The sequence below is a fragment of the Vipera berus genome (assembly GCF_964194415.1).
Source record: "Vipera berus genome assembly, chromosome: 12".
NCBI lineage: Eukaryota > Metazoa > Chordata > Lepidosauria > Squamata > Viperidae > Vipera > Vipera berus.
In genome coordinates this window covers 21,038,708-21,270,932 of record NC_138215.1, presented here as the reverse complement: position 1 = coordinate 21,270,932, position 232,225 = coordinate 21,038,708, and the positions used below count along the sequence as shown (strand labels likewise).

At 51.8% G+C, this 232,225-nt stretch overlaps 12 protein-coding genes across 33 annotated transcripts; 8 read left to right on the top strand and 4 right to left on the bottom strand.

Moving 5' to 3' along the window:
* The first annotated feature begins 2,911 nt into the window (after nt 1-2,911).
* Nucleotides 2,912-20,612, top strand: MYZAP (myocardial zonula adherens protein). Of its 3 annotated transcripts, none has more exons than XM_081337512.1 (13): nt 2,912-3,042; nt 4,094-4,183; nt 7,428-7,586; nt 8,546-8,638; nt 9,590-9,703; nt 10,481-10,633; nt 11,211-11,336; nt 12,084-12,212; nt 13,338-13,423; nt 13,887-13,992; nt 18,532-18,615; nt 19,245-19,345; nt 19,878-20,612. In XM_081337512.1, exons 1-13 carry the CDS (start codon nt 2,974-2,976, stop codon nt 20,002-20,004), a joined length of 1,437 nt encoding a protein of 478 aa, XP_081193638.1. In that variant the 5' UTR covers nt 2,912-2,973; the 3' UTR covers nt 20,005-20,612. The 3 variants fall into 3 exon arrangements, with proteins under 3 accessions (XP_081193638.1, XP_081193640.1, XP_081193639.1); XM_081337513.1 differs by lacking the exon at nt 2,912-3,042 and adding an exon at nt 6,977-7,301 and having other exon boundaries at nt 4,139-4,183; XM_081337514.1 differs by lacking the exons at nt 18,532-18,615; nt 19,245-19,345; nt 19,878-20,612 and adding an exon at nt 15,064-17,443.
* Nucleotides 20,613-21,346: 734 nt separating this feature from the next.
* Nucleotides 21,347-23,447, top strand: POLR2M (RNA polymerase II subunit M). Of its 3 annotated transcripts, XM_081337517.1 has the most exons (5): nt 21,347-21,750; nt 21,830-22,021; nt 22,095-22,242; nt 22,510-22,564; nt 22,878-23,009. In XM_081337517.1, exons 1-4 carry the CDS (start codon nt 21,620-21,622, stop codon nt 22,546-22,548), a joined length of 510 nt encoding a protein of 169 aa, XP_081193643.1. In that variant the 5' UTR covers nt 21,347-21,619; the 3' UTR covers nt 22,549-22,564; nt 22,878-23,009. The 3 variants fall into 3 exon arrangements, with proteins under 3 accessions (XP_081193643.1, XP_081193642.1, XP_081193641.1); XM_081337516.1 differs by lacking the exon at nt 22,095-22,242 and having other exon boundaries at nt 21,479-21,750; nt 22,878-23,447; XM_081337515.1 differs by lacking the exon at nt 22,510-22,564 and having other exon boundaries at nt 21,479-21,750; nt 22,878-23,447.
* Nucleotides 23,448-36,092: 12,645 nt separating this feature from the next.
* On the bottom strand, nt 36,093-65,468 carry ALDH1A2 (aldehyde dehydrogenase 1 family member A2). The gene is made up of 13 exons (XM_081337001.1): nt 65,343-65,468; nt 51,654-51,758; nt 51,250-51,390; nt 49,585-49,714; nt 46,267-46,328; nt 45,095-45,223; nt 44,887-45,000; nt 40,396-40,498; nt 39,616-39,800; nt 39,282-39,446; nt 38,559-38,716; nt 38,397-38,471; nt 36,093-38,029 (listed from the first exon to the last, which is right to left on the bottom strand). Exons 1-13 carry the CDS (start codon nt 65,457-65,459, stop codon nt 37,957-37,959), a joined length of 1,557 nt encoding a protein of 518 aa, XP_081193127.1. The 5' UTR covers nt 65,460-65,468; the 3' UTR covers nt 36,093-37,956.
* A 5,740-nt stretch (nt 65,469-71,208) lies between these two features.
* On the top strand, nt 71,209-80,172 carry AQP9 (aquaporin 9; the record flags this gene model as incomplete). Its single annotated transcript, XM_081336994.1, has 6 exons — nt 71,209-71,310; nt 76,290-76,416; nt 77,839-77,976; nt 78,547-78,665; nt 78,891-79,108; nt 79,995-80,172. The coding sequence occupies 6 exons, from the start codon at nt 71,209-71,211 to the stop codon at nt 80,170-80,172; spliced, it is 882 nt and encodes a 293-aa protein (XP_081193120.1).
* Nucleotides 80,173-83,118: 2,946 nt separating this feature from the next.
* Nucleotides 83,119-93,446, top strand: LIPC (lipase C, hepatic type; the record flags this gene model as incomplete). Its single annotated transcript, XM_081337786.1, has 9 exons — nt 83,119-83,206; nt 88,138-88,313; nt 88,799-88,978; nt 89,239-89,356; nt 89,787-90,020; nt 90,678-90,920; nt 92,286-92,406; nt 92,916-93,134; nt 93,347-93,446. 9 exons carry the CDS (start codon nt 83,119-83,121, stop codon nt 93,444-93,446), a joined length of 1,479 nt encoding a protein of 492 aa, XP_081193912.1.
* Nucleotides 93,447-94,940: 1,494 nt separating this feature from the next.
* On the bottom strand, nt 94,941-118,948 carry ADAM10 (ADAM metallopeptidase domain 10). 3 transcript variants are annotated; one of them, XM_081337097.1, is made up of 16 exons: nt 118,664-118,948; nt 113,984-114,134; nt 112,764-112,882; nt 111,511-111,669; nt 107,550-107,659; nt 106,574-106,720; nt 105,506-105,598; nt 104,842-105,025; nt 102,977-103,140; nt 102,033-102,216; nt 101,388-101,538; nt 100,564-100,747; nt 99,933-100,041; nt 99,130-99,350; nt 97,654-97,780; nt 94,941-97,114 (listed from the first exon to the last, which is right to left on the bottom strand). In XM_081337097.1, the coding sequence occupies exons 1-16, from the start codon at nt 118,716-118,718 to the stop codon at nt 97,020-97,022; spliced, it is 2,253 nt and encodes a 750-aa protein (XP_081193223.1). In that variant the 5' UTR covers nt 118,719-118,948; the 3' UTR covers nt 94,941-97,019. The 3 variants fall into 3 exon arrangements, with proteins under 3 accessions (XP_081193223.1, XP_081193222.1, XP_081193224.1); XM_081337096.1 differs by having other exon boundaries at nt 106,574-106,723; nt 118,664-118,947; XM_081337098.1 differs by lacking the exon at nt 118,664-118,948 and adding an exon at nt 115,400-115,554 and having other exon boundaries at nt 106,574-106,723.
* A 1,721-nt stretch (nt 118,949-120,669) lies between these two features.
* MINDY2 (MINDY lysine 48 deubiquitinase 2) lies at nt 120,670-132,345 on the top strand. The gene is made up of 8 exons (XM_081337511.1): nt 120,670-120,987; nt 121,489-121,553; nt 125,219-125,377; nt 126,090-126,192; nt 126,921-127,063; nt 128,144-128,317; nt 128,704-128,886; nt 129,498-132,345. Exons 1-8 carry the CDS (start codon nt 120,726-120,728, stop codon nt 129,615-129,617), a joined length of 1,209 nt encoding a protein of 402 aa, XP_081193637.1. The 5' UTR covers nt 120,670-120,725; the 3' UTR covers nt 129,618-132,345.
* A 672-nt stretch (nt 132,346-133,017) lies between these two features.
* SLTM (SAFB like transcription modulator) lies at nt 133,018-150,238 on the bottom strand. Its single transcript, XM_081337496.1, is given in 23 exon segments — nt 133,018-133,641; nt 134,067-134,227; nt 134,981-135,119; nt 135,375-135,686; nt 136,109-136,279; nt 136,468-136,592; nt 137,126-137,306; nt 137,820-137,983; nt 138,494-138,585; nt 139,412-139,569; nt 139,835-139,944; nt 140,484-140,564; nt 140,566-140,601; nt 140,603-140,635; nt 141,665-141,771; nt 143,335-143,384; nt 143,966-144,434; nt 145,726-145,747; nt 146,660-146,707; nt 148,388-148,555; nt 148,875-148,939; nt 149,296-149,383; nt 150,039-150,238. Coding segments are annotated over 23 exon segments (3,048 nt in total). The 5' UTR covers nt 150,198-150,238; the 3' UTR covers nt 133,018-133,532.
* A 143-nt stretch (nt 150,239-150,381) lies between these two features.
* On the top strand, nt 150,382-170,473 carry RNF111 (ring finger protein 111). Of its 10 annotated transcripts, none has more exons than XM_081337499.1 (14): nt 150,382-150,664; nt 154,374-155,282; nt 156,119-156,245; nt 157,326-157,489; nt 157,690-157,890; nt 158,549-158,865; nt 159,267-159,516; nt 159,611-159,953; nt 160,829-160,954; nt 161,321-161,447; nt 163,361-163,453; nt 164,295-164,390; nt 168,827-168,954; nt 169,607-170,473. In XM_081337499.1, the coding sequence occupies exons 2-14, from the start codon at nt 154,397-154,399 to the stop codon at nt 169,722-169,724; spliced, it is 2,976 nt and encodes a 991-aa protein (XP_081193625.1). In that variant the 5' UTR covers nt 150,382-150,664; nt 154,374-154,396; the 3' UTR covers nt 169,725-170,473. The 10 variants fall into 10 exon arrangements, 8 of the variants coding, with proteins under 8 accessions (XP_081193625.1, XP_081193624.1, XP_081193628.1 ...); XM_081337498.1 differs by lacking the exon at nt 150,382-150,664 and adding an exon at nt 151,015-151,274; XR_014027704.1 differs by lacking the exons at nt 150,382-150,664; nt 169,607-170,473 and adding exons at nt 151,062-151,274; nt 165,373-165,448.
* A 900-nt stretch (nt 170,474-171,373) lies between these two features.
* Nucleotides 171,374-214,961, top strand: FAM81A (family with sequence similarity 81 member A). Its single transcript, XM_081336988.1, has 12 exons — nt 171,374-172,337; nt 175,182-175,315; nt 195,035-195,100; nt 195,208-195,265; nt 202,620-202,873; nt 207,914-208,194; nt 210,555-210,624; nt 210,959-211,232; nt 211,762-211,880; nt 212,699-212,828; nt 214,206-214,312; nt 214,499-214,961. The coding sequence occupies exons 7-12, from the start codon at nt 210,578-210,580 to the stop codon at nt 214,818-214,820; spliced, it is 999 nt and encodes a 332-aa protein (XP_081193114.1). The 5' UTR covers nt 171,374-172,337; nt 175,182-175,315; nt 195,035-195,100; nt 195,208-195,265; nt 202,620-202,873; nt 207,914-208,194; nt 210,555-210,577; the 3' UTR covers nt 214,821-214,961.
* Nucleotides 172,773-207,134, bottom strand: MYO1E (myosin IE). 3 transcript variants are annotated; one of them, XM_081336978.1, is made up of 28 exons: nt 207,015-207,134; nt 198,546-198,689; nt 196,345-196,434; nt 196,014-196,108; nt 192,633-192,720; nt 191,810-191,899; nt 191,424-191,555; nt 190,790-190,924; nt 189,492-189,624; nt 188,938-189,134; nt 188,281-188,361; nt 187,253-187,339; nt 185,806-185,892; nt 185,444-185,611; nt 185,100-185,185; nt 184,272-184,353; nt 183,524-183,630; nt 182,918-183,016; nt 181,953-182,097; nt 180,065-180,179; nt 179,215-179,384; nt 178,598-178,743; nt 177,951-178,133; nt 177,332-177,489; nt 177,156-177,248; nt 176,338-176,539; nt 174,820-174,995; nt 172,773-174,065 (listed from the first exon to the last, which is right to left on the bottom strand). In XM_081336978.1, the coding sequence occupies exons 1-28, from the start codon at nt 207,015-207,017 to the stop codon at nt 173,989-173,991; spliced, it is 3,369 nt and encodes a 1,122-aa protein (XP_081193104.1). In that variant the 5' UTR covers nt 207,018-207,134; the 3' UTR covers nt 172,773-173,988. The 3 variants fall into 3 exon arrangements, with proteins under 3 accessions (XP_081193104.1, XP_081193105.1, XP_081193106.1); XM_081336979.1 differs by having other exon boundaries at nt 172,774-174,065; nt 177,951-178,097; XM_081336980.1 differs by lacking the exons at nt 196,014-196,108; nt 196,345-196,434; nt 198,546-198,689; nt 207,015-207,134 and adding an exon at nt 195,297-195,477 and having other exon boundaries at nt 172,775-174,065.
* Nucleotides 214,962-215,574: 613 nt separating the features above from the next.
* TBC1D2B (TBC1 domain family member 2B) lies at nt 215,575-231,049 on the top strand. 5 transcript variants are annotated; one of them, XR_014027635.1, is made up of 14 exons: nt 215,575-216,539; nt 217,297-218,751; nt 220,036-220,189; nt 221,859-222,024; nt 223,269-223,429; nt 223,870-224,087; nt 224,673-225,059; nt 225,540-225,650; nt 225,960-226,153; nt 226,537-227,034; nt 227,312-227,351; nt 227,901-228,018; nt 228,255-228,440; nt 228,540-228,659. XR_014027635.1 is itself a non-coding variant. In XM_081336982.1 (14 exons), exons 2-14 carry the CDS (start codon nt 218,401-218,403, stop codon nt 229,230-229,232), a joined length of 2,805 nt encoding a protein of 934 aa, XP_081193108.1. In that variant the 5' UTR covers nt 215,575-216,539; nt 217,297-218,400; the 3' UTR covers nt 229,233-231,049. The 5 variants fall into 5 exon arrangements, 3 of the variants coding, with proteins under 3 accessions (XP_081193108.1, XP_081193107.1, XP_081193109.1); XM_081336982.1 differs by lacking the exon at nt 227,312-227,351 and adding an exon at nt 229,094-231,049 and having other exon boundaries at nt 228,540-228,661; XM_081336981.1 differs by lacking the exon at nt 227,312-227,351 and adding an exon at nt 229,037-231,049 and having other exon boundaries at nt 228,540-228,661.
* Nucleotides 231,050-232,225: the final 1,176 nt, after the last annotated feature.

The following is a 232,225-nucleotide window of genomic DNA, read 5'->3' as shown; positions in this document are numbered from 1 at the left end:
AGGCAAATGGAAGCCCCTTTAGTAACTTTGCCCACCCGCCCAAAGCCTCCCTGCCAACTTGGCAGAACTTAATCGGAGGCTTCTTTAGGAGTTTCCAGCTTCTCAGACGCTTCTATGAGATGGGCGGATGATAAAAACTAAAACCTATTAGAAACATGGCTCAGATCAACATTCTGCACATTTCCAAAGCATTGATGTATATTTCCATGTATGGGTCTCATTAAAAGATGGGTTATGCATCATGCTATAGAACTTAATTACAAAATTATTCCTCCTACTAAAATAATTTGATTCCTGTTAGTGAGTTACTGAGTCACAGAACCTCAGTCTAAACATATTCTCCATGTTGGCCTACTTCCATACTTTTGAAGTACATCATTCACAAAGTTCTAAAGTGATGGTATCAATCTCGGATGCAGATGCACAAGGCTAAAGTTTGGTGCCAGTTAATCAGCTGTTGCTGGGTTCCAAGCAAAGATGAACAGGACATCAGTCCTGACAGCACAGACCGTCATGCCTACCAGCAGAGGGCCTTTAAAGGTAATGGGCTGGTGGGAAACCCGCTAGCAGGAGTAGAAGAATAGGACGCTAATCCAAATAGTGGCCCTTGAACAGAAATCTCAGCCATATGGTTAAGGAACAGCTATCTGTTTTCTCATGTACTTCAATATTTAATCCCATCTGTGTAGTCCTTGGTGGTCTCTGAGCTTGGTGCTTTGCTTGCAGATGTTTCGTTACTCAACTAGGTAATTTCATCAGTGCAAGGGAAGGTGGGATTTGCTCCCAAGAGGTTCCCTAGTTGGGTAACAAAAGGTGTGCAAGCAAACCATCACTCCAGCAGAGCTCCAAGGGCACCACAGTTCAATCCGGCACTACGGAGATTCTCTTCTATTAACTCCTTTGTTTACACAACCTCCCTATCTCTATGGATGAAGCCAAGAATTAAAAGGTCAGTCTCTCCAGCCTTTGAATAATCCTTGAAAGATCAGGATATGAGTCTACAAACAAAACAAATACTTGCAATATCAGATTCGTGGGGAGGCTGTTATGCAGCCCTAATTAGTGTCAGGGCTACATATATGATTGAAGGCAGAGCCTCAATTAAAGTGAGATTGGCTAAATTATAGGCTTTGACAGAGCCTGAGTACTTATTAAGTAGGTTAAATATTGTAAGTGGGAGTACACCAAGAGGCTGCGAAATCTCCTAACTCATCCCAAGTCTAATGGCCAATTGGATGATCCAACGTGAAGAACTGACCATTCTCAAGATAGGGCCCTCAGGCTCCCGGTCCACACTGTCCCTTTGGGGTGAGAAGGGAGCTTCTTCTCTGCTACCCACAGCCCAAAGCAAAGGCTGCTTTTGGGCTGCTCCCCTTCTTGACCAAGTGGCCAAAGCAGTTCCCAGAGAGCCCAGTCTCATGTAGGTATTCGGGTCCGTATGTGAAGAGATGATGCCTGCTGTGCAAAGGATGCAATTTACAATTATGTTAATTTTTATAGATCTTTTTTGTTTGCCAAAGCCACTTGTGTTTGACTATTGGGATTGTCTGCACATTCCTAAGGGCTCAAGATGTGCAGAGGAAACCAAATGAGACCATCAAGGTCCCAATTGAAGGTACGAAAACAAAAATAGAGATTGAGGAGCTGATTCCAACTTATGAAGCTTTGATTTTGGAGGAGATGCGCTGATTCAGCAGCCGATGCGTCCTTGCTGCTGGTCAAGACTCAGAGGGCCTGGATGCAGGGCCCACCTGGCAAGCTCTGCTTGTCAGATTTTGCCATGTCTTCTTGTTCCTCAACAAGAAGGTCACTGGGTGGATAGGCATGAGAGAATGAAGTCATTCAACAGCTGGAGCCTGTGAGTGGCAGCCACTTAAGGTTGCTATACACTAGTAACCGTGTTCATTCTGGCTTAATTGCTCAACTGACATTGTGAGGGCAAATTCTAACCCTGACACAGCAACTGTTATTCCTGCGTTGCCTTTTGTTAAAGGACACCAGTAGGTTTTTTGTTTGAGGAAATGTTGACTTTGACTAAGAAAATGGTACAGAAAACTGTTGTAATTTATTTGATCCTAGGAGAATAAAATCTGTATTTAGGTTGAAGGTCTCTGAGCTTGTTTTCTTGCAGACCTTCCATTACCCAACCTGGGGGACACCTCGCTGCTAGTCAGGGGTGCTCTCAGCTTAGATTCTAGCAGAACAAACAGTCCAGGGCATTTTGGAAACAGAAACTCAACATTTGTCTTGATATTACGGCACCACTTTTCCCTCGGAGCCAAAGTTTGGCTTTAGAGCCGCCCGACGGCCAGTCCAGAGTGCCCCCCTCCCCCGAGGACCCACCGCATCCCGTGGAGGAGCTTTCCCCACCCGGTCTCTTTCTCCGCAGGCGGGGCCGGGCTGGGGCAAACGGCCAGCAGGCTTTCCCACCCGACCCCCGAGGGCGAACAGGCAAGGCTGGACCGGCCTGCATGGCCAAGACGGGCTCAGCCTGGGGCCGCCCTCGCCAGCTCTCGGTGGAGGGCGGCCTCGCCGGCAGCGTCTCTGCTGGGCCGGAGAAGCGGCGGAGGCTGCCCGGGCACAGCGGCCCTGAGCCGGGCCCAGACGGATTGCTGGCTGAGGGGAGGCGCCCTCCAAAGCCTCCCGGAGCGAGGCTGGGGCAGCCCGGGGCCCGCGGAGAGGTCCGCGGCCGCCTTCCCAGAGCCGTCTGCGAGCGACCACCGTACGCTCCGCCGACGCCTTCCCCGAGGCCGAGAAGGCAGCGAGCCCGTCGGAGCGCCGGGCAGACTCCGGCGGCCACAGCGCAAAGGGCCGAACAGGGCGCGGCGGCTTCGGCCAGCCTGGTCCGGGCGGGGCGGGGCGGGGCGGGGCGGGGCGAGGGCCATTCCTCTGGCGCGCGGGACGGCGGAGCGGCTCACTTCCAGCCAAGAGACGCCGCGCCCGGCTGTGGCGGCGGCGGCGGCGGCGGGCGAGATGCTGCGCTACAGCTCGGGGCTGACGGTGACCCGCACTACGCCGAGGCAGCCGCAGGGCAGGCGGAAGGTGAGCCGGCGGCGGGGAGGCCTCCTTGCCCGGAGAAGCGGCCGGGGCCCCTCGTGGAGGAGGGAGGGGAGGCTCTTGCAGACCGGCCGCCCCAGCCGGGCCTCGCGGCTCCCTCCGCTGCGCCTCCGGCCCGCCCGCCGCCCGCCTTTCCCCGAGTGGCCCTGGAAGCCAGGAGCCCCCGGGTCGCTTGCCCGCCCGCCTTCGTCTGCAGGCTGGCAAGCGCGCTGGCTTTTTCCCGGCCAGGAGGCCCCGGACGGGCAGAAAAGCCCCGCTGCGTTCCGGCGTCTTGGGCGGCGCGGGCTCCGGAGGCGGACCCGGAGGGCCCGTCGGGCTGTGTGGACCGACGCCAAAGGACGGGCGCCTGGACTCCGCGACGACATGCGGCGGCTTTGGGAGGGTCTGGCAATTCCGGTCTCGGCGGCGGGCTTGCTGCCCTTGCCCGGCCGCGTGAACCTGGTACTCTTGACACGAGAAGAGGGCTGCGTGGGGCCAGGATGCGCACTCTTTGCACGCTCCGGGGAAGCCTTGTCTCCGCCTTCGGAGGGCTGCGATGCGATGGTGACACTTATCGTCATCTTTCCCCTAACCGAGTGTCACTCAGACATTCAGTTTTAGTAAGGCAGAACGATGATAGAGGTTTCGTGCACCAAAACCAGCGAGTCAAGTAAAAAAATATTAGGTTGTTTTAGTGCATTACTTACATCATCTGTAAATATTGTAAACCTGACTGGTGCCCCCAAATGTATGTTTATTTTCCCTTGGAAGACGCTGTATAATGGCTGCAGAAGCAGTGAGCTTCTGCCATCAGCTTCATTCCCTTTTTCTTTGTAAAACTTCCCATGCTGCTTACTCCATAAGATCATTGCATAATAAGTTGAAGCTGAACGAGGTGAGTTCTGAGGAAAGTCCCCTGCCCTTCGACAGCATGTAGTCGTTTCTGAGTTGAGCTGCCCTTCACCTTGGCTGCTGACCTGCCCCAAATTAAAGGGAGCAACCTTTCCTCTTTGGAAAGAGAGAGAGGGTTGTAAGTGGCATCCTTGCTGTCCTCCAGGCAAACATCTGTAGGCTGCGCTTAACTCTGCCTCCGGAAGAAAGCTGGCCGCCTTGGGAAGGAAGAGATACGTCTGAAAAGACCCCAAAGGTGAGCTGGTGAGATGCAGCTGCCTGTTGCCCCTTTGCAGTAATTCAAGGGACACCCTCTGATTTGGCCTGGGCAACGGATGAGCCATTTGGAAACAAGCCAAACAAGCGTTTGGCAAGAGGGCAGATCGCGCCACAGAAACACTCTTGGTTTCTTTGGGTATATATTTCATGGGAAATTTCCTTCATCCTTTGGGGAAAAATGCAGCCAAAGCTGTACATTACCTTAATTTTGCTTTAAAAAAAGAGAAGGGGAAAAAAAGGCAGATGGTTTGGTTTTGAAGGAAAAGCTGTTGCTGGATCTTAATTTTGAAAATGTTCATAATCGAGATTCTAACCTGATTAGGAGATGATTTCGGGGGCAAATATCCTTTTCCCAACTTGAGGGACCCTCTGAGGTGATCACTACAGGGAGATGGGCTGGTTGAGATGGGGCGGGGATGTTTGGGCCTTGTACGGAATTGTGCTTTTGAGTGGACATTATTTAGTTCTTCCCCTTGCATGGTTTTCCTGACTTAATTGCTGTTTGTACTGTGGGGAGAAAATACCCATAATAATATCTGAAACTTAAATTGGTGAAAGACTGTGAGGGAAAGGGTTTGTAGACTCCTGCAGAAGCGGGGGGGGGGGGTGTGTGTCAGGGGCGGCACAGGTGCCTCATTAGTGCAAAGAGGAGCTTTCATTGCTCACATCGCATGTGCCAGGCCAAAGTGACAGAGTTCCCTTCTTCCCCACCTGGAACGTCCAGCAGAGTCATCTGAATTTTCTAACAGCTTTCTTATCGCCACACCCATGGCTTTATGAAGTCACGTGAACATCCCTGCGATCTGTTGGTGCCAGTCAGCCTTTTGCAACACAGCTGCAATCTGCCCTCTGAGTGACAATGCAGGCTGGCCGGGCTGGTGCTCCAGTGAGAACACTAAATTGCCCAGCAAAGAGCTTCTCTACTTCCTGGGTCCTGAGCAGACTTTACTGATGATCTCTTGTTGCCTTGGTCAGAGGGGGTGGGGCAGAGAGATGGGGGTGGAGGAGCCGCTCTGCAGATCCACCTGGAGGAGCCACCTCGGCCATAAATGTCAGAGCTTGCTGGGCCAACAAAGAATCCCCACCCCCCTCTTCCTGCTCAAAGTGACTGGGGCATTGCACAGCCAAAGGGGCCAAAGGTTACTGAAAATCTGGTTAGATCACCCTGGAGGCTGCTCTCCGGATCCTGATGTGCTAATCTGCCTTCACGCAGGAAAAATGGGGATGGCTGCACTGTAGTGGGAAGGGAAAGCCAAGCAGGAGGCTTGGAGCAAGGGTGGAACAAGTGCTGGGGCAGGAGTGGCGAGGCCCAGTTCCCCTCTGGGCTCCATCTCCGAGGCCTTCAGCTGCTCGCCTGGCAGGGAGTTCGAATCCACCAGTGGCTGCAGGAAAGTTTTGCTTCTCCAGCCAAGTACCTTCCTGTTGACCTGAAGAGCAACTCTCCCCTGTTGCACTGCAGCAAACAGGATGATCCTGCCGGGGAACGTTGGAAATAATAAGCATATTTCTCATACTCTTACGATGTGGCATTTGTGGGGAGGGAGTCAGGCTTAACTGAAGCAGCGAACTTAGGTTTTATTAAAAACCTGTAGCACAATTTATACTGTTAACCTGACATTTTGCAGTCCTGCAGTGAGAGGGATTCAGAGATGGATGGCAGTATTAACTCAAATCCTACATCAAAAATGTGTACCAGATTTGTTGTACTGTTTTATTCGTCCAGGCCTCGGTTATGTAACTTCACAAATATACTGATTTGCCCCCAGAAGGCAGCCACAGAGCACCCCATCGGCTTATCAGCCTCAATACCTTTTAAAAAACAGGAAGTCTAGAGTATTAATATATCACCGATGACCCAGATGATGTTCCCCAAGGGATCCCTTGGAAACCAGTTTAAGTGGTTTTTGCTCTGTTCGGTTTAAGGAATCGGTTACACAACCCAACCTCCTTGCATGGACAAGGAGGATTAGAGAGGAATCCTATGAATGCTGCTCAGAAATACACACCATCATGTTCAAGAGGGGTCCCTCCTAGGTAATTGTGTGTTGGATTAGAGTCTCCGGATTTAATTAAATTTGTTTCTACATAAAGTTAAGTTTTGTGTAAGGATAGCTCATTGCTGAACTATGACAGGCTATCTTGAGTGGGAAGAATGTGATACTTTGAGCAGTGCCAGAACTTCCCATTCCATACATATTCTTCAGAAGGGCACATACTTCTGAACTGGCTATGCCCAGTTCCAGTCACTTCACTCCTTAGTGCTGGAGAGGAGCTGTTAGCTATGAACGATCTTATAGTCAAGTGTTGGATATGAAAACAAAACTATTTTATCCAGGAAATGAAAAACTATTTTTGCATCTGGCACTCCACCCAGTTCCTATGTGGAAACGCCTTCCTCCCCACCTCTTGTCTAAACAAAACAACTTGTTTTACATGATAAGTCTGAATGCCATTAGGCAATGAGGTGACTATATCCACGTATTGCAACAGAGCGGCTTATATTGATGTTTTAAACAATGAATTAAAATTGGATGTCAAATGCTCTCTGGGCATTAAAGGCAACTCCTGCAAGAGTTTCTGGAAGGGCAAAGGAGCAGAACCGGCCTTGGCTTCTGTCAGCATTTTAAGTTGCATGACACCCTCTCCCTTCTCTGGATGAATGCTTGCAATAACAACGTTCCTGAGGAAGACAAATTAGTTTTAAAAGGTAGTTGAATTAGTAGTCTAGAACTGTGTGTGTTTCTTTTCTGCCTTATCTATCTGTTCATAGCTTGGTTCAACTAGCTTTGGCTGATGATGCGGTTCCCTCTGTGGAAACACAGAAGGTGCTGAGAGAGGAACATAGGAAGACCCGGGCCCGTCTAGGCGGGCTACTTCTTTTCCCCAGAGGGTCACCAGACGCTGCCCAGGGAGGCAGGCAGCGAGTAGCCCTTCCTCCTGCTGCCCTCCAGCCATGCCTGGGAGACTTCTGCCCTGCTCTGAAGACAGGGCCAGAGTGGCCCACGATCTCTCCCTCCGTTCTCGGGTGATGAACCGAAGTCAGGGTTGCGCCACCCATTGGCCTTTGGAGCAGTTTTAAGGCAGAGCACATTCTGGTAATATTACTTGATGTTTAAAAAGTTTTATCTTGAAGATCCTTATGAAATTGTTAGAAAAGTCATACAATAATGTGTTACTTTTCCTTTTCTTTACATTTATAACTTTTGAATATACTCCTACAGCAACTCTACCAAACACCTGAAGGATTGTCTGCCGGGGACTTAAAGCATGGTGTTGTGTATGGTGTAGTGCACCGGTCTGATGACAACCATAACAAAGAAATGGTGGTTTATGGATGGTCAGCTCACCAACTGAAGGAAGAAATGAGATACATACGAGATGTGAGTCACATTTTTATAATATTGTTCTTGCAGGAAGGAAAGGACTTTGATCGGCTGCTGCTCCCTTGCCCATCCTTTCCTTCTGTCCCCAAAGCAAACGTTTCTCTCCTTCTCGGTCCAACACTCTGCCGGCTTTGCTTCCAGTTGCAGGATGGGGGCCGTTCACTTCCATTTACTCTCTGCATTCAGTTCTGGTTTCTGTCTGAACAAAATTGCAAAATGAAGTCAACTTGTTGTCTGGAATATAATTTGCATATTTTTACATTTTGCAAAGTATCCCGTGCATTTGAATGCCCGGTGCATGTATCACTGACCAGATGCCCCCGTAGACATGGCCACCTCACTCATGAATCTGCAGGGTGTTGGTCACTAAGTAGAGAGGAATGCAGGAAGGGGCCTTATCTCACGTTAGGTTTTGCCTGGGTCTGTCTATCCCAACTGCAGGCAAATCTCGGAGGGCAGCAGGGCTACCTTGTGCCCCACCTACCCCCGAAGCTCTTCAGGGGCTGGATGCAGAGCAGGCCCCTCCCTAAGCAAACCTCCTCCGTCAACAAGTGGAGGGGCCCTGGGCATCCTTCCGGTCTCCCCTCTCAGACTCGGGAGCAGAATGGAGGCCAAAAAACCCACGTGGGACAGGGCAGGTGGGGAGCCTCCCTTACTCAGCCATAGGCTGCCCTCCTCTTTAAGGCGGTGGGACACGAGTGGAGATGTCATCTGGCTCTGCAAATGGGGGGGGAGCCCTTGGCTCCCGGGCTTAGCTGAGGAACTGCATTTTGAGCTGTGAGAGGTCTGACATTATACCTGCCCCAGATCCCAGATATGAGAAAGGAACAGGCAGGATTTTCTTAAATTGTTTGGTTTCCTGTTACTTTTATAAACATTTGATTATTTAGACTCTGAAAATTACCATTTACCCAGCATGGAGAACAATTTTATGTATTGTAACCTTTCTGTTCCAGGTGAGATTAACTTTAGAAAGAGTAAGAAACAAAATGTATGGAGAATACGATGAAATGAAACGCAAAATCCAGCAGCTCTCAAGTGAGCTGGCGGTGAGTGCCGCTGGGCTTGAACTTCTTCCTTTCCCCTTTCGGAGCTGCCTTGTGGGCCTCTGGCCCATCCACGTGGGGGTCTGACGCTCAGGCTCCAGCTTCATTGCCTACCAAACTGAGGCTTTCTCAGCGTGGCGGGGAGCCCTCTCCCCTGCCCAGCTGCAGCCGCCTCCTCCCAGCGGAGGGGGTCTTTCTCACATCCCTTTCACAAGAGACTCCTCCTGTGCTGGTCTAGATCCGCACCTGTCTTGGGTGATCAAGCGTTTTACAGAGCAATTTAGTAATACGTGTTTATGAAAAACATGGATCGCCTTTGCTGCAGCATCCTTTACACTCCAATGGCTTTTGCATTGGCGGGCCATCCTGACAGGTACGGCTCAGTGTGCTGATACCCTGGTTGGCGGCCTGGTGTTGCCTGGCCTGGCTTGCAGATTTCTGCTTCTCTTACCTTCAAGCCACGTTTGTTTTCTTTGTAATACCAAGGAGCCGCCTCTGTTTTAGATCTCTATATTGGAGTGCAAGAACTGGTGTAACCTTACATTTTTTTTGTAAATCTTTTCCCTGAAGTCCACCTGGGTTGGGATTTGTACTCGAATCTTTTCTTCAGTGTCTCTTTAAAGGGAATATTTTATTTGGCTATGTGGAGCTGCTGCTCATCCCTGCCAGCTGTTGGTGGACTGCCATGGAAGGTCAGCAGCAGCTCCTTGGGAGTTAGTGAGCACGTGTGGATTCAGCAGCTTGCCAGGGGGGAGGTGGCACAATTTTTTTGCCAAGACAGGTTCCAGCCTTACTTCCCTGCAAGCAGTTTGTGCTCTGGCAAATGTACCAAGCTTGCCTTTTCTTTTATGGGCTTCCAATAAAAGTCATTGGATGTTAAATCCAAACAGGCCCAACTGCTGCCTCTGTGCAATTCCTGCTCCCTCCGACTCAAACCTGGCATTGCTTCTGCAGGTATCACATGCTGAACAGGCATCCCTGGAAAACCACATCCAGGTCCACGCAGCAGCCCTGGAGAGTTTCCGGGAAATGAGCAGCTCGCTGACCTCAGCCTCCATTGAGCTGCAGGTAAGTTGCTGATAAAGCCCACACCTCCGGAGCTCCTCCCCCACCCTGTTGGGTCAGCCTTTGGAGGGGAGGGGCTCTTCTGCAACTCCAGTGGGAGAGGGAACGGTTCGAATCTGAAATTCAGCACGCTGTAAGTTGGCTTCCTTGCTCTATATAAATGGCTTTGCTTATAAAAGAATTTTGTGCTGAAAATTCCTAGACTATTTGCAGTACTAATCCAAAGACATGGTGTTGATTTATTAATTTAATTAACTCATAGATTTTATTTTCTAACACTTGGAAATTTGCAAGGTCAGTGTGCTGTATTTAAACATGTGACAGAAGTGATCATAACTCTGGAAGTATATTTTTTAGTATGGTAATATACAAACATAATAAACAAAAAATAGGCAAGGTGGATGTTTACTCGGTTTGCATACCACCCAGCTTCCAACAAATTTTGGTGTACTCTGTTACTCTACTTCCCTCCGGTCATCCAGTCATTTTTCAAATCTTAACGATGTTTCTTGGGTCATTCACCACCCAGAGTCCCCTGGAGCTAGACAGTCAATAGATTTAAATAAATCAATAAATCTTGGATGAATTTAAGCCAGAAGATTATTTGTTACTCTCTTCTAACAGAACATGTATTTTGCAAATTTTCCTTCTTAAGAAACCCAGAAGAGTTAGTTAATTCTTTGCAGTTCTTGCTGAAAAGTACATTAAAAAAAAGAATTCATCCTAATTTTCTTCAAGCTGTTGTGAATTAATTTTGTATTTTATTGCACACTTTTTCAGAAAACCTTAGTTGATGTTACTTTGGAGAATACAGTTATACATGACCAGATACAGAACCTGAAGCAAACTCATGAACAGTCCATGGAAAAACTGAAGGAAAAGCAGAAGGAACTGGAAACGGCCAAGGTGGAAAATCAATTGCTCCGCCTCAAGGTGAGCAGCGGGAATGCCTGCCACGGATTTCAGCTCCCAGAATAGCATCCCAGACCATCAACTGGCTGGAAACTTTTGGCTCTGAAGCAAAGAGGGGTGATCAGGCAAGACTTAATCTCTAAATTTGCCCACATTTCTGCTTTCAGTGCCACTTAGGGATTACAGGCATCTGCATTCAGCTTGCCCCAGTTGTCCCAGCAACTGTTTTCCTATAGGAGATGCTGAGCTGCCCTGTTCTCAAAGCAGGTTTTGCTTGAAGGCCTCGGCCCATTTCCTTCTCCCCCCCCCCCCGGCGCCCCCCTCTCCATGCAGGCAAGAGGAACAGAAGCCACATAACAAAAGGCCACGTGCTACTGTTACTAGTTGAAGTTCACCCAGCGAGGGGCAGAAGTCTTGCAGACATCACCTGGGTGTCTTGCGCAAGGGCAGGACTCTTCTTATGAGCCCTCCTTTTTACTCAGATCCATTTGGCTGCCATAGACAAAGTTGATTTTCCATGGGCAGCATCTATTTCTCTCTTGCATTTCTTTCATTAAATAGAGTCCCCCCCACCTTTTTTTCTATTTTTTTAAAATAGGTGGAAAGCTCCCAAGAAGCAAATGCAGAAGTCATGAGAGAGATGACCAGGAAACTATATAGTCAGTATGAAGAAAAGCTTCAAGAAGAAGAACAGAAACATAAACTCGAGAAAGAAACCCTCCTTGTACGTGGGCCGCCCTGGCATTCCCTTCGGAAGGGCTGCTGCTGTTAGTGGAGATCAGGGTTGAAGAGTCAGTTTATGGGGTGGCTTTTGCAATCTGTGGACAGGAGTTTTCAAAAATTAACAGTAGAAATTCAGTTTGCTAAATTACCAGATTGAATGGGGCTCTTCTGGTGTGGCTTGTTGGAGTGAGTAAAGGACATCTGTGCTTTTATCCAATTTCCAGTTGTACAGAAGAGTGATATACATATAGAAAATGTTTTACTTAATGCAGAATGTCCTCTCTTAAAATATGACTTTGGTGAGGAATAAGGATCCCTAAGCAAGCTGAGAAATATGCTGATGGCAGTGGCTTTGTGCCTATTACCTGGAAGTCAGTCTCAAGTTAAGCTGACTTTAGCCAAAAAGGAAGTTCAGGTTTCCCAGCTTTGAGAAAACTCAGTTTCCAAATAAGCATTTGGGCAACTGGGGGGAGGGGGTAAGAGATGGTGTCTTTTCTATAGTTCTGTATGAATTCACTTCTTTTCCCTGGGGATTTTAATAGATGTAAAATCATTGAGAGTAGATTATGGTTTTGCCAGGAGGGACGTGGACACTTGTTTGTGGAAGACCAGGAATGGGTGGCTTCTTGTTGCTGCAAGCCATTCTTAGGATCTGGGGAAAGTGGGGAGCAACCCCTTGTTAGAAGCCAGGCGGCCCGTGGAATTGCCAGCCCAGGGAATGTGATCTCCTGTGTTTCTTTCTCGGAAGGTGGAAACGAATCGTTTACTTACGGCCATTGAGGATGCCAATAAGGAGATGAGAGTTACAGAGACAAGTTTGCAGGAAAAAGACCAGCGAATTGGAGAGCTGGATCGACTCATCTGGCGCATGGAAGATGTAAAAGCATCACTCAAGGCTCTTTCTCAATATAAGGGGATGGATGTCTGTCTGTGTGGGGGGAGGAGTATTTATTCCATGCTCTTCGCACATTGCAAAATTAAAATCCCTCAATTTTTTGCAGTCCACAATATTTCACCTACATAGCATGATGGCCAGGGACTTCCCTTTTTATCATTTTCCTGCAATCCATATATTCAAATATTTATTCTAGAGAGCTTATCGTGTCTGCTCCTTGGTCTGCAGACAAAAGATCCCTTTTGCAGCTGGAAGGCAGAGAGACCAGGCTGGTCTTCCTTCCTTCCCACGGGCTGCTCCTGGAAGGGAAGGGGTTCAGCCTCCAAGTATCTGCCAAGTCCACCAGCCGTGCCAGGAATGGACAATGTAGGTTTGCAATGCCAAAGAGCGTGATGAGTTTTCAGAAGCCAGAATGACGTGTCAGCAGACTGCTTTCTCTTAGGAACTCACAATTTGCCTAGGAAAACAAGCCCTGCTGCCCATATAATTCAGGCCACCGGAAAGGCAGGTCTGCTGAACTGGTTGTAGTAGATTCTCTCTCCAGAATGTAAAAGTGCACTTTTTCCCAGGCATCTTCCTCTTCCTTGGCCTGGAGGCCTTCAGACCCTTCTCAGTGCTGCTCCTTTCACTTACTTGACAGGTTGAGTCCATAGGGAGAGGTTGGCTGGAGCAGGATTGACCTGTTGAGATTAGGTTCCAAAGGGTTATTTTTTTTACTTGAGGACCAGCATGGAGCTCCAGAGAGCTGGAGATGGGGAGTTCATCAAGCCTTGGTTTGAGTGACTATTAGAGGGTGGCGCTCTTGATTTCCCTGGACAGATTCTTGCACTAGAAGATTCACAGGCGATTTGTTTGGAATCTATAAATTGACAACAGGTTTATTAAAGTTGCGACCTCACAGGCTGCAATAAAATCTCTTGACAGAGAGAGAAGTGAAATGCGAGACAGGTCTTGGGAGAGGTATCCCGGCACTGTCCTTAGTCCCAGCACTGAGTCTTGCTTTGGAAAGTCAATGCCTTCACTTACTTGACTGGCATGATGGCTACTGAGGGAGATCCAGTCATTGATTAAAGCAAAGTGTATTCATTTCTCTATTTATCTCCTCAGGAACGCCATCAGTTGCAAGAGCAATTAATACAGTATGAAATGCAACTACAAGGAGCAGGTGTTTACGACCAGTCCAGCCAACCAAGGTAAGATCACCTGTTGGGAACTTGGTCTTCAGGTTCTCTTGGGGAGGCTACTCGGTTGGAACAGGGATGTGTCTAGATGTCCTGCTCCCATCCTGGAAGGTCTGTTCGAGCAGGCCTGGGGAGGTGATAGTGACCACGGCAAGCTGGACTCTGTTCTGGAAAGCAGGAAGCAGAAAGTGCAGGATCAATGGAGAAACCTTAGCAGAGGAAAAAAAATCTCAGGCCAGAATTCTTGAAAGCCCTTAAAGAACCAGCTGGGACCCATTTTTACTTAAAGGGGGGCAGGAAGGGCTGAAGCTCTTTGGCTTCAGCTCCCTTACAGCCTTCCCCACCTGTCTGATCCACTTCTCAACACAGCTAAGGAAACTTTCTCCTGTGAGGCAAAAATACATAGAGCTTCTGGGAAAGCAACATACCAAAGAGTATAATGGGTTTTTTTTAATGGGCCTATTTCCTTGGTCAGGTCTCTCAAGTTGGAGGAAATAACTGACAGTCTCCGAGAACGAATCCAGCACCTGGATGACATGGTTCTGTGTCAGCAGAAGAAAGTCAAGCACATGGTTGAGGAGGTGAGTTGCGCACCGTGCGGAAAACCTGTAATGCATCCATACAAAGAGTCAAATGATCTGGCTGATGATTAGAGCTCCTAAGGAAAAATCCCAAGAGCAGAGTAACATCCAAGAAAAACAGGTTCTCCTGCTTTGTGGTGAAGTTCTCACACTTCATGTAAGTTTCCAGAAGAAATTTTAAAACAGCTGTCTTGAATGTGCACATCCAGATCAGGGTTTAGTACCGTGGTAGTGAACCTATAGCACGCGTGCCGCAGGTGGCACGCAGAGCCCTCTCTGTGGGCACGTACGCAGTCATCCCAGTCCTAGGCCTTCAGCTGGGTTTAATAAAACCTTTTTGCTTTAGGCTTCCGACGCTGTGTGCACACAAAAAAAGGTTCATTCAATCAATTTCAACTTCTTGTGGGGAAAAAAACATCACACAAAGTTGGAATTGATTGAACTTTTTAGTCCCGCCCAGTCTGCTGTTACCAGTGCAGCCATGCCCGCCCAACGGGTCACGCCTAGCCAATGGACCATACCCACCCAATAGGCCATGCCCACCCGGTACCCGACAATACATAAGTGGGTTTGGGGTTGTAGTTTGGACACTTGGTCTCTAAAAGGTTCGCCATCACTGCCCTAAGTGGAATTTTCCTCCAGTGGGATTTTCCCATGTATTTTACCAGGAAACATAGATAGGGCAGCCTAGAAAACTCAGTGCCCTCCTAACCATACCCAAGCACTCCAAGTTTGTTGGCGATGTCCATTTTGCTCTCCGAGTTCCTGGTGACCTAACCCTAACCCTAAGAATGAAGTAAATATCCACATAGAAGTTGATGTATTTTGTGAACCTTTGTGATATGAAATTAGCCCTTAGTAAGACTGAAAGAACTACCACTAAGTAGGTGTTGACCAATTATAGCTCCTTGTTCAGGTATTGGACCTTTCCCCCTCAGGCTGGCTAGGAGAAGGGAGGACAGGATGGGTCTGGAAGGAAGGTGTGAAAAGAAGTGGCCTTATCTGAGAAACTGTTTGCAGTCCGCTTTTACAGCGCCCTTCCCCTAACCCACTGCATCACGCTGTCTCTAGGTTATGGCCCATGAGCTCTTCTCCACATTTAGCCTGAGATTCATTGGATGATGATAGATGGGAGTCACCCAGCACAAAAAGAGGCAGGATCCTTGACATACCATGGAGAAAAATTACTCTGGTGCCAGCCAAGGAATATTCTCCAAACTGGATTGTGATATTGTAGCTCACCTGGAATGATGGCAGTCCAGCTAGAAACGGTCCAAAAGAAGAAACCCTGAAATCTCTTAGCCATAAACACTGTGAGCCCAGCATGAGGGCTTGCCTTTGCAATGATTCCTGAACGCTGAATGGGAAGAAGGCAACCCAGAAGAATCCTGTCTCGGCATTCCCCTTTTGGATGGAGCTAAAAAGGGGATCTCTTCATCTTATTGTGGATTCCAAAACGTAAAGCATGATTGGGAATGAACACACACAACTATATTGCACCAGACTTCAAGAACTTGTGATATTTTCATGTCATTCCCATTGCAAAATGTGAGCCAAGGCTTGTCGAGACTGAGCACAGAAGGAAAAGCGGTAAAGAGGGCTTGAAGTATTTCATCATCTAAAGGCAACTCTTTGCAACGACAATCACAGACATTGTCAGAAAATGGGAGAGAGTTAAGCTGTGTCCTGTCCACCCGCCACTGGGAGCATAGGTGCACTGAGAGCCTCCTGAGAGTCTTCAGTGGAATTCCACTCGGCTTGGATTGGGCAGAGATTCTGCGCAGACCGAAATGCACAGCTGGCTCCAGAAGCAAAACAATTCCTTTTGTTCTGGTGACATTTGTATTAATAGGTGACTTGTGTTAATAAACGTGTAGAGGTCTAAGCTGTTCCCCGGTTCTCCTTATCAGATAAGTCCTTCTCCACTCCACATTCCTCTTACATAGCATTCTGCTTTTGGTTGTTCTCTGGATGGATGAACCTGGAGGACACCTTCAGTAAACTAAACTGGTAGTAATGAAAGCTGAAAGGGCCTTTTTTTGGCCTGTGATTCTGGAGAGTTGCTAATGATAGTTTAGCAATATCGAGTCAGAAGGCCCAGCAGTCTTACAGGACAATGACATCCTTTGCAATGAAAGCCAAAATGGCTTCTTCTGACTCCTGCATGCTTTCTACAGTTGATGGGGAGTCCAGGTGGAGGGGCAAAGTCCAGGGAGAACATCCTGGGAAACGGGACTTTCTGGCTACTGTGAAAGACAAGGATATCCAAGGAAAACTTTTTGAGTCGATGGAATGAATCTCAATGAATTGAAAACTGCCATGAAAACAGATGGGAGAAGCAGATGTCACCAAAAGTGTCCACCAGGACAGAGAAAACTGCTGGTTGTGCTTCCGTGGCAGATGTGCTGGGAGCAACTGTCAGTTTGTCCTATCTCTATACCCACTCCCCCCACCCAGCTCACTTGTTGCACTGGTGGTGGAAGATTCCCAGGGACCAAAACTGGGGCACAGAACAATCACTTGAAGGTCAGAGACTTGGTCAGTGCACTTTTTATCTTATGCTGCCTTGTGCAATATTATTATGTGGTACAATTTTGTTTATAAGAAGGTGTGCTTTAATAAATACTTTGTAATTATTTTTAAAGAAAAGCCTATTGATTCTGGACTTTGCTGTTTCACTCTCAATTGGTGGTGGCTGGGCACCGAAGCCTCCCCCAACTAGAAGGCTGATGCCTTTTTCTCTGGAATAGCGCCTTGCAGACATCAGGCTGGAAGGGCCAGAGGAGAGGACTGTCCAGGTGGGGCCCTTCAGCCCAGCTTCCAGGGATTTAGTCTTCAAAGAAGAGGTTTGGGGGCCCAGCTTCCACGCTTCTCTTGTGCCACTCTTTTGGCAACTCTGTATTTCACTGAACTCCTTTTTTTACAAAATGTCCTGTTGCTTAAAAGTTGTTATTGAAGTTTTAATAAATTGTTTCCACTTGCAATTATGTCATTTTGAAAACATTCTGTGTGTGTGTGTGTGTGTGTGTGTAATACGTTTACTAAAAACAACAAAGAGTGACTTTGCTGACTAAAGAACAAACAAGGAAAGAGTAGTTATTATTCCATGCTGCTATTACTCTAATTGAGATAAAATAATTGCCAGCTGGTCATTATTTTTAAGGGGTTGGTGTATTTGCTGTCTTGTTTGGTGTTTGTCTGAATCTTTGCTGCAGAAGCATTTCCTTTCAGGCTGATGGAGCCAGAACTGCTCTTGCACACTCATGAACACATCCAGCTCTTCCTTCCTTTTCCACCAGAACTCTCTGCTCTGACCTCCCCCGTGGTCTGGCTCCTGTCCCACCTGCTTCCCAGTGCCGATAGTGGGGAATATGTGTCATTTGTGGCTGGGGAGGCCTCTGCCAAGGTATTCTGTGGCAACAGCTCCAGTGAAATGCAGGAAACAGAGCAGTTGAAGAGGAGAAGAGCCTGCCCCGTGTGGCTCATTTAGTCTGCATTTCCTCAGAAGGCCACTGCGTCAGCCCAATTACTCGTAAGGACACTGTTTGAATTCCCAGCTTCTCCAAATGACCGCACATTTGTATGCCCAATAAATTTGTGCTCTTGTGCATTGGTCATGAGATACAAGCCACAATGTATTGCCACTGACATTTGCACTTTCTTCTAAAGAACTTGGGAGTGCATAGGATGGGCAGCAGTTTCGTGTGCAAAAGCCAGGAGTGAAAGCTGAAGCATGAATGTGTCCAAAACTCCAAGCAAACTCTATTCAGGGCAAGGAGATGTGCCCTAGCCTCGCTGGTGGAGTCTGACAGTTGGGGAGGCCTTATTTCTGAAATGGATTTCCTGCCTTTTTTCTCCATGAAAGATGTATGTTGGGGGGGACATTGGTGACCTGTTCCACAGGCCCCCTTAGTTCAGCAGGGTGTGGGGGGGGGACATGAAGACTGAACTCCTGTCCTGTGGAGATCAAACCCTCCACTTTTGAAACCTGCCAGATTGCCATGATGGGCTCAAGGGAAGCACCCTCCAAGGGATCAAGGCAGCGGGCAAGAGTCTGCTTGGCCCCCTCCCCAGGAAGGAGGGGCTCTTGAGCATCAGCAGCCCCTCCCACCCAGTGCTATGGTCCGAGGGAGAGTCCTTCCCCTGGCCTCCAGCAGCTGCCTTCCGGTCATGGCGGTGTTTCTGGCTGTAGGATTTATTTCCTGATTTTAATTTTATGTTTTGATCCTATTGGCCACTTTTGTTGCAAAGATGGGGAAAAAAACCCCTCTAAATTAAAAAAAGGAAATATTTGGATTCATTCTCGGAATCCTAAAGCAAATTCTGTTTCCTGGTGCTAAATACTTACTCGTGCCTCAATTGCAATTCGAACATTACTCAACTGTATTCTGCAAAAAAGTTTTTTAAGACTCTTCATGTCACCTAACGATAACAGAATGAATCGTGGAGAAGCTTTGATCGCGAGGTCTCCACAGTGGGTCAACTGAATGATGCTGTGGCATTTTCTGGAGTTACTGTTTTTTTGTTCTTTTTCCATAGATAGCGCTACAAAAGAGAAAGCTGAAAGAAAAGGAAATCTTTATATTACAACTTTTAGAGAAAATCTCTTTTCTAGAGGGAGAGGTAAGTTTTTGATTAACTGTCAGAACATTATCCTTACTGGTTACAACTGATCCTCACCTTTTCCTGTGTAAAATCTCGGGCTGCGTCTGTTTCAGCTGCTTTGAATTCTTTCAGTTGTGGTTTTAATTCTGGTGACTGGCTTTGATTTTCCTGAGTCATATTAGATTGCTAGCCTCCTTGGACAGGGGCTGCCTTCCTTCGTGCCTGTAAAATTCCGAAGGTTTTGAAGGTCCTCAGCAGATACCTGCATTCATCCATAACTCTGTCCGTCCTTAGATCACAATTAAAAACCACCTGTCCGAGGCCTCTTTAAGACTGGCCAGGAGACGGTGTAGTCCCTGAGTGCCAGGCTGAGTTCAAGTTCTTGTTCATCACGAAACTTCCTTGGGTCCCTCACTGCCCCCCTTTCCAATCTAGCTTAACTCACAGGATTGTTGTGAGGATGAAATGGGGGAGCTCTTTCATGGCATATCCTCCCTGCATCTTGGAAGAACATCTGGGAAATGATGCTTTAGAAAAAAGAAAAATGTGAAGTTCTGTGTTGCCCCTTCAGGGAGGCCACATTTCCCCCCTTCTGGGCAGGGCAGGGAAGGTGGAGAGACCGGTGGGCTGCATTGTGTGTCTTTCAGAACAAGGAACTGCAGGACCGTTTGGATTACCTGAGGGAGACCCAGTCCAGGCCTGAGGTGGACACCAGAGACATTGGGGTTGGATGTGACCTTCCTGCCAGGTAGCAGCCTCAAGTCATCCAGGGTCTCCTTTGCCTCCTGGGGGGAGCTGGGGAGTGTCCTACAGGGGACACATTGGGTGCTGGAGGGGTTTCCCCTGTGCCTTCGTGGGTGAGGCTGGGGTCCCTGGCAAGCATTTTGTCACGAGGCCTCCTACCAGCAGTGGGACGAAGCCCTGGCCACAGGCTCAGCCCTGCCTTTCCAGCCTGCCAACTGTGCCAACTGGCAGCTTCCACCCAGAGGGGGCTGCAGGTGAGACATTTCTGCGCACGAGAAGGCTGGCTTCATGGGCAGTTTCCGGACTGTCCTGTCTTTAATTTTCCTAGTGAGCCAAAGTTAATTTACAAAGGCTTTAAGCCAGAGAGATGTGTCAAAAAGTACCCCAACCTGCATTGGCAGTTGCCTGCAAACCTTCCCGTGACCCTGCTTCCTTGTGAGTTCAGGGATCTGTTCCTCCAGCATCCGCAACCTAATATTTGTACAGTGAATTGTGTGAAGTCTCACCTCACAGTGGGGTTGCTTCTGTCCCAACAGCCCTGAAAATGGAAGCCGACTGCCTCCTGAGGCGCTGAAGCCAGCCAGAACCTACCGCCCATTCCTGCGTGTCCTGGCATATTCTTCCAAGCACCGTGTTTTGGGCCCAGCAGCCCCCTGCGAGTGAGGCCGTACCCAGCCAGCTAGCTCGATGGGCGGAGGGGAGCAAGCAGCGCAGGCCGCCACTGAGGTCTTCGAGCACTGAGGCCATCCTGGGGACCGGGAGGCCAGCAGAGCTGCTGCTTCGGGGGAGGAAGGCAGCTCTGTGCTTCAGGCGGCTGCGCAAGAGGCTTCCATCCGGGAATTCTGGGAAATGGATCCGTGGTCCAAACTTCATCCAAGATGGCAGATATTCGTGCTTCTCTTGGAATAATATTCATTATGGTGATTTTGCTTCTGGCGGCAGCTACAGCCCAAGAGATTGCCACGTACTGTGGATGTACACCTGTGGCTCTGCCACGCTGACGATGCTCCTCAACCCTAATGCAGGAAGAGGGCACAACGGCCCAGCAAAGCACCCTGCCTTCCTCTGGGTGTGGGTGCGGGTGCATAAAGGCTTGGCCTCTCCAGATTTCTGAGCTAAGGGCACATTCATCAAGTTTATTTCCAGGTGAGAAATCTCAGCGCTCCTGAGCTGCTTTGCTCAGGGGAACCTTCCACACCTGCCTTTCCACTGCATCCAGGAAAGTCTGCTCGGGTCTTACGTGCCAGTACATGCCAGTTCTTACATTTCTACTTGTAAAGTTCCAATTCAGATGTTTAAATGGCTGCATTGTTTTATAAACCCAAGTTTTCTAAGCATTTCTCCCTTAAGGTCTTTTAAAGGAATGTCCTGTGCATAGACACCTGAATAAAGTTGTCATTCTTTGTGGAACTGCCCTATTTAACTGGTCAATGCGGCTTTATGGAGGGAGGGCTTGCTGATTCCAAAGATAATCGCTCCCCGGCAAGAGGCAAATGGTACCATCTCCACCTGCCTGAGTGCAAGCAGTCCCTGGATTAAGAGCATTCAATTTACAGACAATTTGGACTTGACTGTTACTAAAAATGGTGAATAGCATTCTTCCTTGAGCCAATGAACCCCTGAAGCTGTGCAGTGTTTTCCGAGGGTCACAAAGTGGTGTGTGCTTTTTTAATGCGCTGTTTTCATGGCTAATGAAGAAATTCTGTGACACTACAGTTTGTCAGCTCCAGGAAGAATCTACTAGTTTTAAACAGATCACGTTATTAAGCGTTTCATATGCATAGAAAAGTGAAATAAATACTATATACTAACAGTTGTCTAACTGCCAATAACCTGTCCCGAGTTGCATACAAATCTGAATTGCCAGGTTCCCCGAAACGAGGAATTACTTCTGAACGGTCCCCTTCATCGTTCCCCTTCTCTGGCCGGGAATCGGCTCCCTGGCCGTCCAAGAGGGGCGCCCGGGCAAGAACCGCCTCCACCCCGGGCAGGGCTCCTCTCCCGCCGGGACTCTAGGTCGGCTCCCGGGGCGCCCACGGCCTCGCTCCGGTTGCTGCGGGCTGGCGATCCGCATCCGGCCGACTCCGGACCCGGCGCTCGGCCGCCGCCCAGGGACGCGCGTGGGCAGCTCGACCCGCGGAGCACGGCCGCCGCTCGAGCACCAGGGGGCGGCGGCGCTGGGCGCACGGCAGAGCCGCTCCCCGGGACCCCCGAGGGCCCGCGCCGCCGCTCCCGGGTCTTTTGGCCCGCCCGGCCGCCGTAGGCACCTTCCGGGAAGATGGCGGCGCCCGGCAGGCGGCGGGGGAGCGCTGCCCCGCACGGCGAAGCCGAGACGAGCCCGCTGAGCAGGCTGGGTCTGCCGGAGCTGCGGGAGAGGCTTCTGCGGCAGGAAAGTCTGCTGGGCGACCGGTGAGGGCCGGAGGGGCGGGGGGGCGGGCGGGGGGCGGCCCGCTGCGCGCGGACTCAGCTTCTCCCTCGTGCCTCGCAGGGCGGTGGTCTCCCGGTTGCCCGACGGCGGCGAGCGCGTGCGCGGATGCGCGGCCAGGCTGCGGGCGGCGGTGGCGGAGCGCGAGCGGCGGCGGAGCGGCGGCGGCGGCGGCGGCCCCACGGCGGGGCTGGCGGGGGCGCTGGCCGGCCTCTCCTTGGCGGCGGCGGAGCGGGGCCGGCGCGGGCCCGGCGCGTGAGTACGGCGGGGTGGAGGCGAGTCCCGCGGGGTCCTTCTCGGCGCCCCGCTAAGCGCCTCTCTCCCGCAGGCGGCCCGGCGGAGCCCCCCGGAATGAGAAGCGGCGCCCGGAGGACGAGTCGGCCGCGCGGCTGCCCCCCCTGCGCCACGCGCCCGCGCAGCTGCTGCCCCTGGCCGAGTCGGTGGCGCTCCAGGCCCGGCAGGAGGAGGCCCGGCAGGTGCGGACGGGGAGCGCGGCCCGGCCAGGGATGGTGGGCCTGCCGAGCGCGGCTGGGAAGCGAGGCTCCGTCCGCACCCGCCCTCCGCTGCTGCTGCTTCTCTCCCTTGGGCGCTCTCGAGTGACCGGGGAAGCTGGGGGAAAGGCGGGGGGGGGGAGGTATTTGTGACCAGAAGGTGGAAAATAATTGCGCCATTTGGTTGGTTAAACATCGTAGAGACGAGGAATATCAAATCTGCTCCAAGCATCGCTGTTTGTTTTACCCCAGAAATGCTTCAGATTGGAATATTTCAACTTCTTTCTCTGAACACCTTCCATTTGAAGTATGACTCTATAAAGCCTTTGATGAAATGTCTGGCTTTATTTAGTCTGTGACGTATCTGTCCTAGCTGTGTCTCTTTTTGATGTTCCTCTGATATCCAGATGCTTTTTGATAGTCGCTATCTGGCAAAACTCTCATCGTCTATTGTGAATCCTCCTTTCTTTTTCTTCTCCTTGCATTTTGTAATGTTTTCTTGAAAGGAGTCTAGTGACCTGCATACCTTAAGTGTACTTGCTTTGTAATAACCTAATTTAGCTTTTTGCCTGACACTTACTCAAATGTCTGAAGCCAGGTTTTCTTTCTTCTTGTTGTAGGAAATGCAAGCTAAGGTTGCTGCCCAAAAGTTGGCTGAAAGGCTTGGGAGTAAGATGGTTCACTTTGAGCCGGAAGGGCAGATGATGACCGGCTACAGAGAAGTCAGGGATGAAGAGAGAGACAGCTCAGCTGAGGACTGATTCCATAGAGCTGGCAGATGAGAGACAGGCCTCACTGAAGGAAGTTCCCCGTGCTCAGAGCCTGTCTGCAGTGTGCTTTGCCTGTGAGCAGCATCAGTGTTGTCTAAAGCTGCACATTATTGAGGAACCTGGCTGTGGTTTGTGCTCAGCACAGCTCTGGAGCCTGATGGTCGCTCGTCACAAGCGTTGGGAAAGGACAGCAACACCTGGCCAAACAGCTTCCCAGGCTCTGCTGGGATCGAAGAGCAGCAGTGCAGGCGCAGCAGAAATCTGGCTGCCTTGCAGTCTTCTCTGGTGAGGGTTGCTCCAAAGCAAACACAGTTCGAGGCTGCAGTATTTTTTTAAATTAGTGTTGTTTTCTATATTCTTTTAAATTTACATTAAAATTAATTCTTGTTATCTCCTGGAGGAGGAAAAAAGATCATCCTGCATTAGGGTGGCTGTCTCTACTGCTCGGTGTGTCCCCCTGCCCTCCCCAAATGGACCTTGAAGCACTAAGGCCTCCGTTACGGGTGCTGAAATCCCACAGGCCTGATGGGGAGGCTGGTTTGCGTTCTGTGGGAGAGCTTGGCCTGAAAAGGCCACAGCTGTCTGGGTGTTCATTCCAGAGGATTTTCTGTTCCTCTCATAACATGACGGGAAGCCGCACTTGGCTGAGGGGGAGGCCACGGCTAGCTGGGCATTTCGCTGGCTCTGCTTTCCCAAAGGAGGAGCTGAGTTTCAGATCCAACTTTTGCCCTACTAGCATTTCAATGAGTGACTGAGGCACTTAAAGAGGTCTTGTTTGGTCACGAGGGGAGCTCGGGTGACCCTAATAAAATCTTAAGTGCAACATAGTTCAGCCCACACGAATGTCTTCCAGACAAGAGTGCAGCCTCAGTTGGGGGTTTCAAATGGGGGGCTCCTCTGTCCCCACCCTTTGTTTGGGAGCTGCAGGGCCACTGGTTGGCATTTAAAATAACTGGTTTTTTTATCAGCCTGAAGGGTAGAAGAGTTACAGTCCTTTTCCAGAGTTTTGCTTCTTATAACAATTTTGCCTCTCTAATTTACGCCCCTTTTCCAGTTACTTTTTCTTCCTTCCCACTGACTGGCTTGATTGTACTGGTGATCGAAGTAGGGCAGGGGACTGGGGCTTTTCCACTCAGTCTTCTTGAGTGTTTTCCAAACACATCCACCCTTCTCTTCGCAAATGAACAGGTACAACGTACGACAACAATGGCTGTTCTCTCTTACACACATACAAACATAACATGTACCTTGTTCTAGTTGTGCTGCTCCCTGTTGCTCCTGTACAATGTTTTTCAAACTTGACTTTAAGAGGTGTGGACTTCAACTCCCAGAATTCCCCAGTCCACACATTTTAACATTGCCAGGTTTACAAAACACTGCTCCAGAGGCCTTCCTGAGCTCCGATGAGTTTCTTGGGGGAAATTGGTCTGTCCATCTCTACAGTCCTGAGCTATCACCTATCTTTATTTTATAGCAGATTGTTGATAAATATATCTTTGGATTATTTTGTTTTGCCTTTTTATATAAAGGAAGAGTAATTTCATCTGAACTCAATGCTGGAGTTTATTAATTCCTCATTAAATTGTGAAAAAAAAATGTTTTTGAGCCCTTATTGGTCTTTTTTTCCCTTATTCTAATTCCTCCAGTTTGTCACCACACCAATTTTTGCAAGTGTTAATGATGGGATGAAAAATCTTGGCTTTCTTCAGACTGAAGGCCCGATGATGTCTCGTGTCTTCAGACATTTTCTTTTGCAGACCAAGCAGATTTTTTTCCCCTTCTGGCAAAGGGGTAAGAATTTTAATGAAAACATCGAAGTTGCAGAAGAAATGAGAATATTAGTCAAAGAAGATTTGCAGGGCTGTTCCCTGATAACCTACTAACAGGCTTCAGAGCTATGTGGGAGCAACTTAAATAAACATCTGGACACCAAGTTTAGTCATCCCTAGTGACAAAACCCAGACAGATCTTTTGGGCTTGCAATAATAAATATCTTGGGGAAGCCTCCATGAATCAACTTTAAATCCCTGTTTTCAATTATTCTCATTTTAGAAAGATATCACAGTTAATTATCCATGGATAAAATGGATCATGGACACCTCCCCTGAAGTTTATTGAATTCGGCTTTCTTCATAATGCCCAATTCCCATTTTTATTCAGATCATACTTAATTTTGTTTGCTTCCAAAATGTTAAGCTGCTTGCCCTATGAAGTGCTCAAATTTTTACCAGGAATTTGGTGATGCCATGCTCTGTCCCATTCTCTCTCCCCCAAAACACGTGTGTGTGTGTGTGCGTGCGCACGCACGCACGCATGCACACACAGTTTACTGGGATGAGGGAGGGGCAGCTCTGCAACTCTTAATGGCATCATACAACTCAAAAGTGGGGAAAGCCATACCTAGTCAAGCCTCCAGGTTCCCAGGATTCTCAGTGAAAGATGTGGCAGCCAGGGAATTCTGGGAGTTGCCCAAAAAAACAGGCTTTCCAAGGTGGTTTGCAGGGGCACAACTTTGACAGGAAAGAGACCCAAGGATGGAAGAAGAAGGTGTGGCTGCTGCAAGCTCTTCCCTGCAAAGTGGGCAATTTGGCAGTGCTGAGTGGAAGGAGGGCTTTGGGGGGGGGGTGTCCTGCAGGGCAGCCAGCTCCTTTCCCAAGAAGGGAGCTTCTGCTCTTCAAGGCCAGAGGAGGGGAAGAGCTGTGAGCCAGTTTCTCAGCCTGTCCCCCTGCCACATTACCAACATTAAAGGGCTCTCAAAAAGAGAATTGGTTGGACTTACTAAACACCGGGCCTTTCCAGAGCAGCACCTGCCATCACTCATGATAAGGAGGGAAGAAGGAAGAGCCTGAGATTAACCAGGTTAAAGAGGCCAGTTTCAACAATTGGTTAAGTAACGGAATTAATTCCTAGGAAAGCACATGTATCTACTTTTGCCACATTGGCTGGGAGTGAAGCTTTGCAGAACTGAGGAGGGTCCGCTGGGGCCAGGGGCTCCTAGGAACCTCCAGGTGGCAGAGCAAGAACGCTGGGAGAAGAGAGGGAGGTCTACTCCCCTCACGTCTCCTCACAAGGCCAGAAGCCAGTTTGCTGGCTGCTGTCAGGCTGGCCTGCTCAATAATGGCATAGCCAGCTACTCACAATGCTTGCTGGATGAGCAGCAATTGGGCAAGCCAGCTGTTCAGAAGCAGAGGCCGATCCAGGTGTTGGGCTACTTCTTTCCCTGCCTGACCAGCAGATGGCAGCAAAGCAGCAGGTGTCCCCTCTGCAGCTGTCTGGAGGCCAGGGGGAGTCTGCCGAAGTTGGGCTGGGGAAGGCTTCCTTAGACCTCTGGTGCCGATCCTACAGTCCTTTAAGCAGGATGGTGTTTGTATGTGTGGGGGGGAACAACAGCTGCCCATCAGCTCCTGCCTGATATTTCCCCATAAATTTTCCTCCACTCAGACTTTCAGGCAAGTATGAAGTCATACAAATAAGAAGGCAAACGTTCTGCTTGTTGGATTTAATCCTGGTCTATTATTATCCTCCACTCACTTGAGAAGGCCCTCGAAGGCTTAGGAGAGCCAAGCTTGCCCTCTCTTTGCAGGGTGGCCCAACCCTTCTCCAGCCCTCCTGGCCAGCCCTTCTGGAGCTGCAGTTTCCACTGACCCCAGGGATCTGGTTACAGCAGCCTGAGCTTGGCCCGTCTGGACGCAGGGACCAGAGAGGCCCTCGGGCGCTTTGGCTTGGCCTGTGAAATAAGCCTAACAGCCGTGGATTACCGACATGGCTAAGCATTCCCTGATAAGTCCAGGCAGAAGGAAGGCCCAGGAGTGGCAGCTAAAGGGAGAGCCGATGGGTAGCAGCAGCCAGCCACGAACGCCCATTTCCTCCCAATTGAAGCCCAGAGGCTGGGCGCTGGAATAGCCCCAGATACGCTGTGCCCACGGAGGGACCTCTGCCTTTGGCTGTCCCTCAGGGACCAAGAGCAGGTGGGAGACCTGGGTAGGAGTTTGAGATCCTTTGAGCTCCCCAGTCCCCCCCCCCCACCGCAGGTTCCCTGGCCCCTAGAGTCAGAAGGAAGTGCAATAAAGCATCCGTGGGATGTTCCAGGCTCTCTGGGCCTGGATCAGGTTCTCTGCAGCTGTGGTCCAGTCCAGTCCTTCCATCACCAGGTGGCACTTCAGCCAGCTTCCTCTTCTTCCGTCCCTCGTTTTGGGTGGTTTCAAAGCAGAAAACAGTTCTTGCCTGTCTAAGTTCACAAGCCAGCATCTGAAGAAGCTCTCTGGGGAAAAGGAAGAGGGTGAAGGCAAATAAAAGGACAAGAAGCCATACTTTTTGATTTAGGCATCCAGGTGGGGATGGGGGAGCGATTCCAAAGATACCCCGGACATAGGAGGGATGCCAAAAAGGTGACAGCTTATGAGAGTTTGGAAGCAATTTCCAGGCAGAAAGCATTAAATTCTAAAATTTGCATGGAGGACATCTTTGACAAGCAATCAATTTATAATTAATTCAATTGGAATTAAAGATTATTGTAGAAAAATGAAAAAGGCAGGGGGAAGATGTGGGCCTGTTGTCCATTTGATAATAATGGAGTTGGACAGTTTGTAAAATCCTATATACTGTTTGGAAGTATTTGTGTATCCATCAACAATTCTCCCTCCTGGATGCAGATTAGCAGCAGAGCAGATATTGGCTGCCAGAGGTGGAGGTGGGGGTAGGGGTGGGGGGCTTTATTTAAATAAAGGATAGCTTTATTTCTTTTGCTGTCCCTGGATGCAAACTATGCAATTCCAGAGACGCCTAAAGCTGCATGGCTGTTTCGCCTTTTGGGTATCAGTAAATATACGTGGCCCATGTTAAGGCTGGAGAAAAGCAAGTGATTCTGAAGGGGAAAAACTGACCAAATAGCTAGAGGTGTTTCCCCTGTCTCTGAAACAAACTAACAGGAATGCCAGGGAGATCTCAGCCCAGGAGGGAAGCAGGTGAACTGCTCAAAATCTGCTGCTCTTTGTTGTTTAAAAGAAAAGGGGTCTTTCAGTTTCCAGGACCATCAGTCCTTGGAGAGGAGCTGACTGTGGGGAGGAGGGCATCCAGATGCCCTTGTGTGCCAGGCCAGGGCGCCTTCCTTTCAGCCACAGAGAAAGCCAGGGAAGAAGGGAACCTGCCTCCGATCCCAGAGGAGAGAGCAGAAGTCCCACAGCGTTTGCCAGCTGGCTGACCCACAGAACCGGTTGGCTCCTGACCGAGTCCTTCCCTGCCCCCTGCCCCACATGGCAGTGGAGCAACTGGCTGCCCGATCCTCGATGGGGTGGGGCTTAATCTCTCAACGCCTTGAGGGTGATGGCCAAAGCCCTTCTCCTCTTGTCTGCTTTGATGGATGGGGTGCCCCAGAGGTGGGGGCCACCCATCACGGGGCCTTGTGGGGTTACAAAGGGACCCAGCTCTCCTCTTGGGTGCGCGTGGAGGTTCACACCTCTGGCTTCCCCCCCCCCCCGTCCCTCTCTTGCCTTTCGGTTGGCTGATGGCAAAGAAAGAGCAACACTGCTCCAAGTGTTTTCTGTCTAAATCAAAGCAGAGGCCGGGGCTGCCTGCTGCCCCTCCGTGGTGGTTACAGATGTATTATTTCAGCAGATGCAGTTTTTTTAGGAAGCTCCCAAGCAAGGACCAGGAGGAAGCCGAAAGGGGAACAGGAGAGAAGGAGAGCGATGGCAGCAGGAGGGCCGAGGGGAGGACTTCTCAGGTCTTCTGCCCCAGGACAGGAATCCAGCTTGGCGAGTGGCACCAGCAGCAGTGACCAGCAGGGAAAATGGCCACGATAGCCCTTCAGGACACGCTGGGCACTTGGGAGAGGCCTGCCCGCTCTCGCTTCTGCCCACAGAAAAGAGCCGCAAACCCATTAAAAAAGGCCAGGGGAGACGGGGTTTCGTGGGGGCGTCTGGGCTGCTTCCTTTGATTCGCCCTGCAGTCCACCTGGGGGGGACGCTGCCTTTCCTTTGGGAGTCACCGCTTTGGGTCAGCCTTCTCTAATGTGGTTTGAGGCTCTTCGGACCTGCTTCCCTCCTGCTGGGGTTCAACTGGCGTTGGCTTGGATGTGTTGGGCCAGACAATGGCCCTCCCAGCACGCACCTGGCTTTGAAGAGCGGGAGGCAGCCGAGCCCAGGGCATCGCAGGCCCCAGCCCCGCATTCTCTGTGCCGCTTCCAAACCACATGCATGCCTCTAATGTGATCAGCGGTCTCCTCCAGGCGTGTTCCCGCATCGCTATGTTTTGGCACCAAGTGCTGTTTTCAAACACCCTGCAAAGACAATTCAGGCTGTCAGTTGTCTTCACCAGTACAAAACTGCACAATAGTTGTGTGTGCATTTTGCAGGAAGATGGAGTGGCATGAAAGTGCTGGAAAGATTATTATTTATGTCAAAATAAAAATCATCTCACTTGGTGCAGAACAAAGCACCACAAGCAGGACAAAGAGACTGAAATGGTTTGAAGCTTAAAAATGTATGCTTTGCTAAGAAAATCAAGTGGCAGAACGGCAATGATAGATATTTTCTTCTTTAAAAGTGCCTATTTGTGCATCTGTTCCTTTGTTTAGAACTATGCCAACCCTGCAGCAGTTCCCAATCCGCTGAGTAGCAGCTAAGTTGGGGTCCTTCACAGGGAAAGAGCAACAGCAAAGAAATGATGCTCAAACACATGGGGGGGAGCATGGGGAGCCCCAAGCCAGACAGCTCAGAAGGGTGGAGTCTATCGGCCTGTGTAGGGTCTGTCACCCAGACTCAGAAAGAAAAGCTTAAAGGCTTTCAGGCACAATTCTGAGAAAACGAACACGCCAACTTGCCTCTAACGTCCTCAGCCGTGAGTGCAAACACTGTGGGCAACCAAGAAGATGGAGGAGTAAAGGCTGTTGGGTTTAATTTGCCATTGAGAAAAAGGAAGGCCTCTGGGCAGAGAGAGCCAGCGTTGTAGGCAGCTCCTCCTGCACTGACCTCTAAGCAACCATCAGGATCTCCTCCCTTCCTGAGCATCCGTGCTCAAGCAGGCAAAAGAGCTCCACTCTTGTCCCGAGTGCCTGCAGTGGATGAAGGGGGGCACAAAAGCAGGGCAAAAGTGGATAAATTCAGCCATGCTGGGGGGGCGGGGGGGGCCCTGGAAAAACATAGACCTGCCTGAGGATCCAGCCAGGGGCTAACAGGGGTCCCGGAGAGCCCTTTTTTGGATCCCTCGGTAAGAGTCTTGTCTCTGCAGACCCCCTTGGCAAAAGGAAACAGGCTGCTTGAAGAGTGATAAAGGCTGTTGCTGTCAGGGCAGGTCTGTTAAGGAGGAAAAAGGGCAGGACAGCTCCTGCTGCCCAGTTCTACTCATCTCTGGGGTTGCTTAACTCTGTTTCCATCCAAAAAGTATTTGCCCTTCCACCATCCATGATCTCTAAACAAACCCAGCAAATGGGGAGTCCAACTGAATCCATGAGTATTTTTTAATCCTGACACCTGCAAACTATTTCACCAGGGTCTGCAATTGAACAAGAGGGGGGAGAGGTCCAGAGGGCTCTATTCCCGGTATTTGGATTGTAAATGATGGAAAAAAAACCCACCCTCTTGAAGTTTGTTGCCCTTTAACCCTGGAAGCTGACACATCATTTATCAATTCTCTGCAAAAATGGTGGTGGATGCAGGAGGCTCTCAGGGCAGGAGAGACGCTGCTGTGGGCCCAGACCCAGAGTTGCCTGGCCCTCCTCTGTGAACACCTGCTGGTAAAACAGAGCTCAGGTGGGGGAGCCAGAGGGACCCCCATGCCCAGAAAGCCTTTTCCTCCTGGCCAGCTTTGCATCGGGCCTGACGAGGGCCAGAAGGGAAGCCAGGACTCCTTAAGATGGGGCTGTGCTTCAGCTGCAGGGTTGGCAACATCACCTCGACTTCTCTTGCCCACCCCCAGGGCTGCCACCCCTGCAGGAGGGTGGAATCTCAGCAGAAGAAGAAGCGGCTGGGAGATTCGAGGCACGTCTGTCACTGGCCAAGCCCACCAGTCTTTCCTTGATGTGCGGAGAAAGCCTCAGCTTCCTGGTGACAAAAGGGAGCAAGTGGCAGAGCTGCCACCTCTTGAGAATCGCTGCCCACCTTATCGAAAAAGAAAGAGAAGTTTCTGTTTGTCTGCAGACTCATCCTGGCTTGGTCAACTTCTATCAACTGAATAATTAACGGGTAAAATAATTTAGTATTCTTTCCTCAAGTGGCTGACTTGCTTTAAAGTCAAGAGGAGAAACAGAGGAGCTTGTTGGCTTTTCTTATCAAGGATTCCTCAAAGGAACTTGAAGTGTTTAACTTTGGTTCCATTGTTAGTACCTGAGATCTTCAGCTTTTCTCCTGCTTTCTCTCCTCACAAAAGAAGATTGTTCACAGTCACCTCCCCGCCCCTGCCATTCCCCCTCTGATTTGGGGGTGCTGCTTGGAAGTCTTTGGAGGCGAGTCTCTTTGCTCCCCAGGAGCCCATCTTCTAGCCAGCAGCCAAGGGTCAGAAATGGGGAGAAGGGCCAGAATAAGCGGACCCTCCGAATGGACCATCACTGCTATCCAGCTCCTGCAGAACCTCTTTGGACAGGAACAAGCTACCGGCAGGGGGGAGGATTCTTCTGGATGCTCCCTCCCTCCCTGGGGCTGGATTTGCCCTTCTGGCCTTGGCGCCTGGTCAAGGCAACAAATGGCCTTGATGGACAGGGCCGAGGAGAGGCGTGTGAAATGAGAAGCATGCAAAGGGACCCTCCTTTTCACACTGGGCCAAGGAGGTGCCAAATTGGTGGGGCTCGCAGGATGGATGCCCTGCCAAATTGGGAAACACCAACTGCTCCTAGCTGGCATTGCGGTCAGGGGGCAGGGAGGGTGACTGGAGGAGAACCCGGCCCAGCCTGCCTCTCACCCTTGACTGCCCCCCAGTTAGCGCCCACCCCCTGGGCTTGGGGGACTTCCCTACTCGCTGTTTGGAGAGATCCCTCTGGCCCGTAGCCCAGGGGCACAGAGGCAGACACTGCAGTCTGGCATATTCCCTTGACAGAACCATCTGCCCGTGCCTTGCTTGAAGAGTGGAGTCCCCTCACCCTGCTGAGAGCGATGGCACAGCCCACGAGTGTGGCCTTGCCTGGGTGCTGAGCTGCCCATCCCCAAATCAGCAGCTCCTGATTCTTTCTGCAAAGGGCCGCTCTCTTTGGCCCTCTTGAGGCTCCCATACAGACTGAGCTGAGGATGGAAACCTCTTGAGTGTAAGGAGGGGAACTGAGAAAAGGTGTTGGGGCAATAGTTGCCTTTCCAAGTAGAGCGAATGGCCCCAAGTTGGCAGCCATCCCCTGGCTTTGCAGGGGGCTTCTGCCTCCAGACTTTTGCCCTCTGAGCTTGTGGACAGCTCTTGTCTTCTTCCTGCTTGCCTAAAACTGCTGCAGGGGCCAGATGACTAATTCTTTGTAGTTCCCAGCAGAGCTTAAAGGAGCCTGCGTCCCCCCCCCTTACTGCAGCCCTCGGAGGCCTTCTGAAAGCTGCCTGAGTGGGGCTGGGGGTGAACTGAAAGAGCTTCCCAAGCAGGAGAAAACCATCGCTCTCCCCACCCCCCCATGTCTGGCAATGGCAATCATTTTGGGAGCACCCCAGCAAATGAGCAGCCCATCCCTCCAGGTCTTTTCATGGCAGAAATGGCAGGTCAGCAAGAAGGCCCCTGAGCCACACGCCCCAGAGACTGGAAACGCTCCTCCCGTCTCCAGGCTGCAATTCCCAGATTCCAGGGCGTTGGCCTCATTTTCCACCAGGGAGCTGATGGCCAGGTAATGGCTGGCTGTCCTCCCCTTGCATCCTGCAACTGGCCAGCCCACAGGAGAGGAGAGGCTATCCCTCCACCCGTCCTGGGGCCCTGTGGTTCTCCTGGTCCTGTGGGCATCTCCCCGAGACCTTCTTCACCCCAAGAAGGTGGTCCTGTAAGCCTGCATGGTCTCCACTTTGAAGCAACTGGAAGCCAGCGGTGGCTGCCTTGCTGGGTGTCCACGGCAAGATTCCCGCCTCCTCCCTCCCTTGACCCACGGCCTTCCGTTCCCCTCCTCTTGGCCAGTCCTGGTGAAGTGTCATGGATGTGTTCCTTTTGGGGGCATTCCTCTGAACGGGGCTTGAGATTCCAGGCTGGCCAGTTGCCCATCGCCATGTGGGGGCTTCAGCGCTTCTGAAGGGATGAGGTCCGGAGGGCCGTGGGGCCCAGAGTTTAAAGAAAGGAGAGTTGGAGAGTGCTGGCAGGGATAGTCAGAATTAACCATCTTTCTCCTGATTTCACCATTGCTTGATCCAGGGACAGGAGGAGTGAAAAGCACAACACCACAGACCACACCTTCCATTGAAGAAGCCCTGTGGCCCAACCCTACCCTGAGCTCATAAAATGAGTTCACTGGTCCCCAGGTTGGGTGGGACGTTTTCCTGCACAGGTTGTCTTCAAGAGGTTTGCCAGAGGAACTTTCCCAAAGTCTACGTGGTCCTTGTTTGCTGAGCTTTCCAGCCTCTTGGAGCCTGACTGGGGCCAATGCTGACCTTCCAAGGCTGCCTTATTTAGCCATGGCGTTCCCAAGACCTCAGTTCAGTGGACTTGATCCTGGCAGCCTGTGATTGTTGTTCCTGCCGGACTCCCCGCCATCTGCTTTGAACTTCTTGCTCTCCCATGCCAAGCCAGTCAAGAAGATTTATGGCGCTGTCTTCCAAGGGGCCATATTTTATGCTTAAAAAAGACATTCATTTGCAAGGAGCACGTTCATCTTCTTGTTACCATTACTGAATCCTGAAGGGAGTTATTGGGAAAAATGTAGACTTTCTGAGTTGAATACTTGGGAATCCAACAAGCCTGCAATCTGGCTGTCCTCAGGCTTAGGAATCTAGGGATCCAGCAGGAGCCTTGAAGGCAGTCGAAAGCCTGCAATCCTTCCAGTCACCCAGATGCCCCATGCAGGTGGGGGGGGGGTCAATCCCTAGAGCCCTTGAGGCCCTCTCTTTCTCTGACCGAGAACTCCCATGAGATGAGCAGCCAAGTAAGGAAGGGGATCCTGCCTCTGCCTGGTCATTCTGCTTCCTGATGCTCCACAGTCAGTGGAAGGCGCTGATGCCTCAGCTACGTGAAGACCCCGTTTTGGGCAGAGGAGGCTGCTGCTTAATATGAGACCTAATTGACTCAAACCTCTACTGTTTAATTGGGTGGGATCTGAATTGCTTGGTCTGGAGTAGCAGGATTGGCCCTTCTCTGCTGCCTTCCTGTCCCTTCTTCCCCCCACATCTTCCCTTGTGAACTCTGACCTTTGGTCCAGAGGACAGAGGAGAGGCTGGATTGGGCCCTTCTGTTTTAAAAACCATTTTTGTTCCAATGGGTTGCTGTAAAGGGAAAGTGCTTGCTTGATGGGTTCCTGCCTGCTCTGGTTTTCCTTCGAGGAAGATCCTGAAGGATCCTCGGATGTCCTCCAATGGCTAAGCAGAGGCTTCAAATTAGGGGCAGGTGGGGGAACAGAAGCCCCACTGCAGCTGCTGCTGGATTGGAGGTCAGTTGTAGCAGTGGCTTCCTTCAGCCTGCTGGTCAGCAGCAAAGAATCCTGAGCCCTTCAAGAAACTGGACCACTTGGGGTCATCTTAGGTCATCAGGTAAGCCACCTTCCTGCATCTCAGAAAGGGACCCGTGTTTGAATGTCTTCCAGGTGCAAAGATCACCCCAAAACAAGGAAAGCATCTTAGCTTGTGTGAACCCTGGACTGAAAGACTGCACAGAAGCCAAGCCAAGTGAAGAGAGTTTGCAAGGCCAGATGTGCACAGATTTCGCCCCCCCTCCGCCTTTAAAGATCCTCTGCTGCTTTTCAGGTCAGGCACACCTTTCTGTGGAGAGCAGCCAGGGCTTCCCCAAGGAAAGCCGGGAGGTCCCTGTGACGGCAACTTTTCTGGAGGAGGCCAGCTGGCTGGGAGGCGAACATCCCGGGAGGGCGGGGAGGGGCGGCACAACGTTTGAGGTGCTGGCAGGCATACAAACCATTAACACATCAAATGCAGCAGGACTGGTAGGAGAGCCTGGGACCCAGCCGGCCTTCCTTTACAGTTTTTGTGTGGCAAATGGACAGATTGCAATGGTGCCTTTGAAGTGGATGATGTTTGGATAGTGTTTCCTTCCCCCGTTTATCTATGTTGAGGAGCAGATTCAAGGGATCCTCAAAAGGCACCAGGTGTCTATCCGAGGCCAGGCCCAGATTGATCCAGCTGGGCAGGCAAAGGAAGGTCCCAAAAGCTTTTAGCCCTGTCCCAGGCCCCGGCTGGGCTCCCTGGCTGCTGCTTGACCGCTGGCAGCCCCGCTTCCCCAGCTGTGCATGTAGACCTTCCCTGGGATGGGGCCTTGAAAGGGAGGGGCAGGGTGCCCCAAACGTGCCCGCACTCTTCGCGAGCCCAGCTGCTGGATCCTCAGCCTCGCCTGCCTCGCTAAGCTGACCCAGCCTGGGACTTTCCTCTCTGGTCCTTACGGGCCCTCCAACATGGGGCGGGGGGGCGGCTCACAATGTTCATACCCGTGACTCATCCGCAGAGGAAATAAAATCATCCCTTCTTAAAACTGTATCCAAGAGTCCTGCAGAGAAGCCAGCGTTTACTGCAGAGGCCAGTGATTCACTTTCGCTGATGGCTTCGCTTTATGGCTGCAGGGGGTGAGAAAGAGTCTCCTCTGACCTGGATCGGCGATCTAGAGCTTTTTTTTTCTTTAAAAAAAGAAAGTGATGCAGCTGCAATAATATTCCCTCCAAAATCTGTTCTCCCCCCAGTTCAGTTTTGAAGGAAATACTGCTACTGAGAAGCAGGCCTCGTCTTCCTCATACAGACCCTCTCGGGGTCCCTCCAAGAAGAAGAAAGGGGCAGCCCCTCTAGTGGGATGCTTTAAGGAAAATGAGGATTTTCCTCTTGGGGTCATTGCTTACTCCTAAGACCAGATTCTAAGTGATCCCAAGAGACTTCCAAGACTTATGCAACCCTTGAAACTGAATCCAGCCATTGGTTAATGTTTAAGGGAAAATGGAAAATGACGAGTTTGTTACCTACAATAATTGTTTATTTGGAATTGCACACACTGACACCACACATATAATGTAGAGTATATAGTATAAATGCTTATTGCTAGCACAGGTCTTCTTGAAGGTACACAAGACAAAAAGAAAAAGGCCTTTCACTGTGAATACTGGGTATAACAAGAAAACTAATTTCTTAGAGCATTTAAAAAAAACACACCACAATCTTCTGCTGTAACACTGCAGGACATGAATTCATGTTACACAGCTCAGGAACAATAGTTGCATCTTGCTTGCTTCACCACTGGCAGAGAAGAGCTGCGATGATGCCCAAAAAAATGCTGGGGGGGAGGGAGTGTCCAGAGGGAGTGCTGCCCCCCACAAGGACCGAGGCAGCCCTGGCAGTCAGAGGGCACTTCCCCTGTGTCTGGCAGGTGGGAATGGAAGGCACCTGCATGCATGCCCATTGTGTGCAATGAGCCTTGCGTAGAAAAGGCCTGCTACTCTGGGCCACAGGGCGTGGGCGGGGGGGGGAGCCATCTGTTTTATGCCACGCAGATCCTTGTGCTGCCTGAAGCCAGTCTTGGGCGCCGCCTGACACTGAAGAAGCGGAGTGTTTCTGACAATCATTTGGAGATCCATTCACCGAATGCAGCTGAGTACACACAGCTGTCCTCCCAACAGGCCACATGCAGCCCAAGAGCCACGGCTCAGCACAGCCACTTCAGGCTTTGGGCCCCCGATGCCAGGGTGTCTTCCAGGGCTTCGGCTCAGCTCCTGGGGAAGCCTAGCCAGATCTGGCCGAGCATGGCGCTGCAGCGGTGCTGTTTTCGGGGGCTCCCGGCTCCCCAGTCAGAACTGGGGGGGGTGTTCCAGGGGGCCATTGAGTGAGTTGAAGGCTCCCTCTTCGGAACAAAAGTTACTGCCTGAAATCATTTCAAGCAGAAAGCAGCCGAGGAGGATGGTTCCTGCTGGTGGCAGGAATGGGACCCACTGATGGGAGTAACTCAGCTCCGTCTGCCAACCTATGGCTTCCAGTCTTAATTCCAGCCTCCTGAGGCTGTAGGTCAGCAGAGTTTTTTTGGGGGGAGGGTTCTCTTCAAAACCTTTGCCAGTGGTGGGAGGGACATCTATTTGGTCACCACTTCAAAGCCACTTCAAAGAGGGCCAGGTTGGCACGGGGGGGGGGGGGAAATCATCAGAGGAGCTGGAGGTCCGATGCCTGGAGGAGGGAAGAACTGCCTGGATGATGGGGCCTTTGGGAATTCAGAGGCTGCTGCCTGGGGAAGGGAAGCATCTCCCCACCCCACCCCCAAAGGGCCTTCTGCAGTCAGAGGAGGGGAATAAATGGAGGCAGCCCATTTCATGAAGCAGCAGTGAGGGCTGCTGAGGGGGCTGCCTCTTAGTCACCCCCGGGGGAAGGAGAGAGAATGGGAGGAGCTAAGGCCCTCCAGGAACCCCACCTGGCCAAGCCACCTGTTCCTTCCCCACAAGGAGAACTAGGCACAGGCACGGGATGGGCGCCCACAAGATGCTCCAGGCCTGCCTGCCTGGGTTGCCCAGAGAGCAGAGTGGCTGTCCCAGCCAGGGGCTGCCTGCTCCTCCCCTGGAAAAGTCCTCCCAGTGCAGCCCCTCTTGTCTGGCCAAGAAGACAGTGTGCCCGTGCCTCTCAGCACGGAAATCGGCCATCCAGCTCAAACATGCTTCAAAAGATTTCTCCTTTGAGAGAAATCTTGCACAAGATCAAAAGAGTGTGGTGTCAGCAGTGGAGAAGAACCCCTCAAGTTGAATAATGAACCTGGTTGTGATGTTACTTTTTAAAAAAACAAACATCAGTGTCACTTTTTAAAAATTCCTGAGACCCTCTAGAGAAAGATAGAGGCGCGTCTGGTGCTGTGGAGCCCCCTCCTCTTAGGAGTTCTTCTGAGGAATCTTTATGGTCACTGTCTTTACTTCGGAGTATTCTCGCAAGCCACATTCTCCCCTGGCCACAAAAGGAAGACAAGGAGTCAAGGCCGGGCCCAGGTGCCCCCAGCCAGCACTCGGAGCCTGGGCCACGGATGGGGCCGGTCCCCATGTAGGCAGGAAGAGGACCGGCTCAAGAAGGCACGCATGGGAGGTGGCCAGCTCAGACTCCCCAAGGGAAGGCGAGAGGAGGCAGGCCACCCTTGTCCAGCTGTGCGGTTCCAGGACAAAAGGGAATCCTGGTGGGTTCACCCCAAAGCCTTATCCAGCAGAGGGACCTGTTCTCCTACCCCCAAAATTCCTCTGAATTGGGAGCCCCTGGGACCCTCTGGACCTCCCCCCCAGAACCTTCAAGGCAAGTCCCCATCCAGAACAACCTTGCTTACATTTCTCTTCCGTTGCCGGACATCTTGAAACCTCCAAAAGGACTCTGGGCATTTAAGGCATTGTAGCAGTTGACCCTGGAAAAAAGAGGGAGAGTGGCATGAGGGCAGCACCCACTTCACCCACCACCTGAAACCATTGCCCAGCTGTGTTCTGAGCCTCACCAGACGGTTCCCGCCTGCATGGCAGAGGAGACAGTCAGCGCCTTGTTGATGTCGCTGGTGAAGACGGCGGCCACCAACCCGAAGTCGGAATTGTTGGCTCTCTCGATCACTTCCTCCATGGTTTTGAACCGCAGGATTTCTTGCACAGGCCCAAATATCTGTGGGGAGGGGGGGGTAGAAAGAGAGCAAAGTCATTGATGGGAACAAGTCCACAAGGATTTGTATGCTGCCCCTGGATCAGGATCCAGCAGCACATGGAAACGATTGGCTTTGTAGACACACAATTAATTGCACAGAAGAAGTTCACCAAGCTTTAGGCCTGGGGCAATGAAAAACAGATAAACAATGGGAATGGCAGAAAAGGGTGTGCCCCAGAAATTTTTCCCCATGGGGAGCACCAGGATCTCAGGGTAGACATGCAACCCCCCCCAGGAGACCCCAGCTGCACGGCTGAGAAGCCCCCAGTGAAACCTTCTCAGACCAGACCAGAGAAAGGCCTCTGGCCAGTTGAAGAGGGACTCAGGTGTCCCTGAGGATGGACTTATTGGTGGCTCTTCCAGGAAGCTGTGGAGATGTTGGATCGAGCTCAACAGCCAAGTAGGGCCCTATAGCCCATCAGCTCAGGTGGACTTGGGGGTCTGCCTGAGCCCGACCGAAGGGACTGAAGTCATAGCAGAGGAGGGGGAGAGTGGAGCCTGTTTGAGGGGGGGCTTAGCTGGGTACCTCTTCCCTGGCGATACGCATATCATCAGTCACGTTGGAGAAAACGGTGGGTTCGATGAAGAAGCCCTTGTGCCCCAATCCTTTGCCCCCGCACTCCAGCCTGGCCCCTTCAGCCACACCACTCTGGATCAGCTCCAGGACCTTGTTGTACTGCTTCTTGTCAATCTCAAGAGAATTGGGGGGGGGGAAGGCTCCTTGGCACCACTGGTCCTGGACTCAGTGATGCTTTCTCTTCTTCCCCACGGCCACATCCACCCTGCCACGGTGGGTCTGTCCCTGCCCTTTGCTCAGGCTTAGGCTCCAGACACAAGTGGCCCACCCTCCACCCACAAACCTGTGGTCCTTGCTCGGTGGTGGGGTCAAGGGGGCTGCCCACAACTCTCCTCTTGGCCCGTTCCACGCTCCTCCGGACGAACTCCTCATAGATGGTCTCCTCCACGTAGATGCGTGAGCCAGCCGTGCAGCACTGGCCTTGGTTGAAAAAGACCCCCTGGTGGGCCTGCTCCACCGCGTGCTCCACTGCAAGAGCAGAGCAGCTCCATCAGCCAGCACAGCCGGCCTGGCCCTCCGAGGGAGGGGCTGCTGGGCTGGGGGGGATAGAAGACCAGGCATCCCAATGCACCCATCCTGTGGCTGGAGGGGGGTCCCTTTAAATAGGGCAGAGTTCAAGATGGTTTCCAGAGTCTGAGCAGAGCTAGGAGACACCAGCTGTGCCCACAATGGGCTCATTTATGGTTTTGCTTGCTTGATAAAATCTGAAGCAAGGCGGAATAGGTCCTGGGTTCAAATGCAAACACAGTAGCTGCAGCCTTTTGCCTCTTTTGTCTGTTGGGGTCCATCTTGGACCCCTGAATGGACCCCTCCTTTCTTTTGAGAGAGGGTTTTGATGATTAGAAAAAATAGATTATGTGACCACAGAGTAAGAGGCTAATTTACACTTATAAGTGCTATAAAAGAAAATCAAAAACCATATTTTATTTCTCTTTTTTCTGCACTTTGGTCTTTGTCTTATCTCTTTTCTCTTTATTCAAAATATTACTTCTCCTTAGTCTTCTCTCTTTTAGAAAGGGGGGGGTTGTTTGGAGAACAGTGCCCTGATAAGGGACCAACTTACAATCTGCGTCCGCAAAGATAATGTTGGGGCTCTTCCCCCCGAGTTCCAGCGTCACCCGCTTCAAGTTGCTCCTGCCGGCTGCTTCTTGAACCAGCTTTCCAACCTGAATGGAAGAAGAAGGAGGAGCCTAGCAAAACTCAGCCCCTGCCAGGGCTCCGGGCCCCTCCAGTAAGCCTGCCTGCCTTCAGACACGCTTGGGAGGCAGGCCAGTCTTGGGAAGAAGAGCTGGTTCTTCCTCAGAGAGCGGCCATAGCGCTCGGCTCTCTCGGCTCCCTTCCTCTCGCTTTAGAGAAGGCTTTTTGCATTTGTTTGATTCACGCAGAGCGAGGTTTCTCTGACTTCAGAACTACCAAATAACAGCCCAATAAATTTATGCAATTTCAGTGGGAGGAAAAGGGTGTCAAAATCCTATTTGTTCTCTACCGTCATTCATTCATGTTGTTCTTTGATCCAGTTTGTTTTGAACTGCTTTCTTTGTGATTTGTTAAGAACTCTGTTTTAAATTTGCGGCCAGCTGCTTTGGAGATGTGGTTTATGGCTGAATGGAAAATGCTTATGTTAAAAGGGAGGAATGTAACCCAGGCAAAGGAGCCCCTTGCAGGTACTGGAGACCTCCCTGGAGCCTTGTGGAGCACCCCTTGGTTACACAAGCCTCTGGGAGGGGGCCATTTGCTGTGCAAACACACACACACTCCTCGGGCCGACATGGAAGTCTGCTCCCTGAACCGGTCAGCTGTTGGTGCACAGCTCTGGGGCCAGCGGAGCTCATCCTGCCAGACTGGCTTCCACAAAGCCCAGGAAGAGGTCTCTGCCCACCCTACACACGGAACTGGGTTGTAGCCAAGGAGGGCAGAAGGCTTGACCAAGACATTTTAGTGCCAAGGTGGAAAACTCAAATGAACTGATCCCCAGGGGAGGTTCTGTGCTTATCTGGTGAAACTTGAGAAGGAGACCCTCTGGGCAAAATGGGTTCCTTTGGCTCCGACAAACCTGCTTCCCTGACATCATCCACCAACTCCCAACTAGCTTTCGGGCGCCCGTGGCTGGGGGCAACTTCCTAGCCTCCCAAGGAGGCCTCGTTCAGGGTTGCCACTGAGATGGAGATCACTGCCACATTTGGGTGGGAGGTCTGAAAAAAAGTCCAGAAGCCCTGCAGAGAGATTCCTCCCTGGCTCTGGGTGTCTGAGTGCAGAGGACAAGGTGCCCTGGGAAAGGTGCAGGCCCAGGCCTGCTGGCCGGGCTCTGGCAAGGGGACAGGAGATGCCGGCTGAGAAGGGCAGTGATTATCAGCGGTCAGGCAGCTGTTCGCTCCAAACATTTGCTTGGCGTGAACCAATATTGGCCTCTCCCGTAGTTTGCTTTGATGGTCCTGCCCCGTATCTTGTTGACTAATGATGAACTCAAGCTTTGTTCAGCTCTTCACGGCATAAAGAAAACACCCGCAAAAGGCAGGCAGGCACACTCTTTCCCAGGCCTTTGATCGAAGTTGTCGAGGGACCTGGCTAAATATCTTGGACTTTGCACCAAAGCCATTAAAAAGAAACACAACTTTGCAAAATAGAATGAGTCCAGCTCACTGGGGTGTGTCTCTGCTGCACCACCCAAACCCCACCATTCATCTCTGCACACAAGCTGCATCTGATTGCCCAGGGAAAGTAAACTTGGATCCAACTTCAATTGTTCTGAGATGAGTCTAGAGTTTCTGTCCACAGGAGACAGAATGGGGGTGAGGAAACATAAATCCTCATTTCAGAGGGAAACAACAATGCAATGGCTTTGGGACAGAAACTCCAGCTAAGCACTGGAGATTTACAAAGCTCTCCGAAGAGAAGCCAACACAATGTGGCAATCTATGATGAATTATTGCTTTCCAGCTCCCAACAGTGACACCCAAACCTGCCTTCCTGAGTAAATCTCAGTATGCTGCTGGCCTTTTTCCCCATAAGACTTGCCGAAGGGATCAGGTCAGGTCAGGCTAATCCAGTAATCCGGCCTTCAGTTTCCAAGAGCTGCTAAGCGAGGGGCCCTGGGAAATTCCCAGGCAAAGAATTTAAAAAAGGCCCAACTGGGAATATGGCTACCAAATGTCAGGCATAAGAGACACTCTGCAAGTCGTCCTAATTTTGGAGAGTTAATTGCATTTCAGTTTGTAACTTGGTTGAGAAAGTGCGGAGTAGAAGCATTTCTCCCCCATCTCTGCTCATCCATGTCTTCTTCCTGTTGTTCCACAGATCTAATGGAAGACCTTCACTCCTGATGCTTCACCTCTTTGCTCAGCAACCCTACATTTCTCCAACTTAACACGAAAGGGTGGTCTTTTGCCTCCTTGGCAGTGAACACCCCCCACCCCACATTTTGGTTCAGCAGAGGAAAGAAAGCAGAAGGTACTCCAGCCCGGGGGGGGACATGGAAATGACCCACACGTGCAACATTACCTGCTTGCCTCCCCAGCCAATATAGGGCATGCAGAGCAAGGCTGACTTGGGACAGACTCGCTTGGTCCACAGCCCCAGCCTGGCCCCCAATCTTGCAGCCTGAAGGGCTCCGCTCTGACACCACAATGGTCCATGTGGTAACCCCCAAATGGTCAGCCAGATTCTATTGATGGCCCGGGGAAAGGTAGGCACAACTCTGAAATGGCAACGGTGCCAAGAAACTGAAGGACAAAGAGCTGCCCTCAGAGGGGCTGGTGGGGGAGGGGGGCTGCACTGGCTGCAAAGGGAAGAGAGAAGCAGGACCCTCCTGCCTCCCCCATGCCCAGCTTCTCCAAATGCTGCTTTGCAGAAGAAGCCAGGCACAGAAGGTAAAGGAGGAGCTGGCAGTAACCATCCCTCTGGCAGAGAAGGATGGGCCTCAAGGAGGGCTGTTTTGCTCATTTCCCCACTTCTGCTGCCTGGGGATCAAGCACAACTTTGGGAAAAACCAGGGCGGTGCTGGGCCTGCTTTGCAGCGCCATCTCTAATGAGCCATAGATGAAAAGCCGGTGAGGGGACTGCATGGGGAAGTGACCCATGACCAGAGAGTTTGGGGAAGACGATCCCTGGCGGTGAGAGGCTCCTGGGCCGCCAGTCCTCCACCTGTAGGAAGTGAGCCCTGCACAGGGGTGGGGGCTCCAAGGGGGCACATCAAAGGGTCCCAGGGAGAGCATCCATTCCGGTGCTCAGGCGGGAGGGAGAGGAACAGTGCCTGGGAACCAAGAAATGCCGAGCCAAACCTATGTCCGTCCCTGGCTGAGCGTCGTTCAGTATCCACTGAGTTACCATCTTTGGCAGAGATCCTATTTTTTCACCAGAAACCCTCCTGAACTTGGTGGCATCTTTTTCTGAACAGCACGTAGAGGGTCCAGAGCACCACTAAGCGTTGAAGAATAAATGCAGCCTTCCTTTCCAGTCCTGCCATGAGAGAAACTGTGCTGACTGTGCAGCTTCTGGGGAAAGAGCTTCAGTGGCAAAGGGGTTCACAGTTAAGCACTGCATTAAGAACTCCTTCTGTTATAGATGAGTAAAAGAAAGAGGGGAAGGGGCCGCAGTGGGGCTGGAAAACTTGCTTCAGAACACTTCCTCTTCCCCACCGCAGGACTGTAAACCTTGCAGCATCTTTTGAAATGTTCGCCAGCCTGAGCCAAAAGATCTTGGTCTCCTAGTTGATCAGCTGCTGCCCTGGCCGAAACTGGCAGCTGCTAGGCACCTAGGAGCAGACCAAGAGCAAGGAATTGTGGTGAAGCAAGGGGGCTTCTCGGGCCCAGCAAGCCAAGGAACCTCTCAAGACATCTCTAGCTGCTACAAGAATTCCACAGGACGGGAAATCAAAACCAACATGAAGCAGTTAACATTCAAGTTGGATTAAGATATCCCAGCTGCTCCTGCTTTATGTTCTTAGAGAATGGTTTTTTTCATCCTGCAATGCTTTTCACTTCCTGTTACCAGCTTTTCAAGGCAAATACTGAACTAGGGCAAAATCCAGGGCATTTTAATTTTAAACACCTATTAAAAATGAAAGCCCTCTGAAATGACAGGGAACATTTATTTTGGCTGCAATCGGCAGTTCTGAAACCGAAGCCTTCTGTGTTTCCTTCCCACAGCAAGTCAGCAGCAGCCGGTGCGAGAGTCTCCTTACCAAACGCAGGCCAAAACCGCTCAACAAATTCACCAGGACCCCTGACTTGGGCACAGTCGGCTGCCCCAAACTCTAAGGGAGCATGAAGGGAAGGGGTAGTCCCCTCCCTCACAGCCTGGATGAGTCGTTGAAGGTGCCCTGAGGGTGGGGTGAGGCTGGGACACAGAGCCATGGAGCAGGGGGGGAGGGATTACGCGCGAGTTTTGAGAAACGATGGGAAGAGGAGTTGCCATTACTGGCCCCGACCTCAACCATCCGGCATCCGGTCTCATCTTGGTATGGGGGATTCCTAAATTCTTTGGTTTCTGAATGCCAATGCAAAGGATGGGGTGATGCTCACTTCTCCCCCCACCCCCTCACAGCACCCAATCTTACCTCTGTGGAACCTGTGAAGGCGATTTTATCAATCCCTGTGTGCGAAGCAATTGCTGCCCCCACAGTGGGTCCAAATCCGGGCAAAATGTTGACCACACCTGGAGGAAACCCCGCCTGTCAAGGGAAGGGGGGGGGAGAGAGAGCATGGCTAAGGGAAAGCTGGGGGGAGCAGGGGCCCCAGGCCACGCATGTGTCAGGGGCTCCTTACCTCCTTGATGAGGGCGCCCAGGTGGAGGGCGGTGAGCGGGGTTTGTTCGGCTGGCTTGAGGACCACGGTGTTGCCACAGCAGAGGGCCGGTGCGATCTTCCATGCAAACATCAGGAGGGGAAAGTTCCACTGTGCAAGCAAAATGCTTTTGTTGTGAGTTAGTCAGCACATCATTTTAGCCAGGAAAAAACGGTGTCTGAATTGGTTGACTGGACAGATTAGCTCCATCCTTATTCTTGCAGCAAAATTCTCTCTCCTTTTACATGGTCATGGTTGACAGGGGGCATGCACATCGTCTGTGATCCTGCCCCACTGATTGCCCCATAGTCCTCAACTGACTCTGTGCTGTGGCTCAGCCTGAGCATGACTTGAGCAGAGGGATGTGGACACATGGAATGGCTTTTCCCAGAAGAAGCCCTTTGTTGCCAGCTCCTGCATGAAATGGGGAGGGGGGCTGGCACAGAGGGCCCCTTAATGCCCCTTTGGAGCCCCTGCTCCTTTGTTGGACTTTTTGACACTCTTCCTGTCAAAAACACAAAGCTCTGGTGCTGTGGTTCTGGTTGGCCCCCAAAGGGGAGGAAGAGGCCGGCTCTCCTCTGCTGGCCAAGGGGAAGGGAGGCCCTTCAGCTCCACTGCTCAACAGTCCCTCCTGGCCCCCTGGGAAGACTGGCCTAGTTGCCTTGGGGTGTCTCATGGCCTCCCTGCTGGGTGCCCAATATTTTGGACCTATTGAAGACAAAAGGTAAAATGCCTCCATAAGGCATCCTATTTCCTTCCTTCCTTCCTTCCTTCCTTCCTTCCTTCCTTCCTTCCTTCCTTCCTTCCTTCCTTCCTTCCTTCCTTCCTTCCTTCCTTCCTTCCTTCCACCTCCCTGCGTAAGTCGCTCTTGGCCAACAGCCACAAAAGGCTGCTGGATTGTTTGGCTTTGCTGGCTCTGGTCCTGGGAATTCTGAGGCTGGAGGCTCCCCTAATAATGCTGCTCTAAAACTCTATTAAGATGTGCAAATAAGCAATGGAAGGGCGACTGACGGCTACAGATCCGCCCGCAGTGTGTTTTCCCTGCCTCTCCCCTGGCCTGGTCACCCCTAATGAGAAACACACCCGGGCTGAAGCTCCCTTCAAGGGAGCCGATTCCAATGAAAATAAATACGAGGTGTATTGGAGAGACTCACCGGGATGATCTGTCCACACACGCCGATGGGCTCATGCCTCGTAAAGGTGAAATAATCTCCGTCTGGAAGAGAGGGTCCTGCTTAATCTCACGAGCACCCCGAGAGGAGCAGCCAGAGGGAGAAGAGCAGCTCTCTCTCGCTCTCTCTCTCTGTGTGTGTGTGTGTGTGTGTGTGTGTGTGTGTGTGTGCGGGCGCGGGCACACACGTACAAGTGTGCAGACAAAAAAGAAAGATGGTTCCAGGTTCTCTGGGGAGCATCACAGGGCCAGCCACGAAGCCCAGCTGCTCCTATCCTCTGGCCCAAACAAGGCCTGCCCTGCTCCCCTGACCATTTCTTCCTTTCAGGAGCTCCCTCTGTTCCTCTGCCCAGAGTCCGCCACCTGGCCCGGGGCCCGTCCGCCAGGGACTGTGCCTTCAGGAGGGGCCAGCCAAAGCCCCCGACCTGCTGACTGATCCTGTGGACTTCCTGGCTGTTCTGTTTGGAATGGGCCTGATCCTATCCCTGTCTGGGAAGGCTGTTTGGAAGGGCTGATTTGACCAAGCCCCCACCAGGCCTGTCTTTGCTCAAAGGCCGGCCAAGCAGGACCTGGTGAGAGAGGCCTGGTGGTGCTGGACATTGTTTGCCTCGCAGAAGGCTGCAGCCAATCCAGGGGGTCACCGCTGTTCAAAAGGTGCCCTGTTTCAACTGGAAATGAACCTTGTTTCACTGAACGCCATCAATCAGTACTGCTTTGCGGAGTAGAGCTGATGGTGCCTGTTCAGCCCTGTATCTTCTCTCCCCGCCCGGCCCCGATCTTGAGCTGTGGGGTTTTGAGAGGAGAACGCTATCGTTTCAAGAATCCTGTTAGCCTCCCCATAACTTAATTCCCACTTTCTAAAAAGAGATGTGCGTGATTTAGCCCACTGCCCCTGGCTGGGGGTCCTAGCCCACAACTGCAACTGGAGGGCAGTGCATTATGGGGCTGCTCCCCTGCTCCACGGAGGGGCAGCTTTTCTGCTTCTTAATTCCTTCCAAAGGAAGAACCGGGGTCCCTCCTTGCATGAAATAGAAGGGAGGAGGGAGGGAGGCCACATGGCTCACCCCAAAGAACGGAAGGGGAGAGAAAGGCGAGGCCAGGACAGGAACTCGTGAATGGCCAGCCCGCCAGGACTTCAGGCAAGATGGGATGTGGGACGTTTCTCCAGAGTGGAGCTGAAGAGGACCCTGCCAGCCCTCCTTGGTCATGGAAAACTTGGGGCTTCCAACGGCATCTGAGGTCCAGCCTCGTTTCCAACCTGACTCAGATCAGCCACAGGCTCTTTCCCCACTTCTTTGCGCTGAACAATTTGGGGAGGGGGGTGGAGAGAAGAGGGTCCGCCCAGCCAGCTGGGATCCACTTTGGTGAGCAGTGATGTTTTCAAGGCATTCCAAGGAGCCACATAAGGACCGGCCAGTTATCAGCAAAAAGGGAGTGGAGAAAGGAAGCCAGAGCAGATAAGGGAAGCTTCCACCCCATGGAGCCAGGGGGGAGGACTGGGGAGGCTAATTAGGAAAAGGCCCAGAGGAGATAAAAGTAGATGGAAGCCCCCCTCCCCATCCTCCTGTTGGGTAGGCCGGTCAGCAGCCAGAACCATCTGGAGGGCATCAGCTCTGGGTAGACCATACCAGGCAGCACAGCTGCAGCCAGCTGTTTCTTAGGGAGGGGCTGCCTCACCCTCAAGGGATGTTTGGAAGTTGAGTATTTTCAGATCAGCCCCATTTGGGAAGCCAAAGGCCCTTTCTGGACCTGGAGCCAAGAGAAGCAGCTCCCGAGGAACCATTTTCCCCTCTGTGCCGTGGCTGGCCGGGTGACTCTGAAGCGATTCAGAGACGTGGAGCGATTGGGTTTGGACTGAGGCAAGAGGCAGATGGCAAATTCCAGTCTCAGCTTTCCAGAGACATTATTTTAAAATGTAATCCCAAGAGAGTGAATATTCCTCATGCCCTGAATGGGCCGAAGCCTCTGGCGGTGCTCCTTCCAGCGAGAAACACCCCACGGAAGCTGTGTGCCCAGGAGAGCTGAGCCAGCTCCCTGCCAAGCTGGGGGCTTTATCTCTCAGCTAAAGAGGGAGAAGCCCCATGATCCCACCCAGAAACCTGTCCCGGGAGTGGGCATTCGGGCACTCAAGCCTTCCCTTAAGAGGCCCCGGACTTTATTTTATTTTATTTATTTTTATTTTTATTCCATTTATATCCCGCCCTTCTCCGAAGACTCAGGGTGGCTTACAAGCTTAGCAGTAGCCTTCATTCTATGTATATGCCTGCTTATTAGGGCTTTCACACACACCCCAAGCGGAATTATTACAAAGTCAGCTTAATTACCCCCAACAATCTGGGTCCTTTAGGACTTGATCAGCCAGTTTGCTGCCCAGTTTCACCAGGCTGGGCTGAGCCACCCAGCACCCCATTTTTACAGCTTTTCCTGACCTGAGATGAGAGTGCAGATGGTGAACTAAATTGCAGCTTGGGTCCAGGCAAGGCTGGATCCTCTGACCTGGCCCGACCTGCCAGGACTTCCGAGGCTCGAGGTGGCCTTTGGAGGCACCTTTTTCTCACCCTGAAGATTTGCAGTTTGACGGACCACTTTAATAGAGTTCCCTTGTGCAGAAAGGTTTATGGGGAGCAGAGAGATTAAAGTCAGCCGTCTTCTCCGTACCTTGCCTGCCCACCTGATGTGCACTATAAAATGGGTGTCAGTGAGGCCGAGTAACAATGTTTGACAAAGACAGACCACTTTGCCCAAACGTTGATCTTTCTGCGGCTGGGATTTGCCCTTCTGGGCGGAAACTGAGCAGGCAGTGCCGAAAGTTTTACTGTTTCTATAAAACCAGTGAAACTCCCTGGCAATTCAAGCTTTAAACTGGGGCAGGAAAACATCAGGCCTTTTGTGGTTCTCATCTGGCTGTATATCCAGCATCCTTCTCGGGCTCAAGGGAAGGCGGTCTTGGCTGGGGGGGGGGATCAGCCAAACTGAGCCCAACACGCACACTCTGCCCCAGAGAATGATGGGTCTGTGGGAAGACCAGGGGCGTGGAAGGCCAAGCTTGGCCCCTCTCGCAGAGGACTGCCCTGTGCCCACTCACAGGTGACAGATCTCCAGTTGGAGACAGTGCTGGATCTTGAGATGGCAAAGGCGCTAATGACCCAGGCCTGAGTTTAAGGAAAAATGGATCTCCGGGTTCTGTGGAGGAAAAGAATTGGGGGGGGGGCTCAGAACACAGCAACTCCATGCAGGTGCCCCAGCCTGGCGCTGGAGATACATACGCCACAGAACTAATGCAGGGCAGATTCTAACTTACCCACTGGGATGGTCAATCCGTGAATCTTGTCTGCCCAACCGGCGAAATACCGCAAGGTCTTGATCACGCCGTGAAGGTCAACGTAGAAGGCCTGGAGGAAGGGCTTCCCACTGTTCAGTGACTCCATGGTCTGGGAGGCAAAGAGGAGCAAGAATCAAGGCTTAGTTTTTGACTTGGTAATAGAACCAGCTGTGAGGAATGTCCGGTGGGTACGGCTGCTCTTGGAGCTTGGTGCAACAGAGTGGTTCTGGACATGTTGAGCTGCCAATGCTGTGGCCAAGCCAGTATGCACTCATGTGTCTTGTCCACATTTAGAGAGGTGGCACAGAGCTTCTCCAGACCGCTGAGCCACCTGAGAGCCGAAAGCCGCCGCCTGAGGGCTAACAAGGTGCAATTCAGGTCAAGGCCAGCTGACCTTTGGTGGGATCCCAGTGTGATTCATCTGGAGTGCCTCCCTTGCAAGGTCAAAATCCTGAGACATTGCTAAGGGGCTGCTCAGGACAAGTAGCCTCTGCTATGCATTGCACCCCACCCAGCTCTGTGCTGGATGAGGGCACTGTCCTTTTTCACAGGGTACATCAAAGCCATTCTGGCAGCAGTTTTCTGTCACGTACCCCTGAAAGGCAGGGAGGGGGCTCACAAAAGCATCCTGGCCAAGGTCTCCCGAGGTCAGGAGATGCCACCTGGCCCTCATCGGGGGCTGCCTTGCCCAGGTCATTCAGACCAGCCTTTCGGCCCCAGCACAAGGCAAAATGTCCTCCAGCCCTCTCAATGCTGGGACCAAACAGCTGCCAAGTGGGAACTCCTAAAGAGGAGCTGGACAGCCCCTCCAGGGAGAGCTGAGGGGGTGCTCAAGAATGCCTGTCTCAGCTGCTGCCTGAGGCTCCTCTGGCAGTCGAGATAGCTCCCATGCCCTTCCCCACCCAGTCTCCAAACCAATTAAAAGAAGCCGCAGGCCCTTGTTGAGGGGATATTCCCATATTCCTCTTAAGGAGCCCCATAAAATGTTTGCTGCGATGGCTTAAATCACTTTTAAGAGGCCCCATTATCTGCCCAAGAAGGTTGCGGCAGAGGAAATGCATCCGTGGAAGCCGCTGGGCGAGAGCCATAAATCCAGCTGAAGCACAGGAGGGCTGCTGCGCTTCCATCTCTTCTGCCGGTGGGGCCGGCAGCCACGTCTATGGTGGACAAATTCAACAAAGGTTTGGCTCAGGAACCACAAATCCAGCCACCGGCAGACGGCTAGCTGATTTGCTGAGCCCCTCCTTCTCCCTGTGGTGATTTTACAGCGTATGCTGGTGGTAAGATGATTTAAGTGTTGACAAAGCTGGAATTAAGATGTTTGCCGGCTTAGTTCAAAGCGCTTGACATGTGGAAAATAACATTAGCCATGCCACCGTGTCGGGGCTCACCACGTGCTCCTCCGCAGTGGGCCTGCAGCTCAGTGCCTCTTGGGCACCCTGGGTGGGGGAAGCCCAGATCTGCCCAGAGTTGACCAGGATGGCTTTTGCACCATTGTTGGTCGAATTTGCCCTGGAACTCAATGGCTACTCTCAGCGCTCTCCCAAGAACATACAGTGACTCGAGTAGAAGAAACATTTAGAAAGGCAGCTACCTTGGGCAGCGCTTGGCCTCCTCCCACAGCGTCCCACCCGCCTGACTTACGGCAAGGAGGGCCCGGTCTCTCTCCACCAGGTCGGCCAGCTTTTCCAGGAGACGTCCTCGCTCAGAGGCGTCCATCCTCCGCCACACGGAGCCCAGGGAAAAGGCCAGCCGAGCAGCCTGCACCGCCTTGTCCGTGTCAGCCTGCCAAATGGGAGAAGCATGAGGGCCAGTGGTGCTCAGGGCGCCCCAAGAGCCACCCCCTCGCTTGGCAACTGGAACCCCCCCTCCCCCACAGAAAGCAGCACCCTGAGAGGTGGGCTGGGGGGACCTGGACGCCAGACCTTCCCTGACCATGGAGCCGACCGGGCCATTTGCATCCGGCCTTTTTTCTCTCAAGCTGACCGTCCTTACAGGACCATTGCAGGGAGATGCAAGGGCAGGCTAGAAATGCCACTTGTCTTTACCTTGTCAGCTTCTTGCACGTCACAGATCTGTTCTCCTGTTGCAGGATTAAATACAGGGAATATGTTCCCACTCTCAGAGTTTTGCCACTCATTGTTGATAAAGATCTGAAATGGCAAGAAAAAAATGGGCCTTTTTGGTTTTGGGTAAAATGCAGAGGTTCCCCTTCATCTTCCCTCTTCTGACACTGTTGGGGTGCTAGAAAACCTCCTCCTTTCCCAGCGAGCCTCTTCTTCTTGCACCTGAGTCCTTTCAGGACTACCATTCCCAGCATCCCTGGTCACTATTATTTTCCCCCAGGGTCATGGGAGCCATAGTTCCACTTGCACGGGGGTCAACAGCTTGGGAACTTTTCCCTAGGCTGCTTTCCCCGCTTCCCTTCTGGGAGCCTGGACAGAGGCTGCCTGAAGGACGGCGTCCTGCCCACCTCCTTGTTGGTTGTGTGCAAGTGACAAAGGCGCTCCCTGGCCATGCCTGGCCTTAGAGGAGGGGGAATGCCTGGGGTTTGGGCAAAATCAGGGCCCTTCCTTCAGCCCCCCCATCTGCTCTCCAAACCCCCAAAGTGGACCCCCTTTCTCTTGGGGTGATGCCCCCCAAAGCAACTGGCAACAGGCAGGCTGAAAGCCCGCAGGGACCTTCCCCACCCGAGGCGGATGAGCATTGGAGGGGTTTCCTCGCATGGAAACGCTCCAGCGGGGCCTTGAATCTCCCAGTGCAGGAAGAAGCAGTGGAGGAGTTGCTACTGTTAATGGTTAACATTCACTTCTTCCTGTCCCACGTTGTTCTATAAACAAAATTCAGGCTTTGCCAGATCATTTCTGTAAACGGACTGCCTTCAATTTGGCTGTAAAGGAGGAATATTTACTCTCTCCTCCATATAAAGTACTTTGGCCAACTTCCTGGAAAGGTTTCAAGTCCTGAAATTCAGCAGCTGGCGGCTTTACAAGCCCGATCTCATGCTGAAATAACTCACTTTTGGGGAGTTTAGGCATTTGGTGTCAGGTAGTGCCATGCCACAAGCCCCCTCCCGCCCAGAGGCAGAGTCTTCAACGATAAATGAGGCTTTGCCAGGACTTTTAAGAACTTCCAGTGGACGTTGATTAAATGCTGAGAGCTGCACATTTGATCTGACTTTCATTAGGGCCAGTTCGTAAAAATGCCACCGGCTTGGACAAGAATGACACATTGTGCGAACAGGGATCCCTGCGAAGCCTCAAATGGGGTTTTCATCCCACTCACTTGTTTTGTTCTTATTTATTGCGACCATTGTAGTGGGCAACGTTAAATCAAGGCGGCTATTTGACAGCAAATGTTGCTATCAGTGAATTATATACAGCTCTTCCCCAAGCCAGGAGGAAGAAAGGATAGCCCCAGGGAGAAAGGGCCCCTTTGTAAATCATGCCCAGATTGGCACCGCCCAGAGGGGGCATTGTTCCTTCTCAAGTGGGAAAGCTCTCCAGCCGGCACAATTGCCCTGGAATCAGGGTTAATTAAGGCTAGCTGCAGCCATAAATCAGCTGGGGGATTTTTACAGCTTAATTCAGCCTTAAGCCACAGTGCGTGTGGGTGAATATATGGATGGTAACTGATTAACCAGGTTTCCCAAGAGTTGCTAAGATGTGTGTTTTGGTTTGAGCCCAGAGTTATGGCTCTTGGGGTGAGAAATCAAGGGGAAGGGGAGTAGTTAGCCATCTAAGTTGTCATCCAATGCGGTCGGTGTCTTGACTGTGGGGGCAGGCTGGCTCAGTCAGGCTGGGGGGGGGTTACCCTGGAAAGTGTGGGTGCAAAAAACGTTTGGTGCCCCTACTCTGTCCCCTTGGCTCTGCCTGGCCCCCTGCCCCTCAGCTGCACCAACCTACTGGGCAAATGCCACTTGTGCCCATTGTCCTTCTCTTAGCTGCAGTTCAATGGAATTGTGGCTAGTTTTAAGGGTAGATAAATTTTCAAGAAGCAAGTGGAATAATTTCAAATGCAAAAACATCTTCCAGACAGGGTATCTTTTTTCACAGCTGCCTTTTGACAAACCAGTAAAGAGCATCACCTTGCAATGGCTTCGCTTTGTGGCCTGGAACTCAGAGAGACCATCTGATTCCTCTGGCGCTCACATGACAGACCAGCCTTTTCTCTCAAAGGGAGAACTTTGCAAAGGGAGACAGAGGTTGCCCCTCATTTTGCTCTCCGAATTCGCAGTCGCTGTCCAGCCTGGCAAATTGGGAGGCTCCCATTTCCTTTGCTGGGAGATTCTGCTGAGCTGCTGCACGTGATGTGCAAGCAATCCTCTCCGTGCCGCTGGGATTGGTGTCACCAACCGCCCATGTCCAGCCAGAGCCTGAATGTGCTTCCCCAGGCCTGGCTTTTCCCAGTTTTAGTAAGTCACGCTCTTGTGCTTTTTGACATTCCGGGAGGATTTTTCTCCTTCCATACAGGAAAGGGATTTCAGTATCCACTTAAAAATAGGGTCCCCCATAGGGGAGAAGCAGGTTTGTGGATGAATCAGAAGGTCCTACTTGCACTGATTTAGTAGCTGGTTACAGTTTCAGTTCCATCAAAGTGGTTCCTTTTTTCATATGGTGATTGATCCTCTGAGAGGTTTTGAGGCCAAACTTGTAAAACTGGAGCAAGGGGGGGGGGGGTGTCAAACGCCAGAGACGCTTCTGGAGGACTCACAGCTGTTTGGCCCCAAGCGTCTGTCCTGTGGCTGAAGAGCTGAGTACATAACGGTACTTTTTTCGGACAATTTTGAAAACACGCAAAAAATGTGGCAGCTTGCATTTCCCTTGGTAGGTATTTCATAATCCCGCTGACGCTGGGCCAGCACCTGTGTCTCTGGACGTGCTCGAGCCTTCCTGTTCTTATTCTGGACAAATGAACCCTGGTGCTGTTCCAAAGGTTGAGCCTCGATGCGTATGAATTTCTGAGAATTCATCTGTTTTTGGCCTGGTGGCTGCCCTGATCCACACGGGACCACAACCATGCAGAGGAGTCTTGGAGGTCCTGGGCTCAGCTAAACATGGGGATATGTGGCACCCCCACTCCAAGTACTCCTCCACCTCCTCCTGTGAAGAAGGTCCGTCCTTTCCTGGTTTTTGCCCTTCCATGGGTGGTGGGGCCCAGGGACCCTTGCCTGAAATTGCTTGACCCTTTAGGAGAGTGGCCTGCCTAGACAAGTCCTCTTCCATAGGAAGAGCATCATGGGGACAGGACAGAAAAATGATGCCCTGTGGGTCTCTCTGTCCTGACTGGCTGTGTCTCCAGATGGGGCAACCAGCCTCCACCCTTCTCTGCCAAGAGGGCCCTGAGAGCCAGAGAGGCTGAGCCTAAGAGTTTTGCTCTGTTTGCATGTTCCTCCCTCACCAGTGGTTGATCTCAGCTATCCAATCAGGGGAGGGGGGCTCACAGGAGACACTGAATAGCAAATCACATAAGCTAGTGGGGTGCCAGGCAGTCTATGGTAGCCGAGTCTGTGGTCCTTTCTGCCTGCAAGATGGCAAACGCAGACGCCCCAGGAGAGGAGCCACCACTGCAAAGACGTGGCTCCGGCCTGAAAACTGGGGATCACGCTGAGCAGAACCTCGGGACCAGAGTGGGGACAGAGGAGGGATTGAGGGAGTAGCGGCGTGAGCAGAGACCGATGGAGAGTCACGGAGAACTAGACGGAGCGCTGAGAGGAGGAGGAAGGAAGATCTTTCTGCACATCACTCCCAATTCATGAACCCCACTTTGGGGAGGCAGAGAAAGAATCCGTCCTGAAAAAAGTAGGGAGAATGGGGCCTGATCCACCGGCCGTTGCCGACCAAACGGATCTCAGTTCAACTCCTAGGACTCAATGGCTGCTTGTAGGGAGCAGCTTGACACCAACCAGGTCCTGCTGGGAGCGTTTCCTGGTGGATTGGGCCCCTTTTCAGTAACAGGGTTGAATTATGCCTCTCTGTGTTGTTTTAGGTGAAGAGAGTAATTCTAGCCTTCCTGTTAATAATCAGCTTCTGAAAATGCTGTTCTTTACTAGAGAACACCTCATCGTTTTAGGGCAGACACGATCTCTCTCAATATTTATCTCTTAAAAAGCAAAACAAAGAAAGGCCATGGGAAAAAGACAGGGGGGGGAAAGCCCCCAATTCCGCTTGGCTTGGGAGCTGCTTTCTCTGCACAGATGAGAAACGGCTGGAATGCCGTTGGCTCCATCCTTCCCAGCCTCTTTGCATGATAAATCACCGGCCAAGCATCCACCTTGGCCTGTTTGATCTCAGCTCAGCAAGATTCAGTTTTGAAGTGAAGAACTCCAGGTCTGATAGGTCAGAGATGAAGCGCAGAGCCCCGTGGCCACAGAACGACCAGGCGGCTTTCGAGGGCCCAACGCAGCCCCTTCCCTGCCAGCCCGCCTCTCTCATGCTTTTCCAAGCTGAGCCTATCTGGGGGGCTTAAGGAAGAATTCACTGGCCCAAGTGACCTTCGCAGCCAAGCGCTCCCCCTCTGCAGCGCACCGACCAAGGGGTTGCACAAGTGAAGCTTGCACCCATGGCGTCGATTAGCCCCCACCCCAAGAGTTTGTCTTACGGGCAAAAGTATCTTCCGGGCATTTGCTAATTCATGGGCAGTTCCTGCAGAGACCTTGGCCCGGCTGGCAGCGTGCTAAACTTGTTCAAAGGGCTCCCTCCATTGCAGTTGCCCTCGGTGCCACTGGCAGCCAACAGCCAGGACTGAATTGCCCGGAGCTTTGGATCAGCCCAGGTGGGCATTCCTGGGCTTGCGCTTCCTTGGGGCCTCGGCTCTGGTCCCACGCGATCCCTTTGGACTGAGCAATTCTGGGGCCATGTGAAGGGAGGCTCTCGTCCCCCCTCCCAGCATGTCCCCAAATCCCTCCTTGCCTGCTGCAATGTCTCTGGGATTGCCTCGTGCCTGGATTTAGGCCATTTTGTATCTGCAGAGGAGCCAGTGTCCCAGGGTGACTCTTTAGCAGTGTGCCAAAGCCCTGGAAAGCAGGTCCTCCCCTCTTATCCTCGGGGTACACATCTGCCCTGGCAGGCATTAGGAGCCCCAAGGATGCCCAAGTCCACAAGAGCGGGCAGAGGTCCAGTGTGTTGGCTTTATCCATGGACCTCAGTGGCTGGAACCACACATCCTGTCCCCTTGAGGAAGGTGAGCTGAGCCAGACGGGCTTTGCAGCTGTTGCCCTACTTTCCTCACAAACAGCACCTCGTGCTGGTGCAGAACCTCCCGCCCGCTCACTGGGCCCAGCACTGTGCAGGCAGCCTCCACAAAGCGGGAGGGGGAGGAGGAGAAGGAGGGAGGCCTGCAGCTGCACAGCAGGAGCAAGGCAAAGGGACAGCCTTTTGGTTTCCCTCCTGACCAGCCGCTGCTGGAGCTCCATCCTGGTGTGGAGGCTCAGCCAAGGGTGGCAGGTCAAAGAAGGGGCTACAGGGGAGACTCCCCGATCCGGCCAAGCACCTGATTCCAAAAGGTGATCCACCCCCTGCTGCAGAAACCAAAGTGTCATCCCCTCCTCCAGATTTTCTCCCCCCCACCAGGCTTCCAGGAAGTCACAAGCACTCCGCACCAGTGCCCCCCAGCCTCTCGTGATCCTGGCCACCAGTGCCTGGGGGCATTTGGTGCTGGACTCAGAGCACCCCCAAGTCATCACTTGGCCTGTTTGACTTTGGCTTAATGCAACATGGGAACCTGGCTGTTGTGTATTTCCAAAACAGCTACCTAGGGCAATTTGGCTTATTCCAGAGATCATCGTTACATGAGGCATGGCATAGTGTCATGTGAGATCACAGTTGGCTGTGATTAATACTGGTGGTGGCCCTTTCTTCCATGCGGGTATTGAATGGGCACCTAACCTCCTCTTTCCCAAATGTCAGAGTCGGGACAACCTAAGAAACATGAATTGCCAGCAGGTTGCCCCGTGTGGCTCTTTCAGCCATGAACCCGGGGCCTGTGGTGCCCTCCGCTCTCTCCTGCCCACTACAGGCATTTTCTTGATTCTAGCAGGGACCCAGGGAGCTAGCAATGTTTCACAGACAGAGGCGGACCATAACAAGCTAACATTAATCCAACATTCATCTAGCGGTTCAAAGCCTTTTCTGCTTTCCTGCAGCTGGAAAAGTTGCCCAGGCTGGTGCCGTCAGAGACGCCAGATCGGGCAATGGAGGGAAGCACACTGGGTGCTGTGTCAACCTGAGCCAGGCTCTATTCTCTTGCAGGGAGAACCAGGATGCGTGTCTCAGGCATATTGGGGCGATAAATCCCACCATGTTCTCCAACCATTTGCGCGGCGTCCCTTAATGGGGGTCTCTTTCATTTTGACACTTTCTTCCAAATTTGCTGCTTAGTTATTTATTAAATGTACATCTTGCCACAATTTCATGGCTCTCAGCAGTGTGCAAGGAATATAAAAGAAAAATGAAAACTTACCTCGTAAGATTGAATGATAAGAAAATAAAAACTAAACTACAAAAATGAATTAACAGCCGTTCTCAGCAGAACACTAAAAAGAAAGATGACAGGGAAGCTGCCTGCGAAATAGTTCCTTTTTAAGAACCTCCAGGGGGCCATCCAGGGCAGAGGGGCTCCATCTCTGGGGGAGCCAATTCCACCAATCTTTCCCCCCCCCCCCGCCCTTGCAAGCTACGCCTCCTGAAAAGGTGGGAGGTCTGAGTTTCTGGGCTCCCTGAAGCCCAGCAGATATCATGCAAAGGACCTCCGGAGGGGTCCTCAGTGTAACAACCCAGCAGAAACTAGATATTAGAAATAAAACTTTTTATGGAAAGACAACAGCAGAATTCAACAAATTGGCAACATTCCTGGAAGCCCCACAAGGCTGACTGCAAAAATGGCCATCAAAGAGTGTTCAAGAGGGAAGATGGGAGGGAGGGAGGGTGGTCTCTGAGGCCAAGCAAGAGGATAGCCCAGGCCAAGGGCACCCGCGATGCCCATTTTCAAAATTTGCCTTCCCCCCACCCCGAATTTAGCTTCAGGCTGCAGGCAATGTTTCCAAGCCTTGTCCCACCTTTGCCATTCTGCAAAGATATGAAGGATCCCTTACTGTAGCCTCCTCCCTCCTCAGACCCTTTTCACGGCTGTCCCTTGGTGATCCTCTCGCCCTTTGCTTCAGGGGGACAAGAAAGAATAACAAAGACCTATTAAACCAACAAGAGATGCTGAACAGTCGATGGAGAGATCTGGATTATTTCAGACCAGGAAAAAAGGGGGAGGCGTCTCCCCCATCCCAGCGGATGGATGGAGAAGATGCGTCCTGCCACTCCCGAATATAAACGAGGGGGTGGGGAGAGAATTCCACTCCTTCCATCAGCACAACTGTCTAAGCGCGTAGGAGTCTCCGGAGCAGAAGAGGGGCCCTCTTGGCAGCCGGGCCAGTCAGGAGGGGGTCTCTGCTGTAAAGGGTCTGCCTCCTCCAGGCATCGGCTTGTCTCTCGATGTGCCCAGGCCAGAGCGGGCTGACCTGGCCTGCTTGTCTTTGGCTTCTGCCCCTTCCCCCTCAGCTCTCACCTGCGCAATTAGGCTGGGTTATTTACCGCAATTTCCACCTGGCTGCCTTCTCCCTTTCTTTGCCTGCTGAAGGGGCTAAGCAGGTACCAGGCAGAAGGACCACCCTACTTGGAGGCTCCTAAGGAAATTGGAAAGGGAGGGCCGAGAGCAGAATCTGCTTTTTAATTATCGCTGCCTTTTATTCTTTGTAGAATAAACAGGCATCCCGGACCAGGAAAGATGTTGGTCAAAGACAGACAATTCCAGCAATTACAGTTTTTGTTTCACAGAATGGCAATGTCTTAAAATTTTGGCTTTCTTTTTGCAGGCTGCAGGGGAGGGGGGGACAGCCACAATGCAGGAGCGTGGATTTAATTTAAAAAGGAAGCAGAATTTGAAACTTCTTGCGTGAAGTTCGGAAATTGGAGTCCATAGAACCAGCATGAAAGCAGAAGTCTCCCTGAGCCTCCCCCAAGAAGATAAGAAGCAAGCTGGAGGCCGAGGGGGGTGGAGTGAGGTCCCCAGGATGCCCCTGCCATCCTTAGAACAAAGGCAAAAACCACGGACTGGCTTTGGTGCTCAGCCAGCACAAACAGAGCCTGACGTGGCTGTCCCACTCGGCCTCCCTGGCCGACGTGGCTGGGAAGCATGGGGAGGATGGTCCAGCCAGCACTAGAGACGTAGTCCTTTCTTGCAGGGGAAGAGGAAATGGCTGCTGAATCAGATGACCGCCAGATTGGTGGGGACAGATTTCCCTTCCTGACCTCTGCTGGGCAGGGAGCCCAGCCGTGGTGAAGTCCAGTTGGTCCTGCTCTCACCTGGCAGGAGGAACCAGGCTGCCTGTCAGGAGGGTTGTGGCTGCAATGAGTGGGGCTGGTCTGGATGCCCTCCCAGAGCCCTGCCAATTCTAGCAGCTTGCCGTGCCAGGTGGCCATTAGGGGAAAAGTCATGGATCACAATTAATTGTCTGGGTGAGTTGCTCAGAGAAAGAAGGACAAGGAAACCATTGTGCTTTTTAATAATGGAATTTGAATGATACAGTTTAGGTCCAAGGACCATTAATCACATCATTTAATTAATTAATTAATTAATTAATTAATTGCATTTATTATAGCTGCCCAACCCGACTTCAATAGACTCTGGATGTTTTACAACAAAGAAATCCATAGAAACAGATAAAACCACAAACTAAAATCATTGAAAAATGACATTAATTCAACAAACCAAAACCAATAAGAGATAGACTCCTAGCCTGGGACTAAGGATGATGGGCCTGTCATTCCAGCCCTTCATGGCATGCCAGCAAACAGGAGACTACGATAAACCATCATCCTCGGCCCATGCAGGCCAAGTAGAACCATCAGGAGGGTCTGAAGGTTAAAAGAAGTCAAAATGTTGCAGCAGCACAACTGAAGCAAAACAGCTGGGTTTTCAGACCTACGGTGTCGCTGTCATCTTGACTTTTTTGACCTGTGTACCATCCTGACTTTGCCACTCTGCCTCTTCTGAAGTGCGAGAGCAAACACGTCAAACGCCACCTCCACCCCCCACTTATGCCTGCTGCAAACCACCCACTCTGACCACCAGCTTGTGCTTACTCTTCCCAGCAGATCTCCAGAAAGTGATTAACTGGGTTTACAGAGCTGAGTTGGGGGGACTGGCTGTCCTGCAGCCCCTGGCCCACTCATCTTGGCACTTCTTCATCCTGAGCACAGAGCGAGGGGAAGATCAACAGGGCTGTCTCACCGTTCATAACACACTTTGTCTTCCAATGCGGGGCTGTTTATCCAAGCCTGTCCCAGCAGCCACATTGGGGGTGGGGGTGGGGGAAACAGGAGGGCTGGGTGGCTCCCCAGATTCAACATGGGAAAGGGGTGCAACCATGTGTCCTGCCTCCACATCAAAGCTGGACAAAATGGTTACGGTATATTTTCAGGATTTCTCCAGGCCAGATTTGCTAACTGCCCCCACCATTTCAATTTAGAAAGGGGTTTGCAAACAGAGCTAAGAGAGAAGGATTTTCTCCTTTTTAGCACTTCCTGCCTGTGCTCGTCCCTCTGGCTTTTCTCCCCACCCCCAAAGTCCACAAGAGGCAGCCTCTTGCCCCAGCCACATCGCGCCTGGGAGCCCTGGGCCCTTCCCGAGGGAGGCTCATCTCTGGAGCAGCATTGATGTGAAAAATGCCCCCAGGCTGGGAAATGAGAACAGCCCAGCTGGCAATCCAGGTGGGAATCAAAGGAAGCCAAAACACCTTTTGGAGAGACAGCCCAGTACACCCCCTCCCCTCCTGAGGACCACTTGGGTCAAGGGCTAGGTGGGCCCTCGTGCCTTTGAGGACCCCACCCGAAAGGAGCCACTGGCAGAGCCAGGAAGCTAGAGCTGCAGGGCAGAGAAGAGCAGCATCTCAGCCAAACTGGCTGGGGCTGCAGGCATACCCCCCCACCCCGAGAAAGAGCCACGGCTCAGGCAGGAATGGCTTTTGATGCCACGGAGAGGCCTTGGTGCCACTCTTGAGGCTCACTTGCAATCTGCTGGGTGGCTCCGGGACTTCTGGGCCTCTGCCTGCCGTTTGCAGAAGTCCTGGCTGTGAAGAGGGGCTCTGCTCCGAATAGTTTACGCCTCCCCACTTAGGCTTCCTGCAAACAAGAGCATGCATGTCCTGAAGCACACTTCCCGGGAAGCATTGCCAAGCAAAATCCTTGGAATTCATTTGCAAATAGTCCAGATGCAGCCTTCTCCCCTGAGCAATACCCAAGAGCACCGAAGGAAACAGGGTCCAGGGCCACAAAGTGCATCTGAAAAGGAAGGCATGCAATCCATGCCCCTCCCCCCATCCTGAGCCACTCCAGCCTCAACTGGCTGCCTTTCTCTATCGGACTGACCCCCAATTAACCTGCCTGCCCCAGGTTTGGGCTGGCAAGAGCCCAGAAGGAGCCGCACAGCTGCAACCAAGAGGCGTCCTCATCTTTGGGCAGCCTCTCCCGGCTAAGCGGCTGCCCCGAGGCTGATGTGCTCAAGACTGGTGGGCCAGTTTCTTTTGACGTGCATTATGGCAGTCTGGATTTATTTCGCACAGACTTCTAGGCAATGTAAACCATTTCTAGAGCTAGCAAAATATTTCCTGAATCTTCTCCCCACCTCCCGCCCCATAGATGAGTGTGTGATGAACAAATGGAGAAACAAATGCCGCTGCCCCACAGGCAGGCAGGGGGATCAGCCGGAGGGCGGGAGGGGAGCATCGGAGGGGCCTGGCCCTGGACAAAAGATTCAGGTGCCCCGGGAGCCCCAAATGAGACTCTTGTTCTCCCTGGACAAGGTGGGAGTCCCTCCGATGCGTCTCCCGACTGATGCACAAACTCTGCTGTGGGAATGTTGCCCCTCCTGGCCAGCCCTCCCGGAGCGAGGAGAGTACAGAGCCTCACGCGATTCCCTTCCTTCTTCTACAGTGGTGAATAAGCAGCAAGAGGAACCACACGCACACAGAGAGACGCACACATACAGAGGGAACATTTTTGAGATACCCAGGATAGAAGCAGCTCTTCCCATCCCAACTCTGCTTCTGAACAGGATTATTTAGAACTGTTGTCCTTTCAGACTGAGAAGTGAGCCCACTGCAGGAAGGAAAGCCAGTCGGCGCTTTTCTCCCTCACTGTTTTTCTTTCCCAAAAGTGAGAAAGGTGATCTGGGCCTGGATGACAGTCTGGCCAGAGAGCCAGGACACCCGATTAAAGGCTCCAATTAGCTATAAATCACTTCTCAGGCCAGCCCAGGGAGGAGAAGGGAGATGTGTGGGACCCCAAGAAAAACACCCAGGGAGGGGGAGGGGAATCAAGGAATAAATCACTTTTTTCATCCTTTCCCACTTTTGTTTTGTAAATGCCTTCTCAGATTCTCCCTGGGGATGTTTGGAAGAGGACTGTTCCGCTTATCATCACCAAAAATGGAGCTCTGCGAAGCAAAATCGGAGAATCTGTGAGAGCGAAGCCTCTGCAGCACCCAGGAAGAAAAGAGATGGATTCCCGTTTGCTTCAGCTTGGATGGTCCTGGGACAGCCTGGCCGTCCTCTGCCCCTTGCTTGATCTTCCTCCTGGGCCACCTCCCTCCTCTGGAGGTTCAGCACCAACTCAAGCCTCGTTTCCGAGTCCCCAGAATCGAGGCCCCCTTAAAACAGACCTGGGTGGCAATTTTGCCTCTTCCGCTTCTGCCACGCCGGAGGCTTGCCCATCTGGTTTCACACAGCCTCACTGGCAGGAGCCCCCCCAGATGTGCTAATGCCAGGCCTCTCATCTGTCACAACCAACAACCCACGGAGGAGGAGGCTAGGCTGTGTAGTGCAGCTGCCAGCCCCAAGAGGAACTAGCAGAAAACCTTTATCTCCCTTCTACATAAAACAGGCAGCTGGAAGCCTCAGTTCTGAAGTGGAGGACCCAAGGCCAGAGCTCCCCCCCCCCCCGAGAAAGACTGCCTGGCACTCTGCAAGGCTGGACCGGCAGCCCTACCTTCCTTTTGCTGCCCAGATGCCAGGGCAGCCACCTTGCCCCTCTGTAGACATTTATAGGAGGAAAGATGCCAGAAGAAGGAGGGACCTCAAGAGATGCTTCAAGAGGACTCGGAGAGATTCTGAGCTACGGCTGAGGAGTCAGTGATGAAAAAAGAAGGGGAGCACTGTTGGTCCCCCCAGTTAAAATTAACAGTTAAATAGAAAGAATAACAAGTAGGAAGGGACCTTGGAGGTCTTCTAGTCCAACCCCCTGCTCAAGCAGGAAACCTATACCATTTCAGACAAAGGGATTAAGCAAATGTGGTAGACATCCAAGGGAAAGTGTACCAACACCCCCTCGCCGCAGTGATCTCCAGAGGACTTACAAGCTGCTTTGGCAACAATGATCTACCTGAAACCCATCTCTCACTGAGGTCGATGCATCCCTTCTCTGGAATTTGGTCGTTGATTTACAACGGGTGTTAAAAAAAATACTGCAAACTAACTGAAGGATCTATTTTTAACATGAATGTGGATAATTGATCAAAATGATCTCACTGAGGTCGATGCATCCCTTCTCTGGAATTTGGTCGTTGATTTACAACGGGTGTTAAAAAAAATACTGCAAACTAACTGAAGGATCTATTTTTAACATGAATGTGGATAATTGATCAAAATGATCTGCAGCGCTACAAAAAGGTTTTTAAATCTGCTTAGCCTAGCTATTTCTTAATTTTGAAAAGAAGTTGGAAATGAATAAATGCAGAAATTCAATTCGAAAGTAAAATGATATTTTCAGCAAATAGGAATAAAAACACCCCATATATAACCATCTTATTTTTAACTCTGTACCTCTCTTCAAGTGTGATTATTTTTTCCAAGTCTGAAACACTGAATCGCCTTTTAAAGCATTTCAGGATTAGAGAACGAGAAAAGTTTGATCTTAGGCTATGATCTAGTAGGATCATCTCTTGCAAAATTTCACTGTTGAAATCAGCTTGAAACTTGTGCAAAGAATCTTTCCGGAAGATCACTCCCAACATCATCAAGTAATATAAACAGGAATTCATAGCCAGAAAGTTGCAAACTTCAACCCGCCAATTGAACTTCAATTCGGGGTAATTATCTGAACTTTGAAAAATCCCAAGTCTGCCTCATGTATAAATACATAAAACAAAGACTTGGGACCTCAGGATGAACGTTGATAGTGCTGAAAAACAAAAAAAATGAGCATTTCCCTGATCAGTCTCTGCATTATATTTTCTTAAGAAGGAGCTCAGCAAAGGAGGACTTCTTCCAAATTTGCCAGACTTGACTGTATTGCATCTCCTACAGGAATGCTAAAGGAAAAGCCCAAGGGGTCCATTGACCGGTTTAAACAGAAAAGGAGAGAAAACATTTGCAGCTTTATTTGGAAAGAACTAGATTTGGACAAAGGAACAAATAAGTTCCTCTAAGACTCATCTGGAACAACTGACATTTAGAAAGAAAGAAAAAAAACTTGGAAAAAAGGAAAATCTGAGGCAGTAAGTTAAAAGGAAGGCTGGGTGACTTTAAACTTTGGTGTGGATCTCCCTCTCTGATTCAATATCGCATCAACTACTCGCACCGGGACTCCAAAGAAGCTCTGGTGGGAACTGCAGCGGAGAAGATCCCTCTGAAGGCTGCTTGCATTTGCCAGCAGCCAAAGGCTTCCCGGAAAGAAGTAAAAAAGGCCACTTACTTTGGTGTACTTAATTTCCAGGTTGAGGGTGGGAGAAGGCAGCAAGTGCAGAGAAGCCATCAGAGCCGCCGGATCCGCCTTCATTCCAGCAGGCATCTCAATTTTGCTGGAAGTCATCGCGTCTCCTGCCTCTGTCTCTTCTAGCTCTTTCCAATTCTGTCCCCGTTATTTGGCTGAAGATGATGGTGACGGGGTGGGGGGGAAAGAGAGAGAGAGAGAGAGAGAGAGAGAGAGAGAGAGAGAGAGAGAGAGATGATCTACGTTATTCCCCGTCCCCCAAGACGAGTGCTGAAGACGCGGCCGCTCTCCTCTGCCTCTCCTCTAGGCAGGTGTTAAGGCAGCCGCTTGTTATATAGGCCCTGAGGGCAGGGCCAAAGAGGCCGGACCGTCCTACCTAGAATGGAGGCTCTCCGTTTACACGGTCCCTCTGCCCCCCACCCATCCCGCCCGCGGAGGGGCTCAAAAGGCAACAGGTCTTCCTCCCGGCTGGCAGTCAAGTCCAGGCAGCGTCCCTCTCATCTCCTGGGCTTCCTCGGATGCCCGCATGGGAGGAAGGGGAGAGGGAGGAGGGTGCAACAGGGGCTCCTGGTGGGCAGGAAGGAGAGCAGGGAAAGGAGAACGCTTCCTCGGGATAATGAAAGGAGAATTAGCACCTCGGTCCTCCATGCAGCGCAGCCGAAAGCCAGCCGGAGACGGGCAGAGGCTGCAGAAGGGGAAGGGGCTCGCTACAAGCCGTCCAGGAGGAATTTAGGGATCTAATTAAGCACTCGTTGCGGGTCGTGGAGGAAAGTCATCAAGATGTCAGACCCAGAAAATTTCTCTGCAGGTGCAAGTGCGCTCTCAGTGCAGGTTGTGGCTGTGCAAAATTCCGGTGCAGCTCTTGTACGGATCCCCCGTGGCCGTCTCCACCAAGCGAGTGCTGGAATTCGGCCTCAGTTTCCTCTCTGAAAATGGGAAGATCCCATGGGAACAAATGTGGAGTTGAGAATAAACAGTATAGCTACAGGACAGATGAGGAAAAGATCCCTCTGAGCCTCAAGGAACAAAGTGGAGAAAGCAGTTTTTCTTTCCCTTTGCACCCCAGGAAGGGGAAGAAAAGGCACCCTAGCCCGAGTTTGCAGGAACGCCCCCCAGCCCTGGGCCTGCAGAGCAAATAGGCCTGCTTGAAGGCGCCTCTGGCAGCGGGGGCAACGGAGAAGGGCTGAGACGGCCGATACCCAGAGGAGGGCGGCCTCTTGGCAGTGGGGGCAAAGGCCCAGGCAGCGCCAGGATCGGGGTGAAGGCGCCCTGCTGTTTGCACCCCGTTTTGTCCCCTCAGGCTTGGGAAGCCCCTTGCCCTCGTTCCCCAACCGAGGGGGGGGGGGCTTCTGGTTCTCGCTGGCCTCTGCTCCTGGCTTCCCTACGAGGGCCGTTTTGTCTTGAGAATCGCCAAGCGGCCTCCAGAGTTTGACCTCTCCCTGCATGAAAAGACAGAGAAACTCTCCTCCCTGGTCCCCATCCCGTAGAAGGCTCTTGCCCGCCCTGGGTGCCCGCTTGCCAGCGAGCCAAAGGTCTTGGGGGCCACCGGATCGGGCCCCTGGAAGACTTGCCTGGCCCAGGTGGACGAGGCCGCCCCGCCCCGCCCCGCCTTCCCGAACCTGGACGCAGCGCCACCCGCGGCATCTCCTGCGCATTTGCTGCCCTCTGCTGGACGTGGACGGAAGTGGCCTTTCTCTCCCGGCTGGCTGCGGAATGAAGCGCATCGCTCGGTGCCCCGGTCTCAGCGGGGTGCCTTCCTCTGCGGGGCTCTCCAGCTTTCCCGCCATCTGAGGGGGGGGGGGGGGCTGAGGAACAAGGCAGCAAGATTTGCAGAGGGGATGAAGATTATTACATTAGCTTGGAAGATGAAGTGATGGACACCGCGAAGGAAGTCAAAAAGGAAGAAACTCATTCAGGGGACATTTGAGGGAGAATCTGACAAATAGTAAAATGAAGCCCCCCGCTTCAAACGCAGTCTAACTTTGAATGGCAGATGAAGCTTCCATCTCCATCTTAAACGGGGCAAAATCGTTCCTACATCCCGGTGCTTCTTACATTCTCTTATGCTTCGGTGTTTCGGCTTTGGGTATTATCCCTCATCAATTCCTTTGCTTTCCAAGGTGACTTGTGATTTAATTGTAGGACCAGGATAAAGGACCCCCCTGGCCTCCCTTCCACGCGTTAATTGAATCAATTCTTTAAGTGCCTCTGAACCCGGGGAGATATCGGGCAAGTCACCATCTGACTGCAAATGACAGCAGCGTGGAAGAGCTAGAGGCGCGGCCGTTTCGGGGGCTTCCCCGGCCCAAATGTCGCTCCTCCGGACCTTTCCTGAAGGAGAAGCAGGATCTCCGGGGAATGTGCCCCTGCTTGAGCAGGTCGGCCCTGCCCTGCCAGCCTGGGAGCCCCGGCCCCCCCTCCCAGGCTCCGGGCCTGCTCGGGCAGCAGCAGTTCCCGGGTTCCGCAGCTCCCGTTGCTTGTCGGAGCGTAAGGCTGGGCTGCTGCCGGCATCCCTAGGCAGAGGCGCTCCCGGGCCAGGCCGGCGCAAGCCGGCCGACAGAAACCACGCGCGTCGGGGGGACTTCTTAGGAGACCGAATCGGGGGGACCGCCGCGGTTTCAGGCTGGGGTGGGCGAGGCTGGGAGTTCTGCCTGCGAAGAGGGCTGGAGGAGCCTTCCGGGGCCCGTGACCTCTTTCCCCGCAGTCGAGAGTCTGGACGACGGGGAGGATTTCCCCAAAGCGCCCCCCCTCCGCCCCCAGCCGGGGCTGCTGGGAGCGGACCCCTGATCTGTCAGGCCCAGCAAAGCTCCTCCGGGGAGCCGATTGGGGCGTCGGGGCAGAAGCCCCCTTGAGCGAAGGGCTCCGCAGCCAGCACCATGGAGAGCTCCACCGGTCTGGCCGCCCAGGCTCCCTCGGGGGAGGAGGGAGGCAACGGGAGGCGGCTCCTCCGGTCCGTCCCCCCGCCCCGCGCCTTCAGATGGCCTGGCGAGCAGAGGGCGTCCATGGGCACACCAGGGAGGAGGAGGAGATGACACCTGGGGACTCCTGCCTCTGCCAGAGAGAGGGGGGCAGAGGTTCCCCCACTGCCCTCCTCTGGGGAGCAGCCCCGGCCTCCCACAAGGCCTCTCCAGGAGGCCCTGAAAGGTCAGCACAGGAGGCCATTTTAGCCCTCTCCCTCTCCTCCCCCAGCACCCTCTGGAAATCATGTCCCCACATCTTCTGATGCTAGGTTCCCCTCAACAGTTGCACGTCAGGATCTCAAGAAGGAGACCTGAGAAGGGCAAGCTGGCTTTGCAACTCCTGCTTCTTGGTTTCTTCTCTCCTCACCCCCCCCCCCCAAAAAGGACGTGTACAAGTACATCCGCCAAGGGACAGCAGGCAAAGAACGTAGGGAGATCCCTGTTTATGGAACCCAGGATGGTCACTTGAGGTAAGCTTTGCTTTTTCTTTGCCCTTCAAACATGGAAGATTTGAGGCAGGGAGTTCCAGAGGCCAGAGTCAGAGCAGGTGCTTTTGCCCTCAGGGTGGTCTGGGGCCTGAAGAGGACCTTCCCAGCCCCAGAGGGAGCCCTCACATGCCACAGCCACTACAGCCAGGGCCACCCTGCTGCTTGGCAATGCCTTGCTGCTTCTCCCATTTTCAGCTCCTCTTTGCTACCCCCTCATTTGTCCCCCCCCCCCAAATTTACTCCGAGAAATGCATCAAACCTGGAAATCAGGTGACCTTTTGGCTAATGGACACTGTCTAATTGAGCAGATGCCATTAACCAAGTTACTCCCTGAAAATCCCACTCTTCCCCCCCCCCCATTCATCATCACTAATGCTCCCCTTTCTTCTCCCACTTAAATTTTTTATTTTTACCCTTTCAGCCAAAGGAATAAGTCTTCCATCTAATTAGACAAAGTTACATATTCAATTAATACAGTCATTATGCCTTAATGAATACTGGTGAAGGCAACCAAGGCTTCTGCTGGCAAGGCCCCATTTCTTTGCTCTGATTCCCTCTTCCAGCCACAGGGAGGAGGCAGGGCACGGCCAAACCCCCCCCCTCGTGCCACTGAGGGCCAGGCACCAGCCAGGCCTGGCCTCCCCCATGAGGCCGGTTGGGGCAAAAGAGGCCCCCCTCTGGCCAGGCCAGTGGGAGGGGCCGAGCCACCCAAGGCTGGGGGCAGGAAAGGAGACTCAGTTTCCTCTCTGGTAGCAGCAGCAGCAGTGTTTGGCATGTAGGCCCAAGGGCGGTGGCGGGGTGGGGGAGTAACTCTTTGGCCCTTTTCCCCTGGAGTTGTTGTTCCAGGAAGGAAAAGGGGACCCAGGCAGGTGATGGGAAACGTGGCGGGGTCACAAAGGCAGGAAGTTTCCTTTTGTTTTGTTTATCCCTCATGGCCGGCTTTCTTTTACACCAGCCCAGCAACCGGTGGCAAACTGCAAACTGGAGCAAACAGAACAAGCACAGCAGTATCTGCACTTCCACCATGAAAAACAGGCAATTAAAGTTTTGCACACGCCCTGCACTCCCACCCCGTGCGCAAAAGGAAAGTGAGGCTCCCAGGAAGGACAGAAAATTGCTCCCCTTTCTGGCACGTTGTGTGGGGAAATTCCTGCAGCAACGAGGTGGGGGTGCAGGAAGGCAGAAGCGCCTCTGGAGGTGCTTGGGACTTGTACAGCTGTCGATCACTGAGGGCTCAAATGCAGCTGCTGCAGCCTCTGGACCCCGCGGCCCCCAGCTGCCAAGGTTTCCTTGGGCCTGCTTGGAATTGCCCCTCTCCCAGCCAGATGCAAGGACCCTTGGCCTTTAGCCAACTGGACCACCACAGCCTCCGTGCTGGAGCTGGACCACTCTGTGCCTCTGGCAAACTGTGAGGAAAGGCTGAGTAAATCCTCACATAAATGGACAGCAGACTCGCCACTGAACTTTATTTTTGGAGACAGTGAAAACTGGGCCTGCAGTGAGTCACGAGAAGCTGCTTTGCTTGCCTTCCAAGTGGGGAAAAGTCCCATTTCTGGAGCTGTTTGTTTAGCCAACAAAAATCAATGTTGATCAGTTACGAAACCATCTTTGTCACAAGGACATAGAAAGAACATGGCTTCTCCCCTTCTCCGGATCTAGAATACAGGGTTAGTTGATGAAACCGCTGAGAGAAGTTTCAGGAACAAAAGGAGGTGAGCCAGTGCAGAATTCACCTATAGAACTCCCTGCCACAAGATGTGGCAATGGCTAAGGGAAGTATGCAGATTGCTGGCAGAGAATCAGTCTCTTGTGGCTTCATGCTGGGAGGTTCATGCTTTGGGGCCAGAGAAATGGGTCTAAATGTTCTCACCAGGACAAGGAGACAGCCTGTGCCCCCAAGCCAGGAGTGGAACCTGCAGCTCAGGTGTGTCTGAACACGCCTCTTGGCAGCCTCCAAGGGCGCTCTGGCACCAGCCAATCGCTGGCTGGCCTGGGGCAGGTATATAACGACAGGCTTCCTTTCTCCACTCTCCTTTTTCTCCTGCACCTTCCCAGGTTTCAGCCACCACAATCGGTGTGTGTGTGTGTGCTTGTGTGTGTGTGTGTTATTTGTGCAATTGTGCTGCAAGTGAGGGGCTGCCTGTCTTATCTCCGGCCTGTTATAAATAGCCTGACGCATGCCAGGAGGGCAGCACCGGATGGGGTTTCTTGAGGAGTGACGGGGAGGGAAAGGGGGGCCCAGAGACCCCCAGGCTGGCCAGGGCATTGTGAGAACTGCAACTGTGGGGCTCTGTGCCTTCCTCGGATGAGGACTGGGCTGAAGTTCAAAGGGAGCAAGAGGGACACACATTTGACCCCACGTTTTCCAAGTCAGAACAAACAAGAAGAGGAGACGTCAGGATGGCAAAAAAAGCAGGAAAGCGCCTGAAAGAAAGGGTGGCCCTGAAGAACCACCTGCTGAAGGAAGTGCTGGCCGAACTCCTGGGGACCTTCCTCTTGGTTGTAAGTAGGGCCCCCTCCCTGGCGTGAGGTTGGTGGCCTCCAAACCGGGCGTGGCGAAAGGTGCCGGAATGTTGCTCAGAAATTATTGCACACAGAAATTGCTGTTGCGGCTTGTTGGGTGGGCAGGAGTTTGGCCAGCTTTGTGAAGACGGCCTGAGTCTTTTTCTGTCCCAGGCCTCCACCTGTCTTGGGGCGCATCTGCATTCTCTCTGCATCCGGGCCGATCCCCGGGGTGAGACGTGATCCAGCTTTCCAAGCAGAGAGAGAGGGAGGGAGGGAGGGAAATCCGAACAAGGGGGTGATGTGCCCAGGCCAGTTCTGGCTCTGGTGTAAAGTTCGGTCCCTGCCATATTGAGAGGAGCCGTTCCGTCAGGAACCACGACGGACCATCTACAGTGCCAATGCAGCAGCCCTTTTTTCTCATGTCCATCAGCAACGGATGTTAGACATTCTTGCAAACCAGGAAAGATAAACCACAACATCCTTGGGGCGTCTGAGGGGTTGGCTGAACTGCTCACTAACCAACCATCAGACAGCAGAAAGCTAGACTGGCACAGACTTGGCTATTCCCATGACCCACCTCTCTCCCATCTCTGTTTCCAGCCGCTGCGAGACCTGGTCTCCCATTCAAGGTGGCAAAAGCAGCTGGGCTCTGTGCACCTTGAGTTGCCCTTGGCAAGGTCAGCCCAAGAGGCAGACACAGGACTTGCTCAGGGGTGCAGCTACTGTCCAGTCTGTGCCGTGGCTCCATGAAGATAGGGTCCCCTGGGACCTTGAGTAACCTTCTGGAGAACTTGCTCAAGACAGGATCCTGCCTGGCTCCTTGGGAGGACCGGAGTTGCAATGCGAGCTCCTTGGAATAAAGATAATGCCTCCTATTCTAAGCTCATCCAGACTTTTCTGAGAGGCACAGAGTTCATAATTCTGCGTATTTCTACATTTCACTTAACTACTCATAAAACGAAGCAGTCAAAATGTCAGAGAGCAGCCCTCCTCCTGTTGGTCCACCCTCTGAGATTTCTGTTTACATTGGGATCTCATCCCAGCACCGGACAAGGCCACAGCCATGAAAGGGTGAAGCTGCAGGCTTAATCCTGACCTTTGTTAAAAGGCATTTATTTGCTTTACTAATGTGTGAGAGGTTTTCCCTTTCAACCTTGCATTTGGGGGTAGAGCAAAATGGGTGGGCTCAGAGCTGCACCCATGACAGGATCAAGGGGGAAGCCCATCTGGATGAGTCCCCAAATCCAGGCTGTGGAAGCCCCCTTTGGCCTGTGGCAGAGGCTGGCTTCTCCTTGGAGTAAGCCTCTGTCTTCAGAGACACAATCTGAAAGTCACGGGGAATCCGGTGGTTTTAACAGGACAACTGACTGGCAGCTAAGCCAGTGGCTGAAGACGCATCTCTTGGTGGGACTTGTCTTTCCAAGCAGCCCCCTTCCTCTCCCCAGACATCTCCCCCACCCCCCACCCTTTGGGAGGTCTCCCCCTATGCCACCTGAAGCAAATGCGGACCATGCTTGTGCAAAGCACTTCACAAGCTTCTTTGCCCCCTTGAGGAATCCATGTTCGATTCCACAATCAGCTCTGAGAAAGAACTGCCTGGGTCAAAAGATGATTTCACGCTGGAAAATTTGGAGGCGGGGGGCTCCTGCCCCTTGCAGCCCTTGCTCTGCCCAGCTGGGACCTGGGTTCCTGTCTTGGGTTCTCAAAGGGGCAGAACTTGATTCTGTAGCCTGGTCTCTGCGGTCTTCAGAGCGGCCTCTTTCCAGGCCAATCCTTTCCCAGACATCTACCTAGCTCTTTCCAGCACAGGTGACCCCCAACGACCCCTGCCCCAAACAGGCACCAGGAGAGACCTGGGGTTAGCCAAGCAGAGGCACGTTTGTTTTCCTTTACGGCCACCCCATGTCCAGGCGGAGAAAAGGAGGGAGGGGGTTGGGGCGACTTTCTGAGACAGAAAGACCCCAGAGGGGAAGGCAGCGTCCTGGGACTGGTGTCAGCAGAAGGCCCCAGACCCACACCAGCCACGGCGCTGGGTCTTTCCCTTGGGATGGCACCTGGCTGGCAGACTCGTCCCCCACAGGCTGGGCTGGAGGCTTAATACTTGCTCTATCCCATGCCCCTTTGATGGCAGCTTGGTGCCGTTGTTTGCTCCTCACTTTGGCGATTTCACCCTTGGAGTTTCTGTTCTAACTTGTTGCCCAATGCAACGTTCTCCTCCGCTCAGTTCCTCCTGCAGACGGGCTTGTTGTGAGAGCAAAGAGGGTCTGTGTGGGCGGTGGGCAGATGCAGAGCGGATTTAATGCCTCTTTGCTGACAGCTCGGGGCCGTCAGGTGTTTTTTACTCAGGGAAAGCCTCAGTTTTGACAATTCCACCTTTTGGAGAGTTCTGTTTTAACTTGTTTCACAAGACAGATCGAGGCAGGAGAAAGAGGGAACACACCACTGCCGTGCCCGAAAGGAGCCTGCCAATGCTCGGATGGTGCACCTGCCCAAGAATACGTCGCTTGCCCGACGTCCAGCTTTCTTCTCCCCTCTCTTGGTTTCTTCTCAGTCCAGAGAGAAATCTGACCCTCCCGGCAGCTTCTTCTGCCACGGCTCCATTTGGCTTGTCCCCCAGCCTCTGCCCTCCGGCCCATTCCAAGGCTGGCTCCAGGTTCAGTTAAGGGAGGGATGGGAACGGCTGGGAAAAAGGCTGCGAGAAATCACTTCTCAGCATCAGAAGGCCGTGAGACAAAACCCCAAGGCTGGCTTGGCAGAGCTTTGATACAACTGGGGTGGAATGCAGATCTACAGCTTTCCCGGGAAGCCCAGAGGACACGGGAATATCTGCCCAGAGAAGACGGCTCAGGCCACTGAAAGGCATTAGGGCCACCATCACCTCCCTTTTAGTGCCCCTCAGACCACTTGATAATTGCTCAGAAAGTCCTGAAGATCCGACGGCCCTGGTGGCAGAGGGCCTGGACGGGGGCATGGGCCCTCGGGTCGCTCCTGTCGCTTATCTCCCTCACGGTCACCTCCTTACTCTCTGCAACTCCAGACCAACCATGTTTTCCACCAGATGCAGGGATCCCCAGTTTTGGCGATTTTAAGACTTGTGGACTTCAGCTCCCAGAATTCCTCAGCCTGAGGAATTCTGGGAGTTGAAGTCCATAAGTCTTAAAGTCGCCAAGTTTGGGGACCCCTGGACTACAGGATGAGTTGTGGCCATCACCTCACTTGCAGGCGAACTTTTTCTTGTATCCCAATTTCATGAAGGGCTGAGATAATGTTCTGCTCTCTCTCACACAAACCCCCTCCTTCCCCTGAAATCCTGCTCCCCAACACTGGCCTTTCCCGCAATGCCCCCAAGGCCTCTTGGTCTGCAGGGACCTGGGGGGGCAGGAGCAGAGGCAGTTTGGGAGGGGGCGGCCAGCCCAGCTGCCTGGGCAGTTGATGCTGGGTGATCCCGGGTGAGGAAGGGGAAAACTCTTGTAGGGGAAGCTCTGCGTTTCCCACCCAAGGAACCCACTACCAATCAGGCTGCTGTTTTTATGCAGTGGAGCAGGGGAAGAAAAGTAAAACAATTGCTGATTGGCTACAAAGTTACATGACAGTCACACACCCACCTCAGGCAAAGCCATCCCATTATACATCATACTAGTTACTCCTACCTCATTACCATAGGTTGGCAAGTCAGCTATCCTAGGTTGTTTGTTATGCTAATGATAAACTGTTCCCCCAAGGACCCTTCCTTGCTCCCGGGGAGGGGGGGGCTCCCTTGCCAGGCAGTCAGGGGCGCCTATAGAGCAGCCCTTTGCCTGCAGGGCTGTGCGGGAGCTGTTAAAAGAAATGTTACTTTTTGCAGGAAAGATTGTCTGGATAACGAGTTGGGCAGCAACTAAATCAGATAAATAAATTGATAAAGTCAATCTATAGCTTACAAAAGCCTCTAGTTACTTATTTATAATAACTTGTCCTACTCTCTAGCAGAGCCTGTTCGAAATGCTCCAAAAGTTCCTCCTCTCCCCTCCCCTCTTCTTGGGGGCCTTGAGGGGCGGGGGAAACGCTCCGGAGCAAGCACAGAGGCCTCCGTTTCCTATTTTATGGAGGAACTTTCCTTCTAAATCATTTTTTCCTTCCAGAGGTCCTGACTGAAAAGGCTCTGAGTAGCCCCCCTCTTCTCAAAAGAGCTTTCAGGCTGACAAAATAGGCATGTTTAGACTTTAGGCACCACACCCCGTTTTGCCTAATGGCTCCCAAATGATTTAATCATTGTGACTGATTAAAAGAGAAAGAATTTAACCACAATATGGATAAAAGGTCTAAATGTAAGTCCATTCCATAAAACCCCAAATCTTTTCTGCAAAGCAACCACTGCAGTGCCGGAGAATCTGGACCTTTTGTTCACAGAACCATTTATCTCGAGCCTCCCTGTTAAACAAAAGGGGGTTTTCATCCAACAAATATTTGTCTGACACAAACTATGCACAAAAATTATGGCACCTTAGGCCATAAGCAAAGATATGCAAAAGGCCCTATGTAGTCTTAAAAGAATGACAAATTGCTTCTCTCTCTCTCTCACACACACAGAGAGAGAGAGAGAGAGAGAGAGAGAGAGAGAGAGAGAGAGAGAGAGAGAGAGAGAGAGAGAGAGAGAGAGAGAGAGAGAGAGAGAGAAAATACACTTTAGTCCAGGGCAAGATGTTCAGATGATGCCAACTTCATGGAAAGAATCTGCTTCTAGGGATTCGGGGCCTGTTTCCCACAGAAAGAAGCAGGGGACCTCTGGTGGGTGGGAGACACAAGCTGCCTCTGACTGATAGTTTTCGTTTTTGTTTTTGAGTGGTGTAAAAATGCATCCAGCCACAAAGAACTCTGCACAGTCCTTGCAACAAACGGCTCCAGGAGGGTCTCTGTACCAGCTGGGCGAAAGGGGAAGGCCTAACTGCTCAGCTGGTGGGAAGCAGTTTTTCTCACCGTCTCTTTCTGAACCGCAGGCCCTGGGCTGTGGCTGCGTGGCACAAACGGTCCTGAGCAGAGGGGCCCTGGGAGGAGCCCTGATGATCTCGGTTGGCTTCGCCATGGCCGTCACCCTTGCCATCTACGTGGCCGGGGGCATCTCTGGTAAGCCGGCATTTGCCACTCATCGATTTGGGAAAAGGAGGGCTGGGCGGCGGCCTCATTCTCGCAGCTGGAGCTTCAGCCCCTTGCTCCAAAGCTCAGCCCTTCCTTCCCCTGAGAGTCCCAAGGGCAGCAAAGGGTGGGGAGCGGTCCTTGCACAGAGGAGGACCTTCAGATGTGCTGGGGGGACACCAGACTGGATCCCAGGGACGAAGCGGCTTCAGAGGGCATCTCATAAAGGCTGCAAGAGAGCGGTTGTGTCTGTGAGCTAAAAGGTGTGCTGTGGCACAATGGAAGCAGATGAGGAGAGATTTCAAGTTGGGATCTTTCAAAATGTCTGCCCTCTTTTGTTTTCTCGCCTTTTGCAAAGAGATGTGGAGACACGAAGCATGCCCGACCAGACTGGGGGAGGGCCAAGCGGTCAGTTCTCCTGGCCTTGCATGGTTTTCTTATCAGAGAGAAAGGAATCTGGCCCTGCAAAGGCAGCCTGGGAAAACAGCTCCCCCCCAGCACAAGACCTAGTTATGCCTGCAATTCAAGAGATTTTTGGGGTCAGAGGCTCTTTCAGAGGGGGGGAAGGGGCCCCAAGGACTCAGCTGGAGGAGCCCCTGCTTGGGTCTGCCTCCTTCGGCGCTCCAAAACTTGTGCCGAATGACATTGGATACCCACATTGGGGTGGGGAGGGTTTGCCAAAACCCCTGCCCCATGATTGGGGGTCTGCAGATCCAGTGATCTTGAACCCGATTCCAACAGCCCTGTTTTGTTCCTCGGCCGTGACCACCGTCTGCCCAAACTGAGTCTTTGGGGATCCGCAGTGATTATTGCTTCTCTCTTATTCATCCTTGTCAATGGTCTTCTGAAATAAACCATTAACCTTCACCCAGGACTTAAAGAAAGGATAGAAATAATTGGATCCCATAAATAAATAATCAGGCCTTAAAAGAGACAATGAAAATGTCACCTCTTGAAGCCAAGAGAGGGCTTCTTATCTCAAATGAGGGACACATATCCCGGCCAAGCAGTCCCCAGTTCTCCCCCAAGGCAACCTTCATGGAGCATGTCAGAAGTGCAGTGATGTATCTGCTATCGCTTGCCAAGTGCCATTCCAAAGGGCATTGAGGAAATTTGGTGGTGGGATGCTCTCCACCTCAGACCTCCCCCTGGAAACCAGGCTGCCAGGAGAAGTCCTAGAGAGCCCCCGGCAACCGCCCACCCACCCCACGGCCCGGGCAGCTGCCAGGGGATGGTCCAGCATGGGCTCTACAACGAGACCTCCAGGATTGCCCTGCCTGTCCTGGGATGGGGGCTCAGCGGAGCCCACCTTCCAGGAGACCCAACCCAAGGATCACCTCTGTCTCAAGAATGGATCCCAGGGACCAAGAGGGGGGGCATCCACCAGCCTCTTTCTCCCTTCCTCATCTCCAGGGGGTCACATCAATCCGGCCGTCTCCTTCGCCATGTGCCTGACTGGGAAGATGAAATGGGCCAAATTCCCCATTTACGTCCTGGCACAATATCTGGGCGCTTTTCTCGGAGCCGCTTTGGTCTTTGGCATCAACTACGGTGAGTGGAAGAGGGCCGTCTCCTTCGCCCTGGCTGGGATTTCACACAGGAACCCAAAAACGTCCTTGTGATTCTTTTTCCCCAGACGAGCCAGAATTTGTGGCCATTTTTGCGCTGTTTGTCCACTGTGGAAGCCCAAGAGGTGCTTTGGAGCAGAGATTCTCCTGGCCCTGAAGGCACTTTCACTTCCAGGGGGTAGCTGCACTTCCTTGCCTTTCTCTGAAGACCTTTGCTTCTTCAGCTCCTTGGATGAGAAGCCAAACGTCTTCAGGGAAAAACAAGGAAGTCCAGCTGCCCCCTGAAAGAGCACAACCAGGTCCTGGACGACGGAGAATCCCCACGGACTTCGTTGCTCTGGAAGGAAACAGGAAGTGTTTCGTCTGAGAACTGGAAAGGGCTTCTTCACATCTAAGCATGGCGTCCTTTCCTGTTTCTTGCAAAGCCCGATCCAACCGTCCCTCTCTTGGGACTGGGCTCTTCTGGGGCAAGGGGGGCGGTGAGGGCCGTCCCTTTCCTCTCTCAGGCTGCCTACTAAGGGCCCAGCATTGCTTCCTGCCGCTTCTTCCGCAGATGCGCTCATCTTCTACACCAACGGCGTCTTCGCTGTCACAGGGCCCAACGCCACAGCGCACATTTTTGCAACATACCCTCAGGAGTATTTGTCCCTGACCAATGGCTTTGCAGACCAGGTAAAGGCGTCCCGCTTTTCTTCTTTTGGGAGGGGTTGTGACTTTCCTTGGGCCCCAGGAAGGGGCAGGACAGAAGCCAGGGCCTTGCACCTCCATGGAAAAGGTGGGTTCCCATCGTCACCTGAGGGCCCCCGTCTCCCCCGCCAGCTGCTTTCAAGGACTGAGGGCTGGGGCCAGCCTGGGGACCATCACGGGAGGGGTGAACCCCTTGCCTTTCTCTGCCAGATGATGTCCACGGCCTTTCTTATCCTGGGGGTCTTCGCCATCTTAGACAAGGACAACTTGGGGGTCCCAAAGGGGCTGGAGCCCATCGCCATCGGCCTCCTCATCATACTGCTGACCTCTTCCATGGCCCTGAACAGCGGCTGTGCCATGAATCCTGCCCGAGATCTGGGGCCCCGCCTCTTCACCTACCTGGCGGGGTGGGGGGACGAAGTCTTCACGTGAGTCCGTGACTTTGGGCAGGGGGGCACCTTTGACCATCAGCCATTCCCACCCCTGTGTTCGTAGCTCCCCCGAAGGGCCTCCACGGGGGGGCGGTTCAGTTGGCCGCGCGTTTCCTCTGCCCCGAGTGGGGCCGGGAGGCTGAGCAGGAGCCTCTTGCCCGAGGCCACCCCACGTCCATCCGTGGAAGAGCAAGACTTGCGCGGGATCCAGCCGGGCAAGCTGGCGGGGCTCCTCCAGCTCCCTATCCGGAACAGAGTCCAGGAGCAGAGTCCAGGACAGGCGGAGAGCCGACCGATAGCTTTGCTGTCCCGCTGCCCAGTAGGGCCAGCCCGGCCCGGCCTCGCCTCCTCGGCTGAGGTGGCGTGTCGCAAGGCTGCCACCTGGTGGCCAATCGCGGCAGCTGTGTTTCAACAGAGCGAGCGAGCGCCCACGCCTGCCTTCGCTTAGGCGCCCTGTGGCCTTCCACGACAGAAGGGGCCCAGGGCCCTCTTGCTTAGCATCGGCGACCTTTTAGCTCTGCGTGGAAATTCATTTCCAAATTAAGGGGACTTTGCAGATTGAACAGGCTTAATTCTTCTCCTCGGAAGCAGTGCAGTTGCCTCAGGAAGAGGAAGCAGAGCAGCTACCTGCGGCCCTTCGTTTCTTTAAACAATTGTATGTAATTGGCACCTTTTTTCCCACGGAATATATTTATCCCCACCCTCCACCCCCCAAGACCTCAAAATACACACACTGCAACTCAGCCAGTTGCTGTGTGGGCTTTAGGCAAGAAATACAGGCTCCAAGTGGGCTGATGACTAGTGAGATTAAGTACCCCTAGACTAGAGCAACTTTTTAAATCCGCAGTAATGAAACTGGCCTATTTTTTTTTCTCCCGCACAGAGCCGGCCATAACTGGTGGTGGGTCCCCATTGCCGGCCCCATGGTCGGGGCAGCGCTGGGAGCTGCGACCTACATGTTGTTCATCCAGGTCCACCACTTCCCCCTCTCCCCCGGCCAGAAGACGGACACGGGCGCCCTCCATGAACATGAACTGACCCACCTGGAGGAGGGGAAGTAGGGCCCAGTGAAGCCCCTGCCCCACCCCCTCGAGAGGACCACGGCCCACAGAAGATAGGTGGCAGGAGTCAGAATCAACAGCCTCTCACCCCTCGCCTTCAAGACAGTTAGCTTTAAATCTGAAAATGATTCATGACATTCCACCTGCCTCGGCTCCATCCCATTCCCCACCCCGTCCATCAATCTCTATCCCCTCCAAACAACAAAGAGCGCCTGGCAAACCACGCCCCCCCCCAGCTCTTTCACTGTCCTCCTGGGTGCTCCCAGTGCTGGGTCAGGGCCCCCCTCTGCTGGGTCAGCTGAGCGGTTTCCACACCTGAGTTAGAACACCAGCCTTGGCTTCAATCTGGGCAGCACCCAGAACCAACTCAGCCCTCCGGGGCTCAGAGGTTTCCCACAAGGGAGCTGCCCAGAGGGCCGGCTTCAGAAAGAATTCCTGAGGTGGGCTAGTGGAGAGGAAATAGTAGTAGAATAATAGGGAGTAGCAATAGTAGCAATTGAATAATATATATTAAATAGTAATAAGTATAAGCATTGTCAGAGTATATTGCAATAGTGATTATCATAGAAACAATATAGAGAAAGCAATAAAATGGAATATAGGAAGTCCTCACATATCACTTTTATACATTTGTTTTTACAAAATAAAACCTCTTCCCAACCGTTACAGACCAGACATAAAGAAGCCCCCACTCCAGGATGCAGGGCTTTAGTGTCTCTCGTGGGTCAATTAACTGGTCATAATTTTTAAAAGAGCCCAACAGGCCTTTCTCTGGCTCTCTTGCAGCCACGCACACAGACACACAGACAACCCAGCATTTGACAGGACTCCCAAAGGAACAGATCTGAAACTCCCCCCCCCGCCCCCCCCCCAGCTCAGCCGCCTCTTTCTGGTCAAGCCAATGGAGCAGCTCCGACTGAATTCGAACTGGCTTATTTGGCTGTCTCCAGCTCCAATGTTGAATTCTGCCTCGCTCCACACATCGGGAGGGACATCCAGAGGGACGGGGAACGAAGAGCCTTTTCTCCCAATCACGAGGCCAGTGTCTGCCTGGGAAGAAGCGATCCCCCCCGGGATGCGCGGTGCTGGTGCTGGGCCTCCGGGAGGGCAATTAAGGGCCCCTCTAGACAAAGAACCCCAGGAGTTCCAGAAGGCAAACCCGGCCGCTCCAAGCCTCCCCTCACCCAACCTTCTCTGGCACGCAAGCGATGCCCTGGGGCAACTGGGGCCATGGTGGAGGACCTCCGTTGTCCGAGCTCTGCGGGACTTCTGCCGAGGGGGCGGGGGGCAAAGTACTGCTGCCCGGCACAGCATCGTCCAGAAGCCCGGCCCGAAGGGAGGGAGAGCCCCCCGCCCGCGCCAAGATTGGCGGAAAGAGCCGAGGGGTGGGGGGAGCCCGTCAGCGCTTCGGCGTCCACTGCCCAAAGTGGGCGGCCCGGGCGTGCTTCGGGCAGAGCCGGGCCAGTGCGGGGGGCGCCGATCTCTCACTCCGGCCCATCCTAGCCCATCCCTCGCTCCGCCTCCTCCCTAGTGGAAGAGCTCGGTGGCCCTTCCGAGATAAGAGCCTGCTGTTCAGGAGCAGTCTAGCTCAGAATGGGGGCGGGGCTGCCGTGGCCAACGCCCTGTGAGACCTCCTGTCGGCAACACGCAGCCCAAGGAAGAAGCAGAGAGAAATGGCCCCGTCATCCGTCCAAAAGCAAAAGGGACCCCTCCCTTCCGGTGGTCCCGGCCCCTCTCTTGGGAGCCCAGCGAGCCAGGCTGGCCAGCGAAGAGTGGGGACAGTCCACGAACGCCGCTGACTCGCCTCCCAGCCACAGGGAGCCGGGCTCTCTGCCCTCCTGGCCGCGGGTGACGTGGACGGCGTGGACTGCCCCGCTCAGCCCAGCAGAGCCCCTTGGATCGGGCGGCCCGATAGCAGAAGCCCGGCCTGGTTCTGTTTGAGAAGTCTGTTTGCTTTGCCTCGCACGCGGCAGCCGATGGGGTGTCTTTGCAACCGGAACGGGCATATCAAACTGCCCTTCGTTCCTGGGGTCTTTCTTCTCCATTTTCCCAGCCAGTCAAGGAAGCCGGTGCCCGCTCAGTAGCTGTCCGAATGCGCCCCCCCCGTCCCAGTTTTAGATGCAAGCAGCATTGCCCCCCCCCCCCGGAGATCAGCAATGTGGGCTGAAGATGGAAGGCATCCTTAAAGGAGGGCAAGAGTCCCGGGGGTTGGACTTTTGCTGAAATCAAGAAATAATGCTGAAAGGGGGGACAGAGCTGTGGTAACCCTGGCAGATTTGGGGGAGATTTCAAGGGGGTGGCAACTGCGGATGCAGAAAGGGATGAGAAACCGGCGGGGGAGGGGGAGCCAGACAAGGGCAGGCAGGACGGTGCCAAAGGCCATGTTGACCAACTGGCCAGGGGAGGATCCCAGAGGAGCCAGACGGGGCTGCTGGCCATGCGCCCCATCAGCTCTGAGCTCTCCTGCTGCGCCAGGCTGGGGGGCAGGAGTCTCCTTTGGAAGCCAGGCTCACCCCCACTCGGGTGGGAGAAGTGGGGGGCCACCTCAGTAAGTGAAAGGCCTTGAGGCTGCCCTCCCTCCCACTGGACCTTACACAATGTGTCAGGAGAAAGGTCAGTAGAAGCGGAGTGGGCTTCCCGCATTGCTTTCTCCCTGCCATCAGGAAAGACTCAGCCTGGCCACCAAAACCCATCCAGGGAACCACCAGTGCCAGGAGGGGGGGAGGGGAGGGGGAGGCCCCCCCCCCGAGACCAAACACAGCTTCTGATCGGGCCACACAGCATTGATTTGTCTACGGGGGCACAGAGAGAAACAGACAATTCCGTGCAAAAGGTTAATCATTAATGAGTCCCCACTGCCTACAGGGGACAAGAGGGCCCTTTCTGTCCTTCCGTCCCTTCACCATCGGGAACCAGCTTGGCCTGGCGGTGTCAGGCAAAGGTGCAATGAGGAGCCATCTGGCTCTTCCGCTGCTGCTCTTCCTTCTCTGCGCGCTTCTTGCCGAAGGGAACCCCAATGGCGGAAGGAAGAAAGGTAAGCCCGCAGCCTCTGAGCAGCGACAGTGGATTTGGAAGAAGGTCCGGCCCAAACAGCCTCCTCCCCCCCCCCCCCGCTTCAAGGGACAAGGCCATTTGCTGGAATCACTGCTTCCTGTCCAGAGGAGAGGAGGGGAGGCCTTGGGTGGGCTGACTCAGCCCCTGAGTGGGGTCGGGAGCAGCAAATGCATTTCCTTAGGAAAAGGGAGTGCGGTCAATGAGAGCTGTCATATTCATTCATAAGGCAAAAGAGAGAGAGAGAGAAGGGAGGGAGGGAGGGAGGGAGGGAGGAAGGAAGGAAGGAAGGAAGGAAGGAAGGAAGGAAGGAAGGAAGGAAGGAAGGAAGGAAGGAAGGAAGGAAGGAAGGAAGGACAGAAGACCAGAGGAGTTTCCTTCCACTTGGTTGGAGAGGGACCCTCTTGACTGTAGCAGGCAGGTGGCGGGTGGAGGGGAGATTGCCATATTGTCCCTGTGGGTGTCCTGGAGTTTGCTGACTTTCCTATCTTGTGCCTGCAGTATTCCCAAAGCAATATTCCCCTGCTGGATTAGCAGCAGCCCAGCCTCTCCATCCCCAGAGGCCAGCCCCACCCCCCAGCCTGTCCTTCAGAGTCCCTTGTTTCCCCACCTCACCAAAGAGGCTTCCTGCCATCAGCTGCTGCTCCACACTTTGGGGCCTGCATCCTCCCTGCATTTATTCAGTTACAAAAAGGCCCTGGCTAGACTCTTATTTCGTTCTTCTCCTTGGGGGGGGATCTGTTGCTCCCCTTCCAGATGCTGGGGCAGGGGCAAACTGTGCTCCAGGCATCCCCCAAAGGGGAGCAGAGCCTCTGAGCCTCTTTGCTTAGTTCAGATCGCCCCACCCGAGTCCTCCAAGGCTGGTGTGGGACAGCCGGGCACAAGGTTCCTCAGAGCTAACTCTGGGCTCCTTTGCCAGTAGCCCCTGAAAGCCACCAGGACTCCCAAGCGAAGACCGAAGGGGTCCTGGCCCTTTCAGGAGAACTTTGGACACCGGCCAGACGGCCAGAGGCCAGTGAGCAGTGTTTGCTTAGCAGCCACAGCAAGGATGTCGATTTGGATTTGGAGGGTGGCAGCTTTGCTTGGTGCAAGAAGGATCAAGAAGCAAACTTTTTTTTTTGATGCAAAACAAAAGATTTTAATACTGCAGGAGTAGTTGGAGATTTAAACTGAGGCTGCATGAAAATAACTTTTGTTTGAGGGGCTGAAGGAAAATTAATTTTCTCTCTTCATAATTTCTGCAAACTAGGATATTTTAAATAAAAAATCTGGCCCCTCTTTGTCAAAACTTAGAAAGCAGACATACCAGGACTAATTGATTAAAAAACCCTCCATTTCTCCATTTTGCTGGTGCCCAAACCTTCTTGGCTTTTACAGCTGAAAATAAGACTGGCTCTAGGGGAGATTTGGTGATGTGGTTCCAAAAGGCGCTGCTTGATATTGGGGTTGTCGCAGAGATGTGGGAAACCCTGGCAGAACTTTTTTTAGGATTTGAACAGCTGAATCCTGCCAGCCTCACCTGCTCCCTCAAGCAGGGCACTGTTCCCTTGAGCTCCTGCAGGGCAGAAGGAATGGGGTGCTGGACTAGGCTGCGTCCTTGCCTCAAGAGCACCCCCATTTCCTGTATTAACTGAGGGACACCTAGGCCTATTTTTAAGATCAGCTGCAAGTCCTGGGAGGAAGAAGAGGCTTGACAATTAATATAAGCCTCTTCGTGCACCGCAGACTAATCTGATTAAAGAAAGGATTTTTGATACGATTTTTTCAAGCCACCGCTTTGAGGTTCTAAGTGACACCCTTGATAACATGTTGGTAGCAGATGCTTGCCATGAGCTTTGAAGGATGATTGGCTGCACTGACAGATATGTCTTCTGCTAAACCTGCCATTTCCCCCTTTCCTTTCAGTCTCCATCTAATGCAAATTCCTCAGATAAGAAATACAGGCCAGAAATGTGTGAAATATTTGTCTTGGTTAATTATGAATGGGAGAATTTCATTTCTTCCTGAATCTTCAGACGTTGCATTCAATTACTCTGGACCTGCAAATAATAAATGTGTGGGAAGAATTCACTCTACTTAATTATGAATAAAGGGATTTTAGATACAATGCAGAAGCCACATAAATTTGATGAATAAATAAATACAGCCTGTGCTCTTCCTGAATCAACACACGGCAGAGAGCAGAAGCTCTCACCGCATCCATCTCTGCTTCTGGCTGTAACGAAGACGGTCCTTTGTGGCCAGGGTGGAGCAGGAGGCTCAGAATTAGAGACAGAACCGAGATTGCTTCTCCCCCCCCCCCCGGTGCTGCTGGCCCGATCCCAGGGGAAGGGCTGGGGAAAAATGGCTTGGCTAGCACAGCAATGGCATTCTGCAGTGCCCATGATTTTCTTTTCTCCTGGATTACCTTTACACCCAGTGGCAGATGACTGGCAGATGAAGGAGGAGTTGTTGGGGGAGAGAGGGCTCCTCCACTGGTGAAATTGGCCAGATTTTTTTTCCCCCACGAGTGCCTCCCTTCCGAAAAGAGGCAGGAATGTTGCTCTTTGTTTGGTCTCTTTGGTGGAAGACGACAGTGGCTCCGATGGCACCAATGGTTCTGGACCAGCTGGGTCCGCCTGCGATGAAGCTACCACCGCAGTCAGCTCAGCGGAGACGTTGATGCTACTTGAGCAGCGCTGGCACGGGTGGCATCGCTTCTGCTACTGAAACATCACCTGCTCTGGAGCTCCTTCTCAGCTTCACCACCTGGGGAGGAAAGCAAAAACACCCAGGAGCAAACTGGTGTTTTGGGGAACGGAGACAGCGGGGCTGAGAAAGGGCCACGTGAAGAGCACTGGCACTCCCTGGATTGGGAAGCCAAGATCCAGGAAGGCTCTCCATCTTTCTGATCCCTCGGTTGGTGCAGATTCTTCCCAAGCACAGCTGAGGGAGGAGGTCAAGCAGGATCCAGGGGGTCTCTGGATGGGGCAAAGGTTTCCCCTCCAACTGCAGTACAATACCTTGCTCCCTTCCCCCCCTCACCCCCCCACCACGGTTAGGGCACAGAATTGAAATGAGCCCTAACCGGAAAGAAGCGGAATCCTCGTGGCTTTGCCCAGAGTCCTGGGCATCCTGTGTCTTTTTCCCCAGCTGCATTTGACAGTGGACTCGACAATCGAAAGTCCCCCTTTTACACAGGAAGAGCAAACAGAGGAAATGGGCGGCCAGATTAGGAGATCAGAGCAATCTTCTGGGCAGGTCTCTGACTCATTCAGCGGCACTGAAAGAACCGGGTGACCTCTGGCACAATCTTCCTCCCTGCAAAGGAAAGGAAGGTGGGGCCCTGGGGAACTCTGGGGCCACAGAGGCCAGCAGGAAAGGTTTCTGAGGCCCATGGGGCACCAAGAAAAGCCATTAGCGACTCCCCGCCCAGCTCTGTTGCTCAGCAAGCAGATCTGCAGCTCTAATACTTGCTAGGTAGCCTGGCACTGGGTGCTTCCTGGGGCCCAGGAACACCGGCTCTCCTTTGCATTTCTGCAAGCTCAGATTTCTGCTGCAGGAGGGGGGGCAGGTCTCTGGTGCCTCTTTGCCGCAACAGATGGGAGGTTGTCCTTTAATATTACGCCGGCACTTTTTGCAATGGCCTAATGAAAATCCTTCTGTTTTATCAAGTCAGGCTCTCATGCAGTTCACTGAAGAGAGGAGAAACGAAGGGAGGAGGAGGTGGGACTGCAAGGGGATTCTGCAGCAGGACATGAGAGACACTGGTGGTTTTGGGTGTCCCTGGACGGCTGAGAGTGGAGGCTAAAAATAGGGACCCAGCAGCCCCCTCCAGTCTGCACAGCCTGCCTTTGCTTTGGTGTGGGGTGGAGGTTTGTTCTCTGAGCTTGAGAGTTGGTTTCCAAACGTTTCATTACCCCAGCGGTGTTCCTCCCCACCGCAAGCCTCTCTCTGATGACTCACACCTGGCCCATCACAAGACCCTCACTGGACACTCCCACACCTGAAGCCCTTAAGTAGAACACTGACACAGACATCGACTAAACACCGCTGAAGAGGTCTCCTAGCCTGGTAACGAAACGTTCGGAAACCAATCCTCAAGCTCAGAGAAAGAACCTCACTCTCATCCTACACCTGAGCTACAGATGTTCTCCACTATTGCTTTGGTGTGTGTGGGGGGCTGTTCAGATCCACTCCTCAACAGCAACTTGTAGTTTTGGGATATATTGGAAGGGCAAGATGGGGGACGTGATAAACTGTCTGGCTGAAACTCTTTCAGAGCCTGCATGTGGGGGGAGAGGGGCACCCCAGACCTCTGGGAGGCTCACTTAACATGGAGGTTGCAGTGGGGCTGCCAGACGTTGAACAGTAACACTGTGCTTCTTCTGTTGCCTGGCAAAGACACAAAACTCACAGGTTGCTGTAAGGGTGCCCTAGGCGGCCTTCTGGGGGCAAATTTAGGTGCCCCAATCTCTTCAATGCTGGAATGTCTCAACATCCCTGATGCTTTCTGTAGAGCCCCAGACAGCTTTTTCAGTGTGATGATCTCAGCGTGTGTCTGATCCACCAAATCTGTGCAGATGATTCCCTCAAAGGGTCTCTGCAGATTTCTGAGTTGTGATGTGTATTGGCCTTAACTGCAGGGAGACTCATCATGAAAACAGGCTGGGTTGAGCTGGGGGGACCCAGGAGGTTGACTTTCTTGGCTCCGGCTTAGCTTACTGGAGGCAGCCAATTGGGCTTCTTCAGAGACACAGCAGGGTTGAGGAGCTTCTGATTTAGAATCAAGCCCGCGGGTGAGACGGGAATGGGATGCAGGCAGCCGATGGAGGGTCGATGGGCATCCTCGGCACCCAGAAGCCAAGTGTCCCACATCCTGCCTCCTGCAGAGCCAGAGGTGGGCAAAACCCCTTTGCTGATGGTCTCTTCCAGGCTCTCGGCGGCTGCCTCCCAAGAGGAGAGGCCCTCCCCACTTCCAGGCCAAGTTCCTGCTGTATTCCAAGAGGGCGGAGCAGGGCTGCCTGATGGAGCCACGCCAGGAGGAGGCGCTCCAGCGGTGTCCCTTCAACGCCTCCGTCCCGCTGGTGATGATCATCCATGGGTGGTCGGTAAGGGGGTCTTGCCTCTTGGGAAGGGGGAGGGCTCTTCTTGCTGCCACCTCTGTCCGTTCCTTGCACGCAGCTGAGGTGGCGACACCTGAGCTGGGGCTGCAGAGCTTCCTTGGGGGAGGCAGCCCTGTATCCCCTCCAAGGGCTGGAGGGCACGTGTGGTCCTGAGACTCAATTCCATTCCCCTCGAGGGGCTCACAAAAAGCAACGTGCCTGCTGCTCCAGAAATAATTCCTCTAAAAGGAACACACACAACCCTCCTGCACACCACACATTGACACACATGGAATTGCGGCACACAATGTTTCACCCCTTTCAAGTCAGCTCCTGCAATAGCAGATGGGTGAATGGGATGTCTGGAGGGCCAAGGCTGCCTTTGGCTGTGGGGTGGCACCCACGGCCGTTGGGAAGTGGGAGGTGCCCTGGCATGCTGGCACACTCTGGGCAATCTCCAAGGTGCTTCCCTTTTCCTCTTGTGGCTGCAGGTGGACAGGCGACTTGAAGGATGGATTTGGAAACTGGCCGAAGAGCTCAAAACCCAACTGCCTCACACCAATGTCATCATCGCTGATTGGCTCTCTCTTGCGCACGCACATTACCCCATTGCAGTCCAGAATACACGCGACATCGGCCAAGAGATCGCTCGCTTCTTGGAATGGCTGGAGGTGAGCAGGGAGAGGAGAAGCTCTCAGGCAGGTTGCTCCAGAGAACCTCCCTCCGGGGGAGGCCACCCCTACCAGGGAGCAAATTGCAGTGCCTTCTCAGCTGAGCCCCCATTGGCCTGGGGGGACTGTGCGGTCACAGCTAGAGTGGCTCAGATGGACCAGCACGGGCCTCCCAGGTTCCTCCCAGGTGGTCTGGACTCATGTGGCTGCAGAGCTGGTCACTACTTTGCCTTGGTCTTCCATTCCTGGCTCTTTTCCAGGAATCCATGCAGTTTCACCGGAGCAATGCTCATCTGGTGGGGTACAGCCTGGGGGCCCACGTAGCTGGTTTTGCCGGCAGCTCCATGAGAGGCAACGGGAAGATTGGCAGGATCACTGGTGAGTCCATCAGCCTGGTTGGACTTCAGGATGAAGCGGCCATTTGGAAGCTTCATTTGGGTGGGCAGGACCAGGCAATTGCTGTCGGACCCTGGGAAAGAAAGGCAGCTGAGGGAAAGGCTGGCTCCTTGGCTTCTGAGTACAGCCACATCTGGAGGAAGTTTGTGAAGCTGGGTGGGAAGGAACATTTCTCCACTAAGGCTGTACTGACCAATTAACTGGTCAGCTGGCTCAGCAATGACTCGGAGGGCAGCTCAGCACCTCCGTATCTTCCCACAGTTAATGGGAATAATTCTCTTTAGTTTGCTCATCCCCTCCTGTTGGCTCTGGCTGCCCTCCTTTTCCAAAACTGAAACGGGTTTTTCAGCCAAACGCCGAGGATCGTTCCTGGGCCATATTTCCCACAAGCCTCGCTGTGTCTGTCTTTCAGGCCTGGACCCTGCTGGCCCCCTCTTTGAAGGCATGTCCCCCACGGACCGTCTGTCGCCAGACGACGCCAACTTTGTGGATGCCATCCACACCTTCACCCAGCAGCACATGGGCCTCAGCGTGGGCATCAAGCAGCCTGTGGCGCATTTTGACTTCTACCCCAATGGGGGAACTTTTCAGCCTGGCTGCCACATCATGCATGTCTATAACCACATTGTGCAGTACGGAATCACAGGTATGAGAGGCCAGAGAAGGAGGCACCTGGTGCGGGGACCCTTCCAGCTGAGTCCCTCAGAAGCCCCGAGGCAGGACTCACCGCTGAAAGCAGAGCAAGGCAAGCCGGAGGCTGAATGATGCCCTCTGAGCTCTAACCACTGGGCCTCTCTCCCACTGACCTGGCCTTCCACCTGCTGTGCCCTGCCAGGAGTTCTGGAAGGAAGCACCAAGGGTGTACACGGGTGGAGCCTACAAGAATGGAATGGGGAGGGGGCTGCTGTGGGCTGGGAGGGAGGGTTCTCACCTTTTCATGTGGTGACAGCCTTTAAGTTGGAAGGAGAGATCGTCTCTGGCACCAAGATGGCCGAACTGGGGTCTCCAAGCAGAACCTTGAAGGAGGCCCTTGGTTCACAGGCAGGGTATTGCCTGGCATGCCAAAGGACCCGGGTTCCTAGGGCTTTGGCAATGCTGAGTTTGCTGCCAGAGTTTGATACCAATCCAGGCTTGGCAAAAGCTGACATCCCCTGTAAGGTCTGCCCATGGAACGATTCCAGAGGAGACCGAAGATGGTGGAGGGACTCCGGCAGCAGCCGCTGGAGAGGAGTGGGCGATTCCACAGCTGGCAGGATGGAGAAGCCCCTGACTTGCTCAATTCCACCCTTCTGCTTCCCTGCAGGGCTGACCCAGACGGTGAAGTGTGCCCACGAGAGGTCGGTTCATCTCTTTATTGACTCCCTGCGATACAGCCAGAAGCAGATCACTGGCTATTGGTGCAAAAACATGCAGATGTTTGACAAGGGACGCTGCCTTGACTGCCGGGCCAACCGGTGCAACACCCTGGGCTATCACATTCGGAAGGCCAGGGTCCCTGGCAGCCAGAGGCTCTTCCTGAAGACCCAACCTCAGATGCCATTCAAAGGTTAGTGGGGGAGCAGGCAACAGGGGACCAGCTCCCCGAGGGGGTCTTGTGGATGGGGCAGACTCTGTGCAGGACGTCCTCAGACTGCAGCGGCTGCAGAGATTCCAAATGGCACCAGTTCAGAGAGGAAAACAGGCTGACCCCCCAAATGATATGGCCAGCCCTCTGGGTGAGATCCTGCCTCATTTATGAAAGCAGGGGGTGCCAGAAGCTCCCATCTGCAGCTCTTAAAAACCTCAAGAAAGACAGGGAAGCCGCTGGCCCGATGTGTGCATCCCTTCCTAAGCAGATGTGCATGCCTGGTTATTCAAAATGCATTGGGAAGATTACCTGGAACAAATGACCACGAACTACCTGGAGGGATGCCCAGATTGCCAGCAGGGCAGTGGCCAGTTTCCACACAAGGGTTGATTTGGACAGGCACAGAGCTCAGGCACCGATTTAAGGAGCGCTTTACTCTCCTGAGGCCCAGCCCATCACACGTACCTCCCCCCTTGCTAGGCCTGACTGTGCTGTGGACAGAAGAAAATATCCCTTAAGCTCTCCAGAACAAAAGTCGCCTTTCACAAAAGCTAACAAGACAGGACAAAGCAGCTATTATTTTAGGCTCCGTCAAGTGACCTGCAATTCCTTCCTCAAAATGTTTCAAAGACCATGTGAGGAGCTGAAGCAGGAATTTAAAAACACCACCACCCCTTCCCCAGTCCCTAGGGCACACTTCTGCCCAGGCTGTGGGCTTCCAGGTCAGTCTCCGCGCAAGAGTTTCTCCTGCAGAACCTGCGGGTGTGGACAGAGGCAGCCCAGATGTGCTGCCATTTCTCTCTGCAAGGAGGTCAGGGTTAGGATTTATCCTGGGAATCTCTTTCCCTCCCAGCCACAGCAAGGTGAATAGTTGCTATGGAAGATATCAGATGGACTGGATGCCAAGGATCTGTCCACAACTAAGAGAGGACTTGTGTCCGAGAGTCTTGCCCTCAATCCCCACCAGTTGGCAGTGAGAATACACACCTGGGCAGCCCTTAGAATCACCCACCCTCAGAACAGGGCAACGGAAGGAAAGTCAGCAGGAAGCCAGCCGGGATGAAATGTCTCCCGAGGAGCATGGAACGGTCTTCCCTTGGCGCTGATCAACCAGTCACACCTGGGCTGGCCCAGAACAAGGCCCCAACAGAGTTGGGGAGGCTCAGCTGAAAGTGCTCATGGAGGAAATCCCTGCCTGCAGAGAGGCTCAGGGTGCAGATGTTGATCAGAGAGTCTGAACTTTCTTTAGTGCAGAGTTTAGGACAGAGATAAATAAAGGGTGAAGTGCTATATGATGTCTCTGTGGAAGTGAAAACTCAGCTTGCTTTCCTCTCCTCTCCACAGTTTATCACTATCAGTTTAAAATCCATTTCATCCACGAATTCCAAGAACCACGAATTGATCCAACATTCACCATCTCGCTGACGGGCAACAAAGACGACGTAGAAAATCTCTCCATCACTTTGTGAGTTCCAAACATTGCCCAGCATGGCTGGTGTCATAGGCCTTGGCACAACAGCCATGCTTCAGGCGTTGCCCTGGCATGTTTCTCACCTAGGCTGATTTCCTCGAGGTACCCCTTTCATGAGGAGACAAAATGGCCCCTGTGCAGGTAGCACCTTTATAGCTTCTCATTTCTCCCAGGAATGCTAAGATCCTGGAGTCAGATGTCCACACCTGGACATAATTTCTGCTTCGACTTCTCTTTATACTATTCTCCATCCACCGAGTCTTCTTGCATCGTTCCACTTTAAGTCAATAAACCATAGAGATATTGATCCTCCTAATAACGTATATCTGTAACCGTTTAACATACTGTTATGTTTTCAGTTGGGAAATCTGTCTCTGCTGCTGCTGAAGGGGCACCTGGCAAAGACAACTTGGTGGAACAGCAGAACACAAACAAATGGATCCCCCTGTGCCACGAAGCCCCAGGCAATATGTCTTGACAGGGTTTCTTCTTCTCTCCGTTAGAATTGAAGGCATCACTCAGAATAAAACCTACACTTTTCTTGTTCCTCTGGATATTGATATTGGAGAGCTGATGATGATCAAACTGAAATGGGAAGGAACGGCCATCTGGGAAAACATTTGGGACACTGTCCAAACCATCATCCCTTGGAGAAAGGGGGACCGTCGGCCAGGGCTCATCGTGACCTCTATTCGGGTTAAGGCAGGAGAAACTCAGCAGAAGTAAGTATAGCCAGACCTGCCAGGAGGTGGGGGAGGCAAGGGGTCCAGAAGTGACCCTGTGCAACAGGGGCTCGCTTTCCGCAGCCGGCTCCAGCAGAGGTTGCTCAAAATCACCATCATCTTTTCATTTCACAGTTCTCACACTGCACCTGGCCTTATACAGAAGAAATTCACACTTGGTTTATTATTTTTTCTATTTTCCTTCTTTTCAGAATGACATTCTGTTCTCAGCGTGTGGATAATTTGCACCTCTATCCAGGTCACGAGAAAATGTTTGTGAGATGTGAAGTCAGTTACCAAAAACTGAAATGAGAGTATGGATGATAAGCAAATGTTTCAAAAAGCTGGTCCGGAGGGGAGGTGACTCCTTAGAAAAAGAAAAGAAAAAAGGAACACTTTTTTTGTATAAACACACCAATGAGAAACCTAAAAAATGTGATGGATCAGGATGTACTGTAAATTGTATACGCTCAAGACTAGATTGAGTAAACAAATAGTGAATTAAAAACTGAAACTAAATCTAAGAGAGTGAGCCTTCCCAAGAATGTCATTGCGTCACACCAGGGAGAAAATCAGCTTCATTCTGAAGAGCATTCAGTGGACGGTCCATCGTCCATTTGAGCTGAAACCTGGGATTAAAGTTCTGAAGACTATAATCCCAGGTCAAACACCTCAAAGGATAGGAAATGAAGAAAAGGGAAGTGTGTTTGCAGGCCTGCTGTACAAGAACCTTTTCAAAAACAGGCTTTAGCAGAGTTTGAGCTGAATGCTATCAGACAGTTAGGCTGACCTGGTTGATAAGGATTATACCAGAAGCTTGTGGGAAGGCGGCATAGCTGCATTCCATATATACATATACTACTTCTTTGCCATATGGCACAAACATTTAATTTTAAATATTTTGCAATTTGCATCTCTTCTGACTGCTGTCTAGAATTCCAGGATAATAATAGCAATCTACTTGCTAGAGTGCAAAGAACAAGTAGCCATGCAAATTGGTATTTTCAGAAAGATGAAGCAAAAGCTGTAACTGGGTATTTTTAAAAAGTCTCAATTTCAATAGAATCCAGCAATAGGACCTGCCCTGCCAAGCTCTGGATCTTCAACGGCTCTCTTCCACCTAACTCTGAACTATGAGGCCCAGAAGAATCCTGGGGGGGGGGGGGGAGCACAAAAGCCCCCTTAAACACTTGTGACCACCCGATCGAAGCACTATCCATCCTGGGGAGTGTGGCAATGCTTGCAAAAAATGGCTGGGGCCTCATTTGCAGGGTTGTAGCTGCCCTTTTGCCTTTTTTGGCACACTCGTGACACCTGCAGCCAAATGGCACCCTCAGAGCAAAGGAAGAACTGACTCCCCCCCTCCTTCCTTCAGTTCTGAAGGGAGAACATTCATTGAGTCACAAGGATCCCTTGCAGGGAGCAGGAAACATAGTAGCGGGGGTCTCGATCAGCACTCCTGAGCTGTGGTTGATGGGACAGCAAACCCACCTTCCCTCCCTTCCCAAGGCCTCCCAGAATCCACAGTGCCACTTTCCCCCGACCTCCTCTCCGGAGTCTCGGGTGGAAGGGAAGCCCCCTGGCCCCTTCTGGGAAATGCCCTTTCCAAGCTGCGCGTAAGCCGGACAACTGGCCGGCCTGGGTCCTCCCTGGAAAGGCAGCAGCTGCGGTAGCCACCGTCCTGAGGCGATGGCGGCACAAGGCAGATGAATGGATGGCCGGGGCTGCCACGGACTCTTGCCGCAGCCTGTAGAGCGTCTCGCTCTGCTCGCCTTTGGACTCGGAGAAAGCAGGCAACTTCCGAAGTGATTTCATCAGGTCTGTTTATTAATGCATTTCAAGTTTCAAAAACCCTTACATCTGTTTGCACAATACTTTATATTTTTTTGCAACTTTTTAGTAAAAATTTCCAAAGTGAACAAAAAAGATACTGTATAAAACACAGTGGACATTAAACTGACAGTAGTATTAGATCGCAATTTGCCTTGATAGCTTTATTTTACCACATCTTGACTGCAGTGGAGAGTTCAGTGCATTTTTTCTTTGCAGAAAACATTAAACTTCGGCACCCAGTAAAAACAGGGCAGCCACCTTCTGCCGAACACCCTTGCCACAGGATAACATCACAAGCAAAGAAGTTACATGGTCCAAGATCTATCATACTCAAGAAGTTACTAAGAACTCTTGTAGAATAAAACCCACCATTTCAGAAACGCAAACCTAAGCTTCCAGTCTTTGCACAGTCTGAAAAAAAAATCCCAAAATGTAGTTTAAAATGATTTAAAAGCAACTACAGAGACTTCTAGCTAGTTAAGATCCTTCAGAATTATTTATAATCTATTAATCTGGGGGATTCATGTACAAAATTTGTCTCTAAACCATGTACAAAAAACCTGTATTCTGAAAAAAGCCACCACATACTGTACAAGTTTTACAAGGAAGAGATCCCATTACATTATTTTAAAGTTTTCTGCCTTGCTGGCTTGTGAGTCACACAATGAGACTGAAATGTCTAAATCTCATACTCTTGAAAAACCAAAACAAAATCCACAGCTTGGCTAGCACCCCCCACCCCAAAACACAACTGGGTTTCTAAGCACAGCCAGAAATATTTTGCAGCCATTTGGTTCCCAATCAGCTTGGCGCTTTTGGAAAACAGAAGCAGTGAATTCAAGCCTGAATAATGCCCTCTTCCATTTCCTGCATAGCAGTTGAGCGTATTGTGACCTTGCTTTTTCTTTCTTTAAAAAAAATGCCAATTATGTACATTTGCAGTAAAAACTTTGGGCCATTGTGCTGTTTGAGATCCTCTTTAGTGCCTTTCACATTCCTCAGCCTACAATAATTACACAACCACAGCAACTCCCGGAGTAGTGGCTTCTGTTTTAGTGGTTATCTTTTAAAACAGTTTCATGCTGAAAGATTACCCAGATACTTGTTAAAATAAAAAACAAAAGAAAACACAGCTTTACTTTCTCCCAAATTTTCAGAATTGGGATCCTTATTACCACTGATCAAGGTGATCTGATTACCAAATCATGGGGGGGAGAGTCAACTCTACGTTTGACAGAATATGCAAAGGTTTATTTTTTTCTTTTTGAATACTTCTGTGGCCCTCTCAAGAAGTCATGCCTCTGACCGTTCAGGGCCGCCCTGAGCGCTCCCGGGCAGGCGAGCCAAACCCTGGACAAGCTCTTCCCACAGCAGCCTGGAATCCTCTTAGCGGGGCCGGGCAGGAAGAGGACCTGAACCTGGACGGTGCCTCAGCAGTAATTCTGACCAAAATAGAGATGCATAAAAATTGCACAGATTTGACTGATTCACAATTCCTGTGTAAAGCATTACAGAATCCTGGACCTTTATACACCATCAACCTTCTGTTATCCTGAGTATGTCAATTAAACAGTAATTTCTTCATTAAGAGCATAAAAGGTTTATAATATAAAGGAACATCCATATTGCAATTATATTGTTTTACAATTGCACACAGAAGTACAGGTGTACGTTAGAAATACAATGTCTGCATATAACCACTTATGTACATTGGCAAAGTTACGTCTCCCCCCTTGAGGCAGTCTCGCTTCCTAGCCCGGCAACTGAAAGAGATGCTTTAATTCCTGCAAAGAGGTTCCGTCAGAGCTACCTTTGCCTGCAAGTGAAGGAAAGGCAACCGTGAAGAGCTAGCTGAGGAGGAGAGAAACGCTTTGCTTAAGACTGCTAAAGATCTGCTTCACGGCCGGCCACTTCGCTTTGGGGCAGGGAAAGGGGGTCTCAGGGCCTGAGAGCCTCCTCCATTGACCGGGGACAATGACTTAATACAGGTTTTCTTTGGAGTGAAATTTTCCCACTGTAGGCACTAGGAAGAACCAAGGCAAAAAGCAGCCCTCAGCGTCTCATGTGGCCCATCTGGTAGCTCTCTCGGGGCCTCTGGCGTGGAGGGGCCTGAGTCGTCGGGGGGGGTCTCCTTCGCTTCAAAGTGCCTGCAGGAAGAAAAAAAAAAGAGACGTGTTCAGAGCTGCCGACTGCAGCTCAGCAGCCCTAAGCCAAAGCTCTGGCAAGACCATTTTCTGGAAAGCAAGAGGCACCACTGCAGACCAGCCACAGCCGTGGAAACGGAAGCAATTCTCAATGCTCTAAATTCTTTTATAGGCACACATTTCCAGCCCTGGGAAAAGAGCCCCCTGCAGCCGACAGGTGGGACACCCTGTCACTTCTACTTGGTGCCGCCCTCCAAAATCCTTGCTTGCCTGGTGGCTCGGCTACTCCCCACGTCGGTTCCACCCTCGCAGGCAGGACAGAGCTGAGCCCTCTGATGGGGCTGTGGCAGTCAGGCCCGTTCCTCCTCCAGCCCTGGGATGAAGCACCCACGTTCCCGATGCAATTCAAACCGGAGCCTCTCTGGCTCCTACCGTGCTCTTTTCTTCTCTCCGCCGATGCGCCTTGCAGCCCAAGTTAAGCAGGGTGGACTTTCACCTCACGCCCCCAGCAGACATTCTTGCAGAGCTAGCAAAAGTCTTACCTGGAAGGGGTTTGGGTGGCGGCAGCTTCGGATTGCTGCTTGGGGTGTGAACGCTGCAGATCTTAATGAAGCCCGCCATCAACATGATGAGTGCAATGCCCATGAGCAGGACGGCCCACCAGTGCGCCTGGAGTTGTGAGACAGAACAAACAGGTCTTTTTCCCCATCTGACCGAGCTCTACGAAGGCTCCAGGCAGAAAGAAGAAACGCCAGGCCACCCTTCGCCCCAGGCTCCTCTAAGAGCTTCTGCAGCCTGTCCATACCCAGCCCCTGCAGAAGGGAGATTTACTGGCTGCCCATCTTATCATACGGTAACTCTGGGTGGCTCAGAGTTACAGATACAGCTAAAACACAAGTAGTTAAAATCTTGCAACTTAGCCTCTTGCTTAGTGACCTCGCATAGCCACACTGTGGTTGCAACACTGGGCATACTGGCCAGCTGTGCCTGACCTGCCCAACGTTACCTTCACCATGAGCAGAAAATGCTGCACTTGGCACGACTCTATCGAGAAGAGGATAGCCGCAAGGAATGCAGCCACAGGGGGAGTTAAAGAAAGGAAATGCAGAGCGATTTTGATGAAAACAAAATATTGCTCCGGAAGCAGATGAAGAGGTGGCCTCCAGGAGAATGAATGGAATAAAAAACACGAGTGATGAAATGATTTGGGATAAGCTGAAGAACTGCCGGGAAGTGTATTTTAGAGACGCTTGGGAGTCAGCGACATTTGAAGAGACAGATTGAAACAGCTGCTATAAAGGGACTCTTCAAGAAAAATGTAGTGAAGAGAAAGTGACAAATGTTCTGAGAACACTGAAAGTGGTAAGGCGCAGATGTCGATGATGTAACTGGAGAAACATTAACCCAGGGAATGCTTATGGAGGGCCTGCATAATTTGCTTAACGTATGTAAAAATTTCATCTGTGCTCTGACAACTGGGGGAATGCCATTATTGTTTCCTATGCAAAAGAAAAGGCAGCAAGTGGATGCAAAACGGGAGTTATTTAATGAATGTCAAAAAGGAAAAATGGCAGCCTGTCAGAGAGACAGCGTGGTGCTGGTGTAAACTAGTTTTTACTAGGTTTCCTTGCCTGAGATTTTAGTTTCTGTGACTTACTAGATCTGCTGAACCTTCCTCACCCCGAGAGGGAAAATTGTGCTTGGTGTGCATGTCTGTGTGCATCCAACAGTGTTCAGAGGGGACCCTTCTCTGAAATTCTTAAAGCAGAATTGGGGCTCTGGGCATTTCCCTTTTTCACTCCTTGCAGTGCACCGTCTTCAAGCAGTAAACAAGTCCACAGTGAAAGGGCTTTCTTCTTAGGCATGCTTGCCAGTTTTCTACAAATACCTTTTGAACACTGAATATAGATTTTAAATTTTGTTATCTTACCTTCAGAATATAAAAATTTTGAATGTTTCCACTTTCTTATTTTTGCAAAGAAACTGGCAGTTTGTTCAGAGCGTTCCTTCCAACTCACCACAATCCACTCGGCAATGTTTTCATAGAGTTCTGGGTTGAAAATGGCCTTCTTCAGCCTGGCCAGGGGGCCATCTGCATCCACCAAACGACAGCGCATGAATACATCACAGTAGCCTTTGAAATCATTGCAGGGGGACCCAGGCTGGAGGGTAATGGTTTTGTAATTGAAGTGAGCCTTCCATGCTTCAGATCCTGTACTGGCACAGGTTTCCGGATGCACTGGATAAAACAGAAACAATTTACACCTCAACACTATAGTTTTCAGAAGAGGAACATCAGGATCTTGCTGTTCAAAGCAGAAAAATGACTGGCATGGAACAGACAAGTCAGGACATTGCCACGGGCGACTCTCCAGAAAGAAATTAAAACTATGCAGGAAGTTGGTAATATTTATTCATAATTCCCGACAGGACGTAAGACTCTCCCAAGCCTTATTATGCCTCGTGTGACAAGCGTCTCCTCTCCCTGGCCATGCTGGTACCAAGTGGGGCACCACTCTTCTGAGGCAGACATCTCTTTAAAGCTGAGCAAAAAATGAGCTTTGGGGAATTTAAAAAAAAGGATGGAACTGGAATTAAATCAAATGATGAAATGGTTATCTGAAATACGAATAATGAGACTGCAACTGAAAACTCTTTCGACTCCAGAAGCAGCTGCTCAGCTCCAGCCAGACAGGAAAAGAAGGGGCAGGATTTTTACAAAGGAGGCAAGGAAATACTTGCTCTACCGCATCCCCGCATGCATTAAAATAGGCAGAATGCTACGATCCAAAATTAAGTTGCTTAGCCTAAGAAAACTTACTTTTCTTCATGCAACAGACATGGCATAGTTCTTTGTCATCCTTTGCATCAGAGCTGGCACAGGTACATTCTTCTAAGCTGAATTTCTCACAGATAGAGCCAGCACATTGCTGGGGAGGAAACATACTAGAGATGTTTCATCTTATCAAGCTCAGAATTAAACCAAACAAAACAGTAAAACGAATGCAGTGGCCAATTTTGAACTTCACCATGTTTGCCCTTTTCTTTCCTATAAATAAGAAATACGTCTGGCTACATAAAGCAGAGCCAGGAAAAGGGGAAGAGTTTGCTTCCCCACTTTGGCTCCCCAGAACACGATTCCAACCCAGCACCACCGACGTTAGGACAAAGTTGGGGATGACTGGAGGTTTCCTTCTTCTCCAAAGAATGTTTGGGGCGAGGACCCTCTTGGCCTGATCACAGACAAATGGGGGATCTGTTTCAAAAACAGTCGGTACAAACATTTTGGTTATCAACTCCAAAGGGAAAGAAAATGGCTGCTTTCACTGGCTGGCCTAAGACAGATGGCCGCAACAGGTCAACAGAAAAGAGCCACCCTCCGCCTGGGCCGGGGACACGAACGCTGGAGCCGAATGCTCTGGCTTTGTCAACACGCTTCTAGGACGACTTACACCACTGATGCAGACTTGGGTGTGTCTGTTGCACTCGGTCAGGTTTTTCTTTGCTGTGGAGGTGGGGCAGAAAGAAGAGTTACCGTCACACCTCCCTTCTTCTGCACACTCGGAATCATTCCGGCACTTTTCCTGCTCTTTCTTGAATTCACAGTGCTGTGTACAACAGGGGCCTTCGCTGGGGCTAGAAAGGGAGGAAAGATCTGTTGCCATTCCAACAGGCCCGGCCATTTCAAAGGGGATCTGTCTTTATTCTTCGGGATAGGCTCACTCCTATCTGCTCACTGTCAGTCAAGAGGTCACTGCCTGATTTCCCCCTAAAAGCATCAGGAGGATCCGTGCGCAGCTTGCTTTGCCCACAAGGCAAGAGTGCTTTGGCTGGGACTTAAATGGAGGAGCCTGCCTGGACAGGGGAGCGCTTCCTCCTCCAGATCTAGTTTAAGCCTTTGGTGTTATGTCTGACACCGTCATTATTTAAATAAGGCAAATTTCCAATTCTGAAGACAGCAATCAGTAAAATAATTTCAATCAACCAGCAATAAAAGGCAATGAAGGTGGCATGTATTAAGCCAGATTATCAAAAGCCAGATTTGCTAAAAGAAAGGGAAATGTATTTCACAGCCCTGGAGCCCAGCATGAGAAGCTGCTTCTCACTTTGCCTGCCAGTAAACTTTGACTGACGCAGGGCTTGGGATGCAGGCTTGCCAACCTGATGGGGAAATAAAAGGCTGCCCTCGCTCCTTCTCGGCCGAAGACAAGCCCAGGCCGAGGGAGGGAGGGAGGGAGGCCTCCTCCTACTCTCCAGACCAGAAAAGCCTCTGAACCTGCAACTCTTGCCGGGCCTCAGCTTGCACTTCTTGTCCTCTGGCTGGTTGGCATCGTAGCAGCACTCATCTTTGCACTGGTCACTGTAGCCACAATCACACTGCTCGCCTTGCTCTACCAGCCCGTTTCCACAGATGGGCTGGCCGGATTCTGAAAAACAAGAAGTTCTTCTGAAGGAGAACTCCGGTCATGAGGAAGAGGGAGACAGGACCATCCCTGCTTTTCAGCACCTGCATCCCCTTCTGTAAAGCAGCCACCGTGTGAGGAGGAATCGGCTCCTTCCTAGCCCAGCCAGAGATTGTTCTTGCCAGCCTCTGGCACATTCCTTTCACCAAGATTCCTCACAGGAGAGGAGGAAACGCAGTTCAAGGCCTACAGTCACGTTTCATCTTGTGTGCAACACTAAAAGTCCAAGCTTGCCTAAGCGCTGATTAATAAGCTCGGCTCTCCTTTCCAGAGGAGCTCGAGAGAGGACTGAGCGGCCTCATCTGCATCTCGGGGAGGACCAGACACAAAATACACTTTTAGAAAATGAAAAGCTACAGAATTTCAAGCTGGCCCCATTGATGTTCCCTGAATCTTCTCTTCTGATTTCCATCCCATGAAAAATAAAGACAACCAAATTGTGTAGAAGAAATACATACCAACAAAACAATTATTCCTCTTTTTTTCAAGCACTTGGCTGATATTCCGAATACTACAGATAGAGAATTTATTGTTGTTCAGTTTGTCACCAGAGGTTGCCCGTGCATACATTATGTAATTGCCATTTTCTTTTTGCCCCAGGTTTTTGGACTCTCCTGGAGTGCACTCTGTTCCAGAATCATGCTGTAATAGACAAAAATTGTCAGTGTTCTTCACCAGAAGTTGTGTGATTTTCTGCTCCTCAAAGAAGCTACCATGACAGGTGGGGAGCCGGTTAAAGCCTCCCATGAAAAAGGTAGAATGATAAGTAGGTGAAGTGGGTGAGAAAGAAGCCAGCACCCCCATGATTCACTCTAAACATCTTCACAACACTTGACCCAAACAGCCACTGATAAAGAACTCTGTGGTTTTCCTTTAATTCAGTGCACCAAATTATCCTGTTTATCCATTAACAACCATGTAAGAGTCTGGCTTCACTTACGCGAAGAGATTGTATAATCACTGAAGTCAGACTTGTACTGAACTGAAGCAAATCATTTCAGAAGCAGACAGAAACAGAAAGGGCCCCGAGCTATCAGATGAGAAGCTCACAACTAAGACAGAGGGACCAGCTTTGCTGAATCCAATGGAGGTGTACAATTCTCATGCAAGCGAGTGCAGGGACTGTTTTGCTGACACCTTGGCACGCATTTTTATTATATTTTGAGAGATTGGCAGGCTGCAAGCCACACATTTCTTTCTTTAGATCGGTTGAGATGCATTTTACTGTAAAAGGAGACAGGAGACCCTTTAGGCAGGTGACTTGGCCCAATTCATCACATTGTTTCATCCTGCAATGAGCAGGACCGATCAATTCTGTAGGCAGAGGGGATGGTTTAAGAGTTCCTGGATCTGCCGTAAAAGCTGGGCCAGCCAGGGAGACCTGGGACTTACACATACTTACAGGAGAACCAAAGTTATGTCCCACTTCATGCGCAAAGGTGATGTGGGAGACCTTAGGGGGGACGTGGGAGCCGTAGTTTTGCACAGTGATTATGCCAGTATTTAGGGACTTCTTCTTCCCATCAGAATAAAGCTTGCTTTTTTCACAGATTCCACCAGAGCTCCCTGTAATTAAAATCAAACAGTAATCTTTAACAAAGCTAATTAGAAAATGATTATTAAGCAGCAGTTAAAACAGCACTTTTAAACTAAAGAAATCATTTTATTATTAAAATACTTTCCAAATGTGCCAGTTTATTCTGATTGATTCTGCGAGCTAGTCAGAAATCGTGAGCGCTCTTTGAGCTGTTCTGGGACTGTAAAGGCGAAATCACTGGCTCTCCCTCCAGACAAAACAGTTCTCGAAGGCGGATATTCTTAAAGGTTTTATCTCTGTTGATGGCTAATTTGTCTGAAGGCTTCCAGGAACTACCTCGTGTTTGTGATTCAGCTTGCTCTAGGGATGCTCAGAGTTTCCCAGCTGAAACTATGGCCAAGTCTGCCCAATGCCTTATGAGATGAAGGAGTTTTCACCCTCTCTTTTGGCTGCTAGTTGATGTTCAGGATGCATCTGGTAATCTCCTGCCAATCTCTTTCTTTACAGCTGCTGTTGCGGACTGTAGATGACTCCTCTTTTTTCCCCTCCTTCAGCTGCTGGGTCTCTTGCTTTACTTGCACTGTTCTGGAGGGCTTCAGTTGGTTTGTATGCTTAAGTGACGCCATGTGGCTGTAAAAGTCCGTTGGTTGTTTCCGAGATATTTCTGATGTATGGCAATGTTATTCTTTTCATAGCTTGTGTTGGTTGTGCTGCATTGTGCTTGAGAGCCAGTCACTTTTTGATAAAGTTGTACGGGCATCCATTTTCTTGGAAAATGTGGTATAGGGAAGCCTGTTTTCTTTTTCTGGTGTTCTGGGTTGCTAGGGTATGTTTCTGCTCGTCTGAGAGCACTTAGTGCCGATTGTTTTTCAACACACTTGCATTTCTCTTTTGCCATTGTTTCCTCTGATGGTGAGGCTATCCAGGAAGATAGTGGGTGAGTGTTTTCTTCTTCTCTAGTGATTTTTATTTTTTGTGGATGATTTCATATGACTGTCCCTTGTACATTTTGTTATGTGGAAGGGTCGTATACACATCGGAGCCATACATTTACTGGTATCTGTGGAAGTGCAATACTTTCTAGAAGTTGCATCGGTCCCTGCTACAAATTCTGAGAGCGGTGATCCGCAAGGGGATTCACGGGGATTTGTTGCTATATTTCTCCATCCAATTGAAAGTAGATAGGCAGAGGATGATGAGATCCATAATTCTGGGTATTCTGATCTTAAGGGTATTTAGCCAGGTTGGATGTGTTGTGTAGTACTGCAGCCATGAATTCTTTATTTTTAATCTCTGTGGCTAGATATTTTAGTCTCTGTGGTTTCAACTAAAACCTGAGTCACTCTGTCTGCTGAGATAAGCAGATATTCTTGGGCTAAGTATTTTGCAACAACAAAGTGCACTCAGAAGTTTGTAAAATGAACAACTCACAATGTTATAGCTGTAAATAATGCATCTGATGCTGAAAGAATTGAAGCAGTCTTAAAATATATTTTTAAACACATGGGTTAGGATTTTTCAATTTTCTGGAAGTAAAATGATTATGCAGCCAGAGATTATGGTTAGTACCAGGAGATTCAAACTCTTTCAAGAAAATTTATCCAAGATGGATGTAAACTTCCAAACAGAGAATACTCACCTGCAGCAGCCCTCCAGATACCCAATAAAATGTTTCTTTTAACTCATTAAATTTAATCTCTAATGCTTTATACTATTTAACGATTATTTACCTGAAGGTGCTCCAACCCAGGCCAAGCCAAGGACACCATCATCAAAATCACGATCAGTAAACACATAGGCCAAACAATAATCATCGTGATTCTGCTCAGAATTAAGTTCTAGAAATTTCTCCACACCAATGTTTGGAAATCTGAAGGGATTAGAAGGATCTTTTTCATCTTGGGTAGTGTTGATCTGAAAGAAAAATATATTGTATACTTTTGGATAAAGTAAAAAAAAACTCTACACCTACTTGTTTTCACAAGTAATGACTCAGAGAAGAACAGTATGAACATTACCCACCCCAAAGCAGAGAGATGAGGTAAGGATTCTGCAGATGTACAGTTTATTATGCACAGGTGATGGCCTGAAGAGGTTATTGCCACGAAAGAGTGAAAGACGAGCACCTGAGCTGATCCACTCAATCAGGACATGAAACTAACCGAGCAGCACAGACACCCTTCAGCTTTGCCCGTGCAAACTGTCAAGTCAAGAAGCTACAAATGTTTTCCTAACATTTGCAAGTAAAAGATGGCAACATAAAAGCAAAGCAATCATTTAAATAAAGTTACTAGCTATTGAGGCTTGTCAGTGGAAGAAGAAACCCAATAAAAAGAGGAAAATACGACTAAATCAGCAAGTGCATAAGACTTACACTGTTTTCTGTATACTTACTCTAATTCGTTTTACCATAAAACTGATATTTCTGATTCCTGAGAAATCTGTAGATTGGTAAATTGTGTCAATTGCTTTAACATGGCTGGAAATCTAAAAGAAAGAGGAAGTTAAAGACATTGGCGGTAGATCCACTTCCCTCTGCAACCTGAAAGATCCATTTTTCTAACTCTGGGTGCCCAATGGCAAGTGCTGGTCTGTGTCTCTAAGTCAGGCTCCAGCTTTTCCTCAAGCAGAGAGAAACCTGCGCACAGCCTTTGGCTCACTTCACTTTAGTGACCTCCTGACTTCTTTCCATATCGGGATTTAAAAGGAATCACAGTTAAGTGTCAAAACAAAGCAAACAGACTTGGGGCTTGGTTTTCCAACCAAAATTGGTTTTTATTTATTAGATTTTTACGCTGCCGTTATTACTTTATAAGTAACTCAAGGGAGCTAACATACATAATATTTCTTCCTCTTTTCTCCACAACAACCATCGGTTGAGGAGAGTTGGTCTGAAAGAGATGGACTTCATTAATGATTCTTGGTTGGCCTGGAAAAACCCGAGTGAAACTGAACTCTCCCTTGTTTCTCCTCCTAGGCTCTAGGCGGGAGGAGGCATATCCCCCACCCCCGGCTTCCCCAGGTTCGTTCAGGACCCCATACATTATTGTCTCTGATTACAGCTACCTACGAGATACAAATTCGGAAAGTGGCCGACAGAAACTCTTCAGATTCAGACAGGAATCTTTCTCAGTCCTCTTGCCAGAGCCACAGACATAACCCAGACCTGTTCACAGGCAAAGCCTGTCCTCTACAACTGAGCAACAGTAATATTATCAATCTCATAAATTTCACTGGATATTCAAATTTTTTACTCATGTTTTCTTCAAAAGAGACCGCAGTGCACATCCACCAAGCAATACACATACTGCAATTATCACACTTGTACGCATAATTTGCTGGAAAGAAATGCCTGCAGTACTACATTCAAAGTTGTATTGTGACATATGAAAGCTCTTCCACTCTCTTGCCCTTTATTTTGACAAGGAAACCAACCTTCCACAGGAGCCAGCAGGAGCTTACCTGTGCAATCACAGCTTCTCGGGTTCCGTAATACCTGAAGAAAAGATGATCGGTTTGAATATAGAGTTGACACGTGTTCTTTTCAGCTTGCGCGGCTCGTTTTTTCCTCAAGAGCTCAGGTTCGTCTCTGATCTGTTCCTCAGATGGCTGCTAAAGCATAAGAAGTCAATTACATTTAGGTACAAGGCATTTATATAGCCTTCCATTTCAAACAATCCAACCTGTACGTGAGAATAAGAGGACTAAAACAAAGTTATGGACCTCGTCATTTCTGGAGTGATGTGTCAGAAGGTGCCAATTTCAGGTCAGCTCTTCTCCATCCCAGCGTACTTCCCCCTTCGTCTTTAACCCGCACAATCTCAGCTGCTTGCAGCCAGCCACATTTCTCTAAGTATATGTGATGGGAGAGTATCTTGGAGCTGAAGATCTTTTGTCTCCAATTAATTTGCCTCACACAAAATTTAGCCAAGGGCTGAAAGGAAACAAAATACCTCAGGAGCCACCTGGGTGCGCGAATCATGGAAAGAAAGCCACATTTCTGGAAATTCAACTTTTGGGGCCTGTTGCTATCAGGTACTTAAAATGTTCTTAAACCTGCCATTAATTTTAGTAGAAATTTGAAAATCTAACAAATCAACTCAATCTATGGATTGTAGCTACAGATAATTTAAAGACGGATGGGGGGGGGCAGAAATGTAAAATTCTCTACATTATTACGTGCAAAGTTCAGCCAGTTCTACATAGTAGATATTTCCAAAAAACCCAAAGCCTTCTGGTAACATCTTGCAAATTCAAACTGAAAAAACTGCAAGGAACACATAGTGATACCTTATCAATTCAAAATTAGATAAACCAGGAGCTTGTTTTGTGTCACATCATGTCAATAGCAGAATACAATTTTCCTGGTCAGATCAACAGTAGATACACAGGAAAAATAACAGGCATTTTATCCAATCATTTATTCCATGCTTGATACCTGGTGCCTTGGCTCTTCTTCTGCCCCCCTGGCCATTTGGTATTTCCTCATCCTTTCAAAGACAGCATGATCTGCACAGCCGCCTCGTGGCCCATACTTATGGGGATATTCTGAAACAGAAAGACTTGCTGGCACATATTTTCCTCTAGAAATGGTTTTAAAATTAAGACACTCAATTACTAATTTTAAAATGTATTCAAATCAGTAGGATCAAACAATGGAAAGAGCCAAAGAAGTTAAGAAATATCCAATATCAATAACAATTTTAATGAGGCTTAATTCAATCTGTTACACAATCCTCTCTCTTTTTGCAGAGTAGGGCATTAAACAGCAATACACAGCTAATACCAGGTGTCCCATGGGCTTTGTTTTCCTATTAAAGATAAATTTGGCACAAAATCCTAGCAGCTGCGGGTCCCCTTGACCGCCACATCCCATGTTTGGCTCAGTTGTACATGTGGGTTGCATATTGTGGAACAATCTCCCATTGGGAACAAAGCAATTCCCGTGTAGAAGTGTTTAGAACATATTAACTAAAATTTTCCAATGCTATTGCTTTACCTGCTGCTTATATTGGTCATGCTTTTTAATGTTGTTTTTATGGATATTTGTACAGCAGTATTATTGTCAGTCATCCAAAGCCAGTGGAAGTGAGCAGCACAAAAACCTTCTAAAAATGAATTTAGGATCCAAGCAATCTTCAAGCAAGGGATGATATTTGCCCTGGCAATGATTACTTGTTAACTCCTTGCTAGCTAAAAAGAGTTTCTGGGCAAGAACAAAGCAATTCTAATCTGCATAGTTTAATAAAGCAGCAGTCAAATGAAACTTCCCTTTTAAACCAATGCATCATAAGAATCAACCTGGGTACAATCTTGAATCACTGGATTATTTCTAGCTATTTTCAAAAATGGGTCCTCTGACACAAAGCTATCCACTTCTGACAATTAATACCTTTCCTTTACAGCAATACCTTGCATATATTGCATTTATTTAAAAGACTTATATAGCCACCCACATTATGCAACATAAACCTGAGCAGGTTACAAAGAATAAAAACAATACCAAATATAACACCATCACAAAAATCCCTGGTGCACCCTCCCCAACAATACTTGACAACCCCATAAACAATTATACTGGGCTCCAGCCTCACTACAGCTCAGTGCTTGTGAGAAAAGGTCTTCAAGGCTCTCCAGAAGGCGAGGAGGGCAGGGGTCTTCTGGATTTCAGGGGAGGGCAGAGGCTGCTACTGAGAAGGCCTGCTGCCTAGATCCCATTAGATAAGGGAAGGCACTGGGAGCATGGCCACCTCTGCCCTGGGGGAGTGGGTGGATACCCTCTGGGAGATGTGGCCCCACAGATAACCTGACCCTGTGCCACTTAGAATTATAAGCAGAGTAACATGAACAAATTGTTTGCATTTGCTTCCCCACCACACAACTTGTGGATCTTTATCTGCTAATCTGGATCAGCTTCTACATTATACCCCTTCCCCTATCGAATTTAGGTTTATTGCAACTTCATCATTTTTATCCAAGCAAATACAATCAAAAAGACAGGTTACCTTGAGAATAACAAAACAGCCAGTAAGCATTACTATTTTCTATCACAATTCAACATCAGTAGCAAAAATATGCTGGGTGCCATATCTAGAAATGCTTCTAGAGCTATCATATGGCTGCTGCTCTCAATTTCCAATGTTTTCTGCAATGACTGATACTCTTCTGGCAGGGCCCAAGTAATGCCCAAACAAGACTGTTGCAATCACAGTGGAAAGAACTGTAACTCTCTCCCTCCTGGCAAAACCATTTTTTCAATAAATAATATCCCTTGAATGTATAAAAACTCATTCAAATAATTGGCCTATCCCTTAAATCAGAATAAAAGGGTTGCCCTTATTTGGTCATTAAGCTAAGAGAGAGCAACATGAACAAAGGTCTTTGTAGGAAACAGTTCAATATCTTTATCTTTATTAGACTTATATACCGCCCTTCTACTGTAGGACTCAGGGGGGTTCACAAGGTTTTTAAAATAACAATACAATTACAAAAATTAAGAACAGTTAAAATAATTACATTTAAACCTTGAATAAATATAAAACCCCAATTAAAATCCAATTAAAACCCCAATTAATACTCTCAGTCCAGGCCAGAAAGCTCAAAGTCTTCAGGTCCCGGCGGAATGAGCAAAGGTCCTGAGCAGTCCTGAGCTCTACGGGCAGCTGATTCCAAAGGGCAGGCGCGCCCACAGAGAAGGCAAAATATAATATAATATAATATAATAATATAATATAATATAATATAATATAATATAATATAATATAATATAATATAATATAATATAATATAATATAATATAATATAATATAATATAATATAATATAATATAATATAATATAATATTACAACAATATAATCCTCATTTTTAGAACTGGCTTTTGTTTTAGCTCTGAATAAGACTTCCTTGTCATGCTGAACATATGCCACATTGTTGTGTCCCAAAAGCACTAACAGAATATTCTTGCAAAAATTAAAATACCGGCTATGGAAGGACTCACTCATTAACAATATAAATTCCTTAATCTGAGGCATTTGCCTGAACTGATTGTAACCTTGTACACTTTATATACAATGTTCTCAAAATCCCTTTAACTATGTCTTATTCTGTGAGCAGAAACATTACAAAATGTTTGGAATTGTAAACTACATACCGAATTAAAGGCATGGGGGTCTCTTTGTGAAAAACTAGCAAGATTCTTGATGCATTTGTTAAAGATCTATCCAGTATTTTCCAACTTGAGTATCCTGAACGACTAACATTAAATTACTTAAATCCCCTAAACTGTGTTGGCTTAAAACAAGCCTTTTGCTTTTTTTTCTTTCAAAACAATAATAAAACAGCAACATAATTTCTACCACATTCCATAGCCTATGCTTTCTAATGAAAGTTCTATTAGCTCAATACTTTGCTTGGCTCATGCATTTTTTCATTTTCAAATCTGGCGAGACATTCTTGTTTCTGTGACAGAAACAAAAACAATCAATTTATCTGAGGGAATCAGGAAATATACGGTAACTGGTAAAATCTGTAGATTGAATACTAATCTGAAGAAGTACTATCAAAAGTAAAAGGCGGGGATCCCAGTGGTAACAGTCAGAAGGTGGAGTCATATTAGAAAGCAGAAGACCAAGCCTTCTTTACACAAAGTGATCTGCAGATCATGCTTTTCCTACAATATAGTCCTGATATTACAAGTTTCCTTGAAAATAATTAACTTAAATAGACAGCTGACAACATGATGAGTTTATATTCCAGCATGCCTCCAAATGGAAAAAAGGATAAGATGGTCCTTTTTAAAAATAGAGAGATAAGGAAATAACAAATTTACATCCGATACCTTGATTTAACTGCATGCAATACCACTAACAATTACAGTTGAAGGGTGATATCTAATAGGATATCAAAAGCTTTGTGCATTTAGGAACTTGTTGCTTATATTAGCTGAGTACTTCAGGAGACACTTTAAATGATAGGAAATGAAGCTCAGGAACTTGTGTGAATACCTGAAAGAAACTTCCTCACTAGAGTCGGTCCTATGAGGATTATAGCATTTTCTAAGCAACGTGACTCACCCTGCTCAGGATAGGTGTCCCTCTACAGCAGTGGAAGAGTGAATGCTCAGTGAGCCTCACTCTGTTTTAAGATTTAATGTCCTGGAAACCTCACTCACTCATAGCTTTTGTAACCTCTTCTATATAGCATAGCATATAGCTGACTTTGTAATAATGCCGCTTGGGGTGTGTGTGAAAGCCCTAACAAGCAGGCATATACATAGAATGAAGGCTACTGCTAAGCTTGTAAGCCGCCCTGAGTCTTCGGAGAAGGGCGGGATATAAATGTAATAAAATAAATAAAAATAAATAAAAATAAATATTTTCAACACAGAATAAAAACTTACTAATATCATCTTCATGATACATGACAGAATGAAAAGGTAGGGCTTTGTCCTTAATATATCTTTCTGCTGGCTCAATATAAAAGGTTCCAGTGTGAGTCTTGACGAATCCCTCAAATCTTCCATCAACAACAGACCCATGGCTAAAGCTTCCCTGTTCACCTGTTTAAAAAAAGATGTAGGCTTTAGAATACTTGTTTATCAGCATCAATTCCCAGCAAGAATAGGCAAGACCCCCGAGTCTGAATTATGACTTCTCAGCAAGTGATCAGGAAACTAATGCAGCATTCATGAACATGCCTGTATCAAGTTCTAGTCCTCACCAATATCCATAAATACCTCACATTTGGTTCTGCTAGTTCTTTGGGACTGGAATTTCAGTTGCTAGACAACGTAATCTTTAACCGACCTGATTTTGCGACCATTTTTACAGTGGCCATTAAGCAAATTGTTGCTGTCTTTAGGCAAATCACAGGGTTACCTGAGCCCTGCTTCCCCAATTGACTTTGCTGCTGGAGGCAGGCTGGGAAGGCTGCAAATCATGGTCAGCTGACTGCAAATGCTGCAAGCTGCTGCTAAGCGCCCAAGCCATGACCAGGGAACCGTATTATGCTCTATTACTTTTCAGTCTAGACCCTATTATCTTACTTTCCACATCTTTAAATATTAGTTTACTCAGTTTACTTCCCGTGCAAATTATTTCCCTTGCAAAAGTTACAAGCAACATTTTTGTTTTAATTTTTACCAAGTATATTAAAAAATGTAATTCAAATGTAGCTTTCCTTCAAGCCTGAGAACGAATAGTTCAGTACCATATTCCAAAATACCGAGGAGCACAGGTATTCTCAGGTCGCAGAATGTACCCCAAGCCAGAGTCTATTGTGGGAAAGAACACCCTGTGCTGGTATGCCACATTTTCACATGAACTGTAATGCAAAGCTTTTTGTGTGAAACTGAACAGTCCAAGGAATGCAGCATCTCATAAATGTAGGATCTTTTGAGCTATTGTGCTGTAACATAGAAAAGACTCAAATCAAACTTTTTTCTTCAGAAAGATAACAGAATTATGATAAAATGAAGGGGAAAAAGGAATGTGAAATTTAAGTGTACTTTCTGGCAACTTTTTAAAGACAAAAATGAACTTTCTAAAATTGTTTCAATTTTACACAAATACAGCCTATTGCTCTGCACTGCATAAATGACTAAACAAGGAGCTATTGCTAGTTCAAAACAGAAACCACCATTCCTGCACTTACCATAAATGTGCCCAGTGTAAATATGGGAGGTATCATAATCAAATACTTTATCTGACATCTCTAGCTTAAAGTCATCACTAAAGAGGGACATCTCTCTCTTCAGTCTCAGATTAAAATGTCTGCAAAGGGAAGAAAGACACATTACATTTACAAAAGGACTTCTCACCATGAGCTGATATATAAAAATGAATGTCCTCAACTTTGTTAAGTATCTTCCCTTTTTATATTTAGCATTTTTACTTGATATGCATTTATATCTAAGCATAGTAAAAGACCTTCATTTCCTTAGTATTTGAAGGGAATCAACATAACCTGAAGCCCCATGCACTCTCTCACATCGTAATTACAACGAAGGAGGTTAGATTACCTTAAGTATAATCATATTTCAACTATTTACAGGAAAACATACGCTATCTGAACATGGAGGCTAGGTTTTGTAAATTACAAATACTATCATTTTATGCTATATCCTAGTTCAATCCCAGCTAGAAACACTGCAAGATAAAATGCTAAAGAAAAATTATGGATTCAAGTAAGACAACAGCAATAGTTTTGCTGGTTCATTTGGCACTTGCAGAGAGGTTGCCACAAGCTGCTTTGCACAGATAACATTAAGCAAGCCAGTTGGCCGCCACAATGTGCACGAAATTAATATACCTCTGCTTATATGTTTTGATGTACATTTTAAAAATAGATTGCTCTTAATTTTGCAGAATTTATAAATATTTGACCTAAGCTCTTATCTAGGTTCAGTAAGGAGAAAGGGGAAACCTGGCAGATTTACTACATATATTTATTTGCCCTTGGCTTCCTTATGCAGATATAAAAACTCAAGAACATATCTTATTTGAATACAGTGCAACCATTTTTAAAATCTGGAAAACTTCAGAGATGGGAAAAATGTATTTTCTTTTCTCTAAAAATATGCCAATACACAATTCTTTCATATCTGTACTTGGAATGCTGACAGAGCACCTCAATATAGATTTACATGTGCAGAGGCTGGAATATTCAACAACTCTCCAATTCCCCATATATTACCAAATACTTACCTCGGAGCTAACAAAAACATTAAGATTGGAATATTGATCCATATCGGACTTCAGTAGAAAAAAATTCTAACTTTACATGTTGATAGAATGTGGATATCATGTTTACTGTTCAGTTATATTCAACTGCAGTTAATGGTTATGGGGGAAATTAACTGACATGATATTTACCTTCCATGAGCATGAAAATCTAAGCGCAAAAATTGGTCTTCATGAGATACTGCTCTTTTGGCACGCTGGTGTTTTTGGTGTAATGAATCCACATCATACGACAGTCCTTCATAATGTCTTATGTATTTATTTAGAGGGTTTCCATACTGACCTGCAAAAAAAGGAGTGGATGGATATATTAATCACAAGCATAGTCTACAGTACATTCAAATTTTTGCTAACAAAAACGAATGATTCATTAATAGAAAAAGTGATTATATTATTTGAAAAGCATAAAAGAGATCTATTCATACTGTGATGTCAGAACAAGGAAATGGAGCTAATACAATTAAAGCTGTAGCAGAAAGAAGAAACACACAGAAAATAGAAACTATGAAATGAGTGGACATGAAATCTAAAAGCATATTAAAATTACACTGCACATGTTCCATTCTAAAGCTTCTCTCCAGGTACAACTAACAAAGGTTTTCCAAACACAAGTCCAACTGTCCACCTGAGGCCAAGGTGTTTTCTTGTTCCCAAATTGAAGGACATGTTTTTTTTTCTGTCCAAGTACAAATGTACTGACAGGGAGTTTGTAAACTGCTATCATTAGGTTCTTCTTTACACAAATGACAATTGCACGCAACACTGCCAGGCTTTTAGTAAACTCCTTTTTCCAACAGAGAAAGAAAGAATTCTTTTATATCTCCAGACTGACAAAGCTGCCAGACTGTTCCCCATTTCTTTGGTTAAATAAGCAATTTGTGGAATGCAAATATATTAATCTAGCAAGCAAAAAAGGCAAAAAGATATACTCATAAAACTTTCATAGAAAAAATAGTAAGTTTATAGAAAGCTATTTTTGAGCAATTGGATGATAATTTAATTATTTGATATGAAAACAACTATCATTTGCAGAACTGTGTTTCATCCATTTTTAGTTAATTATTCAATCAGCCACAACAGCAGCAAGATGCAATGACTGTAGTGCATTAGGTTGATTTACTAGAATTCAGCATCACTGCTTTGCTTTCTTACAGGGAGGCAGACATTCCAAAAACATTCATGCTTCTTTGGTCACTGGAAACAATAATTGGTATACTTGCTTTCATTTCCTGTTCTCCACACATGATTTATAGAAACATACTGTACTTGGCAAATCTCAGTATTATGACAAATCTTACTTTGGGAACTTATTTAAGTGAAAAACAAAATCCCCAACTTACCAAATATGGCAATATTTTCCTTTCCCCCCCCCAAGGGCACTTTTGTAATTATTAAGTGAATGCAGAATTTATTTAAGATATCAGTTTTATATCAGTTGAAAATGCAGTTATCAAATCTGCCAAGATGCATGCAGCATATCAGTCAACTAGCACTGAATCTATGATTCAGATGAAAGAGGTTATTTATTTATTTTTTTACCAGCAATACCTATGCATGCCTCTTTGGTCCAGTAGTGGAAGAATAATTTTTACTTGTTTGTATAAAGTCTCCAATTATTCTGTGCACGGGCTGGTTCCAAGGTTTCCCATCCCTTGTTGCAGAGTAACTACAAACTGGAGACTTTCATCATGTCAAAAGAAACATTAGATTGTAAACACTTAGGAAATTGTTAACAGTATAAATACACTTGTATTTATTTTTCAGTCTAAACATTCAACAATGTTTTTTCAACTACTTCTTTATTAGCCTCAACTATTATAGACAGTGTTTTTGGCCAGGAATAGGAAACAGTGATTTAACAAAGATGATTAAAGTAAGTGGAATCTGACTTATTACAAAACTCTTAAGATCAGCCTTCGGGCTCTGACTTTCCGAAGGACAGGCTGATATGTTTATAGGATTCCACAGTGTGTCTGACATCAAAGTCATGATTCAATACACTACACTATGACAATCATTCCTGCGTTTTGGGTTAGAGAGGAATATTTTGTTAATTAATACCTCAAATATAATTTCATACAATTGTATAACAGGTTCCTAAAGGAGTGTGTATTTAATTCTAGGAGCAATAGAGGTAACAAAACAATATAAATGCCACTGCTTAGTTATAGCTTACTAAACTTTATCCAGCAAGATAAAAAAAAAGAATCCTACAGGGTGAGAAATTCCGAAGGGCTGAAAATGGCCCTTCCACCTCAGCTAACCAACAGCAAAAGTGAAGGAAATCCAAGACTGCCACTACTCTGTCACTCCTGTGGTTAAGGCTAAGAAGATACTTCTCTCATGTGCAGTTAATTCTTGGAAATGCCTGCTGTTGAAAGAATATGCAAGCTCTTGAAATATATAATTATTTCACTGATTTCTTGGTTGAAAACTGACCAAATACTTTAAAAAATTATCTTTAAAACCTGCTGACTTTCTAGTCGCAAAGCAAACAAACATACTTGCACTCATTGTGAAGAGTTAACAATATTTTAGGAATGAACACATTCCAACATAATCAACACACAGGTCATGTTTTCAAAGATGATCTGAAATGAACTCTAACAAGCTCCATGGCAGAAGGAATATGTGAACCAGGAAATGTCCTAGTCTACCATTCGTATCCACCCTACCAGGCCTTTAATTAACAGTTTATTTCCATCTACAGCAATTGGCAGAGTTTGGATGTAATATGGTACAGAATGTTTAGTTCAAAAGTGAAAACAAAAGCCTTTGCTATTTCTTGCACAAAGGGAAAGGTGGGGGGTGGGGGGGAGAAATACCAAAGATGCCTTCAGGTTACTTGAACTAAGTTTTTCATCATACTTAGCATAAAATGATATCTAAACTATCATAAATTTTTACTCAACTGTTCTTTAGTAAACTCAAAAATAAGAAAACTTTCTATTTATAGAAATGCATAGAATTTGTCTTTTTTCCTGAGCTCTGACTCAGTTCTAATTGGTTGGTTGGTTGTTTTTAAATACTATACGAATCCAGTATTTAGTCCAATTTAGAACTTACTGAAGACTGATGGCAAAATTCATAATTGCAACCATGGATTTTCTCTTTTAGAAACAGTGGATTTTATTGCCAAAGATGAAAGCGACTCTGATATTAATTTTATCAACAACCTTAACAAAAGTGGTCAGACATTTTGAATAATATTTGGCCCTTCTGGATATGTGCTGAGATATGGGAAAATTATTTTTAAAGAAGGGAAGACTGCAAATTTTCAAACAATTACAAGTTTTACAAGGGACAGAATAACATTTTTGGAATAGTGTTACCAATCATATACAGTACAATGAAGAAAGGTGAACAAATTGAATTAAAATCCAGACAAGACAGAGGTACTGGCCTAGGATTAAGTGTAATGTTTTCTGATGTGCACTGATATATATTATGATTCAGAATTTAAGACGACTGTCCAGAGGAAACTCCTCAGCCCATCCCTGATCCAGGTCTTCCATTAGTGCTGAAAATTATATACAGTATGTCAACCTCTCTGGTTTCAGAGATTGTTGGGTCTTGGTAAAATTTATCCACAAAGTGTCCTCTGATTAACAGCCCTGTAAGAAGTTTGTTCTCTGCTTCACTCCCAAACTGGAACATTCACTCTTCCCACTTCAATATTAGCACTGCTAGGCTTCATCTCAATGAAATGTTCAGGACCTTATGATACATTTTATGAATTTGCAACATAATTCAGAGCAACCCATATATTTTCTTTATCTATTTTAGCCCTACAGCTCTAAATTCACCTACAAAGCACTGAAATATCAGAGACCTTCCTATGATTTCGTTGTTGCTATCACATCAGGCAGGACACCCATTTTCTGTTCCTAAAGTTTCCTTGCCACAGTTACATTTCCGTTCTTGAATGGTGGCGCACAGGCGGGAGTAGGTTCCCACTGCCTCTCTTCAACTTGCTACCGCTTGGGGGGTCTTCAGAAAAGCATTTGGCAAGTATGTCCTGATCAAACACCTTCCTTCTCAGCTTGCCGAAACCGCGGCTAACTTACGGCTGAATTAATCAACTACTATATGAACTTTTAAACTTAACGCAACTTTCGCAATGGCAGAGGGTACCTAATCCCACTCTAACCAGTTAGGTAAGGAAGCCTCTTGGGCGCCACCCAGAAGCTACGGACTCCCCCCCCCCTTCTGCTTTTTGGCACGCGCCAAACCTCGCCCCCCCCCACTTCCTGGTAGTATCGGTCACTCCCGGCTGGCCCTACGACATCAGCGGCGAGCCGTCGCGCCCTTCCACGAACCCCTCGGCAGGAAAACCCCGGAAGGGGCTGCGCCCTCCCCCTCGCGAGGCGGCCCGGGCCAGGGATGCGATGGTCCAGCTGAGGGGGCGGGCAAGCGGGGTCCCTGGCCCACCTTCCCGGAGGACCCCCCAACCACACCCGGCCCCGGGGACCCCCGGCCGCCCCAACTACCGGAGCCCCCGAGGCGGCTCCGGGCCCCGAGGCAGCCGCCCTGCTCCAGGAAGCGCCGACTGGGCAAAGTCTACCCAAGTCAAGGCCGGCTTCGAGGCGGCGCACGACGGCCCAGCCAGGAACCCGCCCGCCGTGGCGCCGCCCGGGCCCCCGACAGAGGCCGGAGAAACTTTCCAGGCCCGGCCGCCGCCGCGGCGGCGCCGGCGAATTAGGGCGGTCGAGCGGAGCTTCCGCGGCCGCGCAGGCCGGCGCTCACCACCGCCCGCCCGGCCGGCCTGGAGGCTCGGGGAGCGCGCGGGGAGGAGGCCGCGGCCGGGCTTACCTCCGGCGCCGGCCGCCCAGGAGCAGAGCAGGACGAGGACCCTCAGCAGCACCATCTTCGCCCGGCCCTGCCAGGCCCCGCCGCTAGCCACAGCCAGGTGGCCGCCTCTCGCCGCCGCCGCCTACCCACGAAGCATCCGCCCGGCCGGGGAAGGAAGGGCGGGGGGACCGCGCGGCGCCGCTTCCTCTTCCTCTCGCCGGCGCCGCCCGCCTGAGGCCTCGCTCCGGTTCCCACCAAAAGTACCTCAGAACAAGCTCCCTCCCTTAGGCGGACGGGCGCGCGCGCGCGCGCCTCACACGGCGGTCGGCCGCTGGGCCGGCCAGTCAGCGCTCGCCCCGCGCGCCCCCGCAGCCACCGCCCGCCCACCCGCCCGCCGACCAGCGCGGGGTAGCCAGTCACAGACGGCGTCCGAGAAGGGGAAGTAGGCGCGGCTTCGCCAGAGCCCGCCCACTCCAGGGAGATTTGCCTGGCCCCGCCCCTTTTGCCTTTCCGAAGACGCGCTTTTTCTTTCAGACGCCCTCTCCGTCGTCACCTGATCGGAAGGAAGGGAAGGACGGGCCGGGGTGTTGCGCCACCCGCCTGCGCCTGCGCCAATTTCCGTGGGCGGGAGCGACGGGGTCGGTCTTAAAGGGCAAGGCGGCCGCGTCCTGTCTACGGCCGCCCGCTCCTGCGTGGACGGCTGGGCCGGGGTTCATGGGGACCCAGTTTGGTTCTTCGCCACGTTTGGAGTTTTCCCCCAGTCAGGTTCCCCTTTCTCTGCAAGGTGCGCAGCAGGTTTTCTACCCGAGTCCATAGTCCCAGCAGTCCTGGGCTGCTGGGCGGGCTGCATGGAAATCAGTGCCAAATAGAGGGGATTTACGCAGTGCACTCGATTCCCCGAGACCCCAGGCGGGGACGAGTCGGCTCCCCCGTCTGCTTTGAAGGGGCCACTCTGGTCCTATTCGCGCAGGATCACCCTCCGGTGGCTGCCAATTCCGTATGGTATCGGTGGCCGTTTCCACCGCCCGAACCTGGGGCGAAACTTCGCGGGCCGAGCTTGATGCGGCCTCGGGCCTCTTCTTGTCGCTCCTGAGCGCTTTGCCGAGTGGCCGGTTCCGTGTGGAGAAAACCTCCAGGCTCCTTTGGAAACCCTCTGAATGAACCGCCCCTCATGTTGACTGCCGGGTTTGCGTTGGTGAGGCTGCTTCGTCTTTTGCACTTCTAAGAGCTGAGAAGATGGGAAAGATGCCCCGGGACCGTCTCCCGTCTTGCTGACCTCCTGGAAGAGGGTGGAAGGGACGACTCCGGATTCGCCTTGGGCTGTACCCCGAGAGCCCCGCCGAAGGCAGTTAAGCCTCCACGGAGGCCGGTTTGGTGTGCGGGTTAGGGCACCAGGCTAGAAACCGGGAGATGGTGAGTCCCAGTCCCACCCTGGGCTGGAAAACCCGGCTGGGTGACTTTGGCCAGTCCTCCTCTCTCAGCCCACCCCACCTCAGAGGGCTGAAGGGAGCCCATCCCAGCCGTTACAAGCGCCCTTGAGAACGCGGGGCTTCCCTGGGAAGGGAGGTGGCCCACGCAGCCACGCCAGGTCCGCCGACCCGAGAGTCCTGCAGCAACCGCCGCCACTGAGGAGCTTCGGAGGGTCAGGCTCTGGCTGCCCACCGCCCGGTTCCCCGCGCCCCCCGAGTGGCGCATCAGGGTGACGGGTCTCCGCCACCCGCCGCGCAAGCGGGACCTTTCAAGACCAGAGCCCGTTTCCGGGTTTCGGAGTTCCGGGACTGCGCGAAGCCCGAGATCCGGAGCAAACCCCGGCTAGCTCACGCGGGCGGGGAGGCAAGAGGATGCCTTCGAGCGGCTCGTGGCCTTTCACTGTACCGGCCGGCATTCCCGGGTTTATTTATCACTTCGACGAACGGGGTGCACAGTAGAATCGCAGAGAGAGGGCAGCCGGGGAAGAGCCGCCAACCCGGCGGGGAAGGGAGCGGCGCCCGCACGTGCACCTCCGGCCCGACTGCGCCTGCGCGCCACGCCCACACGCCCCGCCCCCCCCGCCCTGCGCTGTCCCGGCGGCGGCGGCGGCGGCATGGAGGCCCCGCCCGAGCGGCCGGTGGAGCGGGAGCAGCGCCCGTCGCCCCCCGCGCCGGCCCGGGAGCGCGCCCCGCCGCAGGCTGCCTACCACCTGAAGTGGGTGCGGTGGCGGGAGGCGAGCGCGCCGGTGGTCACGCAGAACGAGAACGGGCCCTGCCCGCTGCTGGCCGTCATGAACGCGCTGCTGCTGGCCTGGAAGGTGAAGCTGCCGCCCATGATGGAGATCGTCACCGCCGAGCAGCTGATGGAGTACCTGGGTGGGTGCGGGCGAGGGCGAGGCCGCCGGCTGGGGCTGCGCTTCTTCTGGCTCCCCCCAGGAGCCCCTGGGTGGGCCTCCCCTCCCCCTGCCGAGCGCAGAGACCTTCTCTGGGTTCTACCGTTTAACCTTTGGGGGCCGAGCGAGAGGTGCGAGCCGGCCGCCGAGACCTCCCGCCTCTTCCCCCCGGGATGCCCGGGGAGCCTCGCTTGTTGCTGGGCGGCCCGGGAGCGCCGGAGCCCGTCGGCGTGGGGGAGGGGCAGCTGCTCCGCCCCCTCCGCGTCTGCCTCTCTTGCTCTCCCGGGCCCGTCCCGGCTACGGGACCGGCTGATCTTTCCAAGCTTGCCGAAGGAAGCCGCTTCTTTGTGTTGGCGAGCTCTGAAATCCAAAGGGTTGCAGCATCGGTAGAATCCCTCTGCTAATTTGAGGACAATCTGTAGCAAGATGGGATCTGTTTGCAGAGTTAATGGTTTTCAAATGAGAACTTTTGGTTTTCTTACAGGAGACTATATCCTTGATTCAAAACCAAAAGAAATCTCTGAAATCCAGCGTTTAAACTACGAACAGGTAAAAAGCTTAACTTGAAGTGGCATTTCCTAAAAGTGAATTCTGATGCTTTGATTTTCTTCCATTGGTATAAATGCCCAGTCAAATTCCAAGTAGCGGAAGCCTTCTGCGCATAAAACTTGCAGGAACATAGAGTCAGACTTTTGTATACTTGTATCATATTCTGAAGGGAAAGATGTTTTTTGTGAAGTCTCTTTCAGTGCATTGAGATTGATCACGCTGAGAGGGAGCTTAGACTAGCTACCCTCGGGGCCCCGAAGCGGAGTTTGGGATTACCTATTCCAACGACGGTAGGGAATGGCAGTAGGTGTCCGAACAGAGTACCGCATCAACATCCGGGAGTGCGTCCCCTCTATCTTCAAGCAGTGATGCACTCCGACCCTCTGGTTTCGGCCCGTGGTACCGGGAGCGAAGATAATCAACCACCTGAGCTCAGGCTTGTATATCTTAATGCCAGATCCATAGTCAATAAAGCTCCTCTCATCCGAGATTTGGTTGAGAGTGAACATGCGGATCTGGCCTGCATTACGGAAACCTGGTTAGGACCTGAGGGTGGTGTCCCTTTGGTAGATCTTTGCCCACCAGGTTTCCGGGTGCTACACAGGCCTCGGGCTCAGGGAAGAGGCGGGGGAGTGGCGGTAGCGGTGAGGGAGAACCTGTATCCGCGAGAGGCCACTGCTGTCCAAATAGCCGGGTGTGAGTCTCTCCTCCTTAGATGTGGCCCTAAGGCTCAGTTGGGCTTGCTGCTAGTGTACCTTTCACCTAGTCGCGTAGCAGCAGCCCTGCCCGAGCTTCTTGTCATCCTCTCGGGACTGGTGGTTGAGTTCCCCAAAATTATGATCTTGGGTGACTTCAACTTACCATCCCTGGGGAGATCATCTGAGTTGGCTCGGGAGTTCATGGCTTCCATGACGGCCATGGACCTAACGCAGATAATCCAGGGCCCAACTCATGTAGGAGGACACATGCTCGATTTGATTTTCCTATCTGGACAGTGGTTAGATGATCTGGGTGGGGGCTCTCCAATTGTTACGCCCCTGTCATGGACAGATCATCATCTCCTGCGGCTGACCTTCCGCTTTGCCACTCCCCGTCGTGGGGTTTCTGAACCAATGAAATGGTACCGCCCTAGGCGGCTTATGGACCATGGGCGGTTCCAAACAGCGCTTGGCCCCCCACCTGCCTCCTTTGCTCATAGCTCAGCCAGTGCCATGGTGGAAGCCTGGGAAAAGGCAGCCACTGAAGCACTCGACCGAGTTGTACCCATGCGGCCCCTGACCCGTTGCAGATCCCAGTGGGCTCCATGGTTTTCTACGGAGCTCCGGGAGATGAAACGGCAGAGACGGGGCCTAGAGAGCTGTTGGAGATCCAGCCGATCTGAATCCGACCGATCGCGACTAAGGTCCTTTACGAGGTCTTATCTCGCGGCGCTAAGGAGGGCAAGGTCTAATTACTTTGCTGCCCTTATCGCGTCCGCAGATAATCGCCCGACCGCCCTGTTTAGGGTGACCCGCTCCCTCCTTAATCTAGAGGTGAAGGAGGATCCCTTGCAGGGTCGTGCTGAGGAATTTAGCCAACATCTGCTGGACAAAATCGCTCGGATCCGGACCAGTCTGGATTCCAACTGGGCAGAGTCTGACGATGAGAACATGGACAGTCTTGTTGATGTTATCTGGGAAGAGTTCGATCCTGTGACTCTGGACGAGGTAGAAAGGATCATGAGGAAGCTAAGCTCCACTACATCCTTATTGGACCCGTGCCCCTCCTGGCTGGTTTATTCGGCTCGGGATGGGACACGAGGCTGGATCCATGCAGTGGTAACTGCTTCATTGAAAGAGGGCAGTTTCCCCGCAGCCTTGAAAGAAGCGGTGGTGAGACCCCTCCTCAAAAAGCCTTCCCTGGACCCAGCTGTTTTAAACAACTTTCGCCCGGTCTCCAACCTTCACTTTCTTGCGAAGGTTGTTGAGAGCGTAGTGGCGCATCAGCTTCCTCTGTTCCTAGAAGATACTGATTATCTAGACCCGTACCAATCGGGTTTCAGGCCTGGACACAGCACGGAGATGGCATTGGTCGCTCTGATGAATGATCTCTGGCGGGCTCGGGACAGGGGTCATTCCTCTGTCCTGGTCCTATTAGACCTCTCTGCGGCTTTTGATACCATCGACCATGGTATCTTACTTCGGCGTCTCAGGAGATTGGGAGTGGGAGGCACTGTTCTTCAGTGGTTCTCCTCCTACCTTCTGGAACGTTCACAGTGGGTGTTGGCGGGTGACCAGAGATCGACCCCGAGGCCTCTCATTTATGGAGTTCCTCAGGGGTCGGTCCTCTCACCTCTCCTGTTTAACATCTATATGAAGCCGCTAGGTGAGATCATCCGTGGTTTTGGAGTGGGTTATCATCAGTATGCTGATGACACCCAGCTTTTCATCTCGACCCCAAACCACATCAGTGATGCCCTTGACGTGATGTCCCGTTGCCTGGAAGCGGTCCGGGAATGGATGGGGAGGAACAGGCTTCAACTCAACCCGGACAAGACTGAATGGCTGTACATACCGGCATGTCAGGATATTCAGAGTATTCCATCCCTTAATATTGGGGGCGAGTTACTGCCCCCCGTAGATAGGGCTCCCAACCTGGGTGTCCTCCTAGATTCACAGCTCTCCTTAGAAGATCACATAGGAGCTGTGACTAGGGGGGCTTTCACTCAGGTTCGTCTGGTGCGCCAGCTACGACCCTATCTGGACCTGGATGCCTTACGTACAGTCACCCATGCACTTGTGACCTCTCGTCTTGACTACTGCAACGCTCTTTACATGGGGCTGCCCTTGAGAATCACTCGGAAGCTTCAGCTGGTACAGAGTGCAGCTGCACGGACGCTTTTGGGGGCTCCCCGATACTCCCATATTACACCTCTGCTTCGTGAGCTGCACTGGCTTCCAGTTGCCTTCCGGGTGAAATTCAAGGTGCTAGTGATGACATACAAAGCCCTACATGGCATGGGTCCGGAATACCTACGGGAGCACCTACTGCCAGCGTCAACACCCCTCCGTCCTGTGCGCTCCCACAGAGAGGGCCTCCTCAGGGTGCCACCGGTCAGAGAATGCCGGCTGGTGACCCCCAGGGGGAAAGCATTCTCGGTGGGTGCGCCAATCCTCTGGAACCGCTTACCAGCCGAAATCCGGATGGCCCCCAACCTTCGCACCTTTCGGCGAGATTTAAAAACCTATCTATTCCAGCAAGCCGGCCTGGCCTGATAGATTTGGGGTTTTATTTGTAGATCTGGGGTTTTATTTGTTTTATTGTTGGTTTATTGTATACTTACTTTGCTCTGTACACCGCCCTGAGTCCTCCGGGAGAAGGGCGGTATATAAAACGAATAAATAAATAAATAAATAAATAAATTCACCCTGTTTCACAATAGGACAGTTAGATCCGGACTGCAAAAATGCACATGATTAGTAGATGGCAGCAAAGAGATTCAGAAAATTCTTTGCCGCCAACTTCTGATCAGTGCAAATCAAAGAATAGTTCTCTTGAACATGAAAGCAGTTGTAATGTGAGGCAGCCTAGAGATTGCGTAGTACAGGGCAGACAAAGCATGTGGTCTCCTTAGGCACTCAACTGACTTCAGCTTTTTCATTAATTTTTTGTCTTGGTCTTAACAGAATGTCAGTGATGCAATGGCAATCCTGCACAAGCTTCAGACTGGTCTTGATGTGAATGTAAAGTTCACTGGGGTTCGCGTATTTGAATACACGCCCGAATGCATAGTGTTTGATCTTCTTGATATTCCATTATATCACGGGTGGTTAGTAGATCCTCAGGTAAGCAAGAGGCTGTTTATGTGATTAGTATTATGGCCAGAAAGTGCTGTTTTAATGTTTAATACCAAAATCACCAACAAGAAGAGGCATTTCAATTTAGCAAAGCTTTTTTAAAAGCAATTAAAACAACTGAGCTGTTAAAGGGCCCTAAAAATCATGTGGAACAAGCTTTGCTAAAGGCTCAAGAAATAGCAAGGAAAGATTCCCTGGTGTTTGACTCCTGAGGCCTGGAGGAACATGGCCATTGGGGTGTTTTTCCAAAATGGGGTTGCAGGAAGCCCTCAGTGAGCAGCCACTGCAGGAAAGACATTCCGCGATGCTCTCAGCCGTCCCGTCCCTGGGAACTCAGAGTGGGGGATGATGCGCTCGTGGGCTACTGCAGGCTTTGCAAGCGGCTCCCAGCCTTCTTGATGCTGGCTGTTGCCTCATCACCCAGAGGGCTTGAAGACCCCTCGTCGAGTGACAGGCACTTCAGACGTGACTTGGGGCACCAAAATATGGATCTCAGTGTTGTGGCCAAAATCTCACAAGATTCATTTGAGAGAAGAAGCCGCACTGTTGAGTGATGGGGTCCACTGGAATACTCGTTTTGCCCTTTGCCCTCCCACCCGACCGCAGGTGGGAGCCCCACGTACCGTACCTTTTTACTGGTGTCTGTTGGGTTTAGCGCATTGTGGGTTTTACCAACGGCAGCCCTTTTCTTTTGCTGCAGGTTGGAGATGTTGTGAAAGCAGTTGGTAACTGTAGCTACAACCAGTTGGTGGAAAAAATAATCTGCTGTAAGCAGTCGGACAACAGCGAGCTGAGGGAGGAAGGTGGGTGCTGCACTCTGGAGTGTGTGAAGGCCTGTGGTTCAGAGCAAAAGTTCCTGTGATCTAGTATAATTGTTGGCCACCCTCCGTGGCTCAGCCAGGCAGGAAGGCCAGAAAAAGGTCAGAATTCTGGGCTGCTTTTGTTCCCAGAGCCTCTGCTTCCTTTGAAGAAGTCCCATTAGCTGCTGCTGCTGCTGCTGCTGCTGCTGCTGTGACTTAGAAAAAGGGAGGGATGTTTTCCTTGCTGGAGACGGAAGGAAGGGCATTCTGGCTAGAACAGGTTCTCCTGTGCTCTTTTAGAAGAAAGAAGAGAGAGCCCGTCTCTCTCCACAAGCCAGGCAGAAAGGTCTTTTCCTAGGGTTGATCTGGGTTTTCTCAAGTAAAGCTTGACCGATAGACTTTCTGATTCCTGAGTTTGATTTTTGGGGTGTGTTCTTCATGGAAGGGGGTACTGCCCTTTAGTCAACTTGCTTGTGTTGATGAGTCTAGCGTTGGTTCTCCACTTGTCTTACTGCTGTGTGCTTTTCCTCTTCGGTCTCTGCTCATTGTGTTTTCCCTCCTAGTCTACTGCAGCTATCATTTTGCCCTAGTCTTCAGGCTTACTTGGGATCAAATTTTGAGCACAGCAAAGCAACTGGCTGGTCTAGGAGGCTGAACTGGAAATGGCTCCTTGGCGTGGGGACCTTGGGGCAAGCCCGTGTGCATTCAAATGCAGCGGTGTCTCTTTGCAGGCTCCATAGCAGAGCAGTTCCTCAGTAGCACGGCCACTCAGTTAACTTACCATGGCTTGTGTGAGTTGACCTCCACCGTTCAAGAAGGAGAGCTGTGCGTGTTCTTCAGAAACAACCACTTCAGCACCATGACCAAACACAAGGTAGCTGGCCACAAATGGCAAGGCTGTTTCATCTGGGACCCTGACTGACCTTCCGCACCTGAGTTGCTGCTCACGCTTTTGCCTCACCAGCAAGTAGCCCTCTGTTGCTTCTGATCTGCAGGCCGGCTTTGTCTGCCTTGCACGGCAGCCTAAGGGGCCACTGAGGCAGAGGTACAAAAAGCCCAGCCTCTGGATGCAGGGGGTTGGGAGGGGGGTTGCATGCCCCATCCTCCCCATGCCCCTCCCCAGGCTTCCTTTGCTCTTCGCTTTCACTTTTCTCTCTCTGCTTTGTTTTTCCAGTTGGTCTCTCTCTCTCTCTCTCTCTCTCTCTCTCCCTCACCCCCCCCCCTTGTCCCCACTTCCACAAGCTTGCTGCCTGCAGAATGGGCAAAAGCCACACTAAACATGTAGAGGAATGCCTCCCAAGACCAGTCTCTTCCCTGAGATGTTTCCTGCTTGTGCTTTTAACTTGTTTGTTTTTCTGAGTGTGCTCGCTGAGCCACTGTGCCTGGGAAGCAGGAAGGAAGCAGAATTTCCTTTAGTGGTGGGTGAAACGGTTGCTCAGGGCTTTGTTCAGAGGGTGGGGAGGACCGAGGGGGTGTTGATTCTCCTCTACAGCTGCTCCACCCCCTGGCCAGATTGCAGTGCCTTTTGTTTTCTCTCTTTCCAGGGGTAGAAAGCTGCTTCTGTTGGGAACTTTGGGGGGAACTCTGGCTGCTCAGCCTTTTGGGGCGGGGGGGGGGGGAGCTTGCATGTGAGCATAAGAGACAAAGGCTGAGTAGAAGCTTGCTCATGCAACCTAACATGTCCAATTAGTTTGTGATGGCATGCATTATGCAAACCCAGAAGACATCTTAATTCACTAATGAAGTTGAGTGTGCTATGCACACCGAGCTATTGTGTCATTGCTCCTTACAACCGCACGGTGGCTGTCAGTGTGAAGCAAAAGAGTGGAGTGGCAGTTTTGTCAAGAAAGGAGACCCCCCCCCAAATGATTTCTAAAGAATGCAGGGCAGCGTTGCTTGTCTCAGTGCAAACAGCGACTGTTCTGTTAACAGGGAAATTTTCCCTTTCATTCAGGGCCAGCTTTACCTTCTGGTGACCGACCAAGGTTTCCTTACAGAAGATAAAGTGGTGTGGGAAAGTCTACATAACGTGGATGGAGATGGGAACTTCTGTGATTCTGAATTCCACCTGCGGCCTCCATCTGATCCGGAAACTCTGTACCATGGGCAACAGGATCAGATTGACCAGGTAGTCGTGGGAAGCTTCTTCATTCTTTTGACTTTTTTATTCTTCAGGGGCCATTTTCTCTCTCTTCCTGCCCACTTCGTTGGCCATCTTATCCCACTTGGACCACCTGAGTTCCTTCTGGTGTGTCCCCCTTTTGAAAACCTCGCAGGAAACCTCTCACGGAGGCCGCCTGTCCCTGGAGTGGTGGGACGGGGCGAAAGCTCCTAGGATTCCTCCTCTCCCATCTGGCATTGGGGCCTGTACCTGGGGCCAGGCCTCGTGGTGCTCACTGCTGAGTTGGGCTTCAGTTTGAGTGGAAGGCACCTGCCAGGATGGGGGAGGGCACGCTCTGCTTGGGTCGGACCAAACCGACAAGCACGTTCACTGCTGGTGGCTTTGCGCCTTAGGACTACTTGATGGCCTTATCTCTGCAAGAAGAGCAGCGAAGCCAAGACCTCAGTTGGGAGCAGCTCCCGGAGGACGTCGGTGACCTCGAGCTGGCCAGGAAGCTTCAGGAGGAGGAAGATCGACGGGCCTCGGAGTACTACCAGGAGCAAGAGCCAGCTGCCGCCGCCGCCGCTGAAGGCCAGGTAAAGGCCTACTGGCAGCTGTAGCTCCAGAGGCTGTTGGAGAAGGGTCATGGCTCGGGGATGACTGTCTATGCGGAAAATGCCAGGTTTGGTTCCTGGCACCTCTCACAGTGGCTCTGGGCACTCGAGGGCAGAAAATGGTGCCTGGGATTCCCTGGGATGCTCACTGGGAGCCACTTGAGGAAGCCCTTGGTGCTCCTGCCAGCAGAAGCCTTGAGAAAGAGGGTCAAGCTAGGTTTCTGCATGGTCTCCAGATTCATTTTCTCTCTTGGTTTTGGCATGTTCTGACACATCATTGGTAATCGTGTTCCTCATGGGAAAATGCATTTTCCTTCATGATAGTTTTTGAGAAATCATGAGAGAAAGTGTTATTTTCCACTCTCAAATGTCTGTGCTAAAGATGCCTCCTGTCCCCAAGCTGCCTGGGGCCTCAGTTGCACCATTTGTGGGATTGGGCACATCTGCAGCCTTCGCTGTCCTTCCAGCCGCCAGGGCTGGAATAAGCCAACGTTGCCCTTGGTCTGCATCTTGGGGTCTTTAGCTTTATGGAAATGCTCAGCTAAGGGTGCAAGCAAGCAGCCTTTTCCTCTTTGTATTTCCCTCTTGGACAGCAAGCACAGGACACCCCCCTTCCCTCATTGGGAAGGCAGCCCGGGGCCAGTGAGCAGAAGAGGAAAGAGCCACGGGAGAAGGAAAGGGAGCGGGAGAAGAGCAGCTGTGCTATTTTATAGCGGAAGGGTGCCTTGGGAGCCCAGCGCATCTGCCTGAAACACCAGGGGTCCTGTGATTGGGCGGCCCACCCGCCGCCCCCTGTGCCTGCGAAGCCCACGACCGAGGGCTCCTCAAGATCCCTGCCAGTGCAGCCTGCTGTGGGATGGGGCGAGGTGGGGAGCGTGCCCCCGTGCTGGCGAAGCAGCAGCCCACCACCTGCCTCTGGGGCACCTCTGGATCATCCCGGGAAGATGCACTGGCACGGGGTGTCCCTGGACTGGCGGGCTGAGCCCCCCAGCAATCTTCAGCTGAGCTTCCGTGGCTGACCTGGCCAAGAATTGGGCTTCAGAACACCTTGAAGCAAGAGAAGGCCAGATCCCTTGCGGACAAGGCTGGGTGTGGTCTGGTCTCTCCAGTTTTTAATCAACTCTCAAACTCTATAGGGAGGGGGAGAATGGAGGAAGCGGATGCGTACATTTGCTTAAGATTGGCATTGAGTGCGAGCAAGGTGAACCTATGGTCGGTCACCTGCCACGTCCCGTGAACTGTGGGTCCATTGTTTGTATCAGGTGAAATGGATCGTTTCAGGAGACGGATCCTAACCAATGAATCCTCTGGACACCAGTGCCCTTTTTTTGTTCCTTAAGATGTGGTTGTGCTCTCTTTAAAGAAAACATGTCCCTGCACAGTTATCGCTGGGAGTGGGGATGGAATCCAGTTCTGTAAGACCTAATATAAGTCCACAGGCTACATGTCACAGGAGAGAGCGGCTCCCAGCTGGAATTACCTGTTGACTTTTCCAAGGAAGGAAGGGCAGCAACCTTCATCCTCTCAGTAACTTTATAGCACTTTGCAAATGCTTTAGACAATTTTTGCTGCACTTCTTAAGGACAGACTTAGCTGTCGAAATGCAATTTCAGTCCCAAGTCAACATTCATGCAGAATGTGATAATCTAACTACAGGGAAGGAGATGATTGAAAGGTCATTGAAGACATGTAGCTTAATATTTTTTCCTGAAATGAACAGTTTTGGGGATGGAGTCTAGACTCGCAGGGCAGTGACCTGTCTCTTAACTCTTGCCTTACAGCTCTTTAAATACCTTAAGCTGGAGGATAAAGAATGGGGAAAGAATAATTTAATTTTAGCGACATTATTTCCACATATGAGGTTTGGGTTTGCATTTGCTGTGTGTGCATTTTTAAATATGAAATGCCCTGGCCTGTTGCTGACATGTGTAATGGTTTTACACAAAACTGAATTTACCTTGTATCGTGTTGGAGTGATACGCAAGTGACTCTCTTACACATTTCCAATCTTACTAGAGATGTGTGCGTTACCCTAATCTGTTTTGGGCCAGTTGCCACCTTCTTCCAATAGCTTTGAGAGCCTGAAGTTAGATTGAAGTTTATCCTAAAAAGGAACCAGCCTTGCAGTTGACATGAAGTCTACATTTCTTCTGTTTTGTTTTTGCCTGCTGTTTGACGGTTGTGACATACAGAAATCTCGCAAACCCAGGACCAACTGCCAAAAGTGATGTCCTAAGGAAGCCAAACGATTCCTCACATGCCTGTGCCAGGGGAAATGATCTTGCCAAAATTGTGCCAGGGGTCCTAGTCTTCCTTGGGCTGGTCGTTGGCATGTTGGGGAAGCACTGTGTCTGGTGAATGGCTCTGGAGTAGGGAAGGGCACAGGAAAGGGCATCTTTCGTGCCAAGCAGCAGTTTAGTTCAATTCCACGTCTTGCCAGCGCAGCTGTCCTTGTGGTGGCTTGGCAGCCTCTGTTGGGCAGTGATAGCTGGGCCGGTGCTGGTGGCAGCAGCGGGCATTCATTCTCAAAGGATGTTGCCCCCCCACCTGCTTGTTAAGTGGCTTCTGCAGCTGGAGGGCAGTCCCCGAGGCCTTACTAGCGGACTCCCCATTGGCTACCTTTCCCCAAAGTTACTGTCGATGTAAGTTGCCTTTTTATCTCTGCAGAGACTTTGTTGTCTCGCTTTGCTCTGCCTCTGGCTGATGCTGCCCTGCCTGCCTTACGAGGCTTAGCCCAGCACTCCTGCCGTGAGGGGAACCAGGGTTTTGGTAGCAGATGCACCAGGGGCGATCTGGGAGGGAAACCAGACGGGCTCTGCTGGGGGAAGGCACGCAGAAGCACATTCATCAGCACAACCCTTGAGCACTGCCAAATACTTTTATAATTTTGTAAGATACTGCTGAAAAACCCCAAATCACGGCCATTGTGATAGGAGCTTAGAATGACTTGCTGGTTTGGCTCTTGCCCACAGCAGTCGTTTTGCCTCCATTCTACGCCATCCTGGAAAGCACAAGCCCCATGGGAGGCCCGGCCTAATGGAGAGGAAGGAGAAGGGGAGTTGCTCCCTTCCGTTGCCCACTAGAGCCTCGGCCCAAAGTGGCTTTCGTCTGGCTTGGTGGTGGCAGCCACGGCCTTCTGCCCCTGCCAGTTAGATGTGATACATTCAAGCTTCAGGCAGTGTTTCCTTCAGTCCTCCATATTTACGGACTATTAATCACCAGCTTCTTTTTAGAAAATCAGACACTTTGCATGGATTTACACTGTGATCAGCAAATAGCTGCTTTCTGTTGAATACTGTCAATAGTCTTCGATGTCTTGAGCCGACACCTGTCACTAGTCTCATTGTCTAATTTTTATATATAATTTTTAACAGAGTTAAGTGACTTTCTCATGTAATAAAAAGGATTCAAGTTCTAGCGTTTATGTCATATTTGAGCAGAGAAACCAAAGCTAACCTGCCTAGTCCTCTGGTGGGCTGGGCATCCTGTTAAAGGCTTTGGCCGACCCTCCCTCCGGATTGAGGCTGACTTGGCCCCTAAATGAGCCAGAGTATTTTCGCTGACCCCCAGCCAATAATAGGCCATCTCCAGACAAGGGTGCCAAAGAAAGTACAACGTATCCCAAGCTATTTTTGTTAAGCTCTAGGGCAGGGGTAGGCAACCTTGGCTCTTTTATGATTCGTGGACTTCAACTCCCAGAATTCTTGAGCCAGCCATGCTGGAAGTTGAAGTCCACAAGTCATAAAAGAGCCAAGGTTGCCTACCCCTGCTGTAGGTGGTTCAGGGGGCGTTTAATGCTAGAAACTCACTTTTCTGCACAGGAGGGCTGAGGAAATAAGTTAACCAAACTGGCCAAGTGCAACCAGATGGGAAAGGAGGAAGATCGACGGCAATTAATAAGCGGCAATCTCTGGGACTAAATAAGCAATCACACTTTGTGAGGTGACGGGACCATTTTTGAAAGTGCACTTTTATAACTTCAGCTACATTATTTTCCAGAAAGTATTAAATTTTTACGGCATAGTTAAACCAATACAGGGAAACAACGCTAACCATCTTTTACTCAGGTGTGTGAAGATGAGAGAGCAGAACACATTAATCTATCCAGGCAGGTACTATACAGATTATGAAGTTTATTTGGAAAGGAGATACATCGGTTTGGATCCACTCAGTGTAACAAGTTCTGCAAAAATAGTTACATAATACCCAGAAATTAAAACCACCATCCTTAATTTTCTACACACCGAAAAGCAGGGGGGTTGATGTACAGCTTTAGTTTCCCATATATTTTGTGGTAAGTACCTGATTTTCAAGACTGACGTTCACAGAGCTAATGCTGGTAAATTAAAACTACCTGGCCAGAACATGTTCTTTGTACAGTGCACATGTCTTTGCTTCCCATTAATTCAGGAGCTCCTAGAGTTAGAGGGAACAGCACTCTTCAAAAGATATCATGAACTACCCCAAACCCAACAGCCTAACTTATTTAAAATGCCTCCAAGTGAGGAAAAAGTAGCCATGTTAAAACAAAAATTTAAAAAGACAAGTTTTCTTAATCCAAAGCTTTCTGTTCGCAAGAGATTTTCAATAAGTTATCTTGAGACCAAGGAGCGAGCAGGTGCAAGGACTCAAAATCTCCGTGGAGGTCCACTCTTAAATTGCTTAAATCCAGAACCGCTTCCCCTCTGCAGGGAACTGCCAGCAATTTGGACGACTCTGTTAATGGGTGAAGAATTGCTGGAATAAATTTCAGAGAGAAACAGCTATGGGCTTTTGAAGAATGGAAGACTTTGCTTTTCCGAGAGTGAAGAAGGTGCTGCCAGCAGGGATGCCAAAAGGGGAGTGATGAGAGGCTGCCCCCCCCCCCCCCGCTCGGTTGGAAGGAATGGCAGAAAAGAAAGGATTGGCCTGGGCAGTGCCTAAGCTTCAGGCAAGAGAAGGCCTCTCCACTTGGGGGGGGGGAGGAGAGAGAAGGATCCCGTAATGGGTTACTCATGCCGGTAGAAGCCTTCCAAGGGCTGAGACTGCCGGCATCCTCTGGCTTAATCCATTCAGTATCATACACTGAACGGATTTAGTAATTGTGGATCACCAGCCCAGGGCCACACAGCTGAGTGCCAAATGCTAGGACATTTCAGGTGCAGGGGGGGGAGGGAGGGTACCTGGAGTGAGAAGGCATCATGCTGCCTCCAGCTCGGCTGTCTCCCATCCTCCTTGTGTCATGGTGATAACTGCTGCCCTGCGAATTGGGGCCATGCCACTCTTTCCTTGGCCCAGCATCACGGCTGTGCCGCTCAACCACGTGGCGATCTTCATTATAATGCTAGGAAGGAAGGAAGGTTAATCTAAGACTATAACAACTTGGCAAGTCTTTTCCAGCAGGGGGACAAATTCTAATCCTCAGAAAGCATGGAAGAGAGTTGGTCCAGGGAGAACAGAGACGGTTGAGCTCATGTAAATGCTTGGCCTCCACAGATTGGGGTGGGGGGGAGGGGACAGGCTCAGTGATCAGTTTGATAGCTCTATAGCAAATGGTCAACTGAGGCATACTGGTGACAATCCCAAGAAAAAATCCTGTGGCCATTTGCTCCTGCCGCCCTCAGCATCCCCACTTGGGATCTGAAGCCTCAGTTGGGCGTGTGTGTGTGTGTGTGTGTGTGTGTGTGTGTGTGATCTGAAGCCTCAGTTGGGCGTGTATGTGTGTGTGTGTGTGTGTGTGTGTGTGTGTGTGTAAAAGCTTTGCAGCATCTCTCAGGGCTGGTTATGGGTGCAAGATGGCAATGCTCAGTGGGACCTTCCCTGCCAGAGACATGGGAGAAACGAAGGTGCTTCTGCCGACACTCAGATTAGCTTCAGGAAATAGTTACCCAAGTGCAATTCTTGGGAAGTGTTAACTGTACGGAGGAGTTTACAGCATTTCCTACAGTTGCAGCTATCACTCGGAGGGCTAGAAAGCCCGTCTGAATCTAGGAAGGGCTTCCAGATCCCTGCTGAAGTGGCCTCCCTGCAAAAAAGGAGCACAGCCGAGGTCCTGCTTGCTGCTAGCCCATCCGAGGCCCGGCCAGTGAACGCTCACCTGTCCACCACTGCCCCGCTCAATCATGGCCCGCTCCGTCTCTCGGCCTCCATAACCGGATGCGCCACTGCGGCTGCCTGCATGGGCCCCTCTCACTGCATGCCCAGAGACCTCTCGGCCAGATCTTTCCGTCCTTTCTCTGGGGAAACAAGAAGAGTCAACCCGGGGCTCTGAGCTGCCTCCACAAGGGCTGAACCACTGCTTGCTCCACGGAGGTCCTTGGCCACAAGATGTGGGATGTGGCTGGGCCTGAATATCCCGGCCAAAGTCCTCCTCAACCCAGCACTTGCTCCTGCTTCACAGTCACATGTAGCCTGTACAATGGGAGGGGGCGACCTCTTCCTGGATCCCCAACTTTTGAGGAGGGCAGAGGCCCCTGCCGGCCATCTCTCACCTGGCGTCCCGCTTGTTGGGGTTCATGCCTCCTTCGCCCTTCCAAGAGCTTTGCCGGGAGGAGTTGGGCCCGGGTTCCCGAGGGTGCCGGCTGTGAGGGATTTCAGGCCTCTCCTGAACGATCACTGTCCTCCTCTCGTCATGGTCTCCCCTCACTTCTCTTCTCTCACCATCTCGGAGCTCGCTGCGAGGCTGGGGGGGTTCGTTTCTTCTCGAATCAAAGTTTTTGTGGTATCTCTCAAACCCAGGCTCCTCCCTTCTTCCTGTTGGACGAGTCTTTTTGCCCTCACTTTGATTGACAAATCGTTCGCGCCTGATCAGAAAAGCAAAGTGTGTTTTCAGATTAGAGTCCTCCTCAGTTCAACACCCGCTACTACACATGCCTGCTTGCCCGCCCTAGGACCCAACCTTGCGTAGCGGCACCAGAAAGTCAGAAACTCGGGGGGGGGGTCTCGCAGTCAGGCACAGGGATACCGACTTTAATTAAAATTATAATTAAAGACATTCTTATTGAAAGAATCTGAAAGTGATATGTAATCTGGCGGCAAGGAAGATGTTCACCAAGCCTTTGCCATCATAATTCTAGCTATTCTTAAGAAGTTTGTTCCCTAGTTATCTGGATTTTAATATCCTATTTTTCTGAAGTTCCTTCGCCCATGCAGCTACAAAGTTCTCTGCCCTCTTGCGCTAAAGGCCATTTTGCTTCCGAAGCCCCAGAGCTTTCTTTGCACCCACCTGTCAAAAGATGAGGGCTGCACTGCCGAGCCCTCGGGATATCGCCCCCGATCCCGGTGATCGAAGTCAGTAAACCGGTTCTGCTGCCGGCTGTAATCAGACCCATGGCCGAAGCGGGCATCGGTGTCCAAAGTCATCTTCTTGCTTTCATTCCAGTAGGGCTCGTCTCTTCTAAAAGGAAAGAAACATCTCTGCTCTTGGCCAGAGCCCATTCAAAGCCAAACAGCTACCCAAACAGGCGGGGCTTGAAAAGTTACACAAACGACACCCCTGGGACACCCCGAACGGCCTGCTGGTGCCGGCCTAGTCCAGACTTGCTCAGGAAGGAGGACTCCCACGGCAGGCACCCACCCGCTCACCTGTGATCCACATCATGAGGCCGCTTCAGGGCGTTTCTTTTCTCTTGCTCGTAGCGAAGCTGCTGCTGCTGACGGCGCAGCTCTTCTCTCTCGCGAGCGATCCGTTCCGCCTCCTTACGGCGCTCCTAACCAGAAGAGAAACCCTTGTTGAAAAGGGGCCCTGGCTCTGCACAAAGGCCTTGGAGCTCTGCAGCTCCCCGAGTGGCACGGTCCATGCTGAATTTGGGCGTGGGGGAGAAGCCTCAAATAGTGCCTGGCAACGCCAACACTTTATCCAAGATATGGCAGTCACACTAGCATTGCTATCATTGGTGATATTGAAAACACAGAAGTCCTTCGCAAGAGCCGCACCAAGGCCGACGGGTAATACTATTGCTGAGGGTTGATCTGCACCAAGAGCAAAAGGTTAATTAGGTGATGCGGTGGATATGTGGCTCCCACATTTCTTCTTCAAAAGCTTCGTTTTGGGATCAAATACTTCCTAATGTTCCAAACAGGACTGGCACACTTCCAATAAAATTGGAGCGACAGAACAGTCATTTTGCCCTGCCGTTCAAACATTCTGCGGGCAATTTCGAGTTTGAAGTGTTGCACGCACCCCTCCGCAATCCGATGAGTCCCCGAGAGAAGCAAAACGGATGGGGAGCCCCAAGCACACCTGCTCGATCCGAATGCGTTCCCGTTCCAGGCGCTCCCGCTCCATCCTCTCCCGTTCTAACTTCTGCCGCTCGATTTCCAGCCGCTCCCGCTCCCTCTGCAGCCGCTCCCGCTCTTCACGCTCCCGCAGCAGTCGGATCCGCTCGCGCTCCCGCCTCTCTCGCTCCGCCATTTCCCTTCGCCTGCAAAAGGAGGCGTCGCAGAGAGGGGGTTGTCCCAGATTAACCCAGGGCACAGAATGGCAAGAGGAAGCGGAGGCTTCAGTTCCCAACTCATCTCCTGGGTACCCACAAGGCAGCTCCCAAATATTTAAAAGCACAACAGAAACAATCTCAACAATAAAGAAACCCTGATAATAGTTAGATGTTCCCGTAACGTATTTTATGAACCTAAGAGGTGGAAAATTCTATAGGATGTCTTTAGAACCCCTCCCCATTCCACCTTCCTGCTTCCGACCCCACCCCAGCTGCGGACAGCCCAGACGGGTTTGCCTCTAGTGTACCAGGTCCCTACAACTCCCTCAGATGCCCCAGGTGAGGCTGCACCTGAAAGAAAATGGAGGTTGCCCAGCCCTTCCCTGGGGCATGGGATGGTTTGGAATCAAGCTATTTTTCTGGCTTCCAGAAAAATGTAAAGCAAGGCAGCTGTTCAAATGTCCTTGTGGAGCTTCAGGAAGAGCCGCTTCAGAGGCCTACCTTCTGAGTTCCACAGCACGCCGTATTCGTTCCAATCGTGCGATGTGTTCCCTCATGCGTTGCTCCTTCATTTTCTCAAAAGGCAAAATGTCCTTTCTGCCTCGGTAGTCTCTGAACTTCATTTTATCGTGAAGAAAACGCTCTTTGTTCCTTAACATAGGTGGCTGGGGACAAGTTGTACAAACGCAGATTTAGCAATAGGTGTTCAAATCCTTACTGCAGACTAATGTATTAGAAATTGAAATTGACTTTTCAAGACTCAAATGCCTCAGAGTTAAGATGTGGAAAACGTTTCACTTTGAAATATGCTAACAGCAAAGCTTGATGTTGGGCGAAGCTGTTGTTTCGAATGCAAAACCCTTCCAACATCCTCAATACTCAGGATGCCTTCTGAGGTCACGGCACTCAGTTGAGGGTTTGGAACTATTCTAAACCACTCCAAAAAGAGCCATAGTTGAAAAGAGAACATTTCTCTCACACACTCTAATTTCAAGAGAGAAAACTAGCTGGCCGCTAAGAACGTTTTATGGGTTACAGCATCGGCCTTGGGCCGTGGTGAGCCTGCCCCCCCCCCAGCTGGGTGGAAAAGCCTTCTGCCTTCCAGCCCTCCAAACTAACCTCAGAACTCTAGGTTTACTTGCCATTCTTGCTACTTCCACCTGCATTTTACGTACCTTCTCAAACCTTCCTCTTCTTATAGTCCTCGGGTGAACCTGATCTCCTTTGGTTTGGTCTAAAATGACCATATGACTTGGACTTTTTACACCTTAGAAGAAAAAGAGACACGTTTAAGAAGGAAAAAAACACCAGATGGATTTGCAGTCTTGCCCCCAGGAAAACAATTAGCAGCTGGGTGTTTTTAAAATCAGAATTAGAAAAGAGGCAGTGCCTTATTAACATTGCTAAATAAATCTGATTAAAAATGTTAATGTTTCATTGAAATGAATCAATCAGGCACAGCTTAAGGCCTCAGGACGGCTTTTCCTCTTGATGCCTTCCAGATTGAACGCTGGATGCCTTCTCCCTGAAGGCCGGAACCGCAGCAGCGGACCTCTTAGCCAAACAGAAGGAAGAGGCCAGTCTGACATACCTGGAGCAATTTAACCAAGAATGGCCAATCCGAGCAAGTCTTGGTGTCAGGCTGGCCACAACCTAAACCTCTAAATAGAAACGATCCTCCGCTCTATTTGTTAAGAAAGGTATAGTTTTATTAGAGGACAAGCGTATTGCAGTACTGCATAGCCAGAATTTAGAATTGTGTGCCCAAATCTGTAAGTTCTACTCCCCCACAACTGCTGCTCACTGGCCACCCCATTGTAACCAATCAAGTCCACGTAACACGTTTTCATAAAGGTCAGCCCAAGTGCAGTTTGGGATGGGGCCCCCTCCTCCTTCCAGCTGGGTGACCTGCGGGCGTGAGGAGGTGCAGTCTCTACTTTCGATTCCCCAACCATCCCCCTCCCCACAGTTCATGGCAGACTGTCACCCTGTCACAGCGAAACACAGCAAGCGTAAGGTGGCAGCTGACACTGGGCGGGTGACCGTTGCCTGCCGCCCCCTGGCCTCCTAGGTAAGGAAGCCCCTGGACGTACTCAGCCGCTTCCTGTCCTCAGCTGCCTTGGCAGGCTCTTGACTGGGGCAGCCGGACCCACTATCGCTCTTCTCATCCTTCCCATCGGGCTTCCTCGTGTCCTTGCTCTCTTTCTTCTCAGATTTGTCGGCTTTCTTATCCTCCTTTTTGGAGGGAGTTCTGTTAAAAATAGGAGAAAGAACCATGAACGGTGATGAACTCGCTTCCAGAAAAATTCACATTTTATCCGAAGGGAGGCAATTCAGTTAGATGTGACTAAGTTATATATTCTCCTTAAGGCAGGTTTCTGACGCCGCAGAGCCAAAGGTGATGTATGGGTGGTGTGTATTCTGCAGAGCCTCCAAACCTTTTACCTGCCGAACAAGGTCAGGATTGCAAACAGTTTAGACGGGCAACTAAATCTGGGGACGTGCAGAGCCCTTACTTGCTGCTTTTGTCACTCGATGTAGCCTTCTTTTCTCCGGGGTTCCTGCCAGAGCCAGATTTCTCATCACTTTCTTTCTTCAGTTCTTTTTTGGAAGGATCGCCTTTGACCTGTAGACATTGTGTGTATGCATTATGTGTACACACACACACACTCTCCTGTATACACCCACAATTATGAATAAAAGGGACCATCAAGTCCCAAAGAATCCTCCTGCACTGAACTCGAACGCTCCCACCATCTCGACTGGGGCTCTTCCCTCTCCTGTCAGAGAATGGTGGGCTCCAAAAGGGGGTCCTGAAGCGCTCCCAGGGGGTCAGTCCTCCACAACAGAACTTCTCCACTGCAACATTTTTCATAGGATTCTGAACTGCTAATGGTCTGCCTAGCCCAATTCTCAAAAGTGACCCATCTGCTGGCTTCTTTTCAAACCAGGTCATTGACAGGAACCCTTTTTCTCAAACCAGCAAGACTGGGACAAGCAAACCAGGCTTCCTGCACGAGGACTGGCTAGGTGGGCCAAGGTTTCTCGAGTGAAACATGCACAGGCTACTGTGAAAATCAAAGAGGTGGCGCTATCATCTCTCCCCTCTCTTTCCTCCTCTCCTCCCTGCTCTAGAGACTGCTGGTCGTGGGTCATTCCACCTACTTTCTCAACGGAAATCTGCTGCCCGTGGAGCTCGGTGCGGTGAAGGTGGGCAATGCACCTGGCCACTTCTGTGCTTGAGGAACATGGTCACAATGCCGTAGCACTTTGCCCCAGGGCCTTCGGGCACTGGTGACCACCTTTGCAGCAAGGACCTACAAAAGTCAAGAAGAACCGTGAGTGGCATTTTGACATTAAGGTATCATGTTGCTACTCTGGGTCCTGCGACTCAACCCATCGTCGTTTGGTCCTACTTGGGAGCTCTACCGCCACCTATATCTTCTCTGTTCACCTTTTCTGCCACCTTTTGTAGGAATTTCACCCACAAGAAAAGAGTTAAGGACAGGACAGAATTTTGATTTCACCCAAAGGGACTCTCTTCCCCAGGAATCGACTGCAAGCAGCCTGCTTGTTTAGCTGGGGCCAAAAAAGCTAGATGAGGGTGACCTGGCCAGGTGAAGAGGGCCACTATTTCAGCCTCTTGGCTACTTAATGAAGCACTCTGGTTTACTCAAGAGCCACAGTATTATTCCCTGGGTGCATGTGTGCAGGCCTCCATTCCTCTTATATTTAATGCTGTAGTTCTTCTAGCACGTGGCTCCTGCTTAAGCACACAAGAGAGGCATATCAAAGCCCCAGAAGTTATGCTTTTCTTTTTTTAGCTGCCCATTTTACAATATAAACTATGTGTTTCATCATCACCTGCCTCTTACAACTCATGATAATTAAAATAAAATATTTTAAAGTCCTGTTGCTACTTTCTTAAGTATTGACCAGCCCTACTTCTTTAACCAAGAAAACCTGACAGCCCATAGAAAGGAAGGGCAACAGCATGAATACTCCCCTCTCCCCGAGAGCTATGAGTCCAAAGGATGTGGGAAACAACCATCCAAACCCCTCCCTGGCCAAAAAGCAAGTCCCGTTCATCGTCTCACATCTTTTACGCTGTTCATTCATGTGGGAAAATACAAAATAAGCACCTATTCTCACAACTGCACAAGTGTTAGGTTGGACCCTGCTGATCAGACTAGTTATAGAATTCTGTGAATACACTACAGCGTATTGCACTGTACATTGTTAATACAGGTTAGCAAAACATTTTCATTTTATTTCCGCAGCCCTCTGGCGCAACCCTGGGTTGTAACCTCAAAGTCGTTAATTGCCCCTCTTGAGCAAAGCCATACCTTTCCATACTTGCCAAAGAGGTTTTTCAGATCAGCAGCTTTAGTGTTGGAGGACAATCCACTAACCCACAAGTTTTTAGTGGAGCTGCTCCCGCTGCTGGCACTTCCTACAGTGAAATTCAGCAGAAAAATGTTTCAAGGTCAATCGGCACAAATATCACCATGTAGTAAAGGCAAAAACTGTTTCTTCTGATAAGAAGCAATGCGTAGAGAACAAGCGATGAAATCTGTAGGTTTCCTGATTACTTCCAACCTACAGCAGATGTATCAGACTGCATCAATCAATCATCTGCGTAAGGCTTTTTTTAAAAAGAAGAAAAAGCACTGGGATGCAAGCAAGGTGGTAGAGAGCTGCTGTCAGACCAGGGCACTGAGAAGAAGCAGAGGGCAAATTCTCTAGCCTGCCACTATGTGGCCTTTTGTCTCTGGCAACTCTACTTCGTAGCTTTGTGAAGCCAGTGACAGTGAAGCCCTCTAAAACTGCCAAAGAATTTCTCTATAACACGGCCCCCCAATCCCTGGGTGCAAAGGTGCAGTTGCGTAAGCAGCAGGCACGCACGCACGCACACACAAAACTATCCCCTCTCCCCTCCACCAGTCCACAGAGCTGGAAAGGTTGGGGATCGCTGCCCTAGAATGTGACATGACTGTTTCTGACAGCTGCAGTTTCTCCTTTCCCCTACCACATTGCTTGAAGAATGGTCTACTTCCCACATTTTTAAACCATCCAGGTATATCCTTATATTTTCAAAGTAAGTTGTAGTTACGAATTGGATGACCTCCGTCTTATAGGATATATACCAAACCAGTTAAATGTTCATATACCAGGGGTGTCAAACTGTCGGCCCACGGGCCAGTTGCATCAGAAGCGACACCCACCTCAGCTCCGGGAATGCAAAAAAAGTCGCGATACATCGCGACATGTCACGTGACGACTTTGACACTCATGATATTAAAAAATTAACTTACAATTGGAAAAGAATTCACATTCCAAATTGTCAGAAACTTTTTATAATCAAACGAAGAACATTTGTTTCTTCTGTTTAAGAAACATTTCTATATCAAACTTTTTTGAAATCGATTAATATTAATCATTATTATCGTAGCTGCTTACATTCCGCAAATTTCTCTTACTGTGGAAATACAAGACAGCAAAAATGCACTACGTGCTACACTTTTTTAAACTGCATGATCAAGCAGAAAATCCGTCATGTTCAGCAGGAAACTCCTGGTCACCAATGCATTAGAGAAACCAATTTCAGTACCAGAAAGGAAACTCCTGCCAGTTTGGGATCAGTTTCCTAGCAAGGTGGCTTTCTCTTAGCATGAGCGAAGTCCCCCAATTCCCCATTCCTTCTTTCTTTTCCAGGGTTCTTTGAAAACGCAGAGACCAAGTTACGTTCGATACTCCAACAGCAAGGGACCCCACCCAAACTCAGAAACAGCCAGAGCCAAATCTCCCAACTGAAATGCAGCCTCCTGTTCCAAAGTTTTCAAAGCAGGCAACCAGAAACATAAGCCAAACCTTTGGACAGAAAGGAGGCAGCTCGAAGAGCATCTGCCCCACTTGCCTCCTGATGCCAGGAGACTTGTCAGCCATTTCTGCGGGTCTCCCCGCCCCTCCCCCAAAGCCAGAAGCACCGGCTTCTTCTGCAGACACAGCGCATTACCTTTGTCATCTTTGGAGGTGCTCTTGCTTTCTTTAGAGTCCTTGGCCAAGCTAGGAGGAGGAACAAATCAGAGACTGAACAAGCAGAACTTGCTTGTTGAGAATCTTATACTATTAACCAAACCATTAAAAAAAGGGGGGGAGGAGAATGAGATGTGTAAGTAAAAGCAGGGATGCATTGTAATTGGAGGAAAAGTGATCTCCCCACATCATGGCTTCTTGCACTGATTCTCCCCAAGATGCCTGAAGATCTAGATTTTCTGACAATTTTATTCAGTGGATATATGGTAATCTTCTCCACATTTCAGGATTGGGACTTGGCTTCATTTTGGTGTTTCTCAGAACTGAGAGTTGTTCATTATCATCACAAGGGTACTTAAAACTTGACTATTTGAAAAAACAAAAAATAAAATGCTGTCAATTCGTCAATGCAACCAGCAGGACAATGCATATACGAAGATCCTGATTTTTTTTTTCTAAAAAAAAAACACAGGTAACTTACGGCCATCAAAATATTTTACAGGCAGAAGCATAAGATACTAATTATAAGTTTCTCGCTGCTACCACCTTAATGCAGAGTGATCTTATTGAATGCTGGCAGTACCTTAAAGAACTGACATAGAAAGACAAACCTCATTGCTTGACCAGAGGCCCCAGTAGACGAGGGACCTTTCTTCAAAGTATCCTTGTCTTTGTCTCCAGATTCTGCTTTCTTCGAGCTTTCTCGGGCTTCCTTCTTGATAGGGTCCCCCATCGCGCAGTCTTCCTTCTTACCATCTTTATGGTTCTTGGTCATCTCATAGTCTTTGCCTTCTTTCTCCAAACTCGGTGCAATGGCATCTTGCCCATCTTTTGACTTGCTTGCTTCTGAATCTGTAATTTTCAGATTTTTACCTGTTTCTAGAAGGTCATCCCCATCAAAATCCAGAGTGATGGCATCTTCGGCCTGGATTGTAACCGATATGTTATCATCATCAGCTTCTTTCACAGACACGTTAGCTTCCATCTCTTCATGAGCCGAGTGATCAGCCTCAGCTAGGCTCTCTTTTGAACGAAGAGGTTTAGATACTTCTTGTGTACCATCACCAGAACCTGCTTTATCTAAGAGGATTTAACAGGAATAAATATGGCAAAACAAGAAGTTTATAAACATTTTCATATGCATAAGCTAGAAGAGAGGACCTAGAAAATACAAAGCCAGTTATTAGAACTGATGGAAGGTTAGGGAAAGAACATAAGGGGCATTAACATATAAACCCAGGATCATTCATTCTTCATGGAAAACAATTTTTCTAGACAAAGACACCAACCCTGAACAGGGTTCAGACAATGATTCCATCCAGGAGATACCTGTTCTTCAGTACAAGTATCTGGCTTCCATTGTGGGGATTCATGTGCAAATCTGCTCCTCTTCATGGCATAAGGAGGCAGCAAGAACTGAAGTCAAGGTCGCTGCACTTCTAGGGACAAAGGGCTTCACCTTCCTGTCCGCTTCTGATGGTCCACAGTTCGATAGCCCAATACTTCACAGTTCTGCAACTGTCATCCTCTCTGTGTTACTTCTCGTTGCCAGCTGCATTGTCATTTAAAAGACTGGCTGCATGTCTTCGTGTACACAAGCCAAAGTTTACCTTGGACTGGCAGTCTTCATCCAAATTCCAACCGGTCAACGTTCTCAATCCTGTTGTCAGTGTCTTGCTTTTCCTGAAGAGGCTTCAATTGTGGGAATCCTTAGAAAGTCAAGTCTTAGCTTGCACATGTAAGGGTCCACTTAACAATGGCATCTTTTCATTGAAGTCACAATGATTCCATCATGTCCTTTAGACTACAACATGCAAGATCCTTAAGCGAGCTCATGAGAGCAGTTTTTTTCACAGGAGTCTTGAGAGTTTCATCCAGTTTGGCTTTTAGGAGTATCATTGAGGAGGAGATGACTCTTTCTCCTTTATTCCAAAATCACTTGTGTTGCTTTAAAAAATGGTGTGACAATTGCCAGAGCACGAAAGAAGGGTATGGTCCACAGTCTGAAGGACTTCCCAATTCCGTTCTGTATTTAATTTTCGTTGGGCAGCTATTGGTTACTGCAGTGCAAGGTACAACGCAGACATCAAGACTTACCATATCCACGAGGCTTACATCAAAAGAGTTTAGCATCTTTTGTTCAGTAAGGCCTATGAGGGGCCATATGTACGTATCCAATAAAGTAAGTGAAGTTGGAAGAACAAAGCCGATTGAGCAGAGGTTCAGCCACTGTTCTTGGCAATGGCTCTTACTATGGAGATGATTTTTAAGGCGCAAACCAAGGCACTTGTTATTTCCAAAGGGTGGGGAAGGGTGGGAGCAACCTGAAGTATATTAGTACATTTAAAACTCTATTGAAATTCAAACATACCTCTCTCATTCTCTTCTCCATCCTGCCAATTAAAGAAAAAACAAATAAACTTTCTGAAATGATATTCAGGTTACTAAGAAAATAAACTGCCATTCATTTAAAGGTACAAATATGTGCTATTGGAGTGCTCAAATATGGTTTTCTTCTGCTTATATTAACAAAATTTATATTCAGTTGAATTTTCCTTGTTCTCCAATCACAGCTGCAATTAGTCCATTGTTTCTAATATCTAGAAAGGGAGATTCAAACCATATTGCATGATGCAGCTGGGTGAGGCACTGCCACTATTCTATGGCCAATTTTTCAAAAAGTCTATAAATTCTCAGAGAAAAATCAGATAGCTTATCTTTGCTGAGTTCAGCATTTGAGCAATCAGAGACTTCTTTGTGAATACTGAGGCTTGAGTTACTGAAAATCAGCAAACATTCCTTTTTCTCCGATTAAATCATTTCAGTTTTGTTCACTCCCCGCTCACTTCAAGAGAATGTGAGCAATATTTGATGATCACAAAAGATGGAATCACACCCTTATTTTATCAGAAGCACTCCAGATCAAGTAGGGGGAAGAGGGAGAGGGCCCACAATAAAGGCAGGGATACCTAGAAATGAAGCCAACAGGAAATGAATATTTTAAAAACAGCAGGTTTTGTGTCATTCTACATCAGAAATGGAGGCTTGTCCTACAAGTCACTACACAGAGAGAAAGAGAGAGAGAAAGAGAAAGAGAGAAAAAGAAAGAGAGAGAGCTACAAGCAGTGATTTCACCATTCGTAAGAAGCACCAGATACTCTGACGTAAGTCAGAGGTGTAAAAATCTTTTTGGATACTGCAACAAAATCTCAGACTTCAAATAGGCCAATATTATTCTACAGTAGGTTAAATGCAACTATCTCCAGCTTCTCGATAAATCTTTAAAATGCTATTTAGGAACTTACATGAGTAAGACCAAAGTTGTCATCTTCCAGATCTTGAATATCGATGCACTAAAATGAAGAAACCAAAGCAGACTAAATAAGCTAGCTTACTACGAATATGTAAACATTGATGTATTAATACTAAACTTGCATTCTAAACGGCTTCTGCACTAAGTCACCAGGAAGGCACCAAGCAAGACCTGGTAATCTGACAAACTCTCCTTAGGGTTTCCTCTGAAGTAGCAGCCCTGTCTAGCAAGCGACGAGCATGAAAGATGCTCCAGCATCTCTAGCCTCACTTACTGCATGTTGCCCCTTTAGGCTTCTTCCAGACACATTTATGGCATGTTAGAAAATTGAGCTCACTCAAAGCACATTGAAGTCAATAAAGGGACAGCTTAGTTAATGGATCACTGTCTCCTCATAAACTAAGCTATAGCTAATAACGTACAACCACAAAAATATCCTAAACAAGGAACTTCCTTTAACCACAACACTGAATGGAAGAATGAGACGGTTGTACTTCTTTTCCTCACCTTCACCCAAATTGTTGGGATGAAGAGCTAACCTCCAAACAACCTTCTAGGCAAACTACACTAATGTAGTCACTCAAAAAGATAGTAACATATGACACGGGAGTTCACAAACTATGGTTGGAGCAAAGCATTCCTACCAAAGCACAAGGAACCCTGAGCCACTAGCTCTGCAGGGGACAAAAAGACTCCCAGCCATCGTTTCTTCAGGAAGGAAAAATACCATTTCTTCTTCAGCTGGGATTCCTAACAGGGTATTTCTTTCCTTGTTTTTTTTCTTAATGAAATGCATATTTGGAAATGGGGTATGTGTGTGATGGAGGTGGCATGATGGCTCAGCAGTTAAGATGCTGGGCTTGTTGACTGGAAAGCTGGCAGCCCAGGTTCGAGACTTGAGCACCACACAACAGGGTAAGGTTGCCTCAGCTCCTGCCAATCCTCCAGTTCAAAAGCATGTAAATGCGAATAGACAAACAGGTACCACTCTGGTGGAAAAGTAACAGTGCTCCATGATGTCATGCTGGCCACGTGTCTGCGGAAATGACTTCAGACAGCACTGGCTGAACAGCCTTAAAACGGAGGTGAGCGCCACAGCTTAGAGTTGGCAACTACTAGCGGAGTAAACAGGGACTCCTTTATTCTTATATGTGCGATGAAAGAATGTGAAATATCAACTATTAAACCTCATAAATCCAAGAACTATCTTTTATCTTGTCTCTGCTGACGCACAGAAAATAAAATTTATATTCAAAGGTTGATCACCAGATTACAATTTATGGCTTTTATTTGATAAGCAAGAAAGCCAAACCTGGGCCTTGCATCCTGCAAACAGTAGCCAAAGGCAAACTGTCATCTAATGCTTCACACATTAATGCCAAATCACCAGTCACCTCTATCAGGACGACAGCAGGTGCCAAAATAGTCAGCCTGGTAAAAGAACCTCTGGAGTCTTGTGACCGCTTGGATCCCAGGTGACAATGCTAAATCAGGCCTGCCACCTTTCTGAAACAGACCACAGTGGGAAGGGTACTAAGCTAAGACCCCTAATGCATTAGCAAAGGAAGGGAGCCAGAGAAAAGACCAATAACACTGCAGCAGGAGGAAACAATAGTGACTTGGTGGCCTTTCTTACTAGTTAACAGAATGTAACAACTGTCATCTTCTGTTATCTGGAAATTGGGAGAACAGCATCTCTTTAAGGGATTTTGTAGGGTACCTGGTTTTCCAACTCTTTCTCTATCTGCTTTAAATTAGATTTCTTCTTATCGGCATGAGGCAGCATAGTAGAATTCAAGAATTCTTCATTTTCAGCAGATTCGTCAGAGTCTTTCAATTCATCATTTCCATCGTGATCACTTGCATCGTGAGTTTCCAGTTCACACTCCTTTCAATATGAACATTTGACACAGCAGAGGGAAATGGCCAATTTAGTGAGATTTCTCCAGCAAATTAGGAAGCTGTTTATGCTTCCTGAACTGAACTTTCATAATACCCTGTTATCACTGCTGTTTATTCACAGTCCAGTTATAGTTTGCTAGAGCAAGAATAGTAGTTTAGAAGCTCATATTTATTTTAAATCAAACAAAACTCTGCAATTATCAAGTGTGCAGAGGAAACCCATGAATATGCATCAAAAGCTCTAAAGATCTTTTCGCTAGGAAGAATGCTTAGAATCATGTCCCCAGCTTTGTTTCTTATATTACCTTAACCAAGGAGTCATCTTCCATTGAAGCATCACCACTTAGTTCATCAATTTCCTGCTTTTTACCTAGAAGCCAGGACATACTAATGAAAACCTTTTATTATGAAATACTGGTAAATACTTAAAACAGCCCCATCTTTATTAATCTTCTGGAGAGCGTTAAAAACGTCATTCTTCAATCAATCCTGGAGATGCCATAGAGATTCTGCAAGAGCTAACATTGCAAATCACTCAGAGAGGGCTGTAAAGCCCTATGGAGTGGTATATAAGTCTAAGCAGAGTTGCTATTGCTAAATGGTCATTTTTTCCCAACCAAGGCCAACAAAGTTAGTTAGTATTTTAGTGCCCAAGAAGGTAATTTTGCTCATTTTAAAATATTTTTCTGATCATCATTAACAAAACAGTTTTACTTAAGTTAAAACCTTTTCCTTTGGTTGGCTTCTTATTCAGGGCATCTGTTGAAACAGCTATTTCAATATTGTCGGGGTCTCCTCCTTCCTCTTCAATAGCCTAATAGAAAATAATAATAGATTGTTTTATACTTGAATTTTACCCTTATATTCATTATTCCTTAGATTTGGAACATACTGCATGAAATTCAAATTAAATGCGTTTTGGAGGAAGCATTTGGAGGAAGATTCCAAAACCAGAAGAGCCACCGCGAGGGAAGGAAGGGGCTGGGGATTCAGAGGGCAGCAGCCGTGTTTCTCTTTGGGAATGGCGCTCCGTTTCTGTGACCGTTTCCCTCAGCGGCGCCGCCTGCGCGAGGTTGCCCAGGCCGGAGCGCAATTTCCCGGCAAGGAGAGAAGCGCTCCCGGCCAAGGGGTGCGGGCCCGGGGCCCTCCGAGGCCTCTGACCGCTTCCCCGGCAGCCTCCGCTCCCGGGAAGGCCGCCTCCGCTGGGGCCCTCCCGGGCCGGGCCACGGCTGGGCGGCAGCCGGTCTTGGGGGGGGGGACGCCCCTCCGCTCTCCTCGCAGGCCGACGCCGCCCGGGGGGTCCCTACTCCCCGCGGTCCTCGGAGGCAGCGCTGGGCTGGGCGGGGCGGGCGTTTCCCGCGGCGCATTCTCCCTCCGGTTCCTGGGCCGCCCCAGCGCCTTTCCGGCCCCGGGCGAGCGCCGCCGCTCGGGCCCGCCACTCCCCGGCCGCGGCCTTCCCCAGGACGCACCTGCTTGAGCCGGGCGATGAGGACCGTCTTTACGCCGGTGGCGTCCAGGTTGCGACGCTTCAGCTCCGACTTGAGGTCGATGACGCGCAGCTCCGCGATCCGCTTGCCCTCCGCCGGGGGCGGCCCGGGGGCGGCGGCTCCAGACGGCGCGGCGGCCATTTCGCGGCGCTTCGGCGGCGGCCACAATACGGCGCCCCTCCCCCACCGCGTCGCCAAAGGACCCGGATGCCGCCGGGCGCGCCTGCGCAGAGGGCCGCCGCCCCCGCCCCCTCCGTCTCTCCCGGCCGCTGATTGGGCGGCTCGGCGCCGGGCGGGCGCTTGAAGTCGGCGGGGGCGGCGGGGCTCCGGCTCCCAACGGCCAGGCCGAGTAGGGCCGGCGCGTCGGGCAGATGCCAGCCGCGGCTCAGCGTGGCCGGGAGGCGCGGCGAGGCTCTGCGCCCCGAGACCGGGACGGGCGATGCTCCCGCCGGCGGCTTGGCGCGGCCGGGAGACCCGCGGGCCCCGCTTCCCTTCCCTCTGAGCTTCTCCTAGCGCGCCGCGGCTCAGTCCCGGCAGCCCTGGAGCAGGAGCGCCCCGGCCTGTCCGCAGCGCCCTTCCTTGCAGCGTGCGCACAACCACCCGGAAAGGTGGGCCACCCTTCCCCTCAGGCGGCGCTGGCGGTCCCGCTTTCCCCCGACCGCGAGGGGGCGCCCCCTCGCGGGCCTAGACGGGCCCTTTCCGTCGCTGGTAACGGGGCCGAGACTGCCGCCCGGAGCGTTTCCCCAACACTTCGGGCTCCCCTACGCGTGCGGGGCGGCGGCGCTTCCTTGCTGCGCTGCGGCGTCCTCCGGCGGACCCGGTTGCCGAGGGCGGCGGGGGCGGCGCGGCCGCCCGAGGGAGCGATGTGCGCGAGGCGCCCGGCCGGCCCCCTCCCGGGCAGCTAGGGCAGCGGGGACGCGGCCCGTCCCGCGGCGTCCACGGGGATCCGGAAGCGGGCGCGCGCGGGAGCCGCGGCCTCTTGGGGGCGCCGGGCGGCCTGCCGTAAAGCGTGGCGGGTGTCGCGCCGGTGCGTCCGCGGAGAGGGAGGGGAGCGGCGGGCTGGGCGGCGGCGGGGCCGGAGAGGAGCGGCGGGGGCGGCCCTCTCGGGACGGCGGCTTCGCACCGCGGAGGCAGGAAGGCGGCAGCGCGGCGGGCGAGGGATCCGGCGCCTGCTGGGCCCGGCTAGGCCGCCGCCGCCCCCCGCCTCGGCCCCCTCAGGTAGGCTCAGGGGCGGGGGCCGCCGGGCTTTCGCAGGCCGCGAACCGGCCGTCCGCGGGCCGGACTCCGACGCCCATCGTCCGTGGCGGGCGCCGCGAGGCCTCTTCCCGCTCGAGGTGCGCGGCCGGGGCCCCGCGCCAGGGCAGTCGGAGGGACCGGTCTGCGCGGCGGGCCCTCAGTCCGGCCGAGGGTCGCTCCCCGGAGAGAAAAGGGCCCGGCCAGCCGCGTCCCCTGCCCGGCGGAGGTCGTGGGGCTCGACCGCCTGGCCAGCCTTCTCCGCCTCCAGCCGCAGGGAAGGCCGGGGCGCGGCGGGGCCCGCTTGGTGGGGCGCAGATCGCTTCCTCGCGGGGTCCCCGGATTGGGAGTTCTCCTTCCCATAAAGGCTGCCCTTCCTCCTCCTCGGGGCCCTCCCGCAGCTAGTGGCAGCAAAGGGGCAGTTCGCTCTCTGCATTTTAAATAAGGGGGGGGGGTCTGAGATGGGGTTCCCCCCCTTCCTTCAAGCCCCCCCCCCCAACCCTCGCCGCAAGGGCTTCCTGCCTCCTGAGAGGCCTGTTTCCAAAGGGGCTGCTGGACCTGCTGCCCCCACTCGCCCCATCCAAGGTCCCTCGGGGGCTGCAGCCCACCCGGCCTCCTTTGCAAGATGGACTGCTCCAAGAGGGCTGCATCTGGCCAGCGCTGCTTCGCCCCTCTCCCCTAATTATTAGAGGGCTCTGAATGGGTACCGTCGGTCTCTTTTCCTGGTCGATCCCCGATGGCTTTAAGCTGTGACTGGGTGCCGTGCTCTGGAGTCCCCATAAGACCCCAGGGTGGGCATCGGGATCAGGGAGATTAGGAAATCATCAATACGTATGCCAGTGAGTGCCAATTCACATTATTTTAATATGACCCACTCAATCTCTGGGTCAGAAAAATTGCAATGGAGGCTGAGTTAGTGAGACACCATAGGGGAAATTTCAGCTGAGATAATATCAGAAACATGTTATAAGTTCCATTTTTATGGCCATAGTTGTACCAGGTTCTTTATTCATTAATGAGTAATAGTAGCCCTGATGCTGGGTTTTGTGTAGAACAATGGCATTTGGCAATAATGTACTGTTTACATAGGGACACAAAAAAAAGACTACAGTTGGGAAACTTATTTATTAAATTTTTATGCCACCAGTCTCCCCGGCAAGGTGACTCCAGGTGGCTATAAGCTATAAAAAAGAGGCACAGACCTTTTTAAGACCAGTTTCTAACATTTATTTCTCCGTCGGAAAGACTTGTATAAATAGTGGGCTGGTGGCTGTTAATGGGCAATATTCAAGGTTTTCCCCAGCTGAATTACACTTTTAGGAAAGGTTCTTGCCCCCTCTGCAGGCAGGGTGACATGGCAATCCCCTGAAGGATCACCAGAATCCAATCCAGTCAGGAGCTGGTATCATAACTGTATGGTCTCTAGCAAAATAACTAGATCTGCCATCGCAGGTCACTCGGTGCAAGGCCATGTCTGGCAGGAGGAAAATCTATACTTGGCACAGGATTGGGGGAATAGCTGGAATGGTTGGGTAGAAAAGTTGATTTGCTTATCCCAAATAGTGGAGGGACCTGGGCCTGTGGCATCAGTGGCTCTTTGTTGTGACACACGAGGGAGCAGCTCACCGAAGATTGTTCAGATACAGTGGAGATTGGAACCATCCTGGGCACCCCAGTTTCCCTGATGTAAAATCCAAGTACTTTTTCCTAATGGATGCAACCCATTTGAATGGCTGGGATGCCTAGAGAAGCGATGGGGGGGGGGGAGATGGGTGTCACCTGGAGCATTTTGTTAAAGTTTATAAAACTGGTAGATGCCTCTGGGAGGAATGGATGCATTTGCCAGAAAGATTGGAATGCCTTGGGTGTGACTCTGCTCTCAACTAGTAACGAGTCCCCGTTGGATTCTGGGTGAGAATGCTTGTAAGTTCATCTAACAATCCTATCAGGTATAAAATTGTTAAGGACTCTGAAATGTAATTGCTTATTAAGTTAGACTTACTGGCTGACTGTTTTCACCACAGCCATCCTGGAAGGATGCTGTAGCCTAGGGTGAACCTAATAGCCAACCTTTTGATTGCTGGTCTTGCCAAAATGTGGAGAACCAATAAAACTATTAATTAAGAAAAAGACGAGGCAATTCTCACCTGGGTGCGGGATTTGGGAAGCAGGTGTCCAAGGCATTCTCTCCTGCCACCTTCCCAGGCTTACCTAAGCTTCACCTACTGAATTTTCTGTTTTCATTGTGGGTAAATATCAATTGTTCACGGATTCACAATTTAACAAAAAACGAACTGGACTACTCGGTTCATGCCCACAAGCCTTTGTGCACCTGGTTTGGCTTAGCCTTTTGTATGAACAAAACCGTAGCTGTTTGGAATCTAGAGTTTGCAACTGAGGGTGTTAGGCTAATTCATGATGGTTTGTTTAGTGATAACCCTTCAGTCCTTAACATATATTGTGGATGTGAAAGGGAGGGAGAGACTGGAAGGAAAGTACATCAATCCTTTGTATCTGTTGCCTTTAATGAAACGAGCTCCAGTTCCCCAATACATTTCTGCGGCTTGATTATATCAGTTTTCCATCTGCGATTTTAATTTCTGGCGTCAACCGTTTAAGAGGCAATCTTGTTTTTCCCAATATTATTAGGAATTATTTATAAATGTTATAGTCAGTTTATTCAAGTTACAGTTACTGATAAAATGATTAGTATTGTGTGAAAACCTAAACTACCCTCAGTAAAATCAACAGCATTTTAGCACAGCGATATTTGCAAAAATATAGTTAGTATTTATTGCTTCCTCCAACTGTAGGAAAGCTAAGATGAAAACCTGCTTCTGGTCCCCCGCCTTGTCTTTGCGAGTCCTTCCAGTCTTGCTTCACTTCGCTTGAGGACCTCTGTGGGAAGCAGAGAAGGCTGCAGAGCCAAGGCTTCCCGTCTGCTCAGGGGAGGGTAGAAGTCCTCCTAGCCAGTCTTTGTTGGGGAATTCTGGGAGTTGAAGTGGGCCCATTGGGAAGGGATCCTCTCCTCAGCAGTCCTGGGAGGCGGAGAGTGACTCGGCTCTTGTGTTTGTCTCCATCCAGGCCCCCTGCCTGGCGGCGTTCCCATGTCTCAATGGGCCCCCTCCCGATGTCGTAGCGTCTATACATTGGAGGCGGATATGAAGAGTGACGTTTCTTCTGGCGCACCAAAGAGCCAGGGAAACCTGAAGGGGATCCTCTTGAACCCTCCACCCTCTGAGGCAGCCAAAAACTTCCCCGGGGAAGAAGTTGAGATGATTGCCAGCAAAGTGGGGGACGAATTCTCCCACCTCTGTGGGGACACCCAGAAGCAGAAGGACCTGAACGGAAGTCGTCCCACGCAAGAAGCCATTGTTGTTAGTAAGAAACGCAAGAGCCAGCAGGCTGGCCCTTCCTATGCTCCGAACTGTGGGGGCAAAGAGACACCCCCCATTTTAGGGACTAGGCGGCACCTCGACACACAGAGCGAGGACAACGACTCTCCCTTTAGCGACTGTGCCTCTTCGCCTTCATCCAGCTTGCATTTTGGAGACTCGGACACAGAAACTTCGGACGAGGACAAGGAGGCGGCTCCCGTGCGGCAGGCTCGGGCTGTCTTCAATGCCTCCGGCAGAATCCACGGTTCTCGGCCACAAAAGTGGCCCCGGACAGAGGCGGACTCCGTCTCAGGGATATTACTGAAAAGGCCCTGTTTCCACAACAGTAGTTCTCGGAGACGACTTCCCTATAGGAAGCGGTTTGTGAAAACTAGCTCTGCGCAACGAACACAGAACCAAAAAGAGCGGATTTTAATGCAGCGGAAAAAAAGGGAAGTCTTAGCTCGGCAGAAATATGCTTTGCTGCCCAGCTCCAGCAGCACCACGGAGAACGACCTCAGCAGCGCCTCCTCGTCCAGCTCCTCCACCGAAGGAGAGGAGGAGCTCTTTGCGTCAGCTGGGGAGAACCACCAAACCAGCACCGCGGTTCCCTCAGGTAAAGATGCCGCTCCGGGTCTCCCCGGCCGGAGTTTGCCAAACCGTTTGCCCCCCTCCCTTGTCAGTGCCTGCACCGGGAAGGGAGAACTCAGCGAGAGGGCTTGCGTTCGGATGGCTATTTCCCAACCGTGGCAACCTCCGGAGGCATGGGCCCGTGCCGGCTGGGGAATTCTAGGAGCTGACGCCCACACGCTGTTGCCAAGATTGGGAGACGCAGTTTTGGGTGGTCTGCTTCCCTGACGTCTCTGAGCCCTGGGAGAACAAGTGCTGGTCAGCAGAGCTCTGCAACGCCGGGGGAGCCAAGGACAGACGCTCTTTCTCCCCCCCTTTCCTGGGCGGGGGTGGGGAACAGGGTTCCTGACAGGAAGGGGGAGAGGGTCACGTGCCGGGAGTCCTGGCCCTCCCAGCTGTTACTTTGTCCGCTTCCCCAAAGCAGCTCCCTATTGTGACACGGAGTCTCGTGATGCTGCCCCTGCTAAAACTGGGCAGACATGGGAGTCTTGGTGCTGGGGCAGGAGAGTGTCTTGTCACCTCTTTGGATGCTACAGCAGGAAGGCGTAACTCCAGTTGCGTACAATTACTTGACTTCATAGGGTCCGAGCAGGGCTTCTAATGGGCTCCCATTTCCTGTCTGATTGTGAGCTGGAACAGTCCTGGACACCCCCGAAAGGGGTGGTATTCGGAGGAGGAGAGCGATGGCCGGAACCAGAGGTTGCGTTGCTGGTTTTATCTGGCTACTGTGCCTTTCTCAGTAGTTCCTTTGCCACCCTGGCAGATCACTCCTAATAGAATTTGTTTTAGATTTCCCCTTTTTCCTTCGCTGCTCTGTTTCAGGGAGCCTTGATGAAGATGTTGTGGTGATTGAAGCGTCTTCAACTCCCCAAGTAACTGCCAATGAAGAAATCAACGTTACCTCAACAGACAGCGAAGTAGAGATTGTCACTGTGGGAGAGAGCTACCGGTAAGAGGCCCGCTTGGTTCTTGAGGCAGCTGTGGGATTGCTTGACCACTGGAATTTGTGGTCCTTCCCTCAGTGAAGAAGGCAACGTCTTGTTGCAGAGACCCGGGTGCAGATCCCTCAAGCAAGCTTGTTTTACCCTCCTCCTGACAATTGGAATGTCTGCCTTATTCGAGAGCAGGGGTGTCAAACTTGCAACGTCACGTGACATATCACGACTTTTTTCCCATTGCTGGCAATGGGGTGGGTGCGGTTTTGGCATGACGCATCCGGCAGTTTGACACCCCTGCTCTAGAGACTATGCTGTCTTGGCTTACAATCATTCATTTAATGACTGTTCAAAATTACAATGGCACTGAAAAAAGTGACTCACGACCATTTCTCATGCTTACATCTGTTGTAGCATGGTCACGTGATCAAAATTCATCCATTCATGATGGGCACAGTGAGCCGGGTCATATGATCCCCTAATCATATCAAATGTCTTGCTTAGCAATGGAAATTTTTGCTATTATAAGCCAAGGTTACCTGTAGTTACTGCCCCTTGCCACTCTCCTTCCTTCTTTCCATCTGCTGGTCACCAGGAAGCAGCCCCTGCTGGATGGAATAAAAGAGGGGGCTTTCTGCAACAGCTGCCAGTTTTGATTTTTGAATTGGAGAAAGCTCTTGTTTCAAACGGGGGTGATCTTCGTAGAATTCCGCCTTCCGTTTCTGATAGCCAGGTAGAAGAATCCCGCTGGAAAGGTCGTTCCCAGAAATTGGAGTGCCGTTTCCCCTTGATGGTGGAACTCCTTTCTTTTCCATCCACGGATGTTGGCCGTTGAACCGGTTGTTTTGCCAGGGGGCCAGCGCTTACATGGCAGAGACCCTGGTTGCCTGCCCTGCGTTCAGCCTGCCAACCCTGCTTTTGGAGGCTACAAACCAAGGCTTCTTTTTCAGCTCTGACATTTCCTATCTAGCAAGGTGTTCTCTGGGTCACTGCATCAGTGGAGCAAGCCGTGTTATTCACTCAGGCTGGGGAAGGGAGAGAAGGAAAATTGCAGTCTTTTAAACTGCCTGTGCCCCCTTTTTCTCACTCATCAGATCTCGATCCTCGCTTGGGCACTCTAGAGCCCACTGGGGCCACAGCTCGAGTTCCCATGCTGCACGGTCAGCAGAGCAGCGGAACCGCAGCCGAGTCTCCACGGTCATCCAGCCCTTGAGACAGAATGCAGCGGAAGTCGTGGACCTCACGGTGGACGAGGACGGTAGGTAGCCGGGATGCTGAGCCCCAAATCCTCCACCCCTCCTTTGCAGTCCAAAAGCTTCTCCGGGGCCGTTTGGTGGAAGTGCTTGAACTGCGACCGCTGCAAAGGGCTGTCCACTCCCTTCTGAGCACCTGGTACTTGTGCCAAGAAATGCATTCTGAGCTGCCAGTGCAAACCATCATGTCTGTCCTTCGTTGTAGACCCAGCAGTGGTGCCAACCACCTCCTCCAGAGTGAATGTTCAGGCTGCCAGTGCCGCTTCTGAGGGTGGGCCCCCCGCCCCCCCCTCAGAGCAGGTCCCCGGAGGACCCTCGGGCATCTCCAGCAGCCAGCCCTCCTTGCAACCGGAGCCCTCAGCTCTCCTGTCCAACAGCAGCAGTGCGGCTGGGATCTCCACAGGAGGTAGGAAGCAGAGGTCTCTCTTCCCGCAGGAGGCCGATGGCCCAGAGGATCCCATCCACTCTTTGAAGTTGTGATCCTGTCGCAGCTGGAGGGGCGTTTGTCTTGTAGTTTAACACATGGAAGATGTCAGTGGGTTTGTGTGTGTCCGTGCGCTGATCCCAGGAAAATGACCTGTCCTGATCCAGCCGTGAGCTTCTTTCTGCTCACTCGGAGGTGGGACTCTGTGAGTGACAAGTGCAGGCTGGGTTTGGTTTCTGCCAGGCGAGGAGGAGGCCAAAGGAGGCCTGGTTGCTGAGGAAGGCCACTGATGGACAAAGAGCTGGGCTTTGCGCTTGTCCCCCGCGTTGGGACTGAAAGGGATCGAGGCATTCTCTGCACTTACTGAAGAAACGAGCATGGCCCTGTGGGTGCCACGGGGGGGGGGGAGCCCTGGCTCAGGGATGGAGGGTAGAGGGCACGTGAGGATCGTGCTCCAAGATCGGAGAATACTGGCAAGACATATCGGGCTGCCCCAGGCATGGGGCCCCCGGCCTGTCCTCACTGGCCCACCTTCAGTCTGCTTGTTGCACAGCTTGCCGTGTTTCCCGATGGTCTCTCGGCGCCCTCCCCTTTGGATCGCTTCTGCTCAGGCCCGTGTGCTTTCCTTCCCCATTGGCAGAGAGTACAAGAGGAAACGCCTCCAATCACGCTCTGGAACCGGGGCCCCCGGCCATGCCCAGGCTGCCCTCCTGCTGCCCCCAGCACTCTCCCTGCAGCGTCTCCTCGCAGAACCAGCACGCCCTGGGCCCGCCTCCCGCCAGCTGTTTTCAGCAGCACAGCCACCACTTCCAGCACCACCACCATCACCACAGCCCCCACGCTGGCGTCCCCCTTTCGCCCCCCTTCAGCGACTCCAGCTGTCCCGTCGACAGGCCTCCCCCTGTTCTGGCCCCCGGGGGGGCCAGCAGCAGCGCTGGCACTGCCTTCCATGACCAGGCAAGTTGGGAGGGCGGCCCCTGGGCAGGGGTCTGTGGCTGGCCGTTTCTTTCCGTTGTTCAGGGCAGCCCCCGCCCCCTGGCAAGCATCTTCCGGGCTGGCGTTCCATGCAGCCCCCCCGAAGTGGGGTAAGGAGCCCTGACTGGCTTCCAGGGACGCTGCCATCCGTGTGGGTGCCCTGGGGCAGAACCGCTCACCGTTCGTCCCTTGGATTTCTCTCTCAGAGCGGCTGGAAGGGGCCCGTTTGCTGAACTGGGCTTCGGAGGGAGGGAGGAGGACTTGTGCTGCTGCATTAATGACCGGAAAGCCTGATCAGAGTGCAGCGTGATGCGGTCTGACCTCCGAGCTGGCTGGGTGTGTGTTAACCGCCCCCCTTTCCCTCCTGGCCGCGCGCTCTGCAGCAGGCCCTGCCGGTGGATCTGAGCAGCAGCGGCATCAGGAATCCCGGGGGCGGCTCCTTCCACGGTGCTTCGGCCTTCGACCCCTGCTGCCCGGGCTCCTCCTCCCGGGCCTCCCTCTATGGGCACCAGGTGGGGGCCGCTGCCAGTCAGCCGATCAGCATGGATGGCTACAGTCCTAGCATGGTCCCCCAGCCGCCGCCCCCCACCCAGACCGCTCTGTCCTCCTGCCGCCATTACCTGCACTCGCCTTGTAAGTGGGGACCTTGAAAGGGTGGGGAGGGCACCCTGGTGGGGTTGCCTCCCCCCAAGAAGTAACGGGCCTGCTCTTCTCCCTCTGCTTTCAGATGCCTCCTTGACGCGGCCCCTCCACCCTCAGGCCGCAGCCTGCCCCCATTCCCATGGCAATCCCCCTCCCTCGGCACCCCCCCAGGTCCCCCCTCAGGTGGACTACGTCATCCCTCACCCTGTCCATCCCTTCCACCCTTCCATCTCCTCCCACACCTCTTCCCACCCGGTCCCGCCCCAGCCCTCCCCTCACCCGCTGGCCAACGCAGCGGCCCCCATTCCTCAGCCCCTCCCCAGCGCCCATCCCCTCCCTGCGGCTGCCCCCTCAGCCCAGCGGCTGCACCCTCACGAGGTGATCCAGCGGATGGAGGTCCAGAGGAGGCGCCTGATGCAGCATCCGACGTACGTCAGCCAGACGGTAGAAGGTGTCCCCCCCCTCCTCGCTTCACCCCTTTCAGCAGGAAAGGTCGACTTGGCAAAGCCCAGCTTGACCATTTATGCACTTAGTATATTCAGAGTGACTCTGAGGTGGTTGACACTTAAAATTGTTCACACACACACACAAACCATTGCAGTAAGTGGAGGCCCCTGCCTTGTATCTTACCCGTTGGTGCTTCCTTCCTTTCCTCCTGGAGCCTTAAGCTGAGGTCTGTGCTCTCTGTCTCCCCACAAGCACCGCCCCAGGGGGAAGATGAGCTGAGGGTGAGGCTGCTGCCCAGAGACACGGCCAACCCCGCTGGCCTCTCTGGAGGGGTGGCAGGCAGCCGCTGTGTAGTGCCAGGGGAGGCTGGAGGCGGCCTGAGCATCCTCCTGCCCTGGCCACCTTCGGCTGAGGGCTGCAGAATTTGAGAAGACCGCTGCCAGCTGCCCATGACCGATGATGGCACATCAGAAACCTTCTGTCCAGTTTCTGGATTTGAGCGAGAAAGGAGGCCCAGATAGGACTTGCAGAAACTTAATCCTCTTTTGAATACTGAGAAGTGGCCCAATTGGCCTTAGAACATCGGTCATTTTAGAAATGCGCAAACTCTGTAGACAAATGGAAGCTGCATTTCCACCACACAGAGACTGCCTTCTTTTCTTGACTGCTCAGAATCTTGTCTGCTAGCTGGATTCTGGCCAGCCTTTTTCATCTTTGCTACACCTGATCAAGGCTGGTTTGGGAGGGGCAGCCCAGGTGCGAAGGCAGCGCTGCATTGACCGTGCAGGGAGGATCTCGCCTGCTCAGACGCCGGCACCTGGGCAGGTAGAGCTGTCAGCTTCTTCTTCCCCTCCAGGCGAGCACACGAGCGGCCACCCCCACATCCTCACCGGATGCATCCCAACTACGGCCACGGCCACCACATTCACGTGCCACAGACCATGTCTTCGCACCCTCGACAAGCGCCGGAGAGGTCGGCTTGGTTAGTAACAGGCTGGTCCAAACGTCCTTTTCCCTGTGATGCCTGAATGTGCACACCCCATCCTAGACATCCAGGAAAATGGGGATGGAGTGGGTGGTGTTGGAATAGCTTTGCATCCCTTACTGCTGAAGCTGACTTTAGACCGGAGTCACCCATGTGACACAAACACACCCCCACCCCCTCCTGGGGGGAGGTGATGGGGAAGCTGGCAGCCGAGAGCAGTCAGAATGAATTAGAGGCAGCCAAAACAGGCGCCATGAAAACAGGCAAAATCCATGGACAGATGCCCAAATCCTATGCAAGATTTCCCTTGGTGAGCAAGTGAAAAATGCCCTGGCTACACATGGACTTTCTGTTTGGGTGCAGGGAACTGGGCATTGAAGCAGGTGTGACTGCAGCCACCTACCCGCCGGGCCCGATGCACCCACACTTGGCCCACTACCACACACCCCCTCGGCTTCACCACCTGCAGATTGGTGCTCTTCCCTTAATGGTAAGTGAGACGGTTGGAAGCGGCTCTGGAGGTTGGTCATCCATGGGGGAGTTTGGGCAGGCTACCTTTAGTGACAAGCCCCCCTTGCCCACCCACCCCCCAAGGAGACCAGGCCTGCCTTAAAATCAGCGTTGATAGGAAAGTTCCCTTGCAAGACAAAGAAAGAGGGATGTTCTGACTCCAGTTGGCAGGGGAACGGAAGCTCACTGGTTTTGTCTCAAATTGAGAAAATAATTAAATTCTCCAGTAGTCCATTGACCCTCTGCATCTGATTTATGCTCTTAATTCAGTCGTTGGTTTTGATGGCTGGATTAGGAAACACCCCGATTAGTTTGAGAAAGTCAGGAGTTACTAATTTTAGCTATCCAAGCAGCCACATTTGGGGTTGAATTTGACATGTGTTTTGGGAGTTGTGCCTTTCCCAAATCAAAGGTTGTAGCTGCCTTCATGGAGAAGGCAACGCTTGAATGGGAAATTGGCAGCTGGACTGGGGCTTTCTTTAACAGACTTGGAGTCAGACAGGTTTTGCAGCAGCTTTCTTTCCTGTTGATTTGGGGATGGGAGAAAAAAAGGGACTTTTCCCTTCTGTATTGTGCAGGAGAGGAGTTGAGAATCCCGAACAAACTTCTCTTCAGCCACAGCTCAGACCAAGAAAAATGTTGGGTACTTTCTTCCTCACGGGCAATATCTGAGACAATTGGGAGCTGCTTTGGGCTGAGTGGGATCATAAGGGACATCGTTGTCTTTGGTACTTAGCAGCTTGGAGCATCGTTGAAGCACTTCTGACCTGTGGCATTGAATCTCTGAAATTGCTCCTGGGGAGAGGGCGAGACAGAGGGCTGGGTGGGCATTGACTACAGTAAAGCAGCTGCAGCCGGTGGTTGAACCCAAAAAACGGCTGATTGGGGGAGCCAATGGCTTTTTGGACACTGACCTCTGGAGGGACATGTAAAAGTTGAGGGGGAATGTGAGGAAGCCTGTAGAGACATAGCCAGGGAAGAAAGAATTCCTGGTCATAGCTGGATAAAAGCTCTTTGTCACGTTATTGCTTTCCAGCAGGCAAAGGCAAACACGTTACCCCAAGGCAGCTTAATCCCACGTGAAAACTGTTCAAAACGGAAATGGCCTCTAGCAGCCAGTTGAATGATTTGTTGAAGGTGGGAGATGCTGTGTGCTCTGTTGCCTTGTGGATAGGATCTTCCACATGTGGATGTTGGGGCTGGGCTTTCCTTGGAGAGGGCCACTTGAGTGAAAGAGTTCGGTTGCCTCTGATCTCACTGGAGGGTTTGACTTTCTGAAACTGATGCTGGTCACTTTGCAGCATCTTTGATTTGTTATGGGAGGTGCCTGCTGCGTTCTGGCTTTTATGAAAGGAGGAGTAGTTTTATCTGGGTCCATATTCAGGGAGGCTTGATTCTTTTTGTAGGACAGCAAAGGACATTTTTGGGGTGGTGTTTCAGGCCTTGTTCCAATATCGGGACAGTTCTTGGCATGTTGAAGACCGCCATACATTTAGCCTTGCAGGTAGCTCCGTCTTTTTGTCTGAGTTGTGGTCTTCTGTAAGAGGCTGGCTGACGGAGGAGAGGGTTCACGGGGGGGGGGGAACTATTTCACTCCTCCTCCTTACTTTGCAGTCGTCTGAGTGTGAGGCAGGCCCAGAGCACCCGTCGGCACTTCCAGGATAGTTGCAGAAGCAAAGTCCTGCTTGAATGAGATCTTGTTGAACTAAGCCCAACCTGAGCGGGATGGTCTCCCCCTTCCCGAAAGATTCTGCTTCCGGTTGGGCGCCATGACAGTCAAGCGGCCTAGGGAGAAAAGGAAGGGGACCGAATTCCTTCCCTTCGCAATGGGAACAGTGAAATACTTGAAGCTGCTCTGCAATGAGACTTAACTCCCTTCTGCTATTTGAATAGGTTCCTGACATGGCGGGCTACCCTCACATCCGTTACATTTCATCGGGATTGGATGGAACTTCATTCAGAGGCCCTTTCAGGGGCAATTTTGAGGTTTGTAATAGAATCGCCCTCAGCTTTGCGGCAGAACTTTTCTTTCGGGGAGTAAGTGGGGAGGGGCCGTGTGGCTTTGGTCTTCGTTGTGGTCTGGGGACAGGTAGGCACTCCAGCTTGAAAGGGCCTTTTTTCCGGCTTCTGCAGCAGCGGCCACCCTTCCCCGCAAGGAGCACCTGGCTGGGAATGTTAAGTTGGCTCAGGGAAGGGGGGAGTTGATGCTAAACGGTCAGCAGTTCCTCCTCCTCCTTGGGCCTGCTTGTCAGTCGGTTACGTGGCAGAGAGGAACTGCAGTATCAGATGCAGAGAGTTAATGAATTCCCCGGCCTAGTTTACGACACAGGGAGGGCCTTCAGATGAACCGGTTCAGGCGAACGCCACCATCCTTTCCCACGGAGGGTGGGATCGTGAAATGCAGCCCTTTCCCTACTGTCTACACTGAGTGGTCTTAAGCAGCCCTGGAGCGAACCATCCCACCCACAAGAAGGGAGTCTCACTTGCTGAAATGACTGACCTCCCCCAGCTTTATGGGGGCTGCTTGCAGTCCTTGGTGTTCGGAGTCTTAGGTCTCCAGGCCCTCCGTGTGAGCTGTGCTGCGTTGCCCCACTTCATTCACCTTTAGGACCTGGGAAGAGGGAAGCTGAGGACAGGTAGAGTTGGAGGTCTTTTAGTCCTGCTCCGGCAGGAAACCCAATACCGTTTCAGGAGGCGGGGCCAGGATAAATTCTCCCAGTAGAGCCACTGAATAGTAAAGGCTGCCCAGTATGACTTTTCAAGTAAGTTGCATGTTAATTAAATTGGGGAGAGAGCACCAACATCTTTTGTTCCACTTTGATTCCAGGAATTAATCCATCTGGAAGAACGTTTAGGAAATGTGAATCGTGGAGCTTCCCAAGGAACCATTGAAAGATGCACTTATCCCCACAAGTATAAAAAGGTGAGAAGATCTTAGAGGTGTCTGAAGAACTTCACCATTTTTTTTATTGAAAAGTTTTTCAATACATTTTATCTTTAACAACCCCTCCCCCACACCCCCTACCCAACCCTCCCCGACCCTCCCCTTCCCCCCTCCCCGTCCCCAACTTCCCAGAGCTAAATACAAGGTATAAAAGTAAAAACAATCATAAACAGCCATATGCTAACAACAATAAGCTATTAAGTCTATTGCACTCTAGCTCATATAAAATGACTACAAGCAATACTAATATCACATCAAAACTTATGCAAATGCTAAATGAAACTTTTTAGTCCCATATTTATTCTGGATGTAATCAATCCATTTTTTCCACTCCGTAATATAACGTTGTTGCGAATGGTCTTTCAAGTACGCCGATATCTTTGCCATTTCCGCCAGGTCAAACTTTTAAAGTCCATTCTTCTATAGTCGGCAGTTCCTCCTTCTTCCAATATTGACCTACTAAAAGTCTTGCTGCCGTAATTAAGTTCAACATCAACTTAGTGTCCACAACAGTAGTATCAGTAATTATGCCCAGTAAAAACAATTGCGGACAAAACTTTATCCTTTTCTTAAATATCTTCTGCATATTCCACCAGATTTTAATCCAAAAACCTTTAACCTTTTTACAGGTCCACCATATATGAAAGTACGTTGCGTCTTCGCCACCACATCTCCAACATTTAGGTTGATAGTTCCGATACATACTTGCAAGCTTTTTAGGATCTAAATGCCACCTGTAAAACATTTTATAAAAGTTCTCTCTTAAATTTTGAGCTTGCGTAAATTTTACGTTCCTCACCCAGATCTTTTCCCAAGTATCCATTGTAATAACTTCTTGAATATTCTGAGCCCACTTTATCATGCAATCTTTAACAAGTTCTGTTTCTGAGTCAATTTCTATCAATGCAAGATATATCCGTTTGATATGTGCTGGACCCTGATTTCTAATTTGCTTTACCAGATTTTCATCAGTCATTGAAAAACCAATTTTCTGATCTTCTTTCCACCTGGCTCGTAGTTGCCCATATTGAAACCAGGTTTGAACAATCTTCTCTTCTCATAGAAAATTATACGGCTTCAAACACCATACGTTCCTCTCCAAACTTAGGATTTCCTTATATGTAGTCACATCATGTTTGAACCCAACATTTATGTTTTCTATTGCGTGTTTTGGTATTGCCCATAAAGGTATCTTGTAATTTAACTTATGTCTATACTTTTTCCAAACTCTCAACAAAGCATGTCTTAAAATATGCACCTTAAACACATTATCTACCTTCTTATCATACAATAAATATGCATGCCAACCAAATAACAAGTCGTGGCCTTCAAGATTTAATAATCTCCCTTGTGTTAAATTAATCCAATCACTTATCGCTGACAACGCAGCAGCTTCATAGTATAGTTTAAAATTGGGCATTTTAAGACCACCTCTTTCACGCGTATCCTGCATAATCTTAAATTTAACTCGTGGCCTTTTCCCTGCCCATACAAATTTATTGATACCCTTTTGCCATTCCTCCAAATTTAAGTCCTTTTTAAGAATAGGTATCATTTGAAATAAAAATAAAAATTTCGGCAAGACATTCATTTTCACTGCTGCAATTCAATAAAGACAATTGTAATTTTTTCCAACTCCAATTCTTTTTGAACTTTTCCCCATAACTTTTCATAATTATTTTTATATAACTTTGCATTTGAGGGCGACAAATACACCCCCAAATATTTAACCCTTTTAACAATCTCAAATCCAGTTAACCCTTCTAAAAGGGCCTTTGAAGAACTTCACCATTGAGCATCCCAAAGCTCCTCTCTTTCTCTGTAAAGCCAAAAAAAGAAGGAAGACGCGTCATAGATTCCCATGTCTCAGAATCTCGCAAGTTGCTGCTATTCTAGAAGGAGACAGATAATTCCAAATGCTTTCTAGATTCCAGGTGTGGAATCTGGCTGCAGAACCTGCTTTTTTATCAGGAGGGCCAAGCCAGGCACGGCTTTGTGTCTCCTTTCGTTCGTCTAGGAACCAACCCAGGCCACCCAAATTAGCCTCTGATTCAAATGGTTAATGACGGAGTGAGAAGGGACTCTGCTTGCTCTTGCTGCCTTGAGCCTCTGGTTTATTTCTGGTGCTTCTCTTAAGTTTCCTGCGTGTAAATGGGAGATTCCGGCAGCTCCCTTCTTGATGGGTTGGGGCACGGGTTGTGCTGGGAATGTGGTATCTTAACTACTTCCACTGAATGAGCAATGAACGTCTGTTACTTGGAAAACAGTAAAAAAGCACGTCACACTTCACAAATAATAATAGCCTTATAAGTAGGAGGCCTGCCTGCTCCTGAAATCGGAGAAGGCACCGAAGGCTCTGATCACGGAGCTTGGGAAAATAAGTTGGGAGTAATTGCTCAGTGGTCAGCATTTCTAGCTCCGGGTTGTGTTACAAAGAAACAAAACCTGACATTGATTGAGACAGCTTATGTGTGAGTAAGGGCCCCGAACCTTTAAAAATCAGCTCTTTCGTGTCCCTGTGAGAACACAAGGCATTCTTTCCCCCAAATGTGCCTTGGGCATTTTATAGTTGCAGAGGCAAATTAGCTTAACAATTAAGTACTACAAAAAGATCCTATTCAGAAATTTAAAAAGAATTTGGATCGACCCCCTCCTTCTCCCCCAAAAGAATTCAATTTGAAACAAATACCTGGACTGTCAAAAATTTTATTGGATGCTGAAATAATTGTATCGGAAGTTGGGAATTCAGAAATAGTTGGATAAATGTATTGTCCAACTTTAATTGTATATTGTTTAAAGTACCACGACGTAAACAACTATCGTCCAGTCTCCAACCTTCGCTTTCTGGCGAAGGTTGTTGAGAGTGTGGTGGCGCATCAGCTCCCTCTGTTCCTGGAGGAAACTGATTATCTGGACCCGTACCAATCGGGCTTCAGGCCCGGACACAGCACGGAGACGGCATTGGTCGCGCTGGTGAATGATCTCTGGAGGGCTAGGGACAGGAGTTGCTCCTCTGTCCTGGTCCTATTAGATCTCTCAGCGGCTTTCGATACCATCGACCATGGTATCCTGCTGCAGCGTCTCAGGGGGTTGGGAGTGGGAGGCACCGTTCTACGGTGGTTCTCCTCCTACCTCCAGGGCCGCTCGCAGTCGGTGTTGACAGGAGGGCAGAGATCCGCCCCGAGGTCTCTCATTTGTGGAATTCCTCAGGGGTCGGTCCTCTCGCCTCTCCTGTTCAACATCTATATGAAGCCGCTGGGCGAGATCATTCGTGGTTTCGGGGTAGGGTATCACCAGTACGCTGATGATACCCAACTTTTTCTTTCCACCCCGAACCAACCCAGCGATGCCCTCTCCGTGATGTCCCGGTGCCTGGAGGCGGTTCAGGTCTGGATGGGGAGAAACAGGCTTCGTCTCAATCCCGCCAAGACTGAGTGGCTGTGCATATCGGCATCTCGGGTTAACCAACTTATTCCACCTCTAACGATGGGGGGTGAGGTGTTACCCCCCGTTGATAGGGCTCGCAACCTGGGCGTCCTCCTGGACTCACGGCTCAATTTTGAAGACCACATAGGAGCCGTGACCAGGGGGGCTTTTGCACAGGTTCGCCTGGTGCGCCAGTTGCGTCCCTATCTGGACCGAGACGCCCTACGCACAGTTACTCATGCGCTTGTTACCTCCCGTCTGGACTACTGTAACGCTCTCTACATGGGGCTGCCCTTGAAGACCACTCGGAGGCTTCAACTGGTGCAGAATGCGGCCGCGCGAGTTGTAATGGGGGTCTCCCGATACTCCCATGTAACACCTCTACTCCGCGAGCTGCATTGGCTTCCGGTTGCCCTCCGGGTGAAATTCAAGGTGCTGGTTATTACCTATAAAGCCCTACATGGCCTGGGTCCGGGCTATTTGAGGGAACACCTGCTGCCGGCATCAAACGCCCTTCGCCCAGTGCGTTCCCACAGGGAGGGTCTGCTCAGGGTGCCGCCGGTGAGAGATTGCCGGCGGGTGACACCCAGGGATAGGGCCTTCTCAGTGGGAGCGCCTGCCCTCTGGAACCAGCTGCCGGTGGAGCTGAGGACTGCCCCCGACCTCCGATCATTCCGCCGGGGCCTGAAGACCTGGCTCTTTGAGCTCTCGGGCCCAGGCTGAGGAGAAATTTTAATTGGGGTTTTAAGTATACAGGGTCAATTTAATATTTTTTAATTTGGTTTTTTAACTTTTGTATGGTGGATTTTTTAATTTCCTGTAAACCGCCCTGAGTCCTCAGGGAATAGGGCGGTATATAAATGTAACTAAATAAATAAAATAAATAAAAGTATGGGTTGGGGATGCGTAGTGGGTTGATGTAACAAATGATAATTGTGTATAAAACAGACTTCATTCATTTTGCCAATAACGTCATCTCTACTAATAAGGTAACAACTGATTGGTTCTCACAGAGGAAACTACACTGCAAACATGATGGGGAAGAAGGCACTGAGGAGGACACCGAGGAAAAGTGCACCATATGCTTGTCTATCCTAGAGGAAGGGGAAGACGTCAGGTAACGACTGAGCAGGAGCTCCGATTGCGGGTCAGGTGTAGAGCAGGGTTCGTTTTGGTAAAAGGGTCCCGCAGAAGGTTGGAGGTTTAGAGAGTCGTAGGCTCCAGCCAGCTGTGACCAGTTTGTCCCAAGTACCAGAATGGGTGCCTGTCCAAAAAAACTCCCCTCGGCAAAGAGGAGAAGCGGTCCATTCTTTTTGAGGCTGCAACTCCAGGACCAGTTTAAAGGTTTGCAGCAGGGTTCTGGAAGTAAAAGCCGAGGGAGCACCGGCTTCGTTGTTTGCTGCTACAAAGTAATGCAAGAAATTTACTTTTTAATTTATTTTGCCTCTTTGCGGTCTATGTCCTACCGTAATAGCCAGCGCTTCCCAGCTGAAACTCATCTCTGGCCCTGGGCAGATTTTCACTTTGCAGTTTAACCCTTGTTCTGAAAGAGAAATTATCTCACAGAACTTGCCCTGTGTAGTCCTTTTGCCAAATTTAGCCATCTGTGTCATAACAGCCGTACGTCTGGAGAAGACGCTCTGTCGAGAGAGACGGCTTTCCTAATCTGTTAGAGAAGAATCTTCTCCAGTGTCCTATTTTTGAAAAACAAAAACTTGATCTGTTGGACAGCATGTGCACTGCTAATGCTTTTCTTCCTTTGTTTTTAGACGCCTTCCGTGTATGCATCTCTTCCATCAAGTGTGTGTTGACCAGTGGTTAATTACAAACAAGAAGTGCCCCATTTGCAGAGTGGACATTGAGGCTCAGCTGCCCAGCGAAAGTTGACAGGCTTTGGCCTCCAACCTCTTGCTTTCCTCCTTCACACCCATATCCTTCTGGGTACTGCAGTCAACCAAAGATGGCATGACTTAGCTGTGCAGTTGTGGGAAGCATTTGAACCTGCTAGAGTGCCGTTTGTCTGCTCTGTGGTATACCTAATGCTAACCCTACAGTTAGTGTATTTATAAAGCTTATTTTTGGTTTGTTTAGCCCTTTCAGATTCCTAACCGGTTTTCCCTGTCCTTTTGCATGGATTGCTCCCGATATTGCATTTCTTTGCACATATTATGGGCTTAGTGACCCCCCAAACTTGCAGGCAAGATTATCTGCTTTAGAAAGTAGAGCTGTGTGGTCCTCCCTCCCTTTTTTATTTGTACTGAAAGTCAACTTTCCAGAGTATGATTTCACTCATTACTAACCTCAGAGTCCTTAATTTAATCAAGTCTCTTAGTTTTAAATGTATAAAGATCAAAGGATATTTTTTTTAAGACATTCCTTAATTAGGAAAAAAGCTGCTGTATACTTGTGTGGGAGAGAGGTGTGAGGGCCTTGTCCTGGGCGAGCTTTGTTAAAAAGAGCGTGCCCGGGGCTGCCTGCCCCACTGTGCACCATCAGTCTAACCTGGAAGCCTTGCCTTCACATCCTGTAATGTCAGACTAATTGGAACGTCCTCTTGGATCACATTTTTATGTTCTTAAACCTTCAGCACAATGCAGATATCTTTGAATGTCAATATTAAAAACATTTAGACTGCTGTCGGATTGTATGTACCATTTTCTTATGTCTAGCCATTCAAATCACTAACATAAAGTTTACTGCTGTGAACAGCTCTACTGAACACTAAATACTGGGTTTCACTTAACAGGAGCTGCACTGTAGATAAGATGCAGGCTGAATAAATTAAGTACTAGGAGAACAAGGAGAAGAGCAGGGTTGTCTGTCTTTTGTTTCTCATTCCTCAGTCCTGTGTTCATCTGCTGATCTACACAGACCGGTTTTGTAAAAAGGGAAAAACTCAGCTACGGGATGAAACCAGTACTTAAAATATCATTTCTTAAGGCAAATATCCATGAGTTCATGGATTTTATGAAGATCCCTGCTCAAGGGGATTGGGTGGTGTTTTTTTTAGTTTTACAATGAATAAAGTTAGCTGAACCCATCTGCCTTTCGTGTTATTTCTCAAGATTGATTATCGTATTACACGGGGCATTCTGCTATTAACGCCTGGGGGGGGGCGGGTTCTTTGGGTGAAGCGCGTTCGGCGATTTTTCCTGAATCCGGAGGCTTCCTTGGCCCGCACCTCCCGCCCCTACTCACGGAGAAGACTACAACTCCCAGAGGCTCTTGCGCGAGGGCTGCAGTCGTGGCGACGCGGGACAAAAAGCGATAGCCAATCGGGCGCGTCTCCACGCGGAGGGCCAATGGCGGCGTGGGGGCTTCCATTTGAGACCGAGGAGGCGGAAGTCCGCGGCGGCGCACGGCGAGTGAGAGCGGCTGGGCGGGGCTTCCGCTGCTCGCCCTCTCCGGGGCGGCCTTTCGGGACGCCCATCTGGGGCAGGTTCACGGGGGGGGGAGGGGCGCTTTCTAGGGCTAGCCCGGTTCGCGCAGCGGAAGGAGGCGGGCCCCCCTCCCTTGGAAAAGGCCCCCGCGGGCCGCCCAGCGAAGCGGGTCCAGGCCGAGCCTCCTCCGAGGGGCCGCACTCCGCGCGGGGGATCCGCAGCCCTGCAGCGCCTCCGCCGAGGAGAGCTCGTTCCCCCCGGCGGCAGCGCGCGGGGCTCCGGCCGGGGCCTCTCGGGGACAGGAGTGTCCGAGGGCGATCCAAGGCCGCCGCCTAGTTTCCCCGTCAGTTGCGTGCTGCTCTTCAAAGCTTTGTAGGAATGCATCTCTGGCCAAAGTTAAATGGCGGAGCACCTTCTCTGGGGCGGCGGTGTTGGGCAGGCCTGAGGGGAGGGAGACTTCTTGGCTGCTGAACAGTGGAGAGCTCGTCGTTCCGAGAACCGCAATGAGAACCAGGCTATTGAGGACGCGTGGGTTCTGCTTAACGACTGTTAACCGGGATTCCCAGTAGTTGAGTGTGGGGAGGAGAGAGTCGGTTCCCAGGCCACCCTCTCTTTGGGGATGTTTTAGCTCCGATAGCAGGTTGGATGGCAGATTGGACAAAAGAGCTTGCCAAGAAAAAGTTATAGCAGAAATTGGCAAGGCCCGTATCTAGTTTGTTATCCAGCCTCTGGAGACGAGACCGTCTCTTGCCTTGCCTGGCCCTGGAGCTTCCCACACAGTTGGGGCTGTGCCTGCCTTGAACCGTAAAAGATGCTCCACGATGCTGTTACAAGTCTACTATCTTCGGAAGTGTCCGGTCAACCTGCCCCAGAGTGGCCCCATCCAAGTCAGCTGCACTGTCCTAAATGCATCCCCATTGCTGACCCTTTTCAAGCCCTCACGTGCACCCGTCCCCCAGCGGAGGGGCTCTAGCCTGCACAGGATTGTCACACCAGCTTCCTCTTGCAGAACCTCCAGCTCTGCTTTCACACTGGATACACGGAGGAGAGGCTCTCCCTGATTATGGGGCACCTGGCCAGAAATGCGGTGTGACTTAATAAGAATCTAGCAAAACAAATTGTAAGTATCAAATCCTTTCATCCTCCAGTCTGAGCTGTAGCCCTTATGCTGTAGTGTGTAGCCTTGCTAGCAAAGTAGGCAAGCAACCTGGAATGCAGATGTCTCCCTTCAAGACGAGTGAATTACACTGCCCGGCTAGGTAGTGTTGAGAGGCCCGGACCTTGTCCCTCAACCCCATCAGGCAGTCAGGGAGAAATAGTCCAGCGTCAGATTCCAGAAGATGAGCACCATCCTGCAGCTGAATTCCTGCACCATTAAAGACTTAGCAGTGTGTTGGCTAAATGAATCCCAGCAACTGTTGTGAGTGCCAGCCAGAGTCCACTGACATCACATGGGAGGTGGGCACAAGACCTGTGCATATAGGCCAGGATGTCACGTATTTATACTTAATAAAGACATTGCAAAAAACGCCCTTTGAAAGCCCATAGGAGAGTTACCAATATTTTACTCTGCCTTGAAAAATAGCAAGAGGGACTTCCTAATAGAGTGGTTTTAAAGCTGAAGGCCTGTATGGCATGGAAAACGACAACTGCTTCACAAAAAGTGTGTGTTCGGGGAGAGCTCATCTGTTTTAATATCTGCCTCGAGCAGTAAGAGAATAAGACCTTTCTTGAACCAATAGGACTGGCCAGTCTCTCTTAAGTTCTGGAGCCACAAAGCTGCCTTGCAGTCCCAAAAGGGCAGGGAGCGCACTTCCCACAGAGCCCCACGCAGCCACAGGAATTGTAGTCTCTGTTTTTATTGATGGGAGGAGAGCAAGTTAACCCACATGCAGAGGGCCCATGGCAGCACAGACCAGCTTTGGAAACTTTTCGTAATGCTGGCAATTGTGACACGTTCCTATGATGAAGTACCTGGGCCCCAAATGATATTCCAAGCCACTTACTTATTGTGCACATTAGTACAGCTTTGCTCTTGGCTTGTTTCTTTACACATGCACCAGATGAAAGCAGTGACAAGAGTTTACAGCTTCCTTGGAAGGAAAAAAGGGGGGGGAGGTAATGCATAGATACAGTAATAATAAAAGTCAGTGTGGGCCAGCCACATTAACTGAGCAACATGAACTATTTGCAGCGTAGAATACTGTTTTCCTTTGGTTCTGGTGCCTTTCTGGAGTCACAAGCATACCTAGACAAGACAGTAGGAGAGAGTGTAGATGCACACAGTCAGACGTGTCCACTTGGGAAAAGAGGCGGCGCAAGGTTCCACAGAGAACTAGCAGCAGACTCTGTTTCCCCTGCGAAGCTGCCCACTGAGGAGATAGATGTGCATAGAACGTCATTGCTTCGTTAGATAATCTGGAAGAAACAGCAGAGCAACTGAAGGCACTTGAAAAATGAAACAAAATTCTTCTAAATCCGTCACAGAGCGCTGGATGGTTTCCAGAACTGTTTTTTTTTAAAAATAATGGAATGTAATTTGAACACATTCCTCTTTGCAAGAAAAAGAGTTAAATAAAATAAATAAATCCTTGGCTTTGTGGGCTTTGGCTTCTCATAAAACAGACTTATCCTCTTTTTAACCTCATGGAGGAACTGAACCTGCATACTGTAGACTTTGCCTAGACTGGCAGCTTCCCACATCACTCAGAGGGTTGGAAAGCATCTTCTCTGGCATCTTGGAACTGATTGAGGGTTTCTTAGGGTCAGAGCTACACCTTGGTCACATAATTATTTGGAAAAAGTCCTTGTTTGCCTCTTAATCGCCCTGTCCACCAGCCGGAGGGATCTGGAAAGAAGGGCAGTTAGTTAGAAGAAGCTTTGCCACCCCCACCCCCAGCCGCTTGTTCTGGTATTTCAGACCTAAGAAAATGGGTTGCAGTGGGACACAAGTAAGGGACATTTGCAAAGCTACAGCACCCAAAGTCATTTTTTCTTTGTCTATTTTTAAGATGAGAAAAAAGCCATTTTGGGCAATATCCAAATGGAGAAGAGTAGTAAGCTAATCCAACATTAGGCCATGGAGTAAAAGGGATGACTAACTGGGCACAAGCAGAATGGAGATTTAAGAGCCCTGCCCAGTGTCAAGGGAGCAAGCGTCCCCCTTTGCCTTGGGCAGGTGATACCTCCCTGGGGTGCCCCAGGGTGGAGGGCAGAGGCAAAAGGCGCACCTTCTCTCCAAGGGCCAACTGCTCCTTTATGCATACTCTGGATGGGGCAGAGATGGATAAAGGAGGGGATGCATTTCCCCTGTCTCAGACAGTGCAGAACCAAAAACACTTGGCCATTCTCTGAATATTCAGCAGTCCAAGTATATGAAAAAGATCCTGGGCGAGTTTATAGTCTAGAAGTTCAGGTTTCATAGTATGACCAGAGAATTCCCGTCAAGTATCTGCTGCGCTGCCCTGCCCCAGAATGTCGTCCAACTTGGAGGGCAGCAGGCAGCTCTAACGGGCAAGACAGCCACCTGTGCCCACCTCACTGCAGCTCCTGGACTGCCTCCTTGTGTGGCGGCCCCCCTGCAGCAGAAGGAGCAGCCTTACCTTCTCGGATGAGGTCAATGACGTCATTGGCGTTGAAGCTGAGCTCGTCAGTGTCTTGGGCATCGTAGGCGTACAGTGCCCTGCACTGGGGTACCTGAGGCTTGGGTTGGGGCTGGGGCTTGGGCTTGGGTCTGCCCCCGGCAGGTGTGGGGCGGCTTGTCATCTGCCTACAAGCACTGCAGGGTTAGAGAGGAAGGCCGTCAGGCTGTGGGACCAGGCTGAGTTGTCTGTCCCCACGCCCGGCAGGCAGTCTCACATAGGCGCCTGCACAGAAGGATTTAAACCTGAATTTTACATTTACTAGGGACAACCACGTGTGGTCATCTCTGCAGAGCATCCATAGAATGCTTCTTGTCTTACAGAGCACCAGAGATCCCGAGAGGAGAGGCACCACTGGGGAGTCAAGGCTTCACAGTCCAGACAGCTCCCCTGCAAGCCACTGCTTACCTGTAAAATGACTGGCCTACCTTATAGGGAGGACTAGAGGGCGCCTAAGGTGAGTTTACAAAAGCCAAGAGCTTTAAATGGAGAGTCGCTGTTGTAATTGGAGAAGGGGTCTCACCTGGTTCACCTTTCTGTTTTTTTATCAAAAAATGCAAATAAAAGCATACGAGAGTTTCTGATGTAGTTCTGAGCCTTGGACTACAGTGCCTATCAGCCTTGGCCACCGTTGCCTATACTCAGAACGAGAGTAGGAGATACTGAATGTTTCCAGAAGAAACATGGACTTCCAGAAGAAGATGGAGATACTGGACAGGGATCCACCATTCAGTGACAACATGCATGTTAGGCACTTCCCTCCAGCAGGTGGGGATACGGGCTGCACTGCGCCAATTAAACTGGGGGCGAGTGTGGAGGGAGAGCACAGCTCAGCCCCAAGAGGCCATCCGGGCAGATCTCTCCAGAAGGGGTGTTTTGGTTTGGGCATTTAGGGATGTGTGTGTGTGATGGGAACAGGGCGCATCCTGCTGTGATGAGGGAGCTTCAGCACACGTGTGGCTTTACATAGTAGCCCTTTTCATGCACAGCAGGCTTCACTGATATAAAAGAGCCTTGAAATTGAAAGGCCCAGCATCCACTTAGGGCGGGTCTATTCTACCAGTCGAAGGATCCAGGCGCAGCTGCTAAGGCAACATTCCTTCATTCGTTGATAGGTTTTGGACACCCTGCAAAGGCATCTGGGCTACAGAATGCAAAGATGCGGCCAAGGCCTGCGTTTCCTGGGGTAGGAGGGAAGGGCAGCCTCAGCTCAGTGGCAAAGCAGTGAGATGGCTTCTCCGGGCTCCGGGGGGCTGTGAAAGGTGCCTGGCATGCTCGCTTCCTGGACCAGGACCAGCTGAACAATGCTGCCAGTGGGAGGCAGGCAAAGCAGCCCCCCCCCCCCGGGCCTTCCCCTGGACTCCAGAGGAGAGACGGAAGGCGCAGCAACCCTCCAGCCCAGACATTTGTCTCTTCACACACACAAGCAAACGTTTCAAACAGAGGAGCTTGACCAAGCCAACATGGCACAAGGCTTACCCGGCGGCCCCTTGCTCAGGCACTTTGAGGAAATCCAGGCTGCTGGGCTGTTGGGATACCCTTCCTGGTCCCCCCGAGACCCGTGGCAGTGGTGGGCACGCCACAGAGGGGTGCAGGCTCTTCTGAGTGGCCCGCTGGCCTGCTGCTGGGCCCGAAGGATGCAGGGGCTGTTGCTGGAGCTTGATCACCCCATTTTGTAGACCTGAAAGGATTTCAAGATGAAAATGTTGAGGCCCTGTGGCCCCTCTGGAATTTCTTCACAGATGTGGGGTTCAACTGCCAGGCTTTGGAGCAGAAGGCGGGGGCCCACCTTCATGGATTGGCTTTTTGCCACTAGGCAACAGGTGCCACTGGGACTCCCAGCCACTTGCATTTAGTGCGCAGCTGCCCCCAAACTTGAAGTCTCCCTGTCACTGTGTCTGGAGGTCTCCTCCTCCTCCGGGAGGACACGTGGCATGAATCCCAACTGCTTCATTTGGCTTGCGCTTTGCTTATTGCACAAATCCAGCCATCTTGGCCAATACAACAGATCCAGGTTAAAAACCAAACATGGCTCAGTGCCGTCATTTAGAATCCATTGCCGATTTTGACTGATGACTCGGACAGGGTGAGCCACCTTCAAGTCTCCTGTCCACCACAGAGATCTGCTTTGTGGCAACAGAATGGGCGAGATCTTGTCATCATCTATTTCAGCTGCCCTGCGCAGAAGGGATTTTAAGTGCTCTTCCTAGGATAGTGATGAGGGACGGGAGAGAGAACAGCCTGCGAGAACCAAGGATTGGGAGCAGGTTGCCGAAGCGTATCTTCTGAAAGCTTACCGGGGGGCGGAGGAGCAGCCCTCATCGGATAGTTCTGGCCCGGCATTTTGTTGGGAAGTCCTCTGGGCTGGCTCACGCCCCTTTTGGTGGGCCCTGCAACGCACCCCAGAATTCAGTCCAGCAGTGACCATCTGCACCTGCCACCCCCCACCCCACTTCTGGGTGTTTGTACTTACGGGCGTTCCTTGGGAGTCCGGGCCCGATGCTGACCTGCAGCACTTTGTTGCTTGGCCGGAGAATGGCCACTTCTCCCTGACCTTGGCTGAACTGCACTTGGCGAGAGCCTCCAGCCTTCCACGGCCCCCAGGTCTCTTTTTTCAGTTTCACCTCAAGTCTGGCAGAGAAAGGCAGAAGAGTAGGTGACACACCGAAGGGGGGAGGAGCAAGAGTCTTCCCCCTGGATGTGTCTCCTTGGGGCAGGATCCTTAAGGGCACCACTGGGATTCCTGAGGCTCTCCATCTCTCCGGGAGGTCTTCACTACGTCTTGGGAGATGAAGTGGCACTAAGAAGATGCATAGACACGGGCAGACTTCGAGGAGGAAGCTCAGCAAATAGCACATCTGTCTCTGCCTACAGGACGTGGGCTGTTGACAGAGCAAGTGTGATGGATGAATTTGCTATCTCAAGCAAAGCTAAAAATAGCGTCTCTCTCTGTATCTGAACATCCCACACAAGAGATTTCAGCAAAATGTGTCCTCCCTCTCCCCCATTCCAATGCAAAGCAGGAGGGGGGACTCCAAGGGCGCAGCTGACAGCCTTGCCTCCAGGGGGCGCCTCATGCAGGGGCCACTCACGTGTTGCTGAACTTCAGGGGGAGCCGTCTCTGCGTTTTCTCCTCGTAGCGCTTTGACAAGAGGCTCAAAAACTCGGTCTTGAAGACAGACTCCAGGAGGCTGTCGTACTCTTGCTCGTGTAGGACAAACAGGTCGTCCTGCAGGGTGCTGGGAAAGGCAGTTCGGGGCACCTGAAAGTCAGAGCTTGCCTCCCCAGGGAGGAGAATTCTATGCAAACGTCTGGCTTGGACTCTAACTCTGCAATAGTCTGTAAGTTACTTCAGTGTTACAAATGGAGGGGTTATAAAAAGCACCTTTAAAATGGCATTAGGGCCAGGTAGTCTCAGTATTTCAGTAGCACAAAAACTCCATTTTAACTACTTTTGCAGCATTTTTTTCAAAAAGCAATCCTATTACTGGGATGCCATTAAATAAGCAGATAGCAACGGTAACTTTTGTCAGAATATCAGGAGCTATAATTAATCATTTTGGTTCATTAAATCAGAATCCATGATTAAGTAGACTTTACCCAATTTCTGACTGGTATCGTGTCCTAATTCTATGCATCCCATAGTCACCCTTTGCAAGGGACGCGAATAGCTCTGCAAGCTCCGCCCCTCCGGCCAGGTCCGTCCTTCCTGCCTGGCAACCGAGGCGGCAGCCCTCACCTGAGTGACACAGAGAGGATCCGCTCCACTTCGATCCGTCGCTTGAGAAGCTCCTTCACCAGGCCTTTCTCTGGTCCCTGCTTCACCTTCTGACGCCCAACCAGATACACGCATTTAGGAGAGAGGATGAGGTCTCGCTTGATGCCCTGAAAGGAGGAGGGATCCGTGGCTGCGGCTTTGCCCGCCTTCACCATCCCGAGCCGTCACATAGAGAAACGCCAAGATCTTTGGGAATGGGGGTCCTATGACTGCCCACACCAGACCTGAGGGCCTTCCATCGTTCTTCCCTGCTCCTAGAGAGGATTATCAGTCACAGCAGCACAATCCACATCCTGGCTTGTGATAACCATTTTACTAAGCCCAGAAATTGGCCCATCCGCACACGGCCAGATACCGTGTCATTGTGGATAGCCGTGTCTTAGAGGGAACAGGTCTGGTGCATGACAGCAACTTGCAGAGACAACAGCTTCCCATTCTAAAGCACAGCTCCTGGATCTCGGGGCTCCAGAACGAACAGTTGGCTTGTCTGCACGGGCTCTCTAACTGGGTCACCCGGCCTTCAAGAAAAGCCTAACCTAAGTGCGAACACAGGCAAGCGAGCCAGCTCACTCATCTACCTTGAACCGCCTGTCGTATTTGGTGACCGTGTCAGCAAAATCAATCTTTTCACGCTTGCCCACGAATTGGCGTAGCTCCGGATGGTCATCCATGCCAATGTAATCACCCACAAAGTTCCTGTTGATGCTATTCCGCCTTCTCTCCTTCTTGTTCAGCAGCAGGTCAGAGGCTTTGCAAGGGGAAGAATAGTGTTACTTAGTGGTCCCAGCAAGAAAAAGGGAATTCTACCATACGGAGCTCAGAAACTAGCAATTAGTTGTCCTGACTGAATTTTGAAGAACTGGGCCTCCATTCAGCCACTGCATGTCAGACCAAGATGGAGAAACCTGGCTGTGGTCCCTTCTCAAGCCTACTTCTTAGCTTTCCCAGAGAATATTTGTTTCCTTTATGGCTTCTGCTTTTCTTTTTCCAGCTCTTTTATATTTAGATCAAGTAGCCTCTGATAACAAAATTGGGGTGAAGCTTCACCCTGTACTTAAATGGCTACTTCAGGCCTTTGAGGATCAACAGCTTGATTGATTACATTTCTATGGCCACCCAACTCAAACAAAGTGACTCTGGGCAGCATACAAAGTGTCAACAAGAAATATGACCCCCAAAGGGAAAGCAGCATGGTGCATTGAAAGCCAACTGAAAGGTAAAATAGCAGTCAGGCTCAAGTAGGCTGCAACTCAACCAGGTTGGGGATCGCTCATCTGGAACCATAGTCCTGCGGAGAAAGCCGGTCACGGCTGCCTTTCGGCTGCCTTTCTGAAGACCTGCTGGGTCGGGGCCAGAGAGGAGCTAAAGAGGATGGTGAAGAAGATCCCCATCATCAGTCTTATAATGTACAAAAACAATCACAAATACCTTCTTCTCTCATTTGTACGTATTTCTTCCTTGCGATGTGTTTCCTCCAGGCCTTCTGGATGGCCCGTGCGTAGCCATCATATTTTCGCTCCCTCATTTCCTCCAGCAGAAATAACTGCAAGAGAAAGAGAAGACTTTTTGCTGGTCCAGCACTTCTGTCCTGAGGCTTCCTGGGTGCTGCCCTCTGCCTCAGCCGAGAAACAGGAAGCGGCAGAATCCCAAAGAAGGAAACTCAGTGACAGAACCACAGGCTGCATTTGAGGCAGCTTGCCCAAAATTTATGGTGCAGTCGCTTTCCAGAGAAGAGGCAAGGATGCGGGCAGAGCAGGGATCTCCATTCAGAAAGGCAGATAGGCTTGATCCCCAGGTCCGCCTGGACGCTTTCTGGAGATCTGCGTCTTGAGTGGTGGAAAAGAGCCTTCGGAAATCTCCTCCTGCTCAGAGGCATCTCAAGAAAGTTATACTGGAGCTTTTTTTGTTCTGTTTTGTTTCAAAAGTAACTATTGGAGAACAGACGGAGGTCATTCTGCCAAATTTAGAAAATACAGAGCAATTCAGGAAGTCCTTAGATAAACTGAGATTTATCTACTTTAAGGAAAAGCATATTCTACTTAGTAGATAAGAGGAATCTATTTTGGGAGATGGAAAGCCATTGCTTTCTAAGCCAAGCCACGGAGGTGCGCTGCCTCCAGCCAACCACGAAACCGCGTCCGTTTTGCATGGACGCTGCTGAAGCTCTGGCGTGGAGGGGGCCCACCCGGGAACTGGCAAGTCCTGCAAGGGCCTGCTAGTGAACCGTAGAGACAGTCTTTGAACAGATGTATCAGTCTTGGGCCTCCCTGGCGTTTATTCAAAGCTTCCATCCAGAACCGCCAAATAAGAAACAACAGCCTCACTACTGGAATCAGAGCACCTTTTGCACGAAAGCTGTCCCGGGGTGTGTGTTGGGGTCCTGGGAGAAAGCCTCACCCGTCCATCTTACACTGCACTTGTGCCTTAATTGGCACACTGTCATCTTTCCCAGCTGACTAAGTCATGGAAATTGTGGTCTGACGCATTGGATGTGCCCTGCGAAGGAGGGCCGTCTGGGAGTTTAAATGGCCCATCACATGGAAATGACCGAGCCGTGTTTCCCCGGGCTGTGGTCGGCTCTCTTCTTTCTAAACAGTCGCTGCCTCTTCCTCTTCCAGGATTTCCCGTTTGCTGGCTGGCGGAACATCCTGCTGCCCCAGCAAGGTGGTTTCCATGCTTCACTCCGAGCAGTTGTCCATCCAAACAGAGCCGTGAATAAGGTTCACCTCAGACACATTTCCTGTGTGCAGTGGCAGGGAGACCAAAGAACTTTTGGGACTTTTTAATGGATAGAAATGCTTGGCTTCCATTGCTGTTCCTTCTCAAATCAGACCCTCTCAGCCCACTCATGGAAGAGAGACACAGTGGATTCACGCCATACATTAATAAAGCCACAACTGGCTGGATTCATGCAACATTCCAAGCCCAAAGCATCAAAGCTCTTCATGGCTTCTTGTGTTACATGAACAAGGCCAGTAATTGTATAGTCAACTTTCTACGGGAAATTGGGAATTGTTTCCTCTGGCACATGTGCCAGAGGCTGACACCCAATTCAAATGTTTTGGCCCAGGGGAACCCTGTTCCCATCATGCACATCGGGGAAGCAAGGGGGAAAAAAGGGGAGGTGGCTATTGTAAGGCAGGGCCAGTGGGACCTGGCACAGTGCCCTGTGCACATCTGTACCACAGCTCATCATTAAATGGTATGAGGGTGGCACACGGCAGAGGGATCTCAGAGCTGGACTACATTTCCTGGGGGCAGGGGAAGGCTAAAATGGAAGCGGGTCAGAGAGGGGCAGCTTCACCCTGGTACTCACAGACTCTGGTGCTTTGATGAAGATCTTTGTTCTGCCAAGCTGGTATTGGTCAGGATCCATGTTGACAGACTGGAGCAGGTAGAGAACTCCCTGCCTCTCCTCCCCCTTCCAGGAAGGCCAGGTCTCGGGGGTCAGGATGGCATACCTTCAGGGAGAGACGTGGCACGCTTAGTCGGTGGCAGCCCCTCCGAATGGCTCCCAGGCTTATTTCCTGAGAAGGGGGACCTGCCCTTTTCACTGGGCCAGAATGCCTGATGCGGGCAGAGCTGTGTGTGGGAGGATGGACCAATGGTTTGAGTCCATTTGTCTTGCAGTTTCTCCAAAGCTCTACTTTTAGGAGGCAACAGGGACCTTCTGGATCCTTTGGGCCGCAGTTCCCACAGACCTTTGCCATCCACCACGTTGGCCAGGGCTATCCAGACAGACCAAAATGTCTGTCAGGCATAGGCTGTCTCTTCCTAATCTTGATTAAAGCAATAAGGTGCTTAAACTTTTTGAATTATGCAGTTCAAAAATTCACATGGACTTTTATGTAGGAATTCTCTTAGTGTCACCACTAGCCAGAGGGGGGGAAAGTGACACACAGGCTCCGGGGACAGAATCTCCTCGCCTGCTCTCTGCCCAGGTTGGCCATCAAGGGCCAGGTGGGGTGGGGGGGTGACTTGTCAAAACGAGGCTGACCAGAGGGGAAGCCCTCCGAGTCAAGCACTGTCCTGGTCATGGACCCCTGTCTGGCCGGCCAGTCGCTTCCTCCCCCCCTCCCCCCGACTGGAAGGTTCCCCTTGAACAGGCTGCTGCTTTGCTGCTCACCCAGACTGGACAACAATAGGAGGGCAGCGGGGAGTGTGGACATTAGCAAGCAAGGCCAGTTCTGGGGCGGCCAGCCCCGCAGAAGAGGGAAACCCCGGAGACCTTTGGCTGTCCTTCCCTCCCATCTTAATGCAGCCGCGCGGAGAAAGGGATACCTCTGCAGGAATTTTGGGAAGGCGCGTCTGTAGGCGTAACCTGCTCGGCGAACTCGGATGTTTTCCCTGAGCCCGAGGTACTCCACCTGGTGCTTCACCCTGCAGGAAGAAGGCTAGGAATGGGCCCCCCCAAAAAAGAAAGGGGGCCGTGGCTGCTGTCCTGCGTGCCAAGAGGAGGACAAGCGGCCAGAAACTGACCGAAAGAGGGAAACGTGACCATTTCAGGGGCCAACCGGCTGCCCTGGAAGGAAGGGCTGCCTGAGCAGCGGCTCTCAGGCTCTGCCATTGTGACTGGCCAGCACTGGCCAAACGCTACACAAGGGACCGCGTCCTGCTTGTGCCTCCGCCCCTCCGCCTAGCATCTTTCCAATTTCAGCAGGCAGCAAACCATAAACTATTTTGAACCATCAGATCTTTTTACAACCAACCCTTTAGAGGAATGGTGAGAATATTACTTTAAAAATGCAGGAGGTGTGTTATCCCAGAAAAAAAGCATGCGGTGGGATTTTTAAAGTCTGAATTACAGTGACAACATCAGAACTGGGGAAATAACTGGTTTGGGAGTCACAGAGCATGCTGGCTGCCTCTCGCTTTGGGCATGCTCACCTGCTCTCTTCCCAGTCGCGAGGCTTTTTGGTTTCGTTGGGCTTGATGCAGCGGATGTAATGGGGGGTGCATTTCATCAGGGTGCCCACCAGGTCATTGGCTTGTCTCTGCAGAAAGAAAAGGAGCTGGAAGTCTGTGGCTCTTTGCTTAGGTCAGCCACAGCATCACCTCTGTCTGCTCCTCTGATAAAAGTGAACCCATCAAAAAGGGGCCCCTGAAGAATTTCACCAATGTCACGGAACCTCTGCGCTTGGCCAGCCCTGAAAGCTTTGCTTGCGAGGACCACTCCATTTGTTTCTGGGCTGGGGGCTTCTCCGCTCCCCCTCTGGTGGGACATCCTGGCCAGGGCCCAGAAAGCAGAGTGGCCCATCCAGAAGCAAAGGGAGGGAAGTGCTGCCACCTCACCACACAGCTGTGCAAGAGGACAGATCATACCACGTGCACACGCACACACGCTCATACACAACTGTGATGTCATCGTCCTTTGCGGAAAAGTAAAGGGAAGGGACCGATGAAGATATAGCCACACGGTTGTAATGCACATGTGGGGTGGACTGTTGCCAGGTGCTCTTTCAATTGCCTAGTTGGGCGAATCTTGTTTTCCCATTAAATTTCCATAGGGCTTTTGTTTTTAAATTAGTTTTCACAACCCAACATTTGGCTATTCCTGGAGCGACCAGCACCTGCATCCCCTCCAGGTGCAAAAGCCACAAGGACTCGGCACCTATTGCTGCCCCAAGGCACCCACCTTGATTTTGCTGCCGGCGGTGGTGGGTCGGCCTTTCTTTTCGGCTTGGAGATTCTCTGGAAACAGAGCCTTTATAAAAGGCCTAGGAGTGGGGGGGGGGAGAGAGAGGAAGGGGAGGGCATCAGCAGAGGGCACGAGGTGGCTGGATTTAGTTCTTTGCAGTGCGTAACTGGGAGCCCCCAGAGCTGACCCACCTGGGGTAGAAACTGGGGGTGCAGCTTTCTTCCATTTTTAAGCAGGTAAAACAAGCCCTGGCCTAACCCTGAGAGCAGCTTTAGGAAAGCAGGAGCTGGGAAGGCCGCCTCCCCAGCACTGTGCCTAGCCCTCCCTCGGCCCATGAAGACCAGCCGTCTCCGGGGCAAGGAGCCAACGGGGGGGGGACTGCAAAGGGGGCCATTCTGGCCCAGCACGATTGCAGGGGCTTTTCTTCTTAAGAAGCCTCCCTTCAGCCCTTGTGTCCTGGAGCAGGATGGAGCTTTCCCTTAGCGTCCCTCGCCTCTCGTGAGTCAGCAACCCAAAAGCCCTTTCAGATTAGCCCAGCGCCTGTTCTGTTGCTCTGAACGCATTCATCTCTTCGACGTCCATTTTAGCCTCCCCAGATCCTTCTGCAAGTCTGTGCTTCCTCCTGGTTTGCTTAGGCGTCCCCTCTAAAGGGAGTTAGGAAGAAGAGCCTTCGTGGCACGGCTGTGACAGTCTGGGCTTTGGGAACGCTTTTCCAGTCTTGGAGAATCCCCGCTGATCTCCTATCGCCACCATTTTGAGTGTCCCACAAAAGCCCTGGCGAGGTCTAAGGTGCAAATGGAGCCTGAGGAAATGGGTCTTACGTACAGTTCGCTGCTTTGCATAAGCTCGATCAAGTCCATGAAGAGAACGTCTCGGTTCCTCTCACAGAATCCATCCATGTCGTAAGAAACCTGATGGGAGAATGGCAAGTGAGGCACCTTCATTTTCTTGGCCAGGAGGACACATGGCACGGGAGTGGTCCTTTGCCAGACAAGGCTGTGCCAGCTCCTGGGATAGAATTTTGACAAAGCCGGCGATTGGGGAAATCACAGCGTAAAGTAGCTATACCTTTCCCTGGGACCTTCCAGATAAATTGGACAAAAATCCCAACAGGGCCTTCTTGTCTGGGAACGGCAGGCCCTGCCCAAATGCCCCACATGGGAAGGTACCTTTCCTGCATAGTGGTGAATGATGAAGCCCTGATTCCAGCTGTTGAAATGCTCATGAGTCCCAATCTGCATCTGCAGCTTCTGCAGCAAAGTCTGGTCTGCTCCCTCCCCCACGGCGTGCATCGTGGCACAGACGTCATCCAGGATGCTCATGATGCCAGGTGGATTCTGGGGTGACCATAGAAACAGGAAGTGAGGATGGATACTTGGCCTCCGTTTTGGATTGAACGGCGTTGAGTGAGTAGGTTTAGAGAGTGTTGTCGATCACAATGGAGGGGACTGCAGCCTTTTCTGAATTCCGCTCCTAGCTCAGCCAGTCAACGATATCAAGGAAGGGACAAGAGGGACCCTCCCAGACTTACCACTTTGTTCTCTATGAGGTCACAAACTATTTTGTTGTTGAAGTAATCTATGGGAGTCCAACGAATTCCTTCCTGAACGTATTCCTCCTGCAATACAGAAATGAAGGCTCAGAGACGCTCCCAAAGGAACTGCGGGCGTCTAGGCTAAACCTGCTGGACTCAAAAACTTGGCAACGTCAGTGCAGCGGGCAGTCCGCGGAAAGCAGGGAACATCTCCATCCCGAAGAAGACCACTCTGCCCCGGGCCAAATTCCAAACAAGGATGCCTCTGTTCATTTATTAATGGCGGCCCAGCTTGTGTAGTGTGGCAGACCTGTCTAGACCCCTCTCCTCTCCGGAGCAGCTCCAAAGCCTGGGGCCAAAAGATCAGCTGGCCTGCTGCATGAAGGGTGTAACCGGTGTAGGGCAAACGTCCCCTGCAAGATGTCCACAAGAAATGGCTTTGTGGACTTGCTCGGTGAGGCGGTAAGAACTATTCTTACTTGCCCGGTGAGGGCAGGGCTGGACCTCTGCTGAGCAAAGGAGGAGAGGCCAGGAACGGGAAGAGGAGAGAGGCTGAGATTCATTATGTCCCTGGGCTTCAGGGCCGAATCATTTTGTTTGGAGGTTCTCAGGAGCTGTTGGCTTGAAAGGAGCGAGGTACCTCCTAGGATCTTGTCCAACTGTTGTGGGACTTGATTTGACCTTTGCATCCTTCTCGGGTCTGGATGGAATTACTCAGATGAAGACCAAGTCCTCTTCCTGTTTTCACAGGGAGTGGCTCTCGAGGTCACCTCTGATGCTGGACAAACAGCCTAATAGGCTGCATCCAGGTGAGCCATAACTAAAGATTTGTGCTTGAATCGGCAGGTTTTTCCATTGCACAGAAATCTTCCTCAGCTGCCTTTGATTATTTGCCCCCCTGTGCCCCCCCGGGGGGGGAACGCTCCAAGCTATCCACTCCTCGGAAACAGTACAACTCAAGGAAGGAGACCCACCAAACTGGTTTGAAACAATGTCTGTTGTTCCCACCAGGATTTTAGGGAGCAAAAGAAGCAAATGTCCCTGCTGTTCAAAATGGCAGGTAACAAAGGAAAATAAAAGCAGCCTGCCCTTCCTTCTCTTGGAGAGAGAGAAGCAGGAAATGGAGAAAGCAGAAGTGCCCTCGTTTTAATCTTAGGGCCCCATCCAAGGCAAACGTGCAGCCAGCCAGTTTTTCCACACTGGGTGGCAAGTCAGTCTCCGTGGGGAAGTCATCTGATGCGATGATTGTTCTGGCTCACGAGGCTCCCTCTTAGGTCACTGGATCAGAGGGAAAATATTCCCGCAGCCCAGCCGAGCCAGCGGGCCGTGTTTACTCCCAGGCTGGGCGGGCTGAAGCACAGCTGCTTTCTCTCCCTCTTGCTTTGAAAGGCATTTTCAAAACAAGCTTCCCATCCGGAGGGAGAGAAGGGACTCTCGGGCTTACCTGCTCTGCCTTCAGGGTGAGCTCGATAAAGATCTGCTGCAGCTTTTCATTGACAAAATTGATGCAAAACTGCTCAAACCCATTTTTCTGAAATCAAAAACAAACCAGAGAGAGATTATTGCCAGGCTCCCCATTCCCGGCTCTCACCGGCCACATTAAGCTGGTCTTTTACAGCGTAATATTTGAGTGACCTTCCCAGCTGATTTGACTGTCTGCTGTGAGTCTTTTCGTGGAAATGAGTGACCTCAGTACTCCAAAACAGCTTCCAAGATTTGAATTTTCCTTAGAACAGCTGTTTTTGGTTCTGTGCCCGGAAAAACTCAGGGTTTCTCCTTTATTTTTGCTAGAGTGCTGCACAGCCCTTTTCTGCACAGCTCCATTCAGACCCTGAATTCTGTCCCAGCTTAAGATTAAATCCTTTGTTTTAAATTAATTGAGGTTTCCAATTATAGGAAGCCGTACAATTGGGCTGACATCATCGTACTGCAAAATTTAACTCAGCTCCCTCCCCCAAATGTTTTTATTGCAAAAAGGGAAGATTAATAAAGTAGTCCTGAAACATAAATAGAACTCATTCCAGCAGCCTGGCCTCCCTTCGTAGTCCAGTGTGGCCAGCAGTATCACCCTGGGCATGTTTGCTAAGGAATGGTGGCCATCGTGTTTGGGGCCCTCAGGCCTTGGTGAGCAGGCAGAAAACGCAGAGACTTCCCAGCCGGACTGGCCTGGGTTGAGCCGCTTGGCTATGAGGCTTCTGCTCCTGCCCAGGGAGGGACCAGACCATCCGATGGGCAAAGAGGAAAGGCCACCTTCGCTGGGTCAGCAGCTGGAACTGGCCACATGGCAAAAGCCTTGCCTTCTGCTTCAAGCCAGCTGGCCATGACCAGTGCTGTGGCCGAGGGCTTCAGCTTCACACTTTTACCCCCTGAACAGACCCCAACGGTGCCGGGAGGAAGGACCGTCCTTCCTTCCACGAAAGGACTGGTGGTTTTGCAGCTGCAAAGCTTCCTGATCAGTCTGGAGGACTTTACCTGAAATATTTCAAAGCCGTAGATGTCCAGGACACCAATATTGTACTCCTGGTTATCTTTTGCCATCGCCTTGTTGACAGACTGATGAAAGAAAATGGGGGAAAACGTATTTCCATGAAAACAAGGAAAGCAGCTTTAAAATTAAAGTGTGACAGTGAATTGAACCTGAATAAAAAGCAATAAATGCCCTTGAAAAGCTGCAAGGCAGACCATTCCCTCTGTGCTCTTGCCCGAAGAAACGGATGCCAGTTCCTCTGCCCCACCAGCCATAGGGGCTCCACACACACACACAAACACACACCTCCTGCAAGGGCAGCCTCCTCCCAATGGGCAGAGCGCCTTGGAATCTCATCTGATGCGGCTGCTTTCAAGCCGCAACGCGGAGAGGTGGAGCTTGAAAGCAGCCCTTGCAAATCGCTGCCCTTCGCATATCCTTCTGAAGCCTCTTCCAGGAAATGCTGCTGCTGAGGAGTGGCAGGGAGAAACATGCTTTCCTTGTGGACCAGTGGAATAGGATCGGGAAGGATTTATGCCTTTATTGTTTGCAACTCTGTAAATTGCTGGGATGGCCAAGTGCAAAGTCTGCAATAAATGCCTAAATAATCCTCGTGCTGGACCCCACCCTTCCCTCCCTTGACGTGTTGAAGCAACACTTACGTCCACCAAGTAGCCGAAGACCCTGGCGTGAAGCGCTTTGGCCAAGGCATCCCTGGTGTAACACGCTTGCTCTACGTTGAGGGTCACATGGATGGATTCTGATTTGCCGCCCCATTTGCTGTCCATCTGCCTGCTGGTCAGTTTCTCTTTAAGGCGGCCCTGGTCAATTCCCAGGAGGAAAGCCGGGAAAGCCAAAACTGCAGGGTATCAAAAGAAAACCACAGTGAAGCAGCAAAAAAGAGGAAGAGGAGGGGTCTTTTTTGTTTAGACACCCCCACCCCCACCCAGGACAATGGGCCTTGGGTCATTATGTAGATTTCCTTGAGAAAACATTCTGTGTCTCCCTCCCCCCCAATTCAGCCTCGGTTCTGAACACCACCTGGGTGGAGGAAGACACTCCGCTGGAGAACGTCCATTGCCCCTGCGTATCTTGCTTGTAAGGACGTGGCTCTTCTTGAGGATGATCTTCTGACCTGGTGCTGCACGCACAAAGCCCGGGGACCCCTCGGGGCATCTCAGTCACTGCTCCACCCCAGCCCGAAAGGGCTACCTACACTCTTCGCTCTCCACTGCAGCATAGTTGCCGACTTCTTTGAAGCTGAGGTTGCCCAGGTGGAGCACCCCGGCCACAATCTGGATCACCAGCGCCTGCTCCCCCGCCGAGAGCCCGACGACCTTCATGGCGTGCTGCAAAGGTTGAGAATGGGAGGAAAAGGGTTAAAAGATCATCTGGAGAGCTCAATCAGTTTGGATCAATCAAGTGGTAAATATTTCTGTATTATTTTTAGAGCGTTGGGAACAGCTTCTGTGTCATGGTCCTAAATCAGGCTTGTGCTTTTCTCTCTGAAAGGATAAAAAGAAAAAAAAATCATTTTAAATGAAAGCAGAACATTCAGGGAGGGAGCCCATGTGAAGGCCTGGCTCTTCCATTGGTGCAGGTTGCCTGTTCTCGCCACAAGAAGCTAATTCAACTTGCGGTTTTCCAAGCATTTTTAAAAAATAGTTTAAAAACACAATAAGCAAATGGTATAAATCTCTGAAACTATAAAGCAAAAACTACTTTTCAGAGTTTATGCTCTCCAGCTGTTTCTCGCCATGTAGCACAGCAAGGCAGAGGAGACGTTTAAGCAGCAGCAGAAGAGAACTTAAAAATCTTCCTAAATGGCTAAATATGCTCTTTATGTATTTATTTATTTGCTTGCTTGCTCATATTAAAATTTGACTTGAGACTGAGGATGTTATTCTTCATTTTGTCTGACTTCTCAGTTCAGGGAACAAAGCCGAAAGTCAAGGAGGGAAAAACGGGAACCTTGGAGAACCAGAGGTCACCCCAAAACCTAGAATTGTTGGCAACAAGCAAGGGCTCCTTCGCCAGCCAAATCAAGAAGGGAGAACCAGAAGATGAAAATTGTGGCTCATAGGCCGTACTGAGATTTTAGTGGAAAAGATGGCATAACGGTCCATTTTCTTAAAACCACCTCCAGGGATCGAAAAGAGCTTCCTAAAGTCCCAGGCCTTTTGTACAGAATGGCTAATGGTCAGTTTGGCGTTTAAGTGCCTCCTCCAGCCGGTGGCTTCTCAGGCACCCTCATCATAAGGGACCCCCACTAGCCATTGCTGCCCTCCCACCCCCTTTCGGGCCTTCTAGCCGCTTGGCTAATCTCAGAATTAAATGAGGAGGCCAGATGAGAACAAGGGTGGACACGGGAAGGGATTCCTCTTGGAACTCTTTAGCAAAAAGCCATTTCATTGTACATGTCGACCTTGTCTTTGTTCTCAGAGAGCTGCAGTTAGGGCCCTTTTCTCACAGATGCTGTTCTTATCAAATGGGGGGGAAGGGGGGTAAACTTACCAGAGTTTCCTGGAAGTCAGATTTGTCACTGATGTCTTCCACTTTGTAGGATCCTGAGAGGCTCAAGTAGTGATAATAATCCATGCTGGTGATGCCAAGGCTGGTCTTTTGCTCATTGGAGGCGCCTTCAATCAGCTGCAGGAAATACACACACACACACACACACACACACACAGGTAGGTTAGCCCACTTTGTGTTGTGTTGGTCAGAGGGAGAGAATTTGGCTTGATTTATTCAAGGGGGATGGAGCGCTGCTTTCATCCTTAGGAGGGCTTCAAAGGAGAAGAACCAAAACTACCCCTGAGAATACATGCCGGGCTCTGGGCAGGGAATCCCCACCAATGTTGGCTTTCCAGAGGCGGGCCCAGGAGAAGCGCCCAGGGCAGGCGAAAGGCCGGCCTTGGCTCGGGACTGGGAGTAGTCCAGGGGAGCCCAGCAGTCAGTTTATTCCACAGGCCGTCCTTGCCGCAGGACTGCAAATTGGGCACTTGCTGGCCGGGGGATGATGGGGGAAGTCGTCCAAAAGCTCCAGGTGCTCCCCCCCCCGAGAAGCAGGAGCAGCCAAGCTTGCCAAGAGGTTCGAGGGGGGCTCTTCTTCAACCTCCCCACCCCCCATCCCCAGGCAACCTCTAACCTGGTAAAAAATGTGGAAGCTCCTTTCCCCGGGATTCCTCATGACCACTCGGGATTTCTCCAGCAGGAAGTTGGAGATCTTGCCTCCGTCTGGCTCCCCACCTGGACTGAACTGGATTTCAAAGTATTTCCCCTGCAACAAAGGGAGGATGTCGGTGGCTGAAGGAGGGCGGTCCAGACATGGCTGTGGGACCGCTTTCCCCGAGGGGAGCAAGAAAGCCGCCTTTCCTTCCTGGGGGCCAAAACGGCATTAGAGTGGATGCCTGGCTCTCCCCTTATATTCCCCCCACCCTTCACCCCCGGGTGCAGAACGGAAGCGGGCAGAAGGAAGGGTGGCTCTGGGCCGTCTTGTACCACTCTGGCAAAGCAGCAAATGGCACGACTCACAAATCTGCTGGAGTTGTTGTTGCGAACCGTCTTGGCATTGCCAAAGGCCTCCAGGAGAGGGTTGGACTGCAGAATGATATCCTTCACATGCTGGAAGCCAGAAAGCGGAAGTCAGGCCCTCCTCCTCCTCCTCCTCCTCCTTTTGCCAGATCATCCAGGTGGGTCCTAGGCAGGAATCTCCCCTCCCCAATAGCTACAGGGGAGAGGAGGCACCTGTCCGTCCGCCTCGACCCTTCGGAAGTGACCCAAGCAGACTTAAGCAATGGGGAGGTTAAAGCGGCCTCTTTCTACACCCTAGAGCCCTAGCCCCCTTCTTCCGGAAATGGGGCTTTTCTACCCAGTGATGTCCACCCTCAACATGGGATACCAAAAGACCCTTTTACTGTTTAGCACTCCTTGCATTGATGCCCTTTCCTTCTCAAATCTTGCAGGAGAAACAGATTGAACAAGGTTGCCATTAATTACACCAGGATTGGAATCAATTACCAACAATCTCCTTTGCAGTCAGGAAGACTCCTGTCCCTGCTCTACCTGTTTCCTGGCCACATTGCTGCCTAAATCTGGCTTACAGGGGAAAAATGGATCTCCTCCCCTTCCTAGAAATAACTGAGCAAGCATATTTATAGTGTGCAGTGAAGCCCATTCCAAAAACAACAGTCGCTCCCTCTCTGGCTGGTTACAGGCGGGCTGGGATCTTCCATGGCAACGTGAGGAAAAAGACATAATCAACAAGACTCTCACAGTGCCAACAAATTACAGCGAGACCCAAGGAAAGCAGCGGCCTGGCTTGTCCAGAAGTCTCGTCTCCTCTTCCTCCTCTCACCTGCACTCTGGGGCCTCCTCCGGATATTTTGGAGATGTAGCTCATGATGTACTTGGCTCCCACAGTCTTCCCAGCACCACTTTCGCCACTGAGGAAAATTAAGAGCAGCCTCTTGTTGCAACCATTCCAAGCAGTCCTCAAGAAAAGACTTGACCTCCTGCAGTTCCACCTGCCCCGAGCAGGGAGATTAGAACCCCCTCCCCACCAGTCATCCTGCCTGGACCCCTGAACTATGACTGATGCTTTGTTTCCCCTCCATCCATTGGGAGCCAGGGTTAAAGCTGAGGGTACCATCTTGCATTGCCAGCCAACCCTGGTTTGCTAGGCTTGGACGTGGTGCGTGCTGCACTCTAAGGCACCAGCAACAGAGGCTTCCACATCCTTGGCTGCAGAAGGGGAGAAAGGAGCCTGAATGGCCCCCACTGCCAGACCGAGGCTTAGGGCCATCCTGAGCAGCTGTGCTCTTGGGTGCTTGAGATCCTGTTTTTCTGCAAATTTGCATGGTTTTATCGATCAGGATCCTGGTGGATCTGCTGAGTATAAAACTCAGCAGGACAAGGATGCAATATTGATGAGCCACAAGGAGCAGACCCAGCAAGGCAGTTTGACTCCTTCCGAGTCCTCCAGGCGTATCCTCAAAGCCCCCCTGGGAACAGTGGCCGTTCCAGCCAGCGAGGTTCCTTGTAGGGCAATTGCTTTCTATTGCTTTTCCAATAAGTAGCAGGCAAATGCATTGCCTTTTCTACTTCAGTCCCTCTCAGGGCTGCCCCGCCAGACCTGGTCCGCAAAAGCCTTTCAAACATAAAGCTAGGATGTGTGACTAAAACCACTAGAAAAGAAATATTACGAGAACTCTATTTTGGTACCTATTAGCTGTTCCCATCTACAGTTACAAAAATACTGCAGTGCCTATTGAAGAGTTCTGAAAGTCAACACAAAGAGAAAAAAATCAGCAGGAAAAAAAACAATGAGGCTCAAAAGTTTTGGCTTAGCGTATGACTGTGCACATACCCACTGCAGCTTAGCATTTTGGGTCAAGAATGATGGCTTCTCCAACAAGCCATGCTTTAAAAATCTTGCTTAGCATCTGTCAATGCTGTCAAAGAATTTTTGCAGTCATTCATATCAAATGTAGTATTATAAATCTTGCTGTTGCTTCCTTTTCAAAATCCCTAACATGCCTAAGTTTTTTGTAAAAAAAAATAAAGCGATCGATATACTTGGGATGATAAACTTGAAACTGGTGATTGAAAGCAAAATCTGCTATGTATTTTCTCGGAAGTTAATCCCACCAAGATCAAGGAGGTTGTTACCCTGGGAAACTGTGATTAGGATCCAAAACCTAATCTGGCAACTCCGAGTCAGGATGCATAGGGCATGAGCCTGCCTAGTGAGGCTCAGCTATATGCTAAAATAAGTCATGGTTGATGCGTTATCGAATTGAGTGAAAAATCAAATGTACATTTGATACCAGAATAAATAGGATTTTGGCTGCTGGAGCTTGCGGCCACATCCAAACTGTCCTCAGCCAGCGTGCTTGCCCTTCTGCTCTGGACTGGGCAGCGTCCCCCATGCAAAGAAGCATGGATCTCCTGGCCGTGGCCAGAGGACCCTCCTAGACCAGGCCCCCCCAAAGTAGCACTCGCCCACCGCCCTTCAACCAACTCGTCCTAGAGAACATCAGCTCTGCCAGGCCTGCCCCTTCTCTCGAGGCACTATTTGGCTTGCCCGAGAACCCGTGAGTAACTTGGGTGGAGCGTCATTCTTCCTGTTGCTGGTTTGAGGGCTCCTTTGCTTCAAGCAAAGCCACCTCAGAGGCACCGTCAGTAGCCCCTTCTCAGGACCAGGAAAGCCTTGCCAGCTCCTTTGCGCCCGCAGGTCACCCCAGGACTCGGGCCCCCCACCACTCCCTTCTTCCTTTCATGGCCTGTGTGTATTCCGAGACACTTCCAGTGCCAGGAAAAGATCCCGGTGACGTCTAAACATGAATATATTTATTTATCCAATCTATCTGCTGCCCATCTCGAGGTTCAGGTGACTTTGAGTGTCAGAATGTTCATAGGGGAGAACACCCGTGTTGTCCCTCTACAGCAAAGTTGTATGCCCTGCCCAGCTGGAGGGCAATTGCAGCGTGCCAAGCTTCAAACAAAACAAAAAAGAAAGAACTCCTAACCAAGCCTCTCTTTCCGTCCTCAGCCACACGGAAGACGAATTCCTGTAAGTGGCAGATACTACTTTTTTTTAAGCTTAAGAAACCAGAAATAGAAATAAAAAAGCCACAATAATGACAAGTTGGGGAGAAAAAACCCCAAACTGGCCACTTCCAGGCTAAGTCTGTGTGCCACAAGCAAAGATGGAAGAGACGAGGCCTCATTTATCCTTTCCCCTCTTCTCTCTTTCAGAAATGGCAGTGCGAATCCACTGTTCTGCCCTCAAGCATCGCGGACCCTCGAAGTTAATGTCCCAGGGTGAGTGGGGGAACCTCCCAAGGGGGTGGGAAGCAGGATTGGGAGACCCAACTGGCCCAACAGAATGTCAACGTTTTCTGACAAAGAACTGTACACTTTCTTCATAGACCAAAGAGACGTTCTCCCCCCTCTGGATGGAATGGAGACACTGGACAATTTTTGCAGGTGGGATCAGTCATTGCTGTGTTTTCTTTACCTGCTTATGCCTCATTCATCACTTTAACTCCATTCACTTCTACATTTAAGGTTCAGCTATTTCATCCTCTCCCGTAACTTTGCAGTTAGAAGCGTTTCCTCGGGCCCACTTGACTCCACTGTGCGGAACGTCTGGGTCCATTTCAGTGATCCCTCCTTTACATCTTTCTGCAATAGACCTTCACCCCTGTTCATTTATCTTGCCATCCATGCCCTTGAGCTCCATAATTTTCCAAAACAAATCCCTTGTCCTTCTCATTCAGGGATTCTCCATCCATCCATCTTAAGAGCCGTGGTGGCGCAGTGGTTAGAATGCAGTACTGCAGGCTAATTCTGCTGACTGTTACCAGTAGCAGTTCGATCCTGACTGGCTGAAGGTTGACTCAGCTTTCCATCTTTCTGAAGTCAGTAAAATGAGGGCCCAGATTGTTGGGGGAGCAAGATGCTGACTGTAAATCGCTCAGAGAGGGCTGTAAAGCACTGTGAAATGCTATATAAATCTAAGTGCTAAGTACTATCCCTCCATCCCTGGATTTGCTTACACTAAGTATGTGCCCTCATCTGAACAACAGGCGTGGGGTTTCTCCCCCTGGCTTCAAAGCTCCTTTGGACAACAGGAAGGGGATGCCACCTGCAGAGCCACGGACGTGATGCTCCCTCTCTCCCTCCGGCTGCCGCCAGCCCTGCCCAGGTGCAGAAAGGGAAGCCAGTCCCTTACCTGATGATCACACACTGGTTCTCTCGGTCAATTATCATGTTTCGATACATATTGTCTGCCAGGGCGTAGATATGTGGTGGATTTTCATACTGCGCCTAAAGAAAAGCAAGCAGTGAGGCACAACACGAGAGGCTGTTATAAATACAAGAATTGATTAAAAGATCCCGTGAAGAAGAAAGAGACCGGCCAGAAACACCTGCCCTGTCCCACTTGGGCCTGTGGAGAATGAGGCTCGGTGAGTAAGAAGCAGGGAGCCATGGGAAAAGCGGAGAAGCTTTTAATTCATTTTTTAATGAAAATAAGTTTTGAAAAGCTGAAGAAAATCACTTACGGCTCCCTGGTACATTTCAATTTCTTTCTCTCCAAAATACGGCATCTGCTTGAATGGATTGACAGAGATTAGAACGGATCCAATGTAGGTCTACATTAGGAAAAGTCAAGGTTGGTGTCATTTCAAGAAGCACAAGGGAAGCGCCCCCTCCTCTTACAGTGGACCTGAGCTGCTCCTCAGATTTCACCTGATACGAAGTTTGATTTGTTTGATTTCCATCTTCAAAAGCAAATGGATGACTCAACCTGTGGATGGTCTCATTGCCTGCCAGGGGAGTTTAGGCAATAACGGCAGCTCTTCAGTTACATCCGTTCGGGTCAGAGCACTGAGTCAGCACTAGAGTCCAGCCTTTGGGGCAAAGGGCAGCCTCTCCTGCCCTTGCTACCTCACCTGGGAGGCCAGGAATCCAACCTGGCAACTCGGGCCTGCAAAGGATAGCCTGTCGTGAGCTTTTAGCTCAGTTAATAGGTGTCTGCCTCACTGTTTCGCTCCCTTTGCATTGGAGGATGTGTGATAGTCAATGTTGCCAGAAAGGAGCGTCCCCTCTGGGGTTGCAGGAGAGAGAGAGAGAGCGAGAGAGCAGGGGCTCTCCTTCCGCCCCTTCCTTCTTTCCAAGTCAACCACAGTAGTTTCCCATATTGATGCAGAGCCGCAAGCTTTGGAGATGGGTGTCGGTGTCTGCTTCACGCTGGCACTACACCCAGGATAGCCACACCCACCCCTTGCCATTCAGCACGCCAGCCCTGCGAACATGGACACAATTAGCGCTCAGTCCTACAAACAAAATCCCATTGTTTGGGGTCAGTAACTGCAGGACGATATTATGCCACTACTTAAGCAAAGAAAACCAAGGCAAACAAGCCACCCAGATGGTGCAAAACAGAAGAGATCCGAGAAAGGGATCCACCCAGGTCATCCAGATGCAGCTCAGGAATTGGCTGGTGAATGAGGACGGTGAGCCTCCTTCCATGGAAAGATTTCAACTGCCTTTCCCCATGAGGGCCACTTTGCAAACCGTCACCGGGAATGAGAGATGCAGCTGCCGCCACCGCCACAACTAAACAGCCGGAAAGATGAACCAAGCTCAGACAGGCGAGGCGCTTTGGGCTGCCTCTCTGCAGGCCCACATCGCCCCAAGTGGAAGAAGGAAAGGGCCCCAGCCCAGGGCCTCCCTCCAGGAAAGCAGCTCTCTCTGCCCTTCAAGATGGAGGGGTTGGCAAAGGAGGACTACTGAACTCTCCTGCTTCACCACAAAATTCTGAAAGCCTGACTGTCCCTCTGCCCCCCCCGCCCCCCCCAGGCCGAAGAAGAGAGCCGCCTTGGCTCTCCTCCTCCCCCACCTTCCTCCCAGGGCAGATGCCTGTTTACACAAACATTCTTGCATTCCTTCTCCAAGGTTACTTTCAACCACACGTTTCCCTACTTGGCCAAAGGCTGAGCAGTTCAGCCACCCCCTCCCCACCCCCCCCAAGCAAGACAATTTCCCCAGGGCAAAACAAGGCCGCTGGCTGGCTCTTCTTCAAGGCTTATTTGCTCTTCCATCCTATAGAGAAAGCAAGGTAAACAAAGCCACTCAGGTCTGTGTGATAACAGCAGCTCCCAGAGGGACGGGGCCCTGGGGGCAATTCCTCCTTCCTCTGCCAAGCAGGGAGGGAGATTTTGGAGAAAGAGCTGCCTTTCAGGATGCCCAAGAGGCTTTCTCTATCTCTGATCCTTGGATGGAACCCCCCCCTCCCCGCCTTCATTTTGCCCTGAGCTCAGGGTCTCTCTCAGCACTGGGGCTCAGTAACATCAGCCAAGGAAGGGCAAGGCCTGCACCCCGCTCTCTTGCGGCCCAAGACTAAATTCTGCTGAGGAGCTCTGAATGGCTGTCCTCGCTGTGGAGAGCCTGCCAGTGTGTGAGAAAGCAGGAGGATGAAAAGGCCAGCTTTCTCAGGTGACCCTGCCAGCAGCAAAACAGGCCTGGCAGCGGGGCCAGCCGCCGCTTTCCCGCCCCTGCCTTCCCCCTGAACTGAGAGACGCTGCTAGCCTGGGCTGCTGTCTTCCAGGCTGACATCTGGCAGAGAGTAACCGAGTGGCTGGCCAGGAAGAGACTCTAACCTGGGAGGCTCCTGTCGGCTCCTCTTCTCCGGGTCAGAAGCCGGTGAATAAACACCCACCCGGCAGGGGAGAGTCGCCACCACAGACTCGGGAAAGGATACAAAAATAAAGTCATCCAGGTATCGCTTCTTGAGGTTTTCCACAATGGAGTCTTCTGAGATCTTGGAGAGAAGGACCATGTCGTCCACACCGCTGTGCTTAACATTGTGGCTCTGCCAGTGATACCGATAATGGCCCTTGCTCCCCTGTGGGAGGAAAAGACCGGGGAGCAGGTTAATTAGAAGAAGGGAGTGGGGACGCCCCCCACCTTTCCCCCACAAATGGTGTACCTGTGTGGAGACAGAACCTCCTAGGAGGCGGATTCAAGAGATGGGGAGGAACAGCACCGCCAGTAAGAATTACAGAACGAAAAGTAAGCAGCTTCATTGTTAACAAATGATACACGTAGTATATAAATAAATTCTGCAAGATACATAACTGGGAGGTGAAAGGGACCTTAGAAGGGATACTGTATGAGTAGCATCTGCTTAGTTTGGGATTCATTAGGAGATCTTTTTAAGGTGACCGTCCAGCCTCTGCGGTCTCACTGCCGTGCCGGCCTCCTGGTCCATCGGCTGACAGCTGGTAGGCTCGGAAGCCGCTCTGAGGCCAGGTGGGCTCCTCCATTCTGGTCAGGCATGATTGTTTCTGCCAGGCCTTTAATGCTGGAGAATAAAAACCTCTGCAGGAGAGCGAGTCGGAAGCTCCCAAGTGTTCCGGGGAATAGAAAAGGAGCTAACAGGAGAAAAACAGCCAAAAAAGGAATTAGCGGAGCGTGGTGACCTCCTAATCAGGAGGTGCTTCCTGCACAGAGGGGGCAAGACTAAACAAGGGAGTAGAGAGGCAAACCGGAAGAGCTCCTTGGCCTGAAAAAAGCTTGAGGGAATTGTGTCAGAGGATAAAAATAGAACCCCACACACCGTCCAGTTGTGGCATCTGCTACCAGTGCAGGGGACAGGAGAGCAGGAAGTGGCCTGTCTCGGAACAAAGTGGAGAAAAAAATGAGGGAAGGAGGACTCTGCCACCCGGTGGGAGAAAAGATTTCACCCCTGGGCCCCCCGTGGAAACACCTGGCTCCTTTGCAAGCCGGAGCTACAAGAGACCACGAACTTGGGTTCTATCATTTCTGGCCGTAACTGGGATAAAGGTTTCCTTCCTCATCACTGATGCCAATTAACTTACAATATCAGTGTCTAATTAGCATTACTCCTACCGTGGAACACCTATCGAAAATGTCCTGCCTAGAGTCAACATAATGGCCGGTCTACGGTTTGGCCCACGCCCACAAACCAAGCAGACCCAGCTCTGTTTCTGGCTGATGAAAACCTCGGACAGGTCTGCCTGTGGGGGCATTCAGGCCACGGCAGCAGAGGCTCTGCACGACAGGTAGGCCTTCAGGGCCCACGAGCCTCCCTCCCGCCTTAAAGTAGCTCTGGCAGCAGAGAGAGCAGCTTTCGCCTGGCATTTGTGAAAAGGCTCGAAGCAGGTCCAGAGAGGGGAGGAGAAAAACCTGACCCCACCGGCGATCAGATGGCTGTCGGAAGGCCCTCACTGGCCTGAACAGTTCCAAGCCCGGTCCAAAGGAGGATGGAAGGTTATAGAAAGCCAGGCTTAGGAGAGGACCCGGCCGGCTGCAGTCTGAGCCCACATCCTTCCACCCATCTGCCGCCAGAACTGTTTGAAGTGAGAGTCCACGCTTCCAGGGCCTGCCCTCTTGGGCAGGACCGCCATAGTCACAAGCCATGGAAAAACCATTCCTGGGGTTGCACTGAGGAAAAATCCCAGAAAAGCTTCTGCCCCAGAGCCAGTCCGACAGCGTTCCAAAGAATTCCCCAAGGAGGCCAGAATAAGAAGATACTCCTCAAAGTGCGTCAGCAATAATCGGCCTTTAAAATCACCCAGACAAAAGCTATTCATATTTCTATATTGTGGAAAAAAACGTTTGCTTCAAGGAGGAAACATCCCTCAGATATCTTGCCTGTGCCTTGGAAAATGGGCAGCTGTTCTCCCTCAACAGACCTTTCCTGCAGCAGATCCCAATGCAGCCCCCTTGCAACAGATTTCATCAGCTGGTAGGGCGGACCCACCTCTTGACCCACCAGTCGCTTTTAGGAATGACCGAGAAGGCAGCATGAACTGCTTTGCTTGCTGAAATGCTTTTGCCAGCCTTCAGGATATTACAGTGAGAGACAGTGAGCCCCTGGAGCTTTTCTGGGTTGATTTTGGCATATTAAAGGAACCTTTCTGCACTCTTCCCCATCCCACCCTGGGGTTCCCTGTTCTCTTTTGATCCCAGGACAACCTATGGCCACCCACAGGGCAGAGACGCTTTCTAGCTTGTGAAGCATCGGCAGCAGGGCAACACAGAGTATTTAAAGCACTTGCTGCTCACACACAGACACACACACACAGACACACACAAGAGAGAGAGAGAGAGAGAGAGAGAGAGAGAGAGAGAGAGAGAGAGAGAGAGAGAGATGGCTCAAACCCAGCACAACTGTTGCTATAGACACCCCACCCCAAAGCATCAGCATCTCGAAGGCCAGTGGAGATGCTTAGGAAGCCCATTGTCCACCTTTGGGGTGCATCGTTTGGTTGGTATCGTGTGACCTGAACGAGGTTCAGTCCAGGGCCCTACGTCTCAGAAAGAGCCGTTTTGTCCATGGATTTGGAGAAAGAAGCATTTTCTTCCAGCAAATTGAGCCTTGGAAACTGAGCCAGGATTACTCTTCCCCTGCAGGAGGCTGGCTCAGCCCAGCCTGGCTGCCACTCTTGGGGGACTAGCAAGAGGGCAGTCCTACCTCCTGAGATGGTGGGTGCAAGCAAGAGCCGCCTTGCTCCTCTCCAGGCTTTCAGCATGTTTCTTCTCGATGTCCTTCCCCCCCCCCCAGCTTTGCCACGACTCAGCCAGAAAATAGGGACAGGATCATTTCCACAGGGGGGCCCCAGGGATCTCCCTCACCCCAGAGGATCTGTGTCAGGGGAATCAACCCAGAGCACCAACGGCTTCAGGAAGACAAAAGCCTGTCCCCACTCACTTCTCTTCCTGAGGCTCCATTTCAGGCCCCTGGGCTGGCTTTCCTGAGCCAAGCAGCCTTCTGCCAGATGCGCCCAGCAGCCTCCTTGGCGGCAGCACCTGTTACTTGCAAGGCCCTTTACTGCTGAGGGAAGGCGAGCGCCTTCCCTACAACTCCCACCAAGCCCCTCCCACGTGGGGCCGGAGCCCCATGGAGCTGAGCATTGCACCTGGCTAGGGAGACCATCCCCAGCCCAGTGTAAAGGTCTTCTCTCTCAACTCAGGCAGCAGAGATCCATGCAGGGAGAAGAGAACGGGCAGGCTGGAGGTCTTGGCCTTCAGCCTTACCCATCTACTCCTATCAACTTTTAAAAAAATAAGCATTATGCGTACTCGGTCTGAATGATCCGGTTTCAAGGTACACCTGTATCATTCCAGCCCTTAACAACGACAACATCTGTTGCCTCCTTGGTTGCACATGGGTGCTGCTGGGACAGCAGAACAGCCTTTACAACTGGCACTCTCAAGAAGGATTGGACTACAGCTCCCATTGTTCCACTGATCCAGTTGTCCCTCTCAGAGGATCCTATTGTTTGATTGCAGAAATCATCTGAAAAGTTGTTGGGCTGCACACCAGACGCGAAGAGGTTTTGCTGAAGGTGAAACTGAGTCACACCCGAGTCCCTCGGAGATTCGGGTCGCTCCTTTCCTTAATGGCTGCAAAATGAACGGCCGACTTCTTGTTCCCACTAAGGAAAGTTCGACTGGTTCTCTGCTACCCACCCCCAAAATGGCTGTCTTTCCACACATTCACAGCAGACTGTTTTGCTAAAGAAAACTACTCCTTGAATTCAACCATTTTCCCCCCAAAAGTTTAAAGCCAACCACAGATTTTGTGTTTTGCATGCTCGTTAGCCAGCCAGAAGCAAAGAGGGCTAACAAGCAACAGAAGCCGGAAAGCGAATCTGAAGGAAAAACTGAATCATAAATCAGTTCTGAAAAGGAAGCCTACAAGTTATGTCTGAACAAAAAAAAGCGGGGGAGGGGGAAGGGATGAGTAAGTCATACTGGGGAAAAATAAAACTGATGAATGATTTTGGAATTCTGGCCTTTCTCCTAGGAGCACAGATGTGGGAGGAAGTTGGAGATGCCCCGTGCAGCAATGAAGCCAGCCACAGAGCTTACGGTGGCCCAGGTGCTCCTCACCACTGCCTTGTGAGGTAGGCCAGAAAGCACCAGCAACCCCAAGCCTCCCCTTGGTGCTGATGAGAAAGACCCAGCTGAGGGGGCTTGTGTCTGCTGCCAGAACCTAAAGGGTGTGGCTGGGCCTTTGACTATTGCCAGCCGCCTGGCATCTGAAGAGTTACATTCACGGTGTAGCAAAGGCGTGGGACCAAGGGCCGGTGGGTGGGATCGGTTGCAGGGGGGGCAGGAATGCTGAAGCCGCCCAGCTGGAGGCCTCAGAAGGAATTGATGCAGCTAGGAACCCATCAGAGCTCCAAGTCTGTGGCAGCTGAGGAAAACCCCATTTGCATGTCGGCTTTGGAGGCAAGGACAAGCGAGCGCGGAGTGGCCCTCCGAGGCAGCTGCCAAGCCAGCACGCTGGAGCAAATCCTGAGAAATGCCATTGACTTCACATCATCCCTTACAGTGGCTGCCCTTGAACAACACACCAGTCTCAAAACAGTCTGAGCAGCCACCCTCTTTTCTTCTCCAACACAAAGCAAAGGGCAGATCGACTGGAGTTCCTACTCAGAACTGCCCATAATCCCCAGCCTGCTGGCTCCTCCTCATGAGTCGGCTTGAGCCCAAAGACCCGCCAGCCAGGAGGGCCAAAGGAGGAATGACAGATCGCTACTGTGCGGTACTTGCCCACAAGTCAGGCAGGCTCCCTGTCTTGCCAACACCTTCGGATCCAGCCCAGCAACGGTGCAAAACTGAACCCCTGGAAGGGGCCGTGAGGAAGGCTTGCTCTGGCTGAGGCTGAGATTGGCACTCGTGACGGCACTTTCTGTTTGCTCTCCAAGAGGGACGACAGGAACCAGCAGAGGTAAACTGACAGAGGGCATCCAGACTTGCCACAAGGAGGAATTTCCTGCCCAAGGGGGCTGTCCCTGGGGACTGGAGCTTTCCAGGCCTGAGGGCTGCCCCCTTGAAGGCTTCCTGTGTGCAGATCCAACAAAGCAACCAGAGACCTGCCTTTTGCATCTTGGAGACACTGTTTGCTTTGGGTCTGCAAAGTGTTTTCAGGCCAAGACTTGTTCCGGCCACCAAAGGAGAGGGTGTCCGATCTGCCCCCTGCAAGAAGAGGCTTTGCTCCAGCCATTTTCTGCCAGCAAGAAACTAGGTTAAAGAAACACTTCGGTGTAGGGCATCTGTACACTCGGTGACATGCCAGCAGGGTGTGTTCCTTCTTTTTTTGAACTAGAAGATCCAGTAAAATCAGATGTAACTTCCTTGATTTAAAAGGTCTCTGCCTGTCCCATTGAGGCCCTTCCCAGCCCCAAAGCCTCCATCTGAAGGAGCAGCAGAAAGGCCACACTTTCCATAAAAATAAATAAGGCGACGCCCACAACAGCCCAGAAAAGGTGCGCCCAACACAGCAGCGTCCACACTACAGAATCTGTGGGACCATTTAGAACCACGAGAGACCCAGCTCTGCAGCAGCCATGAGCAGCCGCCTTGCAATGACAGCCATGCTCAGACCGCTCTAAAGCTCACTGTAGCTTAGGGGATCTGCCCGGGGAGGGGAGGGCAGGACGAGGACACGTGGTACCAAGGTCCAGCTCAGTTGCACCACAGCAGCCACCCCAGGCCCACAAGGCCAAGGCAGTCCCTCCAAGGAACCCGCTCGCTAGGCCACAGAGCTGGGTTTCCTGTCCCCACCACTCAGGGGACCTTGGCCAAGGGGAGTTCCGGCTTCCTGCCCTGGGGCAGGACCGAAGGCAGGAAGGGCTGGAGCTCCTAGACTTCCAACAGAACCAGGCAGGTGAAGTGTAGCGATACCGGGTCACCTCTGGCCCCTCCATGATCAGAATGTCCAGGATGCTTCTGGATGAAGCACCCCCCACGTGAAGGGCCCAGTCTGGCACTGAGCCAGCGGGCTTTCGAGAAAGAGCAGTTCTCACAGCTCGGCGCCTGGGCGGTGGCAGGGAGCCCCGAGGCCCCCCGAACCAGCAAGACCCTTTCTGCATCCAGGGGCTACGCGTTCTGGCTCAGTCTGACCAACTCACTGGGACGGCCACCAAATTGGGGCAATCCGTCAAACTCAACCTTGCAACCCCCAAGCTGAATGGTACCCACCTCTTCCCTGCTCGGCCCGCGTTGGGGTTCAGAGGTGGCAGAAGGGCAGCCAGGGGCCTCCATCCGGCGGGGGAGTGTGCAGGCATGCCACCAAGGGCAGGTGGAGAGCATGGCGAGGTTCGTGTTGCAGGGATGCTGCAGCACCACGAACCAAGATGCAGCGGAGGCTTTATGAGGACAGCCTGGTCTGACAGGTGCTTGGCGTCACCTGAGAACCTTCCAGCCAGTGGCCCAGGGCAGAGGGTGGGAGTGGCCCGAGGGGCAGGAACCCCTTCCTCCGATTTCACCTCTCCAACAGGCCCTGCTCTTCGCAAAGGAATTCTGTCTCGTCAAAGCCAAGACAGAGTTCGAAAGAGCCAAAGAAGATCTCGAGCATTCTCAGAGATTTCCCTGTGGCGTCTCCGGCATGAGGCAAGCAGCTCTTTTCCTCCTCTGGGGTTTCCAGCTGGCCCTCAGCTTCCTGATTCACCAGGAGGCGCCTAGGCAGCCCACAGGCAATTCTGGGGGTGGGCAGCTTTAGGCAGAGTTGCCAGCACAGACCACCTTCTGAGCAACTCAGATTCTCAAGGGAGGTGGCTTCCGCACAGACCCCAGGATCCCCGGGGGTATCTTCAGAATCTAAGCTTCCATTTGCAAGAAATGCACAAAGTGATGCTGCCAAGTTGAAAATGCAAGGAAAGTAGCAGCCAGGCTGAATTCTAGCAAAGGCCGCCGCCTCCGGCAGCTCTGGAGACAAGAAGGTGATGGCCCCGGTCTGCTGTCGGGGGCCAGATGACCCCTGAAGGTACGAGACCCGGCAGTTTTTTAAAAAAACAACTAGAGGAGTCTTCAAGACTTGGGAAAGAGCTCAACACCTCTGCGAGGTGGGCCCAGCCCCGAGGCAAGGGATCCAAGAAGCCACGGGTTAAGGAGGCTGCCTTCCCTGGCTGGCCCCACTCCAAGCAGCCTGGGCTGAGAGCACCAGAAACGCCAGCCAGCTCGGTTAAAAGCCAGACTTGCCGCAAGACTGAAACTGGAGCCCGGGTTTCCAATTGCCTTCACCAAGCAGGCCAGCCGGGACAAAACCTTTGTCTTCTCACGCCTTGGGAAGGGGCCAACCCTTGTGGTCGGAAGGAAGTGGAGTCATCTGGGACCCGGGTGGGGGTCTGCGTGGAGCCCTGTGAGTTGCATGCCCTAGAACAGGTAGGCAACCTTGGCTCTTTTGTGACTCGTGGATTTCCAACTCCCAGAATTCCTGAGCCAGCATAGAAGGATCCTCAGACCGGGTGCTGCACCACTGTTGTTCGGCTCCCCACCTGCCTCTGCTTTGCACCCGGGATCCTGCCTGGCTACTTCCGGACAGCCAAATGCCCAACAATGTGGACAGGAGAGTTCTTGGGCACCCGCGCCCTGCTCTGTCATGCCCACTCTGGAGTGGCGCCTGGCTGGCATCAGAGCCTGGAAAGGAGCATCATCTACCAGGGAGCCCTGCCGGCAGCAGCCGGGGACTAGTGTAGATCCTGGCTTGTAGTTTCAGGCCCTTGCCAGGGTGCTCTCGCCCGCCCGCCCGCCTGCGCAGAGCTGATGGGATGCTCGGAAGCTCAACAAGTACAAAGCACCAACAATGCTGGCCACAGCAGTCAGCATCCGGCTGCCCTGGGGAGCCCACTTGGCCCCGGCTCAGAGGGAAAGGACAAGGACGGAGTCATCAGTTCCTGGGACAAGGAAGGCAGGACGGGGGGGGGGGGCAGCCACAACACCCAGAAGCTTCAGCCCAACTTTGCTGCCAGGAAGATCTCCCACCCCCACCAAGCATCCCCCTGGCTTCGTGGCCGAAGCAGCCCTGAACAGGGCACCATTCGGGACGTCGGTCCGGGGACGGGGCAAGACTGGGAGGCCAGCGGGACGCCCTTCTGCCGAGCAGCCCTGGAGCTCGCGCCCTTCGGCCAGCCGCGACGGAGCCCTTCCCGGGCGCAATATTTCGCCTCCGCCTGCACCAGGACATCTGCCGGAGCATCAGGCGGCCCTCCCCCTGCGGCGGAGACGGACGGACCCCTCGGGAGGTCGCGGTCCGCTCCGGCCCGCCTGCCCGAGAAGTCCGAGGGAGGAGGCCGAGTCCCGGAGCCGAGCCTCCCCAGCCCGCAGGAGGGAGGGACGGGGCGCGCCTCCACCCCGGGAGCCCCGGGCGGGCAGCGCCTCTCCGGGGCTCCCCGCGCGCTCGTCCCCCACTCACCATGGCCGAACGGCGCCGGGTCCGGCGGGCTCACGGCGCAGCTGCAGCCCGGGCGCCGCCGCGGAGAGCACGGCGGAGCAGTCGCGCCATGCAGAGAGCCGGACTGGAGCCGCCCCTCGCCGGGGCCTTGGAGCGGGGCCGAGAGGGCGGCTCCGCGCGGCGCTCCTCCCGCTGCCCGGCCCGCCCAGCCCAGCCCCTACAAGCAGGGCTCGCCGGGGCCTCCCCGCGCCTCCCGACCAGAGCCCCGCCACAGCCCTGCCAGGTGGGCCGGCCGGCTCGGGGGACGGGACGGGCTGCACGACCCGGCGAAGCCCGGAGCAGCCGCGGGACTCCCACCGGTGGCTGCTGAGTTCGCGGCGTGGGTGGCCGAAGGGCCTCGGCCACCGCCCGCCCGCGGTCCCCCTGCGCCAGGACCGGACCGGCGCCCCCTGCACGCCTCCCACACGCACCCCGCCCGGCAGAGCCGGCTGGACGGCTGGTCGCGGGACGGCGAGCGGCAGCGCCCCCTAGCGGTCCCGTGCGAAAGAGGCTGAGTTGCCCCTTCGGGAGCAGCGTGAGAGGAACCGGGGTCCCCCCCCCCGTTGTTCCAGCGCCCCCTCCTCCGGGCCAGGCCCGTGCCAGCGGCATCTCCAGCGGGGAGCTCCTGGCCGCCGTCGGGCTTGCTCGGCGCTTTCCTGGCGGCGGGGGGGGAGGGGAGGGGCAGCCGAGTCCTTTACGAGACGCGAATCTGCGGGAAGTACCGGAATTTGCGGGGGGAGGGCGTTCCTCCGATCGCTTGCTCTGCAGCTCTTTGGCGGGCGCCGCTGGGGGGGGGGTTCCTGGCTCTGCCCGGGAGGCGCCTTGCGGGTCTTGGCTGCGCTGCGCCCTATAAATAAGTTCCTTTTCTCCTCTCCCTCCAGGAGGGCCTCGCTTTGTGGAGGATGAGATGGGGGTTGCCATAGCGACAGCGTCCAGGCAACCGCTCGCAGCGCTTTGCTCCTTTCTCCCTCCGCCCTCCTTCCTCCAGGACGCTGGCAGAGGCCCCACCCGCAAAGAGGCGAGAGGGCAGGTGCACCTCGGCGGCGCGGCCATGCCAGCCTCGTGGGACGTCTCTGGCATTCCTGCACATCTGGAAGAGGGCGCAGGAGGCCGCCCGATGCTTAGGCAAAGGTCTGGGGTAGCCAGGCCCTGCCGCCACGAGGTAAGAAGGGGTTCGGACGCGACGCTTTCTTCCCGCTGTCTGGAAATGGGGGGGGCACCGGGGCTATTCTGGTCTTGCCAGCCACCCCGCTTCTTCAGGTGAGAAAGCATCAGTTGCCCGTGCCCAGAATAAACCCGGGGGTGGTGGTGAAGCTTTTGCTCTGGGGTTGGCCAGAGACGCAGCAGCCCCCCCTCCCTCTGGTGATGCCTTTTCCTGTGGGCACTCAAGTTTGAGGTGTTGGGAAGCGCATCATGTGGGGCTCTGGATGCAGATGTGGCATGTGGTGCTGTGAGTTGCTGAGCTGCGGGGGGGGGGGGGGGAGATCTTCCTGGTGAGAAACAAAGGCCCATTTTCTTTCTGCATTACTGGCCCTAAAATGGGAGGGGAGGGCAAGTCTTTCTAGCTGCATCAGCCCAGCGCAGGTCCCTGGAGAAACAGAGGCAGGAATCAGGAGGAGGCTGGGGGGGCTGAAGAGGGGAGTTCCGGAATTTGGCACTTTCGGACAATTTCTCCCTTTTCAGCTCATTGGTTGTTGCAAAGGGTATTGGGGAGGTGGGGGGTCATACAAAGTTGCCTTTTCAGGCTAGAAGGGCACAACCTGATGCTTGAGGGAAGATATCCCAGCGCGCCCCTCCCCCCCTTGTGAATAGGGAGACTTGCAGTATGCCGCCCACTGGCTTGATCTGCTTGAATCCCACTTGGGGGCCTTTGGGACACCCTGAGCTGAGCCACTGCCCGCCTGCTCGCCCTCCTGGGAGAGACTTTTCTGGAGCCCAGGAGGGGGAGCTTTGCTGCCCTCCCAGAGCAGGCGAGGAGACTGGTCATCCTTCCTGCTGTGCTGGGCCAGCCAAATGGGAGACCGCCCAGCCGGAATAACTTCAAGCATTCTGGGCTGGCAGGCAGGCAGTGGGGGGGGACCCTCAAATGGGGGTGTTTCCAAGGACCGCTCATTGTGGTTGTTGTGGTGGAGACCCTCCTGGGCTTTTCGGATGTACCTCTCCTGCCCTCTGGCCCTGCCCGCTTTGCTTTAGAGGCAGCCTGGGAAGCTGCGCTCCAAGCGTCCCATCCAGACAAGCCTTTAATGGGGGCACTTTAACATCTGGTCTACCAGCGCCATTAATGAAGTGCTGCTGCTTTAATAGATGTGCCCAAAAGAGCAATGAGGAGAGCAGCAAAAACAGAGGAAGCGCCAGCGACCCTCGGGGGCCAAAAGGGCTGCTTAAAAGGGTACCCCAGGAACCCCCTTTTTCCCCCCACCCCCGTTGGGCTTTAATTTCAAGCAGCTCAGAAGTCTTTAATAATTCCAGGCGGCTCAGGAATATTCCATAGCACCCTGCTTTCTCCCACCAACCCCTGGTTGTGCTCCCCTCTCCCAGACTTCAGCATCATGTTGGAGACTCGGGATGGGTGGGGAAGGCCTGAACCCACCAGGCAAGGCCTTCACGCCTCTCTTTCCCCAACAGGTGTAAATCCCTGGAAAGAGAAGATGGCCCAGAGGAGCCCAAACTTCTCCACCCTCAGCGCGCCCCTCCCCCCCTTGTGAATAGGGAGACTTGCAGTATGCCGCCCACTGGCTTGATCTGCTTGAATCCCACTTGGGGGCCTTTGGGACACCCTGAGCTGAGCCACTGCCCGCCTGCTCGCCCTCCTGGGAGAGACTTTTCTGGAGCCCAGGAGGGGGAGCTTTGCTGCCCTCCCAGAGCAGGCGAGGAGACTGGTCATCCTTCCTGCTGTGCTGGGCCAGCCAAATGGGAGACCGCCCAGCCGGAATAACTTCAAGCATTCTGGGCTGGCAGGCAGGCAGTGGGGGGGGACCCTCAAATGGGGGTGTTTCCAAGGACCGCTCATTGTGGTTGTTGTGGTGGAGACCCTCCTGGGCTTTTCGGATGTACCTCTCCTGCCCTCTGGCCCTGCCCGCTTTGCTTTAGAGGCAGCCTGGGAAGCTGCGCTCCAAGCGTCCCATCCAGACAAGCCTTTAATGGGGGCACTTTAACATCTGGTCTACCAGCGCCATTAATGAAGTGCTGCTGCTTTAATAGATGTGCCCAAAAGAGCAATGAGGAGAGCAGCAAAAACAGAGGAAGCGCCAGCGACCCTCGGGGGCCAAAAGGGCTGCTTAAAAGGGTACCCCAGGAACCCCCTTTTTCCCCCCACCCCCGTTGGGCTTTAATTTCAAGCAGCTCAGAAGTCTTTAATAATTCCAGGCGGCTCAGGAATATTCCATAGCACCCTGCTTTCTCCCACCAACCCCTGGTTGTGCTCCCCTCTCCCAGACTTCAGCATCATGTTGGAGACTCGGGATGGGTGGGGAAGGCCTGAACCCACCAGGCAAGGCCTTCACGCCTCTCTTTCCCCAACAGGTGTAAATCCCTGGAAAGAGAAGATGGCCCAGAGGAGCCCAAACTTCTCCACCCTCGGACCAGCCGAAAGGTACCCGGAGACTCCCAAGGAGGGGAGGGGGAAGAATGGGGGGTCCTGTCCGTCCTCAAGTGGGGATTTCCTGGCTGGGCTGGGCTGCTCATCTTCTGGGGGGCTCCTGGGAGCAGCTGCTGCTTCCGGGCCATGTTCCTGGCCCCCTGCTGCCCCACTCCTGGCCTGGGTCAGAGGGCAGGCCCAGAAGGAGTCCAGCACCTGCCAAGCCATAGCAGAGGCAGGCCAGACCTGGGAGGGAGGGGGGTCTGGCAGAGCAGCAGGTGTCTGGAAGGGGAAAGAGTCCGGGTCGGGCCCACTGCTGCTGCTGCCCCTCGGCTGCTCCCTCCTTCAGACGGATCCGGAACTTCCCGCTGCACAGCCAGGCCCTGACGGCGGTTCCGCTGGGCTCGGCCCGCTTGATGGACCAGCTAGAGGACCGAATCCTCAGCCATGAGAAGACCACGGCGGCCCTGGTGGAGCACGCCTTCCGCATCAAGGAGGACATCGTCTCCACGCTGCACCGGATGCAGAACAAGGGTGGCGGGGACCGGCTGGCCAGGCAGCTGCTGGAGGAGCATATCCGCAACATCACCGCCATCGTCCGGCAGCTGAATCGGGACATCGAGGTCAGTGGTGGCTCCTCACGGCCTCTGGGGCTCCTGGACATCTAGGGGAGCCGGGCCGGGTCAGGGGGCTCCCACCGAGGGACGATGGCTTGGAGAAAAGAAGCGGCTGCTGGCTCAGCTGTCTGCCACAGAACAGTCACATCTCACACAGCCACGTCGTCCACAGGACAGCAAGGGCCACCTTCCCTTTTCTGCCCTCACCCACCCCGAGTTCCTGCGGACTTCCAAAATTCCCCAAGGTTGAGAAATCTTGCTTGTGCTAGAGAAGCGCCAGGTTGGGATGCAACGGCCTCGCACACCAGTACCTGCTTCTGCTGGGGCCAGACCCTCCCCCCAAGTCTTTCCCCTCGCAGCTGGCATTGAGGGATAGACTGCTCCTGGCCACGCTGCCCTATTGGCTTTCTGCCCTCCATCCCTTTTTGGAGACGGCTGTGGGATATGAAGTGGGGCCAACGGGGGCAGGAAATGCCAGCAGCTCCCCATTCCCCTTCCCCATCCCATTCATTCTCACATTTCCTGCCCTTGTCAGGCTCTGCAGGAGCAGATCCGGGTCAGGGATAACCTAAGTTACGGAACAAACTCGACCTTGAAGAGCCTGGAGATGCGGCAGCTGTCTGGGCTGGGGGACCTTCGTGGGCGGGTGTCCAGGTGAGATCCCCCAAGGCTTGAAGCTGGGCTCTCCTCCCCGGGGCAGAAGAATCTTAGAAGGAGGAGGGGCTGGGGAAGAAGGCAGTGGATTTTGGGAGCTGTAGTCCTAACCCGTGAAGTTAAGAAGGTGTGCAGAGGGTCAGAGCCGTTGGGAGCAGCCTGGGGCCCCGGAGTGGGGTCCAGCCGGCCTAGAGCCCAGCTCTGGCTGTGCACCGACACAGAGCAGCTTCTTCCGTCCGTCAGCTGCAAACTCAAGTTTGAAATGATCTGGGCAAAGAATGCATTTGTGACTCTGTCTCTGGCACTCGCCCCTCCGTGCTGGTGGCTCCTATCAGTTCACATCAACCATTCATTTGGCATATCTCCCTGGCAAGTGTGTGTGATGAGGGGGTCTGGTGTGGGGGGCTGTTCCCCTGGCTTCAGACTCTTCTGCTCCGGGGCCCTCCCCTCCCCTCCCAGCCTGGAACTGTGTGGGACAATTTCCTGCCATGTGCACTGTGGAGCTTATTTGGAGAAGCACTTTGGGAGCATCCACCCCCCTCTGGCTTTGGGTCCAAGGTGGGCTGGCTTCCCCTTAACCTGATGTCATTTTGCTCAGTTGCTGCCAAGATCGCCCTGACTCAGCCTTTCCCTGAAGCCCCACGCCTGGACCTGTTGCTGCCCAGGCTGCCTTTCCTCTTTCTCCTACCTTACTCGGGAGGAAGGGCAGCACGAGCCCATCTGCTTGATTGAGCTACAGTGGTCAGCCAAAGGGAGGAGCAGAATCCGGCTCCTCCTCGGCCCTTTCCGCCCGCCACTCTCCCTTCTGTCCATCCCAGGTGCGACGCAGGGCTGGCCAGAGTCTCCGCTGAGCATAAAGTCACCTATGAGAGACTTCAGAGCCTCAGTAAAGAGCAGCAAGCAACAAAATTGGTCCTGGAGTCCAAAGTCAAAGAGACAGAAATACAAGTAAGGGGCTTGAAAGGGCAGCTCACCCCTCCTCTCTCCGGGCCCTGCACTGTCCATGGAAGCACCAGGGGAAGCGGGGTGCCAGCACAGCTCGGGGCCACCAGGCGCCTACCCAGAGCCGGCTCTGGCTTCAGCCACCCTGAATTTGCAGGGGTTTCCCAGAAGGGCCCTGGCTTCCACCACAGCCCCAGAAGCAGACCTGCGGCCTTTTTCGTCTGAAACTGGCTCTGGTCTGGGCCCCCCAGAGGCCCCTGGCTCTCCTCCCACAACCTCCTAGTCTGCTGGCGTGGGGGGGCTTCTTGTCCCTAGAGAAGCTGGGGCGGGGGGGGGGTGAAGCAGAAGTTCAATGAAGGAAGCTTCAGTGCACATCTGGGCCAGCAGCTTCAGTGCACATCTGGGCCCAGTTCAGATCATTTGTGTGGCTTGGGGGGGGGAGGCTGGACCCAAACCCCTCCTGCAATTCTCTCTCTTGGCTGAGCTTTCTCTGGTAGGAAAGCTTCGGTTCTGAGATGGCTTCAGTTGCCATGGGAAACGCAGTGGTATTGTTGTTACTGGATAAAACAGTTGGTTGTGAAGGGTGGGGTGATGGGCTTATTTATCTTGCTAACTGAGCAAAGGAGGGGAGGGGGGTTGGCATTTCAGACAAAGAAAGCAGAGTTCGGAAGCCCCCTGGGTCCGTTCTGGGTTGGCAGCCGGTCACGGAAAGGCCGTGGCATCCTCCTCCACGCCTCTTCCAAGACTGCTCCTGGCCTGGCCTGCCAAAGCCCCCTCACCATCTGGAAAAACGGGGGCCGGAGCATCACTCTGTAAGAATGCGTGAAATCATTTTCTCCCCACATTAGTCAGCAGCCCCTGGTCCGCCTGAGTCAGTGGGGAAGGGGATCCCGTGCCATTCCGGCCCCTCCGATTTGCCCATCTGTGGCTTCCCCTTGTCAGGAAAAAGGCTGTCGAACCTCTGACGAAGGACGGAGGGCGCTCCTGGCATCTATTTTTGGAATCTTCCCAGTTCAGATTCGGTGGAGGTGACCTTGGGGCAGCCGCTGCTGAGAGAAGCCCTGGGCGAGGTGGGGGTGGGGGCGGGCAATGAGATGGCAGGTGGTCAATGCTTCCCTCTCCTTGTTCTTCTGGGGCTCTGGCAGAGAGTGAGCAAGGAGGACCCGTGTCCTGCTGCAGGTGGGCGCAGGAGGAGCCGTCCCCTCCCCAAGCACCCTAACAGTGTGGATGGCTTAAAAAGCAACCCTTTTCAAAATGGCTTGGAGAATCTAGGGCTTTTCCCCCTAGCTTGGGTCAGGTCCAGCCAGCCGAGAGTTGTCAACTTCTTTGCAAACCGGAATTACGTGTGGAAGAAGCCATAATTTGACTCTCCCTCCCTGCCAGATTTCCCATCTTTTGAGCAGAATCGAACAATCTGTGATGCAACAAGATGCAAAGCTGAAGCTGGCCTACAAAGAGAGCAATCAGCAGCTCCATCTTCTGGAGGCCAAGTAGGTTCCCCCCCCCCCGCAAGGATCCAGCCGGTTTCCCTCAGCCTGCGCTGTCCTAGAAATCGCCCTGAAAGGTCTACTGGGGGAGGAAGCGCCCTTCCGCTCTGAGCCATTTCCCACCTACCCAAGAGTTTCCTCTTCGCTGCCGCTGTTTGGGGGGGGGGCTGATTCTTTCTGCCCCACCAGGCTGCAGGACACCATCGACCAGCTGACCAGCCAGATCTCCTCTGCCCGCAGCCAGATGCAGCAGGAGCAGGGACGCTTCGAGAAGAAGTTCCTGGAGAAGATAGACCACCTTTTCCTTGCCGTCAAGGAGAAAAGTGTACGCTTCTGGATTTGGGGGGGGGGGGCGGCGCCTGAAAAGCATCCCCAATCCCTCAGCGAGAGAAAAAGCTGCACACCACACACACAGGCAGCTGGCTGGCAAAGTGGCTTCACCCGGCACGAGGCCCTGTCTTGTTTTAACCAAGGTTTGTGGGGAAGGCCTCACTCTGTAGACTCTCCTTAGGCTGACCGAGTGCCGCTCCATCATCCCCGCTGACTTGAGTTCCCCTGGAGCTGCCGGGAAGGAGCAGTTTCCCCTGGGGAGGAGAGCCCCCCCTCTGCCCAGGGCAGGCAAGCGCTCCTGGGGCTCAGAAGACCCTCAGCACAGGGCAGCTGGACGACAGTTGTTTGTCTCCCTGCTTTGGCCGCAGGAAATGGACAGCCGGGCTCTGGAGATGCAACTGAGCGAGATCCACAGGAAGCTGCAGAAAATGGAAGCCGGGCAGAAATGTTCAGCCCAGGAACCGGAAGCCAAGCAGGCCGAGGACAGGATGAGCGTCCAGCTCAGCAAACTCCAGTCCGATTTCACTGAGGACATCAAGGAAGTCAAGGCAGAGGTTAGCGCTGGTAAGGCGATCTGGGGGACACCCAGCCAGCAACAGGGGTCCGGCAGGACTCTTGGGGGGGCAGAGGGTAAGGGGGCAGGCTCCCCCTAAGTTACATTGCCAGGGCATCTCCCATTGGCTGTGCCTTCCCCTCCCTCCCTCCCTCCTTCCTTTCTTCCTTCCAGTACTTTCTGTATGGTCAAAGGGGGGGGGGTAATCCTCTGGGAAAAGGGTGTCCCAGCTGTCCCTATTCCCCCCCTGCCAGGACTCAGCACCATCTACGAGAGCATCGGATCCCTGCAGCAGGTCCTGGAATCGAAAATGAAACTCGACAAGGAGGAGCTGCAGAAGCAGATCCAGCAGATGAAGTGAGGGGCCTGGAGCCAAGCGCCCTCCTGCCTTGCTCCAGCGGGATGGACTCTTGCCCTCTGGGCCCAGCGGCTGTGGGTCATTTGGTGTAAATAAGAGACTCTGGGTGTGGCCAGAACAGCCTGCCCTTTGGAAGGGGAGCCGGGCAGGACGATGGCCATGCCCTACTGGATCTCGGCTCCCACCCTGGACTTTGGAATCGGGCTTCCTCCAATCAAGGGGACACCCTGCATTGCCATAAATGTCGGCGTGCCAAAAGATCCGGCCTCCTGAGCCGATGGAAGAGACTCCAGACTGCTTTGCTTGAGCAAGACTGAGGTGGTTTGCGAGTGGCAAGTGGGCACCAGCCAGGCAGGGAAGTGCCACCCCCCGCAGCCTCCCTTGGGCCAGATTTTTGCCCTACGGCCAGCGGCTCTCCACACTTGACTGCTTCTTCGGCTTTCACCCGAACACCTGCCAGCCTTGAAGGTCTTAGGAGTGGGTGCAAGAATGTCTCTTTGGGGGGGCTGTAGCTGTCACCCACTTGCACTTCCACAAGGCCTGTGAACCCCACTCTTGCTTGGCGCCTCTCCCCCCAATTCCCCTATGTTTTGATCTTCTGAACGCCTCTGCGTATCAGGACGATCCCAGTTCCAGCCCAGGTGCCGGCCTCGTGCCCTCTGCCTCTGGCTCCAGTGCCACCGACTTCCCTGCAGCTCTCGCGCCAGCCCGGCCAGCATCCCCCTGCCTCCCCTTCATGGGCATCTCAGCTGATCCCTCACTCCCAGCTCAATGGCAGGAGGAGGCCAGTCTCTTTCCAAGCAGGACCTGGATTGCAGCTGTGGCCAAGGCCTCCAGCCATGCCGGCCACAAGCCTGGCCCTCCCTCCCCCCACGAAGGCAGCCTCCCCTGCCCCAGCCAGACCGTGACCCTGCGTCCGCGTCTCCCCCTCCCAGCTGTCCCAGAGGACCTCCTGCCCTTCTCCACTTCGAGGATCCAGCCAGCAACAGGTACTGGGACCCCCTTAAACGGCTAAAATCTCTCTTGGGTTGAAACCCCCAGGCTCTCGCTCAGCCCTCTTGGGCCTTTGGGGGTCCCGCTGACAACAACCCAGGAAGGAAGGCAAACGGAGGGTGTTTCCTTCCGAATGCCGTGAGGCTTGGACCTCTCCTGGCTTGTCCAGGGGTTTCTCTACAGAAAGCTGTTGTCTCTGCCTTCACCTGGAGCCCAAATGTTTTTTGTACAAATCTTTAAGCAAAATGGCATTTTCACAAATCACACTCCTCGCTTTCTTACACCTCTTTCTCAGCGCATGTTCTGTCAAGTTAACATTTTGGTTTTAGAACATCTGACTGTGGAAAATCTTGCCATGTTTTTCCTCAGAATGTTGACCTCATGCAGATATGAGCTAAGTGGGTAAAATGTAGAATATTGTAATGGAAAGTCTGCACCAGAACCAGGTCCAGTCAGTGACATTTCAGCCCCTTCTCCAAATGTTTACCTGGGTTGGGGGCATAGAAGAAATAGAGGTTTAACCCTTTCCCTAAAAGCAAAATGTTTAGCTTGGATTCCATCTGTTTCCTGCATTATAAGGGCTGTCCTCGTCTTGCCTTGGGCAGCCAGCCCTAATCAGGCCTACGTGGCCGTGGACATATTCTAACACTCAAGCATGCTTGTTTCATTGGGTCTCGTCTAGAATCCATGCAAACGCTGTGGCTCACCTGAGGGGAGGAACGTTGCTCAGGTGTGCTTCTCCTTTCATTGCAGAGATGTGGCAGCCCTGGCCGGCCCCCAAGGCCCCCTTCCTTGCGCACGCTGATTGCCCGTGGAAGACGTGACCGAAGCCCCTTCCTCGCAACCATAGATCGACCAGGAAGAAGGTCCTCCTTATCCCCACTCGGCCAGCTGTCCGGGGAACCCTCCCTGCCCACATCTGGTGCTGGCAGGGCCTGGGCAGTCTCCCTTTCTCTGGCATCGCTTGGGAGGGGGACGGTCATCCGGGAATGCTGGGGCTCGGGCAGCCTTGGGGCAGCCGGCTGGGACTCCCCAGGATCCCCAATTCCTGTTGGGGGGGAAACAGTTGCATTTTGGTCTTTCCAGGGCACGCCAAGCCCCAGGAGGGCTCCATCGGTGGTGAGAAGGTGGGCGCCCCTTCCTTTCTCCTACTGCTGGCCCGGGGGGGGGGGGGCTGTGCAGAGGCCCTGGGCAGCCTGTTCTGGCTTGCTCAAGGGACTGGCTGGCCAAGGAGGTGGCCGACAGGATTAGCTGGGCATCACGCTGAATCTTTCCTCTGTTGTAAAGGCAATTTTTTTAAAAAAAAATCTGAATTCATCCACAATAATCACGATGAGTAAATTTCTCCAGGTATTTCTTAAATGTCTTTTTGAGAGGAAATATATGTCTATATTTATGTAAATTTTGGCTGCTTAAGAGACCCACAAGATCGGCAAGAAGCCCAGCAGACTTTTATAAATAAGGGCTCAACCATTGCTCGATAAGTGTAAAATTTTCAATAGTGAAAAGGAAATATTGGGGAGGGGGGTTAGATAGCGACCTTTATAGTTCTCGAGGGTGTTTTGCTGTAAACCTCCGTGCAATTCCCCAGTGCTGCTCGTGTATGAACGGGGCGTTTGGTCTGAACCACGTTGGAAGAATTTTTTAAGCGCTGAATAAAAGTGAACGTTTAACGCTCCGCGCCCGCCGTTCTTACGCCACCGCGGGGGCTTCTCCGAGCCGAGGGCGCCCCTGAGCGCGTGCAGAGGCCAGCAGCGGCGCGGGCGCTCGGCGGCTCCTCCTCGGGGGCTGAGCCGGAAGGGCCGGGGCGGGCGGAGTGAGCGGGGCGAGGGGGCGGCGGCGGCGGCGGCGGGCGCGATGCCGGAGGAGGAGGAGGAGGGGGCGGCGGCGGCGGGCGGCCCGCGGCTGTGCGGCTACCTGCAGAAGCTCTCCGGCAAGGGGCCGCTGCGGGCCTTCCGCAGCCGCTGGTTCGCCTTCGACGCGCGGCGCTGCGCGCTCTGCTACTACAAGGGCCCGCGGGAGGCGCAGCCGCTGGGCCGCCTGGAGCTCGCCCGCGCCGCCTTCCGCCTCCACGACGCGCCCGCGCCCGGCCCGGGCCCAGGACAGCAGCCGCAGCCGGCCGAGGAGGAGCGGCGCGCGGAGGAGGAGGGCGCGCCCGGCACCGCCTTCGAGGTGCGCGGCCCCGGCGGCGACGTGGCCGTCCTGCGGGTGAGCGGCGGGAGGGGAGCGGCTCCTCCGCGGGGCCTGGCCGGCCAAGACAGAGCCGTCTTACTGGGGGCGCCGAGGCAGCTCCGCCGCTGGGCAGCCGGGCCGCTTGGCGGGCCTCCCGCGGCTCCTGCCCGGCGTGCCTTTCTGGAGCTGGGAGGGGGGCCCGCGCCCCGCAGAGCGAGCCCGGGGTCTTTGGGCCTTCCCGGGCGGGGACTGGGGGGTCTCCTCCGCGCCATTTGCCCGCGGCCCTCTGCAAATGCCGTCCCGGCCCTTGGGGGCGGGCGGGCCGGTCCAGGAGCCCCAGCGCCGCTCGGTCCCTGCTGCGGGCTCCGGCCTCCCTCGGCCTCCGCCGGGCGAGCCCTTCCTCTCGGGAGCCGGAGCGCGGGTGGAGGGGTTTGCGCAGCCCTCTTGGATGCAGCTGCACCACGAGTCCCGGGCAGGGCGGCCGCTCCGCGGGGAGGGCCGGGGCAGATGCGGGCGGAAAGGGCTCAAGCACGGAAGCCGTTCCCCCCTCCTCCCCCCGGGCCATTCAGAAGGGTTCCCGTCTCACGGGGCCGCCAGCACCAGACTGCGCCTGCCAGGAGCGACTTGTTGGCCCCTGGAGCTCCGAGATTTCTACTCCAGTAGCAACTGCCCGGTGGCCGTGGGCTTCCTGAAGTCCCAGAGGTCATCCAGGCCACATCCACAGTGCCAGTTGTGGGACACCTTGACTCGTTTCGTGGAGCAAAATTCTTTTGTTGAAGTCCCCAGTGCAGCACACAACATCTTAAAGAGTGGCAGGTGTCCAACAGGGGAAGCAAACCTTTCCCATAACACTGGAAACTCCCTGCTCGTGCTGTGGCACAATAGTTGAGTAATTGGCCCACATAACTTGAGTTTAGCAAGCATTTGATAATTTTAATTATTTTGGGGCTATTTAATTTAATTTAATTTTAACCTGTATATATTGTACTGTTTTAATTTGCCCTGTAAACCGCCCTGAGTCCCTCGGGAAAAGGGCAGAATATAAATATAAATAAATAAATAAATAAATAAATAAATAAATAAATAAATAAATAAATAAATAAATAAATAAATAAATATGGTGGTGGTAGGATTCTGTCATGGGTCAGACTAGATGGCCCTTGTGCAAAGCCAGGCGATAATGGCCCTCCTGGGCTGTGTTTATCCAGTGGCTTGGAAAGCCGCCCCTCAGCCAGCTGACCGGCTGCTCTTGCTCTGATCCACTCCTCCACCTCCTCCTCCTCTGTAACCAGCCAGGTTGCCGGCTTCTCTCCACCACAGGCTGCCACGCACCAGGACATGATGTACTGGCTGCAGGAGCTCCAGCAGAAGAGGTGGGAGTATTGCCACAGCCTTGACGCTGCCAAGCGGTACAGCCAGACATCGCCCACCCGTGCCGGGTGCTCCAGGGGACTGGTGGCCAAGGACAGTCCTGGTAGGTGATGCCATCTCTTCCGGGGGCTGAGCACTGGGGCCCCTGCAAGGGGACGGTGCAGGAAATGGCTTGGCAAATGAGGTCACTGCTGCAAGTTCCAGGTGGTAGCGTGTTGCCTTCACACTGGCTTTGTGGTCCACGTTTGGGGGCCAGATAGGAGGGAGAAAAGGCCTTTCTCAAAGTAAACCATGAAGGCTCCTGTCGTGCGGGCCAGGCGCCACATGTCGGTCGCAGCCCAGGGATTCCTGCAAAATCAGGTCCAGCCGGTCTTCCGCTCCTGGACTACAACTCCCAGGTTTCCCAGCCAGTGATTGTTCACAGAACTGTTCGCAAGCGAAACAAGGCTCTGTGAAAGCCACCTCAGCACATTTCCCCCCCAAGAAGCTGGTTTCCTTGATTTGGTGATTTTTTTCTTTTTCTTTTCTCCACGACAGGAAGTGTTTATTTAAAACTTGTTACTTTAAAGATAATACATATTTGAAATTGTGGTTTGTGTATGTATGCCCCTGTGTGTGTGTGTGTGTGTGTGTGTGTGTGTGTATACACACATACACATCAACGCACACAAACAGCTTTTTTTATTTATTTTTTGTTGTTGGATTTTTAACTTCAAGAATTGTATTCAGCTATTTTTTAAACTGCATTCTTATACCAAATGTTGATTTTTTAAAAAAACATACGTGGGACAGTATGTTTACGTGCATATATTCTGTTGAGTATCCACTTGCAACAATGACATCCTTCAAGGTTTCCTCCTTTTTAACAGCCATGTTATTAAAGAGGTGGGCGGTAAATGCAACTTGTGGCACCCTTGTAAGAGAACCATTGTTCGATTGGCATTTGCTGGGTTGCTCTGATTAGACGGATGTTTCTGAGGGTGATGCAGTTTGTGTGTGTGTGTGTGTGTGTGTGTGTCTCCATCTCCTGTTGTCAGTGCCCCCCAGCGGGCAGCTCTTGCACCTCCCCAGCGCTTGTGGTCTGGAGGAGAGACCTCGGCTAAAGGGGGGAGGGGCTTGCCTCGCACTTTCTGTCCTCGAGGAGCGAAGGGCACATCCGGCCTGCAGACGTGGTCCCTGCCAGGCCAGAAGAGCCAGAAACCACCTGTCCCCCCCCCCCCGCGAAGCTCTCAGAGCTGCTGCTACTGCAGTGGAAGAGCTGGCGCTGCCCTTCTGGCTGGCTGTGGTTTCCTCTGGGGAAGCCTGTGCAAAGTTGCAGGAAGCCACTTCAAGGCTCCCCAGTGAGCAGAGAAGCCGAGCCTGGGGTGGTCACTGTGCGGGCAGACAGGCTGGGGAAAGTCTCCACCAGGGAGCACCCAGGAAGGAGCCGCCCCTTCCTCCCGGGCCCTCTTCGCTGCACCAGAGAGGAACTGTGGTGGTGGTCGCGCTGCTCTCCAGGGCAGAGGGCATCGACCGTTGCAGCAGGAAGGGGTTTGTCCAGCTGGGCGTGTGCTGCCAGCGCTGCTCCTGTAGGGAGCTTGGAGCAGAGAGGAAGTGTGACCGAGGTGGCTCCTGCGTTTCCCGCGATGGTCCTCGAAGAGCCGAGGGATCAGCAGGCTCGATTGCTCCCCTCAAGCCTCCGTCGTGACACGCCGAGCCTCTTGCGACTGTTTCCTGCAAGCCTCGGGGTGGAAGTCGGTTGGCAGATAACTGATGGGGTTGCTCTTCCTTAGATTGCACGGTGCTGCCTGCAAGTGCTTCGGCGGAGAACGCCCGCAACATCCTTGCCGTTGAGATTGCTCCCACGGAGCTGGTGGGGGAGCAAGCCGCCTGCCTGCCCGCCCCGGGCCACCCCGGCCCCATCAACTTCTCCTTGAGGCAGCTGGGCACCGAGATCAGGTGAGTCCTGGCAAAGGCCGGCTGGGGAGCTCGCTCGGCCGTGACTGCTGCTCTTTTCCAGGGGCCAGTTTGGACTTAAGGCTGGCGGTGCTCAAGCGAGCAGACCTTTGGAAGTGGCTCCCAGCAGCCAGATCCCCCCAGCTGATGCAGCGTGTTCTGAACTCGCTCCCCTGGGGAAGACCTGTGAAGCGCAAGGACGGCTCTGTTATGCTGTCGCCCTCAAAACGCCTCACTGGACAGCAGCCCCCGCCATCCAGAAGAGGGTGATGAGGAAGGGCCACCACTCAGCCGGACGTTCAAAATGTGGCGGCCAAATGACCTTTTCCGAAAATAAGCGTGGTGTGGATGTGGGGGGCCTCTGGCAGGCGAGCTGCTCCCATTTGAGCTCTCAGCCATCAAAAGCCTTTGAAATGGCAACCGCCAAATCCAGCCGCTTGGCCAGAGGCTCCCTTGTTGCACCTTTACAAAAGCCCCCAATTCCCTTCCCCCAATCCCTGCTGGCTCTGCACTTGCTTTGGGGAAAGCTGGGGCCTCTGGCCCGCAGAAGCTGCCCATCCTCGTGCCAGATGCTGGAGGACACAGGTTCTGCTGCTGCTGCCAGATGCCTTCAACTGGCTACAGCTGGGGAAGGCAGGCAGGCAGCCTGCGAGGTGGCCTGGCAGGGCTTGAGAAAGGATCGGGCCCTCGCGGCCAACATTCGTGAGTCAGAGTCTACTTCCCGTGTGAGACCTGAGCTCCTCCTTGCGCCTTAGAAAGTCTGGCCCTGCCCCCGGGGCTGCCCGACTTTCTGCCTGGGAAAGCAGCCCAGCTGTCGCCACAGTTGCTGCAGGCGCCCGGCAGACGGACAGCAGCTGCAAAGGGAGAAGCGTTTCCTAACCCCCCCTCCCCCAAGCGTGCCTTTTTGTACTTTCCCTGTTGGGCATCTGCCTGCCACGAGCTTCCCTGTTTTGCTGATCCTTCTCACAACCTGCCCGGCAGTAAACCCTTCTGTGCGGTAAACCGAGGCTGGATTTTGCAGCCGGGCCTTCCTCGTGGCTTGGGGCAGCCGTGTTGAACCCGCTTTCTCTGGGAAGGACAGACAAGGTGGGACCAAGGGGGGTCTGGGAACTCTCCTTTGGAACAGAGAAATCTGGAAATGCCCTTGAGATTCAAGGCGTGTTTGGCACTGAGGGAAGCCGCTGGGTTCTTGGCTTCTGCAACTTTTCTTTGCCCTCCCAACCATTTTGAACTTTTGCGCTTTGCAGAAATTCTGTGTCTTCCTTAAGAACCGGAAAAGGAAGTGGAGAAAACCGCCGGAGTGTTTTTTACACAGAAGAATGGGAAATGCTGGACCCCACCCCAAAAGATCTGCAGGAATCAGCGGCTCAGGAAGAAAAACGAAGGCTTTCAGCTGAGAACAGCAAAGGTGCCCACTGCTGCTTTTGCAGAATCATTCTGGCTTTGCAGACTTGGGGGGGGCACTATGCTCCCTTTTCTGAGCGGAGATCCCCAAGGATGGCAGGATCCCAGGTTGGCTTCTGATCACCCCAAGAATCTTTGTTCCCTTGGAGTTGGAAGGGGCAGATTGGGGAAGCGGTGGCTGCAACAAGTGATGCCCCCCCACTCTTATTGGCTATTGCATTGGAGACCCTCCAATTCCCTCCCGTCTCTCCTGGGAAGTTGGGGGTCAGTGCTCAGAGCAGCAGCTTGGCTGTTAACTTCCATGCCTGGTTTGCTAAGGAGAATGAAGAGGAGGCTTCTCCGTCTCCTTGGAGGGAGGGACGGCTCGGGGGTCTCTGAATTTGGCCAGGGGTACTCTGTATTGCTGAACCGGCCAACCTTCTGCCTTCTCCCCCAATGCTGCAGGTGGGGCCGGCTCAACCTTCCCCTTTGACTTTGGCCGCCTCCCGCACAAGGCCAGGCGTCCCTCAAAGGACAGCATGGCTGCCAGCAAAGGCCGAGGCAGCCTGGAGGGCCCCCCTCGGGAGTGGAGCGGAGGCCAGCCGGCCGCAGAGATGCAGCTGAAGCTGCAGAGCCAGCAGGAGGACCTGGAGCAGTTGAAGACGGAGCTGGCCAGCCAGAAGGTAGGCAGGCGTGAAGGGGGCAGGACAGGATGGCGCCTGGGTTGGGGGCGTCCTCCAGGAAGCCCCCGGCTGGGCTGCTTCCTCCTTTCCTTCTGGGGCCAGAGGGGCAGGAAAGAGGCTGCTCCTGCGCTGCTTGCTTCCACAGCCGCCCCCTGCGCTCAGTGCAAAGTGCGACAAGGGTTTGGCTTCCCCAGCATCGGTTGCAGAGCGTGAGGCTGGCTGGAGCTGAGAGGGAGGGAGAGAGGGCGGCCTCAGGACTCTCTGGAGCTAGTTCCCACAGTCAGGACTAGAGTCTTCTTCTCCCCACTCCTAGTCTGGAGCCTGAACCACGAGCAGCAGCAGCAGCCTTGGAGGAAAAGTGTGTCGGGATCCGCAGGATGGGAGGCGGGCCCTCAGCTTCATGAGAAAGGGACACACCGGGCGGCCTTTCCTGCCTCGGGGTGGAAACAGGAGCGCTTCTGTGCCGGGGGGGGTGGGGGGGGCCAGGCATGTGTGTCCCGGGGTGAGGGGGCTCAGACCACCAGCAGCAGCACGCCTAATGCGGCACGGTGGCCCCCACCCCCAAATCTTCTCCCTCCCTCCCAGGAACTGGTGCGGCTCCTGCAGCAGACGGTCCGGTCCTCCCAGTACGACCGATACCTCGCAGGGCCCCTCTGCGAGGGGAGCGCCAAGGGCCACTTGGAGCTGCTTCACCAGAAAGACCGCCAGATCTGGGGCCTCAACCACCAGCTGGAAAAGCTGCACCTGGAGAAGGAGCGCCTGGAGCAGGAGGTGGCCGGCCTGAAGTCCACGGTGGGGGGGCTGGGCGAGCAGCTAGACATGCTGGTGGAGACCATCCAGGCGAAGGACGAGGTGATCATGAAGCTTTCCAGAGAGCTGAGCGAATGCGAGTCGTCGGGGCAAAGCGGAGCCCCCCCTGCCGACGCCTCCCCCCCCCTCAGCAAGGAGCAGCAGGAGCTTAGCAAGCTGAAGGTAAGGGCCACGCTTGCCTGCTTGTGGCCTGGGTGACTCGGGGCCTTTGCCGTCCCCCCGGAGCCCACCAGCTCATCTGGGGGAGATGGTGGCCCATCAGAGGGAAGAGAGAATGCGGGGCTGATTTAAGCAGCTGCAGCACTTGCAGCAAGCAGAAGCGCGCGAGAGGTGGGAATATTTGGGCGCCTGCATTGGGCAGTTGTGGTTTTATTAACCACAATTTCTTAGACAAGCCTCGGTTGGCTGCGCTCCTGTGTTGTACCAAGCCATTCACAGTCTTTACTTGCTGCTCACATGAGGTGCTGAGCTGCACGTCAGGCAGACTCGCTTTGGGCTTTGACCTCAGAAGCCCTGAAGCCAAGGCCGGGGGGGGGGGCAAACCCTTTGCTGTGCCACCTTTCCCCTTCCCTGGGCGGCAGAAGCAGCTGCCCCCCCTTCCCTCCCGCCCTGCGTGAGTCTCCCAACGCTCTTTCTTGACAGGACAGCCTGCAAGCTTACAAGACCCAGAACAAATTCCTAAATAAGGAGATCCTGGAACTTTCTGCTTTGCGAAGGAATGCCGAGAACAGAGAGAAGGAGCTGATGGCGAAGGTCAGCCAAAGGGGCAGATGACGGTGAAACCTCCCCCACTCTCAGACCCTCCCAAGGGGTTGGAGCCACTGACAGGTGCCCCACTCTGTGGGGAGAGACCAGAGATTTGCTTTCCAAGCTGACCGGTTTTTCTGCCTCTCCAAAAGAGGCCGGCTGACCACAGCCACGTTGCTCTCTGGTGGTTTAAGGGCCGCCACGTTACTGGGGTGGGGGGCAGAGCGGGGCTGGGGCAGAGGCTTCCCTTGGCTTTCAGGTTCGGGCTGTCTGGCCCCTTCCTGCCTCAGCCCCCCCTCGGTCTCCCCCACACAGCACACCAGCCTGGAAGCCCAGATGTGCCAGGTGGAGAGCAGGTACCTGGTTCTGCTGCAAGAGAGGAAGACGCCGGTGTGCTCGGAGGAGCTGAACCCCGACAGCGGCCTGGTGGCCCAGCTCCTGGAAGACGCCCTGAAGGTGGACAGCGGTGAGCAGCCTGGACAGGCTTACTTCAAGCCCCACATGGTCAGGTGAGCCTCTGTCTGACCCTTGGTGGGGTCACCCCACGGGAGTGGGCCAGGGAGGGAGACCTGGGCCCAAACAGCGGCTCTCCCCACATCTCGGCCTTCAGCATGTGAGGCTGGCCAGAGGGGTTGCTGGCCACTCTCAGGCATGGATGCTGGGCGCTTCTCAAGCCAGCATCAGCGCCCATTCCCGCACCAGACAGGGGTGGAGAGGAGCTTCACATCTAGCTTTATGCAGCCAAAGGATTGAATTCTGCCTAACTAACCGGGGTGGACAAGCCCGGTGCCTTTTGTAACCCTGGATGCCAGCGGCGGCTTTGGTGACTTTCCTGGCAGGTTTTTCTGCCTCTAGTGGTTCTGGCAAGTGACCGGTTCCCTCTCCTTTCCAGTGAGTACGACGTGTACGGGTTCCAGACAGTCCCGGAGGACGAGGAGGAGGAGGAGAGACTGGTGGCGAAGGTGCGGGCTCTGGACCTGAAGTCCTTGTCCCTCACGGAGCACCAGGAGATGTCCACGGGCGTGAAGTGGGAGAACTTCCTGGCCACCACCGTGAACAGGGAGATGGTCCGGTCAGTGGAGCTGAAGACCCTCATCCGGGGTGGGGTCCCCCACGAGCACCGTTGCCAGATCTGGAAGTGGTGCGTCGGCCTCCATGTGAAGAAGTTCAAGGAGAGCATCCCCCCCGGCTACTTCCAGAGCCTGCTGCAGAACGCGCTGAAGAAGCAGAACCCGGCCTCCAAGCAGATCGAGCTGGACCTCCTGCGGACCCTGCCCAACAACAAGCATTACTCCTCGCCCGCCTCCGAGGGCATCCAGAAGCTGCGGAACGTCTTGCTGGCTTTTTCGTGGCGGAACCCGGACATTGGCTATTGCCAGGGGCTCAACAGGTACGCGGCCCTCCCAGGCCACCCAGGTCAAGAAGCAGAGAAGATGGCTGTACTGTGGTGGGATGTGAGGGGAATGGGGGTCTGGATAACCTCTCCACGTTTCTCTCCATCCCACCCGATTTCCTCCCTCGTGCTTCCTTCGGTCTTGGGCTGTGCACTCTCTTCCCCCCCTTCTTGTTTTGCTCCTTCCTTCTCCAAAGTCCACTCTTGGATTCGTTTGCAAGGTAGGAGGCAGGCTGTTCAGGAATGGGTCCCCCTCTCTGTTTCTCCTTCCCAGGAGAGGAAGACCTGCACCCCTCGGCTGCCTGAGAGAGCAGGTATGTCTCGCTTGCCCGGCTCTGCGCCAGCAGGCACTTTAGGGTGGCGCCCCGTGCTTCCTAGGCCCCAGGAGGAAATGAAATAGGTTTCCAAAAGCTGCTGTTTCTGGCGGGCGCTGGCTCTGTGAAGGTAGCCCTGTTTAGGGTGGTCTGAGTGGCCTTGGGAGAGGAAGAGACGCAGCCCTGGGAGGGGAGCCCACAGCTGCCTGGAGGGCCCAGCAAGCGGCTCAGGAGAGACCCCCCCCTAGTTTCTCAGGCTGTAAAGGTGGGGAGGGGGAGCTGCATTTTCAGATTTGCAAAATTCTGCTCATGTCGCCTTACCACGAAGTAGAAGTCGCTCTGCCTGAAAAACTGACCTGCTGCGTGGAAGAGCTTCTCGTTGGAGGGGACGTGGGGGAGCGAGCAAGAAGCACAAAGCCGTCGTTTCCTTCTTTCCTTTTTGAACCCTTTTCCTGGGGTCTTGGGGCGTCAGTCTTTTGCTGGGGTCACCTCGAATGGCTCCGCGACACTGTGTGGGAAGCGCCATTCCCGATGTGGTCTCTTTTCCAGACTGGCAGCCATTGCTCTTCTCTACCTGGAGCAGGAAGATGCCTTCTGGTGCCTGGTGACCATCGTGGAGGTCTTCATGCCGCGGGACTATTACACGAAAACACTGCTGGGCTCTCAGGTATGTCTGGGAAGAGGCTTGGGAGCTCTTGCCAGAGCTGGAGGCCAGGCCTTGCGGCTCTGAGATGGGGGCAAGTTGGAGAAGAAGCGGTGCCCTCCCTCCCCCGAACAATCTGGGGAAAGCCTTGAAGAGGAATGGCCCGGGGGGGGGGGAGGAGGGAGGCCTTCAGGATCCCTCTGAAAGCCCCTCCCCAGGAGGGCTGCCTTTCAAGGCTGTTCCTCCTCCTCCGCCTCCAGGTGGACCAACGGGTGTTCAAGGACCTGATGAATGAGAAGCTGCCCCGGCTGCACGCACACTTTGAGCAGCACCGGGTGGACTTCTCGCTCATCACCTTCAACTGGTTCTTGATCGTCTTCGTGGACAGTGTGATCAGCGACGTCCTCTTCAAAATATGGGATTCCTTTCTCTACGAGGGACCAAAGGTAGGTCCCTGAGTGGAGTCCCCGGGATTTTCAGGGGTTGGGAGGGGAACCTTCCGGGGCTCGCTCCCTTTTGTGACCCAGAGCTTCTTGGATGCCCAGGTGATCTTCCGCTTTGCTCTGGCCCTCTTCAAGTACAAGGAGGAGGAGATCTTAAAGCTACTGGACTCGACGTCCATCTTCAAGTACCTGCGGTCTTTCACTCGCACCGTCCTGGATGCCAGGTGAGGAAGTCTGGGTTGCTCTGCCATTCCCAGAGGGATCAGTCAGAGGCTATTAGAAGGAGCTTCTGATTTTATCTTCTATTGGAGGAAAGAAAAATTGAGTAAAACAATGTAAATGATGCCATAAAATGGGTTTTTGAGCCCTGGGTTCCCCCAGGAACGTGATAGGGCTCCAGGAGAGATTAAGGGCAAAAAAGGGCCCAATTTCTGTCACTGGAGCTTTTGATCAGGGGTTCCAGGTGCAGGGATCATTTCTTTTAATTAAAAGATCCATAGAGGTGGAAAAGGTAGCGCTTCCCTGTGGTGACACATTTGAGTCTGCTCTTTGGACGGCCCACAACGAGGCCTCTCTGGTGCCTCCTCCTCCTCCTCCAGGAAGCTGACGGGCATCGCCTTCAGGGACCTGAACCCCTTCCCCCTGCGCCAGATCAGGAACCGCAGGGCCATCCACCTGGAGAAGGTGCGCCTGGAGCTGCTGGAGCTGGAGGCCATGCGCGAGGACTTCCTGCGCGAACGGGAGACCCACCCAGAGAAGAGGGACCTGATCAGCGAGGATGAGGAAGACGGCTGAAGGGACCTCAAGAGGACCCCTGGGGGGGGCTTTTCCACAATGCAGAACCTCGTGGGGATTTGAGGACAGATTTACAAGTCCAACATTTCACAACTGAGGCAGATCCTGCTTAGGTCGCCGTTCAGTATACCCAGCACTTTCCTTTTAAGTTGCGCAGCTGAGCTGTGAGTGTTTTCCTGCTTTTCAGCGCCTCTGAAGTTCTCCAGACACAATACTGAAAGGCCCATCATTTTACGCCAAATTCTTGGTCTTCAAATCATCCCATTTTGGGGACAAATTCCTTGTGGTCTTAAAAAAAACAAACCAAGCCACGGTAGCTTTTCTGGGGCTTCGAAGACCTTCCGCAGGTCCACCGCTTGGCTTTCCTAGCTGGGGAAGCAGCAGCAGAGAACTGGAGGCACCACCAGGGATTCCTTCTGGGCCCGGGTCCCCGTCTCTGTTGGAAAGAACATGGCGGCCGAGAAGGCGCTCTGCAGGATGGCCGGCCCCGTTCACACCCAGCAGCCCCGGCCGGACCTGGCACCCGCCTCCCTGGCCCTCGCATCGGGAGCCTGTTGTTCCACGGAGAGCAGAGGAGCCCGAGAGCGGGTGGCAAAACCCAGGTGCCCAAAAGTTCATCCCAGAAGAACCCAGTCATTCCATTCAGGCTTCCTGCCTTCCTTCCATACAACTTTTCTTCTTCAACAACCCCTCCCCCCCTTTCCCCTCCAGAGGCGTTTCTTGGGGAAGCGATTTGGCACCCCAGTGGCCAGGAGGATTTGCCTGCTCACCACCAGATCCAAGCCACTTTGGAGGCAAAGAAGGCGCCCCACAGCCCAGCGTCGGTTTGGGAAAGACAGACTCCGGGTCCAGTGTGGGCACTTGAATCCTAGGCTATAATAAGGTGGCAAAGGAGGAGGGTGAATCCTCCCTGGCGGAGTTTTGGGTGACTTGTGGCTCCCTAAGTTAATGTTAATGTTGTGCTGGCCAGTCCGGTGGGTTTCCTCTGAAAGGGGGGGCTACAAGGGGTACCCCAAGTAGTGTGATGAAAGGGTTCCTCCCTCTCTTGCAATGGAACCCAATGGGCTGGACGTCTTTATCATCTGGAGGCTTTCCAGACTGTCAACATTGAAGAGAAAGTTGAGGAAAGGGAGACAGCGATACACACACCCTAACACACCCCTTGGCAGCTTGAAGATGGCTAGACCCCCACTCCCAGAATTGCTCTGCTGGTTGGGGAATTCAGGCACTGACGTCCACCCATCTTCAAGCTGCCAAAGTTGAGAAACGCTGAATTTCCAAATTTTCAGGTCTCAATTCCTGCTTTGAGGTTTTCCTTCCTTTTTATAAAGAATCCCAAACTCTGCTATGTAGGATATATACTAAGTATTTTATGCACGGTGTCTATTCAAGCAGAAAGTAACCCCCCTTCTACTTCTGCAGTTTGCACAAGCTTAACAGAGATCCAGTCCATTTCTCTGCCTTTCTTGCTGGAGGCCCTAGAATGATCCCCTTCCAAGAGGCCTCTTTCTCCCGGAGGAGGGGTCCAGTATCCCGTGGAGGGTGACCATCACGGGGCTCACAGCAGTTGGAACTCCAGGCACAGGCTCCAGAAAACCGGCGGGGGGGGGGCAGGAGGTTCTCTTCCGCATAGGGTGACTGCAGTTGGGGATCCTGAGAGCTCTTTGGGGTTTAGAACCCCCAAATTCATTTGCAAAATTTTTGCAACCTCTTGAAAATAGACCATTTATTGTCTTTGATTTTTAAAGGCTTTTGATCTTCATTCCTGTCTGGTTTTGTCTGACCAATCCCAACAAATAAATGCACACCACCACCTGCTGCTGTTGGATGGACTTTTCTGTTTGTGCCCCGGAAGCAGAGAGGGCTGCTCTCCTGCAGCTTGGCAGACAAGTGGGTGGTACCCGTGGCAGGCGAAGAACCGATCGACGTGGCCTGCAGAGGGAATTGCAGCTCTTCAGCCTTTGCCATTGGGGGTGTGGAGGGGCGGGTGCCCTTGTAGTGGTCGGTGAGTCCCTGTCGAGTCTGATGTCCATCTGAGAGCGCTTCTTCTCCTGCCCCATCAGATAGTCTGCCCTGCGCAATGGGCCCATCTGAGCCCAACGATCCTGGGGGCACCGATGCAAGAGAACAGACCCAGCTGCCTCTCCCCTCCCTGCGCAGGGGGTGGGGTGGGGGTCAAGAGGTGCTGGCTGGGTGGCGGCCGCCACAGTCCAGGCAAAAGGCAGGAAACGGCATGTGGGGGGGGGGATTTTCTGGCTAAGGCAAGAAAGGACTTTTTCCTGTTTGCGGCTTTTACCTACAAGCCTTCCTCCATTTCAATTTGCAGCTGTTGTTATGATGGTCCGTCCAACACTCAGCCAGATATTTAGGCTGGATCTGGCATTTTTGTCCACTTGTGGAGTCCTTCCCAAGCAGCTGGTATAGGCAGATGTGGGTGTTGGGTGGCAGCGGTTCCAAGTCAAGCTGCCCCTTGAAATTGACTTGCAATTTTGTCAATGCCCAAAGTGTTCAAGTGGTGCCCCCCCCTTTTACAGAGAGAGAGAGAACTCAAGGCATACCTAACCCATAATGCCTGCTATTTTCCCCATGACAACAACCCTGTGAAGGGGGCTGGGCTGAGAAAGTGACCAACCCAGCTAGCTTCATGCTTAAGGGGGGGGGCTTGAACTGGCCAGAACCATAGGGAAGCCCTGGTTGATGACCAACCTGGTTTAATGCTGGCTTAATCTGTTGAATTCAGTAAGGAGAGTGATGGATCCAGCCCAAGCTTTCTGCTGTTTCAAACTGAACCGTTCTTTAGCCTTAAGAGCGTCTCTCCAATTCATAACCTCCCCAGGACTGAAACAGGAAGACGTTTTAGAACAAGAAATGACTCGCTAAACCAAATCGCATCTCTCGGGGGATTCAGGATCAGCCTTCCGCTCCCCCGAGCCTCTTGCGAGCTCTTCTAAGAATGTCACTTTTTGCAAAAGTTGCTCGACTTTATTATAAGC

Excerpts from the sequence above, each read along its gene's own strand:
- MYZAP (XM_081337512.1), top strand. The coding sequence starts at position 2,974 with ATGCTGCGCTACAGCTCGGGGCTGACGGTGACCCGCACTACGCCGAGG. Across the intron at positions 4,184-7,427 it reads CGTCTGAAAAGACCCCAAAG|CAACTCTACCAAACACCTGA; the intron begins GTGAGCTGGTGA and ends ATACTCCTACAG. Across the intron at positions 7,587-8,545 it reads AAATGAGATACATACGAGAT|GTGAGATTAACTTTAGAAAG; the intron begins GTGAGTCACATT and ends TTTCTGTTCCAG.
- POLR2M (XM_081337515.1), top strand. The coding sequence starts at position 21,620 with ATGGCGGCGCCCGGCAGGCGGCGGGGGAGCGCTGCCCCGCACGGCGAA. Across the intron at positions 21,751-21,829 it reads GAAAGTCTGCTGGGCGACCG|GGCGGTGGTCTCCCGGTTGC; the intron begins GTGAGGGCCGGA and ends CGTGCCTCGCAG. Across the intron at positions 22,243-22,877 it reads GGCAGGAGGAGGCCCGGCAG|GAAATGCAAGCTAAGGTTGC; the intron begins GTGCGGACGGGG and ends TTCTTGTTGTAG.
- ALDH1A2 (XM_081337001.1), bottom strand. The coding sequence starts at position 65,459 with ATGACTTCCAGCAAAATTGAGATGCCTGCTGGAATGAAGGCGGATCCG. Across the intron at positions 45,224-46,266 it reads TGTGTGGACAGATCATCCCG|TGGAACTTTCCCCTCCTGAT; the intron begins GTGAGTCTCTCC and ends TTGCTTGCACAG. Across the intron at positions 45,001-45,094 it reads TGGGCGCCCTCATCAAGGAG|GCGGGGTTTCCTCCAGGTGT; the intron begins GTAAGGAGCCCC and ends TTCCCTTGACAG.
- ADAM10 (XM_081337096.1), bottom strand. The coding sequence starts at position 118,718 with ATGGTGCTGCTGAGGGTCCTCGTCCTGCTCTGCTCCTGGGCGGCCGGC. Across the intron at positions 112,883-113,983 it reads GATTTTCATGCTCATGGAAG|ACATTTTAATCTGAGACTGA; the intron begins GTAAATATCATG and ends TTCCCTTTGCAG. Across the intron at positions 107,660-111,510 it reads GTATCATGAAGATGATATTA|AATATCCCCATAAGTATGGG; the intron begins GTAAGTTTTTAT and ends TTTCTGTTTCAG.
- MINDY2 (XM_081337511.1), top strand. The coding sequence starts at position 120,726 with ATGGAGGCCCCGCCCGAGCGGCCGGTGGAGCGGGAGCAGCGCCCGTCG. Across the intron at positions 121,554-125,218 it reads AGCGTTTAAACTACGAACAG|AATGTCAGTGATGCAATGGC; the intron begins GTAAAAAGCTTA and ends TGGTCTTAACAG. Across the intron at positions 128,887-129,497 it reads CCGCCGCCGCTGAAGGCCAG|CAAGCACAGGACACCCCCCT; the intron begins GTAAAGGCCTAC and ends CCTCTTGGACAG.
- RNF111 (XM_081337499.1), top strand. The coding sequence starts at position 154,397 with ATGTCTCAATGGGCCCCCTCCCGATGTCGTAGCGTCTATACATTGGAG. Across the intron at positions 158,866-159,266 it reads GCACTGCCTTCCATGACCAG|CAGGCCCTGCCGGTGGATCT; the intron begins GCAAGTTGGGAG and ends CGCGCTCTGCAG. Across the intron at positions 159,517-159,610 it reads CCATTACCTGCACTCGCCTT|ATGCCTCCTTGACGCGGCCC; the intron begins GTAAGTGGGGAC and ends CTCTGCTTTCAG.
- MYO1E (XM_081336978.1), bottom strand. Across the intron at positions 182,098-182,917 it reads TTCCCAAAATTCCTGCAGAG|GTATGCCATCCTGACCCCCG; the intron begins GTATCCCTTTCT and ends CTCTCCCTGAAG. Across the intron at positions 180,180-181,952 it reads TCATCAAAGCACCAGAGTCT|TTATTTCTGCTGGAGGAAAT; the intron begins GTGAGTACCAGG and ends TTTCTCTTGCAG.
- FAM81A (XM_081336988.1), top strand. The coding sequence starts at position 210,578 with ATGGCCCAGAGGAGCCCAAACTTCTCCACCCTCGGACCAGCCGAAAG. Across the intron at positions 210,625-210,958 it reads ACCCTCGGACCAGCCGAAAG|ACGGATCCGGAACTTCCCGC; the intron begins GTACCCGGAGAC and ends TCCCTCCTTCAG. Across the intron at positions 211,881-212,698 it reads CTTCGTGGGCGGGTGTCCAG|GTGCGACGCAGGGCTGGCCA; the intron begins GTGAGATCCCCC and ends TGTCCATCCCAG.
- TBC1D2B (XM_081336981.1), top strand. The coding sequence starts at position 218,401 with ATGCCGGAGGAGGAGGAGGAGGGGGCGGCGGCGGCGGGCGGCCCGCGG. Across the intron at positions 225,060-225,539 it reads AGGAGCTTAGCAAGCTGAAG|GACAGCCTGCAAGCTTACAA; the intron begins GTAAGGGCCACG and ends CTTTCTTGACAG. Across the intron at positions 228,019-228,254 it reads AAACACTGCTGGGCTCTCAG|GTGGACCAACGGGTGTTCAA; the intron begins GTATGTCTGGGA and ends CTCCGCCTCCAG.